Genomic DNA, 288,358 nt, shown 5'->3' on the forward strand with positions numbered 1-288,358 from the left:
ACAGACAATACCGTGTGCACTACTGTTAGGTGCACGCAGCTCTGCCTTCACGAGCAGTACACGGTGAAGCAGGACATACCTCCCAACTGTCCTAAGCGAGACAGTCACCCAAATTCGGGACTGTCCCTGCTCTCTCCTACCTGTTCTTCTCACTGTCATGACTTGTGTCTGCTGGTTACTTTAGCTCATTTGCTCAATGTCTGGATCCTGGAATATTGGAGGCCCTATTTGGGGGAAAAAAATGGGTACATAAAATTTAGAAAACTGCAAACAGTCCCAGTGTTAAATTAATAGCACTCTTGTTTTATAATTAGGCCTCCCTCCAACCCCCAACATTAAAATAATAATATTCACATTTGCTAAATAGATCTATTTCCCTCCAACCAATCCCTCCAAACAGCCCCAACAATAATTTAAATAGCATTTACATTTAACAAATATTACCATTTCCCACTACAATTCCAGGCATTAAATAATTCATAATCACATTTAATAAATAGACCTCATTCTCCCCAATTAATTAATAGCTCACCACCCCAGCATTAAATTAAAGGTCCAGTTACTCCATATTAAATTCATAGAACCCACTATTAAATAGCCTCACCATCACCCCACAAATAAAATAGCACCCAATAATTAGCCCCCCACGTGCACTCCACAATTAAATTAAACAGCCTACCTATATTATATTAAGACAACCCCCCCTCCCTCCCACACTACAGTCATTTACTGCCCCCCCCCCACACACTACATTCATTCACTGGCCCCCACACATACACAGTGCATTAATTCACTGGCCCCACACACACAGTGCATTAATTCACTGGCCCCCACACACACAGTGCATTAATTCACTGCCCCCCCCCCCCCCCCACACACACACACACACTGCATTAAATCACTGGCCCCCACACACACTGCATTAAGTCACTGGCACCCACACACACTGCATTAATTCACTGCCCCCCCCCCCCCACACACTGCATTAATTCACTGGCCCCCACACACACACTGCATTAAGTCACTGGCCCCCACACACACTGCATTAATTCACTGGCCCCCACACACACACTGCATTAAGTCACTGGCCCCCACACACACTGCATTCAAATGCTGACAAACACACGCACATATATGCTGATCACACACACTCTGCATTGACATGACATAACATAAAACAAACATAACATAACACACACTAATAACACTCACCTTCTTCCATCCGCGCAGCACGCTCTCTGCAGGACTTCACACGTGGGACGGCACCTGTCATGTGGTGCACGTCACATGTGACACAAGAGCTCTCAGTGATAGGCCGAATGTTTGGCCTATCACTGAGTGGGAGGGGGGGATCACATTCAACAGTAGGCCGCCGCATCTGACACGTGAGGTCATGCGGGGGGCCCTCGGGGAGAGGGGGGCCTGGGGCACGTGCCCCCTGTGCCCCCCCCTTAATCCGGCTATGAGTATCCTCCATTGCATTCCATTCAAGGGGGTGCAGGCAGACATTGCATAACAAAGGTTTGCCATCCACGGCCCTAATGAGCTTTTTGTGGTGACATGGTTAGGAGCCTGCAAACATAGATGTGATCTTTCCATGGAAACTCTTGGCCATCCTGGTTAAAAATAATGGGGTTCATTTTATTCATTAAAAAGAAAACACACTACTTTCTTAGAGCTTGGGAATAGACGCTATGGTTTATTTTGCAAATGTAAGTGCTGTCTGTGACCATTTGCTATATAAATGCTTTAGCAACTCCTGCTATCTTTAAGAGGGTGGCTGCTATGAATCCTGGTATGACAGGTCCCTCCACTGTTATCTTGTCAACATAATACAATCAAGAAAGTAATTTTTGCCACTCAGTTCAAACCTGATGACATCAAGTTAGTGACAAGGGGGAGAGGAACCATCATAAACAAAGTACTTACTATGCCTGCAAATGGCAAGAGAGTAAAGTACTATATACACTTTGCTAGAGGGTCTATTTAGCACATCTAACCTAGAGTAATATAAACAAAGCAAAACAATTTAGTGTTTCATTTTATTTGGAGCAAAACAGATAGCTGATATGGGCTAGAAAAGTTAACAGCAGTGCTTAAAGTTATGAGAACAACATAAGTAACAATAACTATAAAGACAACATAGAGCCTACAAACTACTGGGAGGGCTAGAGATGCAAACTTTATTTTTTTGAGATAGGATAATAACTGGGGGGTGGGGGATAAAGAATGGCACCCACCTCGCCCACCTCTTCAACCTCTCCCTCTCCACCGGCATCTTCCCCTCCTCATTCATTCAAACACGCTCTTGTATCCCCCATTCTTAAGAAACCTCATCTCGACCCCACCTCTCTCTCCAACTATCGCCCCATCTCCCTTCTCCCATTTGCCTCCAAAATACTTGAGAGGCGCATCTGCAGCCGCCTCTCCACCTACCTCTCTGATCACTCCCTCCTTGATCCTCTCCAATCTGGCTTCCGCCCCCTCCACTCCACTGAAACTGCCCTGGCTATATTCACCAACGATCTCCTCTCTGCCAAAGCTAGGGGCCACTTCTCCCTTCTCATTCTCTTGGATCTCTCAGCGGCCTTCGACACCGTTGACCACCCGCTCTTGCTCCACACCCTTCAATCCTTTGGCCTCTCCGGCTCCGCCCTGTCCTGGTTCACCTCTTACCTTGCTGACCGTACCTTCTCCGTCTCCACCTCTGGATCTATCTCCCCCTCCTCCTTTCCAGTAGGGGTCCCCCAAGGCTCTGTTCTCGGACCCCTACTGTTCTCTCTTTACACCTCTTCCCTGGGTGAACTCATCAGCTCCTTTGGTCTCAAGTACCACCTTTATGCGGATGACACCCAACTCTACCTTTCCTCTCCCGATCTCTCTCCCTCCCTCCTCTCCAGGGTGTCCGCCTGCCTCTCCGCCATCTCCTCCTGGATGTCCTCTAGATTCCTCAAACTTAATCTCACTAAAACCGAACTTATTGTCTTTCCCCCCGCTCACTCCCCCTCCCCTTCCAACCCTTCTATCACCGTTCTCAACTCCTCTATTTCCCCTGTTTCTCAACTTCGCTGCCTCGGCGTCACCCTGGACTCCTCTCTCTCCTTTGCCCCTCATATCCTCTCTCTCCCTAAATCCTGCCGCTTCCAGCTGCGCAACAACGCATGCATTCGGCCCTTCCTCTCCCAAGATGCCACTAAAGCTCTTGTCCACTCTCTTATTATCTCCCGCTTGGACTACTGTAACCTCCTTCTTACTGGCCTCCCCCGCTCTCATCTCGCTCCCCTTCGCTCCATACTCAATGCTGCCGCTCGGCTCATTTTCCTTTCTCGCCGCTCCTCTTCTGTCTCCCCCCTCTACCAATCCCTCCACTGGCTCCCCATCCCCTACAGAATCGTGTTCAAGCTCCTCACTCTTACTTTCAAGGCCCTCTCCAACTCCACTGCTCCCTACCTCTCCAACCTAATCTCCATTCACGCTCCATCCCGCCCTCTGCGGTCGGCTTACGACCGCCGCCTCTTTTCCCCCCTGGTTACCTCCTCCCATGCTCGCATCCAAGACTTCTCCCGCGCTGCCCCTCTCCACTGGAACCAGCTCCCCCGCTCCATCAGAACTTCCCCCAACTTGTCCAGCTTCAAACGGGCCTTAAAAACCCACCTTTTTCTTAAAGCCCTCCAGTCCCCCACCTAATTGACCTCCTCACAGTGTCCCCCTACCCCCTCCCACTCCTGCCTCCCTCCTACCTCCCTCCTTTTCTTACTCCTCTCACCTCCTCTCCGTCTCAACTTTCGTTCTCCCCATTCCCTCCTCCTACCATTGCGTCTCTATCCGTCCTACCATCCCCTTAGATTGTACGCTCCTTCGAGCAGGGCCTCCTCTCCTTCTGTTCTCCACCACCTTAACTCTGCTCGCCAGCTCCTTGTCTCTTCCGTGAGGTCCTCCTGCCCTTCTACCCCCTTCTCTACTCCGCTGGGGGCTCTCACCTCTTATCTAGCTGTACATCGAGCTTCTGAGTTACTGTGCTTTTTGTTAACTGTACCGTGCTGTCTCACCCTGTATCGTGTTTCTGTCTGTCCCTGTACGGCGCTACGGATACCTAGTGGCGCCCTATAAATAAAAATCAATAATAATAATAATAATGGCATGCTGAAAGTGCTTGTGTGTGATTGGACCAAAATTCTCCTAAGGGATGTGCACCCGTCTCACTCCTCTTCAGTCCATACTCAATACTTCAGTCACATTAATCGTCCTCTCTCGCCGGTCTACATCTGCCTCCCCTCTCTGTCAAGCACTGCACTTGCTCCCCCTCCCTCCGTTACAGAATCCTCTTCAAACTCCTCACAGTTATACTCCCTCATGCCCTCAACGGTCAGCCAAGGACTGCCACCTCACCTCCCATCTGGTTACCCACATCCAATCTGTCTCACTCCACATCCAAAATTTCTCTTGTGCTAACCCCCTTCTCTGGAACAATCTCCCTCATTCTATCACGCTATCCCTTAGCCTGCATATCTTCAAATGTTCCCTTAAATCCCATCTGTTCAGAAAAGCCTACCCTTCCTCTGTCTAACCTATCCCCTGACATCCACAACTCGCCTCTTCATGATCCTTCTTCACTAATCATAGTACACCTCCCCCTCATTCTTCCTCAGCTTCTCATACTAACTGTTTTTGTTCATCTCTCCCTTAAGATTTCTAGTCCCTTCTCCTGTTAGTCTGCCACTTCCCTCTAGATTGTAAGCTCCCGCAACCAGTGCCCTCTTATCTTCATGTCCTCCTCCTTCTGCTACCTTTGCCTTCGGCACACCAACCTCATTTTTTCAACTTGACTCTAGGCCCCTGCACTTGGTCTCATCTTCTCCCTTGACTTCGCATCTCGCATGCTCTGGTTCTGTTAGTTGTGCCTACACTCCTGGCCACAGGTTTAGCTTGCTTTAGTTCACTCCCCACCTCTCCTCCTTCCCTTTCCTACTTTCTATGTGTTCTGGACTTCACTTATACCTCTCTGCCCTGTGTACCTGCTCTCAGCTGGGTTGATAAGTTGCATATCTGTGTGTGTCTAGCAAAATGAAAACATGAGGTATTAGTTCATATTTTGATCAAAAGACTTAAGCCTCATGTTTTCATTTTGCTAGACACACACAGATATGCAGTTTAAAGGATAAGCGCTGACAATTTTCTTTCTGTTTTGTATACATATATGGGCATTTATATTGCCACGCAGCTGGTACCACATGCAATATGGGATATACCAAGCGCGGGCTTATTGCTAAGCAGCTGGTACCATATACAATGTGGGATATACCAAGTGCGGGCTTATTTTTCTCTGGTTTTGTTTCAAAATATTGCCTTTTTGTCATAGCAGCTGTCCATCAAGCCTATTTAAGGCACATTTGGGTGTGGCTCACAAGCCAGCCTTTGCAAGATGTAAACCCCTATACCTGGGAGGTGAGTGCATCTGATTTTAACTGCAGTTTAATGGTGTTTAAAGCATGTAGGTCAGTGTAGGACCTGCATATAATGAGGTACCCTTGACGTGGGATGCAGGCTTAAGTCTTTTGATCAAAATATGAACTAATACCTCATGTTTTCATTTTGCTAGACACACACAGATATGCAGTTTAAAGGATAAGCGCTGACAATTTTCTTTCTGTTTTGTATACATATATGGGCATTTATATTGCCACGCAGCTGGTACCACATACAATATGGGATATACCGAGCGCGGGCTTGTTGCCAAGCAGCTGGTACCGTATATAATGTGGGATATACCGAGGGCGGGCTTATTTTTCTCTGGGTTGACAAGTTAACTGCCTTTTGTTTTTGTATTGCCCTGTATACTGTGTTCTGTTTGCGCTATGCTCTCTGTACGGCGCTGTGGACCCTTTGTGGTGCCATACAGATAAAAAAATAATAATAATTGATGTGCTTTTTACATTTGTAACACCCATGTGCCAAGATAATAACAGCTCAAGAACATGTGATATAATGACTATTTCAATCAAATGCATTAGTTCATCTTTGCATAACAATAGAAAAGAAAAGAGAGTGTACAAAATATGGTCCGATGGTAGTACTTGATGGTGGGTGGATGTACTCTGGCTTACAGCACCATAACTTACAGCATCATTAACCTAGGAGAACATCAGAGAATACACAATTCAAGAAGGGGAAATAACGTTATCCCCAGTGGCGGATCCAGGGGGGGGGGGGGGGGCGATAGCCCCCCCCTAGCAGACACTTGCTGCCGACGGCTGCACAGTATGTGCAGGTCCGTCCAGCCGTGACAGGCAGGGACAGTGTGCTGCCCGGCTGCTTTGATTGTGTTTAAAACACAATCAGAGCAGCCGGGCAGCACACTGTCCCTGCCTGTCGCGGCTGGACGGACCTGCACATAGTGTGCAGCCGTCGGCAGCCTAAGATTTTAGAAAGGGGCGGGGCCTAAATCGCCCCCCCCCCTAAATCGCCCCGGCTACAATACTTTTCTAGATCCGCCCCTGGTTATCCCTCCAACATAGAGCCAGCCAGGTCATATTTTTTTAGGTTTAAATATTGTAATTTTTGTCTAACTGATTCTGAGTAATGAAGGTTCACAAATTAGAGCAAGAAGTATGTAAATCTATGTCAACGCTTACAAAGCTGTGATTTTAGAGGCAACAGCAACTGAAACAGCCATTCAGCTGCTTCCAGCTCTTAGTTACAATGATAGTTAAGTTGTTGGAACCCAGCACTTGTTGATGAACTGCCTGGACTGATAAAGTACATGGTAAGACTATGAACTTCTGACCCTGATGTATATATAAAACTGTATTTCTGTTTTTCACAGTGATGGCCTATGTTCTATGTAATATTCGGCTTACCCAGTTTCTGGAGGCCCTACGTTAAAAGAGCATTAAGTCACCACATTAAGGATATGAAGACTCAAACACTAGGGTAACCTCTATACCTTGCACGAGGCCCAGGATAACTAATTAACTAGGGAATTAATAATATACCTCATATATAATACCAACCTTATAACAGCATACCACATATATAACTCCCATCTCATAATACACAGGATGAAAGTGACCTCAGACAGACTGACTGCTGTAGTCACATGATACAAGGTGGAGTCATGCTAATGCAAATGTACTTGTTCCTGAACGATATGTGAGGAAAAAGCTGGCTGGTAATGGAGAAAAGTGGGTTAAAGCTGGTGGACAGGTGGGCATGTGTTTGACAGGGAGGTGAGTAGCATGTATGGGAGAAGCTGGTGAGTATGAAGGTATAGGTGTTTAAGGAAAGGCTCTTCCCACCATTCTTTGTCTCACGTGCCATCTCTGTACACCAGCCCCCTATTTACATGCCCCCTATTTACCAGGCACTTTTCTGTGTTGCACGCACCCCCTTCACCCACCACCCTCTGTTGCGCCCCCCACTTCCCCTGTGTGCCACGCGCTCCCTCTGCCGTCTGTCACGAGCGTGTCCCCAGAGCCCACCAGATTTTTCCTCACATGAAACCTTCTGCACCCCTGCAGCTTATTCACCAGCATCCCCCCTGAGCTCAATGCTCACCAGCTTCACGAAATGCCCCTGTTTTCAATTGCATTTGTCACTTCGTATTGGTGCCTAATACCATTATTAATGCCCAGGAAAGCTGCTGCAACCTCCATCTTGCTGCAGTGAAAATGTCCCGTACAGTCTTTTCGAAATTACTGGTACAAGACTAACCTCTCTCCTCTAGATCATTATCCGCCTTTCTTCTCTTACTCAAATCACCTTGTCTTTCTATTATATTATGCATTCACTATAAATGTATTTGGTGCTCTCAAATCCTTTTCCACCTTTAGATCTAAGTTTACAATCTCACTACATCCCAACTCTCTGCTCATGCCAATTTTCATTCTCTTCCTAGGTTACCACAACTCAGAAAAACAACCCTTCTCGTACGCTGCGCACTACTCCTGGAACTCTTCACCTGAATGTCTAACAAGTATTCTCTCTTTAACTACAAGACCCTGCTGAAAGCTTGACTGGTTAAGGAAACGTTCAAATACTGCTTGTGACTTCTGGATGGACATATCTCTGTGACTTGACTTCTCCCACAGCAGCACTCCATATGGTGAAAGGACACATTATGGAGTTTTCTGATGTGGTTTCGCTTCTTTAAGATATCAATTTATTAAGTGATATTGCAAAACTTTGATAACGCCAGAAACAGTGGTAAAAATAATTTATTGCTAAGAGGGAAAGTTATGTTGTCACTGGTTATCACAAAGATCAGCAAGTGTAATAATTTACCTACCACTACAAACAGATATTACAGAAGCCTTCTGTGTGCTGTTTCATACTACAGACTGCTGATTTGTAAAGTCTAATATTTTGGGCGTGCAGTCTGCGGCCACAAACTGTGCAGATCCGTGTTGGCAGACAGAATTATATCCGGTCGCTCTGATTGTCTTTTAAACACAACCAGAGCTACAGGGAAGCGTATCTGTCTGCCTACACAGACCTGCACATAGTTTGCACCTGCAGACAGTCCATACTGAGTAAAGTATAAAAGGGTGCAGGACTGAATCGTGCCCGCCTCCCCTCCCTAGAAAAAAATATCTAGATCCACCCCTGATTGGGAGCTTGTCTGAAACACAAACGGTTCTTCCCAAAACTATTGCAGGATCTCTTTATATACAGGCATCTTCCCTTGCGCCTTCAAATACGCACTCATTACTCCTTTCGTCAAGAAACCATCTCTAATCCCTGCCTCCTACACCTATTCCTTTACAAACTACTTCATCGGCTATTCTACAACTGTTAAACCCACTCTCACTATTCACTCTAACCTTGGCACCTTATAATCGGTCTTCTGTGCACTTCACTCCACTGAGACTGCCCTTACCAAGGTGACTACCCTTGGCTAAGTCAAAGTACACCTCTCCCTCCTCTTGCTCCTTGATATTTCTGGCATTTTGGACACAGCTGACCAACCTCTCCTCCTTGACGGCCTTCACTCCATTGGCCTTTGCATCATCCTCCTTTCCTGGTTTACCTCCAGGATTGCTCTTTTAGCATCTCTTCCTCTGGCTCCCCTCCTCTCCCTCTGTTGAAGTCCCCCAAGCCACTCTTCTTTTCCCTCTGTTTTTCTCTCTTTACACCTCCTCTCTTGGTCAAATCACACACTCCTTCGTCCTCTAATATCGCCTCTATGCCAATGACATTCTAATGTATCTTTCCTTTCCCTACTCCATGGCAGCCCTTACAATGGGTTAATCCCCTGATCAGCTAGTGTAGACAGGAAGAAGTTTGTCCCACCTGGCCCCTATATAAGGCAGCTCCTCCCTCTCCATGGTGTTTTTTCTTCCTGTCTAAGCAGTGTTAGGACAGGGTAGTGTAGTGAGTGTTTATTGTTTTGTTTTTTATTTTATCCGAGAGGGCTTACCTGGTAAGGTTTCTGACTTTTCCTCTGTGCTGACTGCTGTGTCCAGATTCAGCTTGACAGTTGCTCAGGAGTTCTCTCTGATAAATTCTTACGAGACTTCGGCGGTTGTGCACGCAGAATGCGCACGCATGCGCAGTACGCTATTCTCTGTCAAGCTCACCCGTAGGAGGAATCAGGTGATATAATTATCTGCTAAGACTCACTATGATGATGTCGAGAGCAGGCACCCTATGTAAGCAGCTGCAGCCCATTATATATGAGGTTCAGTCTTTTGCTTGGTGTTGGATGCTGCAGGATTTGGGAGCCATTTGGATAGTGCAGCTCCTCCCTTTCCATGGTGTCTTTCGTAACTTCCCCAGCCCTACTATACATAACTACAGAACAAGGGTGAGAAAATATAGGGCTGCCATGGAGTATTTCAAGGAAAGGAAATTAACGGTGAGTATAATTCTCAATTTTCCTCCCCTCTCCTTAATTCTCTGCACTTCCGTGTGTCCAACTGCATCTCTGTCATCTCCACTTGAATGGTTGAGAGCTACCCCAAGCTCAACATGTCCAAAACTAAGCTTATTGTCTTCCTACTGCCTGGTGTCGTGTCCCCCCTCCCATCTACCAAATTTGATGGTATCATAGCCTCTCTTGTACACATGCAAGTTACCTGGGGGTCATGATGGACTACACTCTCACCTTCACTCCCCATATCCAGTCCCTTGCTCAATCCTGACACCTCTAGCTTTGCAACTTTATCAAGAGTTGCCCTTTCCTCTTCCTGGATGTCACCAAGATCATCAGTCCCCTTTATATGTAGGACCTGAGCTGCACCTGTGTGTCTAATCTACAGTTCTCAGCTCACAGAGCTCCCTTACCTGTTCCTGTATTTCTGCATGTCTGACTCAGCCCTGCTCATTCTTTGATATCAGCTCACAGACTTTACCATCCTTTCCAGCATCTCAGCCCCGCTGTTCATTGTGACTAATTTACAAGATCTCTGCTCACTGAGTCCCCCTACCTGTACCTGTATTTCTGCATGACAAACTAAGGAACCATATGCCCTGCCGTGAATCGTGACAGTAAGAACAGGCCACTCATCTCAACACCTCTTCCAGAGGTATCCAATCCTGCAATCCGCAGGATACTCATCTCACCACCTCTTCCAGAGGTATCAAACCCTGCAATCTGCAGGCTACTCATCTCACCACCTTTCCAGAGGTATCTCACCCTGCAATCCTCAGGCTACTCATCTCACCACCTCTTACAGAGGTATTTACCCTGCAACCCGCTGACAACTGCATCTCTCCATCACCTTACAGTATTGCCTATTCTGCTGTTAAGAACTGTGGTTATTTTACTGCCTTACCAATTATTGCATCCTGAACCTGTATTACCTGTGTTTCTAAAAACCACTTTGTTCACCTACTTTCTCTCCGTGGTCTTGCCTTGGGAAACCTGACAGTATTATCTGGCCCTAAAACTAAGCCTGCTGCTGCACGCTTTCTTCCTGTGTGTAGAGGATTCCCAGGGTATTTGCTTACTCTGTATTCATCATTCTAAGACCATGTCTACTATTTCTTCCGAAAATCCCCTGTTCCAGATGCTTCAACTGGACATTCTCCAACTACTCACTTAAATCTCACAAGTATCTTCTTTGCTAAGTAAGGTGCTTAAGCAGCTTCCAGGTTCCTTCCCTAATACATCAGGCTCGAGTACCTGCTTTGGTCTTGAAAATTCTTTTCCCAGGGACAAACTCATTACTGCTGTACACCCTTCTGAAACTGTATCTTGCTATAAGGAGTCTAATTGTGCTGCTAACTTATCCCAACCAACTTTCTCTGCCTCTGAGTCGTTGCAAGTAGCACCTTCGAATAATCATACCACAAAATGGCAGTTAATTTGGAACTCTGTAGCAAATTCCTGGTTCGCAAGTGATCCACGCCCCCACCTGACCGAGGAAGAGCGATGGCCCAGAAGGGCCAAATACTATGTCTTTACTGTGCCAGTGATGTACATGTTTTACAGGACTGCCCACTCTGCAGAAACAATTTACAGTACCATCTTCTGTTTACTGCACTCCTCCTTCTGGATTTGTTGGCGCTTCACTTTCTGCTTCTTCATAACAACCAGTTCTGCTCCTTGGAATGAGGCCAAATACATCAGTCAGCTCCAAGGTGCCATCCTCAGTCTCCAGTGCTGATCTGTTAGTGTCAGTCTCCAGTACTCAGCTGCTAGCTTCTGTCTACAGTGCAGAGTCTCCTGTCACGGCCTCAAGTGCTGAATCTCTAGCTACTTTCACCAGTCCAGAGACATTGCCTGCTTCGGATGGGGCGCTGCCTTTACTGCCTATTTCAGAGAGGGCCCAGTCCCTCCAGTCAACTCCAGAGAGGGCCTAGTCCATCCAGTCAACTCCAGAGAGGGCCCCGTCCCTCCAGTCAACTCCAGAGAGGGCCCCGTCCCTCCAGTCAACTCCAGAGAGGGCCCAGTCCCTCCAGTCAACTCCAGAGAGGGCCCAGTCCCTCCAGTCAACTCCAGAGAGGGCCCAGTCCCTCCAGTCAACTCCAGAGAGGGCCCCCTCCCTCCTGTCAACTCCAGAGAGGGCCCCGTCCCTCCTGTCAACTCCAGAGAGGGCCCCGTCCCTCCTGTCAACTCCAGAGAGGGCCCCGTCCCTCCTGTCAACTCCAGAGAGGGCCCCGTCCCTTCAGTCAACTCCAGAGAGGGTCAGTGCGGTCCATCCCGAGTTGCCAATTAAGGTTGTGCAGCCCGAGTTTTTACTCAGTGCTGTGGTGTCCGAGGCTCCTCACAGTGCTGCCAATGCATGTGCCCAGTCTGGGCCTTCGGATATGTATGCTAAACCCGAGTTCTCCAAGAAGTGTGGCCATTCCGGGCCTTCCTCCAAGTTTGCCCACCCCCAGACTTCCTCCAAGTCATGTGCTCTGTCCGAGTCTCTCTTGCTGTCCCAGTTGGGGATCCTTGTTCTCGACCCAAACCCCACACCAAGGTTCCGGTTACCCCATCATTTAAAGTTGCCAAAACTGCTGACTCTGCTTCCGGTGTTGAATTCCCACCACCTACGTTTGACAGGGACATCTGGCAATTTAATGCTCTTATAAAAAATTTTATGTCTTATTTTCAATCAATACCTGAACTCCTAGATACCCAATGAAAGCAAGTGTTTTACCTGTTATCCAACTTTACCGGAGAAGCTCTGGAATGGGTAAGCCCCTTTATTGAGACCAGAAATCCCATTCTTTCTGATTTGCAGTTGTTTTTTTTTTTAGGCAGTGATCAAGGAATTTGCTCTGACACCTGTCTGCGTACTCCCTGCATGTCTTCTATGACATCTTCTTTGTCTCCAGTTGCCCAAGCCTTGGAGTTACCTTTAGGTTCTATTCAATTTAAACAACCCTGTGTCCCTAGAAAGACTCATAATAAAAAAGCAAAGAAGAAGAAAGGGTCTTCTGGGTCTCAACTCTCTTGTGGCTTGGTTTCTATACTATTTCTGGCCTTGCATGAAGACTTCTCTACTACATGCCCAATTCTGGACTATGACTCTGACTCTTTTGACCATTCCTGGTAAATTGGGCGTCTGGAATCTGCCCTTAAAGGAGGGGGTACTGTCACGACCTGCATCTTGCAGCTCCTGTCTGCAGGTACTTTGTTGGACCTTTGTATATATTTGTATCCTGCCTGTAGTACCACTGTCCACCAAAGGGCCACTGTGGTACTTAGTCTGCTCTTACCTGCCTCATTATTGCTGGAACCTTAAAGACCTGCTTCTGGCCTCTAGAGACTGCCTGCCCCAAGCAACCTTTGCCAGATCATCAAGTTACTCAACCTGATAGGAAGCATCCTTTAACTCCCGTTCCTGGTTATTCTTTCCTGTGTACCTGACCTTGTGGTTTTGCTGTTCATTCCACTGCCGCAGACACAGCTCATCATCTATCTGGTTCCTGAATTATACACCTGTGTGGATCTCTGTGCTTCTGCTTTCTACAGCTCATTGATTCTCAGTATAGCCTGTTCTTTGTTTGTCTACCCTGACTGTGTGAAGACTTGGCTTCCTGGCTCCAGCTTACCTGTTCCTGTATCTCTGCATGACTGACTGAGCCCTGTTCATTCCTGGATATCAAATCACAGAGTTACCATCCTCTCCAGCACTTCAGCTCAGCTGCACCTATGTGTCTAATCTACAGTTCTCAGCTCACAGAGCTCCCTTACCTCTTTCTATATTTCTTTTTCCTACCACTGGGGGACACTGCCAGACATTGGGGTATAGTAGTGGGAATGGGAGTTTAGGCACTAAAACTTTATGATTTTTACTCCCCTCCTCTGCTATGCCCCTCCTCTCCAGTAGATACCTCAGATTTTTTTTTAGTGCCTTAGGAGTTAGGTCAGTTTGGTATAGGCTCCTGCCTATACTTAGTTTAGTGATAGTTTGTCACGTTTTTATTTTATTTTTTTCTCGGTGCTTCGCGGGGATCGATCCTAAGTCCCAGAGAGGGTGAATAGTCCTGGGCTTCCTTCACCCTGATCCCCGCGCAAGGTAAGAAGTGGCTGATGCCTGGGTCTTCCTTCCACCTGTCTTGCCGGCAGTTCCTTCCCTAGAATCGAGCTTTTAGATGTCAGTCATGCCATTAGGGCTTTAGGTGCCCACGGAGGTAGTCCTCTTTTAGCGGGCCACGGAGATAGGTCACGTGGGGGAGATCCAGGATCCATCTCTCCCCGCCGACAGACTAGCCGGCAAGCCCCCTCCTCCAGACCCCCACCTTCCCCTGACAACGAGCAGCGGGGGTTCGTTAGCGCTCCCTCTATTTTAGAGAGCGGCGCGGCATGAGGAGGGCAGACATCACACATGCTACCTGGGCACTGTAACAAGCGTGTTGTGGAGCAGTTACCGACAGCCCTATTATAGATGAGCTGTTTGGATACGTAGAGAGGAGCAGACTTTTTGGTGAGGGCGGACCTGGAGCAGGACCTTTGTTTCCCACACTTCTCAGGATCCTGCACAGCGGAGTCGCCATTTTTAGCGAGTAGCTGCATGTCGCTTCTCTCCTCTCATTTATCTCTTCTGTGATTGGTATTGTTAAATCCTGTGTTTGTTTGTGTACAAAAACATTTTAAACATTCATAGTTGATTGTTCTACCTAGCGGGAGAGGTTAAAAGTTACTTTGGTGCTGATTTGTACTCGGGTATATAGATCTGGCTACAAAGTGTGTATTGCTGTATTTTGACATTAACTGTTTCGACAATAATCATTTATTTGTCTAGTTATAATCAGTTTATACTGTATTTAACCAGTTATGTCTAACAAAGAGACCTCTGATAGGGGATCCTCTGGAGGGTCTGCATTGTATTTTACTTGTGCCATATGTAAAGTAAAACTTCCAAAAGGACAGCATGACAAAGGTGCCCCTTGTGCTGCTTGTGAGGCCGGATCTCAGGAGCGTCCCGCCCCAGCTCAGACACCGGTAGCCATGGAAGAGCCGCCTTGGATTAAGTCCTTTGCCTCAGCCATGGAAAAGTTTACTACGGTGATGTTACAGGCTGCAGAGGTACGTCAGAATGTTGTTACAGAATCTCAGGTTTCTCTCACTGCAGGGCAGCGCTCCTCACATGTAACAGTTGAGGGGGGTGACCAAATAGAAAATGCAGGCACATCCTCACAGAGTTCTCTGACTCAGAGTGATGTTCAACTACTTGCGGTCTCCCACAGAGCAAAAAGGGCTTTACTGGATGTAAGCCAGGGTGTAGCCCAGGCTCAGATATCCCGTCAGATGAGGATGGAGATTGAGAGTTGGATATTCAGGAGAAAGACTCTCTGGGTATTATGACCACCTCGGTGGGTAATATTGAAAGTCTGGTGTTAGGTATTAGGCATACTCTAGGTTTTGCTGACCCTACACCCTCGGATCTCTCAGGTTTCTCCATTTTTAAAAGGACTAAATCTCAGGTTATGTCTTTTCCACCGTCATCAGAGATGGTGCAGATTGTGACCGACGCTTGGTTAAATCCAGGAAAACAGTTTGTTATGCCGGGTAGATTTAAGAGTTTTTACCCTCTTTCAGCAGAGGATTCTATTAAATGGGTTGTCCTCTTCCTCTGCCATTCCTACCCAGGAGAGAGTGTCTCTCAAAGACCCTACTGACAAGAAGTGTGACAATGCTCTCCGGTCTGCATATATTGCTTCCGGCAGCTTGTTTAGGCCCACTATGGCAATTGCATGGGCAAATAAGGCGGTACAGATGTGGGCCGAGCAGTTGGTCTCAGCCATTCAGAGTAAGGCTCCGCTACCTGATCTCCTTGTTCTCGCTGAGCACATTCAGGAGACGGCGGATTATGTAGGACAGGCATCCATGGATGCAGTAGCTGTCAATGCCAGGATTGGCGGCCTTATTATGGCGTCTCGACGTTCCCTATGGTTACGTTCGTGGACGACTGATGCTGAGTCAAAAAGGTCCTTGGAAATCCTGCCTTTTGATGGAGTCACTATGTTTGGGCCGGAGCCTGAGAAAGTGATTGAGGTAGCCACGGGAGGTAAGAGCAAGAAAGTCATCTTCTTCGGCTATTTATCACAGGGTTTCTGGTGTGAATCCAAAGGTTTCCATACTTCCAGGTTTAGCCTGTCTAAACTGTTGGCTTTTCTGCAGGAGAGCCTGGATAAGGGACTCAGACTGGGTTCCCTTAAAGTTCAGGTGTCTGCGCTGTCAATTTATTTTCAGTGAAAACTGGCACCTCTGAGTGTGGTCCAGACCTTTTTACAAGGGGTCCTTCATATTCAGCCCCCATTTTCTCATCCGGTAGAACCTTGGGACTTAAATTTAGTGCTGAGGGCTCTTTGTCTTCCTCCATTCGAACCCCTTCATACCGCAGAATTGCACCATCTTCATTGGAAGACGGTTTTTCTTCTAGCTATATCCTCACCTTGGAGAGTGTCAGAGCTGGCAGCACTCTGTTGTAACTCTCCATTTTTGGTGTTTCATGAGGATAGAGCGGTGTTACGTACTAAACCTTCCTTTATTCCAAAGGTAGTGTCTAGGTTCCATCTCAACCAGGAGATTGTGGTTCCGGCATTTCTACCTGATTTGTCTTCTTCATCTGACTCTGTTGATTACGATCTTCACCTGCTGGATGTTGTTAGGGCTCCCCGGTGCTATGTTGACCGCACAGCCTCACTTCGCAAAACAAAAGATCTGTTTGTTTTATATAACGTTAAGAAGCGTGGTTGGCCGGCGTCAAAGCAGACTATTGCTCAGTGGATCACTTCCACTATTAGTCTGGCTTATGTCCGAGCATCTCGGCCAGTTCCTCATACGCTTAGGGCTCACTCGACCAGGGCTGTTGGTGCGTCCTGGGCAGCGCGCCATGGTGCTTCAGCTGAACAACTGTGCAAAGCGGCCACTTGGACGTCTGTTCATACTTTTGTAAAGTTTTACAGATTGCAGGCTTACACATCATGCGAGCTTTGGCAGGAAAATATTGCGTGCAGCCGCTCCAGAGCATTCCCTCCCATAGAGGCTGCTTTGGTATGTCCCCAATGTCTGGCAGTGTCCCCCAGTGGTAGGAGAGAGAAAAGAGGATTTTTACTTACCGTACAATCTATTTCTCTTTCTCCACTGGGGGACACTGCGCTCCCTCCCTTGCTCTGTAGACGATCTGATTGTGAATGTTTTTGGCTTACATTCTTTGCCCCTTGGGGCAGCTCCTTATAGTACACTTGGTTAGTCAAAACTGAGGTATCTACTGGAGAGGAGGGGCATAGCAGAGGAGAGGAGTAAAAATCATAAAGTTTTAGTGCCTAAACTCCCATTCCCACTACTATACCCCAATGTCTGACAGTGTCCCCCAGTGGAGAAAGAGAAATAGATTTTACTGTAAGTAAAAATCCTCTCTTCTGCATGTCTGACTCAGCTCTACTTATTCCAGAATATCAGCTCACAGACTTTACCATCCATTCCAGCATCTCAGCCCTGCTGTTCAGTGTGACTAATTCACAAGATTTCTGCTCACTGAGTCCCCCTACCTGTACCTGTATTTCTGCATGACTAACCCAGGCCCCATATTTCCTGCCGTGAATCGTGACAGTAAGAACAGGCCACTCATTTCACCACCTCTTCCAGAGGTATCCAACCCTGCAATCCGCAGGTTGCTCATCTCACCACTTCTTCCAGAGGTATCCAAACCTGCAATCCGCAGACTACTCATCTCGCCACCTCTGTTGCAGGTTCATTAACCTGCAACCCGCTGACTACTGCATTTCTCCATTGCCTTACAATATTGCCTCTTCTGCTGTTAAGAACTGTGGTTATTTTACTGCATTACCGGTTATTGCATCCTGAACCTGTATTACCTGTGTTTCCAATAAACCACTTCTTTCACCTACTTTCTCTCCGTGGTCTTGTCTTGGGAAACCTGACAGTCCACATATTTGTGGTTAAGTGTACAGTGGGTAGAATGGCAATTTGTAGCCCAATAATTACATTTTATGGAACCCTCTGGTAGAGGTGAGGAATTGCTTTTCTAGTAAAATGATGTTGTTGATGGAATTTGGTAACGGGGGCACAGGACCTCAATTTACTGTCTAAAACCAGCTGCATTAATTGTGAATATTGGATGCAGATCTAATACTAGCATATGGAGTCTATGATCCGCTTTGCAACTGGGTGACCGCTTTCATACTTGCTTCCTCTTGCAAAGGATTGTTTAATAGTCAATTGTTGTAAACTACTAGTAGTCTTCTTCTTGGTATACTTCTGGGTTGAAGTTCCACCCCCAGCAGCAGCAGCTGTGGAACTAACGCTCAATACTTCTTCTGAGTAATCCTGGATAGGAGAGAAGTCATCTAGCCTTAGCAACTTGGATGCAGGTCTAACTCCGATCACTAGTGAGGATATTGATGAGGAAGGTGTTGTCGGTGTGGCTTTAAAAATGCTACAAATGATTAGACAACTGTTGTCTGGATTGGGTAAAAATAATTGCACACATAAGAGAAGGATTTTTGATCTTTTGCCCAGGCATGACAATGGCCTTCTTCTTATCACTGGCAAGAACTGCTTCCACTGGTTCAGGGCTTATGCAAACAACATCATCATCATCCTCATTAGCGCTATCGTCAGCTACACAAATAACCCCCTCATCCTGTTGCAAATACAAAGTGGTATCCTACATTTGTGTATCACCGACTACATTGAGATGTACCGCTGACAACCTGTTTGAAAAACTAAGGGATATCATTGCAATGTGGCTTATCCTGCTTGGATTCTCCAGAGGATATGTCATTTGTGATAACGCCACCAATATTGTGACAGCATTACAGTGGGGAGAATTCCATCACATTCCTTATTTAGCTCACACAATCAACTTGGTGGCACCGAGCTTTAAAAACTGACAGTGACATGCAGGAGATGCTGTCTCTGTCCAGAAATAATTTGGGTCATTTTCAACATTCTGCAACAGCATGACAGCATGTAGACGTTTGCAGCTGCTGCAAGAAGAATCAAATCTGAGGTGAAATGTACTTTAGTCCAGCGCAGTGGAGAATGCTTTCCGTGTTGTGCAAGGTGCTGAAACCACTCTAAGTAGTCACCTTTGAAGTGAGTCCAGACACTGTTAGCTCGAGTCAAGTAATTCCCCTGATTAGACTTTTGAAAAAGCAGCAAGAGAAATTGAAGGAGGAGATGAAACTAAGCATATCCGCTAGCTATGTAGGACTTTTAGATTAAGTACTTTATTCGCTTCGCCAGGATCCGAGAGTTATCAACATCTTGAAATCGGATCACTACATTTTGGCAACTGTGCATGATCCTAGGTGAAGAGCTATATCGTCTCTTTCTTTCCAGCTGACCCAGATCTCAAGAGATGCAATGATCTCCTGGTCAGCAAGCTGATAGCTCGAGTGGTACATGACATGACCACTCATCCTCCCTCAATTTCATTGGCAACTACTGCTAGGAAAAAAATTAGCTTTCTCAAGACACCCAGTGGTGATGCAGATGAGTCAGCAATTTGGTCTCATATTAAAGCTTATTTCACCAGCATTAACCCGGTTTTGATAGAGTAGCAATTGAATCTAGCGGTCGCAAGTTATGAGCAATCTGAGATTAATACTCAAAAGTACTTTGTTTTTGGGTCAGTTTAAACTGGTTATTCAGCAGAAGACAGGTAGGCAATAGTTGGAGTAAGTTGCCCCCTTCTTTGTGAATAGATCAAATGAACTGACCTATGACCAGCAGTCTACTGGAACATCATTAACTCTGGACCTCTCTTTGTGTTATCTGTGCATATTTGTGACATCATCACTGTTTATGTTAATTCATAAACAGTGAATCCAGAGCTATTGAGTATAGTTAGAGATAAAAATGTTTGTAAAAACTGAAAATTAAACACACTAACTGTTTAAAACTGTGGCTACAGGAAGGGAGCATTGGCAGGATAGCGCATGTGTAGTGGAAAGTAGCATTGCAAAGCAAACAGAAGTGAGCGCAAGAGTGCCCCTGCCGCCATGTGAACAGGGGAAGCAAAATATAAACTGAATAAAAAAAAGTTTTGAAAAAAAATAAGAAATGTAACTAATCTTCTATACTAAGAAGAGCAAAAACAAGCCCACGCTCGGTATATCCCATATTATGTATGGTACCAGCGACATGGCAATAATCCCGCGTTCGCTTTATCCCATAGTGTATATGGTACTAGCTGCATGGCAATATAAATGCTTATGTATGCATACAACACAAAAAGACAGTTGTCAGCGCTTATCCTTTACACTGCATATCTGTGTGCATCTAGCAAATTGAAAACAAAGTATTTATTTATATTTTGATCAAAACACTTAAGCCTGCATCCAAGCATCAAGGGCCCCTCATTATATGCAAGTCCTACACTGACCTACATGCTTTAAACACCATTAAACTGCAGTTAAAATCAGATGCACTCACCTCCCAGGTATAGGTATTCTATATTAAATGCATAACTTTTAGAGGAAGATGAGTAACTTATATGTATTTTTTTTCTTTTGTGTTTTGTTTCAAAGCCCTGCAATGGAAGGGGCAGTGATAGAATCTAGTAAGACCAGTTTTAGAAATCAAACAGTCTAGAGAGACGCTTCTATCCCATTCATTGGCAAAATCAATATGTAAAATCATAATAACAAAAGTGACATTTCCCACCTTACGTGGTTAATAACTAAAGTGCAGCCAGGGAAAAGTAGTGTGCCATGTATTAATATTAGTGAAAGAAGTTAGTTGTAGTCCTTGTAATGGCTTAGTTTCAGAAATCCTAAAGGAGACATAAGGTTTCACAAAGTATGTACTATTAGTAGGTAAGAGATACATTATGTAGAGACAGTGGTTTTAGCTAATTGACCCTGGTTGCAATGAGGCAATAGAGTTAGAACAATGCAAAAGACTAGAGATAACAGTTGCTAGGGATAGATTTACATAAGAAACATTTGCTGCCAATGAATGGATACAGTCTGAGGTTGTTTTTTTTTGCTATTAATTGATGATAAGGACTGAAAGTAAAGAAATGAAAATGTGTTGTTTGTTTTCTGATATTAATTAAACATTGTTTTTTTCTCTTCTTTGAACAAGGACAGCCACAGAGAAATATATTTATTAACTATGTGGATTGCAGGAGAAATGCAAAATTTTCCCTTAAAGACAGAAGTTAACATTGGGTCATTCTAACACTCTTTCTTCTAGTTGTGGTGGCTCATGATAACTTATTTGGTTGAGATTTATTATTTAAAATGAAGTGTATAATATACTCTGCTTCTGATGGTGTTTTTTATGTATTCTAGGAAGACACGCATGGGAGATACAGAATATGCTTCACAAGGGTTAATTCTGCATTTCACTGTTATAGTCCAACACATGTTGTAGAAATATTGTTATATTGAGATACCGGGTTCCTTATGAACTACTGATGGATGGAACACTGGATTGGATGGGTAATGTTACTCCCTGTTAGGTTTAAAGGGAATGGGGGAGGGGTCATAGATTAGTTAAAATTTAAGGGATTTATGAAATAGTTGAGAGCCAATTCCCCGTAGTGCCCAATCCACTGTCATCTTGCTGTAAATCTCCTTTTCTGTTTTTCTGCAAGTCATTTCATTATTATTATTCTTTGCTGTCTTATTTACCGTTCTTTACGCTTCTAACTGTCAATACCTCAGTTTTTTCTTATAAAGAGATACAAAATACGTAGACACTGTCCCAAAGGTTTATAAGAAATCTCAGTATCTGGACACAAGCCTGGCGTGACTATTTTCAATCTTTCCACCCAAATAAGGGGTGGAGTATGACAAATAGTATTGCTGTGTCCTGATTTGTTTATATCTTCAGTGTTTGAAACTAAATACTTGTTTATTCATTTCTCGTATCAGGACACGCGGTTGCAAAAGGATGGATCACAACGATGCCATACAAAGCTCCAATACTTGAGATATTGTCTCACCCAAGGTGTTAAGACATTTTTGACAATGGACAGAGTTAAGGGTACATACACTACACTGACATAGCCACGAAGGTAGCTAAAGGTTGTATTTCTATGCTTACATAAGCTGCTGATTTTTAAGCAGGACTTTTGTTCTGGAAATAAGTCAAATGTTTATACATTGAATTCAGTATCTTCCCTCCTAAGCCCTGCCTAATTTACATATGTTTGTTGAGCAAGGTGTAGAAAGTGTGCCTCCAGATGAACAAAGGGTTGAAGAAGAAGAGGTGTCTCTGGCTGGGAGTGACTTTGGCAGGCATACAGCATGTTTGTGTGGAATATTCGAATCGGACCTTTACCGAAAAGACCTGACATAAGTGACACCCCTTAGAAAATGTAAAATTTTATGTTTTATATTAAGACAGACAGACATGTACTGGATATTGTTATAAATGACGAAGGTGCTATAAAAACTGACCCCCTTGGCCCTCCTCATTTAGCCACGTAGCTGAAATTGTGGGATTGAGAATGGCATGTGAGTTGGTAGAGGGTAAATCAGTTGATATACACTGGTTTTAAATACGTTTCTAGGATAGTGGGCGAAGATGAGACGACAGAAGAACTTTTATGACAACAGCAGGACACGAGTAGCGCACTCGCATTACATAAAGGACTTTTTGACAGTGATAAAGAGACTCAATATTGGTGGGTAATAACTGGGCGGACAAAGCTGTCAAGTGGGCAGCAGGTTTAAATATGACAGCTGACAAGACAATGTTTGTTTTTTTGAAATTTACAAACACACAAGAATTAAGTAAAATTCCCTACAGGAAAAGACAGTCTAGAAAGCGAAGGTCAGGAGTCGTCTGGAGAGATGAACGAGGTAGGCCTGTTCCTCCCAGAGCGTATCTTACAGACCTAGCTGAGACAGCAAATGGTCTGACTCATCTTGGTAAAGAATGTATGTGGAACCTGGTAAGAGCATACTGGTGTGTACCAGACTTTTCTTCTCAAGCTAGTACGAAGACAATGTCCTGTCTTACTTGATTGAGGAAAAATGTTGCAAAGACCATACCAATAGAGCCATCCCATACCCCTCCTACAGATGGACTTTTTTCCAGGTAAAACAAATCAACTTCATCCAATTGCCACCTTGCAGGATTCTCAAGTATATACTGGTGTACTGATGTAATCTATATCTGGGTAAAGGTTTATTGAAATGTTTCTAATATTGCTGTGTCATACTCAGGATTTTTATTAGTAGATATGGTATACCTAAAGTTATAGAAAGTGATAGGGGTATTCATTTTACTGGTAATAGCTATTAGATCATGGGTACAACTTATGGGCAGTGATAGTAAGTTACATACTATTTATCAGCCATAAGCCAGTGGGAAAATCGAGTAAACGGTACTATCTATAATTAATTGAATAGAGTGATAGTTAAAACTAGATAGTAGTGCCTGGAAGCTTTTGCCACTAGCCCTCCCCAATATCAGAATTACTCCTAAACTGACTTTTAACCTGTCACCTTTTGAATTACTTTTGACAAGCAACCTCATTTGATGGTATTTTCCCGAGACGCGTTCATAATGGAGAGACTGTTGAAAATCTTGTAAACAAAAGCAAATAGTGAGACAGCAACAAAGGACGTTCGATACACTGTCTCCTGATATGATATACACTAACTGTCATGTTGTTGCACTAGAAGAGTATGTTATGGACTATAATTTCCTACGCTCAAGTTGTTTGACAGACAGGTGCGAATTGTTGAAGACTACCATCACATCCCTGGGAGTAACAGAGAGACACTTGGACCCATTCCACCCACTGCAGAGGAGTAAACAACCCAGAGAAGGTTCAAATTACAGCCGAGAATGACACTCATGAATCTGTGATGGGAAACCTAAGACAGTTAATAACACCTAATCCAAAGGACTTTGCAAAGACTGTTATCCCATCATGAAGCAGCGGTTTTTCTGTTTTCCCCTTTCCAGTGTTTCTCTCATACTTATTCTCTTTCCAGGACATTTGATTATTTTTTATTGGTGATCAGGTGACAGAGACTGGTTCAGATAGTGTTACTGAGGATGTGGGGATGAAGTAGAAGTTGTCAGCACAATCGGTCCAGCCAATTACACCATTCAATTCACAGATAAAGAAAAGTTCTGCTACCCTTGAAGCTCGGAGTCAGTGTGAGGGGTTATTGTCTGAAGAATATTGTGTCTGTAAGTACTGTGACCCCATAGTTGAAGAGAGGTGCATTCATGGATGCCAGTCCAGTAATAATTTGGACTTCAGTGGGCAACCATGAAAATGATTATCATTCTTTGGTGGGTAAGGTTTTAGACCAATCTGACTGCTGGGTGTGCTCTCACGTGCCTCAGAGTCTAAATTATGTAGGACTAGTTCTCCTTCCACTAAATATTTCTGAGGTACTCGAATTATGGGGTGGGAGACCAGTAGAGGGAAGGTAATACAACAAGTCCCTTAGTTTGAAGTATCCCAATACTCAGCAGACCGATCACTGTTTCACATACAAAGAAACTTAAGTATTGGGAGAGTGGACAGAATGAACAGAAAATGCTCCGCCCCACAAGTGTTGATGAAAAACCCATTGATATTATTAGAGTATACTTAAAAAGGCTGAAGGAGATAATATATAAGTTTACGTTAACAGACATAAGATGGTGTTATTTGTGAAAATGTATTGTTTGAATGTCATATAAGCGAAGACATGCCTTGGACAGATGGACATGCTAGGCATGAGGAACTTTACTAGAATATTATGTATTGATGTAACATATTTTATTGTACCTTGTATTATTCCAGATTATCTATTACATATATGGGTGAATGATGTCAGGCTGTAGGCCTACTGAGGACTACAATGAGCAGAACACTAACCGGTATTAGCACTACTGAACTAGCAGGTGCATAGTCTAATGTACCCCAGATATTCGCCAGGGACCCCCGCAAGGAGGTTTGGACTTCGCTGCACAGGGCACGCAGGTCGCGGTCCTACTAGCCAGTTACTGGTGTAGTGTAGAAGAGTCAGACGGTCCGGGTCAAGCCAATCGGGAATGCAAGGTACCAGGGAGAATCCAGAGGAATAGTCAACAAGCCGAGGTCGCAGGAACAATATGGGTCACACAGATCAAGGAATGGTCGCCAAGCCGGGTCACAACGAGAGAGCAGGAATACTGGAAGCACAATCAGGGAAAAGGAGCAGGAAAACTAGGAACACTAGGTCAGGAACCTGTTACTCTGGCACCCTAATGGCGCCAGAGCCAGGTTTAAATAAGACAGGGTAGGATGTGATTGGAGGAGCCAGGAGGTGGCACTCGGGAGGAATAAGTAGCGTCCCATGCTAGGCAACAGGGCGAAGCAGGCCGCATGCGCTCGACAGGACCCGGGAGCGGAAGCCGCAGCGCGTCTTGCCTAGCAACAGAGCGCTACGGCCCGGAAGGCAGGCATCCGTCCCCAACTGACGAGATCAACGGGGACGGCGCCTAACAAAGGACATTCAAAAGGTTAACTCCGAGCTACAAAGGTTTATGTTCCGTAGAAAAAAAATGGTTTCTAAAATTATGATTCTCTTTTATGGTAATCTGACTGATCTCCACAGACAGTGTGGTTGTACTAGGGGGGACTTACATTACAGAGATTAATACTCAAAAGTACTTTCTTTATGTGTCAGTTTAAACTGGTTATTCGGCGGGAAGACACATAGGCAGCAATTGGAGTAAGTTTCCCCCTCCTTTGTGAAGAGATCAATTGAACTGACCTATGAACAGCCGTCTACTGGAACATCGTTAACCCTGGACCAATGAAGACCTCTCTTAGTGTTATCTGTGCATATTTGTGACATCATCACTGTTTATGTTAATTCAAACTGCATATAAGCAAGCCCTGGGCCAGTGTTAAATCTCTCTTCCTAACCGCAGTCTACAAGGATGAATATGGACCTGGGCCCTGGACGCACTTGCGTAAAGTAATGTATTCGGTTTATATTTTCCTGGTTATAATCTTTCCTTGTTATACCTTTTATGCGTCATCATGGTTTGCTGTAAAGACAGTTATCTTTTGCTATTAAATCTCTTTGTGCATTGGAACCACAATAATTGTATTGGACAATGTTTATTGGTAGCAACAAACGAACATTACAAATGTTATAAAATAAATGATGCAAAACATAGATTATTTTAAGCAGTGTATTTAATGATGGATACTGTGACAGAAGTACTGGCAAAGTGTCAAATGGCAGGTATATATGCAGTATGTCCCAGGCTGTATGTCTTATGTGCTTTAACATTAAAATTTAATAGGGAGATTGTTTGTGTGTGGGGAAAAACTACCTAGAGATTGTCTTTATCTGAAGGAAAATCTGAAGGGTCACTGGGGTTATGAATGGAAAGAGTGGGTGGGCTTCATTCATAAGGCACATTTTGGGTTTTCCATTCAGCTAGTAAGTTGCTGTTAAACAGGACTTGTTAAAAAGCTGCTAGGCAGTTCATTTTGTCTTTCAGCCTGTGAAAATAAAATTGCCTGCTTTTCAAGCTACATTGGGTAAGAAAAAGCAGAGCTTTAATAGTTTTAAACCAGAAAGATTGCATACCAATATTTCAAAGTCTTGATTTGTAGCGAGGCAAAATCAGAACTTGGAACACATTTGTGCTGTATTGGAATATAACCCTTTACTTTATACTGAGTTGCAAGGTGATGTTTCTGAGAAAGGGCCAGGTACTCATTTATTTGAATGTTGGAAAAAAGTAGTGTTAGTGTCCTAAGATGGAGGATATAATTAAAGCATTGCTACAAACGACCTTGGTTCAGCAGAAAGCTACTGTGGCTCAGCAGACAGCCACCAGGGTGCAACAGTTAGCCTTGAGGAGGCTTAGGGGCAACAGTATTTAGCTTTTGAGGAACACCGGAGGCAAAAGCAATTGGTTATCGAAGAGGCCTAGAGGCAACAGCACCAAGACTGCGAAGCCCAAAGGGAGGTGGCTCAGTCTCTAGCCGCCTTGTCAGGAAATGCTGTCCCAGGGGTCACAACTAACTCCACCACTATACAAGTTAATAATTTTTTCCAAAAGATGGGGCAGATAGTGAATGTTACCGACTTTTCTCTGCAGCCATTGCAGGGGTTGAATAGTCAGCCACGTCAGGAAGTTGATTTCCTGTCCTCGTCTATTGCTCAGCTGAAAGTGGTGCATATCTAATATGTGGCAGCCGAGGAACTGATGAGTGAACCCCACCAGCCCCTAGTTCAGCAACAGCGATCTTTACTGGCTTCTGGTATGACTGTTCCAGAGGAAAAGGGTGCTGGGCGGTGGAATGAACGGAAACCTCCAGAGACTGTAGGCTTGGAACATGGAAATGCGGCAGTTATTCCAAAAAGGTTCCCACCTCATATGAGATTTGATAAAATTGTAGTCGGATGTTTTAGCTGTAATGACTTAGACCATATTTTTGCTAATTGCCCACTTACCTCTGAACATATGCAATATGATAATGCTTATGCACATCGCAGATTATATTAATTTGCCAAGCTAGTCTGCACTGCAGACCGACAGATTAAGCCAGACAAACAAACGTGTCTAATTACTGTAGAAGGCTAATGGTTAAAGGCTCTATGAGAGTCTGGTAGTATGGTTACTCTTGTAAAAACCTAGTTGGTGAGTCCCTTAAAATGTCAAGCGGAAATTGTAGGGGTAGCCTGTATGCATGGGGATACCCAGCATTATGTTACCTCTGAAGTGAACATAGAAACACAGTGTGGTTCTTTGGTAGCCACTGTGGGGTTAGTTCCTTCTTTGATGTTTGATGTTATATTGGTGAGAGATTTTTCCCACTTCTGTAAGCTGTGGAAAACTCAGTTGATTACAAAAGTGAATAACCCAGACCAGTTTGATATTGATGTTACTGATATAGTGGCAGTGAGAGCGTTCCCTGAGCCTGAAATGTTACCTTTTTCAAGCGTGATTGGGGAATCAGAAAATAAGGGCAGCAGTGGAGCTCAGGATAATGTACCTTCTATTGAAGTAGGAAATGTTGGACACTACGAATGCTAGGTCATGCCTTTAGGCTTGTGTATTGCCCCAGACGCCTTCCAAACCTATGTGAATTTTCCTCTTTAGGGACCTATTCCAGACTTCAGTCCTCATCTACCTGGATGATATACTTATCTACTCTAGCTTTCTCAATGAACATCATAACAATGGCAGCATGGTGGCTAAGTGGTTAGCACTTCTGCATTACAGCAATGGGGCCATGAGTTCAATTCCCGGCCATGGCCTTATCTGTGAGGAGTTTGTATGTTCTCCCGTGTTTGCGTGGTTTTCCTCCAGGTGCTCCGGTTTCCTCCCACATTCCACAAACATACTGGAAGGTTAATTGGCTGCTAACAAATCAACCCTAGTCTCTGTGTCTGTCTGTGTGTGTGTTAGGGAATTTAGATTGTAAGTCCCAATGTGGCAAGGACTGATGTGAGTGAGTTCTCTGTACAGCGCTGCGGAATTAATGGCGCTATATAAATAAATGATGATGATGATAACAATGATAAAGAGGTACTACAATGGCTACTGGACAATCAATTATTTACCAGTTCAGTGTGAGCTTTCTGGAACACATCATCTCAGCACAGGGCATAAGAATGGAATCTGAAAAGCTCTTTGCTGTCTTTAATTGATGGGGCAATTAGGAATGATTATTAACGTTTATTTGTAAGGTGCCACATGAGGCCCGCAGCACCATACAGAGGCAAACCAACAAAACAGTACATGGATTAACAGTACAGTGCAGTAAACAAATAACACTACAACTTTCAACACAGCTACTTGAGTTCAAGGAGTATATTCAGCACAGGCTGAAACTTGTGCCCATTAGCTCGGGCGCAACTAACAGGTTTAGAGCTACTGAAAAGGTGTAAAAACAATGGAAGAGTGGAGTCAATGGGTAGAGAGCTCAAGGAGGAGGTGTGCAGTGTAGCTGGTGAGAAAATGTTATAGGTAATAAAAACAAGAGGGAAGAGGGCCCTGCTCATTAGAGCTTACGATCTAAAGGGAAAGCGGCAGACAAATAGTTGACGCTTGGGGGTGAGGTAATATAAGGGGCAAGAGTGTAAGAGATGGAGGATGGAAGTGGATAAGGTATACTACATGGAGCACTGGTAGACTTTTCTAAACAGGTGGGGTTTCAACGACCGTTTAAAGCTATACAGGCTAGGAGATAGTCTGATAGAATGAGGGAGATAATTCCAGTGATGAGGAACAGCAATCTTGGATAAGGGAGTGAGATGTGGTTTCCAGAGGGGAAGAAAGGTGATGGTTATTGGCCAACCAGAGAGGGCAAGAGGGTGTATGTATGAAGATGAGGTTGAAGATGTAGGGAGCAGTGAAGTTGGATAGGGCCCTGTACATGAGGGTGAGGAGTTTAAAGTTGATTCTGTAGGGGAAGGGGAGTTAGTGTAAGGATTGGCAGAGTGGGGAGGCAGATGTGGAGTGATGAGAGAAGAAGATAAGTCTAGATGCAGCATTAGGTATAGGTCAAAGAGGAGCGGAAAGGGAGCGTGGGATTCCAGTAAAGAGAAGGTTGCAGTAGTCGAGACAAGAAATGATCAGGGAGTGAATAAGAGATTTGGTGGCATCCTGGTAGAGGAAGGGTCTGATATATACAATGTTGGGAGCTGAAAGTGACAGGATTGGGCAAATGATTCAATATTAGGGGTGAAGGCGAGGGGGGATTCAAGAATGACACCTAGAGAGCGGATTTGGGGAACAGAGGAGTGGATCATGGGATTCAGCAACTATTATAAACGTTTTAATCTAAACTTTTCAAGATTAATTAACCCTATCATGGCCTAGACAAAACAAGGGACTCCCCAAAACACATGGACTCCCCAGAAACAACAGGCTTTGAACACATTAAAAAAGCTCTTCACCTCAGTACTCATCCTCCTGTGTCCCAACCATAGTCAGCCCTATACCCTAGAATTAGATGCATCAGAGAATACAGCGGGACGTTTGCTCTACCAGACTGATTACAAGGATGACCTGCACTCTTACTCTTTCTTCACTAAAGGATTTATCTGTGCTGAGGTCAACTATGATTTGGGAAGCCATCATTCTGGCTCTTACAGAGTTGAGGCACCTTCTAGAGGGGGCCAGAGTCCCTCTCGCTATTCTCACTGACCACAAGAACTTGCAGTATATTCAAAGGGCAAAGAGGTTGAACTCTTGACGGGCACGGTTATTGCTTTTCCAAATCTGCTTTAACTTCATTATAACATACAGGCCTGGATCCAGTAACGTCAAGGTTGACGTACTCTCCCGGCAGTTCTCTCCCAAACGATCCATCATAGAGGACGAAACCATTATCCCTTGATTCTTGGATTGGACATTCTTCAGAGTTGCTGACCAGGATCCAGCTCACAATGGTAGTGCTTACCAAGGTACACGAGGCAACAGAGGGAAATATGTTTTTTCAACCCTGCCGCTAGCTGCAGGTTCTGCAATCAGAAAATTGGCAGGGCATCTTGGTATCAGGAAGACTACTTATTTGGTCCTCTGGGAATTCTGGTGGTCTAATATCAAGAAGGATGTCACCTCCATTGTCCAAAAGTGCACTACTTGTGCACGCATCAAGGCACCATGAACACTGTCTTCAGGGCTCTTGATGCCCCTGTCCATGGATATTATCACCGACATTCCCTAGTCTTAAGGCAACACCACCACTAGCCTGGTGGTAGTGGATCGTTTCTCCAAGCAAGTCCACTTCACAGACTTGCCGTCGGCAATCCAACTCTCCAAGATCTTTACCAAGATTTCTTCCGACTGCACGTACTTCCCTTGGAGATAGTATGTGAAAGAGGGGTTCAGTTTTTGGTGAGGTTTTGAAGGTATAGGTTTGTTGTTTAAAATGCATAATATCAACATTACTGTATATGGTGTTTATAGTGTATTTTATGTTAAATATGTATTTTTTTTTTTATTTTCAAATTTTGGTGAATATTACATTTTTTATAAAAATTTTTGAAAAGTGTTCTTAAAAAGCTACATTTAATTCTTCACAACAGTAGATGGATGTAGATAATGTTTAATTACCTGATGGTGTCTGTTTTGTTGCTTGTGGGGAAGTATCAATCCGTCCAAGACTCTGGACTTGTTGGTCATCAATGCAGGCCAACTCTGTGCTCCAGAGGTGTCCGGTTCAAAGATGCCATGGGTCCACCATCAGTCCCATGGTCTTTGAGGTACCTCTTCAAGTTCTTTACACCTGTTGGAATTGTCCAAATGTTAGAATGTTGCTATGGAGAGTGAATATTATAGTAGTGCAGACATACATATAAAGAATTAGTTATTTGATAAAGTTACATATTTATTATAGAGAGTTACATAAGCATAACATTTCTTATCAAATAAAATCAGTATTTACAAATACACATGATAAGTTAACGTGTTTTTTTGACTGTTTGTCATTACTTATGGACAGATAATTTTGAAATGTATAAATAACATGTTTTAGGCCTACTGCTATGTATTAAAAAATAGTAGGATTCAGTAGCACCAAACAATTTTTCTGCATGTTGGCCTACTCTCCTTTTTATTTCTGAAGCTGTTCTGTGGATGGGAGTCACAGCATTGATCTGCTCTATGATCTGCTCCCAGATACTATTGTGCTCAGTGGATAGCTGGCAGGTAGTATGGTGCAGCCTGTCCACCATGAGCTGCAATAGCAGCTCTCTTTTCATTGAGGCACCAGTTTGTTGTGGCTTGGCTGGACCCAGGAGCTTCTTCCTCAGGCTGGAACATTTTTATGTAATTTAAATTTAGCACAATAAAAAAAGCTATGACAAGTATCAAAATTTCCAATGCAATATCAAATCCTTTTCCTTTATAAAGCGTCTGAAGAGGTCTTGTGTGTGGGCTTATAGTAGAGGTTTTGTCCCTCCAATTGTTGCAAAGGTACGTCTTCTGGCATAGGTACAGCCCATTATCATTATCTGTTGTCAAAGGTACCACAGATATGGTGATCAAGGGAACTGCGGCATTCATCTGTACTCCCACGTGTCTTGTGAGCCAGTCAATGAGGAGAATGTTGAAAAGTCTCTATTAACTTGAAAACATATATTTGCCAAGTTTTTAGTGGGCACAGATCTGAACCATCACAAGTGTCATAGACCATTCTTTTGAGCCCATGCCACAATATGACCACAATGTGGACATAATAAAGCTGCAAATATATATATCAGGTGAAAAGTGGGCACCAGGCTGTCCATAGTGCACCAGGCTCTCACCAGGAGACAACCACAGCTCCATGTGAAACTGTGACGAGATATAGCAAAACGTAATTTCAATATTAATATTAAGAACATATTATTTATTATTTAAAACTTTTACCTGGACCATGATGATGAAAAAGCAGTATATATAGTAATGTTAGCTGAGTACCTTTTACACAACAAGGTACAACACATGCTATGCAATAGTAGTTTATCAGGGTTACATGTGTGGGCTATAGGTCTGAGAAAAAAATATTGTGCAATGGTGAATTAATGCTACATGTGAGGGTTAAAAAAATAAATGGCCTTACCACATAAAAACAAGACATGAAGAAATATGAACTATATGGACAAAATTATTTGGCCACACCATATTAAATTGAGGTGTTTCAAACAGACCTGTTGCCAGACGGGAATGAAATCAAGCACCTAGCCATGCAGTCTCCATTTGCAAACATTTGTGATACAAAATGGTTCATTCTGAGCACAGTGACTTCAAGCGATACTGTGATAAGATGCCACCTTTGCAATAAGATGGTACGTGAAATTTTATCCCTGCTGGATATTCCATGGTCAACTGTAAGTGATATTATTAGAAAGTTGAAGCGTTTAGGAACAACAATAATTCGGCCACAAAGCGGAAGACCACGTAAAATCACAGAGTGGGCGTCAACAACAGCTAAGATGCATGTTGCGTAAAAGTCACCAATGCTCTGCTAAATCCATAGCTGAAGAGTTCCAAACTTCTACTGTCATTAATGTAAGCACAAAAACTGCGGTGGGAGCTTAATGGGATGGGTTTCCTTGACTGAGCAGCTGCATGCAAGCCTTACATCACAAAGACCAATGCCAAGCGTCAGATGGAGTTATGTAAAGCACACCATTGCTGGACTCTGGAGCAGTGGAAACGTGTTCTCTGTAGTGACGAATCACACTTCTCTGGCAGTCAGATGGGCGAGTCTGGGTTTAGCAGATGCTGGGAGAAAGTTAGCTGCGTGTCTGCATTATGCCAACTGAAGTTTGGTGGAGGAGGGATAATGAATGGTATGAAGCTGTATTTCAGGGTTTGGGCTAGGCTCCTTATCTCCAGTGAAGGGCAATCTTAATGCGTCAGCATACCAAGTCATTTTGGACAATGCTTTGCTTCCAACTTCATGGCAACAGTTTTGGGAAGGCCCTTTTCTATTCCAACATGACTGTGCCCCAGTGCAGTGGAAGAACTTGACTGTCCCACACAGAACCCTGACCTCAACCCTATTGAACACCTTTGGGATGAACTGGAATGGAGATTGCGAGCCAGGCCTTCTCGTCCAACATCAGTGCCTGACCTCATAAATGCTCTACAGAATGAATGGGCACAAATTCCCACATAAACACTCCAACATCTTGTTGATAGCCTTCCAAGAAGAGTGGAAGCTGTTATCGTTGCAAAAAGGGGACCAACTCCATGTTAAAGTATATGTATTTGAATACAATGTCATAATCCCTGTTGGTGTAATGGTCAAGAGTCCAAATACTTTTGTCCATATAGTGTATATCATATACACTATATCATATATAGTGGTATATAAAGGTAGTGGTTTGCTACTAAGACAGGAGAACCTGAGTAGAACTCCTCTATAAAGACCAGGTAGGAGTGTCATCTGTCCATCAAGCTGGGGCTGTGGGAGAAGTGTAAAGTATAACGCCTGTGCTGTTTATTATTCAGTATGACCGATCCTGAACAAATTGGCTCAGGAGTTGGTCTCTGTATAACTTAGCCTTGGAGTTACAAGAAAGTGTGTGGAACTTTGTTATGAGATGCTCTGCTATACTGACAATTAAAGATATGTACAATGCAATTAGTTATTTGTGTGTGCGTCATCAAAAAAAGTGCTCGTTCTAAAAATATTACTATTTTTTTGAGAAGATGACTGGTAGAGCCTAGGAAGAGAGGTTTTGCTGTCCCAGGACATAGTCATATGTGTTATAAAAAAGGTTTATTTATGTTAGAGGTCATCTGAGGACTGATCTCTTATAAAAAGGGTGTGTCTGTAGAACTTGTTTGGGAGAGGATTTATGAACTGATCTGTGATTCTGTTTGTGACCAGTGTTGGTAGAATACATCTAATATTGAGCATTTGTTTTCTGTTAGTTAGAACTCAGATGAGCATGATTTATTTACTGTTATTGTTTGACTGCAAACAAACCAGAAAGCTGTGTGAACCTTGTTTTGATGCCACACTGGGTTTAAGCCTTAATCTGTGGATTATCTGAATGTTACAAGTGTTATGATTCCTAGTAACCTCAGCAATCAGCCACGGAAGGATAATACAAATGTCTTTATTCCAGCAAAATATATAAACAGGGATTCAGTTCCAGGAACATGCAGGTTTTTATAAACCGGTATATAAGTTTTTACCCCAGTCCAGAAGGCACAAGGCTGTTCAGAAAAGCAGACAGAGTCCAGGGATATTATGAAATAGCATACAGCAGTGGTGAAGTCCAGGCAAAAAGGTCAGGGCTGGCGGCAAACAACAAATCCAGGAAACAGGCAGAGATCGAGGTCATAAGCAATACAGCAGAGTCCAGTACACGGTCCTCCAAGGTCATACACAGCAAGATCAATCCAAAGGCAGAGAAGGGGAACTGAGCAGGAACAAACGGGAACACAAGCAGCAGCCAGGTAAACAAGGATGAACTGCTTAGAGCACAGCTTGAGGCAGGTACTTAAAGCAGTGCCACAGGTGCAGTTCCAATTAGGTCTCAGGTAAGGAGATTAACTCCTTCAGGCATGCAGAAGAGTCTAGGACAGAACAGCAGCACCTCTGGTGGAATAAGGTACTGCTGCTAGGTACAAATAACAGGCAGAGTTGTAACAACATGTTACTGCTGCTAAAATTGGCATAGCCTGCCTGCAAAAAAACTAAAACCCCACTATAATATATATATATATATCTATATATATCTATCTATATATATATATATATATATATATATATATATATATATATATATATTCCATAGACAAAAAACCTTACGGTTTAACATGTCCGATTAAGATTCCTTACACACCATGTAAACTGTAAGAAAACTATTGAAACTCTTCCACTCAAACTCCAAAAAGCAATGAAATTACGACGATTAAGGCAGAAGCCTTAATGGACGTGTTCCTTGAGCAATACAGACATGGTATGTCATCACATCCTGTGGTTAGCTGCAGATTCAGCACTATCATGTAGTGAGATTGCTGTCACTCACAAAATGGTGGATCTGCTAATTCACAGATTTGTGTGTTCACTGGAATACACACATACAGTACTATTACATTTTCTTAGTTTAGCTTTATCGTAGTTTAGGGCCTGGGTGTCTTAGAAAGAGACAGTAAAGCAACTTTATAAAAAATTAGAACTACAAAATCCCTACAGAGCATTTCTCCCTCCAAGACTGTGCCTGCTTATTAAAGATACCTGCAGAACATAGCTCATCACCAAACAGTATCTGCTCCCGAAAGATTCCTGCAGAGCATTTCTCCACCCAAAACACTTCCTGCAGCTGACAGACCCCTGCAGAACATCCTTACACTCAACATACTAAAAATGCTGTATTGATTCCTGCACAGCTCACGTTCAGTGCTCGTTCTGTGAAACTATCGGCCTTCATTGACAGTGGAGCCGCTGGCAACTTCCTTGACATCGAGTTTGCCCGCTCTGCTGGGATTCCGCAGATTAAACTCCAATCTGCCATTACGGTATGTGGGTTAGACGGTAGTCCGTTGCCAGGCGGCAAGATTACTTGGGAGACCCCACCACTACAGTTGAACATTGGCACTCTCCATTCGGAATCCATAGTCTTCCGTCTTATCGAATGTCCGTCGGTTCCTTTAATTCTGGGCCACCCCTGGCTATCCCGCCATAACCCCGTCATGGATTGGGTAAAAGGAGAAATTGTCCAGTGGAGCCCTTGTTGTACACAGTCTTGCTTGACACTACCTCTGCGTGTGATTCAGTCTATTCTGGAGCAGCTCCCTTCACAGTATCATAACTACTGGGATGTTTTCTCCAAAAAGGCTGCTGACACTCTACCACCGCACTGGGATTTCGACTGTGCTATTGAGCTCATTCCGGGCTCTAAATTACCCAAGGGACGCCTGTACTCTCTCTCCGGTCCAGAGACCAAATCCATGCAAGAGTATATTGACGAAAACTTGGAGAAAGGCTTCATCAGGCCATCCAAGTCCCCAGTAGGAGCAGGGTGCTTCTTTGTATCCAAGAAGATCGGTGGACTCAGACCCTGTATCGATTATCGAGTGCTGAACCTTATTACGGTTAAGAACACCTATCCCCTTCCTCTCATCTTCGTACTTTTTGATCAATTAAGAGGGGCAACTATCGTCACAAAAATTGATCTTCGTGGTGCCTATAATCTCATACGTATTAGAGCAGGTGATGAGTGGAAGACGGCATTTAACACACTCTCGGGCCACTACGAATATCTGGTCATGCCATTTGGCCTTAGTAATGCTCCTGCCGTATTCCAGGATTTGATTATTGAGGTGTTACGTGAGTTCCTGGGACACTTTGTTGTTGTCTACTTAGATGACATCCTCATATATTCAAAATCGTTGTCTGTGCACCAGAGTCATGTCAGACAAGTCCTACAGAAATTGCGGGAACATCACCTCTACGCTAAACTCGAGAAATGCGAGTTCGAGGACCAGAAGGTATCCTTCCTGGGCTATATAATCTCCTCAGAAGGTTTCTCCATGGACCCAACCAAGGTCCAAGCAATCCTGGATTGGGTACAACCGAATAACCTCAAGGCGGTCCAGAGATTCCTGGAATTCGCCAATTATTACAGGAGATTTATTGGCGGTTTTGCTGATATCGTGGCTTCTATTGTCACCTTGACCCGCAAAGGAGGTGATCCAGCTGTTTGGTCACAACAGGCAATAACTGCATTCGAAACCCTGAAGAAAGCTTTTGTGTCTGCTCAGGTCCTCAGACACCCAGGTCCTAAGGTACCGTTTATTCTTGAGGTAGATGCCTCTGACGTCGGTGCTGGGGCCATCTTGTCACAAAAAGATCCCCAGACCCACCGCTTACATCCATGTGCCTTTTTTTCCCGGCAGTTTTCCTCAGCATAAACCAACTATGACGTGGGAAACCGAGAATTGCTGGCAATTAAATGGGCCTTTGAGGAATGGCGACACTGGTTGGAAGGCGCTGCACACCAGATCTCCGTTATAACGGATCATAAGAATCTGCAGTATACAGGGCTGGATTAACCATAGGGCTAACTGGGCTACAGCCCAGGGGCCTCTGGAATCCAGGGGGTCCTTGAAAGTTCTCAGTAGCAGTATTGATCGGTCGGGGGCGGGGGCGCCCCCGGCGCGATCAGTGCTGCTGAGCACTTTCACTGCGGTCCTTTCCCGACGAGCTGTAGTCTCCTTACTGAGGAGATCTCGTGAGTCTCACTCTCACGAGATCTCCTCAGTAAAGAGCGCACAGCGTGCCGGGGAAGGAGGAGAAGGAGGTAAGTGCCGGGGGGGGGGGGGGGGGGGCAGCTTGGATCAAGGGGGGGGCCCTCACGGGGGAATGGAGGCCCCCTTAGCCCAGGGGCGTCCATTCCCTTAATCCGGCCTTGGCAGTATATACAGTCAGCCAAACGTCTGAACCCCCGACAGGCTCGTTGGTCGCTGTTCTTCACTCGGTTTAACTTTATTATCAACTATCGTCCTGGTTCTAAAAATATTCAAGCGGACGCCCTGTCCAGAAGTTTCCTGGCACATCATGCTCCGGTCACTAGCCCAGAACCTATTGTTCCTGTGTCTATGATCCATGTCGGATTAACTCAAGATTGGAGTTGTACCTTACAAAGGTTCCAGAGGTTGGCTCCTGACAATACTCCGGTAGGATGCTTGTTTGTTCCTGTTCATCTAAGAAAGGCAGTCCTTACCGAAGCACACAATAGTCAGTCTGCTGGATACCCTGGAGTCTTCAAAACATTGAAAATCCTTTCCCGTACTGTATGGTGGTCATCACTGTCTGCCGACGTCAAGAGTCACGTCTTGTCTTGTGAAGTTTGTGCCAGGAACAAAGTTCCCAGGACTCGCCCGGTAGCTCAGTTGGTTCCGTTGGCGGCTCCTGCAAAACCTTGGACACATTTGTCCATGGACTTTATTGTTGATTTACCACCTTCTGCGGGACACAATACCATTTGGGTCGTGGTAGACCGCTTCAGCAAAATGGCACATTTCATTCCACTAACCCGGCTTCCTACTGCTCGAGATCTAGCCATTCTTTTCATACAACATATTTTCCGTCTCCATGGGCTTCCTTCTGATTATCGTTTCTGATTGTGGATCACAATTCATTGCACAATTCTGGAAATCCTTCTGTACCCTACTCGGAATTAAAATCAGCTTGTCATCCGCATACCACCCTCAGTCAAACGGGCAAACCGAAAGGGTTAACCAGGCCTTAGAGCAATTTTTAAGATGCTACATATCAGAATTCCATGATAACTGGTCCTCCTTGTTACCCTGGGCGGAATTTGATTGTAATAACTCGTGCCACTCATCCACCAAAATCTCTCAGTTTTTTTGCAATTATGGCTTTCACCCCAGATCCAACTCCTTATACTCACTCAAATCTGCTGGTATCCAGGAGATCCGCTCCACTGCCAGAGACCTCAGACTTATCTGGACGAAGGTACACTCATCTTCAAGACGAGTTTCATTTGCTGCAAAAAAAAATTCTGACCAACACGGTACCATCTGCTCTCTCAAGGTGGGCGAGAAAGTATGGCTCTCTACAAAAAATATCAAGCTCAGACAGCCTTGCAAAAAGTTGGGCCCTAAGTTCATCGGACCATTCTCCATTATCAAGAAGGTTAATTCCGTAGCATTCAGGTTAAAAATTCCGGTTTCGTTAAGGATCCCCAACACATTTCATTGTTCGTTGTTGAAGCCGGTACTGTATCCTAGCCAATCTTCAAGTGTGCCTGGAAGAAATTCGAATAAACCACTAAGATATGTGGTCCAAAGGATCCTGGATTCCAAAAAAGTGCAAGGGCAGGTGCACTTCCTGGTGCAGTGGAGGAACCGCGGGTTAGAAGAGCGGTCTTGGGTTCCGCGGAGACAACTCCATACCCCTAAGCAATTGAAGGAGTTTTTCAGGAGATTTCCAAGAAAACCTGGATGTCGGGGTCCCGCGACCCCTCCTCAAGGGGGGGTACTGTTACGAGCCGCGGCGGTGCCCAGCCGCCGCGACTCACTTACCCACGTCCCGGCCGTCGCTATGGCGACCGGGACGTCACTTCCGCCCATAACCCGGCCGTTGCCGGGGCAACGGATGGACGCTTCAGCGCTGCGTCCCGGCGGTGAGTAGCCGGGCGCATGCGCTTAGTGTATTACTTGCCTGCGGGCTAATTAATTATTAGGTGCAAGGGGGCTGGATATTGCCAGAGCTAGGCTCTGATTGGCTGGGCTTACTATTTAAGGCAATGAGGTCTGCTACCTCATTGCCGGTTATAGCTTCTGTTCCTCAGTCTGCTGACCTGCTTGTTCCTGTTCCTGTCTATTGTATTCTGCTGACCTCTCGTGTATGACCCTTGGCTTTGGATTTGGACTTTGCTTGTGTATCCCGTGACCCTTACCTTTGGCCTGTTACTGTATCTCTTATTTGCCTGTGACCCTTGACCCCGGCTTGTTAACTGGACTTGCTACCTGCTGCTGGCCCTTGACCTCTGCGTGGACCTCACTCCGCTTGCCTGGGTTCTCCCCAGCCGGTACACACTTCAGGACCCTCTGTCAGTCTGCAGCCCAGTCTGTCCCCACCATCAGGGGCTCCAGTGAACACCTGATTGGCAGAGTAGACTCCGGGTTGCGTTGTGCCGGCTGGAGGGTTTCTAACACTCCTGACATACCCCTGCAGGGCATTTCTCCCTCCAAGACTGCCAGCTCCTAAAAGATACCTGCAGAACATAGCTTATCACCAAACAGTATCTGCTCCCGAAAGATCCCTGCAGAGCATGCCTCCATTCAACATACTACCGCTCCTGACAGATCCTTGTAGAGCATTCCTCCCTCCAATATTGTGCCTAATCCTAAAAGATACCTGCAATACATTCCTCCTCCACAAATATGGTTCCTGTGGCTGATGGATCCCTGAAGAAAATCTCTCTATGCGTTTGGATTACACTATTGTCCCTGCACAACACAGAGAGCCATCATCTGGTCCCTGCACAACACAGAGAGCCATCCTCTGGTCCCTGCACAACACAGAGAGCCATCCTCTGGTCCCTACACAACACAGAGAGCCATCCTCTGGTCTCTGCACAACACAGAGCCATCTTCTGACTCTGCACAACACAAAGAGCCATCCTCTGGTCCCTGCACAACACAGAGAGCCATCCTCTGGTCCCTGCACAACACAGAGAGCCATCCTCTGGTCCCTGCACAACACAGAGAGCCATCCTCTGGTCCCTGCACAACACAGAGAGCCATCCTCTGGTCCCTGCACAACACAGAGAGCCATCCTCTGGTGCCTGCACAACATAGAGAGCCATCCTCTGGTCCATGCACAACACAGAGAGCCATCTTCTGACCCTGCACAACACAGAGAGCCATCCTCTGGCCCCTGCACAACACAGAGAGCCTTCTTCTGACCCCTCCACATTACATAGAGCTATCCTCTGACCCCTCCACATTACATAGAGCCATCCTCTGACCCCTGCACAACACAGAGAGCCATCCTCTAACCCCTGCACAACAGAGAGAGACATCCTCTGACCCCTGCACAACACAGAGAGCCATCCTCTGACCCCTGCACAATACATAGAGCCATCCTCTGACCCCTCCACATTACATAGAGCCTTCCTCTGACCCCTGCACAGCACAGAGAGCCATCCTCTGACCCCTGCACAACACAGAGAGCCATCCTCTGGTCCCTGCACAATACAGAGAGCCATCCTCTGGTCTCTGCACAACACAGAGCCATCTTCTGACTCTGCACAACACAGAGAGCCATCTTCTGACCTTGCACAACACAGAGAGCCATCCTCTGGTCCCTGCACAACACAGAGAGCCATCCTCTGGTCCCTGCACAACACAGAGAGCCATCCTCTGGTCCCTGCACAACACAGAGAGCCATCCTCTGGTCCCTGCACAACACAGAGAGCCATCCTCTGGTCCCTGCACAACACAGAGAGCCATCCTCTGGTCCCTGCACAACACAGAGAGCCATCCTCTGGTCCCTGCACAACACAGAGAGCCATCCTCTGGTGACAAGAGTCTGGTCCCTGCACAACACAGAGAGCCATCCTCTTGTCTCTGCACAACACAGAGAGCCATCCTCTAACCCCTGCACAACAGAGAGAGAAATCCTCTGACCCCTGCACAACACAGAGAGCCATCCTCTGACCCCTGCACAATACATAGAGCCATCCTCTGACCCCTCCACATTACATAGAGCCTTCCTCTGACCCCTGCACAGCACAGAGAGCCATCCTCTGACCCCTGCACAACACAGAGAGCCATCCTCTGGTCCCTGCACAATACAGAAAGCCATCCTCTGGTCCCTGCACAACACAGAGAGCCATCCTCTGTCCCTGCACATTACATAGAGCCTTCCTCTGACACTTGCACAATACATAGAGCCTCTGACCCTGCACAACACAGAGCCATCCTCTGACCCCTGCACAACACAGACAGCCATCCTCTGACCATGTACAACACAGAGAGCCATCCTCTGACCCCTGCACAACACAGAGAGCCATCCTCTGACTCTGCACAACACAGAGAGCCATCCTCTGATCCTGTACAACACAGAGGTCATCCTCTGAGCCCTGCACATTACATAGAGCCTTCCTCTGACACTTGCACAATACATAGAGCCATCCTCTGACCCCTGCACAACACAGAGCCATCCTCTGACCCCTGCACAACACAGACAGCCATCCTCTGACCATGTACAACACAGAGAGCCATCCTTTGACGCTGCACATCACAGAGAGCCATCCTCTGAACCTGTATAACACAGATGTCATCCTCTGACCCCTGCACAAGACAAAGAGCCATCCTCTGACCATGTACAACACAGAGGTCATCCTCTGACCCCTGCACTTTACATAGAGCTATCCTCTGACCCCTCCACATTACATAGAGCCTTCCTCTGACCCCTGCACAACACAGAGAGCCATCCTCTGACCACTTCACAATACATAAAGCCTTCTTCTGACCCCTGCACATTACATAGAGCCATCCATTGACCCCTGCACAATACATAGAGCCATCCTCTGACCCCTGCACAACACAGAGAGCCATCCACTGATGCCTGCACAAAACAGAGAGCCATCCTCTGAGCCCTGCACAATACATAGAGCCATCCTCTGAGCCCTGCACAACAGAGAACCATCCTCTGACCCCTGCACAATACATAGAACTATCCTCTGACCCTTCCACTTTACATAGAGCCTTCCTCTGACACTTGCACAATATATAGAGCCATCCTCTGACCCTGCACAATACATAGAGCCATCCTCTGACCCTGCACAATACATAGAGCCATCCTCTGACCCTGCACAATGCATAGAGCCATCCTCTGACCCTGCACAATACATAGAGCCATCCTCTGACCCAAGGCCATCTTAACAACATTATGGGCCTCCGGGCAAAGCAGTGCACCGGGGCCCCAAGATATAGATATAGATATAGATATAGATATAGATATAGATATATAGATGTATACAGATATCGTTATAGATATATAGAGATAGATAGATGTACTTGATCAGTGACCCTTGTAGGTTTTATTTGCAGGTTTTTTCTTTTGCAGGATTATTTATTCTCATTAAGAGCCGTGCCTATGGGGCCCCCTTGCCTGTGGGGCCCCTGGGCAGCTGCCCATCGTGCCCAATGTAAAAGATGGCCCTGCTCTGACCCCTGCACAAAACATAGAGTCATCCTCTGACCCCTTAACAGCACAGAGAGACAATAGTAGCAAACAATCGTGGGAATTACAAATATGAGCCCACCCCTGGGTGAAGAATTGAAGACTTAAATCAACAATGGGTCCCCCATGGACAAAGAAATGAACAGATTACAAGCATGGACTTTTGGAGGTATAAATTACTTTGGGACAGGGGCAAGGCAGGACATTTGGAATTACAAATTTGTTTTGGACAATTACAAGCATGGACTTTTGGAAGTATAAATTACTTTGGGACAGGGGCAAGCCAGGACATTAGGAATTACAAATTTTTTTTGGACTTGGTTTACAGCCATTCTTGGATTGAAAGCTGCTTGACAACAGAGGAAAACTTCAATGGTGAGTATTAGGAAATTTATTATTTTTAATAAAAATATGTGGTATCAATGAGGGTGTTTACTGTATTTATTGTGGGTTTATTATTTTTAATAAATCCTAGTGGTTGTAATGAGGGTGTGGTGGTTTTGTAAACATTTTGTTTTGTGGAACTACAGGTCCCAGCCAGCTGTGGGTGTCAGGGCATGTTGGCACTTGTGGTTCTCCAAGTGCCAACATGCCCTGGCTGCCGTGGGTATGCTGGTGCTTGTAGTTATACAAGCAGCAGCATGCCCATACTATTTTGGGCAACCTGGCTGGCTGGGACTTGTAGTTCCACAAAACAAAATGGCGGCCATTATTTTTTTTCCATTTTTCACCGTTATTACCCTACTACCCACAGCCCACGGGGGTAGGAAGAGCTCTAGTGCTATCAGCACTGGGCTGGATGTCCCTAGGGGGGATGCCCGCTCATTTTTTTCAGCGGACCCCACTCCCTAGAGAATCCAGCCCAGCGCTGAACAGCCTGGGGTTGGTTAGTCATTATGGCAGGGGAACCCCTGCTGCGTGTCCCCCCTGCTATAGTGCCTCTAACCCCGGCTGGTTTGCCTAGTGCTGGTTAAGTGAAAATCGGGGGAACCCCACACAAATTTTTTACCGATTTTCACGGAACCAGCAGTGGGCTGGCAGCACTAGGGTTAATAGTGAATAGAGGGGGACCCCACGCTTTTTTTTTTTTTTTTTTTAAAATCTTCGTAGAAATATATATATATATATATATATATATATATATATATATATATATATATATATATGGGGAAATTTTTTACTTTTCCCATATATATATTTTTTTTTTCATTTCTGATATATAGTTTTCTTCAATATAAGAGACATTTGCCCATAGACTAACATCAGGAACATCAATTGATATATGCACTGTTCTGGTAACGCAGAGTTGTGGGAGTTGTGGGTTTGATTCCCCATCCGCTTAGCTCATTGCGATAGTTCTATTTATAGTATTAGCGTGGGAAAATCACCTAATACTAGAAATAGAACTAGCCATTTTCAGTACAGCACAAGACTCTATCAGACATGCTCAACGTTATGAAGTTATGTGAAATCCCCTATCTTTAAAATGGGGCATGTTTTACCAAATTGTAAAAAAACCTGTAACTTTCTCAAGCTTGTGAACCCTCAAAGGCAATCCTCAGCCCTAATAGCTTTCTAACAAAACTTATCGCGTGTCTTTAAACGCCCTGTACACTGAGTTACACTCCCCCCAAAAAAACAAAAAAACGGCGACTTTTGTGAAACAGGAAGTAGAAAAAAAACAGACAGATTTTGAACTTTAGATTGTTCCTAAATTGTCATTTTTTATTCTTTTTTTCTGAAATTTCACATGCACCTGTGGACAGTTCTCAATTCGCATGCCAAATTTCAGTTTAATAGCTTTAATACTTTTTAAAATGTAGACCCTCAAACACCATGCCCCCTCTCTCACAAATTCCCTATGGGAAAATGACATTTTTTAGATGTAACCTGAATTTAAGGGCACGACAGAAATGCATTATTAAACAATAAAGACAAATCTGGACCACTTATATTATAGATCAGAAAGTTTACCTTTCATTTTCCTGTCCCTAAATCACATTTTCCCTTTCAGGCACTTTTTACATGAATTAATCACTTTATTTTTATAAACTCTTTAGAACATTTTTTCAATAATGTTTTTATTTATATGGTTTCTATATTATTTCCATCATGCTGATTAGATATACCTATGTGTCTTTCTCCATGGCTTAAGAGCTTAGTACTATTCCTCTCTTCTTAATTTGATTTTATTCTAGGCATTTTATTTTCATTTTGGGGGTTTTCTGCATTTTATTGTTTAGTAATTGATTATATTTTATGCATTATATTACTATTATCATATTTATCCTGACTTTGATTTGTTTGTGTGTGGTATATTAACTATACATATGAATTTTGCTTACAATTCTATGACAGCTCTTAAGGTTTGCCAACTTTTGATACATTAATAATCCCCTGTGTGTCCATTATACAAACTATCCTTATTTACATACATTTACTAAAAGTAAATCACTACACTGCTTTATTGAACCTATCATCATAGAAAAGTAGACACAAAACTGGGCAGGCTGGCACTTTTAATGTTGAAATAACTGCAGAAATACAGGTTGCCATCTTTTGTTTTAAGCCGCTCTGTTATCACCAAACCTTTGTCTAGCAGTACCACAGTCCTGTATATTACATGGTTCCTGGCAATGTATATATTCCAGTTCTGTTCTTAAACTCCAGTTCTTAAAGATGAACCGTTACAGGAGTGATATTCACAATCTGTAAAAAAAAAAAAAGCCTTCACTAATGTCATACACAGCTGCTGGACTGTAAAGTGACTAGCTAGAATTAAGATTAGCACACTTTTAAATTGTTAAAAGTTTTTTTTTGCCCTTATTATATAAATTTTATTTTTAATGACAAAAATGACAGTCCATCTTTATTAGCACTCCCAAACCCAGTGCACCAACCTCGTAGGTAACCCCTTTGCCTTTTTGTCTACGTTCAGACTTTTGTCTACGTCTTTACATTTCTCCACATACCCTCCTCCCTCTATCCCTGTGCAGTCATTTTCACATTTTCCATATCCACATTTCTTAATAGTTTTCTGGATCACCATAGTACTATTGACGGCCCTGTTTCCCAGCTTATTCCGCTTTTATATTAGCTAACATGTCATCTAATTTTCGTTCTCTCAGTGTCAAGGGATTAAATTATCCCCAAAAGCATTGCTTACTGTTTAGAACAGTGATGGGCAAACTTTTTCAGCAGCGGGCCGAATAAAAATGAAAAACTTTAGGTGGGCCAAATGAGTTTATTAACAAACTCAAATATCGAAATATATAATACAATACAATCACATTAGCTTTATATAATACAAATTATTATAAAACTAATGTGAACAATGAAGCTGTGACTGCATTTCTATAAGTTCCTCTTAATCTGGTTCGAACCGGGATGTACTGATTCTGAGAAGTGAAGTTAAATGCTCATCTGTCAGTCTGTTTCTAATTGAACTCTTTCATTGTAGAAAACACCTGTTCACATATATAAGATGAAGCAAACATAGCACTTAATTTCTGAGCGTGAGATATCAGATTTGGGAAACTGGATTTCGACAAAGACTTGTAGAACTCTAATTTTGGGACATTGAGAAACAACTGTTTGAGGTGATTGTTAGATTGCAATTCAATCAATTCAAGTTGCAAGTCCGGTTTCACTTTTACACAGTTTTCATTAAAAGGCATGCTGAAAACATCCAAGTCTTTTTCAAAGGCATTGAAGTCTTCAAATCTTCGTTCAAATTCAAGATGGAGTTTTCTCAGACTGTCTTCGTAGCTCTTTAGTTTGTCTTTCTTCACTGGGGCTATTGAATTTAACCTCGGGAAGTGAGACAAGTCGTTCTTAGCTAGCTGATTAGCAAACAGAGCAAGTTGTCGTTTAAAACTTCTGAGATGAACCCAGATATCGTCGATAAATTGATTTTTCCCTTGCATCTTAACATTCAACTTGTTCATGTGGCAGAGATAATCTGTGAAAAATGCAAAGTCACAAAGCCATGTTGTATCTTACAACATTTCACACTCCACAGACCACTGTTTCTCATGGAATAATGACACTATCTCATCTTTCAGCTGCCAAACTCGCTCGAAGACGCGTCCTGCACTAAGCCATCTTATTTTTGTGTAGTATAGCTGTCACTCACCGGACCGTCAGTGCCTCTGCGCTGGTGCGTGGCTCCCTAGCCTTCCTGCCGGCACCTGTCCTAAACCGCGGCCGTCCGCCTTCCTAAGGGACTGCGCATGCGCAGCTCCAAAGAACTCTTGTGACTGTTGCTTTTAATCCAAATTGGTTGATCAGGCAACTCCCTATTTAAGGCACCTGTGTGCATTACCTCATTGCCTGATCTTGGAGTCTCATTCCCTGTGAGTCTTTGAAGGTGTTCCCTGTGTTCTACTAGTGTCTTCAGTTTCCTGCTGATTCCTGATCTACTCATCGCTGGTTTCCATACCCGCTACTATCTCCTGTGTACTACTAGTGTCTTCAGTTCCTGTGGATTCCCTGTGCTACTCATCGCTGGTTTCCATACCTGCTACAGTCTTCTGTTTCCTGCCTGTGTCCTCAGCTGGACTCTGATTACCGGATCTACTCACCTGTGGTTCCTACACTCGTCTCTGCCGTCCAGCGTCTCTGCAGTTCCTGCATCTCCCTGTGGACAGACTGTTCTACTGAATAGCGGTATGCCTATCTGTTATTGGCTTTCTATGTTTACTCTGCATATCCGCTAGGACAAGTCTCCACGCTCAGCAGCGGTATCCATACCCGCTATAGACTGTTATTGCTACGCTGCATACCTGTTTGGAATTAACCGTACTACTCAGTCGTTATATGCATAACTGTGATTGACTATCCATTATTGGCCTGCATATCTGTGCTGAGCAAGTCTCTACCAAGCAGCGCCACACATACCGTTATATAGACTTTGTTGGATATGCTGCATACCTATTGGGATCAAGTTCCTCTGTGCTCTCAGTGTCTGCATCCTATTATCTTTGTATGCTTCCACTCATCGACACCTGTACACATCCTCACCTATTAAGCAGTGGTACAACTTGCTATACGCAGACCACTGACTTCCCCGCTACCTACCTGCACCTGGACAAGTCTTCTCACCATAAGCAGTTGTACAACTTGCTATACGCAGACCACTGACTTCCCCGCTACCTACCTGCACCTGGACAAGTCTCTTCACCATAAGCAGTGGTACAACTTGCTGTACGCAGACCACTGACTTCCCTGTACCTCCCTGCATCTACTCACGTCCATCCTGATCTCCATGTTCAAATCTGCCTTTCCACTATATCAGCTAGAGGCTGATTCATTGACCAAATATTGCTGCAAGTCACTGACTTTCCTATTATTTACTGGCATTCTCTCTCCATCTGCTGTGATATCTGTTCCGCTAGTCACCCCGCTACCAGAGGACCGTTGTGTGAACTTCACGACTCTGGTAAGCCCAGTCATCTGGTGAAATCCTGGGCAAAACTCCTAGTGCCCGTGACAATAGCTTTCATCCATAGTAATGGAGCAGAATTTAAATTTACTTATCTTTGACATCAACTGTGATGTCAGATTTTTATTTATTCCTTAGATTCTAGACGTCACAGTTTTTCGAGATAAGCTTACAGTATCAAAATCCTTTTTCTTATCAGGACATAAAACATCACAAACTTGGAGCATACAATGTTTAACAAACTCCCCATCACAAAGAGCTTTATTGCTTTTAGCAATATTGTATGCTACAATATAACTTTCATGTGTAGCTGCTTTCTGAGAACTATTTATTTTCATAAATTTTTTTTGCTGACCTGATAATTTTTGTCGAAGATCTTCTGCTTTTTGTTTCCTTTCAGATTCAGTCATGGCTTCATAATTGGTATTTTTATGCTTAGAAATGAAGTGGCGGGAAATGTTGTATTCTTTGTAGACTGCTACGGTTTCATTACAGATGAGGCACACTGGTTTATCCTTACAAACTGTGAAAAAGTATTTATAGGTCCATTCATCTTTGAAAACACGACACTCGGAATCCACGTCCTTTTCCTATTAGACATTTTGGGGTTGGAATGTTTTACGATTATGCACAGCACAGCACAGCAGTACCTCCACGCTTTGCGCACATTCCATAACAGACTAACTTACGTTACAGCGTCAGTAAACAACAAAGCATGCAGCGTGATCTTCACGTGATCAACGACAATCTGTGTTCTTATTGGTTCAGCGGTCGTAAAATAGAGAAGCATTGCATGTCTCGCACAGGGGTGTATTTAGTTTCTGTATTTATATTTGAATTATTCACAGCATAATAACGGGATGGATAGAACTTCTAATTGGGCCGGATCTGGCCCGCGGGCCGTAGTTTGCTCATCACTGGTTTAGAACCATCCAAAGGTTTAACAGTGATTTTGCTTTTTCACATGAAACACACTTCAAATTGAGTGGCCATCCCTCCCTATCCACGCGTCGGTTCACAACGGTTCACCATGCGTCTCACCCTGTGAATAAAAGACAGGGTGGCTATGTTTAACTGAAGTAATATTCCATTTGTTCTTGTAGACTCCAAAGTTGACCCCGAAGGCTGTTTTTTCATTTTCATCGGTAAAATTAGGCATCTGGATGTTACTTTTGCTAATGCCTATGCGACTAATACAAGTTAGTTTGTCTTCTTTCACCATTTTTTCACATCCTTATTTCACATGCGTAAAGGACTACTCCTGGTTGACGGTGATTTCAATATTTTCTCCTACCTTGGACAAATCAGCAACCAAGACTACTCCGTTGCCTTCCCTCACACTAATGCCCTACAGAAACACATGGTTGAGTCTGGTCTTTTTGATATCTGGAGTCTACTATATCCCACTTCCAGATATTATACATTTACTCCTTTCCTCACAAATCCTATTCCCGTATTGACATGTTTATGGGATGTACTCATCTCATTCAACATCTTGTTCAAGCAGACATACTCAGCAACACTTGGTCTGATCACTCCATTCTTTCTTTCTCTTGTAGATTCTAAAACCCCAGGGAGGTTGTTGTGTTTGGGAAAACTTGCTCAAAGTATGGTAAGGGTCCCTGGGGTTATGAATGGATAGAGAAGTGCGGGATCCATTCATATGGCCCATTTTGGGTTTTTCTGAGAGTTTGCAATTTGCTGACTAATGAGGAGTTGCACCTCATGACTTGCTGTTAAAAGGCTGCTCGGCACTTCATTGAGTCTCTCATTACTGTTACGGTTTTCAGAAGTTTTCTATCAGTCATTGTTAGCGTTGGCCTTCCTAAGGAGTGGAGTCTAACGAACCAACCAGTCTTTACCAAGAACCACCGCAAGGCGGTATGGATTTTGCTGCCAGAGGCCCGCAGGTCACGGCCCTTAGGTTAGCCCACTGATGTGATAGGTGACAGACGGTTTGTAAGGAGAAGAGGCTCAATAGAGATAGTGTAGTACGGCACAGAGGAGCAGGATCATTTAGCTGAAGAAACACAGCACATACAGATGAATCCAAGCCGTATACAGTGTAACTCCGGGTCGGTTACACTGAGGACACACCATTCTCCGGAGAGTCGCCGGGTCGGATACACAGGACAACAGGCAGCCGGGTCGGATACACAGGTACACAGGCAGCAGCAGATCCAGAAGCAGAGGATAAACAGGCCAAAGGTCATACAAAAGGAAACACCAGAAACAGCACAGGATACACAGGGAGAGCCAGACACAAAGTGGTAACTTGTTGCTCTGACAAGGCTGCAGTGTCCAGGTGAGCTTTATATAGTCTGCAGATTGTATATGTCGCCTCCCAGCCACGATCATGTGACCGCCCAACCAGGAAGTGTTGAGCTGTACACAGAGGCAGGGAAATCAGCAGCACAGGAGCAAGTAAGTTTGTGAAAATTACCTGAGGACGAGGTCACATACTTCCTGAGAGACACTGCAATGTATGACTAGTAAGTGCTGTTATTTTTGTGTGTGTGGGGACACAAGGTCCTTCACTTGAGAGAGGGTGTTCCTATGCACTAGTTAGAAAACAGACAGGCAAGAATTTTGTTTCTGTTTCTGTAACAGATACTGGATTCTACTACTACTAATCTTGATTAGCGCTGGCTTACCTGTGGCGCGGAGTCTAACGATCTCCCTGGTGTTCACCAAGAACCGCCGCAAGGCGGGGTGGGCTTCGCTGCCAGGAGTCGCAGGTCGCGGTCCTCAGGTTCGCCCCAAGATGTAGTGCAACAGAATGGAGCGGAAGATGTGGAGTCAGACAAGCCGGTTCGGTGCACAGCAATGGAGTCAGGCAGAATCAGGAGGTAACTCGGAGTCAAACAAGCCGGGGTCAGTACACGGGTCACAAGAACAGAGGAATGGTCAGCAAGCCGGGTCGGTACACAGGGGTTGGAGAGCCAGGATAGTCTAACAGGCAGAGATCAGCACACAGGAAGACACAGGAGACTGGAAGACACAGCAATCCACGAAGCACAGGAGCCAGGAACAGGAAGTGAACTGGTTGCTCTGACAAGGCTGCAGTGTCCAGGTGAGCTTAATATAGTCTGTGGATAGTAAAAGCCGCCTCCCAGCCATGATCATGTGACCACCCAAACCAGGAAGTGCTGCTGTACACAGAGACAGGAAATCAGCAGCAGAAAGCAAGTAAGTTTGTGACAGTACCCCCTCCCTTAAGTGTGGACTCCGGACACCTAACAGGGTTTTAGGGGAAATTTTTTATGGAACAGTTTGAGTAGATGGGGAGCGTGCAGATCAGTGGCTTTTACCCAGGAGCGCTCCTCAGGGCCATAACCCTTCCAATTCACCAAGAACTGTATGGAACCTTGAACTTTGCGAGAATCCAGAATAGTCTTAATCTCATATTCCACTTGATCCTGGTCCACAATAGGAGGAGGAACTCTTGATGGAGAGGAGAATTTGTTCGTTACCATTGGTTTTAACAAGGAGACATGAAAGACATTTGGAATGCGTAGGGAAGGAGGCAGGCTCAATCTGAAAGCTACCGGATTGATGACCTCAGAAATAGCGAACGGGCCAATAAACTTGGGAGTAAATTTCTTACTGGGAACCTTTAAACAAATGTTTTGAGTGGATAGCCATACCCTGTCACTGATAGAAAGCTTGGGCTTACTCTCCTCCTCTTATCATAAGATTTCTTGGAACGAATGGTTGCACTCTTTAAATTCCTCTTGGTTTGTTCCCAAATAGAAGAGAAGTTACGAAACAATAAGTCCACTGCCGGAACTTCGGAAGGTGTAATTTGAGAGAAGGTGGGTAGTCTAGGATGGCTGCCATAAAGAACAAAAAAGGGGGAGTTAGAGATGGCCTCATGAAAATGATTGTTATGGGCAAACTCGGCCCAAGGGAGAAGATCCACCCAGTTATCTTAATTACTTGAGATAAATATCCTTAAGAATTTTTCTAATTGTTGGTTGGTTCTCTCCGTAGACCCATTGGACTGGGGATGATATGCGGAGGAAAAATCAAGCTTAATTCCGGACTTACTGCAGAAGGACCTCCAAAATTTTGATATGAACTGTGATCCCCGATCGGAAACAATATGTTGTGGACAGCCATTGAGGCGAAATATTTCTTTAATAAAAATATCGGTTAAGGAGGAGAAAGATGGAAGGCCTTTAAGAGCAATAAAGTGGGCTGTCTTAGAGAAGCGATCTGTGACCACTAGCACCACAGTACAGGATTTGGAAGGTGGAAGGTCTGTGATAAAGTCCATTGAAATCTGTGACCACGGGTATTCAGGAATGGGTAATGGGAGCAAACATCCATAGGGTCTTTTCCTAGAGGTCTTGTGTTGAGCACATTTGGAACAAGCAGAAACAAATTTATTCACATCCTCCCGTAAAGAAGGCCACCAGTAACTTCGGGACAAGTCCCAGGTCTTGCGGATGCAGGCATGCCCAGAGAAGAGAGAGTGATGAGCCCAGCTAAGGAGTTGAATGCGCAGACGTGGCAGGATGAATGTTTTGCCCGGAGGGCAACCCTTGTTCAGGCGTGTAGTTGCCAATACTCGACAGGGGTCTACAATGCATTTATTGTCCTCCAAAGGTTCCATATCAGCTGGATCAAAAGAGCGAGATAAGGCGTCTGCCTTTGTATTCTTGGATCTCGAGTGAAAAGTGATGTTGAAATCAAAGCGTGAGAAGAATAAAGACCACCTTGCTTGCCAATGGTTTAGACATTTGGCAGTACGTAAGTAAAGCAAATTCTTGTGATCGGTATATATGGTGATTGGAAATTGTGCCCCTTCTAGTAGATGTCTCCATTCGGAGAGAGCCAACTTGATGGCCAGGATTTCTTTGTCGCCAATCCCATAATTCCTCTCAGCAGGTAACAAGCGACAGGAAAAGAATCCGCAAGGATGAAGTTTGCCAGAAGGGCTCCGTTGTGACAGTACGGCTCCAGTACCAACGGAAGACGCATCTACCTCCAGGATAAAAGGACGTGAACAATCAGGCTGTTGAAGAATGGGTGCAGATGAGTAGAGAGACTTTAATGATATAAAGGCTTGGATAGCCTTAGTGGACCATATGCTAGCATCAGCAGATTTACGGGTCAATGCAGTGATGGGAGCCACAAGAGAAGAATAACCTTTAATGAATTGACGATAGTAGTTGGAGAATCCTAGGAAGCGTTGGGTAGCCTTAAGACCAGAAGGTTGAGGCCAGTCAAATATGGCTTTCAATTTGGTGGGGTCCATCTGCAGACCGGTGCCAGAAATAATATATCCGAGGAAAGGAATTTGTTTCTGCTCGAAGGTACATTTTTCTAATTTGCAAAACAGATGATTTCTCCGGATACGAGAGAGGACTTCCAGTACATGACTGCGATGAGATTATAGATCTTAAGAAAAGATGAGGATGTCGTCCAAGTAGATGACTACGGATTGATATAAGAGATCTTGAAAGAGCTCATTCATAAAGCCCTGAAAGATAGCCGGGGCATTGCATAACCCGAAGGGCATGACCAGGTACTCAAAGTGGCCATCTCAGGTGTTGAACGCAGTTTTCCATTCATCCCCCTCCTTAATGCGTATGAGGTTATACGCTCCTCTGAGATCAAGTTTAGAGAAGATGGTGGCACCCTTAATACGGTCAAACAATTCGAAAATCAGTGGCAGAGGATACCGATTTTTAATGGTAATAGCATTCAGACCTCTGTAATCTATGCAAGGGCGGAGACCCCCATCTTTCTTTTTTTACGAAGAAGAAGCCAATCCCAGCTGGGGAGGCAGACTTGCGGATGAAGCCCCTCTTTAGATTTTCTTGGACGTACTCCTCCATAGCCTTAGACTCTGGAAGGGAAAGGGGGTAAACACGGCCCCTAGGAATAGATTTACCAGGTATAAGGTCAATGCCACAATCCCAGATTCTGTGAGGAGGAAGCCTAGTGGCCTCCTGTTCACAAAAAACATCAGAGAAGGCTTTGTATGGTTCAGGCAAAAGAGTCACAGGAAATTTTTGGGAACGTCTGGGAATATCTGGAGGGATCACTTTCAGAAGGCAGTGAGAGAAGCAGGACTGTCCCTAGGACAATATGTGACCTGATTTCCAGTCTAAGGTGGGAGAATGGAGACAAAGCCATGGAAGTCCTAGGATGACTGGGTTGGTAGATTTCTGAATTACTAGAAAAGAGATCTTTTCTCGATGAAGCCCTCCGATCTGGAGAGGGAGGGGAATAGTGCGTACCAGAATGGACCCCTCAGGAATTCTTCCCCCATCAATGGCCATCAATGAGATGGGTTGTTCCAAGGCTTGTGTGGGAATAGCGAATTGTTTAACTAATGCGGCAGAGATGAAATTTCCTGCGGCTCCGGAGTCAAGAAGTACAGACTGCGGGAAAGTCTTCTGTCCTAACTGAAGGGAAATGGGGATAGACAGGTAATCATTAGTACAAGGAACTGACTGAGACTGAGAGAAGAGGCCCAACGATACAGCTCCCAAACTCGTTAGGCCCTGTCATTTCCCAGGCATTTAGGACAAGAACTCAGAAGATGGCCACTCTCTCAACAATATAGACACAACTTTTTCCGAAACCTCCTCTCCCTTTCTTCGGCCGACAGGCGGGTCCTCCCCAGTTGCATAGGCTCTTCGGGAGGAAGAACAGGGGTTTGGAAGTTGGGGGCCAAGCGAATCATACTGCGCCGAGATTGTTCCTTCTCAGAATTACACTCCTTAAAACGCAAATCAACCTTGACACAGAGAGAGATGATATCATCCAGAGACGTAGGGAGTTCCTGAGATACCAGCTCGTCTTTGATCCCATCTGAAAGGCCCTGCCAGAACGTAGCTACTAGAGCCTCGTCGTTCCAGCGAAGTTCAGAGGCCATTGTTCTGAAGTGGACCGCATACTGTCCCACGGACTGGTTTCCCTGGCGAAGACGTAATAAGCCGGTAGCGGCATTAGATACCCTTCCTGGCTCATCGAATATCTTCTTGAAAGTGGACAAAAAGGTGTTGAAGTTATATAGAATGGGATCATCCCTGTCCCATAAAGGGGAAGCCCAGGCTAAGGCTTGACCAGACAACAGAGAAATCACATAGGCCACTTTTGCTTTTTCAGAAGGGAAGTTCCCGGGTAATAGCTCGAATTGTATGGAGCATTGATTTAAAAATCCTCTGCAATATTTGGGGTCCCCATCGAACTTAGGTGGGTTAGGTATCCGTAACTGCGAGGAAGAAGCTGCCGCTATGGGCTGGGGTTCTGGGGCAGCCACTGCCGGTGCAGGTGGTCCGCTAGCCACTAGAGTGTTCTGGACAACATTCATCCGGGTGGATAAACTATTGAAGAATTTTAAAAGTTGCTCTTGGTTAGCTTCTTGCTTATCCATCCTTCCCACTAAGTGCTCCAACAGGTCTTTTGCTGCGGAATCCATGGTCAGAGCAAACTGTAACAGATACTGGATTCTACTACTACTAATCTTGATTAGCGCTGGCTTACCTGAGGCGCGGAGTCTAACGATCTCCCCGGTGTTCACCAAGAACCGCCGCAAGGCGGGGTGGGCTTCGCTGCCAGGAGTCGCAGGTTGCGGTTCTCAGGTTCGCCCCAAGATGTAGTGCAACGGAGTGGAGCGGAAGATGCGGAGTCAGTCAAGCCGGTTCGGTGCACAGAAATGGAGTCAGGCAGAATCAGGAGGCAACTCGGAGTCAAACAAGCTGGGGTCGGTACACGGGTCAGAAAAACAGAGGAATGGTCAGCAAGCCGGGTCGGTACACAGGGGTTGGAGAGCCAGGATAGTCTAACAGGCAGAGATCAGCAATCCACGAAGCACAGGAGCCAGGAACAGGAAGTGAACTTGTTGCTCTGACAAGGCTGCAGTGTCCAGGTGAGCTTAATATAGTCTGTGGATAGTAAAAGCCGCCTCCCAGCCACGATCATGTGACCACCCAAACCAGGAAGTGCTGCTGTACACAGAGACAGGAAATCAGCAGCAGAAAGCAAGTAGGTTTGCGACAGTTTCTTTATTTTTATACCTAGAGAATAAATCTACAGAGGCTAGTTAAACCAAAACACTGGACTGGTGTGACTTATCTGGCTGAAGTATGTGAAGTGCAGTTTTCTAACCCCAGGAGACGGTAATCCCAATATGATTTTATGACAATATATACTGTATATTGTCATAAGATCATAATGTTTGAGCTATATTTTCATTTAAAACATGAGGAGACACCTTTAACTTATTAATTATAGGTGTAGTGCCGGCGGACATGATGGCCCGGATATGTGCACTAATGCTCACAGTGATAAAGCTCTGCTCACAGTGACATCACAGAGTCCAAGGGAGCGAGGTAAAAGTGACAGCTAGTTGTGAGAGGAATGACTTTAATGTGGCAGTTGATGTGTAGCAGTTGGAAGAGGAAAAGAAGTATGGAGGAGAGAAGAGTAAACCGTATTAAACAAGGGATACAGCGGTGCTGAGAGAGACCAGTGCTGTATAGAAAGAGAGAGTGCCATAACAGGAGACATTATAAGCTGGACTGCTGTGACCCTACATTATTATGAACCTCAATAACATTAATTTACAATCATTTCCAGTCAATTTTTGTCAAGTGACAAGAATACTGCTACCCCTCCTGTTTCTGTATAAGCAATGACACTAGGCAATGGCACTGGAGACTGGAGAGTGACAGGAACACTGCTACCTCTGTTTCTGTGTGAGCAATGGCGCTGGATCTCCAGGGGAGGTGTCACACGCTGCTCATTCAGCTTCCATAGACCAAGACTGAGACACTCACAGGTGTCTCATTAACAGACTTCAAACCTCTAATACTGATCTGCGCAAGTGCAGACTGATTACCTGTCCATTTCTAATCGGATTCCTATTGGTTCCTGTGTTGGCTCCAGACTTGAAAAGGCACTTCCTCCCTTTACTCTGGGCCTGTTGATCAAGTTACCTGTCTGGTTAGGTCTCTACCTATTCTATGAGCTCTCATCTGGATCGTCAGTGCCTCTGCTGTATCGTTACTCCGTGGTCTGTACCGCTCAAACGGCACCTGTTTCCACTGTGGCTACTCCACGGGTGATACCACTCAGCTGCACCTGTCTCTACTGTGTTGCCATTCCACAGGCTATACTGCTCAGGCTGCAACCACCTCCGCTGTGTGCTACTCTGTGAGCTATACTGCTCAAGCTGAAACCACCTTTGCTGTGTGCTACACCATGGACTAACTTGCTTCAGCTGCACCCGTCTCTGCTGTGTTACTACGCTACAGGTTGTACCACTCAAGTCGCATCTACCTCTGATGTGTTGCTATATCTCGAGCTATACTGCTCCAGCTGCACCTGTTTCTACTGTGTTGCTACTCTACGGGCTATACCGCTCAAGCTGCAACTACCTCCGCTGTGTGCTACTCTGTGAGTTATACTGCTCAAGCTGCAACCACCGTCACTGTGTGCTACATCACGGGCTATACCTCTCAAGCTACAACCACCTCCGCTGTGTGCAACTTCACGGGCTATACCGCTCAAGCTGCAAACCATCTCTACTGTGTGTCACGCCTCGGGCTATACTGCTCCTGCCGCATCTGCCTTCGCTGTATCGATGACCCTGGAACGGGACTGTTTAAACCACACCTGACTCAAGTCATCTCTCAGAGCCGTTCTATCCAGCTTCATCTATTTCGCATTGGTCACTCCGGCTCAGTGGCATTACAGGATATATAACGAAGCTGCTTGTTGTCCTCTTTCCTGGCTGAACTGTTCAAGTATCATTGAAAGTATTAAGGCACTATTGGTATCGGGCCTCTGCCGCATCTACTGTGTATCTACGGCTACCTGGACTGTTAAACTCTCCGTTGATGTGTGCTGTGCTATTGTGATACCATACTCTTGTGCCTCATTCTTTCCACACTATTGCTGGACTGTTCATTCAAAGCCATATCTATTTACTCATTGATTATTCATATTACCTATGTCATTGCCGGTGGCTCCGCCCACCTTGTACCACGTTTCTAGTGTATATACATCTACCAAGACTATCCTGTATATTCATTCAGTCATCATTAAACCGCTGATTGTACTTTTATCCTGCATCTGTCATCTGTTTGAACCTCGGGGTATCATTACCACTCACCAGTGTATAGTTAGACTCTCCCTGAGGATCCGTTCTCACAAACATCACTGAACGGATCCAGAGTCCAGAATACCAAACCGTGACAGGAGGGAGGTACTTATGGAATCCAAAACCTGCGAGATCCGACAATGCAACAATGACGTTTTGCCTCGATTCAGATCCGAGGATGCACGAAAGTAACGAGCCGGCTCGCATGCCTACTCGGATTGCCTAAGTTTGGGTGGGCTCTCTAATTTTTACAGTTGCTCCTGATTGCAGACACATGTTATAGCATGCATACAATACTGACTTAGGATTTAGACTAGCCCTTTAGTTGGTGCAAGAGATACGGCGGAAAAGTAAGAAACTTTCACATACAGAGCTTCATTCCGACGTGCTGCATTCACTTGAGTTTGGCACACTCACATTGTGCATCGAGTACGGACACATGCCCCTCTTCCCCGCCCCGTTCACTCCCCGAAATTGTAGGTCATCATAACTGTCATTTGGGTTGCCATACGCAGCGGACTTTCTTTCGTTGATGGTCGAGTGTCCTCGTTCTGGGCATGCGCAAAAGATAATTGTGTACGATACGTACAAAAAACAGAGCTACGTCCTTTAATGACTCAGGACCGATGTCTTTACCAGAGATGTAGATGACAGTGGATGCAAAGGCGTTCTGTTGGAAAAAATATGATAAATTAGCTTATCACTGTCTCACACATACATAGAGACATCCAGATAAAGTGTCTGTTGCATTGTGAAAAATAACATAACAAAAATGGACCATCAATTGCCAAATATATACACCTCTAAGCCACTTTCATATGGACTTCACATACTGGTTTAGATTAATCACATACTGAATCAGAAACATCACTATTACGTAGGAGGCCTTGTACTTTGTCTGATGAAGGTTATAACAAGCCATATCGCTTTATAATGATAGAACAGTAATTTTACTTTTAAAGTTAAAAAAGTACGATTAATTGAGAACTTACAACTAACAATTTCACCCTGAGCTCCACCAGAAGTTTTGGCTGCCTCACCCACAGGTCACTACAGTGCCTTTGCAGCTGTATAATTGCAGGTCTGCGGCGGAACTGGAGCAGCAAATGCCTGCACACTGCTCTTTAGACATTGTTTTTTTGTTAATTCGATTTATAACAAGCTGTGGGTTTAAAGCAGCAATCCATAATTTCTGTTAATAACCACAGCTTGGCATGTGAGAAGCTTTTTGCCCTCATATTTGCAAGTGAGTGAGACTTTTCAACATGCTGTGCACTGATGGTTCTCAGTGCACGTATGGGTGTAGGCATCACACTTGCGGATCCTTTCAATGCCATATGTATGATAACTGACTCACCTGTCAATTATCCTCAATTATCAGCTGTTTCCAGACAAATAGGGGCGTGACAATACCTACCCAGTTATACACAGTATATCACAGGTGAATACATCTGCACGATCTATAGAGGGGCTGGAGAGGCAATCATTCAGCCCTGCCATTTTGTGAGTTCTAATCACATCTTTTGAAACTAAAATTTGGATTTACTACATCAGAAGGTTCTATTTGAAAGCATTGGTGAGTACAACACCCTTTGTGAGATAGTTTACAGGCCATTTAATTGTTACTAATGACTAGAGATGGTCACTGACCCCCGTGTTTTGGTTTTGGATTCGGTTTTGGATCTGGATTACCGTCGTGTTTTGGTTTTGGTTTTGGTTTTGCAAAACCGCCATTGCGTGTTTTGGTTTTGGTTTTGGTTTTGTTTGGTTTTGTTTTGCTATTTTTTGGGAAAATCCATGTTTTTGGGCCTAAATTAACCCAATTTAGTGCTCCAACTGTTTTAGAGACAAGTAATCTAATTGTTGAGGTAATAAATCATCCAAAAAAACAGTTTAATTCTTCGTTGGTAGGCCTATTCTACACACAAAACAGATTGTCTTCCTCTCCATCTATGCATATTGGCAATGCAGCCATCGTCTTTGAATGTATATTACACCCTACACTTATAGTTAAATATGTAAAGAAATGGAAAAAGCCAGTTTGGTTTCTGTCTCTCAAGGCCCCCCTCCACTTGTATAAAATACCAAAATATTCAGCCATTATAGACTGTACAATATTAATTGACATGGAGAAAGCCAGTTTGGTTTCTGTCTCTCTAGGCCCCCCTCCACTTGTATAAAATACTAAAAAATTCAGCCATTATAGACTGTACAATATTAATTGACATGGAGAAAGACAGTTTGGGGTCACTCTGTCTCTCTAGGCCCCCCTCCACTTGTATAAAATACCAAAAAATTCAGCCATTATAGACTGTACAATATTAATTGACATGGAGAAAGCCAGTTTGGTTTCTGTCTCTCTAGGCCCCCCTCCACTTGTATAAAATACTAAAAAATTCAGCCATTATAGACTGTACAATATTAATTGACATGGAGAAAGACAGTTTGGGGTCACTCTGTCTCTCTAGGCCCCCCTCCACTTGTATAAAATACCAAAAAATTCAGCCATTATAGACTGTACAATATTAATTGAAATGGAGAAAGCCAGTTTGGTTTCTGTCTCTCTAGGCCCCCCTCCACTTGTATAAAATACTAAAAAATTCAGCCATTATAGACTGTACAATATTATGAAAAATGGACAAAGCCAGTTTAGGGTCACTCTGTCTATGACACCCTACCCTTAAGGATAAATTGCCCTAACAGCAGCCTTTCAAGATGGTATGTGATATGGAAATGCCACAAGTCCCTTTCCTCTTTGGGGGTAGATTGCACCCTACACTTACATAGAAAGTTTTAAAAAGATGTTATCGGCATCATCTTCAGCTTCATCCTCACCCTCATCAGTGTGTACGTCATCATCACAGACTATCAATTCATCGCCGCTTGAATCCGCCATTAGAGAACAGTCAGTGCTTGGATGTCTTGGATGGTGAAGGCCTTCCTCGTGGAAGATGTAGTTCATTTTTATAAACATCATTTTCTCCACATTTTTGGGAAGTAACCTTCTACGGCGATCACTGACTAAGTTCCCTGCTGTGCTGAACACTCGTTCAGAGTACACACTGGAGGGTGGGCAGCTTAGGTATTGCAAAGCAAGTTTGTACATGGGTTTCCAAATGGCCTGCTTTTCTTCCCAGTAAGGAAAGGGACTGTCTGACATTTCCATATCAACTACCTCTTGAAAGTAATCCTCCACCATCCTTTGCATGTTTATACTCATATTGGATGGAGTTATGGGCAAAGTGACACATTTTTTTGAAAAATCCTTCAAACCAGCCCAGATGTTAAATTGTTCTCGTCTGCCCCCTGTGTCTTCCCTGCTTCTTTTTTGGAAATTTAATTTTTTACGAGCAACAGCTTGAGAAAGTGAAGGAGGACACGTCGTCAAGCCGAGGCCCAGTTCAGCGGCCAACTTGCTGAGCAATAGCTCCTTGCAAAAGTTCACATCTCGCTCATTTACAAGTAAAGACTCAATGTAGGTTTTAAACCTTGGATCAAGCACAGTGGCCAAAACGTACTGATCCGAGTTCAAGATCTTAATAACTCGAGGATCATTGTGAAGCGAATTAAGTACTTGATCGACAAGGCCAACATACTTTGCTGAATTGCTTGCTTTCAGCTCCTCCTTCATTTTCTCAAGCTGCTTTTCCAATAGTCTAATTAAAGGAATGACTTGGCTCAAACTAGCAGAGTCTGCACTGACCTCACATGTCACAACTTCAAATGGTTTCAGCACCTTGCACAGCACTGAAAGGATTCCCCACTGTGCAAGAGTGAAATACATCCCCCCTCCTTTCCCAATGTCATGACTTGTGCAATATGCTTGGATGGCTTTGCGCTGTTCCTCCATCCTCTGAAGCATGTACAGGGTGGAATTCCACCGAGTTACCACCTCTTGCTTAAGTTGGTGGCAGGGCAAGTTAAACTGCTCTTGGAGCTGCTGTAATCTCCTACATGCTGTGGCTGAATGCCTGAAATGGCCTGAAATTTTACGGGCCACCGAAAGCATCTCCTGCACCTCACGGTTATTTCGTAGGAAGCTCTGCACCACCAAGTTGATGGTGTGAGCAAAACAGGGAATATGTTGGAAATCACCCAGCTGTAATGCTCGCACTATATTGTTGGCGTTATCTGAAATGACATACCCTGGGGAGAGTCCGAGTGGTATAAGCCATGCATCAATCACATCTCTCAGTTTGCGTAACAAATTGTCAGCCGTATGCCTGTTAGTGAAGCCGGTGATACAAAGAGTGGCCTGCCTGTGACAAATGTTACGTAGTGGTGTACATGCTGCTGCTGTTCCTGCTGGTGAAGGTGAATGACCAACCCAGTGGGCTGTCACAGTCATATAGTCTTTGGTTTGGCCACTTCCACTTGTCCACATATCTGTGGTTAAGTGAACAGTGGGCAGAATGGCATTTTTCAGCGCAATCTCTACATTTTTACACACTTTTTGGTATAGTTGTGGAATAGCTTTACGGGAGAAATGGTGTCGCGATGGAATTCTGTAACGCGGACACAAAACCTCAATTAACTGTGAAAAACCAGCTGCGTTTATTGTGGAGATTGGACGCAGATCTAACACTAACATTGCAGCCATGGCGTCTGTGATTCGCTTGGCGACTGGGTGACTGCTGTCATATTTGCTTCCCCTCGCAAATGATTGTTTCACAGTTAATTGCTGAAATGTAGGACTGCTCATTTTATTCACCTGCCTCTGGGATGACGATTCACCCCCAGCAGCAGCAACAGCAGCAGCAGGACTAACGCTTTCTTCAGAGGAATCAATAATAGTGCCGGAGTCATCCAGCCTTAAGTGGGATGCCGGGCTAACTCCGAGCGCTACTGAGGATATTGATGAGGATGGTGTGGTGGGTGTATTTTGTAGCCGTCGGTATGTCGGTGAGCGGAGGGTCTTAGCTGATGAGGGAGTGCTTGTATTCTTTTGGGAAGAACTTTCAGCTTTTCCCAACACTTTGCCATGAACTCTCGTTAAATGGCGTAACATAGACGAGGTTCCAAGATGGTTAAGGTCCCTCCCTCGACTGACTGTGGCTTCACATACACTACAAATGGCTATACAATTGTTGTCTGGATTTGGGTAGAAATAATTCCACACATAAGAAGTGGATTTTTTTGTTTTATGCCCAGGCATGACAATGGCCTTTTTCTTGTCACGTGCCAGAACTGCTGCCACTGGTGCAGGACTTACACAAACAACCTCATCCTCATCAACATCCTCATTAGCGCCCTCGTCGCCTACACAAATCTCCCCCTCATCCTCTTCTAATTCCAAAGTGGCATCCTCAATTTGGGTATCACCGGCTACACTCGGGCTATTAAGGCACACATCAGCAGAATGCTCACGATTAGACATCCCACTGTTGGATGGACTCTCCACAGGGATTGTTGTCATTTGTGAATCAGAGCAAATATTCTCCTGTAATGCCTCACTGGTATCTTGCAGCTCAGCTTTGACGCGTAACAGTAGTTGTGCACCAATTGTAGCCTGGGTAACTTTTTGGGATCTGCCACTAATAGCCAAAGGTGAAGGCCTCATTCTCTCTTTGCCACTGCGTGTGTAAAATGGCATGCTTGCAATTTTTTTTTTATCGTCACTTAACTTTTGCTCAGTTACACTTCTTTTTCGCTTCAATACAGTAAATTTTTTTTTGGTTTTTGTTTTTTGCACTAATTTGAAAACACTCTGTTGTTTGACATCGCCTTGGCCAGATGACGTACTGGGAACACTAACATCAGGACTGGTGACAGAACCTGGTTGCTCATTTAGATCATATGTGGACTGCTTTGAATCCATTCTGAGCGCAAACCACTGGGGAGTGCTAAAAATTATTGAGTAGATACTGCTGACAGATATGACTTTTGACAGCCAGAAATATTAATGCACAATTAGGGAGGACACCCCAAAAACACTGAGGAGTGCTAAAAATTATTGAGTAGATACTGCTGACAGATATGACTTTTGACAGCCAGAAATATTAATGCACAATTAGGGAGGACACCCCAAAAACACTGAGGAGTGCTAAAAATTATTGAGTAGATACTGCTGACAGATATGACTTTTGACAGCCAGAAATATTAATGCACAATTAGGGAGGACACCCCAAAAACACTGAGGAGTGCTAAAAATTATTGAGTAGATACTGCTGACAGATATGACTTTTGACAGCCAGAAATATTAATGCACAATTAGGGAGGACACCCCAAAAACACTGAGGAGTGCTAAAAATTATTGAGTAGATACTGCTGACAGATATGACTTTTGACAGCCAGAAATATTAATGCACAATTAGGGAGGACACCCCAAAAACACTGAGGAGTGCTAAAAATTATTGAGTAGATACTGCTGACAGATATGACTTTTGACAGCCAGAAATATTAATGCACAATTAGGGAGGACACCCCAAAAACACTGAGGAGTGCTAAAAATTATTGAGTAGATACTGCTGACAGATATGACTTTTGACAGCCAGAAATATTAATGCACAATTAGGGAGGACACCCCAAAAACACTGAGGAGTGCTAAAAATTATTGAGTAGATACTGCTGACAGATATGACTTTTGACAGCCAGAAATATTAATGCACAATTAGGGAGGACACCCCAAAAACACTGAGGAGTGCTAAAAATTATTGAGTAGATACTGCTGACAGATATGACTTTTGACAGCCAGAAATATTAATGCACAATTAGGGAGGACACCCCAAAAACACTGAGGAGTGCTAAAAATTATTGAGTAGATACTGCTGACAGATATGACTTTTGACAGCCAGAAATATTAATGCACAATTAGGGAGGACACCCCAAAAACACTGAGGAGTGCTAAAAATTATTGAGTAGATACTGCTGACAGATATGACTTTTGACAGCCAGAAATATTAATGCACAATTAGGGAGGACACCCCAAAAACACTGAGGAGTGCTAAAAATTATTGAGTAGATACTGCTGACAGATATGACTTTTGACAGCCAGAAATATTAATGCACAATTAGGGAGGACACCCCAAAAACACTGAGGTGTGCTACAAATTATTTAGTAGATACTGCTGACAGATATGACTTTTGACAGCCAGAAATATTAATGCACAATTATGGGGGACACCCCAAAAGCGCTGGGGAGTGCCAAATATGAAGAAAAAATAATAAACCTCTATCCTCCTCTCTGCACTAGCGATTTTGGTTAGAGCAATTGCAAGAACAATATGGTATTCTCTGTCCCTGCTCTAATTAGCCTATGACTACACCCTGCTCTCTCCCTCTGTCAAATGGCGATGGATTGCTGTGGAGGCGTGTATTTATAAAGTTGAAGTATCGCGAGAACCGAGTCCCGAGATCCGACGACGTCACAATGACGTTCGGCCTCGATTTGGATTCGGAATGGGCGGGAGAGTACCGAGCTGCTCAGCTCGGTACTCGGATACCCAAAGTTCGGGTGGGTTCGGTTCTCGGAGAACCGGACCCGCCCATCTCTACTAATGACTGTCTTTTCACTCCTCTTTAGCTAACTGATCAAAAGCAAGCAGGTTCAAGTTAGGTCTCTGGCTCCTATGTTTCAGCATCGAAGCGGAGGCAGACAAATTTCAATAATCAGGAGGTGGAAGTGTTGATCCAGCTGGTGGTGGAGCACCCTCTGCTGTTCCACTGCCCTCTGCTTCTCAGGTACGGTTTTCTTTTGGGGGGGGGGCGATTTTGCATAGCCGCGCCCCTCCTTCACTCTGGTTGACCCCGACTGGCCCCGCCACTTTCTTCACAATGTTCGGACCTCTCAGTAGCAAGATTGCTCCTGGGGGGGGTGATTACCCTGATCCTCCCCCTTTGGATCCGCCAGTGTTGGTTCTTTCCCTCTGTTGTCTTCCACATCATGGGTATACAGAAGCCTGGTCTGGCCCAAAGCAACACCAATATTAGGACCAAGGGTCAAGGAGGGCCCAAAAAAGATGATTTGTTGTGTTTGTAGTTAAACATTTTTGCACCAATTATTTGGATTGTGTTTGCATTAGTAGACCATTTTTTAGAATCCCCCAAAAAATGATCTGGCATTTTTTGTATACTTTCCTTTAAAAGCTTAGATTTTTCCTAATATCTTAAAATTACTTACAAAGTAGGTGGAAAGCACATATTCTTTAAAGATGTGTATCATTTCAGGTGGGTTGAGGTCGATGTCTTCTTCCTCCTGACAAGCAACCTAGGCCTCTTCCACCCAAGGAACCCTAATCCTAATGGCGATGTTATAGAACACCACACACAGAGCACTCATATCACATGCGGCCCACGACACATACATAACAATAAATGGTGTAAATGTATGAGCTGTAATTTTACAGCAATTACAATTTAAACATTCACTTTCATATTGAGTGCATGAAAAAAACAAACATACATCTTTAGAAGAGCAAGGTTGTATAAGAATTTATGAAATCCAAATACTAACTGAATAACTCTCCAAGACAAAAGGTCTTTACAAAATGGTACCATAATAACCTTCCTCCATGGGTATTATATAGTGGTGTAAAATGAGATGTGTATTTGCAGGTGTATTCAGGAGACGAGTTCAAACTTCCATTAGATGACGTGAGTGTGAAGATGTTTGTTCATGGCTTTCAGCGGTAACTTAGACTAGCCCCCTGACAGGCGCAGGCTTTCCATCTGAAAAACTATCATATTCTGCATGTGCCGTAGTTGGAATTGGACTTATGTGCATAGGAATGCCTTTTCTGTACGTTGTCTACATGCATCCGTAACTTCACCACCACATTCCCTCCCTGAAATCATAGGCTGTCATAGGTGTCATTTGCACTTGAAAATGGAGCAGATGCTGCATTAGTGGCATATGTCCTGTTTATGGGCATGCGCAGAGTCATTTTGCGTACAATAGACACAAAATCGGCAGATGCGTGCCTTGATGGATCAGGCCATTAATTTGCATTTACAGAAACTTACTAGTTCTGACATCACAGGATGGGGGCTGTGGGTCCCTGCAGCAGTTTTAAAACTGTCCTGTAGCTTTAAGTAATTGTTCATTTTTGGGGAGTTAATATCATATTGAGGAGTATCCCCTTATTCTACTTCTTCCAGCAAACAGAAACTTGATCATTTGACATTATCATTTCTGTGTTTTGATCCTTTTTTATTTCAAAAGAAACTTGTATTATATACAGTATTTGTATGTCATTTTGTTGTTTTATCTTATATATTGTGGGTTTATTTTCGATACTAAAATATACTTGCGAAGTTCAGTGTTCTTACGAATTCACATGTGAGGCTTGGTATTAAAACGCTGCATAATTGAAACAGGATAGATCATTTGGTTTATAATTACTCTGATGTAAGTAAATTGTCATATATTAGTTTAAAGGGAGAAGTGAAGGCTTCCTGAGTAACAGTTTCAGCTCTTCACAGAAAACCTTGGTGGCGGCATAATTGGTAAGGCAAAGTTAGTGTGTGGCATAGACAGGGAAAGTTTTAATCTTTTTAAACAGAACAGGTGGTTGTTTTTGATAAACCCTTTGTCACACACACATCACACAAGCTTAGGTGAGTGTTGGATCTTGAAAAGAGGTAAGAAATTGTAACGCATTAGCTGGATTCGGAACTAATCTTGATTAGTGCTGGCTTACCTGAGGTGCGGAGCCTAACGAACTTCCCGGTGTTCACCAAGAAGCGCCGCAAGGCAGGATGGACTTAGCTGGCAGGAGATGCAGGTCGCAGTCCTCAGGCTCGCCTCAAGATGTAGTATCGCGGATGGAGCAGTAAGCAGAGGAGATGTAGGATGACAGCTGGTGCCGGTACACGTACAATCAGAAAGAGGAGTAGGTGCAGTGTGGAGGAATCCAGATTCGGTACACAAACTGGTGGCAGAGGTACAAGCGGAGGCAAAAAGGCGTCAGACAATCCGGGTCAGGGTCACAGGCAATCAGAGTGGTCAGCAAGCCGGGTCGGTACAAAGGAATGGCAGAAGAACAGAGTTAGAGTGTGGGAATGTCAACAATCTGGGTCAGGGTCACAGGCAAACAGATTGGTCAGCAAACCGGGTCAGTACACGAGAGCAGGAGATCCAGGAAAGTGAGACTAGCAGGGACTGGTACACAGGAGACACTTCACAGGGAGCAGGCACATGGAATATCCAAAAGAACAAGAGCCAGGAACCAGGTAAGTTGCTCTAACACTCACCGATTGTCAGAGTGGGTTTTAAATAGGAGCCGAGATTCAAACTCCCCGCCCCGAGTTGTGGTCATGTGACCGCCGAACCCGGTGGTGCGGCTTCCTGGACAGACAGAGCGGCGGGGGAGCAAATAAGGTAAGTTTGTGACAGAAATATTGTGAAAAAACCCAGTGTAAGATTAGCATGATTAACCCCTTTTTAAAGTTATTTCCTTGGTCATATAGGAGGTAGCATAAATCTTGTGGAAAAGTATATATATTGTTCTTCTATGTTGTTTATTGAGGAATTTACCATGGCAATTACTGTCCCCTTTCCTAATAATCCCATTCCTCTTATGCCTTTTCCTTTGTCCCTATAATAAAATTGTAAACCCATTGATTTTGTTGGGGTCTTGTCGCTCTCTGCTTCAGGGTTTGTGACTTCCTCTCCAAAGATGTTCCCCTTGAAACCGGAGAACCAGAGTTGTGCACCACAATGTTAAGGCACTACTATGATTTACATGCCACTGCTGTTGATGAGAGGAGGCCTACAGTGATCCATCATGGTTTCTGGAAAAGAATATATTCAAATCACAGCACTGATTATGGTATTGCAATTCTCCTAAATGAGGGGAGAATTTGTATGTTAAACAAAGAGGCTGGCTTTGAGGGTACAAATGTATTTGACCAAATTTGACAAAGAACCAAAAGGCATACTGGCATGTATATAATTACTATATATAATGTATTGCCACTTCTTGTTACTAATGGAAGTTTACTGTCTTTCCTATATCCAATGCCACTCCTCTTAGTTAATACATCATCTAGTAAGTTGACAATATTATTACTGAGGCAATAGATGGCAGTAGAGCTACATGTAACACATTGTTTAAATAAATTTATATCCTGAACATCATGAGTTAGTATATATTATAAGCCATAATAATATACAACCTTCTGATCTTAATTTCAGAATTTATCCTTAGGAGTCATAGGTCAATACATACCATGGAAAAATATGTTCAGTCTATATCTGAAGAGTCGAGACCTACAAAGATTGTCTGATTGTGGTTTTATTTATGTAAAAAACATTTAGGTATATTTACTAATAAGCTCTATAGGCATACAGATTTATCAGATAATATTCACATACATTCTCCTGTTCCCCTAATTACACAGTTACACAGATTTTCTGAATTCTCTTTAATTTTTCACAGTATATATGAACTCTCATAAAATAATATCAGTGTTGGGGAGGGTGGCCTGGTAATGCTGGTCTTTCTGCTACAGAGATCCTCACACTGCTCTTTTGAGCATGCACAGGGACCAACATACAAGCAGTGAAGTTTTATTTGGTGTTTAAATTCCGGAACATAAAAGCCCAAAAAGGGCTCACTGTGCATGCACCAGCTGCCATGAAAGCTCTGGCCACAGAGCATGCTCTTAAGCGGAGAGTGGGGCATTTTGGAGTGGTTCACTGTACCACTCCTCCCAAATTTTAGCATGGCAGTTGAGTGTTACATTACTCATTTCATATATCAACAGCAGTGGCATGTAAATCATAGTAGTGCCTCAACATTGTTGTTATTAAACAGACAATTTCAGATTAACTTGGAATGTTAAGTTGTTCATATAGGTTGTGCTTTTATGCCTAACTCATACCTGTCATCTGTAAGGATTTGCGAACCTTGAGAGCGAAGGGGTTTATGGAGAAGTTGATGAGATTTCACAAAATAGTTGGCATAATTGGGTAAAGAGCTACGGAATTTGCTGGCGCTATATAAATACATGTTGATGATGATGATGATGGGTCAGGGCTGGGTTTGTGTGGATTGGGAGCATTGCGTGCATGGATTGAGTAGAGCTTATTTTGTCCCAATTTTAAATTTTGGGATATAAGATAACTTGAAGCAAATATTAGCATATGTGTGCCCAAAACACAACATATGAACAGCTGATATAGATTTGGTTGTTCAAAAGTCACAGCAAACAATTACAACCTAATGCTTGTAATTGCTACCAGCGCTTTTAAGTTAAATGATGAAGAATCACTATTATGTGGAAATGGAAGTATTCTCTTAAACTAATTTTCTGCTATTCCTGAACTAGTAAAAAAGGATTGGATTTTAATACCATATAGTTATCATTTCGGAGCCAACAAATGTCACAATAGTTAGTTGGTCATCTTCATTAAAACTGACTAACCAAAATAGACTGTGCATGCGCAGGGCAGCTGCTATCACACGTGATAAAGTATTTGGAAGAGGATCCTATCACTCAAGTTTTAGATAATCTTGGCCTCTATGTGAACAATTTTAAAAGTACTTTTGCTTTTGTATCAACTTTCACTTCTCCTTTAGATTGTTAATTTCTTTTAGCAAAGCATCTACACCTTCTTTCTTATATTATGGTTCAGTATTGTTGTCAATATATGTGTCAGTATAATATCTGTTTGTTTCTTTCTATTTTATACACAATTACAGCACAAATTGCAAAAAAAGCATTGCTAAATGTTGTATGTTTTTGCAGTAAATTGTAATCTTTGAATGTCTACACAAAAAAATAGATTTAAGAGATTGAGCAAACCGTGAATGAACAGGTTTCAAATGAACAATGATCTTTTTCATTTAACATGGCACTGTGCATTATTTCACAATACAATGAGTTCTAAAGTTTCTCTTTGAAATGAGTCTTTCACTAAAGTAAGTGGAACAGAGTGGTGAAGTCACTAAACATTATTATCTTAAGATTGTACTTTACCTTGAGTTAATAGACAGTAGGATAATCTTTTCACTATTGCTAACCATGGTGTGCATACAGATAAAACCGTTTAGTCTTTGACCCTTAATAGTTTCTCTAGTATCTTCCCATTTTCTGTGCAGGAGGAGCAAAACGATTTGTTTGCATTTCACAAACTATTCAGACATACAGGTATCACCTCTCCCTACAGTTTGCCAGCTTTAGGAAAGCAACAATAACTACTCATTAAGGAAATGGAATCGACTCTCAGTTTAAATATGGAGGAGCCTGTTAAAAAAAAGCATAAAAATAAGTATAAAATAATCTCTGTGGTAAGTGGCACAAACTTTTATTATCACGTTTTAATTATTAGGTTAAGAACAGGTGTGTCATTTTACATTTATTTCTCTTGACTTGTCAGTGAGATATTAGGGGATACTGTCTTAAATCAGCTTTACAGTTAAGCAATCTAAATGTACTCAAAAAGTATGTTATAAATGTTTATAACAATAGCACGATTGATGTTTTATATATTTTATAGATGCATAATTATGAAGCAATGTCTTGCACAAGAAGTTTTAAATATTTCAAGGGTATCAAGTTACAGAAGGCTCAGCCTGGCACTTACAAGCACTATTGAATCTACCAGGTGCCTCCAAGCCCAAACATGCCTTTTTACATGGAAAAAAAACATGTGAATAAGTGACTTTGTTCTTTATGTGTATTATTATTATTATTCAGCCCCTTTTATTTTTCAGAACACAATTTGTTTTGTGAGGCACACATACATCTTAACAGTGTCCGATTACCCAAAAGAGAGATAATGGCACGCCATAAACCAATACCAAATTATAACACTGCTGACATATCATTTAACAAGTTTTAACTCCCCTTGGTCAATACTCAGTTAAACCACTTCTGGCAGCTATCACAACCAGTAGTCTATTTTGATAAGTCTCTATTACCTTTGAAAGCCAAGCTGGACCAATATTTGCCCATTCCTTCTTGCATAATTGCTCAAATATTGGGATGGACAGCAAGATTGAGATATTGCCACCAATTTTTGATGGGATTAAAGTGAAAACTCTGGGACTGGAACACTGAAGAACATCAATTTTATTTATAGCATTACCTGACCGATGAGCTGTGTCTGCTTTGCCCCATACATACCACACAGCATTCAGGACAAAACGTTATTCTCATCAAACCTCAAGATCTCATATATGCCACATAATTATCTAGATTGTTTTTTGCAAGTTCTTTGCAGGCAAGGAAATAGTTTTTTTTTTTTATCAGTTAAGGCTTCTTCTTTGTCATTTCGTGAAAAATGACCTGGATATTGTTGACCCATGATCATTATATTGCATAGCAACCACTGATTTCTGTTTCTCATTCAAGGTTACTGTTGGCCTCACCGTAGTTTCTCTGATAAGTGAAGCTATTTTCAGGCAACTAAGTTTCTGATGTAGGCACTGCAGTGTGGCTGTAGTTGTAAACCTAGCGATACTCAACGTCTTTTGCAATAGTCTTGTGCCCTTCTCAAGATTTGTGTCTATCTGCAATCAAATCTCAGACTTGTTTGAAATGTTCTTTCATCTTCTTTTTGAGGTTAATACAATGGTGTATGACCTCACAGTAAGAGGTGTCAGTACAAAAAGAACTGGCAAAAAGAGATCTACTATTTTTTTTACACAAGTGGAGACCCTGAACAATTTGTGTGATTTTTAACGTAATGTATTGCATCTGTGCATATTTGAGGTTGTAATCCCAAGGGGTATGAATACTTTACATTTAATTATTTCTTTTTTTAATAGATTAGTAATTTATGTAAAGGTTTTGGAATGTTTTTTTATTTCACATGGTACTCAATACTTTGTGGATCATTGGCAAAACAATCCTTGTACAATTTATTTCACAGAATTTGCGGCAAAAAAATATGAAAATGTGTTGGGGGCTAAATATTTTTTCAATACACTGTGGGTCTGATTCATTAAGGCACGTAAATGCCAATATGTGCCATATTTTGCCTATGCTCAGAAACTAACCATACAACAGAAAACGCAGTAATATCCAATTTTCTAGCACAAAGGACCTTTACCTACTATTTAAGGGGGCAGAACGGGGAGGGGAATTGGTTTATGCATGTAGTCAATGTGCAGTAAGGGTGTTCCAAGCTCGAGCGTATGCGCAACATCAAATTCAAGCTTTGGGCATCTCGAAGGTATGTGTTTATCTGTCGTATCACTTGCACCAGTTACAAGTCTGGTGTAAGTGCAAATTACTAGTGATGATAGCTATGTATGCATACTACGACATGTCTTTGCAATCAGTTGCTCTTGCAAAGACATGTCGTAAAATTAATTTTATGTACAGCAGACATCCATAACATCACCATATTTTATGGAAAAAATAATTGAAATAAAAACCTTTTCATTATTTTTAAATGTCTTGTCATTAATGACTATATTATATTAACAGGTGACATTAATTGTATAGTTTGTTTTCCCATGCATTCTTCTGGGACTTTATATTCCACATATGTACTGGACGTATCCTGTAGTGTTTTGTCTGTGAGAGCAGAGTGGACCTAGAACTGTATTCTTCAACAGACGTATCTTCAGATCCGCTCCTTATTGGACATGCGTTTTAAAAAATGCAGAATACATTCGTTTTGCGTTGCTTGATAAATCAGGTCCTGTAGGTGTATGTATGTAGTGTGTGACTTTGACGTAACATTAACCATAATATATATATCTCAGTGATAACCTGTAAGAAAAGGGAGCTAAAAATGAATTGCTCATTGACCAAATGTTCCATTAAATCCTCATAACCTTTGAGGCTTTCTATCTTTTGGGATAATTACACCAAAGCTGATTGGGATAATTAAATCAATGGTCTAGATCAGGGGTGTCCAACCTTTTAGCTTCCCTGGGCCACATTGGAAGACGACGAGTTGGTTTGGGCCGCACATAAAATACACTAACACTAACGATAGCTGATCATCGAAAAAACCACAGAAAACATAGTTAACATATTAAACTTACTTGGAAATGAAGTTAGTAAGAGTTAGGAAACCTGTTGCAGAATTATGATTAAAGCAGTAGTCCCATTACCAGCTACAATTTAACTTACCTGCATCTGCCCCTTAGTGGGGTTCGGGGAATTAAATGCCAAAAACTTTTTTTTACTCTCTTTCTGCACCCATGAATTATTTTTTGTATTGACCAGTTTGAAATGGTCATTGATATAGGTAGCATCAGGAGGACTAATAGAAATCTACAGAGATTTAAAGATAGGGTGGCGGGAAAAATGGCTCATGGAGCAGCCTCCGATGAGGGTAACAGTGGGTGATATTTTCACCCTACTCAGCACTGCACATTTAAAATGGTTTAAAATATTAAAAATACAATTATCTCTTAATATTTATATTAGATACATACAGAGAACACAGCTAGTTCATAATTGCATGGTGCAGAAAGTCCAAATTCAGAGTAACAACAATAAGATACTGGATAATCTTTCACTGCTGCTGATAGTTCGCGCGGGTGACTCCTCTGTGCTGCACTACGCAATGGATGTCGGGTGTGATGACGTCACCCCCGACATTCACTGCGAGTGCCACACGGAGGAGGAGACCAGGGAGGGAGCCCAGGGCCATCTTAACAACATTATGGGCCCCCGGGCAAAGCAGTGCACCGGGGCCCCTAGATATAGATATAGATATATAGATGTATACAGATACAGATATAGATATATAGAGATAGATAGATGTGACCCTTGACCCTCAGTGACCCTTGAAGGATTTTTTGCAGGTTCTTTTCTTTTGCAGGATTATTTATTCTCATTAAGAGCCGTGCCTATGGGGCCCCTTTGCTCGTGGGGCCCCCGGGCAGCTGCCCATCGAGCCCAATGGAAAAGATGGCCCTGAGGGAACCGGAGCGCCAGCTGACGTGACCGCAAGGTAAGTATTTTCTTTTTTTTTTTTTTTGCAGGATTTTTTTTTTCAGCGCTGCCCCCTTGCCACAACCAAAACTCCTGCTGGGCCACATTTACAGGCATGCTGGGCCGCCATGGTCTAGATGTTTGAATTCTACAAATATATCACAATCTAAATAATCTAGTTTTTCATATACATTATTATTCCATGAATAGTACATTCTCTTAAAATCCTTAATCCTTTATGTGTTTTCTCCTAGTTTAACCAATGTAAATGAAACCTTCAATTTTGGGTGGAAATCTGAAAATATTACTTATCTGGGTGCAATAATCACCCAATGTTGTGTGCATGCATGGTGCTACAATTATGCAGCCTAAACATTCTGGTGCAAAGATCAGTGATGATGATGATGATCTGCATGGATCTTTGCGCTTTGGCTCAAGTAGCTGCAAAATATAAACATATTAACAATGGAAAAGTTTTGTGTTTGTTTGAGAATTTTATCCTATGTGTTTTAAAACTACAGGAGTCTTTAGTTTGGTAATAGAAAATTGTCTTTAAATTTATTCAGCTCACGTAAAAGCTGATTTACAGAGCAGCGGGATGATTGGAAAGAGTGAGTGGGCCACAATTCCATTAGGCCATTCTTGGTCAGTCTACAGTTGTTTATGTTCCTTTACTTGAAATGGTGGGACAACCTTCTAGCTCTCTATGGGAAAAATCTTGAAAGGTACACTTGAATTATAGGCTGCTGACAGGCATTTTGAGAAACTTGCTTTGTTATTTTATGTTGACTGGGTGCTGGGTCCTACTGCTATAGTAGAAAAAAATATTTAGATCTAAACAGGCACAATGTCATTTAATTTTGAATTGTTGTTTTTTTAATTATGACCTGCAAACTAAAACTTGTTGCAGGTTAGTTGCACGTGACTGATTGTTGAAGAGTGCCATGTCTGCACCAGGAGACAACTTTACCTATAATGTGCAAAAAGATTTAGAAAATGGGGATCAGAGATAAAACCTTAGAGGGGTCCTCTGTGTTAGGGTGCACCATTGGATTTGAAATAGTACGTCAACACTTTATTCCAGGCTGTAAAGCCTGATCAACCATTGGATTTGTGGAGGCTTGACAGTGTACATTAAACATTTGCTGATAACCTGAATAAAAATGCAGTGCTGCATTTGCATAATCATTAGATTAAAGGGATAATTCTTCAACACAATACGGTGCACTGAGTTCTTTGCATATTATTAGGGATTTTTCTCCTCCTACTCCCTCAAACTAGAGAGTTATGAATCCCTTGACAACAGCCCAAACAGATCATGGAATTATTTATAATTGGGGATTTCATCATCATCATCATCATCATTGTTTATTTATAAGGTGCCACAGAATCCACAGTACAATCAACAAAATATAAACAGAACAAAACAGAGGGCAGGGGAAGCAAACGGAGATGAAGGGTGAAGGGTAGCAGTGACGCATTATAGATGGCTTTATAAGGGTAAGCAACTTAAGTTGTATTCTGGAGGGAATAGAAAAATATCCAATGGAGGGCTTTATGGAGAGGAGAGCAGAAGTGTAACAGCGGGAGAGGAAAATTAGTTCTGGCACCTCATTCAGGACGGACTGGTGGGGGAACAGGCATGTGACAGGGAGGTCAGAGTAGAGGAGACTGCTATACACACACACACTAAGAATTTAGTAGGTCAGTGTATAACTCTGCCCAGCAGGTGGCGCTGCAACTTTTTGTTTTTTTCCCACACACACACAGACAGACGCCACTAAGCATTTATATATTAGATATATATATATATACACATAATAAATATAAGAGAGTGGAAGTATAGGTAAAAGGTAAAAAAAATATATATATAGTATAATTATTCTGGGATCTGGTGTACAGATGTTCCAATGTTCCAATAATTTGTATAACAGTAACAAAAACAAACAGGTCAACTGTTGATATAATGAAATATTTATTACAAAACCAATGTTAATATCACCAATTTGTTAAATGTTTTGTATCATGGTATTGATCTAAAATGGAATATCATTCAGCATACATATGTATATTTTATAGATATGCAGAGTTGTTTCACCAAGTATCATTTTGTGGCATGGGGAATAAGGTGTATTGTATACGATACCCAAACATTATTGTCTCTATTATGTTGATGGTCATATCTAAATCATAATAATATCATAATAAATCACAGATTTTCTATTTTCATATCGTTACATTGTATATATGATGCATGGCTTATTAGAATGTCTTCTTTCACACATTCTTAACAAATGTGGACGGTTGTAATATATCTACATGCAGTCTGATGTCCATTTCTTACTGGACTTATAGGAAAAAATACAGGCACATAAACAGAATCCTACTTCACCAGAGGTTCTCAAATAGTTTCCTAGTTGATACTAATTGGGCTCATCCCCTTTAGCTGCCAAGTTCAGATGGTATTGGACGCAATGGGTGATGATATGAAAGTAGAATAGAACAGAAATGGGCATGTACTTACCTAAGTCCGTAAGTGAACATCCAAAATGCCCAAATAAAGCTGATTTTACCCATCCAAAGATGTTTGTTTACATGGATTGATGATGATCATATTAGTGACTGTAGTATGACATCAATATATAGCCCTAGTGTTTTACGTATATAGATCAACCTCACCTCTTCTCTATTAATTTGTTTGATGAGGTCTCCACCCCTCCAGTTTCTTGAAACTTTCTTGATGGCAAATAATTTAAGATCCTCTAGTTTATTTTCATGAACTAGAGTAAAGTAATTGGAGAGGTTGTGTTTATCAAAACATGTCTGGATGCAGAGGCGAACGCAGGATTTAGAAGGGGGGGTTTCCGCCCCCCCGGGAAAAAAAAAATAGAGCGAGAGAGAGAGAGAGAGCTGCTGCGCATGCGCAGCAGCTCCATTTCAGCGAGTCTGAATTCTACAGCAGTCGCGGCGCTGTCAAGCAGCATCCGCGGCAGTGCTGTATTATACTACAATACAGCACTGCCGCGGACGCTTCTTTGACAGCGCCGCGGCTACTGTGGAGTACCGTTGGTTCCCGGAGGGGAGGGGTTTCTGGGGAACCAGAAACCCCCCCTGTGTGCGCCACTGGGATGTTCCCTACATGTTACCCAATGCACGTTTTTAGCTTGCGTATTGTACGTCCTACATACTGTTTGTGACAACTGCATTCAATAAGATAAACATCATCCATCTCGCATATCATGAATTCCTTAATTTCGTAAACATTATGTGTATATGCACATATGTGTTAATAATTTCGTAAACATTATGTGTATATGCACATATGTGTATTAGACAATAGGTTTCGTACTTGTATAATTTAATAGTTTACAGTTATGGCATCTCTCACAATGGTAAAAACCTGGTTTTTGACCTTCAAGTGTTAGCCAATTATTTGTCGTATGTTTAGTTGAAACAAACATCAGTAACCAACCATATTAAAAGTCAGGGGCCTTTTTGAAGACAATATCTGGATTTTCCAGTAGATGATCTTTTAAGATATCGTCTTTTGGAGTAAATGCCATTGCTTTTTAATGATACGCCGTAATTGTTGAGATTGGTCGGATTATTCGGATATAAAACCTTATTGTTGTTTTTGTTGGAGTTCCGTTGAGTATTGTATTGTATTAGTGCATTCCTATCTACAGCCTCTATCTTGTTGAATTCTCTCTCCACTAGGGATGGATCATAGTTCTTTTCTAGGAATTGATTTTTCATAATTTCCCTTTATTTCCTATAGTCTTTTATATATATGTACAATTCCTTCTAATTCTAGTGAATTGACCTAGAGTGATGTTGTTTATCCAGTTCAGATTGTGATGGCCTTCAGCTAAAATATAGCTATTAAAGTCCAAAAAGTTAGCTTTTTAACAAGATCAGCTCGCTGTGATCTTATCCTTTATCCAGGTTTTTATTCAATGTTTAGAGCTATTGGGACTTTACTAACATTGTGTCATTTGGATCTCCATTACAGTATAAGCATTGCATTTATGTAGGTAACAATTTCTGTATAGTGTTCCAAGGCTATTACCAGTGCATAGGAGACACCCAGTGTTTTTGTATATTTGTATTTAAGGAGTGATACCTTAGTCCCATTGCTGCTGTAATTAACCCATGCAGCCTTGTCTGGTTGAGCGTGGTGCATAAGTTTGCATTACATCTTGTCATCCATATGTCCTTCAAAAGCCTCTGCTGAAATCACTTCCTTTAAGCACCTGCCATCTAGCCAGCATTCTGATGCAGATCAATTATGGTCAGGTGCAATCCAACCTTAATAGTGGATATAGTGGAAGGCTCATAGTCCAGGCAATTAGATGTCATCTGTAGCTGGATCTCCTAATTAAAAGTCTGACCATTATGAGGCAATGGAGGCATATCAGAGTACACCTCTTGAGGGGAGGAAGTATGCAGGTGAAGGGGAGGGGGATCTTTGAAAGCTCCAGGTAGATGTGGAGCTGAAAAATGTTGCAAGAAGAACGTGCTCCAAAGAGTGTGTGGACCCCACGAGAGGGGGAGTGCAGTGGTCTCAGAGAGAGCAATGAGAGTGTGTTCGCTGACCAAGGCTGCATCAAAACCAGGAGGAGAGGGTACCTGTCCCAGTCTAGCATCAGCCAAAGAGAGAGGTGTTTGAGTGGGGACAAAGAAGAGCCCAGAAGCAGGGAACCAAATCAGCCCTCAACATGAGGAGTGTTTTACACAGGATCAGACTAAAGCTGGGGATCCAAGAAGAGTCTAGCCAGTATACAGAGGCTAGACTGGGAGAGCCTCCAGGAGTACCTTGTGAGTTCCTGTTGAGGAGATGAGCCTTTAAAGCTTGTTCATGGTCAGAGATAGAGACTCCTGACCTTGGTCCTTTGTGTTTTGAGTAAAGAAAACTTCAAAAGGATTACTGGTCAGAGATAGTCACATAATTACTTACCTGTATCACCGTTGACAGATAGGTATGCATTTGTGTGATAAAGAGTCAGTTATAATACATAAGTGACTGAGTTATAGAGACACCTGCCCCATATCTAAATGCGGCCTCTCATAGACTTTAGCCAAAGAAGTGATGTATTCAACCTATTTGCTTCCTAGAAAGAAAATTACAGACTATAGACGAGGGTCTTGCTAACATGTCACCATTACTACTAGATCCACCTATCTATAGGTAGCTTCCTAAATGTTCTACAATTTACATGTAACCTGGGTTACCAACATTAAACATGCACCAACATATAGAGTACTGTCTTATACTGTTTAGTATTTGTCTAGCTAGATAGGAGTATTGGCAAGAGTGGGCAGACATGGTGTTATTGCCAGTGTGGTGTGGAGTTTAGGCAAGTCCATTCACACCTATAGTTTCATTGGATGGTCTTATGCATTTATTGTCCATAAACCTCTGTTGTTGCTATTGATTGTCTTTATTGAGCAACTGCATTTATTATATTTTTGTTATTAATTGCAACTGTCTATGCCATTATTCTCATTTATCTACCATTACCAACCTAGCTTGCCCTCTAACAAATGTACTATGGTATTTTGTACACAAAATAGCAACTCAATGTCACTCTGTACAAAACAGAGTAACAGAACGTGACCCACAACTTATGACCTTCTTGTGATGATAACAAATCTATTATCGCCGCAATTAATAAAAAAAAATCTCTTGTCTCCCTTTGATAAATCATTAACCTTGCTGGCTACGAAGTCGAGGATATCCTTCCATACAATGCATATTTGAAAGATACTAACAAGAGACTTACCCGTATTTCCCCAAGTATAAGACGCACCCATGTATAAGACGCACCTTAATTTTGGGGCCCAAAATGAAAAAAAAGCTTCCCGAGACGACTGGGGTCTCCCACTGCCTGCTGGACTGGGGTCTCCCACTGCCTGCTGGACATCCCGTGCCATCTCAGGCTCTGAGCATGCTGCCCTCCTGGCGGTTTCCAAATTCCCGGGTGTCCCCGCCTTCTGAAAGTCCACCCTGGCCCTGGTGGTTTCTAGCTGAGTGCCTTACCTCTACCTCTCGGAGTGCCTATCACGGCAATTGTGGCCTGTTTCCGGTGGAGACCAGGGGCTAAAGTTGAAACAGTCCGGCGGACCCGCTACTTCCGGTTACGCGGCGGGACTTCCGGCGGGGACACGCTGTTCCATACAGCCAGCGGGGACTCCTCTCTCCTCTTTCACATCCAGGTGCCGACTTCTTCATTGAGGTAAGTAAGACTTGCAGTGTATAAGACGCACCTTTTTTTTAGACCCAAAATTTGGGGGAAAAAGGTGCGTCTTATACATGGGGAAATACGGTACTTATAACTAGTACCCCGAGAACCGAACCCAGCTGTACTTTGGGTATCCGAGTACCGAGCTGAGTAGTTCGGTACTCTGCAGCCCGCTCCGAATCCAAATCGAGGCCGAACGTCATCGTGACGTCGTCGGATCTCGTGGCTCGGATAGAGGTTTATTTTATTATTGTAATATTTGGCACTTCCCAGTGCTTTTGGGGTGTCCCCCATAATTGTGCATAAATATTTCTGGCTGTCAAAAGTCATATCTGTCTTCAGTATCTACCAAATAATTTTTAACACTCCTCAGTGCTTTTGGGGTGTCCCCCATAATTGTGCATAAATATTTCTGGCTGTCAAAAGTCATATTTGTCAGCAGTATCTTACCAAATAATTTTTACCACTACAAGTGCTTTGCGCTCAGAATGGATTCAAAGCAGTCCACATATGATCAGAATGAGCAACCAGGTTCTGTCACCAGTCCTGATGTTAGTGTTCCCAGTATGTCATCTGGGCAAGGCGATGTCAAACTACAGAGTGTTTCAAAATCGGTCCAAAAAACAAAATAATTTTTTTTTCACTGTGTTGAAGCAAAAAAGAAGTGTTACTGAGCAAAAGTTAAATACCGATAAAAAAAAATTGCCAACATGCCATTCTTCACACGCAGTGGCAAAGAGAGAATGAGGCCTTCACCTTTGGCTATTAGTGGCAGATCCCAAAAAGTTACCAAGCCTACAGTTGGTGCACAACTACTGTAACGCGTCAAAGCCGAGCTGCAAGATAACAGTAAGGCATTAGAGGATAATGTTTGCTCTGATTCACAAATGAAACCAATCCCTGTGGAGAGCCCATCCAACAGTGGGATGTCTAATCGTGAGCATTCTGCTGATGTGTGCCTTAATAGCCCGAGTGTAGCCGGTGATACCCAAATTGAGGATGCCACTTTGGAATTAGAAGAGGATGTGGGGGAGATTTGTGTAGGCGACGAGAGCGCTAATGAGGATGTTGATGAGGATGAGGTTGTTTGTGTAAGTCCTGCACCAGTGGCAGCAGTTCTGGCACATGACAAGAAAAAGGCCATTGTCATGCCTGGGAATAAAACAAAAAAATTCCACTTCTTATGTGTGGAATTATTTCTACCCAAATCCAAACAACAATTGTATAGCCATTTGTAGTGTATGTCAAGCCACAGTCAGTCGAGGGAGGAACCTTAACCATCTTGGAACCTCGTCTATGTTACGCCATTTAATGAGAGTTCATGGCAAAGTGTTGGGAAAAGCTGAAAGTTCTTCCCAAAAAATTACAAGCACTCCATCATTAGCTAAGACCCACCGCTCACCGACATCCCGACGGCTACAAAATACACCCACCACACCATCCTCATCAATATACTCAGTAGCGCTCGGAGTTAGCCCGGCATCCCACTTAAGGCTGGATGACTCCTGCACTATTATTGATTCCTCTGAAGAAAGCGTTAGTCCCACTGCTGCTGCTGTTGCTGCTGCTGGGGGTGACTCGTCATCCCAGTGTTAGGAACTCCCAAGTCAGTACAGTGAAACTCGGAAACTACTCTGAAGGCCAGGTGTTCGCTGGAGCCCCTAGTGGTGGGGACAGATTGGGCTGCGGGCCGACCGAGGGTCGAGTAACGTATACTGACTTAAAGGAGTTCCCAGAAGTGGAGTGATTGGTGGACTGTAGTATAAGAAGAATCCTAGGTCAAAAAGGTGACAGGCACAGATGCAATATCCAAGGGCAAGCGAAGGGTCAAACTCACAGGCAGAGAAGCAAAATGCAAATTCCAGGCAAAAGGTCAAGGTCAGAAGAGAAGGGTCACAGGTCCAATAACAAGCAGGGGTCGAAACACGGGTAGTCAAATCCAAGGTAGCAGGAACCAAAATGGATAGCACAAGCAGAACTGAGGACAGAACACTATAACCGGCAATGAGGCAGCAGACCTCATTGCCTTAAATACCAATACAGACCAATCAGTAGTTGGATACACAGCTGCAGGATAATTACTCATACAGAACAGGGCCAATCAGGGTTTGTCCCTGAAATACACAGATGCAGGCTAATGCCTGTAATATCAGCCCACAGCCTGCCTGTCATGCGCATGCGCCCGCCTACCGCCGGGACGCAGCGCTATAGTAGAGGCGTCCGGCCGTTGCCTTGGCGACGGCCGGGCAGGAAGAGGAAATAACGTCCCGGTCGTCATGGTGACGGCCGGGATGCCAGGGCGCACGGGAAGCGAGCCGCAGCGGCTGTGAGTACCGCCGCGGCTCCTGACAGTACCCCCCCTTGAGGAGGGATTAAGGAACCCCGACACCCAGGTTTAGTGGGAAATTTCCTGAAAAATTCTTTAATGAGTCTCCCAGCATGGAGACGCCTCCACCGTATCCAGCATCGCTCCTCAGGACCATAACCCTTCCAGTGCACCAGGAACTGAACTTCGCCTTGGACCCTTCTTGAGTCAAGGATTCTTTCAATGACATTTTCCTGGTCTCCATTCACATCCAAAGGCTGAGGCCTGCTAGAGGAAGGCTGACTGAATCTGCTGGGAGCAGCGACTTTCTTCAGAAGCGAACAATGGAATGTCGAGGGTATTTTTAAAGACGGTGGGTGTTTCAGCCTGAAAGCCACTGGATTTACCTTTTTCTCAATTGAAAATGGTCCAATGTATTGGGGCCCCAGTTTCTTGCAAGGTTGCCTCAACTTGATGCTCCATGTGGAGAACCAAACCCGATCTCCCACCTTCAGAGAACATGGCACACGATGGCGGTCAGCGAAAGTCTTTTTGAGAGGCTTGACCCAGTGCAGAGTGCACCTTTTTCCAGATGGATCTCAACCTGGCCGTAAAAGCAGGTGTTCCAGAATCCCCACTGGGAACAGCAGTAGAGAAAGAGTTGGACTTCGGATGAAATCCGAGGTTGCAGAAGAACGGGGATGTGTGTATTGTGGAATGGCAGGAATTGTTGTATGCGAATTCCGCCCAGGGCAAGAGAGAGGACCAGTTATCGTGAAATTTTGAAACATAGATGCGTAAAAACTGTTCCAAGGACTGGTTAGTTCTTTCTGTCTGTCCATTCGACTGTGGGTGATACGCTGAGGACAGACTGATAGTGATCCCAATGGACTTACAAAAAGATCTCCAGAATCGTGCAATAAACTGAGACCCTCTGTCCGAGACGATATCTTCAGGAAGACCATGGAGACGAAAGATGTGGGTCAGGAACAAGGTAGCCAAAGTCCTGGCATCCGGTAGTTTGGGTAAGGATATAAAATGTGCCATCTTACTGAATCGGTCCACGACTACCCAAATGGTGTTATGGCCTGCAGATACTGGAAGGTCAACAATAAAATCCATCCAAAGATGGGACCAATGTCTGCTTGGAGCAGGCAAGGGTAGCAGTAGACCAGCAGGACGGTTCCTAGCAGATTTGTTTCTAGCACACTCAGGACAGGCATGAATGTAAGTCTCCACATCATCCGATAAGGAGGGCCACCAAAGCCAGCGAGAAAGGATTTCAATACGAATTCCCGGATGACCAGCAGAGCGGTTGTTGTGACCCTCTATGAGGACAGGTTTCCTTAGATGAACCGGGACAAATAACTTGTTGAGAGGTGTCTGAACGGGAAGTGTTGGATAGTGGCTCCCAGATCCTGGGTGAGTCCGAGATGAATTGAAGTGGAAGGAATAATAGACTGCGAGTCAGGAGTTTGAGGATGCTGAGCCAAAAAACTTTGAGACAAAGAATCAGCCTTAATATTTTTTGCACCTGGACGAAATGTGATGATGAACCTAAATCTGGTGAAGAATAGGGCCCAGCGAGCCTGCCTGGGATTCAGAGTTTTTGCAGTCTGAATATATTGGAGGTTTTTAAGGTCTGTGAAGATGGTAATGGTGTGTGCAGCCCCTTCCAACCAATGTCGCCATTCCTCCAATGCCAACTTAACAGCCAATAGTTCACGGTTTCCGACGTCATAATTACATTCTGCTGGCAGAAATTTTCTCGAGAAAAATGCACAAGGATGTAGCTTTTTACTCTGTGAGTCTTTCTGAGAGAGAATGGCACCAGCACCGACATCCGAAGCATCCACCTCCACAATAAACGGAAGTCCTGGGTCAGGGTGTCTAAGGACTGGGGCGGAAATGAATGCAGCTTTGAGAGCTGAAAAACTCGCCAGTGCTTCTGCGGACCACTCCGCTGGGTTTGCTCCTTTTCGAGTGAGGGCAGTGATAGGAGCCACTAACGAGGAGAATGAGCCAATAAACCTTCGGTAATAATTGGCGAAGCCAAGGAATCTTTGGATCGCCTTCAAGTTAGTAGGTAGGACCCAATCCTGAATTGCCTGCACCTTGGCGGGATCCATAGCGAATCCTGATGAGGAGATGATATAACCCAGGAATGCCACTATGGACACCTCGAATTCGCATTTCTCCCATTTTGCGTACAGATGATGTTCACGCAATCTCAATAAAACCTGGCGGACGTGCTGATGATGCTGAGATAGGGATTCAGAATAAATTAAGATGTCATCCAAATAAACAACCACTGTTTTTCCCAAGAACTCACGTAATACATCGTTAATCAGATCCTGAAAGACTGCCGGAGCGTTGCACAAACCGAATGGCATTACGAGATATTCGTAATGTCCCGAGTGGGTATTAAAGGCAGTCTTCCACTCATCCCCCTTCTTGATTCGGATAAGATTGTAGGCCCCTCGGAGGTCAATTTTAGAGAATACAGTAGCTGTTTTTAATTGATCGAACAGAACAGAGATCAAGGGTAACGGATACATGTTCTTAATCGTGATGCTATTTAGTCCACGGAAATCGATGCAAGGCCTCAGGCTGCCATCTTTTTTAGAAACAAAAAAACAACCTGCGCCAACCGGGAACTTAGAAGGGCGGATGAACCCTTTCTCCAGGTTTTCTTTTACGTATGATTCCATGGCCTGTGTTTCAGGAAGGGATAGTGAATATAAACGCCCTTTGGGCAACTTAGAACTGGGTACCAATTCAATGGTGCAGTCGTATTCCCGGTGTGGTGGAAGTGAATCAGCTTTCTTCTTGCAAAAGACATCACTGAAGTCCTGGTAGGGTACCTAAACTCCCACCGGTCGGCTACCTCTGTTTCTCATCCCTTCTTCCCTTCTCCCCCTTCTTCCCGTCTCTCCGTCTCATCTATGTGTCTGTCTGTCTTCCCCTCCCTTTAGATTGTTCGCTCCTTTGAGCAGGGCTCTCCTACCTTCTGTTTCCATCACTTTTAACTGCGCTCTCCAGCTACTCAGCTCACCTCCTCTCAGTCCCTCTGCCCTCTGTCTCCTCTCGCTTCTCTCCGCTCCCCTCAGTGACTCTCAACCTGTCATCCGTGCCCACCCTCTTGGGCCATAGTTACCTGCCTGTACTCACTTTTCCCCTCCCTCCCTCTCTTTCATGCTGTGCCTGAGCCCCCAGAGTTATAGTGCTTACTGTTACTTGTACTGTGCTGTTTCACCTTGTACTGTGCCATTGTTTGTCCTTGTACGGCGCTACGGATACTTTGTGGCGCCCTATAAATAACAATTAATAATAATAATAATAAAGTACCGGCAACAATTCTGGACTAGGCTGTATAATTCTAAGAGGCAAGGTCAAGCAGGACGTAGAGCACCCGGGACTCCAACGGACAATCTCCCCTGTTTTCCAATCAATAAGGGGGTTATGACTGCGAAGCCATGGATACCCCAATATCAAAGGAGCAGAGGGACAAGAGATGAGATAAAAGGAGAGCTCCTCCGTATGGAGGACTCCTACAGACAACCGAACCATTGGAGTCCTGGCGAGAATCCTTCCCTCAGGCAAGGGGTTACCATCCAAACCACATGTGGTGATGCTTGATCCTAACCTGATATGTGGAATATCAAGTGTCTGAGCCAAACGTATATCCAGAAAATTACCAGCCGCACCACTGTCAAGAAAAGCTTTCAGGTCCATGGATCTCTCACGGAAAGTTAGACGCCCAGGAACTAATAAGGAATTGTCTGAAGAGGTAATCTGAAGACCCAAGCGCACCTCTTCACCTGCACTTAGGCTTTGGAGTGTCCCAGCTTGCTGGGACATGAACGGACTAAGTGGCCTGGTTGACCACAATACATACACAAACCTAGTGAGCGTCTTCTGGAGCGCTACTCCGGAGCCAAGCGATAAGCGCCCAATTGCATAGGTTCAGAGGAATCAGGCAAAGTGTTATCGGAGCCTGTGAAAAGGTCCATCGGAGCAGCGGACTCCCGTTCAGCCTTTCTCTCTCTGATCCAACGATCAATTTTTATGACAAGTTGCATCAAGTTCTCCAGTGTGTCGGATATCGGATACTGCACTAAGGAATCCTCAATCTGCTCAGTAAGTCCTAAGTGAAATTGGCTTCGCAATGCTGGGTCGTTCCAGGCGCTATCAGTGGACCATCGCCGAAATTCCGCACAGTACTCTTTCGCTGAGCGACGTCCTTGCCTTAGCGTACGGAGATGAGCCTCAGCTGAGGCTACCCTGTCCGGGTCATCGTACAATAACCCCAGAGCTTGAAAAAAGGCATCCACAGACTGTAAGGCTGGACTTGTGGAAGGCAAGGAGAAGGCCCAAGACTGAGGGTCGCCCTGGAGTAATGAGATGATGATCCCTACCCTCTGCTGTTCGGAACCAGAGGAACGTGGTTTCAGACGAAAGTACAACTTGCAGCTCTCTTTGAAATTACGGAAGGCTGGCCTGCTTCCAGAGAATCGGTCAGGCATATTCATCTTAGGCTCCGGTGTGTCACCAGCGGGAACTTGCTGAAGCTGCAGGTCTCTGGAAACCCCTTCTTGGACTGCCAGACGCTGGGATAAAGTCTGCACCACTTGGGAAACCGCATGTATCTGGTTGGCCAAAATCTGGGCTGGGGACAGGTTCGACTCTTCTCCATCCATGGCCGTATGATACCAATCTTCCTTGGCCGGTTATAATGTTAGGAACTCCCAAGTCAGTACAGTGAAACTCGGAAACTACTCTGAAGGCCAGGTGTTCGCTGGACCCCTAGTGGTGGGGACAGATTGGGCTGCGGGCCGACCGAGGGTCGAGTAACGTATACTGACTTAAAGGAGTTCCCAGAAGTGGAGTGATTGGTGGACTGTAGTATAAGAAGAATCCTAGGTCAAAAAGGTGACAGGCACAGATGCAATATCCAAGGGCAAGCGAAGGGTCAAACTCACAGGCAGAGAAGCAAAATCCAAATTCCAGGCAAAAGGTCAAGGTCAGAAGAGAAGGGTCACAGGTCCAATAACAAGCAGGGGTCGAAACACGGGTAGTCAAATCCAAGGTAGCAGGAACTAAAATGGATAGCACAAGCAGGCAGCAGAACTGAGGACAGAACGCTATAACCGGCAATGAGGCAGCAGACCTCATTGCCTTAAATACCAATACAGACCAATCAGTAGTTGGATACGCAGCTGCAGGCTAATTACTCATACAGAACAGGGCCAATCAGGGTTTGTCCCTGAAATACACAGATGCAGGCTAATGCCTGTAATATCAGCCCACAGCCTGCCTGTCATGCGCATGCGCCCGCCTACCGCCGGGACGCAGCGCTATAGTAGAGGCGTCTGGCCGTTGCCTTGGCGACGGCCGGGCAGGAAGAGGAAATGACGTCCCGGTTGTCATGGTGATGGCCGGGACGCCAGGGCGCACGGGAAGCACAGGTACTCACAGCCACCGCGGCTCGTGACACCCAGAGGCAGGTCAAGAAAAGGAGCAGTCCTACATTTCAGCAATTAACTGTGAAACAATCATTTGCGAGGGGAAGCAAATATGACAGCAGTCACTCAGTCGCCAAGCAAATCACAGACGCCATGGCTGCAATGTTAGTGTTAGATCTGCGTCCAATCTCCACAATAAACGCAGCTGGTTTTTCACAGTTAACTGAGGTTTTGTGTCCGCGTTACAGAATTCCATCGCGACACCATTTCTCCCGTAAAGCAATTCCACAACTATACCAAAAAGTGTGTAGAAATGTAGAGATTGTGCTGAAAAATGCCATTCTGCCCACTGTCCACTTAACCACAGATATGTGGACAAGTGGAAGTGGCCAAACCAAAGACTATATGACTGTGACAGCCCACTGGGTTGGTCATTCACCTTCACCAGCAGGAACAGCAGCATCATGTACACCACTACGTAACATTTGTCACAGGCAGGCCACTCTTTGTATCACTGGCTTCACTAACAGGCATACAGCTGACAATTTGTTCCGCAAACTGAGAGATGTGATTGATGTATGGCTTATACCACTTGGAGTCTCCCCAGGGTATGTCATTTCTGATAATGCCAACAATATAGTGCGAGCATTACAGCTGGGTGATTTCCAGCACATTCCCTGTTTTGCTCACACCATCAACTTGGTGGTGCAGAGCTTCCTAGGAAATACCCGTGAGGTGCAGGAGATGCTTTCGGTGGCCCGTAAAATTTCAGGCCATTTCAGGCATTCAGCCACAGCATGTAGGAGATTACAGCAGCTCCAAGAGCAGTTTAACTTGCCCTGCCACCAACTTAAGCAACAGGTGGTAACTAGGTGGAATTCCACCCTGTACATGCTTCAGAGGATGGAGGAACAGCGCAAAGCCATTAAAGCATATTGCACAAGCCATGACATTGGGAAAGGAGGGGGATGTATTTCACTCTTGCACAGTGGGGAATCCTTTCAGTGCTGTGCAAGGTGCTGAAACCATTTGAAGTTGTGATGTGTGAGGTGAGTGCAGACTCTGCTAGTTTGAGCCAAGTCATTCCTTTAACTAGACTATTGGAAAAGCAGCTTGTGAAAATGAAGGAGGAGCTGAAAGCAATCAATTCAGCAAAGTATGTTGGCCTTGTCGATCAAGTACTTAATTCGCTTCACAATGATCCTCGAGTTATTAAGATCTTGAACTCGGATCAGTACGTTTTGGCCACCGTGCTTGATCCAAGGTTTAAAACTTACATTGAGTCTTTACTTGTAAATGAGCGAGATGTGAACTTTTGCAAGGAGCTATTGCTCAGCAAGTTGGCCGTTGAACTGGGCTTCGGCTTGACGACGTGTCCTCCTTCACTTTCTCAAGCTGCTGCTGCTCGTAAAAAATTAAATTTCCCAAAAAGAAGCAGGGAAGACGCAGGGGGCAGACCAGAACAATTTAACATCTGGGCTGGTTTGAAGGATTTTTCAAAAAAATCTGTCACTTTGCCCATAACTCCATCCAATACTAGTATAAACATGCAAAGGATGGTGGAGGAATACTTTCAAGAGGTAGTTGATATGGAAATGTCAGACAGTCCCTTTCCTTACTGGGAAGAAAAGCAGGCCATTTGGAAACCCATGTACAAACTTGCTTTGCAATACTTAAGCTGCCCACCCTCCAGTGTGTACTCTGAACGAGTGTTCAGCACAGCAGGGAACTTAGTCAGTGATCGCCGTAGAAGGTTACTTCCCAAAAATGTGGAGAAACTGATGTTTATAAAAATGAACTACATCTTCCACGAGGAAGGCCTTCACCATCCAAGACATCCAAGCACTGACTGTTCTCTAATGGCGGATTCAAGCGGCCATGAATTGATAGTCTGTGATGATGACGTACACACTGATGAGGGTGAGGATGAAGCTGAAGATGACGATGATAACATCTTTTTAAAACTTTCTATGTAAGTGTAGGGTGCAATCTACCCCCAAAGAGGAAAGGGACTTGCAGCATTTCCATATCACGTACCGTCTTGAAAGGCTGCTTTTTGGGCAATTTATCCTTACGAGTAAGGTGTCATAGACAGAGTGACCCCAAACTGGCTTTGTCCATTTCTCTTAATTTTGTACAGTCTATAATGGATGAATTTTTTTGTATTTTCGACAAGTGGAGGGGGGCCTAGAGAGCCAGAAACCAAACTGGCTTTGTCCATTTCAATTAATATTGTACAGTCTATAACGGCTGAATTTTTTTTGTATTTTCGACAAGTGGAGGGGGGCCTAGAGAGCCAGAAACGAAAATGGCTTTGTCCATTTCAATTAATATTGTACAGTCTATAACGGCTGAATTTTTTGGTTTTTTAAACAAGTGGAGGGGGGCCTATAGAGACAGAAAGCAAACTGCCTTTTTCCATTTCTTTACATATTGAACTATAAGTGTAGGGTGTAATATACATCCAAAGACGATGGCTGCATTGCCAATATGCATAGATGAAGAGGAAGACAATCTGTTTTGTGTGTAGAATAAATGAAAGCCTACCTACCAGGAATTAAACTGTTTTTTGGATGATTTATTACCTCTACAATTAGATTACTTATCTATGAAACAGTTGAAGCACTAAATTGGGTTATTTTAGGCCCAAAAACATTGAATTTCCAACAAAATAGCAAAACAAAACCAAACAAAACCAAAACTAAAACACGCAATGGCGATTTTGCAAAACCAAAATCAAAACACGACGGTAATCCAGATCCAAAACCGAATCCAAAACCAAAACACGGGGGTCAGTGACCATCTCTACTCATAACCCGGTTAAGACAGCAACATTATTCACAGGTTGTACTGCTGATTATAATAATCTAACAGAGTCAGTGCCACCTTACATCTGACAGGTATAGAGAAACACTATGGGCCTGAGTCATTAAGGAGAGCAAAGCAAAGAAATGGAGTAACTTTGAACCTAGGCAAAACCATGTTGCATTGGAAGGGGTGTCAATTTAAAATGTGATGGCAGATTTATAGTTGGGGTAGGGCATGTCCTAGATCAACTTTAAATTTCAGAGTAAAAATAAAGTACTTGTGTGCTACATGAAAAAGCAGCCAGTATTGTCCTTACATACAAAATAATAAACTAATTTGCACTGCTTTCATTGTAACATGCTTTGTCCAAGGTCAAATTCATTCCTTTTTTTTTTTGCATTGCTCTCCTTAATGACCCTGGCCCTATACCTCCAGGACCACACATTTCCTATGTTGCTGCCAGAAATAATGGAAGTTACTTGCCAAGTTTATGATCTAAAAGAAATCACCTAATAAATACACTACATGACTATTTCTAAATGTAACTGAAGCTTTGGATAGGGTGCCTGGAGACCATGCACTGGCCCTGGGTACCGGACAACCCAGCACCGACCCTGTGTCTAATCTTTGTCAGGTACTTGTAATTATCTTGATAATAATCCCTGCCTCTGAATTGTCAATATAATATATTGCTGGGTGAAACTTTTCCATCAATGCACATAACCAACTTTATTAAGGGATTGGTTAAATTATGAATTTTTATTATACTTTACATACAATTCAGTAAAGGGGCAGCGACCATACATATATCACATTTACACTTGCAGTCATATATGTCTTGTTATGTCTCTAAATTGTGTTTACTCCCTCATGGGTTTGCAAACAAATAACATAATATAACACCTCTATGTCTATACATCTATGTGCAAGCATGTTGATACACTAAACCAGGGGTGTCCAACCTTTTAGCTTCCCTGGACCACATTGGAAGACGACGAGTTGGTTTGGGCCGCACATAAGATACACTAACAATAACGATAGCTGATCATCCAAAAAACCATAGAAAACATAGTTAACATATATATATATATGAGAAAAAAAGTGATGTATATATAGATCACTTTTTTTTCAAATGCCCCTATACTTACCTTTCAATCGCTCTGTTCGAAAAATCCTCTCTAGTTATTATACTATAATCACTTTTTGTATTGTTTCGATGCAATATCAATAAAGTGCATTTACGCCAGGCATTGTATATCAGGGTGCCCTGACCAGGCCTGCGGTACCTGACATATACATCACTGTGACCCCAAATTGTGACCTGTTTTGCTAATTACACCACTATGTTAGTTAAGGGATAACAACTTATAATGGGCCAAAGAGAATAATATATAATGCCCCATTAGTATTACAAGTAGAAGTATATAGCAGGGAGATAAGGTCCATGATGCTCCAGGACCAGGTGACTTTTATTCACTGGTCAGCGTCCCTTGAAATAATAAAAAAAAATCCCCCTTAACTTACCTTTTAATCGGCTTGTTCTCCTGTCCTCTTCTCTTCTTTTCTCCAATTCTGTGCTGCTGATTGTTCTTCTCGCGCGGGTGACTCCTCTGTGCTGCGCTCCACAATGGATGATGGGGGCGTGATGACATCACGCCCAACATTCACTGCGAGCACCGCACGGAGGAGGAGACAAGGGAGGGAGCCGGAGTACCAGCTGACGTGACCGCAAGGTAAGTATTTTCTTTTCTATTTTTTTGCAGGATATTTTTTTTCCATTAACAGTGCTGCCCCCTTGCCACAACCAAAACTCCTTCTGGGCCACATTTACAGGCGTGCTGGGCCGCATGCGGCCCGCGAGCCGCAGGTTGGACAACCCTGCACTAAACAATCATAATGCAGTATAAAAATATGATTACCTGAACTCTGTACAGATTGGGAGAAGCAGAGTGTGTGTTCTTCTTGCCCATGGAGCATAAGCAGCAGACCTGTATAGTGCAGGTAACCATATTTTTATACTGCATTCTGGTTTTTTAGTGTATCGAAATGCTTGCACATAGAAGGTGTGATATTATTTTAGAATTATTATTTGCATTGGCAGTGAGAGGATTGCATTCAGTTCTTTGAATTTTTACTATTTTGTATTTATCGTTTGTACCATGTTTTATTAAATTTTTGAACATCCATAGCTGGTCAATTGGTACCTAGTTAGAAAGATTGGGAACTACTGTGTATTTAGTAAGTTTAATACAGCATTCCGTGTTGTGCGCTGTGATAATTTTCTTTTACTTCTTCTACAAAGATAAGGGTTGCTCTAGATCCCAAGCAGCATGCACATCCATTTTCTGGATAGACTGCTGATATACTTATTGCCTGGGGAAGGGTAAGTTTATGCCACATGTGAGGGAGGGGTTAACTTCTCCAGAAGCATGGGCTATCTTTACAACTTCTTACACTGGGTAGTATTATGCCCTTTATAAGGCCCAGTAGGTCCAGTATGAAGGAGGTTACTAAGAGGAATGAGTGTAATATGTTGGCTCACTGTGTGCTACTGTAAATACTGTTTACATTGTTTATAGTAGTTTCACAAACATCCTTCACCCTCCTCACTCCTGCTCCTGTGTTTGTTGTTTCTACACTTGGGTTTATTAAAGCTGGTATTGAATTGTATGCTTGTCTTCAGAGCCTTGATCAGACACTGCATCTGCCCATTCTCATCATGACTCATATTAAAGGTCAACATGCCATGAACTTACTTATAAAAAGGTATTAAACATGGATCAAATTACTATTTTTTTAAAAATATGATTGACACAATGAGGTTAAAATGTGTTTGTCAGTAAACGCCTTTCGATAAGGCAACACTTTACAAGTTACATAATCAAAAGTGACAATTTAATTATACATTTAGGGAGCATTAGTGTATCATTTTTGAAAGCAGTGAACACAATGCTTATGTGTGCATGTATGTATGTTAGGGAATTTAGACTGTAAGCTCCAGTGGGGCAGGGACTGATGTGAATGAGCTCTCTGTACAGCGCTGCGGAATCAGTGGCGCTATATAAATAAATAGTGATGATGATGATGATGAATGCTGGAAAGCCTGCTGTTGGTAGTATTTTTGTTCCATATGTATCACAGCTTAATGACAATACATTTATTTTTATAGCCAGTGGTCGAAGTGGGTTGGTATGCGATTGCAGTCCATAGTGCCACTTCTCCTGCTGCTTTCGTTGTAAAACTATAAAATTTCATTCACTTACAATTTCCATACTGCCACTTCTAAATTTCTAGAACGCCACCTCTAAATTTCTACTTTGTCCATGATTATATAGTTATAAAGTTGCTACACTATATACATGATTTTTATTTTAGTTTTTTTTATAGTAAATTTGCTATGTGAGTGAATTCTCTGAACCACGAAAAAGAAGGAAGAAAATTGATGTCTTCACTTTGTGAAAATTATGTTATGTATAATATTGAGATTGGAATTTGCATAGGTAATCAATATCTTCGAGTAGAATATTCATGTTATCTTAAGTGCCAGTGTTTATATATTGGTGGATGTAATATTTGATTCAAGACTTGGTGGCATCTATATGTAAACAGGGCAGCATCACTTGCAATTGAGAAGTAATCACATATATAATTTCTGTATGAATGTGCAGCCCCTGCAATGCAAATCCTGCATTGTGCAATGCATTTTGTGCAACACACATGGATATTTTCCTATTGCTGTTAATGACTTTAATGTTAATTCCCTTGCAATGTAATATACCAGCCAAATATCATTGGTGAGTAGTTCAAACTTATGTTCTAAACATCTGCTGTTAAGGAATTGTTCACACTATGAATTTTTAATATAATGTAGGGTGATTCCATCTCCAATGGCCAATTTTTTTTTTTCATACTTCTCCAACCTATCATTCGGTTCCACTTGGGATACTGACATTGAATCATAAATATTTTTTTATTCAGTGTATATTTTCAACTTGCAGATGATGGTCAAAGTTTGATGTTATACAATTTTCCACAATATTAAACGTAGTGACTTTGCCACTACACAATTTATGTTAAGAATATGCATTATAAATATTTATATTAATGCTGTATAATTGCAGGAACAAATAGAAGTGAACATTAATAACCTAATGTACTGCAGTCATGTCAATGAGTGATAATATGGGAGATATTCATTGTTATTACCGTGTTTCCCCGAAAACGGGATGACAGGCTCCCTATTCTGGTTTCAGGACAGAATGTAATAAAGCTGCTCTCAGTTCCAAAACTTCAGGATGGAATCTCAAAAACAATGGCTAAGGCACTGGTGGAAACCATAGATGAGTGGGGATTGGGGGCAACATCCAAGGGCTATGTTTTGATACCACATCATCTAACACTGGACTGAAAGGTGGAGTATGTGTGCTGCTGGAGTCTGAGATTGACCACTACTAAATTTGGCTTGTCGACATCTCATCTCTGAAATAATGCTGGAAAAGGTCTTCAGTATCCATGATGTTTCTAAATCTCCAAACATGGAGCTTTCGTCCACTTCCGAAACCTTTGGCCTAGAATCGATCAGGCTTCATTCAGCACAGCAATTGAAGATTAAAAAAGACATCAGCTGTGGTTGCTCCCTGGAAAGATGACATCATTAAGTTTGCAGTTGCTCATTTGGAGAAATTCCAACCAAGAGATGATTACCGTGAGCTATTGTAACTTACCATAGTTTTCTTGGGAGGCATTCCTCCACGTGGAGTACATTTCATATTTCCTGGAGCTATCCATCGGGCTTGCTGGATGGCCCGGGCCATTTACTCCATCAAGATGTGGCTGTTCCGCAACCAGTACAATCTACAGCAGCCAGGGTTCAGCGAGTCACTGAAGACTCGCGGGATATCGTACTATGTCAAAGTTTTGCATCATCTTCAGGAAGTTTGTCTGTCCATTACTGCCATTTATGTGAGATACTGGTTCCAGAGCTCATCACTAACTGCAGCTCCAAGGAATGACCTTGTCTTGTTACATGTTCTGTCTGTGTATCCAAACAAAGAAGTTGCAATGTTAGCCAAAAAGGCATTTAAAAACCATCAATGGTATTTTTCAGAAATACTGGTTAGTTTCAGTTTCTTTGATGATAAAGTGTCAACAGGAAAAAAAAGAAGAAAACCTATGGCTGCTGCTATCAAACACTCTGACAATCCTCCTAAATTCCACCAGTTCTTCAGCCAGCAACAAAGAGTTTACATAACTTCATCACAAGATCAATGCTGAGTTTGTTCAAAATTCTTGGTCTGAGGAATTCTTGGCGTATGACCCAGTGGAATGGCAAAACCTTGAATCACGCCAAAACAATCAGAAGATTGCAGACTCAGTGAAGGTAGTAAATATAAATGCTGAGAGAGGTATGGCGGTAATCCAAGAGTTCAGTGCTTTGATAACACGAAACGAGGAGCAGAAGCAGTTCCTTTTGCAGGTCGTGGAGGAGCAATGCAGTAAGTTCAGCACACCAACAAAAACTGCTGCCATCAAGAGATCATTATCAAAGTGGCTAACGTAAACTGGTTGATATAATATGGATGAAAATATTTGATTAATATTGAAAACATTAATATTTAATATATTATGAATCAAATTACCGTTCTGCATTATTGCAATATAATCGTCATATTATAAACTTTGGTTGAGTTGTGCAAGTTCCAAATATAATATGATTTCAAAATAAAAATTACTGTCATGTTTTTTCACATAATTGCACATTTTGGTGGGTTGGTGGTTGTCATTTTCAAACAAAGACTTTTTGGAATCACCCTACGTACAGTAGTGGCAATAGTGTAGTTACCAGTTGTATATTGCATGTATTTCACATGTACACATGCAAGTCACTGCATCGGCCCATTAACATGTATATCTTATGTACACATGCAAGTCACTGCAACGGCCCATTCTCATAAGTCTATCTTAAAGACAAATATGCCATGATTGTGCATATACTTAAAGGATAAACAAAATGAAACAATGGGCTGTTGTTAAAACATGCTTCTGACATTTGCTGCAATGAGGATGGGTGGATCATCCCTTGCTCAATGTGAGCTAGGTTAATGTAACTAGTTATATAACAAGATTTTGTTTTGCAGGCTTGTACTGTAGTAAGATTGAAGCCATGGAAAAAATGTGACGGAAAGGGGGAGTTTCGAGGGGAGGGGTCATATTTTTCTCCCCTGCAAAAAGGCAGAGATGCATTGTTCAGTACTTTTCACCAGCCAATGCACACTTTGTACCGGAAAGCGTATTTCTGGATGGATTTCAATGAAAATAAGGAAAACGCTTGAAAGTGGCTAAATTAATAGAGATGTCCCCCCTTTCTCAAGATTAATTTAAGACATAAAATAGACTGAACTGAGGAGTATTTTAGGAAATGGTAAAGTAGAAGTTAGTGAAGGTGGTGGTCCTACAGTGGTAGTAGGATAAATTTGGAGCAAGCTTTCATGCAGTCCATGCACATTTGCAGTCTGTATCAGAGTATCAGTGAGTAGTTACTGAAACTATATATATTTATATATATATATATATATATACTTGTATTTTTTCTCTTACAGGTACTTCTTGTTGCATTGGTGGTGATGTCACTTGGTTTAGGACTGGGTCTGGGATTAAAAAAGCAAGAGAGACAACCAAAAGGTATTTATGACACAGAAAGATAAAATCCAATAATATTTTTAATTACACCATGTGTAAATGTGTGGAATTGAAGGGAATGAAAGGAGTGCTGTTATATTTGCCTTGGGTGCCAAAACACTTTGGGCTTCATTTATAACTGAGAGTAAATCCTTCTCGAATGTGCAATTTTGCATCTTTGAAAACCATGTTGGGCTGGTGGGGGAAGATTTAAAATGTGCAGACAGATTTAAAATTGAGAGGGGAAGTGAACTATCTCTCTGTAAATAACAGCTTTAAAACTGTCCAGTATTTGTGTTGTATACTGTATGCATACCACCCAACCTCTATAATCATGAAATCGGGACAAAATAAGCACGACTCCCATTCTGACCTTACTCCGCCCACAAGAGGGCAGATTAGTTAAAACTCAACCCACTTTTTGTTAGGCAAATTTGCTGTATTTACCTGGATAGTTTCCTAATTCTAATTTAGACCCTTTCTCCTTCCACTTATCTTCCCAGAGGACTGCAAGCAAAAATCTGCGTTAAAATTATCGTACTGGTAATAATATTACCTTAGTAACGGTAATAGTGTGCAGGCCACATTATTCCAAGAATAACGCAGCCAAATTGAATTGGCTCCTTAGTGTACTCAGCCTTTTTCACCCCTGTTCCATGTATGTGCTTATATGACCAAACCAGTATATAAAATAGGGGTGTACCCACAGGAACCCGTTACATACCAGTTTGTGCAAGATAATGCTACAGCAAGTCCATTTTCCATGCAATGATGCTACATGAAAAACCACAATCCATCAATCCATAAAGCTCTTTAATAGACACCATATTGGCTAATGATCCCTAATTTGCATTGTAGTAACCAACTTTGGCTTCAAAGTAGTTGGTTTTGGCAATCCAATTCTTCTTATGTATGACTTGTGATCATTTATTTCTGCATTTTTGCTACTTTTCACCATTGTCATAGGAAATATATGATCTGATTTGAAAATGTTTAAACATTGTCACACAGACAACAGATTGTAGCATTCTGAATAGATAAAGTGTGTGTGTGTGTTGTGTGTGTGTGTGTGTGAGTGTGTTAGATAAATTATTTGCTTGTTTACTCTGCTTAAGTAGAGTTGCCCAGTTTAATGTCCAGATAAGGCAACAATTTACATGTTACATTGAAATAAGAGCACAAATGCATTGTGTAATTTGCAATTTAAATAGTCTTTACCAGATTTTTGGACATGTTTATTTGCAAGGTTATAAAATATTTTCTTTACATCAGTAAACATTGCAGTCTGGCCTCATTAATGTTAATAATATATCTTCTGCAAATACAGATATGTTGTATTCCTAGTGCCAAAACGTATATACCATCAATGATACATGATTCCTGGCCCAGCTTAATTTGCAGAAGAAATAGAGAAGACAACAGGGGACAACTATGATGTGTGCCTTCATTCAGTGGAACACTTTTACATTGCAACTCCATTATCAGAATAGAGACAGAGGGCTTTATTATAAGAGCTTTAACCCATTAGTGAACACTTTACTCAAGTCAAATGTATTATGCACATATGGTCATCCAATGGCATAAAACAATCTGAGGATATCCAAGTACAGTAATATAGCATCCTGGCTATTAGTTTTGGCAGTGAGGGCTAAACTTTAATAAGTTATCCACTTTTAGGCAAATATTTCTTACTCAATCCTGCCCCCCCTGGGATTTCCAGGTGCACCCACCTGGTAATCACAGTTACCCGTATCAGAGAGACGATACTCTACTTTCCGAGCTTGCTTTTAGAAAATGAGCACACTGCAAGTCATGGCTCTATTGAAAGGCTATGGATGAATTGAGTCCTCCAGCACCAACAGCCATGACAGATGCCAGATATCCAATCCAGTTAAAAGGGGGAGGTTCAGGTTTGGAAGCATACTTACCCATATTTCATTTATGTGGAGGGCAGGATTGCTCAAGGAAGAGTTGTTCACTTTAAACAATAATTACTATACATATATTGGCACGTGTAAAGGAAAAATAGCTGCTTGTTGAATACAGCTAAATAACCCAATCTTCATAACCCAAACTTTTAGACTATAACATCATGAGAGCAATATTTACATGTGGGAGATTAAGCATAATAAGTCCATGACTTATCATGCATAGTGGCATCATAAATTACCTGTGCTAACTAAACAAATCAAGAACAATGATTGAGTCTACAATGGGATTGGAGCTGTAGGGAGAAACATGTAATATATGGTTCCAACTAATTACGGTGCTTATAGGTACTTTAGTTCCCTAACCGAGAGGCCAGGTAAGCAAGATGCGAATATGAAGTGTCTTACTCCATGTGGTTTGAAAACATTTAACTATCAAGTAGTGACAGTCCTTAAACTAACAATGAGCTATTAAATTTGTCCTAACTTGTATTCATAACCAAGTTGCAAAACATTGGCTCATTGTTTTTGGCAAGATTTGAATTTAATTTGCAATATGAACAGAGTATATGAGCTGAAATGGAGAGCTGAGAAGACTTTGGCTGCAGTGTGGAAAGCCAGCCTTAGGAAACCCAGCATTGATAGCAAAGTACACTGCATTTTAAAAAAAATGTTATATAACAAGGCAATATAGCTGTGCTTCCCTCAAACAAATATATCTGTGCCATTGCAATATATTGATAATGCAGTTGGGTTAATTTATTGGTAATGAATAAGTGTTTTTGTAATTGTTTACATTTTAAATATGAAATATTAAAATAATAATTGCAGCTGTTTAAAAGTACATAGTCTACAAAAAGTGTATTTATCTACTATTATAAATGATACAACAATAAAAGGCATATGTGTAGTTTTCTGATATGTACTGCAAATATTCTGGCTTGTTATTCAGAAAGATCAATTACTGCTTTACTTTTCCTACTTGAAATATTGATACATTTGTTTGTACAGCCACTTATATGTGGCAGACCATCCTAGGAATATATATTCTAATGAATGCTGAAGTATCAGTCTATATGTGGGTGTAGAAAAATAATAGTGACAACTTTCAGGAGTGAAGCAAAATACTCAGCATGACATACATAACTAGAATGCAGAACAGAGAACAGGAACTTCCCAGCATGCATGGCCAATGACCTCACTTCCTGCCAGGCTCTGCCAAGTCATATATTTACATCTTACCCTTCAAAATACAGATGGTGGGATAGGCCTAAAGTGGCAGTGGGGTAGGATGGGACAGCAAGCTAATGGGAGCAAGGGCCATGGAAGAATTACCATAGTTACATAGTCCTGGAATTTCGGGTTAGGCTTGGTCACCCGGCCAGACCTCTTGATGATAAGAAGCCTCAATGCTTGATGATTTCCCAAAAATCCACCTGAGCATTCTGGCAGATCAAGTGATAGTCTTGAGTCTGAAGGTATGGTCATAAACCCATAAGATCTTGACTCCTGTGAAGTTCAAATGAGTTCTGGGGCAACCATAGTTATATTGGTTGCTTCAAGAATTTCCTCAGGCACAATCAGCAGGTAGCAATGGTTCTGCTAATAGGAGGCACCCGCAGCTTGTACCATGTAATTGCTGGAATGAGCAGACTCTCGGAGGAAGCTGGCAGGTCTCTCATATCCACAAGGAGTTTGCATTTGGACAGCTTGACCTGTAATAAGATGTGTAAGACGATGTGCTGCTTGGTCATAACTTCTTTTGTTGGACAGCCGCTTTGAGGTAAATACCATTTGTACTTGTGTTTGTACTTGTTTGCAGTTGGTGCTTTGTAACAGGGATGAGAGTCTTGGTACAGCGCGACAATAAGCACTAGGCAGGTGATGGTAAACCATGCCGTAGTGTATTTCTTAGTTTAAGCAATGTTGCTAAGTTATTGGTGTTATCACATGTGCATTTTTCAAGCAGGTGTTTGGCTGAGTCCATTGGATTGAGGGTCACATGGTCTGCTAGTAGTTGAAAATCAAAGGTATTTGCAAACTCTTTGAACTCTCTACTCATGAATTGCATGGCATTGTCCGTAATGAGTTGTTGTGGGACGCCATGTCTAGTAAAGTGCCTCTTGAGTTTGGCAATAATAGTAGCAGTGGTGAGATTGGGTAGGTAATCAATCTCGAACCACCCTAAGAGTCCACCAAAACTAGATGTTTCTTTCCTCTCCATTCAAAAACATCTGCAGCAGTGACAGACCAGGGCAAGTCAGGAATCTTGTGTAGTTGCAGAGGTTCCTTTGGTTGATGTGCTTTGAGAGCATTGCATGGACCACATTTGGAGACTTCTCTTTCAAAGTCATTAAACATGGTTAACCAATATAGTGACTCTCTGGACCTGCGCTTGGTGACTTCAAGACATAAAACTCCTGCAGGGTGTACAGTTTTATGAATCATTGACCTCTCAGGATGACACAGTTAGACAGAGTAAACTCATATCTCATGGCAAAGAAGGGACACAAATCTTGTGAGATCTCCCTAGGATTTAGGAGAGGGCATCAGCCACAAATAATTCTTTGACACGCTTGTATATGACATCTAGATGGTATCTCTGTAACTTGAGTATCATTTTTTGTATGCGGACAGAAGCATTATGCAAAAACTTCCTCAGTATGGTGATGAATGGCTGATGGCCTGCCTCAACAGTGACAGGATGCCCATATATAAAGTCATGGAACTTGTGACTGGCAAATACCAACACCAAAAGTTATTTTTCAACCTGTGCATATTGTAATTCAGTCTTAGTCAGTGCTCTGGAGGAGAAAACTATGAGCTTATTATTTTAGAGCCAAACAGCACCCAGTCACCACCGGTAAATGCATATTAAAGTATGGAGTACTAGAGGGCTTTTTAACAGTGTTTGAATTTTGCAACTGCAGCCTGCTGTGACTCCTGCCATAACCAATCTGCATCTTGGTGTAGAAACTGTCTTTATGGTGCAGTTGTCTCACTGTAGTTGGGAAGAAATTTCGACAGGTAGTTTGTCATTTCTAGGAATTGCTGAAGACTAAGTTTATCCTCAGGGAACGGCATTTGCTGAATAGCCACGTGTTTTCAGGGTCTGGCTTGACCCAATTGTCAGTGAGCAAGTGAACCACATATGGATCTTCCAAACTTGCATTTGTCTGAGTTCAACTTTAAGTTTATGGCACAGATCCTTTCCAACACCTGACGGAGGCTCTCATCATCTTGTATGTTGCAACCCCAGATAAGGATGTCATCAACAATGATTTCACATGAGTGTCCTACAAACAGCTGTTCTATGCATCATTTGTAAACTTCACTGCCAATGCTCAGGCCATAAGGCATACGCTAAAAGCAATATCGTCCAGAAGGTGTTTTGAATGTGGTTAGGCTAGACTAGTCTTTTTCCAGAGGTACCTGCCAAAATATGCATCTAGCATTCAGGGTGGTAAAGATTTTTGCCCGCGGCATGTCAGCAATAGCTTGTTGGACTGTTCTCAATGGGAGCTGAAGCCTCAGCAGAGCTTTGTTTAGGAGTCTATGCATAGTCTGACTGACCCCTCTTTTTTCACTGCAGCTACCATGGCTGAGACCCACTATGTTGCTTCCTCTTTTGAGGTAATTATACCGAGCCTTATAATGCAGTCTAGTTCAGCAAATACTTTGTCCTTAATGGCAGCGGGGATGCATCAGGGTCTACAGACTGTTGGGCAATTGACTCATACATTCTCATGTGGTAAATGACAGAGAGTTTACCAATGTATCAGTCGAACAGGTCTTTGAACTCCTTGAGCTCTGGAGTTTCTGGCTGTACCATATAGACTTCGGCTCCCAGGTGTATCAAGCCCAGTTTAACACTATCAGGAAGTCCTAGTAGTAATGTGAAACTGTAATGGCGCACAAGTGAACTTTAGTATGGCCATGCCATTAGTTTTAATGATTTGACCTTCATACATCACAAAGTTTAGTGAATCTGTCTGGTTAATTAGTGCTTGTGGGTTTGTTCTGTGCAGGAGAGTTTTATGTAGTGTCAATTTTTATTTTCAGTGTGTTTCCGTTGTGTTTGACACAAAGGCTAGTAAAGATTTGTCCCTTTTCAGTGACCAGATCTACACTCTCACAATATATCACATTGGCAGTTTCTATGGACTCCACGTTATTGACTCTGTGTGTCTGCCTTTGCCTCAGTGTTTCACGGGGCATGCTAGTTGCCATTGTGTGTTTGGATCTGCAGTAGTTTGTGAAGTGGTTCCATTTATTACAGGAGTTACAGCATTTATTAAAGGCCAGGCTTTTTGTCTGCTGAGGTGGGTGCTGCCCGCCACAGTTTCATCATAACAGAATAAAACAGGAAAAGTTCTCTTACAGCGGATGCACACCTCAGTTCATCAATCAATTAAATACAAACTAACTTAGAATTGACAAATAATTAGTCAAAGAGAGTAGATTGCAGAAGTTGCAAACAAGCAGGCTGATTAATAACGTAGAGGATGTTAGGAGTTAATGGTTTTGGAACTGTAGCGTGTTAGACATCAATAAAGATTAATTTGCAAATATTGTCTGCAATACTAGATAAGGGAATGGTGTAGCTAACCATAAGAGTAAGAACTGAATAGATAAAGGTTAGTGAGTTATATCAGTTTAGGTTAGATACACACTGGAGAATTTTCCAACCAACGTTTTATCAACAACAACTTTACCTTCGACCGAAGGTCCAATCGCTCGGATGATTAATGCGTACACACTAGTCATATTTTAGACGATTAACGAAAGACCGACTGTCCAGGCAGCGACTTTTCACAGCCAGATTTGAATTTTGTACACACTGAAACGACTTATGAGGTTCATCTAATTATATCCCTAATAAATTTAAATAAAGGGCAGAGCATGTTCAATAGCAACCATCCCAAGACTCATTAAAAAGCGAAGGTAACACATTTTCTTCAAATATTCACTAGCACGTGTATAGTGTAGGTTCGTTCGAAACCGCACATTTTTTGTATTTTTATGAATGTGTATTCAGTGTACAGTAAAGTGACAAATAGTTGTAGTTATGGAGGCAGACATCAGCAATATACATATACATAAATCGTTGTTTTTTTATAACACTACACTGACAAAGGTTTATAATTAAACTGGCAGACATATGCTGTACGCATTAATGCAATAGACACCTGCTGTTGCTTTACCGGTAGGAGCATCTAATTACCAATTGAGTGATGTTTGGACACCGCACCACATGAGTCTGGTACAGGCATCAGAAATTAATATACATATGCCCCCAAAGTAGTCGCAACTCAAAGAACTATCAGCAGTTGCTCGTGGATGGATCGGACACTTATACACACTACATGATCATTAGGTGATTGATGGAAAAATATTAAACAGCACGACCAACCAAATGAGCCAACAACCGACACTTTGAAACGACTTTTGACCATTGTGTCACTATATACACTAACCCGACTTCCGACCGGTCGTATGTCGGCTGGTTTGCCTGATTATTGGATGAAAACGCTCTTGTGTGTACCTAAGAGCAGAGTGATCGTTAACATAGAGGGTTTTAGATGTCAACTGATTTAATATCTGTATTTGAGATACCAGCGAGAATATAAATCTCCTAACCTGCTCTCAACCTGCCTCTTTGCAGTATAAATCAAGCTGGTGACAAGGGAAACACTAAGTACTTTATTTCTCTATGAACATTTGTCGGCATGTAGATTTAAGCACAGCACGATAAGCATTTCTCAGACTAACATCCACAATAAATAATAGTGGAAATTGATTGCCATATATTAATCAAGTTTTCTGACTGAATTCAGTTTAAAAGGATAACTATATGTAGCTTATGATCACATTTTTCTTTAATCTATCGCACTTTGAATAAAATAGGAAGAGGAACCTTTTAGCATATGATACAAAATGTGTAGCAATTTGGTTCAGCCTGCTCTTATGTAATTAATAATGAGTAAAGAATTTCAACAGCCCTGGAATGTCGTGGGTTAATTGAGTCATATATTGAACACACAATTGGCAATCCATACAAAATATTAAGCATTTAAATCAAGCATACTAATCAGTCATAGATAAAACTTCTGAATCTATTGTGCATGCAATATAGGAATATCATTAGTCCTCTAGCACATGAAAAGTGTAATTAAAAATGCTAATCATATATAGACAAGAGCTGCAAAGTTTAGAATTCATAGGGGGGTATTCAATTGTCAGTGAGGGTTTTTTTTGACCGCGTTAAGTCATTTTAACGCAGTTTTTTAGCATTTTTGAGCGGGTTAACTTTACCCGCAATTCAATTCCATTTTTAATGCTGCTGTTCTTTTCATGAAACTGTCCTCTCGCGCTTTAGTAGAAGGTCTATTGAAAGTATAGGGTGTGCGAGATGCAGCCGCATTAAAATCTATTCAATTGTTATTTAGCGCGGTGGGTAAAACAGGAAAATATGCTGTTTTATCTCATACCTCCTTGGGGTGTGTTAAAAATAAAAAACCTTAGTATTTGAAATCATGTAAAAATGTGGAAGAAATGTTAAACTTATGTTTACCATTAATGCCTAACTTGTGTAAGTTGATTTTCTTGTGAAAAAATAATGAAATAAAAAAAATTTCACTAATTAGTTTTATTTATATATGTTTTTGGTACAAATATGAATGTAGTAATGTGTTTTGACATGGTATAGATCAGTGGTTCCCAAACTTTTGCAGTTTGCGGCACCCTTAGAGTCTCCAAATTTTTTCAAGGCACCCCTCCAAAATAATTACTGAACAGTCCTGTTTTAGAGGTAGTTGGGTCAAAAAGTTGTAATAAGTATTTAGGTCACGACAGAAATACTTATTTAGTTGTATGCAAAAATGCCCCTCTGCATCCAGGCACACTGCCCTCAGGCACTTTGTCCCCTCTGCATCCAGACACACTGCCTCCTCTGCATCCAGACACACTGCCCCCTCTGCATCCAGACACACTGCCCTCTCTCACATTGCCCCCTCTGCCCTCTGTCATTCTTTCCCCCTCCTCTGCCCTCTCTCACGATGTTCCCCCTCCTCTGCCCTCTCTCACGATGTCCCCCTCCTCTGCCCTCTCTCACGATGTCCCCCCTCCTCTGCCCTCTCTCACGCTGTCCCCCTCCTCTGCCCTCTGTCACGCTGTCTGCCCCTGTTACACTCCTCTGCCCCCTGTTACACTCCTCTGCCCCTGTGACACTCCTCTGCCCCGTTGTGCCCCAGCTGTCACCCTCCTCTGCCCTCTGTTACTCTTCTCTGCCCCCTGTTATTCTCCTCTGCCCCTGTGACACTCCTCTGCCCCGTTGTGCCCCAGCTGTCACCCTCTCTGCCCCTGTTACACTCCTCTGCCCCGTTGTGCCCCAGCTGTCACCCTCTCTGCCCCTGTTACACTCCTCTGCCCCGTTGTGCCCCAGCTGTCACCCTCTCTGCCCCTGTTACACTCCTCTGCCCCGTTGTGCCCCAGCTGTCACCCTCTCTGCCCCGCTGTCACCCTCTCTGCCCCAGCTGTCACCCTCTGTCCCAGCTGTCACCCTCTCTTCCCCGCTGTCACCCTCTCTGCCCCAGCTGTCACCCTCTCTGCCCCAGCTGTCACCCTCTCTTCCACGCTGTCACGCTCTCTGCCCCTGCTGTCACCCTCTCTTCCCCGCTGTCACGCTCTCTGCCCCAGCTGTCACCCTCTCTTCCCCGCTGTCATGCTCTCTGCCCCAGCTGTCACGCTCTCTTCCCCGCTGTCACGCTCTCTGCCCCAGCTGTCACGCTCTCTGCCCCAGCTGTCACCCTCTCTGCCCCAGCTGTCACCCTCTCTTCCCCGCTGTCACCCTCTCTGCCCCAGCTGTCACCCTCTCTTCCCCGCTGTCACGCTCTCTGCCCCAGCTGTCACCCTCTCTTCCCCGCTGTCACGCTCTCTGCCCCAGCTGTCACCCTCTCTTCCCCGCTGTCACCCTCTCTTCCCAGCTGTCACCTTCTCTGCCCCAGCTGTCACCCTCTCTTCCCCGCTGTCACCCTCTCTGCCCCAGCTGTCACCTTCTCTGCCCCCGCTGTCACCCTCTTTGCCCCAGCTGTCACCCTCTCTGCCCCAGCTGTCACCTTCTCTGCCCCCGCTGTCACCCTCTCTGCCCAAGCTGTCACCCTCTTTGCCCCAGCTGTCACCCTCTCTGCCCCAGCTGTCACCCTCTCTGCCCCCACTGTCACCCTCTTTGCCCCAGCTGTCACCCTCTCTGCCCCAGCTGTCACCTTCTCTGCCCCCGATGTCACCCTCTCTGCCCCTGCTGTCACCCTCTCTTCCCCGCTGTCACGCTCTCTGCCCCAGCTGTCACCCTCTCTTCCCCGCTGTCACCCTCTCTGCCCCCGCTGTCACCCTCTCTGCCCCAGCTGTCACCCTCTCTGCCCCAGCTGTCACCCTCTCTTCCCCGCTGTCACGCTCTCTGCCCCAGCTGTCACCCTCTCTGCCCCAGCTGTCACCCTCTCTTCCCCGCTGTCACGCTCCCTCTCTCCTCTGCCGCGCGCCAGCCATAGAAAAAAAAGAAAAAGCACATAAACTTACCAATCCGCCGGGTGCCGGGACCCAGCAGCCTCCTCTCTCCCTCCTCTGCCCTCTGTTACTCTTCTCTGCCCCCTGTTACTCTCCTCTGCCCCTGTGACACTCCTCTGCCCCGTTGTGCCCCAGCTGTCACCCTCTCTGCCCCTGTTACACTCCTCTGCCCCGTTGTGCCCCAGCTGTCATCCTCTCTGCCCCTGTTACACTCCTCTGCCCAGTTGTGCCCCAGCTGTCACCCTCTCTGCCCCTGTTACACTCCTCTGCCCCGTTGTGCCCCAGCTGTCACCCTCTCTGCCCCTGTTACACTCCTCTGCCCCGTTGTGCCCCAGCTGTCACCCTTTCTGCCCCGCTGTCACCCTCTCTGCCCCAGCTGTCACCCTCTGCCCCAGCTGGCACCCTCTCTTCCCCGCTGTCACCCTCTCTTCCCCGCTGTCACCCTCTCTGCCCCAGCTGTCACCCTCTCTGCCCCAGCTGTCACCCTCTCTTCCCCGCTGTCACGCTCTCTGCCCCAGCTGTCACGCTCTCTTCCCCGCTGTCACGCTCTCTGCCCCAGCTGTCACGCTCTCTGCCCCAGCTGTCACGCTCTCTGCCCCGCTGTCACCCTCTCTGCCCCAGCTGTCACCCTCTCTTCCCCGCTGTCACCCTCTCTGCCCCAGCTGTCACCCTCTCTTCCCCGCTGTCACGCTCTCTGCCCCAGCTGTCACCCTCTCTTCCCCGCTGTCACGCTCTCTGCCCCAGCTGTCACCCTCTCTTCCCGGCAGTCACCCTCTCTTCCCAGCTGTCACCCTCTCTTCCCCGCTGTCACCCTCTCTTCCCTGCTCTCACCCTCTCTGCCCCAGCTGTCACCCTCTCTGCCTCGCTGTCACCCTCTCTGCCCCAGCTGTCACCCTCTCTTCCCCGCTGTCACCCTCTCTGCCCCCGCTGTCACCCTCTCTGCCCCAGCTGTCACCTTCTCTGCCCCTGCTGTCACCCTCTCTGCCCCAGCTGTCACCTTCTCTGCCCCAGCTGTCACCTTCTCTGCCCCAGCTGTCACCCTCTCTTCCCTGCTGTCACCCTCTCTGCCCCAGCTGTCACCTTCTCTGCCCCCGCTGTCACCCTTTTTTCCCCAGCTGTCACCCTCTCTGCCCCAGCTGTCACCTTCTCTGCCCCCGCTGTCACCCTCTCTGCCCCAGCTGTCACCCTTTTTGCCCCAGCTGTCAGCCTCTCTGCCCCAGCTGTCACCCTCTCTGCCCCCGCTGTCACCCTCTCTGCCCCAGCTGTCACCCTCTTTGCCCCAGCTGTCACCCTCTCTGCCCCAGCTGTCACCTTCTCTGCCCCCGCTGTCACCCTCTCTGCCCCAGCTGTCACCCTCTCTGCCCCAGCTGTCACCCTCTCTGCCCCAGCTGGCACCCTCTCTTCCCCGCTTTCACCCTCTCTTCCCCGCTGTCACCCTCTCTGCCCCAGCTGTCACCCTCTCTGCCCCAGCTGTCACCCTCTCTTCCCCGCTGTCACGCTCTCTGCCCCAGCTGTCACGCTCTCTTCCCCGCTGTCACGCTCTCTGCCCCAGCTGTCACGCTCTCTGCCCCAGCTGTCACGCTCTCTGCCCCGCTGTCACCCTCTCTTCCCCGCTGTCACGCTCTCTGCCCCAGCTGTCACCCTCTCTTCCCGGCAGTCACCCTCTCTTCCCAGCTGTCACCCTCTCTTCCCCACTGTCACCCTCTCTTCCCTGCTCTCACTCTCTCTGCCCCAGCTGTCACCCTCTCTGCCTCGCTGTCACCCTTTTTGCCCCAGCTGTCAGCCTCTCTGCCCCAGCTGTCACCTTCTCTGCCCCCGCTGTCACCCTTTTTTCCCCAGCTGTCACCCTCTCTGCCCCAGCTGTCACCTTCTCTGCCCCCGCTGTCACCCTCTCTGCCCCAGCTGTCACCCTTTTTGCCCCAGCTGTCAGCCTCTCTGCCCCAGCTGTCACCCTCTCTGCCCCCGCTGTCACCCTCTCTGCCCCAGCTGTCACCCTCTTTGCCCCAGCTGTCACCCTCTCTGCCCCAGCTGTCACCTTCTCTGCCCCCGCTGTCACCCTCTCTGCCCCAGCTGTCACCCTCTCTGCCCCAGCTGTCACCCTCTCTGCCCCAGCTGGCACCCTCTCTTCCCCGCTTTCACCCTCTCTTCCCCGCTGTCACCCTCTCTGCCCCAGCTGTCACCCTCTCTGCCCCAGCTGTCACCCTCTCTTCCCCGCTGTCACGCTCTCTGCCCCAGCTGTCACGCTCTCTTCCCCGCTGTCACGCTCTCTGCCCCAGCTGTCACGCTCTCTGCCCCAGCTGTCACGCTCTCTGCCCCGCTGTCACCCTCTCTGCCCCAGCTGTCACCCTCTCTTCCCCGCTGTCACCCTCTCTGCCCCAGCTGTCACCCTCTCTTCCCCGCTGTCACGCTCTCTGCCCCAGCTGTCACCCTCTCTTCCCCGCTGTCACGCTCTCTGCCCCAGCTGTCACCCTCTCTTCCCGGCAGTCACCCTCTCTTCCCAGCTGTCACCCTCTCTTCCCCGCTGTCACCCTCTCTTCCCTGCTCTCACCCTCTCTGCCCCAGCTGTCACCCTCTCTGCCTCGCTGTCACCCTCTCTGCCCCAGCTGTCACCCTCTCTTCCCCGCTGTCACCCTCTCTGCCCCCGCTGTCACCCTCTCTGCCCCAGCTGTCACCTTCTCTGCCCCTGCTGTCACCCTCTCTGCCCCAGCTGTCACCTTCTCTGCCCCAGCTGTCACCCTCTCTTCCCCGCTGTCACCCTCTCTGCCCCAGCTGTCACCTTCTCTGCCCCCGCTGTCACCCTTTTTGCCCCAGCTGTCACCCTCTCGGCCCCAGCTGTCACCTTCTCTGCCCCCGCTGTCACCCTCTCTGCCCCAGCTGTCACCCTTTTTGCCCCAGCTGTCACCCTCTCTGCCCCAGCTGTCACCCTCTCTGCCCCCGCTGTCACCCTCTCTGCCCCAGCTGTCACCCTCTTTGCCCCAGCTGTCACCCTCTCTGCCCCAGCTGTCACCTTCTCTGCCCCCGCTGTCACCCTCTCTGCCCCAGCTGTCACCCTCTCTGCCCCAGCTGTCACCCTCTCTGCCCCAGCTGTCACCCTCTCTTCCCCGCTGTCACGCTCTCTGCCCCAGCTGTCACCCTCTCTGCCCCAGCTGTCACCCTCTCTTCCCCACTGTCACGCTCCCTCTCTCCTCTGCCGCGCGCCAGCCATAGAAAAAAAAGAAAAAGCACATAAACTTACCAATCCGCCGGACGCCGGGACCCAGCAGCCTCCTCTCTCCCGCAGCAGCTTGTTACTGACGTCGATATTCAGTGACAGCTGCGGGAGAGAGGAGACTTCTGGGTCCCGGCGCCCGGCGGATTGGTAAGTTTCTGTGCTTTTTCTTTTTTTCAATGCTTGGCCCGCGGCACCCCAGTGACAGCGCCGCGGCACCCCTGGGAGCCGCGGCGCACAGTTTGGGAACCGCCGGTATAGATGATTGTATGGTAAAAAATAGTTTAATCAAAAAATATGCTAAAGAAAGTACTGTAATGTAGATATATATCAATATGTATCAATCTGTAATGCAATCTAATGTATGGAAATGTATGTAAAACCTTTTTTTGTGTTATACTTGACTGAGTTAAAACTCACCTTCACTCCCCTAAAATCTCGCAAGCACAATTTTTAATGCGCGGGGGCAGCGTTCCCTCTTTTTCAATTGAATTGCATGAGTTTTCCCACAGCGCTAACTCAAAATGGTCTCTATTGCTGTCAAAGAAACCGCAGAGATTTTTTTTTTTACATGGCGGGGGAAAAAACAAAACTCGCTAACAATTGAATACCCCCCATTGTGCGTGGAATATAGGAAGGTTTTCAATTTCTCTTTAGGTACAACATGTTATCATGCTATTAGATCGAGGCAACAAAGTATTATTCCCCATGTTTCCAGCTATACATAAGGGGATATTTTGAAAGATATACAGCACAATAGAAATAATCCGTCTGTTTTAACAAATAGGTAAGAGAAGCGGTTAAAGGAGATTTTAGTGTACTGCTGTACAGGAATATTGATGAGTTAGTATTGCACTCTAGATCAGCAATTACATTTTTTTAAGGTAAGCCATTTGTAAGGCATAATGTGGTAATAATGAGACTGATACATATACTAAGAAAATGAAGTGCAACTAATTTCTCTAGAAATCAACGAACTATTCATTAGAATAAACAAAGTGGCAACAAATAACATTGGGAGTATAGAAAATTGTAATTTTATTTTATTTTCATATATTTACAATTCTTTTTTCAGAATTTCTTTCTCAATTTTAATAATATTTTTCTCAGGTAATTTTAATGAACATAATAAAATTTGTAATAAATTTTAATTGATCAAATAACCGAGGTGTGCATCCACTGTGAGAGAACTTTTCTTTTTTTCTTCTGTTATAATAATGCTTATTTCTCTTTGGAAGCACCCCCTACACAAAGTAAATAGAGAATAATTAAATGCGGTTATTAATTAGAAAGATGTAGTTGGTTGATTGTAAATATACTGTTATAGACATGTTTAAAATAACTCTGCGGTGGTTCAAAAAAACTTGTTTTCGCCCACCTCAGTTTCCACATTGCATGTATTATGGCGATTTGCATTGTATACTACATACTTCTGTACTCTTCCTTAATTTCCTTGTACTCCTCTCAGACTCTTCATTAAACATACAGATGTGAATCTCAACAAACAAAACTCATGTGCGCTAGTGATCCTGGGAATGATAAATAGCTGCCAGAAAAAAGATTTATAAGTTATTAAGAATCTGTGGTACTAGAGATTTCTTCTTATCGCCACCCTTCTAAAGCGGTGCCAAGCCTAACAAAATATAACATGCATAAATAAACAGAATAGGCGTGCCAAAGAATATTATTCTCAAACAAAAAACTGGCATGAGAATGGAGGAATCTATATGTTTAAAAATATAGAATTTTATTGTATTTATACACCAATAGTTGAAATAATTAAAATTGACAATTATTAATAACTTCAATAATAAACATGAAATAGTATAAACAAAGTACATATGATAATAGTATACAATGTGACTCTCAAAGAGTCATAATAAAAACAATTCTATAAATGATACCAGACATTAATACTCCAACTAGTATTCTGATTACAGCGGTAGTTCGTTTTTACATAGAGTCATCACAGATGTTGTAAATAGCAGTACTGTGCCTGAACTGAACTTAGAATCGCAAGTACCAATAACTTGCTACTAAATACCTTATTTGTTCTAGATAAGAAGTCTCATTCATCAATTCTTGACTGTAGAGAATCTAGTCTAGAATTAAACAACATAAAAAAGCCAATTCTTGAATGAATAAATTAGAATCTATTTAGCTCTATGTGGCGATTCCAAAAGTAAATTAAATATGCCTGGACAGAATCAGTGCATATGATTTTTCAATTAAGTAGCCATACTATGGGATTATAAGGTAGCGGGAGAAAACGGAAACCAATTGGTCACTCACAAACTCCAGAGTAATTCCGATTCCACGTCTCTCCAGTCAGCACTTCTCTTCCTGATTATATGATAGAGTGGTGCGCACCTGCATATACTGCCCGGGCAGGAGTGATCCTATACAGGGATAGTTCCTTAGATTCTAAGTCCTTGCCAAACCGATGTATGAATAAAGATGGTCTATCGGATCCAACAGATGAAATAAGACACAGGGTCCAACTCGCTCTCGCGTTTTGTCAATACTAGGCTGATTTTCTCAAAGCTTGCTAGTGTTGTCTCCTGTTTTCGTTTATAGTTATTTTCCATTTCCTTAATTATTGCACCTGTCTAAATTGAATCAATCAGAACACACCTCACATGATTGGCTCTACTTAAAAATGAACAAATCGCTAATATTTATTCATATATTATTTGTTTGCATAAGAATATAAATTCAAAGATGCTATAAATTATTACTTATTTCCTATTTCTACTTAATTAGATTGAATAATTAAATGTAAGGCTGAAGGGAAGTTGGTGTCACACATTATATCATCATTGGGATCTCTTCATGTATCACTCTTTTCTCAAAAGGAATGTGTTATTAATTAAATCCATCATGTAGATGTCACACGCCGGGCGATCGGGTCATATACCCGATCCTCAGCACGCTTACCTGCTTTGGTCGTCCGCTCGCTCCGGGCTGGGCGCCGCCATCTTCCCTCCGGGCCTGCGCATGTGTAGACCCGTTCTTCCAATTCCCTCTGCCTCTCTCCCATTGGCTGGAATTCTGGTTCTGCTAACTACTGAACAAACACCTCCTAAGTGTTTCTGCCACCATTCTAGTGGTAACCAGTCATCTACAAAGCTGACACCCTACTATTGTTTGCCATTGCTGTCCCTCCTGGCTTGTTCCTTTAAGAAGTTACTCCTAGTAAGGGCCGCGACCTGCGAGGAAGACGCAGCTAAGCCCAAACTGTCTTGCGGCTGATCCCTGGTGACTACCGTCTCCTTATTAGACTCCGCGCCTTACTAGGCTGTTGTATCTAGATTACGTCAGGATCCTGTCCATTAAACGGTTCTGGCATTCAGACCCGTGACAGTAGAAATATAACATTCATATATTTCTAAAAATACTAGAAGAAAAATCAATTTAAACATACCCATTTTGTTATACCCCTTTCAGGACCTTCTCCTCTGTATACCTATGTATTAATCAGTTAAGCCACAGCTCAATACCCAAGTCTTAAGATTATTAATACCAGGAAAATAGAGGGATACAGAAAAGTAAGCAAAATCTATTACACACATATAATTGAGGCAATGTACAAATCTCATGGATTCTTTAAATAAACTTAGTTTCTGGTAATGATGTTAATGATCTTTCATGTTTTATGATTGAAGTTATAAATGATTGTCAATTTTAATTATTTCAACTATTGGTCTTTTAGATACAATAGATTTACATATCTTTAAACATACAGATTCCACCATACTCATGCCAGTTTTTTGTTTGAGAATAATACTCCTTGGTGCACCTTTTCTGTTTGTTTATGCAGGCAGATGTGAATGGCTGTTTCTAAAGTCAAATTATTTTCTCTTAACAACTGTGTGTATACAGTATTATTATCAATACCACAAACAATTCTGTCTCTGATTAGTTTGTTAGTGAAGGTACCAAAATCAGTAGCTGGTAGCAGTGTCGGACTCGGGCATGAAGGGCCCTCCGGGGGACTGAAACGCTAGGGGCCCACCAGAGGGGGGGTGTGGCCAGCCATCAAAGAGGCGAGACCGGACACTAGAGGGGGAGTGGTCAGCCCACAAAGGACAGCTAGCACCATAGTGTAGTATATAAACAATGCAGTGTGTTAATAAAGAATACACAGTCTTGACCTGTCCCTTAGATTGGGCAGAACAGTCACCAAAAATCGGTATTGTCCCACTAAACTCAGAACATTTGACACTGTCCTACCTGTTATTCACACTTTCACCACCTGTGGCTGCTGGTTTCTTTAGTTGCAGCTTGTCTGGATCCTGGAATGTTGGGGGCCATATTTGGAAAAAAAAAATGGGTACATTTAGAAAATTCCAACCAGCCCCAACGTTAAATCAATAGGACCCACAATTAATACTTAGGCCTTCCTCCAGCCCCAACATTAAAATAATAGTATTCCATTTAATAAATAAACCTATTTCCCTCCCTCCAGACAGCCCCAGCAATAAATTAATAGCATTTACGTATAATAAATATACCTATTTCCTGCAACTGTCACTGTCATTAAATAAATCATATTCATATTTAATAAATAGACCTCATGCTCCTCAAACTCAGCCCCGCATTCAATTAATAGTGCCCAGACCACCCCATATTAGATTAATAGTCCCCACTATAAAATTAAATTGCTCCACCATCACCCCACAAACAAAATAGCACCCATTAGTTATCTACCACCTACCACACACACATTGCCACAAGCCCGCTGTGCCATCACACACACATTACTGTGTCCCGTCATCACCATGCTGTGCCTCCTTATGATCACACTGTGCTCTCCATGCTGCTTTTGCTCCCCCCCTCTCCGGGCACCACTTCATCACCCTGTGCCATGCTGCTTTGGCCCCCTTCACATTCTGTCATGCTGCTTTGGCCCCCTTCACACTCTGCCATGCTGCTTTGGTCCCCCTTCACACTCTGTCATGCTGCATTTGCCTCTCCTCACTCTCTGCCATGCTGCCTTTGCCCCTTCTCACTCTCTGCCATGCTGCATTTGCCTCTTCTCACTCTCTGACATGCTGACTTTGCGCCTTCTCACTCTCTGCCATGCTGACTTTGCCCCTTCTCACTCTCTGCCATGCTGCCTTTACCCCTTCACTCACTGCCATGCTGTCTGTGCTCCCCCTTCACTCTCTGTCATGCTGTCCGTGCTCCCCCTTCACTCTCTGCCATGCTGTCTGTGCTCCCCCTTCACTCTCTGTCATGCTGTCTGTGCTCCCCCTTCACTCTCTGCCATGCTGTCTGTGCTCCCCTTGCTTCTGTTCTTGCACTTACCTTTTCTATCGGCTTCTTTCTTCTCTTCTTCTGTCTTCTCTCTTCTTGCCGACTCCTCTCTACGACGCTCCTCATTGAACGTCGGGCGTGATGATGTCACGCCTGACATTCAGTGTGAACGAAGCAGAGAAAAGTCGGGAAGCGCGGACACATATAATTTTTTTTTTCACATTTTTTTTGAACGTTACCCGCTCCCTCCACCAACGAAGAGGGGAGCGATAAGGGTCAGGGCCTACCGGAGAATAGCCCGGCCCCCCAGTGGCCCAATCCAACCCTGGCTGGTAGCTTTAATATTGACACATATGATTGTACATTTTCATCACGCTTTTTGTTTCTGGTATTGAATATGTATCTTTCCATTATTACATTCTTTATGGGTAAACATATCACCTCAACCTTTTCTAGAAGCACTTCAGGGTCCTCATTATCCTCCCCTTCCTCATAGACAAATATGTCTGCTTTATGTACTGGCTCTGCATGAACCAGATTTAGTAAAGTATATGCTTGTACCTATTTTGACTTCTCAGATAGCCCAGTGATGCAGTATACTTACCATTTCTTCCTGAACTGGAGCCAGCTGTCAGCAATGTTCTCATCAAATATAAGAGGGTTAATTCAGTGGAGACTTTGAGCCATGTCTGTCAACTTCTGGCACCATGTATATGTGGGTGTAGAAGGACTGGAGTGACAACTTTCAGGAGAGATACAAAATGTGCTTATGCGTCATGACATAAATAACTTGAACAGAAACTTCCCAGTTAGCAAAGCCAAATACCTCACTTCCTGCTAGGCTCTGGGACAGGCGCGGGCTGGGATGCTGCAGGCAGGGGGCACACAGACGGCCGCATCTCATTACACAGGATGCGGCCGCGTCATTGATGACGCGGCCGCATCCCGTGTCATGGGATGCGGCCGCCTGTGCGCTGACGCGGCCGCAGAAAAAAATCCGGAGAAATTGCATCGGGGGGCGGCCGGCCGGCTTACCCCCCAGCCCTAAAAGCGGAAATTCTGAGCGGCCCGGGGGGCTGATGCCCCCCTGCCCCCCGTCCCAGCCCGCCCCTGCTCTGGGAAGTCATACATTTACAATCTGTTTTACATGTCTTGCCATTTTCTTGCAAAACACTATGGCCCTGATTCATGTTGAGGTACAACTTGCACGGAAGTTGCATTTTAAAAATGAGCACAGAACATTTTGATTTGAATCTGGGTGTAGGTATGTTCTGCCTAAAAGTTACTTGCTGTATGTTAAGGTCAGAACACATTAAAATAAATTAAATTATAAAATAAATGAACACCTCTTAACAATTCAATCATTATTAAAACTATATCTTTTTTTTACATTAAATACACAGATTAAGATGCACATGGTACATACAATGCATTTATATATTCAATCTTCCTTGCAAACACATGCTCATTGCCAGCTAGTGGCACACATACATGTAGTTTTTAATACACAGCCTATGTCGTGTCAACCATCACTATACAGCCTCCATATTGGACCTATGCTCATTCGCCTTACCCTCCCCCCATTTAGCTTCTCAAGTCATAGGGGGCCATAAGTGTTATTTGTGTTCAGACGAGATTTGCATGCAATTAAGTTCATTGGCGTAAGGTCCGTTTCTGAGCATGCACAAAGCTATTTCACGCAAGATGCATCATGCAAACTGATTTATGTCCGAACATGAATCAGGCCCTAAATGTTTTTAGTGCCATTCAACTTCACTGTCAGGAAAAGTGAGAAAGAGGGTATTCCCATACTGGAGACAATCTGCCGTTAACTACCAGTATATATTGTTATCGCTCAACAAAATCAAAATTGTTTTTTATCTATTTGCAAGGACTGTCTTTTCTTCATAGTAATTTACTGATCTTTCTATAATTATAAGTGGTTACACGTTGGCGAGCTATAAAACCTAGAATGCTTTTCATTATTTAATGTTATATATTCTTATATACAGTACTTTCCACGTTACTTTGAAACGTAGAACCTGTGTCACAGAGAAATACAACAGTGTATCTATATCAAGGTTTAATGTTGCTCTATTGAAAAGTATTATACTACATATTACGGTGACCTTTAACATTAATACAGTTTACGGTAAGGAGTACATTATACAAAACGTAAATACTATTACTAAATTATTATAGCACAATTGATTTAAATGTATGTCATTTTGTCATCTGTTTCAGCAATTCACAGTTAAATATATGTTTTTTTTAGGCACTATAACGTTTCTTAGATGCAAACGTGAGATTTTAACATTTTAAGCTATATGTAATCTGTAGAGTGTTTTTTTTAATAACATTTATCTAACATATTACTACACAACTAATAAAGAGTTTAGATGATAAATTTCCAAAAAGTAATACCTTAAATTAATGGCAAATGTGAAAAAAAACTGTAAATCCATACAATAAAACTTGACATACTGTAATGACAAAACAGAGACAGAATAGCATTCCTCTACAACACCACCTCTGATGATAAATCTGTATTGACTGTATTCTTTGTACTCTGCCTTCTAAGTGTCATGCAGACAAAGATGCTACGATACCGACAGCTTGAAGGATATTGATTGTCACTGTGATGCCCAGTGTGTTACACAAGGAAGCTGCTGTTTCGATTTTGATGCTCTATGTGTGAAACCAAGTAAGTATCACATTTTATTTTAGCTTCATGGTATTTGAAGAGGAAAAAACAAACATTTTTGTAACCTCCAGGGAGAGGCAATAGTGTTTGAAAAACAAGGTACCTTTATTGTAGCAGAGACACATGGGAAACCAAAAGGTGCAGACAAATTGTAAACGGAAACTCAGTTCATAGGATTTGCAGGTTTCAAACAGCAGAAAAAGCAGATATATACAGATGACATAATAAGGCACAGATGCAGTGAATGGCAAAACTTATTCCATAGAAGCAGCAGGTTCCAAGATACAAAGGGTGAACTGTAGCTCAGAGTAACAGGTTTACCAGATATCAGGGCCGGTGCTAGGGTCCATTGCGCCCTAGGCATTTTGAAAAAATCGGCGCCCCCCCCCCCGCAAAAATCGGCGCCCTCCTCCCTCCTCACCCCGTCTTTCCTTACCTCACCACCGCCGCCTCTCTGCTCCGTCTCCTCCACTCCACTCACTGACACTAGTGAGTGGAGGGGAGGAGACGGAGCAGAGAGGCAGCGGTGGTGAGCAATAGCCTCTTCCCCCCTCCCCCGTGCATCTGAATGCTGTGCGGCGGCCGTGACAGGTATGGTCAGCGGTCGCCGCACAGTTTTAAAGTAATTTTCATTCTGGAGGGCGCCCTCCAGGCGCCCTCCAGTGCCCGGCGCCCTGGGCAAGTGCCCAACCTTGCCTAATGGGAGTGCCGGGCCTGCCAGATATAATTATGATGACATTATACAGTACAGATGGTGTGAATGGAGAAAGAGTTACCCAGTAGCCAGAAGACACACGGCACTAGATGATCCACAGGAAATACAAGCAATAGGAAGGTCAGTAAAGCCAGAAAGTCAAAAGCCGGGAGATCCACAAAAGTACCAGGGAATAGGCAAGAGGAAGGTCCGATCGAAACCAAGGGTCTGGGTCACAAGAATTGGTGCAAAAATGTAGAAACAAGCAGGAGTCAATATCAAGGAGCAGGTCAGAAACAAACACAGGGTGTGATGAAACGAGGTATTAATATCACCTCAACCAGTCTGCACCTCGTTTCTCACAAACTGTGGAATATAAAAACATATAGATTTCCTAGCCCTCTGGTTCCCCATATTTGTTACTCATTATAAAGTTACTCATTATAAAGTTATATATAATGTATTTTTAAGCAGTAATATGTCTGGCAGGGCTTCCTAACTTGTGTATACCTACAGACTAGTCCATTGTTTCAGTCTAAGCAAAAGTATTATTGTCCACTATTGCTTCATGAATGTTAATCACACCAGGGAGTCTCATGTGTTAAGATAGGGAAAAGGTCCACTGATAGAGCTCTTTGTTTATTTACAGAGGACTACATTGTGTATTTAAATGTAATGTGGGACAGCACGGTGGCTTAGAGGTTAGCACTTCTGCCTCACAGCACTGGGGTCATGAGTTTGACTCCCAATCATGGCCTTATCTGTGTGGAGTTTATATGTTCTCCCCATGTTTGCGTGGGTTTCCTCCCACACACATGGGTGCTCCTGTTTCCTCCAAAAACATACTGTAAGGTTAATTGGTTGTTATCAAATGGACCCTAGTCTCTCTAACTTTGTCTGTGTATGTGTGTGTGTGTGTGTTAGGGAATTTAGACTGTGAACTTCAACGGGCAGGGACTGATGTGAGTGAGCTCTCTGTACAGCACTGCTAAATTTGTGATGCTATATAAATATATGATGATTATGATAATTTGTCTGGATTGTGAGCTCTCCTGTTTAAACAAACTCTGCTGCATAGCCACATAATAATACCTATCCCTAATTATATCAAGAGTGGCTCATCTGCTATCCCTTTGTCTGTATCTTTAGCTGTGAAATATAAACACAGACAAGGACCAATTAGGTCCTAAATTTCCTGAGAAGGTCATTTCCAGAGAACAGGAAGGAGGCATTCACTACCCAGTGATAGCTAAAGTTAGGCTGGCGCAGAGATCTAGATCTCTACCCCCGACAGGAAAGGGACAATTGGTCCCTGGAGTACTGCCTTTGCCCTAGTATACCTATCCAGGTCTTGGGGAGCTTTGTGTTCACCGAAAGTGGACTGACAGTGACTCAGGACCACTGCCTTGCTGGTAGCCTCAAAGGAAAGAGGGGGAGAAGCTTGGATGGCTAGACAGCAGTCCCTGAAAGGGACCCGGAAATTGGTGAGGTGTTTTCATTATACCCTGTATATTGCCTGTGCCAGATTGTAGTGTTATTTGTTGCAGGTTATTATTTAAATGTGTTTATTGTTGTTTGGTGCTACCATTTTGTTAAATAAACCTGTTTATTTTATTTTGTATATTTGCCTGGGTGATTTTGAACCTTGGATAGGTACTGGGTAGCCGAGCTGTGTGGCACAGAGGGTTACACTAAGACCGATATCATCATACAGGGCTTCAGAGACAGTCAGCAACAGCAAGGACAATTGATGAACTGCACAGGTTGCAGGGAAAGGCAGTCTTTCAAAGGCCAGCCGCAGGTGATTAGCATCCAGGAGTAACTGAGTTTAACTCTTGCAGGTTGGGAGAATGTTACGAGTACAACAGCGTGTCCTCTGGTAGTACAGAGTCACTGTAGGCCAGATTTAATTTAATGGCAGGGTCCTAACAAAGATAAAGCACGATGAGAGGTGCTGATAGAAAAAACAGGTGTGGCAGAGTCAGGGAAAGGAGAGAGATCTGAGTATGCTGGAGAGACAGATTGTGCCAGGAGATACAGAGACACCAAAGCTACCACAAAAGCTGCTGCATGTAGTGCTGCACAGGAAAGTCTGTAGTCGGATCCCTGCAGAGAATTTACTACCTATGAAGGAAATTGAGCCTATATGCTGTGAGTCTCCATCTGTTGGTGAACCACATGGCACTAGAGAAGGACAGCAAGCTCAAGCTTTCAGGTAGTCTACAATCCAAGAGCTGCTAAAACCTTCATTTCCACCCAGAGAGAGAGAGAGAGATAAGTGGTAATACACCAAACACAGTGACACCATTACTGCTGCATTAATGAATAACACTATGGGCTAGATTTACTAAACTGCAGGTTTGGAAAAGTGGAGATGTTGCCTATAGCAACCAATCAGATTTTAGCTTTCATTTATTTAGAACATTCTACAAAATGACAGCTAGAATGTGATTGGTTGCTATAGGCAACATCTCCACTTTTTCAAACCCGCAGTTTAGTAAATATACCCCTATACCTCTAATTTTAAAAGTTACATCTCCTAATAGTAATCTGTACAGATTTCATAGACTGAGTTGCCTATTATTGATTTGGAGACATTCAAATAATCAGAGATCTAGTATAATTTGCACCTAAAGATACTTGAGTTAAGTAGCCTGATTTACCAATGTTTCTACAAGTGCACCAAAGTTAAATAGTTAGTATTATAAACTATTTAATATTGTTAGGACTGTGATTATTGTTTTAAGTTATTGTTGATTTATATTTTTGATTGAGCGCAGTGTGGAGAGGGGGTGCCAGTGTATGTAGGTGTGGCAGCCATCTTGATTTTTGTTGTTACTGTTGCCATTGATTATTATTTTCCTTTTTGTTTCTCTTACCCAGTCCAGAATCTCCCCTTCATTAAATCTTCATTACTCATTTACTTTCCCCAAAATAAACAACCATTTCCTTGTTCATAACCTCAGTGTGTGGGTCAATCTTACTGAGAGGGTTAGTGTGGACGAATACAAGGGTCTTCCTGAGTCAAGCCCTGGTGGATCCAGTTACAGTCCCCATTCCAGCATACTGTGTAGAAAACTGGGGTGGACGGACTGAAGCTAAGTGAGACATCCTTTTACCACCCCTTTCAGAGTGTTAGGGAAAGGGGTGTTACGCCAATGCCAAAGAAATCTATACCCTATTAAGCTGGTCAAGTATCATGACAAGTGTACCTCACAAAATAGGAGATCAGGTACATAAGCATTAGTAGTGTGAACCAAGGATTTATCTTTTGTACAGCTTTTTGAATTTACCCTGTGTAGATGACACTATTGCAAATGATAAAGGTAATACAAATTACCAAGGCATTTCTTGATTATATAGAGACACAAGACTACAGATCAAGTTTTTTTATACAGATCACAGAAAACAGAGATGCCTATGTGAATGATGCTTTCATCTATGGTATTTGAAAGCTCTCAGAGATTAAAAATATTTTATTTAATTGCGCATTCACTCATACAATCTTCTCTCCTAATTTGACAATACATTTCTCAATCAAGAAATATGTTTAAAGGAACAAACGTTCATCTGGGTTTGTTGTCACCATCATTTCTATTGGCTGATTTATTACTATACTGTTAAAAATATGTTTATTTAGATATACAGTATGTCTGTGTCAACTGTTTCCCTATATTCCAGAGGAGGAATGGACATGTAGCAATGTGCGCTGTGGAGAGAACAGGCTTGTTGACAGCCATTGCTCATGCTCAGATGACTGCGTGACAAAAGGAGATTGTTGTACAAATTACAAAGCTGTTTGCAAAGGTAAGAAATTATACCAAACACGACCATTTTAAAATTTTATATAAAAGATTTTTAGAGCGGTAAGAGCCAGTGGAAGAATTGTTTGATGTTCGGGAGAGAAAAGGGGACCTTATACAGGGGCTGACTGGCAGACTTTAGCCCGGGGGGCAAGCACACAGCACTGGCCCATAAGTAGCGGCCCATCCTTAAAGGGTGGTTTTCAGTACAATATATATCAATATCAATATAAAAAGAGCCTATTTTAGTGTTGCTTATTCGAGCAATACTCGATATCATTATAAATAATAAATCTTAAATAATAAAAAAAAATAATAATCCAACAAAAAACAGACCTCACTTTATATTGCATTTTATTTTATATGTCCCTTCTCCCTACACTCTTTTTTTTGTTTTAAACATATCTGACTGATTATAATGGGGGTCATCAAAATGCAAAAAGACTGTTTGCTTTAAATTTCTGATGTTTTTGCTTCACCCTATATACTAATAGGGTTATTTGTTTTAGGGTTAACCTAGACCAAATAATATTAGGGGTGGTACTGGAAGGAGGAGTAGAGCAAACACACACACACACACACACACACACACACACACGCTGTATTGACATCTCACACACGCTGTATTGACATCTTACACACACGCTGTTTTGACATCTCTCACACACGCTCTTTTGATATCTCACACACACGCTCTTTTGACATCTCACACACACGCTCTTTTGACATCTCACACACACGCTCTTTTGACATCTCACACACACGCTCTTTTGACCGCTCAAACACACGCTCTTTTGACATCTCACACACACGCTGTATTGACATCTCACACACGCTGTATTGACATCTTACACACACGCTGTTTTGACATCTCTCACACACGCTCTTTTGACATCTCTCACACACTCTCTTTTGACATCTCACACACGCTGTATTGACATCTTACACACACGCTGTTTTGACATCTCTCACACACGCTCTTTTGACATCTTACACACACGCTCTTTTGACATCTCACACACACGCTCTTTTGACATCTCACACACACACTCTTTTGACATCTCTCACACACGCTCTTTTGACATCTCACACACACGCTCTTTTGACATCTCACACAAACGCTCTTTTGACATCTCACACACACGCTCTTTTGACATCTCACACACACGCTGTTTTGACATCTCACACACACGCTCTTTTGACATCTCACACAAACGCTCTTTTGACATCTCACACACATGCTCTTTTGAGATCTCTCACACACGCTCTTTTGACATCTCACACACACGCTCTTTTGACATCTCACACAAACGCTGTTTTGACATCTCACACACACGCTGTTTTGACATCTCACACTGTCGAAGTCAGCAAATTGGATAAAGTCATTTCAATTAAAGTCTAGCAAACTTGGTTGTCTTTGTCTGAAAAGATGCGTACGGTACGTATCGACGTACAAGGGCACGCTACGGCGTGAAAGGGCGTACGCATCCACTACACGTGGCAGCAACAGTAATTGGTCTTTTACCATACATTTGCACTAACACGCATACTTATAAAATAGTATACATTAATGGTAGTTGCAACACATAGTCAGTTATGTCGAAATATAGTAGTATTTATATGTTATATTAGAGTTACATGCATATTAGTGAAATACACGGAACAGGTTGAAGGAATCACATCATGAGTGGTATCATAATGAACCTCGTTACATATCCTACTGTTTGGTTCACTTTGCGAGGGAATCGCAGAGTGCATACACAAGTTATGAATGATAGGGAATTATGAACTACTTAAGACTAAGGAATCTTGGCGGGAAGAGCCGAGCATACCCCCTGGAGAGGTGACCCCCTCCTTTGGATTCCTTAGGATGAACTAGCCAATGATTGACAACCCCTTGGACCTTCCTGAGACCTGGACCAATAGATGCAAGCTATACCATCTTCATTGTATTACTGTATTTGATTGTGTATATAAGCAGCAGCCTCACATCCAGTGTTCAGACATCTTGTCCACAGACTTCAGGATTGAATGACTGCACTGGATCCAGAGCGCCTGCGATAAGTAACGGCTGTATTTATTATCACTTCGCTTAAGCATATTATTCTACTATTTGCGAATAAATTTTTGTGCGTTGGAAACACAAATCGAGGTTCGACAATCGTTATTGGTTAGCGACAATACGCACATAACAACACACACGCTGTTTTGACATCTCACACACACGCTCTTTTGACATCTCACACAAACGCTGTTTTGACATCTCACACACACGCTGTTTTGACATCTCGCACCACACACGCTGTATTGACATCTCACACACACGCTGTATTGACATCTCACACACATGTTGTATTGACATCTCACACACACGCTATAGCATACTTACCTACTTTCTTCAGCACTCTTCCGGGAGCCAGCCAGTGGAGGTGGGCGTGAGGGGGGCGGGGGCAGCCAAAATCGCATCATTTCGGCCCTGCCCCCTGTGACATCATGACGCACCCGCGTCATTTGATAGCGTGGGCGGGGCCAAATGCAATCGCAGCGTTTGGGATCTAATTCTGCCCACTTCACTAGGAAGTGGGGCACTTCCTAGTGAAGTGGGCAGAATTCGGGAGATTGCCACACTCGCCCGGGAGTCCGGGAGACTCTCGCAAAATGCGGGAGTCTCCCGGACATTCCGGGAGAGTTGGCAAGTATGCGCTATAGTATGGACAGCACACAGACACACGCTGTATTGACAGCACACAGACACACGCTGTATTGACAGCACACAGACACACGCTATATTGACAGCGCACACACACTATATTGACAGCACACACATTATATTAACAGCACACAGACACACACCGCCGGTGTTAAACAAGAGAATCAATTGCTAGAGGCCTTAACGGAAGGTGACATGTAGTATTTAAAAGACTCTGTATACAGGGCCGACGCTGAGATTTCCAGTGCCCCCCTGCCGACAATTTGCACATGCTCAGTGAAGCCTATTTGGGACTGTTCAGAGCAAGGAACTCGGAACTTAAGGGAGAAAGCACCCATACCAAGAAAATAAATTATTTCTGCGCAGATGGGCTGGTGGGGTGCCATGATAAGCACTTACTGTGTCCTATCTGTATCAGTTGTTCATGTCATCTCCACTCAGGGTGCCATCTCAAGTTGTTCAGCTCTCATCATGACCAATGCACCTCTAGCTTGACAATTTTACAGGCGCCTGTTCAATCAAAAATAAAGCAATGAGCATGTATGTAACCCCCTGTCACTGTGTGTAGTATGAGGTGCAAAGGGTACACAATGCACCTCCTTCTCAAACCCTGGCTAGCTGATGGGCATGGGTGTAAATGATCAGGGGGTCCCTGCACATGCAGGTGTTTCTTTGTAGTTAGTGGGACACAGGGGATGTCACTTTGGTGCAGTGTAATAGAAGTCGCAATAATTTGGCGCCAGACCATCTCTATGATAAACTGAACTTTTATTTACACTCCTCTTTCTCCAGCACGATAATCATAATGGTTGCTGCAATAAAGAAAAATATATACATCTCCTTACTCTCTCCAGCACAGTTCTTAATGAGCAATACGAATATGGTTGCAAATATCTTATTACTCCTCCTGCACAGTGCTTAATGTTATCCAGATGTTAAATAACATAAATCATAGGTCTCTTACACTCCATACTCACTGCAGATCAACCTCCTCTGCAGGGGCACTCACATGGATGCTAACAGGCAGGCAGCTTCTTCTCCATGCAGCTCTGACACACGCTGTGTACCTCTCAACTGCAGCTCATGCCTCCTCTGCGGGGATAATGTCTCCTGTGCTCTGACACTTCACTCTGTGTTCTCTCAGCCTCAGGGTCTGACAATACAGCTACCATGCCTCTTGTTGCAACCCTACTCCAGGGTCTCTTCCATGCAAAGTGTCCCCTCTCTCTTGGGTTCTCTATAGTGACATGGAGTTCTCCCCCTCATCCAGGGCACACATTCCTTGCCCTGGCTCAGTCACCACGCTCAGACTTCCAGGCAATGCTGGGGGATCCTGGAGCTTCCACCCCACTCTCTCCCAGGTCCCCAGCTACCATCTCTCCTCTCCTGTCTCCCCTCTCTCTCTATCTCCTTTCTCTCTTCTCTCTCTACTCCTGTGTCTCTCTTCTCTATCCCCCCTTAATGACAGCCCCTCCTTCCTTTCACTCAATCTCACAGGCTGGGCTGGGTTATCACCATGGTAACCAGTTTATGTAACTTTTTATAAACTTCTAGCTTACCCTCTAGGTGACCCCTCCTGTATTCACTGAAATGCAGGGTTTTACTAGAACACCACTAGGGGGGGGGGGGGGGGGGGTGTTACATGTATTATATGTGAAGCTATTGGAAAGGTGTGTACTGACTTTATGTTTATTGCAGGAATAATGATCTCTATTTTGACAGGATTCTGAAACATGCTTAGAGAAGATTTACTAAGCATGTTTTGCTGATGGCAAAATGGAGAAACTTTGCCCAAGTGAGGGTACAATAACAGCAGGCTTTGTAAATAGACCGCTCTGAGAATAAATATGGTTGATATGTTTTGTTATTATATTTTGGTAATTCTCTATTTACATATTTTTTCAATATGTAAACTAAAACTGTGAAGTAGAATGCGTCCAATGCAAAGTTTTGTGAGCTTCTGTAGCTATATATTGAGAAATAGTTCTGTGTGAACCAAAACTTTTTTTCTGAAATATTTCCTTGTTTTTATAGTGCATTTAACCACTGTGTTTGGTTTGTAGGAGAAGTTCCCTGGGCTGACAGCACATGTGACACTTCAAGTACATCTCAACAATGCCCTGAAGGGTAAGGGATGTTTGAGGAGCATTAACTTGATATAATATTTAAATAAGTAAACACCCTTATACAGCATACATATAAGATTGCCAATCTTCAATCCTGACAGCATGTTTTGCTTTATTAGTTATTTCTCATTATATAGACCCAACAATTTATCATTATTATTTTTTCCGAGGGGGGTAATCGCCAGTTATTTGATTTCACTATTATGTAAGGTGAACAGTATAGAATATAAACTATATTATTAAACTTTAAGGGTCCTAGTAATGTAGGTAGACAACAAAGGCTTCAGGCTGACATAACATCTACACTATAAATACCAGGGCCTATCCCAAAAACTCAACCTTTGCTTTTTAAATGGAAATCAGTTAGTCATTAAATGTAACATCAACTTAAATTAAGGATGAGCGGGCTCGGATTCCGCAAATCCGAGCCCACCCGAACAGTGCGGATCTGACGGGATCCGAGCACTGTACAGGAACTTCCGGGCGCCAAATGGAGCCAAACTGAGGCTATGACATCCAAGTCTCGCGTCGGATCTCACAAGACTTGGATGTCATAAATACTCACCTTGCGGGCGCCATCTTCATTCTGGCTGTGATCACTCGTGAGGGAGGTTGTAGTTAGGGAGCTCCTGATCAGTTTAGTGGTTCTTTGTGCTTTGTCCAGTGCTCTGTCCTGCTGAGTCCAGTGGTGCTTTTGTCCTGTGCTCTGTCCTGCTGAATCCAGTGGTGCTGTGTCCTGTGCTCTGTCCTGCTGAGTCCAGTGGTGCTGCCTGTGTCCTGTGCTCTGTTCTGCTAAGGGCATTGTTATTTCAAAATTATTCAAAAGTTATAAAAAATTTAATTTTTTTTTTATTAAAAACCTATACAAAAATAATTTAAAAACAATCTAAAAAAATTCTAAAAAAATTATACAAAAATAATTGAAAAAAAAATCCTAGGTGCTGATATTTCAAAGTCAAACTACGTTCACTGTTGCTGCTGTACCAAAAAATAATAGGTACTACTATTTAAAAGTCAAACTACGTTCACTGTTGCTGCTGTACCAAAAAAAACTAGGTACTGCTATTTAAAAGTCAAACGACGTTCTCTGTTGCTGCTGTACCCAAAAATACTAGGTACTGCTATTTAAAAGTCAAACTACGTTCTCTGTTACTGCTGTACCCAAAAATACTAGGTACTGCTATTTAAAAGTCAAACTACGTTCTGTGTTGCTGCTGTACCAAAAAATAATAGGTACTGCTATTTAAAAGTCAAACTACATTCACTGTTGCTGCTGTACCAAAAAAAACTAGGTACTGCTATTTTAAAGTCAAACTACGTTCTCTGTTGCTGCTATACCCAAAAATACTAGGTACTGCTATTTAAAAGTCAAACTACGTTCACTGTTGCTGCTGTACCAAAAAAAACTAGGTACTGCTATTTAAAAGTCAAACTACGTTCTCTGTTGCTGCTGTACCCAAAAATACTAGGTACTGCTATTTAAAAGTCAAACTACGTTCTCTGTTGCTGCTGTACCAAAAAATACTAGGTACTGCTATTTCAAAGTCAAACTACGTTCTCTGTTGCTGCTGTACCCAAAAATACTAGATACTGCTATTTAAAAGTCAAACTACGTTCTCTGTTGCTGCTGTACCCAAAAATACTAGGTACTGCTATTTAAAAGTCAAACTACGTTCTCTGTTGCTGTTGTACCCAAAAATACTTGGTACTGCTATTTAAAAGTCAAACTACGTTCTCTGTTGCTGCTGTACCAAAAAATACTAGGTACTGCTATTTAACAGTCAAACTACGTTCTCTGTTGCTGCTGTACCAAAAAATACTAGGTACTGCTATTTCAAAGTCAAACTACGTTCTCTGTTGCTGCTGTACCCAAAAATAATAGGTACTGCTATTTAAAAGTCAAACTACGTTCTCTGTTGCTGCTGTACCAAAAAATACTAGGTACTGATAAGGGCATTGTTATTTCAAAATTATTCAAAAGTTATAAAAAATGTAAAAAAAATTATAAAAAACTTATACAAGAAAAATTATAAAAAAATATAAAAAAATTATAAAAAAATTATCCAAAAAGAATTGAGAAAAAAGTAAAAAAATTAGTTAAAAAATACTAGGTACTGCTATTTAAAAGTAAAACTACGTTCACTGTTGCTGCTGTACCAAAAAATACTAGGTACTGCTATATAACTCCAGTCCAGTGGTACTCTCCTGTGCCGCAGATAATTTGTAAAGGCTTTGCCGAGTGTGTGTGGTTTAGGTGTACGCTCTCTTGTGCTGCATATAATGGAGTACCAAAATTTGGAGGATAAAGTAGGGAAAGATCAAGACCCACTTCCTCCTAATGCTGAAGCTGCTGCCACTAGTCATGACATAGACGATGAAATGCCATCAACGTCGTCTGCCAAGGCCGATGCCCAATCTCTTAGTAGAGGGCATGTAAAATCCAAAAACCCAAAGTTGACTAAAATTACCAAAAAAAGAAAATTAAAAACATCTGAGGAGAAACGAAAACTTGTCAATATGCCATTTACGACACAGAGTGGCAAGGAACGGCTTAGGCCCTGGCCCGTGTTCAGGACTAGTAGTTCAACTTCACCCAAGGATCTAAGCCCTCCTCCTCCCCCCCCTCAAAAAAATTTAAAAGAGTTATGCTGTCAGCAACTACACAGCAAACAACTCTGCCTTCTAAACAGATGACATCACAAATCCCCAAGGCGAGTCCAAGGGTGTTGGTGGTTGCGAAGTCTGACCTTCCCATCACTGTACAGGAAGAGGTGACTCCATCCACCATTTGCAGCACACCCTCTGCATATGCTGGAAGGATCACCCACAGTGTAGATCCAGATTTGGATAATCAAGGTGTCAATGTTGTACACCTGTTACGGTTCTGATGCCTTAGTCAGTATTTACACAGGCTTACCTAGGGCGCGGAGTCTTACGGCCTTCCGGTCTTCACCAAGAACCACCACAAGGTAGGGTGGACATTGCTGCCGAAGAACCGCAGGTCGCGGCCCCCAGGTTAGCCTACTGACGTAAGGGAGAAGGCTCTAAGTGATGGGTAGTCAAACAGGCAATATGACAAGGAGATGCAAATTCAGGCACTAACCGTGAATTCCAGGGTCTGGAGGTCTGGAGCGGAAACCGGTGATGCACGGAGTCAGTTGTGTGCGTAGCAGAAGATGAATCCAGAGGAGTAGAAACACAGCCGGGTCGGTACACAGGTGGTCATCAGGTATATGTTGCCAGAGGGAAATCCAGAGAGTTGTCAAGAACACAGCCGAGTCGGTACACGGGATGGTCAGTCCAATTCGCGGTGCCAGGGATAAAGCCAACGCAGCGGAGCGGGGAACAGGTAAGATCATGACAACACCGGGAGGAGGCTTTTGATGTAGCTGGCGCTGAGGAGGAACTTGACGAGGAGGATGCTGATGTGGTTATTAGGGGGGATAAAGTTGATGTTCATGGGATGAAAAAGCCCATCGTCATGCCTGGTCAGGAGACCAAGAAATGCACCTCTTCGGTCTGGAGTTATTTTTATCCCAATCCGGACAACAAATGTATGGCCATATGTAGCTTATGTAAAGCTCAAATAAGCAGGGGTAAGGATCTTGGCCACCTTGGGACATCCTCCCTTATACGTCACCTGAATAACCTTCATAGTTCAGTGATTAGTTCAGGAACTGGGGCTAGGACCGTCATCAGTCCAGGGACACCTAAATCCCTTGGTCCTGTTGGATACACACCACCAACACCCTCCTTGTCAACTTCCTCCACGATCTCCATCAGATTTAGTCCTGTAGGCCATGTCACCAGACAGACTGAGTCCTCTTCAATCCGGGATTCATCCGAGGAATCCTGCAGCGGTACGCCTACTACTGCCGCTGCTACTGTTGCTGCTGGTAGTCGGTCATCTTCCCAGAGGGGAAGTCGTAAAAACGCTACGTCTTTCACCAAACAGTTGACCGTCCAACAGTTGTTTGCCATGAGCACAAAGTACAACAGTAGTCACCCTATTGCAAAGCGGATAACTGCGGCTGTAACTGCTATGTTGGTGTTAGACGTGCGTCCGGTGTCCGCCATCAGTGGAGTGGGATTTAGACGGTTGATGGAGGTATAGTGTCCCCGGTACCAAATCCCGTCGAGATTCCACTTCACTAGGCAGGCGATACCAAAGATGTACAGAGAAGTACGAACAAGTGTCCTCAGTGCTCTGAAAAATGCGGTTGTACCCACTGTCCACTTAACCACGGACATGTGGACAAGTGGTTCAGGGCAAACAAAGGACTATATGACTGTGACAGCCCACTGGGTAGATGCATCGCCTTCCGCAGCAACAGCAGCAGCTGCATCAGTAGCAGCATCTCCACAATGTCTGCTCGTGCCAAGGCAGGCAACATTGTGTATCACAGGTTTTATTAAGAGGCACAACGCTGACAACCTCTTAGAGAAACTGAGGGAAATAATCTAACAGTGGCTTACCCCACTTAGACTCTCATGGGGATTTGTGGTGTCAGACAATGCCAGAAACATTGTGCGGGCATTAAATATGGGCAATTTCCAGCACGTCCCATGTTTTTCCCACACCGTTAATTTGGTGGTGCAGCATTACCTGAAGAGTGACAGGGGGTGTGCAGAAGATGCTTGCGGTGGCCCGCAAAATTGCTGGACACTTTTGGCATTCTGCCAGTGCCTACCACAGACTCGAGCAACATCAAAAAAGTCTGAACCTGCCCTGCCATCACCTCAAACAAGAGGTTGTGACATGCTGGAACTCCACCCTCTATATGCTGCAGAGGATGGAGGAGCAGCAAAAGGCCATTCAAGCCTACACAGCCACCTACGACATAGGAAAAGGAGTGGGGATGCGCCTGAGTCAAGCGCACTGGAGACTGATTTTCGTGTTTTGCAAGGTTCTGCAGCCGTTTGAACTTGCCACACGAGAAGTCAGTTCCGACACTGCCAGCTTGAGTCAGGTGATTCCCCTGATCAGGCTGTTGCAGAAGCAGCTGGAGAAAGTGAGGGAGGAGCTGGTAAACCATTGCGATTCAACAAAGCATGTAGCTCTTGTGGATGAAGCCCTTCGTACTGTCACGGGCACTAGGAGTCTTTACCCAGGGATCACCAGATGGTAGGCTTACCAGAGCAATGTAGATGGTAATAGAGTACTCTGGTAGCTGGGTGATCACGGAACATGAAATGATGGCCGGTGAGATGCTCAGGAAAGTCTATGACTAGCAACACTGGTAATAATGAGGTAATAATACACAAGGAACTGTATGGACAAGGACACGTGAAGGTAGTCAGTGGTCTGCGATAGCAAGTTGTACCACTGCTATAGTGAGTAGGAATGTCCAACAGAAACAAGGAGGTGATGAGAGTCAGCGGTCTGCGGGTAGCAAGTTGCACCGCTGTCTGAGTGAAGGAATGGAATCCAAGTGGAGGTATCCAGGTAGTCAGAGGTCTGCGGTAGCAAGTTGTACCACTGCTATGTGAGAGGATGATGGAACAGGTGATACCGGAAACAGGGATCAGTGGTCTGACATCAGCAAGTTGTACCACTGAATATATATGTGAGGAGGTGCACAGGGGAAGACTGCAACACAGGATATACACAGGCACCTTATACACGATCCACAGTAATATGCACAATATAGATATATATATGGATATAAATGACTGAGCAGGTCTGCAATCTAGAAAGTCTCTTGAAGTAGTCCAGCACAATGATAACACAGTCAATGATGGCAATAGACTCAGCGGATAGCAAACTCCAGAGAGAACCAAACACAGTCCAGCAAGATATGCAATACACAGCACAGTCAATGAGAAGTATGCATACCGTGGTTCAGCAGTAGCAGTCAGATGGGATTGCAGCGGTACCTGAGCGGCTAGAGGCCGACTGGATAGAAAAGTCCCTGGACAGGTGAGGCAGAGGTCTAGCAGGTGCAGCGCACAGGTGAGTAGACCAACAGGGACACGAATCCACAGGAGTCAGCAACACGAGGGACTGGACTCATAAGGGACCCAGGCGAATGGAGATGATCCAGCAGAGGGTAGTAGATGAGATACAAAACCAATGCTGACAGGAGGGTAGAGACCAGTGGAACACGTGAAGGCGTGGAGAGTGGATCAGCAGGAGATGGACGATAGCGCTGACCACAGCAGCAGGGCTCAGCGGCACACGGAGGTAACCAGTAGCAACCACAGGAACCAACAGCGATGGGAAACAGGAGTGCAGCGCAGGGCAGGAGCTGTTGATCATGAAGTGTAGCAGATGGTCATGAAAGCGGCAGTCTCGAGGAAGCCACAGCAAAGATGAGATGAGACTGTAGTGCACGGAGGCAGCGGATAGTAATCAGCTGGCAGTCACGATGTTGAACACAGGCGAGTTGCAAGCAGGAGACTGTAGTGCACAGAGGCAGCGGATAGGAATCAGCAAACAGACTTGATGAGAAGCAGGTGAGTGAAGTAAAAGCTGGAGTGCACGGAGGCAGCGGATAGCAATGAGCAAACAGTCACATTGATATACAATAACGTTGAAGTGGTTTAGAAGACTGTAGTGCACGGAGGCAGCGGATAGGAATCAGCAAACAGTCCTGATGATACAGTTGATGGTAGAAGTGGTTTAGAAGACTGTAGTGCACGGAGGCAGCGGATAGGAATCAGCAAACAGTCCTGATGATACAGTTGATGGTAGAAGTGGTTTAGAAGACTGTAGTGCACGGAGGCAGCGGATAGGAATCAGCAAACAGTCCTGATGATACAGTTGATGGTAGAAGTGGTATGGAAACCACAGGAATAGAAGTGGTTTGGAAACCACAGGAATCAGCAGCGCTGAATACACGAGGAATACAGGAACACCTTCAGAGACTCATGAGGAATGAGACTCCAAGATCAGGCCACGTGGTGTTGACCACAGGTGCTTAATATAGGGAGGTTGCCTGATCTGCCAATTGAGTTAAAGGGGTATACACTGAAGTATAGAAAAGGGGCTGCGCATGCGCAGACCCTCAGCATGGTGGACGACCACGGTTCCTAAATGTCCGGGAAGAGGCACTCACGGTCCGGTGAGTGACAGTACCCCCCCTTTTAAAGGTGGGCACAGAACGCCTGGAACCGGGCTTGTCCGGATTTTTGGAGTAAAACTTCTTCAAAAGGGCAGGAGCATTAAGATCTTCAGCTTTGATCCAAGAGCGCTCCTCAGGACCAAAGCCCTTCCAATGAACGAGGAAGTGGAGGACTCCTCGCGAAATTTTTGCATCTAGTACCTCGGTAATCTCAAAATCCTCCTCCTGATGAACTTGAACTGGCTGCGGAGCTGAGGGAGGAGTTGAAAAACGGTTGATAATAAGAGGTTTGAGCAAAGATACATGGAAGGCATTAGAAATCCGAAGACTCTTAGGAAGAAGGAGTTTCACACATACTGGATTGATAACTTGAATGATCCTATATGGACCAATAAAACGAGGGGCGAATTTCATGGATGGAACCTTCAAACGAATATTTTTTGTGGATAACCAGACACGATCTCCAATTTTTAGTGGTGGAATAGCCCGCCTCTTTTTATCTGCAAACGACTTATATTTGTTAGATGTCTTCTTTAAACAGGTTTTGACCTGAGACCAGATATTTTTGAAGGTCTGACAAACAGTCACCACAGCAGGAACTTGGGTGGGAGGGAGGGCAGGAAATTCCGGAAAAGACGGATGGTGACCGTGAACCACCAGCACTTGACTTTTTGAAGATGACTCCTGAGATCCATCTTCAACGTCCGATGACGTCACGAACGCCCGATGAGGAGGAAGGCGTTCAGACTGAACCTTATCACACAGATCCGTAGATGAAGAATCCTGTGGAGGAGGACCTGGTGGAATAGACGAATGCTGTCTTTTGAATGAAACCATTTGAGAGAGACAACGATGATGACATTCAGCTCCCCAAGATGTAACTTGAGAAGTGCGCCAGTCAATCTGGGGAGAATGACATTGAAGCCATGGAAGGCCTAAGACAATCGGACTTGTCGTAACAGGAAGAATTAAAAACGAAATCTCTTCATGGTGTAGCCCACCAATCTGAAGCGTTACTGGAGACGTACTCTGGGTGATGAGACCATTGATGAGACGTGATCCATCCATAGCAGTCACAGTAATCGGTGTTTTCAAAGTAATCACTGGTAGGGACCATTGATTCACTAGGGATTTAGAAATGAAATTTCCTGCTGCTCCAGAATCAATCAATGCCTGTGACTCAAAGGATTTGGTAGCAAAGGAAATCGTAACATCAAAAGCGCAGGCTTTTAATTTCGTAGAAGATGGAGAGGACTCCAGGAACCCTAACCTTATCTCCCCAGTATTGGTTAGAGCCCGGCATCTCCTGGGACAAGAATTGAGCATATGCGTAGAATCGGCACAATAGATACAAAGTCTATTCTTTATTCTTCGGTCCCTCTCCTCTAAAGTTAATTTGGAGCGACCTATCTCCATGGGTATCACCGGAGATGAAGCTGGGTGAAATTGAGGATTTGAGAGAGGAGGTGTTTTAACCGAAGTTGTTTTCTCAGGTTCTCTTTCACGAAACCTCAGGTCTACCCGATGGCAAAGAGAGATCAAATCTTCTAAAGAGGAGGGTAGTTCTTGTGAAGTCAGTGCGTTTTTAATTTTATCGGAAAGCCCCTGCCAGAAGGCGGCAACTAGTGCTTCAGTGTTCCACTGAAGTTCAGAGGCTAAGATCCTAAATCGAATGACGTACTGAGCCACAGTGCGAGATCCTTGGCGAAGACGGAGAATGCTGGATGCAGCGGAAATGACACGACCTGGTTCATCGAATACACTTCGGAACGTGGAAATAAACTCGGCACTATCCTGTAACAATGGATCGTTTCTTTCCCACAGAGGGGAAGCCCATGCGAGAGCTTGTCCAGAAAACAATGAAATAAGATAGGCCACTCTGGAACGATGGGTAGAAAAATTTTGAGGTTGGAGCTCAAAATGAACTGAGCATTGAGTAAGAAAACCCCTACAAGTTTTGGGGTCTCCATCGTATTTTGACGGAGCAGGCAGGTGAAGCGTGGAAGCTGTAAACACCTGGGATGGCACTGGGGAAACGGAGGAAGGCACAGGAGCATCAACAGTAGTTGTGGCATCTTGTACAGACGGTCTTTGGGAGGCTAAGGCCTGGTAACACCGCAGTAAATGCCGTTGGCGAACTTCCTGTTGCTCAATACGAGTAACCAGATGCCGCAGCATCTCTTTGGCTGTAGGTTCCGTATCTGGGTCTGTCATGGCCTGATCTTACTGTCACGGGCACTAGGAGTCTTTACCCAGGGATCACCAGATGGTAGGCTTACCAGAGCAATGTAGATGGTAATAGAGTACTCTGGTAGCTGGGTGATCACGGAACATGAAATGATGGCCGGTGAGATGCTCAGGAAAGTCTATGACTAGCAACACTGGTAATAATGAGGTAATAATACACAAGGAACTGTATGGACAAGGACACGTGAAGGTAGTCAGTGGTCTGCGATAGCAAGTTGTACCACTGCTATAGTGAGTAGGAATGTCCAACAGAAACAAGGAGGTGATGAGAGTCAGCGGTCTGCGGGTAGCAAGTTGCACCGCTGTCTGAGTGAAGGAATGGAATCCAAGTGGAGGTATCCAGGTAGTCAGAGGTCTGCGGTAGCAAGTTGTACCACTGCTATGTGAGAGGATGATGGAACAGGTGATACCGGAAACAGGGATCAGTGGTCTGACATCAGCAAGTTGTACCACTGAATATATATGTGAGGAGGTGCACAGGGGAAGACTGCAACACAGGATATACACAGGCACCTTATACACGATCCACAGTAATATGCACAATATAGATATATATATGGATATAAATGACTGAGCAGGTCTGCAATCTAGAAAGTCTCTTGAAGTAGTCCAGCACAATGATAACACAGTCAATGATGGCAATAGACTCAGCGGATAGCAAACTCCAGAGAGAACCAAACACAGTCCAGCAAGATATGCAATACACAGCACAGTCAATGAGAAGTATGCATACCGTGGTTCAGCAGTAGCAGTCAGATGGGATTGCAGCGGTACCTGAGCGGCTAGAGGCCGACTGGATAGAAAAGTCCCTGGACAGGTGAGGCAGAGGTCTAGCAGGTGCAGCGCACAGGTGAGTAGACCAACAGGGACACGAATCCACAGGAGTCAGCAACACGAGGGACTGGACTCATAAGGGACCCAGGCGAATGGAGATGATCCAGCAGAGGGTAGTAGATGAGATACAAAACCAATGCTGACAGGAGGGTAGAGACCAGTGGAACACGTGAAGGCGTGGAGAGTGGATCAGCAGGAGATGGACGATAGCGCTGACCACAGCAGCAGGGCTCAGCGGCACACGGAGGTAACCAGTAGCAACCACAGGAACCAACAGCGATGGGAAACAGGAGTGCAGCGCAGGGCAGGAGCTGTTGATCATGAAGTGTAGCAGATGGTCATGAAAGCGGCAGTCTCGAGGAAGCCACAGCAAAGATGAGATGAGACTGTAGTGCACGGAGGCAGCGGATAGTAATCAGCTGGCAGTCACGATGTTGAACACAGGCGAGTTGCAAGCAGGAGACTGTAGTGCACAGAGGCAGCGGATAGGAATCAGCAAACAGACTTGATGAGAAGCAGGTGAGTGAAGTAAAAGCTGGAGTGCACGGAGGCAGCGGATAGCAATGAGCAAACAGTCACATTGATATACAATAACGTTGAAGTGGTTTAGAAGACTGTAGTGCACGGAGGCAGCGGATAGGAATCAGCAAACAGTCCTGATGATACAGTTGATGGTAGAAGTGGTTTAGAAGACTGTAGTGCAAGGAGGCAGCGGATAGGAATCAGCAAACAGTCCTGATGATACAGTTGATGGTAGAAGTGGTTTAGAAGACTGTAGTGCACGGAGGCAGCGGATAGGAATCAGCAAACAGTCCTGATGATACAGTTGATAGTAGAAGTGGTATGGAAACCACAGGAATAGAAGTGGTTTGGAAACCACAGGAATCAGCAGCGCTGAATACACGAGGAATACAGGAACACCTTCAGAGACTCATGAGGAATGAGACTCCAAGATCAGGCCACGTGGTGTTGACCACAGGTGCTTAATATAGGGAGGTTGCCTGATCTGCCAATTGAGTTAAAGGGGTATACACTGAAGTATAGAAAAGGGCTGCGCATGCGCAGACCCTCAGCATGGTGGACGACCACGGTTCCTAAATGTCCGGGAAGAGGCACTCACGGTCCGGTGAGTGACACGTACGCTTTGCCAGGATCCAAGGGTGGTTACTCTTTTAAAGTCAGAGGAATACATTCTGGCCACCGTGCTCGATCCTTGGTTTAAAGCGTATGTTGTGTCTCTGTTTCCGGCGGACACAAGTCTACAGCGGTGCAAAGACCTGCTGGTCAGGAGATTGTCCTCTGAAGAGGACCGTGACATGCCAACAGCTCCTCCTTCATTTTCTTCAACACCTGTGGCTGCGAGGAAAAAGCTCAGTTTTCCTAAAAGACCCGCTGGCACAGATGCTGAGAACATCTGGTCTGGACTGAAGGACCTGCCAACCATTGCAGGCATGTCTACTGCAGCTGCATTGGATGCTGTCACAATTGAAAAAATGGTGGAGGATTACTTTGCTGACACCATCCAAGTAGACATGTCAGACAGTCCATATTCTTACTGGCAGGAAAAAAGCCAGTTTGGAAGCCCCTGTACAAACTGGCTCTATTTTACCTGAGTTATCCTTCCTCCAGTGTGTACTCGGAAAGAGGTTTTAGTGCAGCGGGGAACCTGGTCAGTGAGCGGCGAAGGAGGTTGCTTCCGCAAAACGTAGAAAAAATTATGTTCATAAAAATGAATTATCAATTCCTCAATTAAGTACAGCACTGGCCTCCAGATACTACAGAGGGACCTTTGGTTGTGGAGTCCAGCAGGGACGAATTAATAATGTGTGAGGATGAGGAAGTATACACTGAAGGGGGCCAGGAATCAGAGGATGAGGACGACATCTTGCCTCAGTAGAGCCAGTTTAGTTTGTACAGGGAGAGATGAATACCTTTTTTTGTGTGGGGGCCCAAACAAACCAATCATTTCTGCCACAGTTTGGTAGGCCCTTTAGCTGAAATGATTGGTTTGTTAAAGTGCGCATGTCCTATTTCAACAACATCACGGTGGGTGGGAGGGCACAAGGACAATTCCATCTTGCAACTCTTTTTTTGCCATTATGTGCTCTTTGGGGCCTAGTTCTATCTCCATCAGAGATATTCCTGCAGGCCATGTCACCGGCACAGCTATGTTGGTGTTAGACATGCGTCCGGTGTCCGCCATCTGTGCAGTGGAATTTAGACTAGTTGAAGGAGGTATTGTGGCCCCGGTACCAAATTGGGTACCGGGGCCACTCCACTACGCAGTCCAGATAGCTGTGAATCAGATATTAAACTACGTTCACTGTTGCTGCCAAATCCAAAAATAATGAAAATGCCCTGTCATCATCGAAAACAAGAGGTATTGACGCGCTAGAACTACACCCTCTATATGCTGCAGAGGATGTAGGAGCAGCCATCTGTGCAGTGGAATTCAGACCAGTTGGAGGAGGTATTGTGGCCCCGGTACCAAATTGGATACCGGGGCCACTCCACTACGCAGTCCAGATAGCTGCGTATCAGATATTAAACTACGTTCACTGTTGCTGCCAAATCTAAAAATAATGAAAATGCCCTGTCATCATCGAAAATAAGAGGTAGTGACGCGCTAGAACTACACCATCTATATGCTGCAGAGGATGGAGGAGCAGAAAAAGGCCATTCAAGCCTACACAGCCACCTACGATGGGCCACATGTTTGTGCCGCCCATTTGCTTAGACATCCAGCTACCTCGGTGCAACGTTTTGGACTAAAAACAATATTGTGAGGTGTGAGGTGTTCTGAATAGACTGGAAATTAGTGGAAATGATTGTTATTGAATGCTATTGAGGTTAATAATAGCGTAGGAGTGAAATAAAACCAAAAACTGGATTTTAGCACTTTTTATGCTTTTTTAAAAATAAATCAGAACCCAAAACCCTAAATCAGAACCAAAATCTTTCGTCAGGTGTTTTGGCAAAGCAAATCAGAACCCAAAACCTCAAGCTAATCAGAACCCAAAACACAAAACACTAAAAGTGGCCGGTGCACACCCCTAACTTAAATGTAAGCTCAACTTGCTTATTTGTGCCTAGTACTAGATATGTTTTTGCTATTCATGTTATAAATTAATGGAGGCTATAAGCAATCTCAGAGAGTTGTGTCTGCTACAACTTTGCCTCTTCTGTCATATTTATCATTCTTTCTGTACATAGTTGTGCCCCAATGACATTATACTAGGGATGTGCACCGGCGACTTTTGGTGTCTCGTGTTTTGTGTTTTGGATTCGTATTTTCTCGATATTTTGGGTTCGGATTTGTTTCGCAAAACACCTGCCGAAAGGTTTTGGTTCGCATTTAAGGTTTTGGATTCGGATTTTTTTTGAAAAAAGCATAAAAAGTTCAAAAATCAAGTTTTTAGGCTTATTTTCACTCCTACGCTATTATTAACCTCAATAGCATTCAATACCAATCATTTCCACTAATTTACAGTGTATTCTGAACACCTCACAATATTGTTATTAGTCCAAAACGTTGCAACGAGGTATATTTCTGGACTGCGTAGTGGAGTGGTCCCCACAAAATAATAAGAAAACCATCAACTGGTCTTAATCGCACCAAAAAATGTACCTGGACTGCGTAGAGGAGTGGTCACCACAATAAAATTTAAAAACCCTGAACTTGTATGATTCGCACCAATAAATGTATCTGGACTGCATAGAGGACTGGTCACCACAATATAATAAGAAAACCATCAACTGGTCTGAATCGCACCAAAAAATGTACCTGGACTGCGTAGTGGAGTGGTCACCACAATATAATTTAAAAACCCTGAACTTGTATGATTCGCATCAATAAATGTATCTGGACTGCGTAGAGGAGTGGTCACCACAATATAATTTAAAAACCCTCAAATGATCTGAATCCCACCAAAAATTGTACCTGGACTGCGTAGACTGCGTACAATATAATTAAAAAACCCTCCACGGGTCTGAATTCCAAAAAAAAAGTTTCTTGACTGCGTAGTGGGGTGGCCCCAGTACACAACTTTTTACCGGGGCCACAATATAATTAAAAAACCCTCCACGGGTCTGAATTCTACCAAAAAAGTTTATGGACTGCATAGTGTAGTGTTCCCCACAATATTATTTAAAAATTTTGCAGCAACAGTCAACGTTGTTTAATATCTGATACACACCTATCTGGACTGCATAGTGGAGTGGCCCCGGTACTAAATTTGGTACCGGGGCCACAATACGTCCTCCAACTTCCAAGTGTAGTGTTTATAACATATAAACACTACAGTAGTTCTAGCACGTCAATACCTCTTGTTTTAAATTATGACAGGGCATTTTACTTTTGGTTTAATTTTTTGAATTTATTGACATTTTGTTTTACTTTTTGAACATGGCAAACGACTGTTGAATGGTCACATAATGCCAAAAAAAGAGTTGCAAGATGGAATTGTCCTTGGGCCCTCCCACCCAAAAATAGGACATGCACACTTTAACAAACCAATCATTTTAGCGACAGGGCCTACCAAATAACTGTGGCTGAAATGATTGGTTTGTTTGGGCCCCCACACCAAAAAAACAATTCATCTCTCCCTGTACAAACTAAACAGGCTCTACTGAGGAAAGATGTCGTCCTCATCCTCAACCTCTGATTCCTCTCCCCCTACAGTGTGTACTTCCTCCTCCTCACACATTATCAATTCGTCCCCGCTGGACTCCACAACCACAGGTCCCTCTGTACTATCTGGAGGGCAGTGCTGTACTTCATTGAGGAATTGATTATTCATTTTTATAAACATCATTTTTTCAACGTTGTGAGGAAGCAACCTCCTTCGCCGCTCACTGACCAGGTTCCCCGCTGCACTAAAAACTCTTTCGGAGTACACACTGGAGGGGGGACAACTCAGGTAAAATAGAGCCAGTTTGTACAGGGGCTTCCAAACTGCCTTTTTTTCCTGCCAGTAACTATATGGACTGTCTGACATGTCTATTTGGATGGTGTCAGCAAAATAATCCTCCACCATTTTTTCAATTGTGACAGCATCCAATTCAGCAACTGTAGACATGTCTGCAATGGTTGGCAGGTCCTTCAGTCCGGACCAGATGTTATCAGCATCCCCGCCAGCGGGTCTTTTAGGAAAACTGAGCTTTTTCCTCGTAGCTTTATCCTCCAAATTTTTGTTTTCCATTATATGTAGCACAAGAGAGTGTACCCCTAAGCCACACACACTCGGCAAAGCCTTTAAAAATTATATGCGGCACAGGAGAGTACCACTGGACTTATACTGCAGAATCAGTGAACTTTGTAATATTGCAGTACCACTGGACTTATACTGCAGAATCAGTGAACTTTGTAATATTGCAGTACCAATGGACTTATACTGCAGGATTGTTTTTGGATATTTTTTTTAAAAATTTTTTTTTTTATAATTTTTTTTTTTTTTATAACTTTTTTTTAAATTTTTTATAACTTGGGAATAATGGGGAAATAACAATGCCCTTAGAAGGACAGAGCACAGGACACAGCACCACTGGACTGAAAAGGACACAGCACAGGACCCAGCAGCACCACTGAACTCAGAAAGACAGAGCACAGGACACAGCACCACTGGACTGAACAGGACACAGCACAGGACCCAGCAGCACCACTGAACTCAGAAGGACAGAGCACAGGACACAGCACCACTGGACTGAGCACAGCACAGCACAGCACAGCACAGCACAGGATATAGCAGGGCAGAGGACCACCTAACACAACCTCCGTCTACCCTGATCAATGCCTGAGTGAAGATGGCGGCGGCCAGCGGGGAATTTATAGAATCCGAGTATCGCGAGATCCGACAACGGGATTATGACTCGGAGCCTCGCTTTCAGTTTTGCAATTGGTGGGAATACCCGGATCTGTCTCGGATCCGGCTCGGATCGGCAACGTTCGGGTGGGCTCGGATTTCAGATATCCGAGCCCGCTCATCCCTACATTATACCCCACCTCAGTGATATATCCCTTGCAACCAGGCCGTGTCCCCAAACTATTGTATCGTGAGAGGATTATCATATGTCAATAAAATTGACAGGAGACATTACAGAGAAGAAAAAGACAATTCTACTGATTAATGGCACCATCCTAGAAACTAAGTAAATGTGTATGCATCATCTCAAAATTTAAGACAATTGACTGGAGTCTCAGCAGTAGCAGTACTGTACATATCTGGCTACTGACAGCATCCCAGATAAGGATATGTGTGTCATTTAAATGTCTCACATCCTGCCTTGGGATGTCCTCCTTGGTCTGATCTCCTGGCTTCTCTCGATAAATGGTGGTCCATTACCTTTAATTCACATAAAAGATTGTATAAATTTTGTGTGTGTGTGTGTATATATATATATATATATATATATATATATATATATATATATATATATATATATATATATTTTATATATATTTATATTTATAGACATATATAGTTGTCCAGGCATTGGACATGGACGGACGAACTGAACTTATATTGATAAGTTGCTTGAATCAAGATTTCTTAAATTTTTTGTTCAGCTGCATTATATAGCCCTCCCCCTTCCCTGGGGCTGCTTTGTGCAGCATTTTTTCCTAGGGGCTCTTTCGTGAATCTCACAGCCGTGGCTGAAAACTGGGACTGTGTGGCGATTTGGAGGGGGTTGTGAATGGGTGAATCAATGAGGAGCCACTTTAGATGACTGTGCAGCCTTAACTTTAAATTTCATTTGATACAAAGATAACAAATAGGTATTTTTTATGTTTATGCATAGTTTTGACCTCCCACCTGTTATCCTTTTTTCACTGGATGGATTTCGAGCAGAGTATTTACAAACATGGGGTGACTTAATGCCAAACATAAAAAAATTGAGTGAGTATTAAATATGCTTATTTCTATTGTCATTGAAAGTACAAAGTTATACCTAGCACAAGTTGGTTTGTCATTCAAAAGCTACTACATTTTTGGAAGGAATAGGATAGAAACAATAGCCATACATTTATGTTTGTTATTAACAGTAAACTGATACTAAGGATAAGAGGAAGTTTTTGTTTTCATTAATCTCCTGCATGTCAGTCTGTCCCCAGGTTTAAAATGTGTTGGACTACACCAGTCTCAGGGACCCCTTACAGTGCATGTTTTCCATATCTCTCTGCTGCAGCTTAGGTATATATGCATTACTGACTAACACATTGTAACAGATCCACAGTTGGTATAATTATTTCACTTGGCACCTGGAAAACCTGCACTGTTAGGGGTCCCTGAGGGCTGGGTTTGGGAAAAGCTGGATTACACAAAGATATGTACTCAGCAATCAGATCATCAGTGTTCTTGGCAGTACAGAATATTACAGAAAAATGTGTAAATTGATATTGTGAAAAGCAGTGAATTTTCCATTTCTGTGATTATTAAGTGCATTGCTGCATGTGACAGGGGAAATATCATGAAAGGTGGAGGAGAATAAAAGCAATTGGGAAGCCATAATCTTCAAGATAGTGAGATGATAAGGGCCACGGTGATATGAGTGATTTTTCTGTTGTGATGTGCCTGAATGGCAATCATGATTAGTGATATAATTTGGTGGAACCCCATCATATGTTAGGTTCTTTCCGTACAAATTGATATATATGTAACAGCCCGATTACTGTGGTCACTATATGTAGATGCGATTGGCAATTATTTTCTGCTAATTTTCTCCCCTATGTATTCATATGGAGTAGACCGCATGACATTACTATATGCCATCTGTGACACATATATACCATTACTGTTTCCTTTTGAAGGATGTGTTGATATATAATTCTGTAATGCGATTATTTTCAATTGTTTACACTTTTAGGTGTTGGTATCTTATTAATAAGAAAGTCATGATAGTCGCTACATGTAGATCATTTTTGTTGTTCTTAAGATATTTGCATTTTTTTCCTTCCTCTTGTTTGAGAACATATCAGTATGTGGTGATACCTTTGTCTTTATTATTTTTTGTATATCCGTGGCTTTTTATTTGGACATATGTACGAGTTTGAATACGGGTTGGTCACCATGGTTACTATATGCTAATCGGCCTTCCGTCCATTGGTTAGGAGTTTTTTAAATACCCTTATGTTCATAAAACAGAAAGAAAGTTGTCAGCGCTTATCCTTTAAACTGCATATCTGTGTGTGTCTAGCAAAATGAAAACATGAGGTATTAGTTCATATTTTGATCAAAAGACTTAAGCCTGCATCCCACGTCAAGGGTACCTCATTATATGCAGGTCCTACACTGACCTATATGCTTTAAACACTATTAAAATGCAGTTAAAATCAGATGCACTCACCTCCCAGGTATAGGGGTTTACATCTAGCAAAGGCTGGCTTGTGAGCCACACCCAAATGTGCCTTAAATAGGCTTGATGGACAGCTGCTATGACAAAAAGGCAATATTTTGAAACAAAACCAGAGAAAAATAAGCCCGCGCTCGGTATATCCCACATTATATACGGTACCAGCTGCTTGGCAACAAGCCTGCGCTCGGTATATCCCATATTGCATGTGGACAGCTGCTATGACAAAAAGGTCTTATGTTCATGTTCACCCTCATGCCTTGATAAATATTTGACAAATTGAAACGCGCCGGCAGTTGAGGGGCGGATACCCCGACGGAGATACACGCTGGGCGAGCTTGTCTCATTACGAATTTCCAGCGTCTGTGCAGGGAACCAGCCGGCAACCCGACCGTTTGTACGAGATCTATGGTCCCTTTTACATGCGCTTTTACATCTATTATCCGGTAAGGGTCCAGCTTGTCTGGCATTTCTGTCCGATCAGGATAGTCTGGATATTTTAATTTGGAACTGTGATTTTATTTTTGAATTGTTTCTGTATTATGTTTTTATTATGTTTGGTGCAATAAAAGTGAGTTTTTTAGGATAATGCACCATGGATTCTCACTTTTTTTTTGAGCACCAGTTATAAAGGAAGTGGACAGAAGGATGTGATTTGATGAGGACATCTATGGTACCATATGATTATATGCTGATTAAAGATTAAAATAGTGTATACCCTATGGGGGATTGAAAAAAATCTCATCACGTGGTGTTGTTATTATTATCATTCATCCACATTGGACTTTTGGGACTTTCTAGCGATTATTTGGCAAAATCATATGTTACATATTGCGCTATGATATGGTTCTTCTCTTTTTCTATGTTTCCTATATGATCCTTATCGTGATGAGAAATATCTGAAATTAGCAACTATCTGGACTGTTAGTAAATCTCTGGAAGTTGTGAAGGATACACATTCGGAAAAAAGAGAAAAAAAGAGGATATATAGAGACTACACAAGGTTGATTTTTAAGGAACTGTTGGCGCCAGCTGTGTCACCAACTGCTATTGTATTATTATTTATTTCTGCACATTATATGTGGATTATGTGTGTGTGATTAGAAGGCAGCCTCCAGTTTGCGTGCGCAGATATACCCATTGTTTTATTTTTATTCAGTTTTTCCCATGAGTTTATATTTCTTCTGTAGGCCTAAACTTATGTAAAAGGTGCCTCCTAATTTCAGTGGGGAATATGATCAAATACAACGGTTTCAATCAATCAATACAACATTTTTTAAAAAGCAAAATTTTTTTAATGACAAGATTGTAGAGTGATCCGTTCCATGATGCATTGCAGTGGTCTGTAGGGAACTTTAGGAGTTGTGACTCACTTAGTTAGATTCTGTCGTCTTGCACATCATACAAAGAATGCAGAGTCTGGAGTAAAGTCAATTTGTTAACCACTAGTGTTGTCCAGCCTTACTTCACACACATCTACATGATGTCAGAAGTTGTCAGACATGCCACAAGGTCTCCAACGCATTGATCCTTAGTGTTTGATGAGAATATTGCTGACAACTGGCTCAAATTGAAGGAGTGGTGTGTCTAATGCATTACAGGACTCTCAGATAATAATTTATTCTAGCTGGTGCAGACGCAGTACAAAAATTAGGCACATTTGTTTCTGAGGAAGGGGTTCCGTTCCCCGGGTATCTCCACCCGAGCCTCTAAACGCTGATCTCTTTAAATCTCTCTTCTTAGTAGAGGCTGTCAGCTATGCCTTGTACCTGTGATTACTTCACCTGTGTGTTAGTCAGTTCTGCTATTGGTCAACCTCCCTTTATTAGGTCCCTCCTTTCACCTTTTCATTGCTGGTTCTTCAAATCATACCTGACCTGATTCTGATGCCTCCTCTGTGTTCCACATCTCTGTGGTAATCTGTGCTTCATCACTGCTGTGTGTCTGGACTCCGCTGATCTCTGCGCACCTGTTCCGCTTACCTGTGTTAATCGCTGTGATCAACAACCACTGCCTACTCGGCCTGCACCACTGACTACTGCTGCCGTGTTCCACATCTCTGTGGTAAGCCGTGCTTCATCGCTGCTGTGTATCTGGACCCTGCTAATTGCTGTGCACCAGTTCCACTACAGTGGTAATCGTTATGATAAATGCCCGCTATTCATCCTGTCTGCACCGCTGACTACTGCTGTTTCGTTCCACATCCCTGTGGTAAGCTGTGGCTCATTGTTGCTGTATATATATATATCTGGACTTTGCTGATCTCTGTGCACCAGTTCCACTACTTGTGGTAATTGCTGTGATTAATACCCACTACCTAATCGGCCTACACTACGACTACTGCTGCCTTGTTCCATAACCCTGTGGTAAGCTGTGGTCCATCGTTGCTGTATATATCTGGACTCTGCTGATCCCTGTGCACTAGTTCCATTAACGTGGCAATCGCTAAGATCAACGCCTGTTATCTATCCTGGTTACACCGCTGACTAATGCTGTTTCGTTCCACATCCCTGCAGTAAGCTGTGGCTCATCGTTGCTGTATATACCTGACTATGCTGACCTCAGTGTACCTGTTTCACTTATCCATGGGAACAACGCTTGCTATCTACTCTATCAACATCGTTGTCTAATGCTGGCTCGCTTTACATCTCCGTAGTGAGCAGTGATTCATCGCTGATGCATACCTGGATTTCATTGATCTGTTCATATCCAGTAACTTCCTTGAACTTTTGTATTATGTTCCACTCCTTAGTGGTATAATTGGTGACCTTGCGATTAGGTATTCAGTCTGCATTATTGAACTTTATTGATGGTTCCTACTCTCTGTATATTATCATCATCTGCAGTTTACTCAACCTTCAGTGAACTTTGTATTATATTTTACAGTAAAGTGGTAATCTTTATTATCACAATTTGATGTCCGAATTGGATTTCTTCTGCTATTAAGTCTGTTCTCTATCTGTCTCACTGGGAACTTCCCTGGAGGGCTCCGACCTGCAGGGTGGAAGCAGCTGAAGCCCAAATTCCCTTGCGGGAGTCTCTGATGAATACCTTCCACCTTCAGGGCCATCTTTTCCATTGGGCACGATGGGCAGCTGCCCGGGGGCCCCACTGGCAGGGGGGCTTCATAGGCACGGCTCTTAATGAGAATAAATAATCCTGCAAAAGAAAAAAACCTGCAAAAAAAACCTTCAAGGGTCACTGAGGAAGTACATCTATCTATCTCTATATATCTATATATATATATATATCTGTATCTGTATACATCTATATATCTATATCTATATCTAGGGGCCCCGATGCACTGCTTTGCCCGGGGGCCCATAATGTTGTTAAGATAGCCCTGTCCACCTTGTTAGATTCCGTGCCTCTAGGGAAGTCTAGCTAATACCAGTCGAGACAGCAGGATCTCACTCATCTATTCATGAGCTAACCTGACACGTTCATTAATGTGTGCAAGATCCTAACATCATTACATATGTGTTCCATGTGCTGAATATAAGAGATACATTTAGTGAGTACCCCTTCCCATGTTAAGTTTTTTCCCCACAACCATCAGTTATTGATCAAGAGAAAGAAAACTTTTTTGTTGCAAAGATTATAGAATAACAAACCTACAGAAATAAAATAAAATTTCTTGATTCAGTGGAAAGGATATGAGCTAAAGGAAAATGCTTGGGAGGTGGTAGGCAATGTCCATGCACCTAGACTTGCCAGAGAGTTTAATCTTGTATATCCTAATAAGCTAGCACTTAAGTCATCTAATTGACATTCTGAAGCAAGAGGAGTAAACTTTGATTTCAGTCCCAGAGCTACTGCTGCCAGATGCTGCTGTTCTAATGATTTAAGTTATCTTAGAAGGTGACCGCTCCTTCTCTTAGACTAGCTTATTATAACTCATAAGTAGCTGTTCCAGTTCTTCTGGCACCACCTCTTGACTTCCTGTATAAACTAGCCCCCTCCACTTCCTGATCGATAGATTGTTGTTCTTCTGTCTGTGATCAATGTTTTTTACTCTTTCCCTCCAGGAGATCCCGGGGAAGGGGGGGTGAAGTGTGCGGAGGGTGGTGATTTGGGATAGGGCACGGTGAATCATGTCATTTTGGTGATGACCCATGACGTAATAACTCAAAAGAAACATTCTGCCGCGGGGTGGGGCCAAAATGACACGATTCACCCCAAATCACGTCAAGAAGGCTTCTGTCCTGCCCTGAACTTGGCAGGATGCGGGAGAATGGCCTGCTCTTCTGGAAGACCGTGAATACTTATCCAGAATTCGAGAGTCTCCCAGACATTCCGGGAGAATGGGCAATTATGCCATATACTGACCAGTGTACGAAATTAGCCTACTTCTGACTATGTTGCATCTCACAATTCTGAACCCTGATCTACTTGTGATGTAAACTGATCTGTGCTCTACTCCAGCCTCTGGACTTTGATCATTGTAGAATAATCTGGCATCCACATGGAGTCTGCTATTTGTACAGAAACAACAAGTTGTTGAGCTGCAAGATTTTGTTTGCGATTACCGAGCTAAAATGGCTGAACTGCAAAACTTTGTCCATACTCAACCTGGGCAAATATCAGATTTACAGAAGCATCTGGTGATTTCTAAATATGATCAGACCGCTCCAAAAAATTCCCAATCTGACAAACATACCATACAGAGCAAAAAACTTTCCATAGTTTGATACTTTTGGGAAAATAAAGGCCAGTCTGAATTAAATAAGCAATTTTGCCTTAATCTAAACTATGTAATATGTAGAAAATTGTTTTATATGCCACTCAACATATTCTATAAATAACAGTGTCTTTCTTTCAGGAGAAATTGATGTAATAAAAACATATCTCTAACATATTTTAATGCATAATAAATATATGATGAATCATTGCAGAGACATGTGGAACACATTCAAAGTATATGAGACCAGTGTACCCTACAAAGACTTTTCCCAACCACTACACAATAGTCACCGTAAGTGAAATGTTGTGATTTTTTGTTATATTAAAAATGCATAAAAATTAAGAATAGCATTAGGACTACTATTCACAAATTTTAATTCCCATCCTGACATATGGCTTTATATTGTATATACTTAATGCAAAAACATTGTTTTGGGGACATTTAAGAAATTGGTGAACCAAAAACAGCAATGTAACCCATAGCAGCCAATTAAATGTCTCTATGCAGACAACTAGATTAAATTAGGAAAGTCTGCTGTGGAATATATTGCTAATTACAGAGCACCTTATTATTGATCCAAATCAGTATATTGGGGATGGACATCAAAATTTGGCAGGGTTCACATCTACAGTCCTAGGATCCAGTTCACTGTCTTCTAGATGCCTGCAGCAAATTATAGCTTTGCTGAAATCTAAGGAAAAGTGCTCTTATGCAATATGTCAAAATATAGATTTTAACTTTAATTATTTTCTAAAAAGTATCATGCAAGACACTAAGTAGTATGTTATGCTCCACATGAACAAAATGCTGTACTTCTTGGTCAGAAGCAGTACTCTTTGGTGTTTGTATTCCCACACAAACACTGATAGGATTTTGAGTCCTACCACATCAGCTCCTATCCAGTTATAATTGACAATCCAAGTGGAGTTTTATTTTCGGAAAGAACATGTGAACCAAATACCTAAAAATATTTAAATGGTACCTAATGTATATACAACAACCGGCATAGTTTGGGATATAATATCTGAATAATAGTCTAAGCCAGTTATAACTCACCATTATTGATATTTTACAATTATATAAAAATACATTTCAAATAAATAAATCCATATTTCTTTATACCAAGTGAGTAGTCATTTGAAGGCTTGTAGTGTCCAGAGGTTGCCATGTTGCTGTTAAACTCAAACTACTTTATAAGCTCTTGAAGAATATGTCTTTAATTAATATATATTTACAGTATATCCCAGGTAGACTTCCTTCTATTCATATTCATTATATGAAAATTCAATTTTTGACAGTAAATTTTTAATGCAAATGTTTTTTTCCTTCTGACTCAAGGGGTTATTTCCAGAATCAAATGGCATCATTGATAACAATATGTATGATTTTAATTTGAACAAGATGTTCTCTCTTTCTGGAGATGAGAAGTTTAATGAGACCTGGTGGCATGGACAGCCGGTATGTTTGGATTAGTCTTTAATATTCTTGTGAACTAACCGTATGCAATATCATACCATTGTTGCTGTCTATTGCACTTACAATGGATCTATCAAAATTGAAAATAATAATAGCACTACATTTATAGCAACAAAATACCTTTTTTATCTGAATGTGGTCATTATTTATTAGCACCAATGGAAAAAAAACATCAGATATTGTTATTAACTCCTACACTCAATGTGCATCGCATGGCTCTGTTTAGAATTCTGACTAGAGAGCTGCTGGTAACAAATTTGTACTAAATCAGACATCAGTAACTTATTATACATTATAAAGTCCACACCCCTTTAACTATACTAGTGGTAAACATGCATATTATATAATTATGAAATATAACACATTAGTATTAATACAGTTATGTATCAAATGTAGATGATATTTTTATAATTGGAGTAATGATTTAATAATCTATAAATGCATAGGGACACAAATAGGTAGTTTGACAGTGATTATAATTCCTGTTGTAGAAATTGAGGGTATACTTTATTCTAATTGTATTTGTAATTTGTCCTTTTTTGCAAAAATAAATAATCAACACACCTGAAAAAAAAACATTTTGTGATATATTTTCTTTCTAAAAATATCACACACTTTCACTAGATTGATTTTCTTCTAGAGGAAAACATTGAAATAAAGATTTAACCATTTCTCTTTAAACTCACACACAAGATTGAAGATAGTTCTCCTTTTGTGGCTTAAATTTAAGGCTTATGAATGCTGCAACATACATTGTTTTTTGTGTTAGGTTTTCATAGCAGTTTAGCCCCATTTTTATTTGTGTTTTCTATGTTCCACAGCTTTGGTTGACTGCTATGTACCAAGGATTGAAAGCCGGCACATTCTTCTGGCCTGGGTCAGATGTTCCTATAAATGGTACTTACCCTACCTACTACAAACTTTATAATGGGTAAGTATCGTTAAATTAAGTCAACATGTTTAACTTGGCATTGTCATAAGTTATGTAATGTTATATAATGTATTTGTTATATCCATAACCTGGGAAAACTTCCCAGTAGTCAGCAGGTAGACGTCAGGCTTATGTCATTTCATACCTGGGTGAAAATGTGTGTGTGGTTAAAGGTCTCCATGCATATGCAGAGGTTCATTTACATAATTTGTGCAAAGTACTTCACAGAGTATGACAAAGTAAACATCATTATGGCACTTGGCTGTTTAGGTCTTGTTTTGTTTGATTGCCCATTCAAATAACAGCACATATTTATAACAACTTATACTTGGTGCGAACAAGAGGCAAACATACAAATGTAGTCTCATACACAAAAAAACCCAAGCAGCAACACAAAGAAATATGTATCATTCTTCCTCAACAGAGCCTCAAATTAAGATGAATTATAACTCTATGTAACATAAGAATACTACTTTCAGTTGCTTCTCTGAGAGTTGTATCTTCCCACCCCAGAAAAAACAAAGAGGAGGAATTATTACTTAGACATGACAAGTCCCCATATTTGTCAAATGCATGTGACATGCAAAAAGTAATTTCACCTTAGATCCAATGTTTGCAATGTACAATGCATATTATTTGCAGATTAGTATTACATAAACAATTGGCAGACTTATGGTAACAATTGGTGAAATAGTAAAATATTCTAAAATCTCTGTTTTGTTGTTGATAATTGTTTTAACCTTTTCTGTACTATGCACAAATAAACTTCTGCTACACTTCACTGCCAGTGACTTCCTACAAGGTATAGTTTATTATCGTACTAAGTAATTGCCGTGGTAATTACAAATTAATTTTGAATTATTTGTTTAAGTTAATAAATGTACAGATTATTTTACATCTTTGTACATTATATTTAAGAAAATATATTTAGTTTGTATTTTAATTATATTTATTTAGGTCTGTTGTCTATGAACAAAGAATACAAAACATTCTACAGTGGCTAGACCTTCCAAAAAATGAAAGGTATTTCTTTCTTCTACCATGCTAGCAATGCACATGTATTTCACTATGCTACTTTCTAACATCTAATTTATGCATTTGGTAGGCCAGATTTTTATACATTGTACATTGAGGAGCCAGACACTTCAGGTCATTCATTTGGTCCAGTAAGTGGAGGGGTAAGTATACAATGGACATCATATTTATTATATATTATGTTATGTTATAAATGAACATAATATAACAAGGCTTTCTAGACAGAAATAAAGAATAAAAAAATAACAGATACAAATGATATTAAACTCAAATAGCAAAATGATCCTAAACAAAGGAACAGCAATATACTATTTAAATGCCGAGTGGAAACACATAAGATCATAATTAGCATATCATTCCAAACTAGATAAAATAAATTTGTTAGATTGGAAAGTCATCTTTGATTTCAGACATCAGTGAGATATCTATGCTGAACGCTTGCATAGACTCATCACTATTTTCTTTAGAGATCTGGAAAAAATGTTTTAAAAACAATTTTTGTTAAGATACATTGTTAAGATACATTTATTGTGCAGGGTTCCATTGAACAATAGGGTCAAAAAAACGCAGCTCATTATATTAAGTTTTTAACTCTTAAATTCTGGATCTCTTAGCTAAGCTTTCAGCATTATCAACACGCCTCTAAACAAATTCATTTGCAGCAGTGTGGTGACATAGATACTCATCCCGCATTGGCAGTTTTATCTGAGCTGTGTGTTCTTTAACAAATGTTTAACAGTCAAAACATGATCTCAAAAGAGGCTTAAAACAGGGACAATTGATTCCTATATGGATCACAATGGCCATACATATTTAAATGTATAGTCATCCCATTTTATCCTATGATGCTTGGAAAAGGGATCTTTGAAACTTACAAGCAGCACAGGGTCCATTAAATAGATGTTCAGGACAACATAGGCAGAACCAATACTCATGTTGAAAGGCTGACTCTAGTCAAATAAGAAGTAATTTCTGAGAATCTGTCGTGAACATAGATAACTTACATTCATTTATGAGGGTTAACCCATCACATAATTGTGAGGAATACGGCCTAAATCATAACTGCACTGTAAATATGGTATATCAAATGAATCCATTGATAAATTGAGCTACTAAAGTTTAAAATATGAAGTCAGAAAGTCTGTTGTGTGTGTATTCAGTGACTCTCCCAGTGTTAGAAAATAGCAGTGTCATCTGTAGCAGCTTCAAGGGGCCCCTGCAGTGCAATATATCCTTGCCTGGGATGGAGTTTTGACTCCTGAATAGACTTTTAGGAACCGCTCAGCATGAAGTCTGGCTCAAAGAAACCATGTTGTCAGGATTTCCCAGGTATGACCACGGAGAGAGCGTAAGTGGTTAAAGTGGCTTTATTAAGAACACAAATAACAAACCACCACAGATTGTGGCACAGATATACCGAAATGGGAAGACAGAGCAACAGTTCAATGGGATCAACAATTTAACAGAACTTGGTAATGCAGACTGGAGAGGACAACTTGGTAATGCAGACTGGAGAGGACAACTTGGTAATGCAGACTGGAGAGGACAACTTGGTAATGCAGACTGGAGAGGACAACTTGGTAATGCAGACTGGAGAGGACAACTTGGTAATGCAGACTGGAGAGGACAACTTGGTAATGCAGACTGGAGAGGACAACTTGGTAATGCAGACTGGAGATGACAACTTGGTAATGCAGACTGGAGATGACAACTTAGTAATGCAGACTGGAGATGGCAACTTGGTAATGCAGACTGGAACAAACAACTTGGTAATGCAGACTGGAACAAAGCACATGGAAATGCAGACTGGAACAAACAACTTGATAATGCAGACTGGAAAAAAGCACATGGAAATGCAGACTGGAACAAAGCACATGGAAATGCTCACAGGAGTGACCTGATGATCTGGCCCAGACTGTTTGAAGCAGGCAGGTTTAAATAGGCCTCATGCAGCTGAAACCACTCCCAGTGATCAAGGAGAATAATCAAAGTAGCACAGTGGCCCCTTTGGTGGACAGTGGTACTACAAGTAGAAAGCATAACAAATCCAATAGAGTCACTGCAGACAGCAGCTGCAGAGTGCAAGTCGTGACACATGTGCTGACTTGGCTATAGTATATAGACAAGAATAATTCAGTTTTATAATATTCCATTTTTGGAAAATCAATCCCCATTGATAAGCTGTCCATCTTCCTAGCCAATATCCCATGGCACAGATTATACAACTCATGCAGGTTATACTCTGAAAGTAACCCTTTTTATTTTAAACTGTTTTGCTTGTGTATGTTATGTCAATTGTTTATTAATTGTTCTTTTTATATCCGAATGCCTTGTACCTTTGTATATTAAATATATAAATTTAGTAAGCCTAGTGAGTGCTTGCACTTACATTTGTGTAACAGTCTGTAGGTGTGAAGAGTTAACCCTTTGATTGCTGGTGTGGACTTTGCTAGCCTGTGGGCAGCCAGAAGCCTTGTGTGCCAGTGTGGGACTGTATATTGGGGCCCTATTGCCCGTACTCAATAGGTGGTGGCAAACCTGAAATGTGTGTGTGTGGGGGGGGGGGGGATGAGAGTGCCGTGTGGGGGAAATTCAGTAGGTCTATAACCTGTGTGATAAGTAGAGAGAGACTGCGGGCTGGAATCATGTGTACCCTAATACAGCAAACACCCAAAGTCACGGAAGCTGGGAGCATGTTTGTGACAGAATCTCTGATAGGGTGTGATTTGTGAGGTGGCTTGCGGGGGCAGTGACATAAATGAAAACCTGCAATGCAACAGAACTTAGTGCTAAGTTAGTGAAAGCCAAAGTATGAGAAAGCCAATATGGTTCTAAAAGACTAAACACACAATAAAAGCTCTAACAGAAGAAAAGATTGCAGTTTGTAAAAATGAGTGAGAAAATGTTCTTTAGATACCTTAGTTAAAGAAAAAACATAAGACGGATGTAAGGAATTACTCTGATATTTACAACAACGACCACTAGAGGACTCTTTATTCGTAAACACCAAATGCACAACCTAAAAATACCTAGGAAAACAAAAGGGGTGGGTTGCGCTATCTGGGGTTGTGTAGAGCAGCCAAAGGACGAACCTGAAAATATGTGGGAGGGAATCCCTACCCTCCCAAAGGGGGCTGGAAATATATATGTGTAACAGGTTCAAGGCGCTGATAAATAGAACATGTGTGACAGGGTAAAATTATGACATTTATTAAGCCATGGTATGCACAAAATAGTTTCCGGCCGGAAATGAATTTGCATAAGTATTATCATGCACGATATATACAAATAACAGCTATAACCCGATAATGCAGGATAAGTATGTCAGTTCGTGCATATCGGTATTGTGCTGAGTAGAAAAATACATGTACAGTGCAGAAATAGAAACCAAAAAACACAAAATACACAGAGAGGGAAGTATCAAATGTCCAGAAAATAAGTATCCAAAAACCAAAATATTGGTTAGTGAATTGAAGCCGTATAGGCAGAATACAAATGTCCCATGAAAATCCTGGTACGTCGGCGGGCTCCCTGGATAGCAAAGGAGCTTAAACCGGTATTGTAAGGAAGGTAGAATGTAGCCCGTGGTAGATAAATAGTTCCAAAGGTCTGAATTAAGACCGATAGTGACTTACATAACTGCATCCGGAAGTGGAAGATATCCACGAAGCAGAGGTTCCTCCTGTATTGCGGCAGCGTCTCTGGCCTCTCAGCCTAGTGATGGATCGCGAAGCCGTAACTTGTGAACGTGGGAGGTGGCGTGTGCCCGCTCTTGTTATTCCTCGCAAACAGCGGATGCCGGATCAGTGGGTGTACAGATGGTAATCTAGCATGCTAGACATGAATGAAGTCTTGTCAGAGCTGGAATCAATATAGTAACAGTGTATTACCAACGCGTTTCACTTGTGTTCAGCAGAACCAGTGAGCTTCCTCAGGGATTGTCTGTAATGGAGCTGGTCTTCCTTCTAGTGCTTTTATAGAGCCCGGATATCGTTAATTAGGCGGCAACACCTGATTGTCCGGGGGTTCAGCTGGTGATAGTGAAAGTAAAAGTAAACATGAAGCAAGTGAACATGAAGCAAGTAAACAGCAGTTTGTAACTTGCATGAGAATATTCAGAGTCCATGAGAATATAGTCCATACAGACATGATAGTTTGGATTATCCTGTCAGATGCGGTTATTCATTAAATATAAATTTTACATTTTGTGTACTTTCTGTCAAATACACTAATAGTTTCATGGACCCTTGCTGGAAAGTCTCAGGGTGACTGAGATAAAGACTTGTTACATATATACATTGTGGTGTAATAATGGATACATGGTGTGGTCATGTTCATGATGTTGGAGGAAATGAGCAGATACAGTATGGTTCTCTGACTTGTTCCTAATGTTCAGAAATGCGTATATGTAATTTTTGAATAGTGCGTCCAACATACTGGAGGCCACAAGGGCACTCCAGTAGGTAGACCACACCCATGGTATCACAAGTGATTTTCGTTTGGATTTTGTACGACTCTCCTGTGTTGTTGGATCTGAAAGAGGTGACGGGTTTTAGTCCCTTGTGGTTGGTAATTGTACAGGCCTGACATCTATTACAGAAATAGAAACCCCCAATATTCTCTTTAAGCCAGCTTTGTTTCTGTTCCCCCCTTGCTGTGGGGATGCAGCATTTCACTAGCTTTGTATTTAGGGAGTCAGATTTTCTATAGATGATTTTGGGATGCTCTGGAAGGATGCCCTTCAGTTGGTCATCCATCTGGAGTATGTGCCTGTGTCTCCGCACAATCTTTTCAAGTTCCCTATGGTTGGAACTATATTTGGTAATCAGAGCAGGTGGTAGTGAATCTTTGTCGTTTGTATTGGTGTTTTTAGGTTGAAGAAGGGACTCCCTGTCTGCACCTTTTAATTCTTCAAATGCCTTGTTGACAATGTCCCTATCATAATTCCGTTCAAGGAATCTCTCTTTCAGAATTTCTGATTGATTTTCATACAACGCCACATTAGAACAGTTCCGCCTGATGCGAGTGAACTGCCCTTTGGGTATGTTGGTAAGCCACCTTTTCAGGTGGCCGCTGGTTGCTGGAATGAAAGCATTGCAGTCCACCTGTTTTAGAAACGTCTTGGTCTGAATGTGGTTGTCTATGATTGCTATGTCTAAATCCAAGAACTCCACCCTCGTATCACTAATCTGAGCGGTGAACCGGAGGTTGATGTCATTCTTATTCAGATAACCAAGGAACTCTTGGAGCATATCCATGGTGCCCGTCCATAGACACAGGACGTCGTCTATGTATCTATGCCATCCCAAAATGTATGAACTATATGGGTTATTATGCCAAATGGTGGTGTTCTCCCAATGCGCCATGAACAGGTTTGCGTAACTTGGCGCGAATTTCGTGCCCATGGCAGTTCCACGAACCTGTTCATAGAAGCTACCACTAAACCAGAAGTAATTGTGATGTAAAGTAAAGTCAATGGCCTGTATGATGACTTGGATCTGTTCTGGAGGGATGTTGGTCTCCGTAGAGAGAATGTGCTGTACATACTCGCATCCTGTTTTGTGATCTATGATAGTATAAAGAGAACAGACATCACACGTTATGAGTAAATACCCAGTTTTCCAATCTATGTTTTGTAAAATTTGTAAAACATGTCTCGTGTCCTTGAGATAACTTCTTTGATGAGTGACTACCGGTTGTAGGAAAGAGTCGATGTAGCTGGAGAGATGTGTAGTGAGTGACTCTATACCGGAAATAATAGGTCGGCCGGGAGGATGGGTGATGGACTTATGTATCTTGGGCAAACAGTAAATGACAGGCAGTCTTGGGTGTTGATTTAATAGAAACTGAGTTCTGGCCCTTGTTGCCCAATACTTCCTCCCTCCAAATGCTCAACCAAGTGAAAACTGCCCAGTTGCAGACAAATGAGAGAACTCTGTAAATTTTTTGAGGCTGGGTAACCCTCGATTCCCTTCGCAAACCTCTGGGTGTCCCTTGCTTCTGGTGCACCAGGGTAGTGTGTCCCTCATAGGACCCAGACAGCTCCTCTTTGTAACAAATAAAGGTGAACGGTCAAGTGCAGGCCTCTGGAATACAGTCCTGGGTCCCCAGAGTTGGAACTAGAGCGAAGTGCTCCCATGGTTGTGGGACTGGTGGTTCTCGCAGTGCCAATATCCTCTTGGTTTTGCACTTGGCCACCATTTCCTCATCTCCCCATTCTGCATAGGGGAATGTGTAGGATAAGACTTCCCAGGGCCCCATGGCATTGGCGTTAGCTGTTCACTTTTTTTTAGCCTCCTTTCCTTGCTGACTTGGAATCTCTAAACTAAGCAATGGAGTCTCTTGGCCAATACAATCCTTTTTCCTCAGGCACTTTCACCAGGTTCAGGGCATTGGCCTATTCCTGAATTTTCATGAACACATCAAACAGGAGTCCCAACTTTTCCTACTTGTCAACTCCTTTCCAGCTGCTGACCTCCTTCCAGACCACATAGAGGCATTCCCATGGGAAAAAGACACATTCATTTCTGGGGGACAGGAAACAGTTGTGCTTGGTATCTCATACAGTAAAACTCCAAGAATATATGGGACAACAATATTGTTTCTCTTATATAGAAAATGTAAAGACAAAAACAAACAGAAAAACAATACAGCCACCTCCCAAAAATAATTAGCTTGCAAAAAAAGGCAGACTAAATGGTTCTCTAAGTTCTTTTCTGCCATCACATTCTAATGCTGTTTGGAGCATAGATGCAAAAGAATAGTACACGATCCATCTACTGTATGTTCCATTGTACAATCTACCTTTGTTAATTCAAATGTCCATGTGCAAGGAAATTAGAATCCTCACAAGAGTCAATGGTCCTTTTTTAAAACCCTATTTGGTGAGCAGCATGGAATAACTACCCATGTAAATGAGTTTTATTTTATGTGTATTTGATATTATATCTAACCTGCTAGCCCTATCCACCTATTTAATTAAATACTATGTTACAGAGCTCAGGTTGAAAATCCATCTGCTTTCTCTTCCAGTATTTAAAGGAAGAGAAAAGAAATCCCAGACAAATTTGAATCATTGAAACCATTTAATCTCTTTAACCTAATCATTTAAATGTCTTAAAAAAAATGTAATGTTTTATTTAGAAAGTTAATACTGATTTCTCTTCTTATCAACATTTTTTAAATATGCATATCCACAATATTGCACTATCCCATTTGTATATGTATGTAGCAGCACTTGCAGATAAGGTTAACAATCAACAGAAAAGATCATTTGCTCGTTCACTTGACCAAAGTTCTCTTTTTTATTGCAGCAAATAACGTGCTAGGATGTTGTTTTTGTTCTGTTAATCATCTTGAACAAAGTGCTACTTTCTTATCTATCAGCCGCCCCTAGATTTCAAAGTCATTATCAGAAGCACAGGAGCTGGATTAAAGCTTTGGGGTGACTGAAGCACATACGACATGGGCCCCTATGGTCTAAAAGGAAGGAGATTGTGTAAATGTTCATGAGAAAGAGAGATAAACTTGTTATTGCTATCCTCATTTCTCTCCCATTGACCACTCCATGTCTCTCTCATTGCAGCCCCCTCCATATAGCTCTCATTGCTGACCGTAAATATCTCTCTCATTGAAGTCCCCTTTCTATAGCTCTCAATGCAGCCCCCTCCTAATAGCTCTCATTGCAATCCCCTCCCTATAGCTCTGTCTCATCACATGATACTTACCTTTAGTTCTGACCGTTGGCGCCGTTCTGCTCCCACTTCCTCTCTGAGCACTGGATTGTTGGGATGTCTGACATATCCTCGGAATGCTCAGACAGTGCTCCAAGTACCCTATGAAGTCAGGTTAGCCTCATGCATAAAAATGCGTGAGGCTAATATCTGTCTCTCCAATGGTGGGAAGTAGGCTCCGGTCTGTGATTAGACAGAGCTATAGGGAGAAGACTGGAATGAGAGCTTTGTAGAGGGGTTTTCTATGAAAGCTGTAGGGAGAGGACTGCAATAAGAACTGTTGGTAGGGGGCTGAATTGAGAGCTATAAGGCGCTATAATGAGTGGGTTGCAATAAGCGCTATAGATGGGGTTGCAATGAGAAATATAGGGAGAGGACTGCAATGAGAGCTATAGGGTATGGGCTGCAATTGGGGCTATAGTGAGACGGCTGATATGAGAACTATATGAGTGAGGGGATCCTGGGACATCTGACCTCTCTGCTCTGCTCACCCCCTTAATCCATCTCTGGATAAATTCATGCAGCACTCATGTTTCTCATAGTGGAACTGCAGCCATTGCTCACCTGGATTATTGTGGGTAGAATTTATTTGAGAATAACAATGACATAATTGCTGGTGTGTGTGACAGTGGGCTTCACTTTTCTGCCCTTAATCAAACAGGATTCCTGTAACAGGAAAGAATGGTTATCAGTCATATATTGATAAATTCATGTTCTCTCCTAATAATTCAATTTGTCTGCTTTAATAATCTATAAAGCTATTGTTTGTTTTTCATTTTGGTCAAATGTTATAGATACATTTTCCTGGAGCTCTTGATATTTAGATTGACACCTTCTGAAATAACCTTCTCTAGATATCCTTAGCGGGGGTATAGCTATAATGCTCTAAAGAAACATTTTGAAGGGGATCCTTGGTCACAAAGCCTGTCCTATCAGGTCCATTCAAACATCAGTATTATTCTTACCAACACCAGTGAGAACTACTTTATTATAAAACTATACACAGCATAGCAACATATATATTCAATGGTTGCACTTTGAACACAATACTACTGTAGTACTTTTTGTATCATCATTATTTTCATGTTGTTAGGTAATTCTGGCTTTGTTACGTGCTGACAGAACAGTGGGGATGTTAATGGATGGACTCAAGCAAAGGAATCTGCATAACTGTGTGAACCTGTTATTGGTGGCTGATCATGGTATGCACTCTTTTCACAAAACAGTAGTCATTCTTTTATAATTATACCACAAATTCAGCATAGCAAGCTATACTGCCCTGAATTTATATTGTCAATATACTACAGTACAAGAAAAACGAATGGTGACCATTGATGTGGCAGGGGTTTTAACAATTGTCTTGTAAAATAATGTATTATAAATGGGTTTCAAAAGTGATAGTTTTACTGTGAAATACTTAACACAAATAGTGGGCTTAGACTGCTTAAAATGTAAAAAGGCAAGATTGTTCTCTGGTTGATCAACTTTAACTAGCATCAGTCTTCAAAGTAATATATGGAATACTCATGTTTCTGTTTTAAAGCTAGAGGTTTTCCTCAAATTTTGCATGTCTGGATTCATTCATTGGCTAGCAGAGGTGCAAATGGTGGATCTTGAAATGACATGGCCGCTAAAAGCTTATTTGTTTTGTTTTTTTATTATTATCCTGAGTATTCTTGATTTCTGTCTTTCATTATGTTACAATTGCACAATCATTATAATATATATATATTTTAAAGTTACTGATTGCCAGGTTTTATATTTATGTGTCTATATGTTAGACCATGATAGGCAACCTGAGACACTTTGGGGGCTGCATGGTGCAGCCCTCTGACCTTCAAAGGGCTGCAAATTACCCTCTCAGTAATAAGCTATACTTATACATTTAATCAAAGATAGAGACACCTATCTGTAATAACATATCAGCAGGCATTTTAAACATGTGTCACTAATTATAACAAAAAAAATCTGACAATAAAGCAGTAAGGAGCTGAAGGCCTCAGGTGAAGGCTCAGAGGGCATCATGTAGCCCTAAGTCTGACGCTTGCCCATCACTGTGTTAGAGTGTACATACTGTTAATATTGTTAAAGCATACGTTCATTTTGATTCAATATTCGTTAAATAAAATTATTATTATTATTATCTTTGACTTATAAGGCACCACAAAGGGTCCGCAGCGCCATACATACATATACAGAAAACAGAGAAGCAAGATACTGCATAATACAAAATATATACAAACACAGGTGACAGGGTAAACCAAATCAGATTATTTTTGGGACAGATAGAGAAAGGGATGGTAGAAATCAGCGAGAAGTAGGCCGAAGCATAAGAAAACAGGGAAAACAGGGCTAGTGAAGCAGGCCAAGAGGTACAGGGTTTGCTGGAATAGTAGAAGGAGCTCACAAGGAAAGAGGGCCCTGCTCATGAGAGCCTACATCCTAAAGAGAAGGGGGAGACACAAACAGGGTAGTACTAACTGGGGGAGAGAGCCAGGACATGGAAGTTCCGAGGAGGACTGATAGACTTGAATAAAGAAATGAGTCTTAAGGGCACGCTTGAAGCCTTTGAGAGTAGATGCTAACCTGATGGAACATGGAAGATTGTTCCACAGCAGGGGAGCAGCCCGGGCAAAGTCCTGAAGACGAGAGTGAGAGGAGGTGATCAGTGAAGTAGTGAGGCGGCGGTCACAGACAGAGCGGAGAGGGCGGGTAGGAGTGTAGGTAGAGATGAGATTGGAGATGTAGGGAGAGGAAGATTGACTAAGAGCTTTTAAGGTGAGGAGTTTAAATTTAATTCTGTAGGGTATGGGGAGCCAATCTAGTGACTGTTGGAGGGAGACTGCAGAGACAGAGCGGTGGGAGAGAAAAATGAGGAGTGCAGCAGCATTGAGGATAGGCGAGAATCAGGTAGGCCAGAGAGAAGGAGGTTACAGTAGTCAAGGCGAGAGATAACAAGCGAGTGAACAAGGGTTTTCGTAGCTTCCGTGGTGAGAAAGGGATGTATCTTAGATATATTCAGAAGGTGGAAGTAGCAGGATTTTGAGAGGGACAGACAGTGAGACTTGAATGAGAGGGGGGAATTAAGGATGACCCCAAGGCATCGGACTTGGGGGACAGAAACGAGGGTAGTGTTATTGACAGAAATAGAGAGGGAGGAGGTGGGAGAGTCCTGGCAGGGGGGAAGACTATAAGTTGGTCTTGGAAATATTGAGTTTAAGGAAGTGTTGGGACATCCAAGATGAGATGGGCGAGAGACAGGGGTAGACACGAGACAGAAGGGAAGGGGAGAGGTCAGGGGATGAAAGATAAATTTGGGTATCATCAGTATAGAGGTGGTACCGAAGGCCAAAGGAGCGGATGAGGACACCAAGGGAGGACGTGTAGAGGGAGAAAAGCAGAGGGGCAGAACTGAGCCTTGAGGAATGCCAACAGGTAGGGGAAGAGGGGGTGATGTAGAATCATGAGTAAAGACTGAGAAGGAGCGGTTGGTGAGGAAGAGGAAAACCAGGAGAGGACAGTGTTACATAGGCCTATAGATTTGAGAGTTTGCAAAAGGAGTGCGTGGTCAATGAAGGCAGCAGAGAGGTCGACATTATCATATTAGACATTTGCTGAAAGAAATACTTTTTGGCTACAGAATTTACGTTTAAAGGGGTAAGACACATTCAGTAGTTATATAGTAGTTTAAAAGAATCGTTGCCCTTTCCATTTTAGCTTTTCTGAAGTGAATATAAAAGTTCACCATCAACTAGACAATTTTTTATTTGAGGTTTTGAAAATGTGTGGAGATAACTTGAATTCACAATTGATGCTTGGCAGAATATTTATTTTTCTATATAGTTTTCTTCAATTGCACAATGACTATTTGTTTGTGTTTTTTATTTTGTGCTTAGGAATGGAGAAAACCTATTGTGAACAATTGGAGTTCATGACAAATTACTTCCCTTCAATCAATTTTTTTTGGCTATATGATGGACCAGCTGCTCGCTTTCGTGCACGATATGTCCCGCAGGACTATCTAACCTGTAAGATATACAGTTTATTTAATTTTTCAAGTTTTGTTTCTCCTAATGCAAAAACATCTTTTACATTGAATTTTCCTTTAACTTATATATTAAATTGGGCTATTGTAGGTAAGGTCCAGGTCTTAGTGGTTGCTATTTGCTACCCAGAAATCTCACTAGGAAATTTTATCAGTATCCAGAGAACTGTGGCAGAAAAACATGAGTTTACTGGCAATAGCATTGTATATTTCTTATGATTTAGCGGTCCCAGTTCAGATTAAAATACATATTTCCTAGGATACCAGAAAGCCTAGCATTTCAACATACCAGACACAAAGGCACTAGATCCAGCATGGTTGCTGCCTGAAACTGCCCCTAATGTAGGGTTCAAATTAGAGATGAGCGCACTCGGATTTATGAAATCCGAGCCCACCCGAACGTTGCCGATCCGAGTCGGATCCGAGACAGATCCGGGTATTGGCGCCAAATTCAAATCTGAAACTGAGGCTCTGACTCATAATCCCGTTGTCGGATCTCGCGATACTCGGATCCTATAAATTCCCCGCTAGTCGCCGCCATCTTCACTCGGGCATTGATCAGGGTAGAGGGAGGGTGTGTTATGTGGTCCTCTGTCCTGCTATATCTCGTGCTGTTCAGTTCAGTGCTGGGCTGTGCTGTGCTGTGCTGTGCTCAGTCCAGTGGTGCTGTGTCCTGTGCTCTGTCCTTCTGAGGTCAGTGGTGCTGCTGGGTCCTGTGCTGTGTCCTGTTCAGTCCAGTGGTGCTGTGTCCTGTGCTCTGTGCTTCTAAGGGCATAGTTATTTCCCCAATATTCCCCTGTGTTTAAAAAAATAAAAAAAAGTTATTTAAAAAAATACCAAAAACTAATTTAACTTTTTTTTTAATTACCACAAAATTTGCACAACCAATCCTGCAGTATAAGCCCATTGGTACTGCAATATTACCAAGTTCACACATTCAGCAGTAAAAGTCCAGTGGTACTGCAATATTACAAAGTTCACACATTCTGCAGTATCAGTCCAGTGGTGCTGTGTCCTGTGCTCTGTCCTGCTGAGTTCCGTAGTGCTGCTGGGTCCTGTGCTGTGTCCTGTTCAGTCCAGTGGTGCTGTGACCTGTGCTCTGTGCTTCTAAGGGCATAGTTATTTGCCCATTATTCCCAAGTTTTTAAAAAATAAGAAAAAAGTTATAAAAAAAATAAAAATATTTTTTTTAAAAAAAAATATATAATTATAACCAAATTTACAAAACCAATCCAGCAGTATAAGCCCATTGGTACTGCAATATTACCAAGTTCACACATTCAGCAGTAAAAGTCCAGTGGTACTGCAATATTACAAAGTTCACACATTCTGCAGTATCAGTCCAGTGGTGCTGTGTCCTGTGCTCTGTCCTGCTGAGTTCCGTAGTGCTGCTGGGTCCTGTGCTGTGTCCTGTTCAGTCCAGTGGTGCTGTGTCCTGTGCTCTGTGCTTCTAAGGGCATAGTTATTTCCCCATTATTCCCAAGTTTTTAAAAAATAAAAAAAAAGTTATAAAAAATATTAAAATAATTTTTTTTTTAAAAAAAGTACTTATAACCAAATTTGCAAAACCAATCCAGCAGTATAAGTCCATTGGTACTGCAATATTACCAAGTTCACACATTCTGCAGTATCTTGTGCTACATATAATGGAGACCAAAAATTTGGAGGATAAAGTAGGGAAAGATCAAGACCCACTTCCTCCTAATGCTGAAGCTGCTGCCACTAGTCATGACATAGACAATGAAATGCCATCAACGTCGTCTTCCAAGCCCGATGCCCAATCTCGTAGTACCGGGCATGTAAAATCCAAAAAGCCCAAGTTAAGAAAAAGTAGCAAAAAGAGAAACTTAAAATCATCTGAGGAGAAACGTAAAGTTGCCAATATGCCATTTACAACACGGAGTGGCAAGGAACGGCTTAGGCCCTGGCCCGTGTTCATGACTAGTGGTTCAGCTTCACCCACGGATCTTATCCCTCCTCCTCCTCCCCCCCTACAAAAAATTGAAGAGAGTTATGCTGTCAGCAACAAAACAGCAAACAACTCTGCCTTCTAAAGAGAAATTATCACAAATCCTCAAGGCGAGTCCAAGGGTGTTGGTGGTTGTCAAGCCTGACCTTCCCATCACTGTACGGGAAGAGGTGACTCCATCCAGCATTTGCAGCACGCCCTCTGCATATGCTGGAAGGATCACCCACAGTCCAGTTACAGATTTGGCTAATGAAGGTGTGAATGTTGTACACCGGGAGGAGGATATTGATGTAGCTGGCGCTGAGGAGGATGTTGATGATTATGATGCAGACAGATACCAAATTGCCTTTCTCAATTTCTATTTATATTCTAGATTATATAACGGCTGAATAGTTTTCTATTTTACTCCTAGTGGAGAGGGGATCTGATGTCCATTTCTTTGTATATTTGAATTTCTAGTTCTACAGTCTATGCAGACTGCTTTATTTATATTCAACTACAAGTGTAGGGCGGGGGGGGGGGGGGGCACAGATAGCCACCAAAGTAACGTGGTCCATTTAATTTCACTTTCTAGCTCCACAGTCTGTGCAGCCTGCTTTTTTTTTATCTTCAAAGTATTTACAAGCCTTGCAATCTACAATTAACTAGAGGTAGTGACGTGCTAGAACTCCACCCTCTATATGCTGCAGAGGATGGAGGAGCATCAAAAGGCCATTCAAGCCTACACAGCCACCTACAACATAGGAAAAGGAGTGGGGATGCGCCTGAGTCAAGCGCACTGGAGAATGATTTTCGTGTTTTGCAAGGTTCTGCAGCCATTTGAACTTGCCACACAAGAAGTCCTAGTGGAGAGGGGATCTGATGCAGACAGATACCAAACTGCCTTTGTCCATTTCTTTGTATATTTGAATTTCTAGTTCTACAGTCTATGCAGACTGCTTTATTTATATTCAACTACAAGTGTAGGGCGGGGGGGGCACAGATAGCCACCAAAGTAATGTGGTCCATTTAATTACACTTTCTAGCTCCACAGTCTGTGCAGCCTGCTTTTTTTTATCTTCAAAGTATTTATATTTACAAGCCTTGCAATCTAAATTAACTAGAGGTAGTGACATGGTAGAACTCCAAAAGGCAGTTTGGAAGCCCCTGTACAAACTGGCTCTATTTTTAACTGCGTTGTCCCCCCTCCAGTGTGTACTCGTAAAGAGTTTTTAGTGCAGCTGGGAACCTGGTCAGTGAGTGGCGAAGGAGGTTGCTTCCTCACAACGTTGAAAAAATGATGTTTATAAAAATGAATAATCAATTCCTCAATGAAGTACAGCACTGCCCTCCAGACAGTACAGAGGGACCTGTGGTTGTGGAGTCCAGCGGGGACGAATTGATAATGTATGAGGAGGAGGAAGTACACACTGTAGGGGAGAGGAATCAGAGGTTGAGGATGAGGACGACATCTTTCCTCAGTAGAGCCTGTTTAGTTTGTACAGGGAGAGATTAATTGTTTTATTGGTGTGGGGGCCCAAACAAACCAATCATTTCAGCCAAAGTTGTTTGGTAGGCCCTGTCGCTGAAATGATTGGTTTGTTAAAGTGTGCATGTCCTATTTCAACAACATAAGGGTGGGTGGGAGGGCCCAAGGACAATTCCATCTTGGAACTTTTTTTTTGCATAATATGACCAATCAACAGTCGTTTGCCATGTTCAAAAAGTAAAACCAAATTTAAACAAATTCAGGAAATTAAACCAAAAGTAAAATACCCTGTCATAATTTAAAACAAGAGGGATTGACGTGCTCTAGAACTACTGTATTGTTGTTTATATTTTATAAACACTACACTTGAAAGCTTGAGTCTTTCAATGAAAAAGTAACTCTCCATTGCACGAATATTTGCAACAGGGACAATTTTAGGGTTAAGAAAGTCAACTAATAACACTTCGACGCTGTCTGTCTTTATAAACATTACACTTGGAAGTTGGAGGAGGTATTGTGGCCCCGGCACCAAATTTACTACCGGGGCCACTCCACTGTGCAGTCCATATTTAGGTGTATCAGATATTAAACAACGGTGACAGTTGATGCCCAATTTTTTAATTATATTGTTGGCGCTGTAAAAAATTGTGTTCCGGGCACACCACACTACGCAGTCCATACCCTTTTTTGGTGGAATTCTGACCCGTGGAGGGTTTTTTAATTATATTGTGGCCTCGGTACCAAATTGTGTACCGGGGCCACCACACTACGCAGTCAAGATAGATAGATGCGTATCATAGATAAAGTACATTCAGTGGTGTGGGGCAAATTGAAAAATATTCAAAATGCACTGACTTTATCAAAAACAAGAGGTTTTCACACGCTGAAACTCCAACATGTATATGATGGAGAGGATGAAGGAGCAGCCGTATGTGCAGTGTAATGCAGACCTGTTGAAGGTTTTTTATATATTTTATTGTGGAGCCCAGTGCCCACTACTCTACGCAGTCCAGATACTATTTTTGGGTGTAATTCTGACCTGTTGAAGGTTTTCTATATATTATATTGTGGTGGCCAGTGGCCAGTCCTCTACGCAGTCCAGATACTATTTTTGGGTGTAATTCAGACCTGTTGAAGGTTTTCTATATATTTTTTATTGTGGTGCCCAGTGCCCACTACTCTACGCAGTCCAGATACTATTTTTGGGTGTAATTCTGACCTGTTGAAGGTTTTCTATATATTATATTGTGGTGGCCAGTGACCAGTCCTCTACGCAGTCCAGATACTATTTTTGGGTGTAATTCAGACCTGTTGGAGGTTTTCTATATATTTTTTATTGTGGTGCCCAGTGCCCACTACTCTACGCAGTCCAGATACTATTTTTGGGTGTAATTCAGACCTGTTGAAGGTTTTCTATATATTATATTGTGGTGGCCAATTGCCAGTCCTCTACGCAGTCCAGATACTATTTTTGGGTGTAATTCAGACCTGTTGAAGGTTTTCTATATATCATATTGTGGTGGCCAGTGGCCAGTCCTCTACGCAGTCCAGATACTATTTTTGGGTGTAATTCAGACCAGTTGATGGGTTTTTAATTGTATTGTGGGGAACACTCCTCTACGCAGTCCAGAAAGATACCTCGTTGCAATGTTTTGTACTAAAAAAAAAATTATTGTGAGGTGTTAGGTGTTCAGAATAGCCTTTAAATTAGTGGAAATTATTGTTATTGAATGTTATTGAGGTTAATAATAGCGTAGGAGTGAAAATAAGCCCAAAAACTTGATTTTTACACTTTTTAGTTTTTTTTCAAAAAAAATCTGAATCCAAAACCTTAAATCCGAACCAAAACGTTTCAGCAGGTGTTTTGCAAAACAAATCCTAACCTAAAACATCGAGAAAATCCGGATCCAAAACACAAAACACGAGACCTCAAAAGTCGGCGGTGTACATCCCTAGTTCAAATATATACTGCCAGTTAGGCCAACCCTTATTGGGCACAGGATTAACCCCTAGAGAAGACATCACAGCCTGATAATCCATCATTCCATATATCTAAATCTCTTCTCAAATCAGGACACACTCAGTGTCTTCATCTAGGCACTGATTTCAAGATTTTTCACATACCCTCACTATGTCCTATCTGTTCAAAATGTAATAGGGGGAAATAATTTATAAAAGCCATAAACCATAACAATTATTCTATCACTTTTAAATGATGTTGGAAATATTAAAATAAAAAAGGGCCCCTAGTCACAAATTATACTTGAGATTTTGCTATATCCAAATTAATAATCTGTATTAGATGGATTTCTTGGAGTTTTTCTTAAATATGGTCTGGCAACCCAAAATAATTGTTTTTCCATAAATAATTGTCACTTCAAATCATATTACTTTCCTTATTTTTATATTCTGCCTGCCTGATATTCCTATTTCTAGTATATTTTTAAAAAGTAATCTAAAATCACAATGTTTTTTTTAATAGCTTAAAAATGAATGAATGTTATATACTTCTTCAGTTTGTGCCTACATCTTCTTCTTGCGTTGTAGATGACTCCCTTTATAGGAGCTGGAGCTTTGCAATTTTGTACATTCATAAATGCGTCAAAGAAACAGTACAAATATTTCTTTCACGCACCTACTTTTAGGAAATTGCACTCAATTTTATGGACAAGTGCGTAGATTTGTGAGCCAAGATAACTGGGTCTGATCAGGGACTGAACAGTGCAACATTTGGGTAGGGGCCCGGCATACCGGAGCATGCTCTAGCTCACTGAGCAGGCTCCGGTGAGAAGAGGCCATTTGCTTTGCTCTTTTGAGACCAGAGCTGCTTCCTTGGGCGTGGAGTGGGAGTACCAGTTGCAGAGAGAGGGCCCCAGATCAGAAGGCTGACCCGTTATTTTTGGGCACCCGTCATGTCTGGGTCCAGTAATGGCTGCACCCCCTGCACCCATGATCGTTCCACCACTGGGACTGATTGTAGAAGTTGGTTGGATCTATGGCATTCCTTGCTGATTGAGGATTAGGTGAATGATTGTGGCTACTTTTCCACCCACATGCACATATGAAATTTTATTTTACTAAGCAAAATAGTTTCAATTAGATAAAAGGGTAAGGAAGGTGCATTTAGTAAGGACAACCCTCCTTTGTGGGAGGGCATACAGTTTTGTTCTCCTTCCCAAAAGACTTAAATTTTTCCACCAACTCTGAAGTGGGTCTTCTTTGCACTTTCCAGTCACACTTTTGCATAAAACTGCATTTCTAATCACACTCTGACTAATGTAATAAACATTTGGAGGAAACAAAAGTTTAAATGAATGATGTTTTGGCCTTAAGGTGTTAGCAGGTTAAACTCTGAAGTAACGTTTGGCTCTTTCCATCATGTGCATTTTTACGTGGATCTGCAAACCCGCGTAGTGAGGTGCACATTGCTTATCTAGGTGCACAAGAAAAGTAGTATGGGGCTGTCCACATTTTTTGCTGTTTGTAAATGAGACACAGCTTTCAGGACCAACAGAATTTCAAGAACACGGTTGATATTGCATGTGTTCAAGAGCTCCTACTCCTAATTGGTCATTGATCATGCTGCAGTGTAAGTTACCCTGAATGTAACATGCAGCAAAGTGTTTATGGTACATCACACTAAAGCTTGCTCCCTTCACCACTCTTGCCTGAGCAGAATGCGGCTTATAGCATGGAACATTTTCAGACCAGACAGTAGAATTAGAAAAATAATGAAGAAAAAAACAATAATCCATGGGTGCCACCTTTGAATTGGCATATGCACAGGAAATATATGCCTCAGGTACATGCAGTACCCGCTCAACATGGATACATACCTCCCAAAGTTATTAGGCATTTTATTTTTTCTACCGGGAGTCAACATCATCGTTTAATTATAGGGCGCCACAGATTCCTTAGCGCAGGACAATTGTCTTCCAGATAGAACATACATCTTGAAGATAGAACATGCATGAATATAATCCACTTAATAACATATATATGAATACAAGTAAGCATAATTAAACATACATAAATAGTTATGAGCTAACAATTACAGCTAGCACGGGTTCCTGTACAAATTGCAGGCGCGTGTCATTCCAAACAAAAGTAAACCTGTGAGGTATGCTATTAGGCCAAACTACTACAAACATCTTGCTATCAGATGCCTGTCATATTCATTCCTTCACTTGGATATGGGAAGGCTGGAGGGAATGGTTCTTGGAGCCAGCATAGAGCGGCATTGCTTAGCCAAACCAATACTTGTAGACAGCACCTACATGCTGAGGCATTCTTTAGCTTTTTACTGTTACTTTTGTAAATATAGAGTTCATTAACATAGAATACATTTAAAAATGTAATCTGCTTTCGTGAATGCACACTATATGGACAAAAATATTGGGACACTTGACCATTACACCAACAGGGACTGTAATGACATTGTATTCAAATACATATACTTTAATATGGAGTTGGTTCCCCTTTTGCAGCAATAACAGCTTCCAATCTTCTTGGAAGGCTTTCCACAAGATGTTGGAGTGTTTCTGTGGAAATTTGTGCCAATGCATTCTGTAGAGCATTTATGAGGTCAAGCACTAATGTTGGACGAGAAGGCCTGACTCGCAATCTCTGTTCCAATTCATCCCAAAGATGTTCGATCAGGATTAGGTCAGGGCTCTGTGCGGGCCAGTCAATTTCTTACACACCAAACTTATCAAACCATGTTTTGGTAGTCCTTGCTTTGTGCACTGGGACACAGTTATGTTGGAATAGAAAAGGGCCTTCCCCAAACTGTTGTCACAAAGTTGGAAGCATAGCATTGTCCAAAATGACTTTGTATGCTGAAGAATTAAGATTGCCCTTCACTGGAGATAAGGGGCCTAGCCCAAACCCTGAAAAAACAGCCCCATACCATTATCCCTCCTCCACCAATCTTCACAGTTGGCATAATGTAGTCAGGCAGATAAAATTCTCCAGGCATCCGCCAAACCCAGACTCGCTCATCTGGCTGCCAAACACAGAAACGTGATTCATCACTCCACAAAACATGTTTCCAATGCTCCACAGTCCAGTGTCGGTGTGCTTTATACCACTCCATCCAACAAATGAAATTGATCTTGGTGATGTGAGGGTTCCATACAGCTGCTCAGCCTTGGAAACCCATTTCATTAAGCTCCCACCACACAATTTTTGTGCTTACATTAATGCCAGTGGAAGTTCGGAACTCTTTAGCTATGGAATCAGCAGAGCAGTGGTGACTTTTATGCACCATGATCCCGCTCTGTGATTTTGCGTGGTCTTCCGCTTTGTGGCTGAGTTGCTGTTGTTCCTAAACGCTTCCATTTTCTAATGCCATCACGTACATTTGACCATCGAATATCCAGCAGGGAGGAAATTTTACGAACAGTCTTATTGCAAAGCTGGCATCCTATTACAGTACCATGCTTAAAGTCACTGAGCTCTTCAGAACGACCCATTTTGTAACATAAATGTTTGCAAAAGGAGACTGATGGCTAGGTGCTTGATTTTATGCATCTCTGGCAAGGAGTCTGATTGAAACACCTCGATTCAATAATTAACAGGTATGGCCAAATACTTTTATCCATATAGTGTATTTGACAGCATTTCCATTAATCACAATGTCATTTCTGTTGACCAATTAATATAAGAATGATTATATTGAATGCACCTGACCTTCTTACATAGACAGAAGGATGTGGAAAGTAAACAAATACAACTTATTCCATAAAGTTGTACAAGTACTTTGGCTTTTCTTAGAGATAATACCCAACATATACAACTTGTAAAGCTGCACTATCTCCCTTCTCCCTAACCAGCGCCCCAGAGGCTACTACCAACTTTTTAAAAATGTATTAACCTACAAATGGTGGTAGAAGTGGGGTGTGTGAGTTGAAGAACCAATCACAAAGAGCAATCTCGCTGTAAGAGGAGCTAAGGGGCCCCGGTATAAATGGCAGCATGTAACTGCCCCCAGACTAGTGTTAGCAAACCTGCACTACACATTTTACTAAGTGGTAGTGCAGCTTTAAAGTTTTTTATAACAATTAAGAATCATACATTACATCAGTGGTTGAAGTGGAAATTTGGAACTGGCAGTATGGAAAATGTAAGTGAATCGAATTTCATGGCTTTAAAATGAAAGCAGTAGGAGAAGTGAAGGTATGGCATATCACCGTATACCAGCCCACTTCACCCACTCCATAACATACAACAGCGGATGACATCTGCATATATTACACCACTTCCTTTTTACCATAATGTTAACCTCGGTCCATCTGAGAGGTAGTGTAGTATGGAGTGGTGTAGGTGCCAATTCTCACACCTACCTCTGGAGATCCTGATATTTTAAATTTGCCACCCATCCCCTGCAACTGTACATGGTTTTACCAACCTACAAAAATGTACCTTTTGATGGATTTACTCCTAACTCTAAATGAGGCCACTGTATTCCTTGCAACCTGTAGATTTTGTAGATTGGGGCAGTGTCTACAGGAGAATTCGCAGCAGCGCAGGCAATGGAGAGAAGATCCACTCTAAACAATTATTACTATTAATGTTTATTTACAGGGCGCCACATGAGATCCGCAGAGCCGTACAACAAGGGAGGGCTGGCAAGTTTTAGCCCGGGGGACAAGACTCGACTCAGCAGCCTATTAGGAACATTTTATAGGGAAAAAAATGCAGGTGGTCCAGTGACCCAGCTCAAGGTAGGCCTCTATGGGACCGGCCCAGGGGGGCATATTTCCGCCTGCCCCCCCCAGCTCTGCCTGCCCCTGCCGTACAATAAAGTAAACAAATAACACAAATAACACTATAACTTTTCCACACAGCTACTGGGGTGCAAGGTATATTCAGTGTAGGCTGAAGCCTGTGCCCATTACCAAGGGTGCAACTAACAGGTTTAGAGCCACCGAAAGAGGTTTAAAAACACCTGTCCTTCATTAAAAACATGACTGTAATGCTTTGTACAGCTGTTGCTGGTAAGTGTGTACTGAAGGGTCACACATCATAGCCTGTTCTCAAGTTGGGACAAATTTCGTAATCTGTAGATAGCGGGATAGCTGCAAGCCTGCAATTTAGCATTTTTGTAGTTGACCAAGAATGCCTCAGTCACTTGCAACACTCCCCTACACAAAATGTGTATAAGCAGCTTTAACAGAATTCTTAGATAAAACTATTACCCACTTGAAGAGCATTCTGATTGTGTCTTATATAGTATATGATATAATTGCAAACTGGTTATTAATGAGTCTTTTTCTCATTTTCTTAACAGTTGATTCTGAAGGGGTAGTGAAAAACCTTACTGTGAGTATTTTTTAATTTAATTTTAAATACAGATGTTGTGTTTGTGAGGCACTAACTGGCATACATTGAAACACCAGTAGACTGTTGTGAAGGACTGTATCAAAGAGCATTGTCCCTAGTAGTTTTCAATCGTAGGGGCCTACTTATCAATAGGACACTTTTTTGGAGATACGAATGACAAAATTCCAACTTTATTGCTGCAATTTATTAAAAAAATATTGCCATGGCAGCTGAACAATAGTCATTGGCTAGCCAGCCTACACATGCACAAGTGGTAGTCCAGATTGGGATTTCAGTTCCACTAGTAAAAAAAAGGTTACATATTTGATAAAACATATTTTAACAGTAAAGCTTACTGCCAGTGATAATAATGTTTGTCCGTCAGTAGCCCCTTTATTTTATTGGGCAAGGCAATAAGAAACACAATCATAAGCAAAGATTTTTTTTTTTAATTGTTTGACTTTGAAACCACAATTTTTAGATCACAGGTGATCATGATGAGATTCTATTTTAACAGTCCAATTTTTAAACAAACCAATGTACCAATAAATTATTCACACATAAGGGGATATAGGGACATATTTATCAAAATGCTACTTATTGCATCACCCAATACTGCCAAACATAACATTGTTATCTCTGGTGATAACCCTGTCAGTGGAAAGATTCATTGCGTCTTGCTGGTGAAGACTTCCCAATGCCTTTGCATGTAGAAGCCTATCTAACAAGTATTTCAGGATGGCGATAACAGTTCTAGGGTTATTCCTGTAATCTGGGCTTCAAGTTCCATTGTGTTGGCTCATGACCGTGCATATCTGTATAGGTTGGTCCGTCAAAGTGGCAGGTTAATTCTTACTGTTCTCGGCCAGTATCGGTCAGCTGCCTCATGATATATATATATTTTTATAAACACTGACATATATTTATAGATAGTTCTCTTTAGAGTTAATTCTGGTTCTTTAAAAAAATCACCAATAAGTGTGGTATATTTCAGTAGTTTTAGATATTGTAATTACAGACAATGCCACAAGGGGTCATGGGATTCTAATAAATAATATGCAGCACTAAGTGTAAGAAGGAGTGCTGTAAGTATGTATATTGTGTAAATGTAGCTTTTTTTTCTGGGTGAGATTGTTTTCACAGTAATAACTCTTTAAAGAATAAAAAAACACAAAATTCTGCATAATGGTATTTTAATTTTACTTTACAAATGCTCCTGTAAGCTTTTAATATAAGTTCCTTCCATTTCTGTATAAGAGAAGAAAGACTATTAATATAGAGTAGAACATTTGCTAATTTGCACTGTGCATACCCACACACAATAGCGTATGCATGCGTCTGTATGGATAATTGGTAGCATCTGATACTGGTGCCTCCTCAGGCGCGGGCTGGGAGAGGGATGGCCGGGGGGAGACAGGCGGCCGCATCTCGTGACAGGGGTGCGGCCGCATCATTGATGACGCGGCCGCATCATTGATGACGCGGCCGCATCCCCTGTCATTTGATGCGGCCGCCTGTGCGCTGACGCGGTCGCATCTGATATCATCAGATGCGGCCGCGGGGGGAAATTATGTATTTTGCATCGGGGGGGCGGCCAGCCTACCCCCCCGGCCCTGGGTTGCTACCAGCACCATGCTATGATGGTCTGGGCTTATGAAACTATAGCAGGGAAAGCATGGGGTCCAGCTGTCATCGTAATGTCACTCAGCCCTAGCCTGTTCAGCATGGACTAAATTCCATAGGGGAATCGAGCCCACAAAAAATTCCTCCCATCCCTAGAAGAAGACAGTCCCATGCTAAAGGAACGAGGGCTCCTCCCAGGGGCCTAACTTCACAATGCCAGGCTTCATAGCAAATTTTGTTTAAGGGCCCGGCAATGCCGATGTATCAGACCATACCCACCAATCTGCTCTGAAAAAAGCAGAGAGAGAGAACCTCTTAGGAGCATAAGCGGCCAATGCTGAGAAGAGAACTCCAGTCCACTCTGTTCTCTGATCATCAGAAGATAACATAGGAGCCCCAGGAGGGTGGGAGTGCCTTGCTGGGCCCAGTAGTTGCAGCAATTCCTGCACCCATGGTATTTCTGCAACTGGCTCCTCCCAACACCCATGTGTGGTGGGTGTTTGGGTAATATGTGTGAAAACATAGTTAGAAGTGTTTTGCTGGTTCACTACAGGTCCCAATAAGTACACCTGTAAATATATACTAAGATAAACTCACAACATTAAAAAAAAAATATTAAAAATAACATCCTCCTGCATCTTCCCCATTTCATTGCTTGCCTAAATCCTGGAAGTATACTTTTCTTGTTTCCTGTTTGCAATTGGAAAAAAAATAAAAATAAGCAGTGCAATAATTATAACATGCTCCCCAAGGAGACACAACACAACTGTTCCACATTTCTTTCTTCAATATTCTTTTAAATTCTAGGTTATATATCTGTAGTCAGACTGCATCTAAAGCAGGGCCGGACTGGGACTAAAAATCAGCCCTGCATTTAAAGTACACAGGCCCACCTCAGGTCCAGTAGGAAAAAAACCGTGTGCCGCCGCTCAGCATGGCCACATTGTGTTGTGGGTGTGGCCAACATGGGGCATTGATACATACATTATAATAAAACATTACATTTATCACGCCCTCCCAGCCACATCACGCCATCCCCCAGGCACATTATGACACCCCCCAGCCCACTGTACTTATCTATGCTTCTGGTGCTGCTGACATCTATCAGGATGGGAACTTCCTGTAGAGTGAGCAGGGAAGCTCTTAGTCTCACAAGATTACCAAATCTTGTGAGACCTAGAGCTCCTTGGCTTCCTCTGCAGGCGGTGTTCTATCCAGGAACTGTGAGCAACTATCAGATTCCTCCTGCTACCCAGAGCTGGATTAATGCTTGGGGGGCACAGGGTATTTAAGACAGGGGGCCCCTGTTATGTAACACGGTGTAACAGATACTGGATTCTACTACTACTAATCTTGATTAGCGCTGGCTTACCTGAGGCGCGGAGTCTAACGATCTCCCCGGTGTTCACCAAGAACAGCCGCAAGGCGGGGTGGGCTTCGCTGCCAGGAGTCGCAGGTCGCGGTCCTCAGGTTCGCCCCAAGATGTAGTGCAGCGGAGTGGAGCGGAAGATGTGGAGTCAGACAAGCCGGTTCGGTGCACAGGAATGGAGTCAGGCAGGATCAGGAGGCAACTCGGAGTCAAACAAGCCGGGGTCAGTACATGGGTCACAAGAACAGAGGGATGGCCAGTAAGCCGGGTCGGGACACAGGGGTTGGAGAGCCAGGATAGTCTAACAGGCAGAGATCAGCACACAGGAAGACACAGGAGACTGGAAGACACAGCAATCCACGAAGCACAGGAGCCAGGAACAAGAAGTGAACTTGTTGCTCTGACAAGGCTGCAGTGTCCAGGTGAGCTTAATATAGTCTGTGGATAGTAAAAGCCGCCTCCCAGCCACGATCATGTGACCACCCAAACCAGGAAGTGCTGCTGTACACAGAGACAGGAAATCAGCAGCAGAAAGCAAGTAAGTTTGTGACACATGGTTATCATATTAGACAAAATGTTAGACAAATACACAGGCAATACTGTGTGCAATACTGTTAGTTGCACGCAGCTCTGCCTTCACAAGCAGTACAGTGTGAAGTGGTACTTACCTCCCAACTGTCCTTGTAGTCGGACCAAATTTCACTAAACGAGACAGTCACCAAAATTCGGGACTTCCCCACCAGTGTTCTTGTTACTTTCACCCCCTGTGGCTGCTGATGTCTTTAGTTGCTGCTTGTTTGAATCCTCAAATGCTGGAGGCCCTATTTTGAAAAAAAAAATGGGTACATGTAATTTAGAAACCTCCAACCAGCCCTGGTGTTTAATCAATGCAACCCATGTTTTATAATTAGGCCTAAACATTAAAATACTAGTATTCACGTTTAATAAATAAACCTATATACCTCCCTCCAAACAACCCCAGCAACAAATTAAATCGCATTTACTTTTAAAAATTTACCTATTTCCTGCAACCATCACTGCCATTAAATAATTCCTAATCACATTTAATAAATAAACGTTATTTTTTTCCCAAACAGCCCCACTTCCAATTAGTAGCCCCCAAATGATATTATACCACAATATTGCCCCAGTTGATATTATGCCACAATAGTGCCCCCAAATCGTATACTATACAGTAGTGCCTCAAAATCATATTATGCCACAATAGTGCCCCAAATCATATTATGCCACAGAGTAAACATATTAACAAACTAAATTATATTTGCATAAACTGTGAGTTTATATAAATATCAAGCAGGAATATACAGCACCCCCCCCCCCCTCATGTGGCATCCTTTCTCTTCTCTCCCTCCCCCTTGTGTGGCATCCTCTCTCTTCCCTTCCCCCCTTCCTGTGTGGCATCCTCACTTTTCTTCCCCCCCCCCCCCCCGTTTTCTGTGTGCCATCCTCTCCCCCCATTTCACCTTTTTCTGTGTGCCATTCTTTCTTTTCTGTGGGCCGTTCTTTCTTTTCTGTGTGCCATTCTTTAGCCCCCTTTCCCTTTTTCCGTGTGCCATCCTCCCCCCGTTTCACCTTTTTCTGTGTGCCATTCTTTCTTTTCTGTGTGCCATTCTTTAGCACCCTTTCCCTTTTTCTGTGTGGCATCCTTCACCTTTTTTCTGCACCCCCCCCCCCCCCCCCGTTTTACTGTCTTTACTGTACTTACCTTTTCATCTTCTTTTCACTTCTCTTCTTTTCTCTTCTTGTTTTTGTCTTCTTTCTTCTTCTTTTCTACGCTCCTCTGACCCGGCCGACTGGACAGTGCACATGTGATCTGGTGGCTCGTTGCTGGGCAGGAGCCAGCCACCAGGCTGTCAGTTCATGCTGTGTCAGTGCACGGTGTACGCTGTCAGTACACCGTGCACTGACTGCCCGGGACCTGACCGGCCCATCTGCCCATTGGCCCTTCTGGCATTTGCCAGAAGTGCCAGATGGCCAGTCCGGCCCTGATCTAAAGGATATCTGTATCAAATCTTAACACATCTGTTATGTATTCATATAAAATTACCATTCGCAGAATCAATTTGTTAACATCCTTTAACTTCATAATTGTCATCAGTAAAACTATATGCACCAGAAATACAAGAAAATGTGCCATTCTGATCAATGTCGAACAATTAGTTGTTTTAACATTGTGCTTCTTTATTCCAACTAATAACATTACATAGTAGCAATATTTTAATATAATACAGTAAATACACTATTTCCTATTATTTATCTTAAATACTAATATTTATTTTTATCAATAAAGAAGTTTAATTCTGCACAAGTACAAAAAACATCTATTTCTCACATAGTATATTGCATAGAGTTGCTAGCTACTTTTTATACAGAAGAGCCTGTAGTGACTGTAGTTGTTATTATGTAAGATCAAAGTGTCTCTTAGAGATTTTACATGTAATAACTGGCTGCTGATTCACTGAAAGCTTAGGTCTGGTATGTTAATACTAGCAGATAACATACATATTCTCATGAGTTCATATTGGAGCTCAGCATAATTTTGAAAATTGTTAGACAAAATATTGGCCTAATTCCATATTTGGCTCTGGAATTTCACATGACATTTGCCCTATAGTTTTTGTTCCAATTGGATTTCTCCCCTATTAGTTCCATTCTGCAGCTTCCATACCCATTCTTTTATGTTAAAAAATGCTACAAATGTCTGATTTGAGAAGGTAGCATTGTACAGAGACAAAGAGAGACTAAAACGTAGATTGATAAGGAGAGAGAAAAAGTGTGAGAGAAGTGAAGTAAAATTGTGGAATAGAGTAAAAGTGCTAAAGGAAAAATGTGAGGAGCAAGTGTTTTAAAGATCAGAAAGAGAGTGAGAGAAAGATGAACATTTAGGGGCCTATTTATCAAACGTTCTCCCCCTGTAAAATCCCCGAACACAACAGTTTTCGGGGATTAAACACTAAATTAGTATTTATGATTGTAGTATCACAGCAGATATCTGCTGCTTTGCATCTCTTATCGTTTTACTAAGCACTCCCCATAACAGTGTATGGGGAGTGCCCAGTAACGCTATTTAACAATAAATGAAATTAACTTTTCAATAATGTTAATGTACTATCAACATTGAAAAGTTTCAGTGCTGTCAGCTCTGCTCTGAAGACTATTATTTGTTGTTATACATTCTTAATAAGTTAATTTTCTTTTCAGATATTAATGTCTTTCAAATAGTCCAAGCTGCTGCCACTCAGCCATTTAAATTCCTTGTCCTATTTACTTTCCCTTCTTTCCATGATCCTGTTGCCTCAGATGGAATTAATAATAAGTGGTGATGGGAGTGGGTGGATCTGTTGATACTAATATGCAACTGATAAGATTTAGCAAATGCAAAAACAGCCTTTTCAATAATGACCAGTATAGTTTGTTTACACTAGTGAAACCAGTAATTACATGTCTTACTTTTTGACCAAATACTGCAGCTGTGGGTGCCACTGAGTTTATGACAACATCAACTGCAACTCTAGATGAGTATTTTATATCTTGCTGTTGTTCAAGTGCTGTTGATTCTAAGGGAGATAGGGTTTGCTCTTCAGTCGTCCAGTGCCACTGATGTTTAAGTCAGGTTTTTGTACGCAAGTTGTGTGGCTGAATAATCTCATGAAGGCTAGGTGGATTACTACTATGACTGCTGAAAGTACCAGTACTGGAGCTGCGTCCCAGCTTTGAGTGTAATCTATTAAATTTTAACCAGTGGCTTCTTTTAACAGCCATATTTTCGATCTGTGTTTCCACTGCACTTTTTTTTCATCATGTTTAATTAATAGGCTTAAGTATTAATGGAACAAAAAAAGGATATATCAGAGTAGGCTTCTGAAAAACTCAACATTAACTGTCAGTCACACATTTTTAATAACTACAAAAAGAAATTTATGAAGTGTTGCTGAGCAATGACAGAGCAATTTTCCACAGTGATCAATTAATAACCTGTACAGAAATTCCTCTGATACATTAAATCTAGGTCAAATAGTATATATATAATAATTGTGGTACACCAAATCAAGAACAAAATAAAAATTTAATAAAAAAGAATTTCATCTGATATAGCTAAAACTGGACGTGTTAGCCACTACTTACAAGAGGGCAAAAATAATAAAAATTTAGCAGTAGTAATATAATAATTGTGATTTCAAAAGTCCTGAACTGGCGGTATTAAATTGCAGTATGCTGTTCACACATCATCATCATCAACATTTATTTATATAGTGCCAGCAAATTCCGCAGCGCTTTACAATTGGGGACAAACACAGTAATAAACAATACTGGGTAAAACATAAAAAGAGGTAAGAGGGCCCTGCGCGCAAGCTTACAATCATATAGGCCTCTTTATCAATATATGGCGATAGGGTACGTTTTCTAGAAACCACCTATTGCCACGATTGATCAATAAAATCCCTCCGAGGCAGCTGAGCAATACTTGCCTGGTGCACTAAGAGCTATCTTGTTAGAAGATCCCAGGCTTGGACTTTCAGTTCCACTTAGTGATCAAAGGAATGTTTAAAAATAGATAAATATATGAAAAAAATATTTTAAAACAATCCCCAATTGAAAAAAAAGATTTATTTAAATAAGGTAATAACAGAAGATTGTGGTGAATATGCACAGGGAAGCTAATGCCAAGGAGCCCAGACGCACCTTAACACTAGCAGGGGCGACCCCTTGATGTATAGTATGCAGCCCTATATCACCCATTTTTACTGGTGATGGATGCTTTTCGCCCTTTAATAAGCAGAGCCCATAGTTCTGAGATGGGGATCATTTCATTTTTGATACATCTGACTGTCAAGCAACTTGCGAGTGCCACAGACACCCCTTTTTAAGTTTATGAATGAGAATTCAACAGGGCAGAGTAATTCTCACACAGTGATTAATAGACTAGTTAAACACTAGTCGATGGGCAAAAACAGTGAATAACCAGTATATTAGTAATATTAAAAAATACAGTCAAGTTGTATTACCTTCAGCTGCTGTATTTATTACTTATTGCTGTGCTAGTACTCTAGTCTTATCCCAACAACACTATAGATGAGGATTAATAGAATGGCAAAGCAAATGTGTACTCAGCTTTAGGCAAAGTTTGGTATAATGCCAATAATAACTAAGTTAAACTTCAGTAATAAATAGTTAACAACCACTGTGTTCAATGAATGTCAACCATGCACATGTTCATTATTATATTTATGTACTCTACTCAGAGTACAGTAATTTACTTAGGAGGTGTGAAGAGTAGGAACATGTTCATTTTTAATTGTGTGCAGAGCAATGAGTAGTGTATAGCATCTCCTGCAAAACATCTATAAGCAACAGCTAACATAACATATATTTCCTTAAGATAACAGTTAATGCAGTTATAAAGAATAAGGCAACATCCTATTACTACTCGTTTAGAAAGTTTATTATACAAGAACAGCAGCCTCAGCAATATTTCTCCTTTCAGGGCCATGACATTAATAAGACACATTTTTCCTATACCAGCAAGTTAGATACCAAAACAGAGTAAGCCCCCTTAATGCATCCTTGCCCACTCCAGTTTAATTTAAATAATCACATCCTGCAAAACAAAATCTCCTTTATCCCTGTGGTTAAAAAACACACATGCTTTGCGTTCAACAAGAAATGCCCCCAATCTTCCATCAGACAGTACAAAAATTTTCGCTTCTGCAGTCGCTGCCATTATGGTGAGTGGATTCATGCACTGACCCATAATCCTGAGTGCATTTGGTGCATGAAGGATACTTTGCTAGGGGGGGGGGCAGATTAAATCATAGTTGCCTACTTTGTGACTCTGTCCTACCCTTGTGACTCTGTCCTACCCTTGTCACGTGACCTGTCCTCCTGGAGGACAGGTCACGTGACAAGGGTAGGAGGGGACGGTGGTGACGTCTTTGCGTCACCATAGCTACGCCCCACTATGAAATAAGTTCACAGCATTTAATAGAGGGGGTGGGGTTTCATGATGCGAATAAGCCCCACCCTCGACATTGAATGCCGTGCATTAGAGCATTTTTTAGAATCCGAGAGGGTTGCCTACTCTTCCGGGAGTCCGAGAGTAGGCAAATATGGATTAAATCACTATATTTTGCATATTTTGGGAATCATATCAAATATCCTTTATATACTTGATACAAAGAACCTAAATTTGAAATAAAGTACAGTCACATATATGCTAATATGCATGCCAATATACATTTATTTGTTAGCACAGTGCACATTTATGATCATTAGCATTTTACTTTATTTTTCACTCATTCATTTAAAATTCTAATTAGCAATTTATATGTTATGGTCGCCCTCAGTGTCAGAAACCAGATCAACATTTCAAGCCTTACATGAAGTATGACCTACCTAAGCGATTTCATTACGCCAACCACATTCGTATTGACAAAGCTCATGCCTACGTGGACAGACAGTGGCTTGTTGTAAGGTATAATATACAATTTAGTACACCTCTAAAATGTATCATGTATTTTTTTTATTTTGTATTTTTGAGGTTGCATACTCATTTCTCAGCATCAGAGATACGCTAACTTTTAATTGTGTACAGCCACTTGTTGAATGCAGCACAGCTCTGGTGTCAAATAAATGTCATTGTCTTTTATGAAGAAGTGAAAATAGAATGCTATAACTGGTGTAGGCAGCAAAAAGATACACTGTCTTGATTTCAATACCAATTACTTCATTCTGTCTGTACCTCTTCATAAAGAACAATAAAAGGTGATTTATGATAAAATATGGGCCTGCAGCAAAAATGCAATTTTTGTGTAATTATATACCCAAAACATCTGTTTATATGGTGAAGGGGCCAAGAATATGTCTACTGCATGGGTGCATCTTCTTATGGGAGAAGTTGGGAATATTAGGGTGTTTGTTGCTGAATGCACCATGTTCCTACTATCTCACCCACATGCACAAACAAGATTTTGTTTTGTGGTTCACCATTAAGGGGTGAATGCATCTATGTGGATGTTCCCTTTATAGCAGAAGGGGGAGTACAAACATTTTTCAAGTCCTTGGAGATAGCAGAGGTTGGCTTAAGCACAGACACGGGTTTTGCATCATCCAGACACACCTTATATAAGAGAACACATTTATAGGCCCATTGCTACCAATGTAATACATTCATTAACCTGCCTGATGGTAACACATTTAATAAAATCAGCACCAATGCTTTTGGTACTTTGATTTATTTCTGTCATGAGGCTAACCTGAGCATGAAAGCAGAAAAAATTGAAGTTACTATAAATTTCATGTAAATTCTGGTCTATGCTGTGCCCATCAGGCAGCTGAATGCAACCCAAAGTTTGCCTTCTATAGAATCATAGTTACTGGGTATATATACAGCTTTAAGGGTAAATAGATTAGTTCCAAAGATAGCTAATATATCGGTACATATGTCTGATCACAAGAACTAATTCAAGATGCATTTTTAACCAATGTAAAAGTATTCAATAACTGCTTGTGTTTAATGAATTACAGACAATTCCTCAAAACATATGGCTGTCTATGCAATTTAAGATTCTTATGGACTCGCGTTTAAAAAATAAGATGTTCTCCCGTGGCAAAGGATCCTTGGATTTTTCTCCTTTGCTACCCACCCAGACCTTGACAAATTTTCTAGAAAACTAACTGCACACATCCTTACAGCTGCCAAATCCCATATAGCCCTTAACTGGAAATGCAGCTCTCCTCCATCTCTACCCGCTCTCAAAAAGCAAATATGGCATGTGGCAGCCATGGAGGAGATCACTTATAGAGGTTACAATTTTAATCAAGTGTGGGCTCCTTGGCAGTTTTACAGAACGTTCGTTTCCCTCTGTCTCTTAATGACCCGTGTACGGCGAAAGGGACCCTACTCCTGGTCCGCCATTTTCTGATCCTCTAACACTTACATTTCTCCTTCTTCTCGAGCACACTCCTGCATTAGCTTTTGTTGTCCCCCCCCTCCCCCCTTCCTTTCCCCTTCTAAGTCTCCTTTACCCCTCCCCCCACTTTATCTTTTATATTATTGGTTCATATACTTTAACAAAAGCAAAAAAAAAGAATGAAAATATGGTCAATCTATGTTTCGAGTTGCTGAAAAGTGCCTTCACTGGAATTTACTATAATGTAAATGTCTTTCTATGTATACATTGTAAATGTTCTACCTCATATTGTACACGCTTTTTATTGGCTGACCATTTAAAATAAAGAATTAAAAATAAATAAAAAATAAGATGTTATTCTGGGACAATGAGGTGAATATTCAAAAAACAGGATTATTTTGCCATATATTTTCAGGGAAATTAATTTGCTAGACTACACCTGATTATAATTTCTTTTTTTAGTTCTTTCAGATTTGTAGGATTATACTGGTTACTTCATTGGAGTTTTATTTCTGATAAAGTATAAATAACTGTGATAACTATATTCTCTTGATTTGTGTTAATTTTAAACAGGGACAATACATACACCTTTTGTGGAGGAGGGAACCATGGATATGACAATGAGTTCAAAAGCATGGAGGTAATGTGCAATACATATTGAAATTATAATTTTAACAGTACAACAGTCATATTTATTTAGATTTATGACATGCTTCAATGTACTGAATTTCCCAGCATTCCTGCTTATTCCAGCTATTACTAAGCTCACTACATTTGTAGTCACTCCTCCCATGTACATATATGGTACAAAGTTACAGCTGCCCTTAATTAAAGAGGACATTTTGGTCATGATAGCTTTATAATGATTTGTGACTGGTACATTATGTCATGTCCTGTAACACACTAACTGCATGCCGCATCCTGCAGGAAGCTCTTGAGATCTACTCATCTGACTACCCTCAATAAGATCTGTACCTCTAGTAACACACAATCCTTAGTAAATGACCCACAGTATAGTGGTAAAACAAAATCACTTGTATTGCTACACATTAATGATTATACATATTTGTCCACTTTTAAAACCTCCCCTCAGGGAGATCCCGGAGGGGGGGGGGGGGGCATGTGATAATGCAGAAGGGGCACGGTGATGCAATGGCCCTGCCCCGCTATGAAATGCCAAAATTCACTGGATTTCATAGTGGGGACATGGCTTTATGGTGTGAATCGCTTCATTAATACTCGCCTCCACCTAGATCCGGGACAATGCCTACTCTTCCGGGAGTCTGGGAGGACTCCTTGAAATTCATGAACCTCCCGGGAGAGTAGGCAAGTATGTGATTATATCAAACACAAATGCCCTATAAAATTCATGTGAGAGGAGGTACAACTCTGGTTATACTTATATTAGAATATTAACACTCATACATCACATAAAATTTCAGACTTGTATTCATACTTACAGTATGAACAAAATTAGATTAATCTCTAAAGGGCATGGTTGGCTTGGGTCTCCATGCCCTTACTGTACTAAACTTACAACCCTAACCCTTTCCAAGTACAAGTGGACACAAGCATAATATATGCTCAACACAACATATGGGGGTGAGTTGTGCATATTCACGGTGCAACAAATCTTATGCAAGTCACATTTTTACATGACACAAATGGACTTAACAATTAACATATAACTCAGGCCTTATATGCTACAATATTTTTGCAAAGGCCTTTCCATGTATTTAGAAGCTACCCTGTTTAGCAGAATGCTGCATAATTATAAAGCAGATTTCATTTTTGGAGAGTTGTAAGAATTGGGATTCTTAAGAGTGTAAGATATGTAAAAGACACTTAAGGAAATTCTTTTCAGTTAGTTTTGCAAAAAGAACTAATCACATTTAATAAATAGACCTCATTCTCCCCAAACAGCTCCACAATCAATTAAAAGCTCACCACCCCAGCAATAGTTAAAGGTCCAATTACTCTATCTTAAATTCCCAGGACCCACTATTAAGTTGCCCACCAGCACCCCACAAATAAAATATCCAATAATTAGCCCCCACCTACACTCGTCAATTAAATGAATAGCCTACCTCCCACATTATATTAAGACCCTCCTCCCTCACACACACTACACTCATATACTGCCCTCCCCCCTACACACACAATACATTCATATACTGCCCCCCCACACAATACATTCATATACTGGCCCCCACACAATACATTCATATACTGACCCCAACACACAATACATTCATATACTGGCCCCCACACACAATACATTCATATACCAGCCCCCTCTCACACAGACATTAATTTAGCATACTGACACTCACACAGACATTAATTTAGCATACTGAAGCATACATACATACATACATACATTTATATACTGGCCACCTCTCACACAGACATTAATTTAGCATACAGACGCACACATTATATTAATATACTACTCGCCCCCGGCACGCTGCCTCAACTTTCTTGCTGCCTCGTTCGGAGTGCTGGCTATGGTGTGAGGTGGAGCCCCGGACCCCGGAATAATACTGGAACTGAACGGAATCCTGCGGATCTACTTGTACACGATCCAAAACCTCTGATCGACCCAAAGGAACCCGCCTGCCCCTGGACTGATGTGACTGCTAGGATTAAGCTCTTGTGCCTGTGGCTGTGCCAACAGTCCCACATGTCTGCGCTCTCCCCGCCCATGATCCCTTCTGTCTGGGGGAAAAGAACCCAAACCCCTGTACTGCTGGCTGGACCAGGACCCACCTGCTCATAACAGAAGCTCTATCACCTTGTGTCCTGGCCCTGCTGAGGGAGGAGGGGGGGTGCCGTTCTGCTGCCCCTGCTGGGAATGGGAGCTAACCCTATGCCTGACATCCCCGGCCCTGATGCTGGACCAAAGAAAGGCGCGACCTACCTGGATGCCCCACCACTCGGGGAGACGCCGGAGGCTTGACCGCGAGACCGGAAGTGAGGCTCGTCACTTACGGCCAGGTGGCGAACTCTATGGCTACTGGCATAGCCCTCCGCCACAGGCAGTGAAGGAGGGTACGAGACGCACCCGCTCACCCTCCTGGAGTGCGAGTGGGGCGCCCTGCTGAGGACAAGGAGGGGGCATGAAAAGAAGGGGTAAATAGAGGAGGAACCGGATGGATTATCCATCCAAGCGGGGGGGGGGCAGGAGGGTGAGATAAGAAGGGGAAAACACTGGAGAAGAAGGGGAAAAAAGGCAAAGAGGAGGAGGGGGATGGAAGAGACCGACAAGGGGGGATTAAACAAGCAAAGACAGACACCGGGGAAGGAGGGGGAACAAGGATACGGAGGAGAGGGAGAGGAGAGAGGGATAAGAAATATAAAATACAATCGGGAAACTTGGACCAGGGTAGAAATGAAGTGAAAGATAAAAGAAAGAAAAGGCAAGAAAAAACAATAAAAATATATGCACTAGAGGACAGCAGGGAGAGAGAGGGTAAAGTAGTGATACTTATCCTGCCAACGTCCAGCTGTTTAAGAAACTGCTTTTCCTCCGCCCATCCAACATATAACTTCCACGACCCCTCCCCATGACTCAGATGGGCGTACTTCCTCAGACAAATTATTAACCCTCAGAGTATCAATACAGTCTAATTACAGCCTTAGCTTTTAAAATCCTTCGAGCTTAAGTACAGCCCTCAGTTCCTATTCCTGTCTGGGTTACCAAACCAACTGACACAGGACAGATAATATGGTGATTTGAAACAGATGTATGCAGAAGACATATGATCACTTTCCCTCTGAAGGTAGATTCTTCACATTTTGTTAACAGAGTGTCCACTTAAGCACAGAACAATATATGCAGATGTTTCATTGTGCAAATTTGCCACAGTAGGAGGAGCCTGCTGCCACCACTGGACTCCTTTATGGCGCCCAGAACCATTTTCCTTCTGGTAACTGTTGCTGCTAGTGTACTCCTGTGCTTGTACACTTTGGCTGGTAACCCTGACCGCTTACTATGGATCAGGGTGCTGTGGATGGATGTCCCCTGGCCTATCACACTGGCCAAAGCTGCTGGGTAGTGGCAGAGTGGTGGTACTGGAGAGCTGGGTCCAAACCTTAGAAACAGCGGGAGGACGGATTAGATTCAGGGTCTAATCTGTAGGTCACAGGATTATAGCAATATTGAAGAAGTTGTCAAGCAGGGTCAAGAAGCAGAGAGTGATGTTTATTTCACTCAAGGACAGTTCCACTGATTAAAGGTATCAGTGGTTAGGTCAGATGGAACATCAGAATGATACATTTCAGTTTTTATACTATTTTCGACACAGCCTTACAGGCTAGTTTTAGAACCAGGATGTAACCTGTTTAGCAAAACATAAATTTACATGCACTGCAAAGCTAACAATACTTACGCTTATCTTTGATATCTTAAAACCTTGCTGTGATATCCCGCATCTTAATTTGGACACAGTGGACATCTGACAGCAAGTCTAATTACATCTTCCTATGACTCTCACACATCAAAATGTCTAATTAGCATGAGATTAGCATGAGTCCTCTCTTCCAACAATTGCAGAATACACATTTCCTCCAAAGAAAATAATTCCCCAAGAAAGCTGCAACCCCCAAACAAAACATTTCCTTACACCAAGATATAAAAATGGCTTTCTAAACAAAGGCTTATTGTATCAGATATATAGATCAGAAATAAGGCATTTCCTCTAGAAAGGTTAAAACAGAAAAAACTAAATTTCTCCCCCTGGTCTCAGAAATTAAAGATTTCCCTTACCAAAATATACACATTATCAAAAATAAGTGCATGTCCAATTAAATAAATAAGCGCCCTGCACTATTTTCTTTAAATAAATTTATACCATAAGTTATTTAAAAGTGATACAGTCACAGGGATACTTATAGACATTTTATTTACAGTTTTTACCATCATTTTTGCTGCACATGTTATTACATATAAACAATTTATTAAAACAAAACACTTTTAAAAAAATAAATAACTGATGCACAGAGGAGCATTTCTTTGTGTATACAATTGTCTTTGCTCTCAATATAAATTACACATCAATGTCCCCAAACCTGAAACTACAAAACTTTCATCAAATACCAATTTATCAATATGCAATGCACGAGTTTATGACTTCTGTATATGGGTTTTGAAATGAACTTGTTTTGGGCTTTATTGTAATACTGTGCATAATTACTGCACCTTATCATATTCCACAATGCACTTTGCCTGGATCTGTGTCTGCTTGCAATTATTCATAATTAACTAGAATAGCTTAGAAAAAGCCCTCTTTCATGTCAGAAAAATAATTATCTGTCACTCATATGTTACTGTTTTTCAGGCAATCTTTATAGGACATGGCCCTGGATTTAAAAAGCAATTGGAAGTAGAGTGTTTTGATAATATCGAGCTCTATAACTTAATGTGTGGTGAGTTGCCTATGCCTTCATTTTTGTTTTAGCTTTTAAATATTACAGTGTTCAATATAATTTCTATGTGCACCTGAGCAAGTCACCCTTGGTCTTGTCTTTTATGTAAACTAAATACAGATGTAGAAAACTTTAAATTGAGATGTAATGCATCACATGCCTTTCAAATAACTATCATATGATGTTAAATCTCAACTTAAAGTTTGCTACATCTGTAGGTAAGAAATCTACAATGTTGTTGAAAATATAATTGGATGTTCTTTATAAATAAAAATGAATATAGTTAAGGCTGTTTAGTGAGGGATTAAGACTTCTACTATGTTGGGAATTGGGTTACTCAAGCAGTGAGCTCCGTCAGCAGTTTTACACCTACTTTTTACACCTACTTACTACTTGTCTCGTAACCCATTGCCACGGATATCACCCAAATATGCGGTGAAATATAGTCACATGGATAAAGTCTGCAAAGCACTATAGCCTTGCAAATGTAAATTGCAGGCAGAATGTTTTCACAAATACATAACTGAGCTCCTACAGCCCTGGGCTATGGGCTATTGCCCCAAACATCCTTATTATTATAATCCACGTTTGAGGTCATTGATATAATGCGAGAACCAAGCATAATTGAAATGCCTTTATCCTGCAGGACTAATGTGCCTGTAATATTTGTGGTCCTGACTGAAAAGTAATCTAGAATAAATGTATAAATAAGTGAAAATCTCACTTAATATGGGATCTTTACAGTTCTGTGAGTGAGCTAACAACAGTATTTTTGTAACAGTAGTAGTTGCAATGGCTGTTGCATCAGGTATGTTTCCTGATTTCATGCAACCCTAATTTAAAATAACTAATGTAGAATTCACTTAAAGGGTATCTCCACACAAATGTTTTAGTCTTTTAACAAAATGTGTGAGTGGACATGGATTTAAAAACAAGTTATACTTCCTTATCAGCTTCTCAGTTGCCTCCTGTTGAGCTCTGTCATGGTACCCAACACCGGAAGTTATAATGCAGGAGCATTGGTCATGTGCAGTAAGTCTGAAGTAACAACAGGAGAGGATTTCAGGATTTCTTTATGCAAAGAGCATTTCAAAACATGACAAAGAGGCATTCATAATCTCTTCACTCTCTGGTTAGGCCCTTGCCTCGGCCTCTCACTTATGGGAAAACAATGCCTTATTTCTCTATAATTTATTTGTTTTCATCCCTGCCTTTTGCTTCAACCATTGCAGTCTGCTAGTGATCCTGGCCTAGTCCTTGTGTGCCATTTACAAACACATGAGTGCTGCCCTTGCTCTTTGGTTAGTTTTATGCTTTCTTAAACTTTGCTACCATCCCCGATCATAGTCTTTTCTCCAACCATAGAGATTGAGCCATCGAGATAGGGGGCTCTAACCTGTGGGTTCCTTGTAGCAAAACCCATGATTCCATAGCAGTGATCCATGATGAATACCAGGCTTCTCAAACTCAGCGACCTAGGTTGGCAAGATAGCAGAAAAACTGCTGAAGAGGACTACTGAGAAATGTTAGAATACTTTTTTTAAAGTCAACATTTACACACTTTTTTAGTAAAAGAATGAAATATCATTGGAAATACCATTTAAGGTACGGATGCACGACATGTCACCCACAAGGTCATTTTGTGTAGCCTGTGGGAACTAGGATGCATAAAAGAAGACCTGGATATCAGTCCTACATTGTATTGGGTCTCATTGTGGTGGTGCACACACTTCACTCCACATAGAGACTTTTTAACAATTTTGAGAACTATAACTATAACATAACCACAAATAGGTTTTATTGCGACCCCTTCAACTAAGTACTATCTCCCAATATAGGCCTTAGACTTAACAAGGTTGTACACACCTGCTTTAAGGTAATAGTTTTATTTGTGTAAATAAGAGCTTTTCAATTATTGATACTAGTGACTTTCTTTTAAACAGACTTGTTAAAAATCCAGCCAGCTCCAAACAATGGGACCCATGGCAGCCTGAACCATTTACTAGAAAAACCTTTTTATACTCCATCGCATGCTGCTGAGAAATCACTGCCTTCAACCTGTTCATTTACACCACCAACCTCCAATTTAAGCTGCTCCTGCAATTATGCGGTAAGTTAAAGCCAAATAACTATTAATCTGCCAGCGTTTAGCAGTTCCACTTAGTTTACTAAACTGCGGGTTTAAAAAAGTGTAGATGTTGCCTATAGCAAACAATCAGATTATGGCTTTCAGTAATTAAGTGCATTCTACAAAATGACAGCTAGAATCTGGTTGCTATAGGCAACATCTATACTTTTTCAAGCTTGCAGTTCAGTAAATATAACCCCTAATGTCCTCTCAGCCATATTTTAAAATATAAATGAAGAGATTGTTTCAGAAGAGGTAGTAGGCAAGATTTTGAACCACCTTTGTTTTACTCTTTGACACCATGAATAGAAACTATTACATAAAATTAGCCATACATTGTTTTTACAGGGGTAGGTACCAAATGCGGAATCTTAGCATGCTCCTATGTATGCGCAAGGCAGAGGACAAATCTGTGCATTTGCAGATTAGAATATGCCGTGGGGCCATGTTTTTTTCATTCCGTAAATTACCTACATTGTGAGTTCATATTTTTTAGTTATTTTGCTTTAACTACCTGAAAACCTATGCTTACTAACGCACGAACACAGAATATTCTAAACTATTGTATAAAGAAATATAGCTTTCAAGTCCTCGCAAAACACTGAAGAATATTCCTATATTTGCAAACTTTTATTGCAGTGGTTTGACAAACCCAACTTACTCTAGACGTCTGCAGCCCAATCATTGATATCATTGTCAGACATCTATTGGTACTTTATCAGTCAATGTTTTACATATTACCAACAAATTAATATTAATACATTATTTATTTATTTTAAGGTTGATGAATCCATTCTAAATGGAAGATTAAACTTTGATGAAACAAACAGTAAGTAACATTGATATATTATGTGGCACCAGTAAATTATTTCACTCTATTGGTTATAACTGTGTCTATACTTTGTTCCATAGTAAATCAGTTGGAGGCAAAATATTTGCCATATGGCAGACCTAGGAATGTAATTGAAAATAACACATATTGCCACCTTCACCACCAAGACTATGTGAGTGGCTACAGCCATGATATACTGATGCCACTCTGGAGTGCCTATACTGTAGAAGCACAGGTGAGTTCTTATGCACTAATGGAGAGGATAGACATATACATTTTGCCCAAATAGCAAAGTTATATTTTGTTAGCTCATATCAATTTTTGGCATTTAGGTAAATCATTCTCTATAGTACTGTAAAAAAATTATGGAAATAGAGATGGCGCTCCCAAATATGAAAATATCTGGGATGTTATATACATACACAATAGAGTACACACACAATATACAAGTCCCAATCAGATAATGCCACAAGTAGCCAAAAGTCTGAATGATCATGTAAAAACAGAGTCTATCTAAACAGCGAAGGTTCAGAAGTTGAGTCTACCAGAGATCCTATGTAGAATTCCAAAGATGCCCTCCCAGGATATATTTCTATAAAATCAAAGCAGAAAATATATCATAGCACAACATGTATGCTGAAAGGCTAATTTCCAAAAATATTTTTTAATTAATCAGGTGTATATTTAAATATAAATCAGTATTACCACATGTTCCAGTCCCTTTTGAGTGTACACTTACAAGTTATAGTTTGCAAATTAGCTTTGTACACAAATCATGTATCCTTCTCCTCAAAATGGCCAGACAGGTTCCCCGACACAGTCCCAGTTAAGATGGATATCAGCATGTAGATATAAACTCTTCCCACATAGTTGTCGGGGAAGCCAGCTTGTTTCTTCCACATATGCTGGGGAAAAGACTACATTATTGTGGAAATTAGCTATTCAGCATACATGTTGTGCTATGATATATTTTCTGCTTTGATTTTATATTCAGACTTTTGACTACTTGTGACATTATATGATTGGGACTTGTATATTGTGCGTGTACTCTATTGTGTATGTATATAAGATCACAGATTACAGAACTTTTAGGGCACATTATAGCAGATTGTTTGCTGGAAAGTAGAGGGCAGCTCCTGATTTGTCAGCACAGGCATACCAATACATGTTTTTCTTATATTCTCGATAGTAATTTGGCAGTTATCCATCTAGTTTTTCATCAATACTATGTACAGGCAATAGCTAAGGATGCAGAGTGGCTTATACGTACTTGTCTTTAGAAACTGTTTTGGAAAATGAATCTGTATAAGTACTATAACTGTAAAGTAGCACGTTGATAATGGTACCACAGGGTTGGTGACACAGTTTAATATCTTTGCTAGTTAAATTTCATCTTACAACATTGATCACTTTACCTTACCATTACTTCCCACGTGTTTGTATTCCATGTTAAGGAATATAAATTGAACTATTCATAATGCAAATCTGTAAAGTACTCAGACTGTTTAAAAAATATATTATATTTTTGTTTTACATATTTCCATGCTTTGTTTAAAAGATGAACACCGTCCTCTCCGTCCAAAAACAAAACAAAACACCGTTCCAAAAACTTGCACACTAATGTAACGTAATGCCAAATAATACGTAAATAGGCAAGGTAATATTCCACCCATCTTTACAGTGTCAGTAACACTGTGCTGGACCTTCTGTGCTATATACCAGGAGTGGTAATTATGAAAGACAAATTATACATTATTGTAAGTTAGCAGGTGGCTAAATGTGAAAAATTTCATTATTTAGAATACAATGAAAAGGTAACAAATAGAAAGACATTTATTTTAGTGACCCAACTTACTTTACTTTAAACAAATTTAATTTTCACAGAGGAACAATACATATCCAAATTCTCTGTCCAACATTTCTAATATGCAAGCTGGACAATAAGTGCAGACACATGTTCTGAATGCACTTTGTGGGATTAGAATAGATGATTTTTTGGTTTGTATTTCAATCCCAAAAAATGTTGAAGGGAAATAGCATTTGCCAACAAAATCACCAACCACTCTTTTAAACACTGTCGAAAAGGTCAGTGAACTAAATAATGATATTGTGGGAGAAGAAGAGGTGTTCTCACTGTCGTTTGTCATCGTGTTATCTCCATAGATATCCAATAAAAAAATATTTAAACCAGACTAGGGATATGCAAGGGGCTCCCACAAAATGAAATCCTTTTCACAGAAGCAAAATAAAAATGTTTTATTTCTTTTAAAAAAGACAATAACATAACAAAAATAACATAAGTAACATTTGTAGTTTGGTGGTGCTATTGATTGTGGTACCTTAACATATCCAAACTCATATATATATATATATATATATATATATATATATATATATATATATCACAATAAAAGATATAGAATGGCGCTTAAGGCATATATCAGTACACAAATTAATTGCAACATAAAGTCTATGTTCTTCTTAAAAGTACACTCCCCATGTACAGGTGGCTGCCAATCCTCCTTTCGCCAGGCGGTGTTGCATGGAAAAATCTGTAGAAAAAAGATGGAGGAGGAGGCGCACAATAGTGTAGTACAATAATGCAAATGGAGTCATACACGAATCCACAGTGGGACTTGAGCACCAGTGATGAGAAAACCAGAGACCAAAAAATATATATATCACCCAGGTGTAAGTGATAAGGGTGTATACGTATCAAACATGGAAATTCCACGGCATAGGACCAGTGTATTATCAATAACAAGTCCCTTAGCATGAATTAAGGGTCACCAAATCCACATGTATATGGATGTATGCGTACCAGAAATAAAAACTTTTCCGCTTATCTGGAATGATGTTCCATAGACAGCACGATCAGGTCACATTCTCTTTAGGCAAAGAGGTCATGATTTAAAAGCCGCTTCCTCTCAGCAAACAGACAGGGTGGGTCTGATAGTCTAAAAAAAATATATATATATATATATATATATATATATATATATATATAGCGTCCTTGGGGGCTGTCTAGCATTGTAACAGGGGGTATTCAAAATGTGGGTTTCCGTGTTATATTGCCACCAGCCCAGCCTGTCATATCCTGCAACTAGCCAAGCTATGAGCTCTAGGGCTTGGATAACTATGGGGGAAAGGTCTGTGCTGCTGATGATAGTGGATCTTTGCTCCAGGGTTCAGGCACCTGAACAGATATGCCCGACGTATCTGCAGCTGTGTCTACCTCTAAGAAGATTGAAATTATGTGACGATGCCTCATCCTACACCAGTTCCAACACTCCATGTGCAAGTCAGGGATAAACAAAAAGGGTAATATGTGTTAATATACTAGAAAAACAGCACTCATTTCCGAAACTACTCAGTTTTAACAAACTTGAAAGGCACAATTTCTAAATCTATAATGTTTACTAAATGCGTGTTTAGAGAACTTGCCCTTTCTCTAATAATTTCAGCAGTGATGGTTGGTATTGATACCAGTGGCTGATTTGCAATTCTTCAGTGCAATTATAATAAACATTAGGTGACAATTTGCATTTCACAATTGTCACCAGGTATAGCATCAGTCCCAGATCAATCAACATGTAAATCATCCCCACCATCAGCAAGGACAATGCTAGATGTATAAGTCACATTTTCACTTTTGTTTTTGGAACTACCATCTGGTTTGACAGTTTTGAAATTTTTTATTTCTATGTTGGATCAGGGTCCTTTACACATCACCATTTTCTCTGAGCAAGCACTATTCTTATATTCAGTACAGGCAGAAGATCTTAAGAGATCTTGGGCATGCTCAGATGCAAGTCCCTTAGTGTACTCAGTGTGCATTTCTCTGGAACATGATGGCACTTTTCCCCACACTCTCAGCTGCTGCTTATCTGGCAGTCACCTATTTAAATGACTGCATGAGAGTAATACCTTTCCAGGCCATTGACTTCATGTCTATATTTCCAGCATCTCAGCAGCTTACCTGGTTTCCATATTCCATGTGTACTGACCTGACTTTAAATTGTGAGTATGCTGATTTCTGTGTGCACTTACATCGACTTCTATTCCCCTGACTATTACTCCCTGCCTGTGTATTGTCAGCACTTTATCTGAATCCACTTCCAATGCACATTTCTATGGGGCTCTGCAGCTGAATGATCATACCGAAGGGTCTATGCATCACTAAGATGCGGTACAGCTAAATATGCATCGCTGCACATTGCAGTGATGCATATTTACGTACCGCTAAGATGCACCATGTTTGTTAAACATTATATTTTTCTCTGCATCCACCAGAGTCTCTGACAGAATGATCTGGCCATAGGTATAGAGCTCTCAGCTGACACCCCTTTGCTATCTTCCAGAGCATTTCTCAGGAATCTCTTGGTATTCAACACTTATTTGAAACAGTGAGCTGATTACAAAGCTGCGTTCCCCCAATAATTTTATACATACTGATAAAAGGTCAGTCTTGTTCATTTCTATTTTGTGGTGATGCTTACAAGTTTGTTAACACTTTGTACTATTAAGACAACCCTCTGGTTCATAGTTTCACACAGGCCCTGACTGAGTATTGTGTTTGTGGTACCCGAGTGCTCCAGCATCACAAAGTCTCAGTCACTGTCTGTTTCAGGGTTGTCAATGCCTGCAGCTGATCCTTTCTATGGAGATGTTGATGAGTTCCCTGCATTGGAGAATGCTGTATGGACTTGTTTTTGTCAGATCCAGCACAGTACCAAGTCAACAAACAGGCTCAATGGTGGCACCTAGGAGTTAGCCTTGCCTCTCATCAAAACATCCCATTTTATGCTGAACAATTTTGTAAACACTGTAGTACAGGAAATTTGGCCTTTATCATAGTGCCCAGCCCCAATGTTTTAGTCCTACCTTCCAGTGGTTTTTGATTCTTTTTTCACAGTTAAACATGGCTGTAGTCTCACAGTGGTCATAATTTCAAAACCAGACTAATCAATTCCATACATTTCTATAAGTCCTACAGCATTAGGATTCAGCCTGTCCTGTTGGAGGAAGTCTTATCTTCATCATTTGATCTTGAGAGGATTCCTTTTGTCCTGTTTGAGGAAGTCCCGACTTCCATGCCTGATGAGGAGGTTTTACCTTCCTCAGTCTGTCCAGTTTTTTAAGGGACTGCAAATCTCATTCAACAGCCCATGCTCCTGTGGTCAACAGGAGATTGGTTAGTAATTCCCGAGCCACCAGTAAAGGAATCTGTTGCCATATCCCCGTTCTGCTCTCCTGTCCCCCGGGCCTAAGGACCATTCATTTGGTCAGGCCCCTGAGTCTGAGAACAATGCTACTGCATGTTTGGGCAGCCACCTATTTTGCAGATCTTTGTTGCAGCTTCTGAGCCTGATCCAGTACAGCTTGTCTCATCAGGGGGCCTGAGATCCCTGCTTTTCATGCCCCTCATCCCCAAAATTTTTTGAAGAGGCATCTGCCTTTAAGGAGGTGTGTGAGGGGAAGGGGGGGGGGGTGTACTGTGAGGAGCCTGTCTGGATCACCCCTGTTTTCAGAGCATTCCTATTTGCAATATATATGCAGAAGCTCTTCAGAGTTTCTATGAATGCTCTGTTGCATTTGTGTGTGGGAAATGTTCTCAGTACCTGAGCATGCTCAGTGTTCTCTGGTGCAAGTTAGGTGTTTCTCCCCACACTGTCAGCTGTTGCTTATCTGGCAACCAGTGGCCAAATTAAACCATTGCATGAGGGTAAGACCTTGTCATATTATTGACTTCATGTCTGTTCCAGCATTTTAACAGTTCATCTGATTTTCTTACTCGTGATGCACTTATTGGCTTTGGATTGTGATTATTCTGATTTATCTGCTCCCCAGTCAATTCCTGACTGCGTGTACTGCCTGTCCACACATTTTGATTAGTCTGACTCCACCTAAATACAGTTCCAGTATTCCTGTTTTGTGGTTCTATAGCTTAATAATCATATCCAATATCTACTCTGCTGATCTTGATTTGTACTACTATGCAATAATACAGAGATTTTTTTCTTAGAACTTCTGCCAGTGACGTATCTGGTCTGTGTTGTTCATCAATAAAGAATTATATTACACATTTCCTCTGCCTATGTCTCACTAATATTCCAAGTGTTATTCACCAGCAACCTTAACTGACCCTTTGCATACAGTACACTATGTTATCCTTCCCTCTCTGAAAAACAATCTACACCAACGATTTTTGGTTTGTAATGGCTACTGGCCTTTCTTCCTGCATGGCTTTTAAGTTTTGATTTTAACTTTCTCTGCACTTGTTTGTAGAGTTGAAGGTGATTGAGAACTAGTAGCCATGGCACTATCTGGCACTGCATTATCAACTTAATTTAACCTATGATAAATTATACTTTCATTCATGACTGGCAGCTGCATCTAGTGGCATAATTGTTTTTCTTCACCACTACTGCTTGATACAACTTCGCAAGCAGGTTCTGAAAAAAGTCATTTATTTTTGTAAGGCTTTGTCAGCAGAATCTGATAAATTATTTCTACCCTTTACATTTTTTAATTCTAAATAAGCTCTAGGAGGAACTGTTTACTTTGCTTTTTTGCCACTGGCTCTAGTATTTATTTACTTGCACCATGTACTTGGTGATGTGGGGTTATGTGCACACATTTGCAACTTTTTTTTTTTTGCCTGTGCAAGAGTTAGTCACTGGTGGTAACTTATCACCCTCATCTGGCTGATTTTTGAGAATGAGAGGTAAGTTCATCTTCATCCTCATCATCCCTCTAAGGCTGACAAGGAACACATTGCAGCACTACTCTCTCATCATGCTCATCCTCAAACTGCTGCAAATAGTCACTGTCACTCAAAAGTAATTTCAGATACACCTTGATTTCACCACTGTTAGAACATGACATATTGTCCTCAAAGTCTGTAATTGTATGATTTGTTACAGTTTGAAAACGGGGAGGATAGAAATTTACAAGATTCATTACCATCTAAAATACCAACATTATATAAAAAACATTTGGAGGAAGTGGAAAGATATGGCCCATTTGTACAATAGGAAAAGCTTACTATTGGACTATAATATATTGTAATGGCTAACTAAGTATAATGTAAATGTACAAAGTGTGCACAGAATAGTAGTGAAGATAAAGATTAGAATAATTAGAGGTCAGGTCACTGATAAATCACAGCTCACTGTCACAAGTCACAATTATGAATAGTAGCATTCACAGGTGTTTTCCCCAAGAACAGTCCAGGAAGAAGGATAAGTGACAGAGGAGCTTTTATTGATCCTGCGTTCAGTGATTCGTCTGATTATTCTGTTTTTGCAAGAGTTGTAAGTTGTTTGGAGAATGTTGCTGAATTGCACATTTGGCCGAATTGATTCACCCATCTTGCACTCTATGACGACCAGTCTATCTTTTCATCCAGCACTACATAATTTCTAATTGATAATCTAAATATTATCATGCTTAATATTATATACTAGCCTAATTTTTCTTAACAGTGCTTATACTGAGAATCATACCTAGCATACAGAGCAAACAAAGTGATGCATAGTAAAAAACCAGGTTCATTGTCAGAAGGAGAGAAGATACCAGATACATATCTAATTCGCTTTTACCACTGAGCCTGATATTGTGACACAGCCTGATTCAGAGTGAGTGTTCTTTGCACTTTGAGTCATTCTGTCTGCTCAATTCATGTCAAATATTACATAAAGTAATATTCCACTCAGAAATAGAACTTGTTTGGATTCAAACAAGCATTTTCCATTCCTCATATCATTATCAAACATTGGGACATTAAGAAAAATGACAGGTAATCCAGCATTGCTAGGGAAATTTTTATGTTTTATGGGTCAATAGCATTTGTGTTCTGTGACTGTTTTGTACCAGGGAGAAGGCTCTTCTCTTCCTCCTACACTGCCAGACTGTCTGCGGCCTGACGGTAGAGTTCCAGAGGCAAACAGCCAGAAATGCTCAGACTATAAGCCAGATCTGAACATCACCCACAGCTTCCTCCATCCTCCCAGTAAGTACATTTCTTTAAATATATATTTTCAAAAGGTTTAATCATGTGGATGTGGCTGAGGAATAAGTATAAACATATTACAAAACAACAGTGTTGCTAGTTGTGAGCGCTGAAGTGCACTGGCACAGGATTTACTATGGTTGATTCTTGTTAAAAAGGCAGACTTCTTAAGAATAAATTACGTTATTATAACTATATCTCTGAAACATCACAGTGAACCAACATTTAGGGGGGAATTCAATTGACCGCGTTGTTTGTGAGAGTAAAGTGGCCCGCGCACTTTTACCGTTAGTACATTAATTTTAACACAAACTTTTGCTCGCGGCTCACAGCTTTGAAGTGACCATACTAACAGTAATAAAGCGTACTATTACCGTAGTAGCAGTAATTCCCCCTTAATATGCATTAGAGTCCTTATTTGGGAAAAGTAATTGCATAACTTAGAAGGTAGCATTTTTGAAACCTGCATGCTACCTACGAAAAGATTGGTCTCATTCATGTTTGGACATCCATCCATTCACATGGTATAGCTTGCGTGAAATAGCTCTGCGCATGCTCAGAAACTAACCATACACCAATGAACACAATTGCATGCAATTCATGTCTGACAGAAAATAACACGACACCCTATGACTTAAGGGGCGTAAAGGGGAGGGAAGAGGCAAACTAACATAAACCATGTACAGTAAGGGCATGCCGAGGGAGCTTTGAAGCAGATGCGACCTATTCAAAGCCTAGGTTTACTGTAAGTACGATTGGTTTTAGCCGTATCACTTCCACCAGCTACAGGGCAGATGTAATTGCCGACTGATAATGATGACTGATACAGCATAGTTTTTATGTTAAAAATTATTACGGATGGTAACTTATCATTCTCATCTAACTATTATGTATGCATGCCACTAGCTAGCACAGAACATTTGTATGCAACTAAGATAGACTATAAAAATGCATTGTACAGTATTCATTAAAAGCATCCTGATTTATGTATCGAATGTAAAAAAAATCTTCAAAAATCCATATTTATATTAATGATTACAGTGTTAATATTTGTTAATTCATTTTATAATAGAATATTTTTCGTGATGGGACTTTACATTGCATATACGCTTGTGCGTATACTGTCCTGTCTGTCTACATAGAGCAACTACCGTTTATGCAGAGCGTAATTACACCAAGCATCAAATCGAAACGCATATTGAGACCTGCTTTGATTTGAATATGGTCAGAACTATGCTCAAGTTCTGTGCTCTCTTTTTCTTTTTAAAACACAGCTTTCAGGCAAGTTGCATCCGAACATGAATCAGACATATTGTATTTTACTAAGTACACAATTCATATGTAACTGTACTATCGTAGAGCAAGAACAATAGTTTCTATACTGCCACACACACAATAGTTTTGTTGCAGTGTTTTATGTTAATAGTTTGTTTAAAATATATTTAATTACTTTCTATAAATTAGTGGTAGAGGATAGGATACAGAAAAGAAGATTACATTAAGAATATTACACATAAGAAGAACATTAAGCAGAACATTAAACATAAACATGGAGCTGGACCATTTAAAGAATACATATGAAACATGGCTCAAGTGGGAAAGGGAGAACAAGGGACTGTTCGTAAAGGGAGTGCAAACGAGGGACCATATACTACAGAATTTATTGGGACATTTCTTTACAATACTCGTTATATGTTCAAGGCAATGTATCTATCATATTCTAATAATAAGTGCCATAATAGAGGGAGGTTCTGAGCTCTTTCAATGGGCCACAATACTGCAATTGGCAGCATTTAAGATATGCCTAATCAGACTGTGATTGCCTGAGCACATCTGGGAGGGTCACCGGTAGGAGAGTAAAGGACAGTGTGGAGCTCGATAGCCAGTGATAGCGTCAATTAATCTATGAACTTTTTTCCAAACACCTATGACTTTGGGCCATCACCACTATATATAGGACAGGATACCTCCAGCAGCAGAGTAAGTAGATAAAATTGCCTGCAGTCATGTGGGACTAGATACTATCTGAATAATAATTTGTGTTCTGTTTAATTCAGACTCTGATAGATCTTTTTTTTTTTTTACACTCTGTCTAATCCAGACCCATTAGTTGGGGTTCAAAATATAAAAAATATCTTGATTGCAAGTAATTAATAAGCTATACAGTGTTGAAATAAAGTAGAAATTAGCAAAGCTTGTAAAATTTTTAATTTGCAGATATTGAAAAATCTGATAGGTGATATGTTAAAATAGTCTTAGAGCTAGAGTTCTAGGAAGATGTGAAGAGGGGCAGGATAACAAATACATTTTATGTTGTATGTAGCCTAGTTTCCAAGTTCTCTCAAATCAATGCCTCCTGTGGGGAAATGTTGGGTTACTCCATAAGGAGGTCATATTTTTAGGATTCTTTATTAGATTTTAAACTCTTGTGAAATTATCTCAAATGAAAGAGCACATCTTAGTGTAGGCAGAAGTTAAGCGAACGACGGTCTATATTTAGATGGGATCCAAAAATTATGAGTATTCGTAAAGAAAGTTCAGTAAATCTGCTTCAAGGTCCATCAACATTCATACCCATAGTATCAGAATGAGCATGACAGAGAACCATCTGGGTCAAATGTACAGCCAAATAATATTTCTGCAGATTGGGTAGACCTAGCCTCCATACACTTGGCGTGTTTACAAAATCTGTAAGTGCTTCCTTGGTCTCGGACCCAACCTAACAAATCTAGATATACTCTGCTGAAGGTTCTTGAAACAAACAGAGGGTACTCATACTGGAAGACATTGAAATAAATAGAGAAGCTGGTTGACTTTCATTGTGACCACTGCTATATGGCCTATGGCCTATCCATGATAAATACATACTATTCCAGTCCAAGAGATTTCTCTTGATGGTTTCAATAAGCAGGGGGAAGTTTACTGCAAAAAACTGTTCATATATCAGGTGGACAGCCAAGTATTTGATCAAGTTTGACTGCCAACGGGCTGAGTGAATTGAATCTACTGCTTTTCGGGTGTTATTAGTGGCTTGACGGAGGATAACAAACCCATCTTGATTGGGATGGACTAGTACAGGAATAAATTAAGCCCAGTATCAGACTGGTTCGTAAAGGGCCCACAGGGGAAGCCAATAGTTGGGGCCCACCTAATGATATTTAGCTCCTTTAAATCGGTGTAGGGTCATGGGCAAATGAAAAATATATATTTACATTACACATTTAAAGGGAAATATGCAAACGTGTAAAAAATGGAGACATTTATTCTTAATCCTACCTATAATTGAGAAATATCTGCAACCTCCTGATTCTGCTGCTGGATTCAGGCTTGCCTGGTCCAGGACCCATGATGCAACTCAGTTCCTGACAATTCCTCACACTCTCACGTCTCTCTGACTGACGACTTTTCCTATTGATCCAGTTTCTACATATATATTTATATATATATATATATATATATATAAAATGTTCACAGTGATTTAAGTGGGGGTGTATATCCATACCACCACTTCTCCTGCTTTGATTGTAAAACTCTCAAATTCCATTCACTTACAATTTTCATGCCGCCACTGCTTAATTTTCACTTCAACCACTTTGTGTATGTGATATATATCTATACACACTATATGGACAAAAGTATTTGTACGTTTGACCATTGAACCAACACGGAATGTAATGACATTGTATTCAAATACATATTCTTTAATATGGAGTTTGTCCCCTTTTTGCAGCCATAAAAAGCTCCACTCTTCTTGGATGGCATTCTTCAAGATGTTGGAGTGTTTCTGTCGGAATTTGTGCCCATTAATTCTGTAGAGCATTTTTCATGTCAGGCACTGATGTTGGATGAGATGGCCTGGCTCACAATCGTTCCAGTTCATCATAAAGATGTTCGAGGACAGGGCTCTGTGCGGGCCAATCAAGTTCTTCCACACCAAACTCATCAAACCAAGTCTTTGTAGTCTTTGCTTTGTGCACTAGGGCACAGTCATGTTGGAATAGAAAAGGGCCTTCTCCAAACTGTTGCCACAAAGTTGGAAGCATAGCATTGTCCAAAATGACTTTGCATGCTGAAGCACTAAGATTGCCCTTCACTGGAGATAAGAGGCCTAGTCCAATCCCTGAAAAACAGCCCCATACCATGATCCGTCCTCCACCAAACTTCACAGTTGGCCTAATGCAGTCAGACAGGTAATGTTCTCCCTGCATCCACCAAACCCAGACTCTCCCATCTGACTGCCAAACAGAGAAGTGTGATTTCATCACTCCACAGAACATGTTTCTACTGCTCCACAGTCCATTGTCGGTGTGCTTTACACCACTCCATCCGATGCTTGGCATTGGTCTTGGCGATGTGCGACTTTCATGCAGCTGATCAGCCATGTAAACCCAATCCATTAAACTCCTTCTGCACAGTGTTTGTGCTAACATTAATACCAGTGGAAGTTCGAAACGCTTTAGCTATGGAATCAGCAGAGAGCTGGTGACTTTTACGCACCATTAGCAGTCGTTTACCCTGGTCTGTGATTTTATGTGGTCTTCCGCTTCGAGTTGTTGCTCCTAAATGCTTACACTTTCTAATGATCTCACTTTCAGTTGACCATGGAATATCCAGCAGGGATGAAATTTCACGAACCTCTTATTGCAAAGGTGGCATCCTATCACAGTACCACGCTTGAAGTCACTGAGATCTTCAGAACGACCCATTTTGTGTCACAAATGTTTTCAAATGGAGAAATGCATGGCTCTATATACATTACAGTTGTTGTATATTTTATTGAGCATAATCTTCAAGGCACAGCATGTTTTGCAAAAGGTCTGCAAAGTTCATTAAACAAATGCAGTGCTCTGACTGTTTTGTTTGTGATATATTTCTAATTTATTATCCTGTTGTCCTTTGTGAGCTCATCGTAAATGTCTACATGAATAACACTAATCAAGCCTCATGACCTGTATGCTTTAAATGTACAAGCTGACAAAAGGCATAGTAAGATACTGGAATAAAATATACATAAGGGGCCTAATTCATTAAGGAAAGTAAAGCTTAAAAGGAGTAAATTTCATCCTGGTCAAACCATGGTACAATGCAAGGGGTGCAAATTAGTTTATTATTTTTCACATAAGTTAAATACTGGCTGTTTTTTCATATAGTGCACAAATCCTTGATTGCTTAGTTTTTGCACTGAACTTTAAAGTTGATCTAGGACATGCCCTACCCCAACTTTAAATCTGTCCACACATTTTAAAGTTACTTCCTCTTCCAATGTAACATGGTTTTGCCAAGGTGAAAAGTTACTCCTTTTTTTGCTTTCCTTTCCTTAATGAATCAGGCCCAAGGTGTTTTCATGTTGAAAAATTTACCCCTTACCTGCACCCCACTCTCTGTATCTCTTGTCCCTCTCCATGACTTATTCTGTATCCCTGGTTTCTGCTTTCTTTTCTGCCCCTTACTACATTTTGTGTGCCCTTATCTTACTGCTTTGCTGCTCTTATCTCTTATTCTTCTCTTATCCTTCGCAGAACCATGTCTCTTGCCAGCTTTTCAGTCCCCAGCATTACTTCCTGCTCTAAGGAAGCAGAGACCTGTGATCCCACAAGCTTAAAGCTCTGCCGTCTGTCTCCCTGTGAAGCAGTAGACCGAGCCAGCACATTCATGTAATTTGAGGGGGGGGGGGGGGGTCCAAAGGCTGTTACACCACCCCAAATATAACTCCCTTTCTTCACTGTAAGTGGCTGGGGGCCCACTGCCATCAGGTGCCCACCGGGGATTTCATCGGTGTCCCGGTGGGCCAGACTGCTTAAGCCAATCAGTTAGCACGTAGTTTGACAAATATTTTAAGATCCACATTTAACAGTGAAATCGGTATATAGCTACTGCATATAGAAGAGTCACACCCTTCTTCTAGGATTATGACAGATAAGAAGATAAAATGTAATGTGTCGTCTTCTTTGGAGGATGCGCAGTTCAGTTCCAGAATAATTGCCGAGTGGTCTATTCATGACACATGGTAAACCTCAGAGGCTTGAATAAACTTAGTAGAGCTATGGAACACTAGTGTCATATTAATGCAGGAGAAAACCTTATAAGGAGCCGTGAAATGTGACAGACCACGTTGGTGGGTAGAGAACTCTCCATGAGTGCTATAAATTATGTAGTTTGCAGTATGTGAACCAGTTTACATGACTCTCTAGAGAAAGCTGAAAGCTTCAAGGGCACTGACCTGTCCTAATTGGGCTCCAAACTTGTGTTAAAGTTGCTCCAGATAATAATTCCACTCTTGGCTGCTTGTGAGACTGTCGTACAAATTCAGAAAGAAAGGCTATTTAGAGTGGCTATTGTGATTGAGTACCTGTTAAAGTTGACCACCAAATATACAGTCTCTTATCGTCCAGCTAAAGAGTGTACCTTTACATTTATGATCTGATGTTGCAAAGAGCGCCTAAGGTAAGATTTTATTTGAAACTTTGGATGAGTATGTAAAGTATTTGACCTCTTGCAAAAACATTATCTGCACTTCTTGGTGGTTGAGGTATTGAAGGGCCATTGTCCACTTGTAAAGTAAATTGAGGCCTTTAAGGAGATTACCCTAAGACTCATGTTGATTTTTATAAGAGGATTGTGAATCCAGGGTACAGGCTTGACATTCTAGAAACTCTGAAAAGATAAAGGAGATAAAAAAGGGGAGAGACATGGTCAGTACTGGACAAGCAGTAGGGCTTTGAAAATGGGGAGAGCCAAATCTGGTCCCCAAATACCAAACTTTGCGGAAAGCAAAAAGTTGAAAGGGATAGAGGACTAAAGGAAAACATTATTCAGAAATAACGCAGAAACCAGAAAACTTTGTTTTATCACTAGGCCAGAGCTCATATATGATTAAAACTTTAAGAAAAAATCCTCATCTCTGCCAGACATCCAGAACAAAATGGTTCAATAACAGGGGAAGTAAAAGGTAAATCTGAAAAGGAAAGGGTGACCAGCCTAGGGTGCTTCTTATGTCCAGAATGGGAGGTACAACAGGTACTCGACAGTAAAAATGCTAAGTAAGTATGTATTCACAAAGCTTGCCTCCAGAATCCAGGAACAGAATCCATTAGGACAATCACACACCAGGTCTACGAAGTGCAAGGCCAAGAGAACACAGGTGCCTGGACCCCATGGCAAGCTGTTCACCACAACACATTAGATATCAGCATAAAACAACAAACTCTGGGCTCAGTACTTGCTGGAGTTTAGAGCACCAGGTTGCAAGTTGATAGGGGTACTTGATAGTTGTGAACCTGCAGAAAAAGGACAAAGAGATAAAATCATCTGGGTCTTGTTAGAGTGAAAAATTAAGCAGATGTTTTGGAATGTCACCTTTTCAGCAAGGTAGCTGTGTGTCTCTGGGAACCAGAAGGCGAAGTAGATGCTGGCAAAATGAGGGGGATGCCAATAGTCTCAAGACGGCCTAGGCCTTGTTCTGGGGGTCTTAATCTTATGAGGGTGACCCTGATGGAACAAAAGAAGATGAAAGGTGAAGCCCCACCAATATCTAATTTTGTGGTAGTGAATGGCTGTGTTAAATGTATGCGACCACTGAAGAGTTTCCGGAGTGAGGACAAGAGCTTCTCTTTTGTCTTGTAATGGAAGTGGACCAGCATGTCTGAGCGTGGCTTAGAACAAAGAGCCTGGTGAACCCTCTCTAATTAAAAGGCATCAGTGACTGCATCAAGCATCCATTATAGAAAAAGACCTTATAGATATTTGGGAAGGTTGTAATGTTCAATAGATTCAGGGATATTTCTGATATGTACATTACTGCGTCTGGAACATTTCTCGTGATTCTTCAATTGCTCTTTTAAAGCTTTTGTTTCAGGTGCATATCTGTAACTTCTTTTCTGTTTTTTGCATGAAATCTGCATACTCCGTTGACCTTGCGTACCATTGTATCCATTCTGGTTTCTAAGGAATCAATGTCTGCCTTGTAAATTGTTTTGAATATATTTAATAGCTTAGGTGTAAAGCATGAAGTTGCATTACTTCTAGAAAAATCAGGCTCTGAGGCAGGAACTGGGGATCTGCGAGGAGGAAGAGAAGTCTGTTTCTTATCTTTCTCTTTGAAGATGTCGGGAGTTTACACAGCAGATAATTTCTTATGTCTTTGCGACAGATATACTGTGAAGAGAATACCGGATGTGGATATCTGAATGTCTAGCAGGAAATGTGCTCTAAAATTCTGGCCTTGAATAATGAAAAAATTAAGGCATGTAGGTGTAGGAACTAAGGTCCCCCTATAGATGACACATCAGATGTGAGAGCTTCTTGTGAGAGACAGATAGCAGGTCTGTGCTGAGTAACAAATGACATAGGGGACTGAAATGATAATTGTGTAAAAGGTCCCTCTTGTGGTGATCTATCAAATGACAGAGCTAGTAAAACCCAGTTACTTGCAATAACAGCAAAATAGTGAAAAAGAGTACATTTGTGAAGTGAAGCAGTGTAAATATGGCCACCTCTAGAGTACAGTGAATCTTCCAAAATATTGAAAAAGGATTATAGCTAGCTAGGGAGGGTAGAACAGGCTGAAGTGCAATCAGTGGCTTACTATCATTCCCTATGCAAGTGGATAGAGCAAGGTGCAGTATAACAGTGGCAATAGAAAAGTAGGTTGTGGTGTCACTCAGACAAATGGACCAGCCAGAGCTCAAGTACAACTCAGGAGTGCGATTGTGTTTGGGTGCTCACTGCAGGGGCTGTCCAGGGGCGCACGGAGGATTTGTCAGGGGGGGTTTCCTCCGCCCCCGGGAAAAAAAAAAATCCTAGAGACCTGCCGCGCATGCGCGGCAGCTCCGTTTCGGCTGCACTGTAGTATACAGCAGCCGCGGCGCTGTCAAAGAAGGGTCCGCGGCGGTGCTGTATACAATACAGCACCGCCGCGGACGCTTCTTAGACAGCGCCGCGGCTGCTGTATACTACAGTGCCGACATGTAGGGCACTTTTTAGCGGAGGGGGGGGGTTTCTGGAGACCCAGAAACCCCCCCTGCGTGCGCCACTGCTGTCTGGATCCGGCTCTATGTTGCAGGCATCATAGAGTTGCCCTCTGCTTTGTGTGCAGGAGGGTACAGGGTGATCGCAGAGCCACTGGACAATTTTGTGTTTTTGAGGTGAGGATCAAAGATCCTCTATGGGATGCTTACTAAAGGTAATTTTTATTTTGAGGTCAATAAAGTGGGGTATACTCTAAGATTAATCAGAATAAAGATCCTTCTAAACCTGAGCTCTATTCATTAGTGTTGTCTCTCAAAGGCTGCAAAGCCACGCCCCTTGTTAATAGGATTGTTATCACCTTGGAATAAATCAACAAGGAACCAGCACCACAATAAACCTATTACCAGTTCCTTCTAATCCAAAAGTATTTTATTATTATGTGCATTTTCCTTTGAAGAATATCCTTTGCTATAAGGCTATAGAATTTTAGCTTTGTTTGTATTATGTTATGCTTATGTTTATTGTGTAAATTGTGTTAACTATCATAGTAGCCTTATTTGACCTATAATGTAAATCTAGTTATGATTCACTGTTCTGTAAAAAATAATATTATATTTGACACATAATATACAATCTACTGTTGGTATTTCTATGTTTTCCGTGTGACAAAGTGTATGAAGCCCCAGAAATGCAAATGTTATTTCAAAAGCCACAAATCATAACAAATGTCACTGTCATTTAAATGTAACCAATAAAGACAAGTAAGTCTCCTGACCTTAGCACAAGTCCTGAAGGTCTATGTTTAAATAAAATAAAAAATAAATAAATAATAAATATGGCAAGTATGCCTCTCTCCCAAAATCCTTAACTAGCCCTAACACTAGACAGCTAAGGCTGATTTCACTATTACAGGGTAATCAGAACAGAAAAGAACCCACAATTTTAATGAAACTTAATTGAACTAATAAACCCTTGAAGACCATTGCTCACCACTTTAGAGCATTTTTAATAGTTTATATTCTTCTTTACTGATCTGTCATAGTCTAAATCCCCCAAAAATTAAAAGTCCACACAAAAAGGGGGAAGTGGGAAAACCACTGTAGGTGAAGTAATGTCCTGGAGGCTCACAGCTTTCAACATTTAATGAATTTTTCAGATTTTTTTAAATTTGCTTAATTTTTTCTTTTTTACCCTTACATCCACATCCCAAGTGCCACTGGAAGCCTTTGTGAAGGAAGCCATCTTATGCACACCATCCACCCAAAGAGACACTCCCTATGCTGACAAGCCTAGTGTGGGTTTTCACTATGGGAGAGGGGCATTTTTGATCTCCTAGTCATAGGGGAAACTATGACTAGTTTCCACTAGGATGTCTACTGCTAGGGCTTCATAAGGCTTTTTTAAAAAATGAATTATTTACAACATTTTAAATAGTGCCAGGACAGATTGAGGTGTGGGGTTGGTTCTGTTATTGCTGTAGGAGCATCCATATGAAATAATGGTAGAGCAAGAGTGTACCAGCCTGATTACCCTGTGTGTGTTATTTATTTGTCAAATTTCTTGACTAAACTAGATCAGTTTGCAAATTTATTTGCCAATGGTGAATTTTTGAAATTTTGCTGTAATTTTAGAATTGTGCAGAATCAATTTGTCCATCTCTAGTAACAAAGAAATGCAACATCTGGTACCCTTGATTGTCCAGTTACTAATCACACATCAAACATACTGGTGGTAGGAGTTGCCAGGATATATTCTGTCTTGGCCCCATAATTCAGTAACCAATGCACTTTACAGCAAGAAAAGTTTGGGTGGAACAACAATATTTGAAGCGAAACAAAAAGTTTATTCTACATGGAAATATACATATTAAGTTCCCTCAATCCCAACATTACTGAAGACACCATTAGTTAATTTGCATTGCTAGAGCGTTTATGCTGAAAGGTTTATAATGTTGATACAATTTACCCATGTTATTTACAGAATAATTTTTATTTTCATGACAGATTTTAACAGCAGTGACCTTGGACAGTATGATTCTCTAATCACAAGTAACATTGTTCCTATGTACAGACAATTCCTTAGTAAGTATGTGTTTTTAAGTTGAGTGTATGGTTTTAAAACATAGATGTTGCCTATGTAAACAGGACATCATTTTAGAAAATGCTGCTCTCTGAAAACTTTGTATTTTATGCAACATCCATATTCAGAGCTATGTAATTGTATGCAAATGATTTCCAGCAAATACTTGGCACTTCTTTAGTTGTCTAAAGAAAGCACATAATATTTCATGCATGCTATTAAATATGCACATTCAGCGATCTATGCAATCTCATTTGTCAATCTGTCATTTGACTACATTACTAAATATAAGCCTGCATGCCATTGGTTATTGTAATGTAGAATATGTGTGTGGTAAGTCAGAGTTAGCTTAAAGGTGTTTTTCATTTTAAAAGTGACTTCTACGGAGGTCATTTACAAAGTACACATCAAGGTGCATGCATAATTTCTATTCTCAGGAGACATTTCTGCAAACTAGAAGTTCAAATCAATCATGTGGAAATATTGTGTGTGTTTGAACCATTTTATTATTGCCCAGAGTTTGCCTGGAGTTTGATTTTTTGCCAACAAGGAGGTACACAAAAGGAGGTGCAACAGACCCTAGTGGAGTCAAAATGGACCTGTACATTTCTATTTGGCAAAGAATGCCCATGAAAATGTGCTTACACGACCCCTTTATCTCATTAAAATTAAATCTCATTTCTACACTACTCCAGAAAACAAGGTGTATCACTGCTCCTAGTCCATACATACAAGGAAAAGCATTAATTAGTGGTAATGCCTGTAACTATTCATTTGAATATTTAGAGCATGCTCAAATGGTTCAGGAATAATACTGAAGAAATAGGCTTTTTATTATAGAAAGACTGGCTGATATAGTTGGAAATCCTGATTTTTAGAAACAGAAGGGAGTAGGGCAAGGTTGTAAGATTTTAAAGTTAAGGAGGATAGCATTAGGCTGCATTCTCTTTTGTAAAAGGTCTTTAGCTGGGATCATTGCCTTTCTGTCAGCTGTGTTATTCTACTACCCCTATCATTATGGTGCATGCAACACTAAATTGCAATGTGGACATTTCAGCTTCACTTAAGCTTGGATTATCCTGCACATTCATGGAACTTTGACAGTGAAGGAATAAAAACAGACATGGAAATATGTTGATTCAACAAATACAGTCTATACTTAGCTTATAGTTTGTCAAATAGGTACAAGTGCTAGAAATCCATGCAGGACATCCCATAAAATGCACATTTTCAGACTATTTTCAGATGCTTCTTGAGAGAATTGCCTACACTCTCCTCACATGCTTTCTTTCCTCACATAAACTATTGCACCCTCTTCAGTCAGACTTTTATTCCCTACACAGATATTGCACTGACTGTCCTATCATAGTTCTCATCCTACCTATCTAATTGCTCTTTCAGTGTTAGTTTCTCTGGATCCACCTACTCTGCACTTCCTTTATCAGTTGGAGTACCACAAGGCTTAGTCCTAGGTCCTCTGCTCTCCTCTATCCATACCATTACTCTTGGGGAACTAATAAGCTCCTTTGGATTTCAGTATTATCTCTATGTGGATGATACCCAAATGTATCCATCTTTTCCGGATCTCTCACCCTCTGTGTTATCTCATGTTATTGACTGTCTTTCTGCCAACTCCTGGATCTCCTCTTGCCAACTCAAACTTAATCTTACAAAAACAGAGCAAATAATATTCCCTCCAGCCAACAGAAGTTGCCTATCTGACTTTTCGATCTTGAAATCCTACCTTACACGTTTGCTGCCTAGGTGTGATCCTTGACTCAAAACCATCCTTTGTTTCCCACATCCAATCTATATTTACATCCAATTACATACATTTAAAAAATATTTCCAAAATACAGGCATATCTCATACAAGATACTGCAAAATCTTTAATGAAATCATCTCCTCCTATATTTACTATTGTAATACCATTTTTACTGGTCTTGCCCGAATCCCCTTTTCTTACCAATTCCATTATAAAATACTTCTACTAACATACAAGGCCATCAACAAAACTACACCAACATACAGTCAAGTCCATAAATATTGGGACATCAACACAATTCTCATATTTTGGGCTCTATACACCAGCACAATGGATTTGAAATGAAACTAACAAGATGTGCTTTAACTGCAGACTTTCAGCTTTAATTTGACGGTATTTACATCCAAATCAGGTGAACGGTGTAGGAATTACAACGGTTTCTATATGTGTAAAGTAATGGGACAATTGACTCAAAACCTATTTCATGGATATGTGTGGGCTATTCCCTCGTTATTTCATCATCAATTAAGCAGGTAAAAGGTCTGGAGTTGATTCTAGGTGTGACATTTGCATTTGGAATCTGTTGCTGTCGACTCTCAATATGAGATCCAAAGAGCTGTCACTATCAGTGAAGCAAGCCATCATTAGGCTGAAAAAGCAAAACAAACCCATCAGAGAGATAGCAAAAACATTAGATGTGGCCAAATCAACTGTTTGGAACATTCTTAAAAAGAAAGAACGCACCGGAGAGCTCAGCAACGCCAAAAGACCCGGAAGTCCACGGAAAACAACTGTGGTGGATGACAGAAGAATTTTTTCCCTGGTAAAGAAAAACCCCTTCACAACAGTTGGCCAAATCAAGAACACTTTTCAGGAGGTAGGTGTATATGTAAAGTCAACAATCAGGTGTAAAGTCAACAATCAAGAGAAGACTTCACAAGAGTGAATATAGAGGGTTCACTACAAGATGTAAACGATTTGTGAGCCACAAAAACAGGAAGAGCAGATTAGAGTTTGGCAAACAACATCTAAAAAATCCATTACAGTTCTGGAACAACATCCTATGGAGAGATGAGACAAAGATCAACTTGTACCAGAGTGATGGGAAGAAAAGAGTTTGGAGAAGGAAAGGAACTGTTCATGATCCAAAACATACCACCTCATCAGTGAAGCATGTTGGTGGTAGTGTCATGGTGTGGGCATGTATGGCAGCCAATGGAACTGGTTCCCTTGTATTTATTGATGATGTGACTGCTGACAAAAGCAGCAGGATGAATTCTGAAATGTTTCGGGCAATATTATCTGCTCAATTTTAGTCAAATGCTTCAGAACTCATTGGACGGCACTTCACAGTGCAGATGGACAATGACCCGAAGCATACTGCAAAAGCAACCAAAGAGTTTTTTAAGGCTAACAAGTTGAATGTTATGCAATGGCCAAGTCAATCACCTGACCTGAATCCGATTGATCATGCATTTCACTTGATGAAGACAAAACTGAAGGGAAAATGCCCCAAGAACAAGCAGGAACTGAAGACATTTGCAGTAGAGGCCTGGCAGAGCATCACTAGGGATGACCCCAGCGTCTGGTGATGTCTATGCCTTCCAGACTTTAGGCTGTAATTGACTGCAAAGGATTTGCAACAAAGTATTAAAAAGTGAAAGTTTGATGTAGGATTGGTTAGTTCGTCCCATTATTTTTGGTCCCTTAAAAAGCGGGAGGCACATATAGAAACTGTTGTAATTCCTACAATGTTCACCTGATTTGGATGTAAATTCCCTCAAATTAAAGCTAAAAGTCTGCAGTTAAAGCACATCTTGTTAGTTTCATTTCAAATCCATTGTGGTGGTGTAAAGAGCCCAAAATATGAGAATTGTGTCTATGTCCCAATATTTATGGACTTGACTGTACATCTCTTCACTTGTCTCAAAATATATCCCAACTCAACTCCTCCATATTGCAAAAGATCTGCGTCTCTCATCCTCTCTCATTACATCCTCCCATCCCCAGTTACAGCAGTTTTTCGGGCTGCACACACTTTTTGTGGAATACCCTTTCTCGCATAATAAGACTTTCCTTTATTCTTTAAACTTTCAAGTGTTCTCTGAAAACCTACTTCTTCATGCGAGCTTATACCTCTTAACCTTCCTAGGGTACCCTATTTTCACCCTTTACTCAGTTCACACAAAACAACAACTCTCTGACCCCCTGACAATCATTGCTGTGTGACTGGATCATATAGCCCACTAAGTACATTTTACCTTTGCAATCTGGCTGGACCATTATGCAATATGTAGCACTTAACCTGATGTATCAAACTCCCATTGTCCAATAGACTGTAAGCTTGTGTAGGGCCCTCTTACCTCTCGTGTTGTATTGTTTTATTACTGTGTTTGTTCCCAATTGTAAAGTGCTATGGAATATGCTGAGTGTGACTGGATCACTTATAAATAAATTATGAAATTAATTTTGTTTAAAGGAAATAGCGCAGGGTGCTTATTTATATAATTGGACATGCACTTATTTTTGATATTGTGTATATTTTGATATAGGAAATCGTCATTTCTGATACCAGGGTAGAAAATGTGCTTTTTCTGTTTTAATGTTGCTAAAGGAAATTCCTTATTTAAAATGAGCCTTTGTTTGGGGTTTGTACCTTTCTTTGGGAATGTATATTCTGCAACTGTCTGAAGAAAGTATTCATGTCAATTAGACCTTTGACTTGCTAGTAGATCTCCTGCCTCTGAAATAAGATGCAGGACATCACAGAATTTTTAAGATATCACAGATAAGTGTAAATATTGTTAGCTTTGCAATGCATGTAAATCTATGGTTGTGTAAACACATTGCATTCTGATTTTAAAAATAGCCTGTGTCCAAATCAGTATAAAAAGCACTGTCTTGAAATTTATCATTCTGATGTTCCATCTGACCTGATCACCTGGTACCTTCAACCAGTGCGAGAGCAAATAAACATCACTCTGCTACAAGATCCTGCTTGACAACTTCTTCAATATTGCTGTAATCCTGTGACCTACAGATTAGACCCTAAATCTAATCCGTTCTCCAGCTGTTTCTGAGGTTAGACCCAGCTCTCCAGTACCACTGCTCTGCCTCTACCTTGCAGCTCTGGTCAGTGTGATAGGCCAGGGGGATCCATACACAGCAACCCTGATCCATAGTAAGAGGTCCGGAGTCCCAGCCCAGGTACACCAGCAAGGGGGGCACCCAAGCAGTGACAGTTACCCAGAAGGAAAGTGGTTCTGGGTACCATAAAGGAGCCCAGTGGTGGCAGCAAGCTCCTCCTACTGCGGCAGGAGGGGCATATATTCGGAATAACAAAAGGGGGCGGTGGAAAAGTAAGCCAAACCGGTTCCCAACAACAACAGACAGGATGGCATAGGCAGTCCATCCTGTCACACTGATGGTATATAAATAAATGATGATCGCCAAATACAATAGTAGTTGGCAGCAGCAATACACAGAAAAGGCCACACCAATGCTTTCCTTCAAGGCACAGACTCAAAATAAGTTTTGGTCCAATCATATACTAGGACAGACCTGTAACTTGACATTTTAGTCCCCTGAGACAGCAATAACTCAAGCTCCTTCCCCCCAATATTGGTGAGGCAATAGTAGATCCTGCAAGTGCTAGGCTAAACTCCAATACCCTATTTCCACAGACCCCAACTATTCTCCACTCATTAATACCCCCCACCAGCACTCACATAATATTAATAATACTCCCCCAAAAACACTTGCCAGCTCTCCACGTAGTTTGGTTGATCTATTCAGGGACAAGTCCTTCCCTCACCAGATTGCTTCAGTATCTGAAGTGGGAGGGGACAAGAGTGAGAGGAGCTGAACAGAACTACCCCAACAGCAACACAAATGTAACTGAGCCTACTGATAATTCTATGAAGACAAATATCTTCCCCACCCCTGCATTCTCTCCAGCACACCCATTTTTTACATTCCCCTGTTCTCTACACCCCCCTGTTCTCTCCATTCTCTACAACAACAACTATCTCTGCATCTTTTTTTTCTTCTTTTCCCTGCTTCATGCTGACTCCTCTTCAATTACAACACCATGGTATCATTGCTGATGTCACCAACGCTGCAAGGAGCTGGGTGCCACTCTGTATTGCTGTTGCTTTCTGTCTGAGAGCTGGACAGAAAGCCACAAGACATCAGAGGTGAAGTCCTGTGGCACAACATGCGTATTGAGCGACTGGTCCTGCAGAATATGGAGCAAATAGTGGGCAGCCGTGGTGCCTTGTAGGCATTACGCCCTTGGCTGCGCACCAGCCGCACTGTACTCCTTATGACCCTATACTAGGTATTATGCTGTGTCTTACTAACAATGTTATAGGAGGTACCACAGGACAGAGTATAATTTGTTGTACATATTAACATGTCTGTGTATGGAAAAGCCTTGCAAGATTTGTGAAAGAACCATGCCTTACCTATGTATGTTTATATTATATAAATCTAAAGGCAATGGTCATCGTCAATCACCAACCATCTCTGTCACTCCACCCTTAACATGTTAGCAAGGAAATAGTTAATGATATAAACAAAAATAGAAAACAGCAGCAACCACAAATAAAAAACACAACATAGTCTCTCCCTGTTTTATGCTTTTAGAGGATATGCCCATAATGACTATATGTGCCCATAAATCCAGTAATTCAATGCAGCATCGGGCTGGCAGTTTCAGTTGCAGTTGAGTTTAGACCTCTCGTCTCATGGCAGAGCAATAGCAATCTGTGTAAAAGAATATATATATCAGCATTATAATCATCAGATCACAAAATAGCAGCAGTATAACCTGGTCCAAGGCTATTATCTCTGCCTGCCTACCCCTTTTTCTTTCTCTGTCTTTGAATGATGGAGCTACCCATATCTTCTGTCCTGTCTGTGCCCTAACTATCTCCCATGTAATCTGACCTTTCTGAAGACTGCGCACACATGCTCAATGATGGTGTTTGCTGTAAAAGTAGTCTCACTGCAAGGAATTTACTGTTTTCCTCCCATTTAATCTTTCTCAACTTGCTTCTCACAATCCCAAACTTCCTGCACTTATTTGGTGGGGATGAACAGAAGTGCATAATGAAAAGATATTTCATATATCTGGAATATACCTAAGTATGTTTTGTGGTGTAGCTGTAGGAATAAGCTGGTCATTAAGGTTGCCTATATCAATGTCTTTCCTCACTTTCACTGGTATATTTGAACTGTTTGCAGTTTCTGTACCTCCTGTTTTCCAATTCATTGTCACTATTCATCGCTCTTGCTGAGTTTCCCATTGTCCTGTTACTATCTGTAATTGAATGCTACCAGGAATTTCCGAGCCTGTATAAGCATCTTATCCCACTCCTTCAGTGTTTGTGTAGGTGTGAGCGTATATATCTGCTCTTTTAACAAGCCATTCATATGCTTAGTCAAACTGGCAGCTTGTGGATGGCACGGGACATGGAAATCTCAACAGTGCACTTCATATCAGTGCCCTGCTGCTCACTCTCCCATTTGTAAAGGTCTAACGTGTATGTATCTTGGACTTTCTACATTAATGATAGATACTTGTACCGATTGGACAACCTATAAAGCAAAATCTGTAACGCTTTAATCATTATTCCTCTTTGTCTGCTACTTTCTTCTCAGCATCAATATTCCATAATCGTACAAGCAACCCTTTGTTTGACTGAAACGGAAACTATCACTTGTAACATAATTTGCAAGCTGTTACATTCTTGGAATTTGTACAGAGAGGGACAATAATATTTTAGATATTATGTTAATTGGTGCAATAATAATTTGTTTCAATGCTAATATCATTTCTGCGGTTTCAAATGCCCAATGATGGCATCTTCTGTAACTTAACACAATAGCTGATATTTGTAGCACAGAGAGAAATTAACATATAGGTCATGAGAACAATGGAAGCCCTAAAGGCAGGAACAAGTTCCAGTTGATTTATTTCTGCAACTTTTCAACCGATCAACCATTTCAAATTACTAGACAATGACCTGGCAAAAAATCGTGTAAATATAAAGGACCTGAGTCATTTAAGAAAAGTAAGGCAAAAAAGGTGTAAATGTTCTCCGGGACAAAGCATGTTACAATGAAAGGGGTGCAAATTTGTTTATTACTTTGCCCATAAGTTAAATACTGACTGTTTTTCATGTAGCACACAAATATCTTCATTCTTATACTGAAATTTAAAGTTGATCTAGGATATGCCCTACCCCAACTATAAATCTGTCCACACATTTTAAATTTACCTGCCCCTCCAATGCAACATGGTTTTGCCCAGGTGCAAAGTTACTCTTTTTTTAAGCTTTGCTCTCCTTAATGACTCAGGTCCAAAGTCAGTGAAATCTGTTCCTATTTGTGATTTCATTGCTTCCTGATCTGCTTCATTTCAAATAGTGCATGGCCTGTTCTCTTAACCAGGTGTACATTAAAATTGACCACAACAACTAATTGTTGTGTGTTCATTAAAGGCAAAAGTATAATTTACCTAGGAACATTCAATCATAATTCAGATCATGAAATAATGAAAACATGACTTATTTCCTGCTGGAGCATTGTGAGATAAAAAGTATTACGTGATTTTCTGTTTGAGAAGGTTTCCTAATTTCCTGTCTTTTTTCAGGAATATGGAACTATTTGCACAACGTATTGTTGCTTAAATATGCTTCAGAAAGGAATGGACTAAATGTGATTACTGGACCAATTTTTGATTACAACTGTGATGGACATGTTGATGCACTTAACCAAATTGAAATGTAAGTTTAATATGTAGTAACTAACATATGGGTCTAAAGCACTTACAGCTGGGTTTTTAAAAACAGACAGTATTCTCAAAAAGGAAGAAAAAGAAAATTCTCAAATGGAGGCCTGTTCAGAGCCCCAAATCATAAACCAACACCCTACTCAAATCTTAAGTTTAATATGTTGCAGGGCTACTAGATATTGATTGTGAATAAAACCTGTAACAAAAAGGGTATACGATAAACCTCAATTAGTAAATGCTGTAATATACTGCATGAAAAAACCCAGTAGTAACAACATTTAATTTTTCACCCACGAGAACACATTGGGAGACATTAGTTAAAGTTCTTGCACCAAAAAACTACCTTATTGTAAGTCTTTATCTCCTGTTTTTGTGTTATGAAATGTTTTTTTATTAGCCAATCAGATTAGAGGGTTGCTCAAAGCAGTCCAGAGTATTTCAGGGAATGTGCTGATCTTGTGGATGACAAGTAACTGTCTACTGTGATTGTGTTTGAAGAATGCGATAGAGGTAAGCAAAAACCCACAGACAGAATGGAAGGAGCAGAGCTCCCAAAAGCACAGAGTAGTGATGTTAGACTATTGTCACACTGATGCAGGAACATTGTGTCATCTCTTTTTTTTTTTTCTCCATCTTCATGACTGCTAGGTTTTTCAAATCCTGTCTCTAAAAAAGGGCATGACATTTGTGACCTTTTTATTCCACCATCAAACCAACCAGAAAGGTGCTCAATTTATGATAGAAAATACTTTGGGCCTGATTCATTAAGGAAAGTTAAGTAAAAAATTGAGTAAGTAGTTTTCTATTTTGCACATAAATGAAATACTGTCTGTTTTTGTCATGCAGCAAACAAATATCAACTTTAAATTTCAGTGTTCAAATAAGCCATCAAGCATTTGTGTACTACATGAAAAAACAGACAGTATTTAACTTATGTGCAAAATAGAAAACTATTTTGCACTCCTTGCATTGTAATATGGTTTTGTCCAGGAGACTACTTACTCAAAGTTTTACTTAACTTTCCTTAATAAATCAGGTCCCTTGTGTTTGGTGGAAGTACTTAAATGGAAAAGAGGCAAATTATAGAAAATGGTTGCAAGTTTTTATAATGTGACACTAGAACACTTTATGAACTACAGTATGTGATCTGCACCTCTTTATATAAAGAATTCTAAATTAAATGTTGTAAAACTTGGCTTGATTAAACATCAAAGCAGAAATGAAAATTAAACTTTCAACTGTTAACTGCCAGTTAATTAGAAAGTGATGCTTAGATCAACACATAGCTCCAAAGAGTTCAGTCTGAGCTTAGACTGCTCCAGGGCTGCATCTGCTTCCTGGATTCCCTGTAAGGTAAACACATATGGTAACCACTATGATAAATACTGTTTGTTAAATCCAACTTGAGTCTGAATACAGTACCTTATAAACTCATGACGCTGCAACTTGGACCTGCCAATCGATTTGAGCAAGAATTGTAATTGGTGGATATAAACAACGGCCACAAGTCTAGGTGACATGCTGCTGTTCCGCAACATTTTTCTGATCTCTGCATAAATGGTATCAATCAAACTGAATTAAATTTCCCAGGATTAGGGAGAAACCTTAATAGTTTTTCAGCTTTGTGAAACCGTTGGGCCCCTTCAGTTAGGCTCCCAGGATTCAGACAGCAGTCCTTCCTTAGCAAAACTGTGGAGCTGTCACTTAGTGACTGGTGTCCAACCCGCTGTTTAGTCTGACAAGCCAGATCACTAATACGTGCAGTAAAAAATGATGAGTACTCAGTACAGAAAGGTTCATGCAGTGGCATGGAAGCCAGGACTCAGAAAACAAACAGGATAGTCATATTCAAGTAATTTTCAACAATTTGAAGATATGGAATTGCATCTATGAAAACTGGTACAATGGAAAAATCACATTCTGGGGCTCCTATATAGTTGGACGCAGTAGCATAAACAGGAAAATATGCACACATGAATAAACACATTTACATCAACATGTTCAGTCAGATGCATCTCAAGATGTTCATCACTAGTATTTGCGCCACGCAAAGGCTGGAGCAAGGGGACATCTGCTCCCAGAGCCGGTCAGATAGTGGCCTACCTTGGGCTGGGTCACTGGGCTAACTGCATTTTTGTCTCTTTTAAAATGTTCCTAATGGGCTACTGAGCCAAATCCCACCTCCCAGGCTAAAACTTGCCAGCCAGCCCCTGGCGCCAGGTGGACATTAGGGGTAACAAGTGCACCCCATAACATACAGTAGAGAAAGCATAGAAATAGAGTAGAGATGCGGCTTGACAGTGTTAATAGCAAATACGGAAGTCACATTACCCTACTTGTACACAATATAATAATGTAATAAAGTGTTGTCATATATGCAACAGAGAATAGTATCTTGACAGTTATTATTTAATGCAAAAGTCATATTTACTATATAAAATGTAATTAAACACAAATTAATTTAAATATAAATATCTGTTGTGTTCTGCGTTACAAATTAAATGGGAATCTTCTTTCCTGTCGCAGCCTAAATGAAATTATCAATTAAGTAATGCAAATTGACAGCTGCAACTTAATTAGCTAGCGAGGTCAATATGCAATCAGCCTGTGATCATCATAACGTCCCATTCCACCAGCGCTCCAGCCCGTACAAGAAACATATCTCCTGACACATGTTTATCTGCGTCCAGGTCTACTTCACTTGTAATTACATGAACATACCCTTAATGTACTCAGCCTACACTTGCCCGCCCTTCCTTCACACAGTTCACGTCACCAGTCATAAGGAGTGATAAGTGCAAAATGCATAGTATTCTGTGTAGAGACATACTGTTACAGTAAAAAATTTGGTGCTCAGTATGGAAGTGATTATTTTATACAAATGAATAGAAATAAGCTGAAACAAATTGTCTATGTGTGCTGCTAGCTATTGGCACCTAGTGATCTGAGATGTGAATAGAACTGCAATCAGAAATTGTGGGGCCCAGTACAAAGGACACAAGCAGGGCCCCCTCCTACTTCTGGAACCCCATTTTCATAGGTCAGATGGATGCAGAGGTGATAGATTGTCCTGCTCTCTCCTATCTATTTTTGAAGCTTTCACTGCCTGTGGCTGCTGGTGTCTTAAGCTCAATTGCTACTTGTCTGGATCCTGGAATGTTGGGGCTGTATTTGGAATAAAATTCAGTTACATGAAATATAGAGAGCCCCAACCTGGAGTTAAATCAGTAGCACCTATGTTTAATACCATTTAACAACCAGCCCCAACCTTCAATTATTTGTATTAACATTTAATAAATAGTCCTCCTTCTCCTAAAACTCAGCCACCATGCAATTAATTGCCTCCAAACCACCTCAGCATTAAATTAAAATTCCCATCACTCCACTGAAAATAAATATGCCCCACTATTAAATAATTAGCCCCAACCCTCACTTCACCATTAAAATAATAGCCCACATCCCAGACACATTACATTAAGATTAAGACTCCCCCCACACCCTTCCCACGCTGTGTTGGAGAGGTTGTGTCTGCCTCGCTTACAGCCTACACACCCATCTGACATGTCAGCAAGAGAGATCGGAGGAGGCGGGCACATGCAGGATGAAACAAAAACACACAAAGGGGAGGGGACGGATCATACAATCCACGGCCACATGAAGTAGCCATGTACTGCACATACATTTTTATGAATAATAGGCAGGCCCCTAGTCAGTCCAGGTCCCAACTGTACCCATTGTATCCCCCTGATGGTGGCCCTGTGCTTTAAGTCTAATGGGAACCTAGGTTTTTACCAGGGAAGTAAAAGACTTTGCTAACCGCCCCCAGCACTAGCCACATTAGGCAGCAGCTAAAGAATGAGGCAGGAATCATGGTCAATATACAGGACAAGATCACAGGATACATATAACAAACTGTGGTTCACAAGGACAATGTCAGGGGTAAGAACCAGCTGGGTCAGTATTATCAGAAGGTTAGAAATAATGCTCAAGCTCAACAAATGCTAACATACCCTGCTGCTCAGTTATCAGATAATAATCTGAGCAGGTTTAAATAGAGAATCTCCTGACGTCACAGGCATGCACCCACATGCACTTTCACACATCACTGGGCATACCTATATATGCGCGACAATACAGAATGTGCTTAGGTGGACGCAGTGGTTAATGAGAGGCCACAAATAGGTATATATGGTCTACAACAGAAAATTGTCATGCCAGAAACCAAGATGGTTGCAGCCCTGAAGAAGTCCAGTATTAAAGATAACCAGTGTGAGAAAATAGAGTCTGGAGTTTAGATAACACCTGGAAATCTTAGAGGGGCTATCTTTCAAAACAGTATAGCAAGCTCAGCATTGCTCAGGTAAGGGCTCGTATACATGAGTATGTTATATTGCACTGCAAGCAAATCACCCTTAAACCGAACATAAATAATCCCTATGACAAATTCTTCCACATTCATATTATCTCATGTTAAACTTGAGAGAGTTGGAATAAATCAACATGTTCAGCATGTTGAGTGTTAACACACGCAAAGATGAGAATGGGAAGAGATTTCATCATAAGCAGCTATGTTTCCTGTGAGTGCTTGATTTCGACTCTAGGTATGGCAAAGATGTCTGCAGTGAAAACACCACAGACAGTTCAAATAATATAAAAAGATCTCATTGTGTATGGTAGTGAATCCATGGCTGTGTTGTGTGACATACACTTTCCATTTACTTACATTACTCATGTAACATCTTCATCTTCACTATATTTATGTTTTAACAGATTGTCACTATTTCCCCTACAGACATGTTGAAGGCACCAAGATTCCGATCCCTACTCATTATTTTATGGTGTTAACTAGCTGCAGAAATACTGCAGAGACTCCAATAAGTTGCACTGGTAATCTCGATGTCTTGTCTTTCATCATTCCTCATAGACCAGACAACAGTGAAAGCTGTGCAGCAGTAAGTATTCTGATCATACAAATGAAAATGAACAATTAGGGTTTACTCCTAGAAAACTGTGATATTTGTAATTGCAGCAAAAGGAAATAATTTAGTAAACTGGCAGACTTGTAAACAATTGTATTGTCTTGCAATTTTTATGGCTGTACTTCCCTCATTATATGCATGTTTTTGTGAGTTGTATAAATAGTGAAAGGCATGTTTGCTGAATTGAGATGTCAAGAGATGAAAAATATTGCTGGGAAATGATGGACAGACACTACATAAAGCCTCCACTTTCTGAAGCAGGGAAATGGGACCAATATAAAACATAATGGTTTCACAATTTTACTCCCCTGTCCCTCTTTGTTGTTGTTGCGAAGTTTTGGAATACTCTCTCTGGGTGCAAGCCCCTATCTTCTGCTATTATTGCATTCTATCTGTATGTTGCTTGCCTGCTTCACTATTTGATCATTCAATTTGCTGCTATATAATAGAGGTAATGTGTTTTGTTATTATTTAAATAAACTCAAAGCTAATAAGTACTCTTTGCACAACCCATATGTCAAATGTATTTTCTTTCATCAGCAAAGAAAAACTACCTGATGAAATGAAGAAGTGCACAGAATTGTGTAGCATAGGTGCACCAAAGTGTAACACAATTGGTCAAGTTAAGCAAGGCTATTATCATCATCACCATTTATTTATATAGCGCCACTAATTACGCAGTGCTGTAAAGAGAACTCACTCACATCAGTCCCTGCCCCATTGGGGCTTACAGTCTAAATTCCCTAACAGATACACAGACTAGGGTCAATTTGTTAGTAGCCAATTAACCTACCAGTATGTTTTTAGAGTGTGGGAGGAAACCGGAGCACCCGGAGGAAACCCACGCAAACATGGGGAGAACATACAAACTCCACACAGATAATGTCATGGTCGGGAATTGCACTCATGATCCCAGTGCTGTAAGGCAGAAGTGCTAACCACTTAGCACCATACTGCCCACAAAATATTGCCTAATGAAATGAAGAAGTGCACAGAATTGTGTAGCATAGGTACATCAAAGTGTAACACAACTGGTCAAGTTAAGCAATGCTTTGAACATTAAATGTAGGAATTACGGCATCAGAGAGTGTGCCTACAAGTTGTAGTCAGGTAAATCGTACCCTGGTAGCATCGCCTTCAACTATATATTTTGATTTTGCTAAAATGGTCATTGTTATAGCTTAGTTGTTACCAATCATTATGAAGTCAGAGACATAAGCCACAAGATCCGAATGTTTCTTTATTTATTTCATGCAAACAGGGGTGCAGCACTCTAACTAGAGTGTGAATAAGTAACAAAGCATTTGAACAATCTTATATAACTTTTCCGTTGCTGGGCAGATTTTGAGTAACACGTGTGTTAAAACACTACCCCCATATACAGATATGTCTTGGGAGTGGCTCACTACACATCTATTTTAAACTAGTCTTCATGTACATAGGTACAAGAAGAATGTGCCTTATTTTTTTCTTTGTAAGGCCTCAGTCGAACAAACTATTCTTCCCTGCATATTAACTAGTATTAATTATTTAAAGTATAAGCACGTATATTTTGATACTTGAATTCATCTAAATTCAATTACATTTATAACAGTTATTGTGGAAATATCTGCTGAGGTTATGTTCTCACATGGGTAATGGACAATACCCAGTGACCAATATACTTAGCTGTGAACACATCTCATTACTTGATAAAAATGACTGACGCTTGAGATACTCTGTTCATTAATAATGTCATGTTGATAACCGTGTCAGTGTTTTATTAACAGGGCCTTTCATTTGATTTCTTGACACTCCATGGAAATTAATTTCCTTGGCACTTAAATTAGCTCAGTGATCTCAGTTTCACAACATTGAGGTCACCTACATTTCATAAGAAAGACTGCCTGGAATTTCTGAAAGTAGGAAAAACAACCACTGCTGAAGAAGGTTATTGTAAATGTGATTAAAAACAAGTTATGAGAGGAGAGCAGCAACATTACAGAAATGTTGAGTAACATAATTAGATTTAGTAATAGAATGTACTATATGCTAGAGTTAAGATATTTTTTTGAAATTAAAATAAATTTTAATCAATGAATGCATTAAACTCTGAAAGCATTTTCCAGCAGATACCTTATTATATGCATAAAGATAATGATTAAAAGGGGTTGCCCACCTATATTTTAAAAACACTGGTGACCCATTTCTAGGCTTTATAGAGTACAAAAAAATGTTTTGTAAACTTTTATAAAGTGTCCTGGTTCTGTGTGTACAGTAAAAAGCATATGAACATGTGATTATGTGGGCTTTGTGATTATTTATTGATAGTGTCACGAACACGCTCCCAGCTGCCGTGACTTTGGGTGTTTGCTGTATGAGGTTGCACACGATTCCAGCCCACAGTCTCTCTCCACCTATCACACAGGTTATAGGCCTACTGAATCGCCCCAGACAGCGCTCTCACAGCCTCCACACACATCATGTTTGCCACCACCTATTGAATACTGGCAATAGGACCCCAATATATTGTCCCACACTGGCACACAAGGCTTCTAGCTGCTCACAGACTAGCAAGACCCACACCAGCAAGCAAAGTGTTAACTCTTCACACCTCCAGACTGTTACACAAATGTAAATGCAAGCACACACAGCTTGTTAATCAAATGTATCAACAAATCACGCGCTGGCATTCAAAGGGTTAACTTGGTCTAGCTATTTCTTCTTAACAGGCTAATGGATTCGTTAGAGTATCAAGGACGCAACATATTATTTTATAGATTTAATATACAAAAGTACAGGGCATTCAGATCTAAAGAAAACAATTAAAAAAAACCGATATAACATACACGAGTTAAGCAGTTTAAAATAAGAGGGGTTGCATTCAGAGTAGCACTTAGACGAGTAGCACTTGCCATATTTTCTGGCCAAGGGAATTTGACTTGGAAGATGGACAGCTTATCAATGTGAATTGATTTCCCACAAGTCTGACAATTTTTTGTAACTGGTCTTTTTAAAGACACTTTTAAAGACACTTCCACACCTCTTCCTACCCCCCAAGGGTTGTGGCCTGTGACACCTTTTTCAATTACCATTTGCATGTTGTCTGATCTACTACTCAATTCTACTATGTGACCTAACTTTTCTGAGGAGCGTCACACAGACCCAATTTTATTATTAATAAATCCTCTATGACTCTGTCCATCTTCTGATACCAAACACGCCTAAATACAGTGAATTCGCAGAGCTTACAGTCATTTTCTTAACTTCTCTGTGGGGCAGAACTCTTAACTTGACATATGAGCTGCCCATCATCATGCTATTGAGGAATATGTGGTTGATCACTACTTTTATTGATTTTAAGTGGCATATTTTGAAATTTAATTATTTTTGTCTATATCACATATAGCCTATGTCAGCACTGCTATACACTAAAAAAGGGCAGGAAAAGCACTGCATGTTTTTTTTGGGAAACAGCAAATTGTCAGGAAAACTATATTAAGGTTATGGTCTCAGATGTAGACGACCAACTGTACTACTCTCCTGTACACCCAGAAGCTACTTGAGGAGAAACAATGTAAGGGACATGAACACAGAAAAGAGGGAATTACTAATATCTCACAGACTTAGTGTCTGGTCAATGTTGATACAGGCCTAAGGCCTAACTCACTGGTGTCCCTAGGCCCTTGGCCTGAACTACTGGTGATAATTGTGTCTTAGCCTGAATAACCATGGGCCTAGCATCTGATTTAACTGTGCCCACAGACCTAGGGCTAAATTAATCTTGTCTATGGGCCTAGATCCCAAGTTCTTAACTGTGCCTACGGGCCTAGTGCAAGATATGAAATTTGGCATAGTGTCCAAATGAATCTGGTGCACATGGGTGTAATGCTAGACAGTGGTGGCAGTGGCTGACCCGGGAATGGAGAGCCTGAAGACAAACAAATACGGAAGGTTCCTACCTTCCAGCCACTCTCAGTTGGACTAGCAGAGGGTGCAGTGATTATAAGATCTTTCACCACCCTCTGCTGTTCCAGGTGTCTCCTGGATCCAGCAGTGCTTCGTTGTGGTCCTTAACTTGACTCTGAGAAAGTTCTCTGCATCTTCTCCCTTCTGCGTCATTTTCTTTTTTCTCCAAAATCTTCTTTTTTCTATGGCACCTTGATCGTGGCATCTTTTTCTGGAGCTCTACCTCTCAAGATCTGTGCTGCACCCCTCAAAAGGCTAAATATAAGCCGTTGGGAGGGGGCGAAGCGATGATGTTGCAAGCCCTGACGCTATATATACACTGTTTATAAGTTACTGTTATTTATACTATGAACATTTTCTGAATGTTCATTTCACACTAGTGTCACTTGAAATAAACGACAACAGCCATCTAGCATAACTATACACACTATTTTGCATAACTGATAATACTACTTTCCCAAACTTTTTTTTATATATGATTACACTGCTGCATATTACACCAATGCACAATTTCTACTTCAGCACTTGAAAATACAGTATTGTTTTGAACACTAGGTTCAAGTGATTGGTGAACCAGAGATGGTCACTGACAGCCTATTTCCAGTGGCTGTGGCATTTTGCTCAGGATGTTTATCTACATCCTGTTAAGTTGCAGCTGAGCCAAGCAGGAAATAGGAGTTGGAATAAAGGTTACATTAATCTTTGCCCAGTTTGTTGTTACAAGCAATAATATTCCAAACGTACAATCTTTGTTTATTTCTGCCCAACTCTTGGGACAGGGTGTGTCGAATACAGTGCCAAAAGCCACTAACAGAAAATCCCTATCCAACTGATTATAAACATCTCATATTTTTGTAAACGACAGAGTACCCAAAGAATTTCCAAATCACTGTATATTAACAAATTCATATTTTAGATTACTGTTTAGTATGAAAGATTAAGGAAATTTTAGTTTTCTAAATGTAACATTCCATAACCATGATGGAATTTTTAACACTGGTAACTATATAACAGGAAAAAGTTCTTCACATACACTTATATCACAAATATGATATTTAACTATTTATTTTGTGTTTATATGTCTCTATGCAGGAAGCAATTTTCCTTTGCATTTTTTGTTTATTACGACTTCTCACAGCTCTCAAGTAAACATATAAACATATTAGTATTGGTGTTATATAGCAGCATATAGTTTACAATCTGCATTACAATCTCAATGACTTTCATGCATAAAGAATGGGAGTGAGAAAGACACTATAAAACAAAATGCAATGGAGGGGGTATCAATTAGATTACAACCAGTGACCGTACTAGGAGAGGGCTAATAACATTTGCCATATCACCTAGCAAAAGTAACTGGTACATAGTAAAAAAAAATATCCATTAATTAAAAGTTATTCTAACAACGTGCAGCTTTGAAGGAAATTCAGAGATAGCAACCCATTATGAGCTGGTAACTTTCTCTTTACAGGATAATCATATGTGTACTTATTCCCTCATTTGAACTCTTTTGAAGAATATTTTTTATTTGGTCAGTGGTGTGCAAGACCAGTAAGCAGAAACATAATTGCTTCATATAATGACTTGCATAGACTTCATCTGTACTAACAGCAGGAAAGAAGGCAATGACTCTCCAGTCCTCTGGGGAGGGCGATCTATTGGAAACTCAAAGCATACTTCTGTATTAAGTCATAGTCCAAGGACTCCACGGACACAAACATATGAAGGAGAATATTTATGTAAAATGGAACTGTGACCAATAGCAGCTAATCATATTGTAATTCAATTTTTCAGTGCACTTTATAAAGTTATGCTAGTTACCCACTGGTATTAGGAAAATGCACAGTCATGTGTAACATGTAGTGGTAATCAGTACAGGCTGTAAAGGCGATCAATAGAGGAAATGCAAGTAAATGGACCCTGCAGCATTCAAAAGACACTGCTGTGCCCATTTGCATCACAGATGCAAATGGGTTTGGGGGCATTGAAACCAATAGTTTATACCCACATGCCAGTTTAGAAGCTTATACGAACGTTAAAAAAAACTAGTAAAAGTATAATTTATAATGCCAGTGGGTATTATAACCGTATTCCGAGCAATATTTATGAAAACTGGTGCAAAAATGGATTGAAGGTCAAGAATTCGAGAAGAGCAAGAGACTCTGCCCTAGTCATTTGTCAACAATATGCTACATATTCATACATATGTTCTATGAACAAAACATATTTAGGCAGGCAATAATTTCTCAAACAATTTTGTTACTTGGCTGCACATCATTTTTTGATCAACAAGAATAATTTTGTAGCCACAGGAATCAGAAAATGTTGATTGAAACTAAGTTATTTGTGATGCTGCGGTCTGATTGGTATGCATCTTTGAGGTTGATTAAAGTGAGAAAATCACCCACTACCATTGCAAACAGAATAGACCGCAGAAACTTCATCTTGAATTTCCTGGTTCTTATATGCTTGTTCAGATTTTGTAAATCTAGAAAATTATGTTATCAGCCGTTATGCTTTTCTACAATTAACATCCTGAATTAGTATCTATCTTTAAATCTTCTTCTGGATTTTGATCAATTTTTGATCACTTCTAATACACTCTTGTGACTGCTGTCAAGAACCATGCATTTGTATTCGTTAAGGAACAATCTTCTAAAAACCTGGTTAGCATCTTCTAGAGAAATTGAAATTTTTTAGTCTGGCAATAGATGCATCAATCAAGAAGGCACATCCCAAAACTGAATTTCCTCATGGGATAAAACATACATACGCCACAACCTGGTTATGTATGATTGTCACTTATCTGGATGCTTCTGTTCCTACCGTCTTGTAAAAAGGAAAGGTTTAATTTTTTATCTTAGTCCCCAGAAAAAACATATCCTGCAGCAAGTGGATGACTGTATTTAATAAGGCAGATGGGTGGATTTAATAATAAAGATCCTAGTGTTGGATTGTTAGGAGCAGCATTGTGCTTGGGCATCTGTCTTGGCTGTGGAAGTTGGAGATGGTTCTCCGCCTGTTGAAGATATAAAGCGGTGTTTGCTGATCTAGTCCAGGCTCCAGAATTGATGTGGAATCCTATTCCTCACTTATCGGCCTTGATATCCCCTCCCAGTGGTTCTGTCTTGTATCTCACCCCAAATGGGACTCCATGTTAAAAGATCTTCTTCATTTGAGAAGTGACGGCTGTATTACAGGCTTGAATATTAATACCATTTGGTGAGTGTGCACCCCTTAGGAGTTAAGTGTAACCCTTGTCTTCACGTGGTGTTCCTGTTCCGTTAAAAAGTGCATGGATAATTTGGTTTTTTTTTTTCCCTTTGTAAACCTGATTTACCTACAGACTGCACTATTTTTTGTTTGTTCTCTTTTTATTTTTTATGTCTGATTTACGAGGAACTTTGAACCTTATGGGACTCTTCTAGAAGATGTATCCCTGCGTCGAATGGCAACGTAGGATTTAGAACTCTTTTCTACAAATTATTTGACTACTACATCTGGACTATTGTGCTCTTGCAATATTGGATTTTATCTTTGGATTGGCGCTTGTCTGCAATTTATCTGTTTGTTTAGTCTACATTATATAGAGCTTGGTGTTACCCAATTTTCTATTGCTATAAGCTGCCTTTCAGTTTGGTACATTTGGTGTGCATGTGACTTAGTCATCCTACTTCTGTTTTGGATTTAATAATGCTGTTTACCAGAGTTAAAATTACTACATTCAATATCTGAATTTTCAAACAGATTGCTGAAACATTTCACCATCCATTCCAAAACATGTAGGCATACTTTATAACAAAACTTTTTAAACCATATCTTTTTCAGTTCCAAAAGTGTCTGCCAGTGCCACTTTCATCCATTTAAATTCCACCGAATGAGGAGGTGATTGTAGTTTTTCATTTAGCACACTTTTTCTATTGGCTCAAGAGACGTCTTTTCCTTAGATGGATATGTATTGTGAGATCATCTGCATATAAAAATGGAGAATCACAATTAAAACACACCTAGAACTCTTTCCCTAGAGACTTCCACAATAAAAGTGGCAGTTATACTGGGTAGATTTCAAAATTCCCTTGCTTAATATAGCCCTGTGTGCATTGCAGTGTGTCCCTTGTCATCATTTGAATGCAGACATCACATTAATGCTCCCATCATCCAGCACTGTAAAAGGAGAAGGCCCAGCGGCCTTGTGAGGATACTGGATTTTTAGAATCGAAGTTCACTAGGTTATCCGACCGCACTTATTTTCAGAAAGTACACAGGCAAGGAGGAGAATGAAAGATACAACACTATTTTTCTTACAGTAAAACAACAGAGTATAAAACTGCACACTTTAAACAATAAGTCAGAGGCTAACCAGTGCCAATAGGAGTTTCATCAAGGTTCCCTATCCACCTTTGCCACGCAAAAGTTCCAAAGGCAAAAGAGTCTGTCAGCAGAAGGTCCAGAGAGCCTTGGTATCTTGCTGTTCCCGGCCTCTTGGCAAACTACTCACCAGCGTGGTGGGGCTCTGGGGATCAGTCTCCCCACTCCTGTGGGTGCATCAATTTACTCAGAACCTGGTGAGAATATCCAGATTGAGTGAGGTGATGACACATCCCAAGATGTAACAACAGCCTGCTTCCCCAGGTACAGGACAGCGATGATCACCAGGTCTGCTGGTAGAGAACAGAAACTAAACACCAGTCAGCCCGACACCTTCCAGGAACCAATCCTCAGAATCAGGGCCAGACTGGGACTAAAAATCAGCCCTGGCATTTAAAGCACACAGGCCCACGTGTTATGGGCCCCATGCACTATATTGTTGCACACGTCGGCTACCCAAATCTCCCCCTCATCCTCTTCTAATTCCAAAGTGTCCTCCTCACTTGGTGTATCACCGGCTACACTCGGGCTCTTCAGGCACACATCAGCAGAACTGCTGAAAGGGTCCCTCTTTATGGGTACACTAACAGAATTCTCACGATTAGACATCCCACTGTTGGATGGACTCTCCACAGGGATTGGTGTCATTTGCGAATCAGAGCAAACAGGACTTTTGACAGCCAGAAATATTAATGCAAAAGAATGGGGACACCGCAAAAGCACTTGTAGTTCCTCTTCTTGGGGAACCGAGCCCGCCCATCTCTACTTTTAAGCACAATATTTTGGCCAGTACTAGTGATAGATATATAATACAGAGAGCATCCTAGCGACTTACAGCACCAAGTGGTAGCACAAGCATTACATCATGGCTATAATAAGATATCAAATGTTAGTACATTAGGTGGAAAATCCTGTTATGCAAGGTCGGCACCTAATAGCAAATCATTTCAACACTGATTAACTTCATAAACCTCAGCAGGAATTCATATTAAAAAGCTGGGAAGTTGTAGCATCACCTTCTCTTGGCTTCAGTTTTCTTTAGTGCCAAAAAACTAAAATGTTTTTATAATCCTCGACTTGTGATAATACTACTCATCCAATAGACACCCACTATCTGTTACATACTTCCACGAACTGCCCAAGTCTATCCCTTTCGATTCGCATATTAATAATATTAAATATATTCAATCTTAATAACGTAAAACAGTTCCAGCGGTGGACAGTTAGTAAGGAAACTAAGATGATTACATATTTGCTTAAAATGAACAGGACAGAAAGGGACATCCTTGTGGCCATACCTTGTCTAATTCGGGCAAAGCTTCACACAGCCAATTACTTTTATAAAATTTATTATAAAGAGCTATAGTCAAACAGTGCAGCACCGTCTGATCAGTATTCACTTGTGAGCTTATTTTAGTGACCACTTTACGGAGAGCATTCCAGTGACATATATTCAAAAAAACAACATTTTGGTAACTTCCACACAATACAGAGAGATTTCTAATGAACACTTTAAAATACAGAGAGCATTCTAGTGTTCATTATTCAATACTGAGAGTATATTTGTAGTCAAAGTTGGCTTTACAATGCAGACCTTATTCCTCTGCAGACCTCCAAATCTCTGATAGGGAAATGGATTGGTGAATGACTGTCATTATCTTTCATTCAGAGCATTGAGAACAGTCTACCGGGTATGAAGGAAGCCATCATAACCAGTAGGTGGTTTAGTCCAATAAATATTTTGCAGGGATGACTCTATATGGCAAGAATAGACCAGCATAGGGAAAGAAAATTCTCATTGCTAGCCCTACTTCTGATTACAATGAACATCTAAATGAGCTATAAAATGGTTCATGTCTAACAGAAGTCTATGAAGATTGGTAACATTAAAACGCAACTACATAAAAAGCACCAATGGATAGAATATGATTTTCAACAATATAAAATACTCATCTCTTACTTTTTCAGGATGATAAACCAGAGGAAGAATGGGTTGAAGAAAGACTCCGCGCACATGCAGCTCGTGTTCGAGATGTGGAATTTCTTACAGGACTGGACTTTTACCAGGGCAGAAGTCAGCCAATAACAGACATTTTACAGCTCAAGACATTCTTACCAACTTTTGAGACTATTGTAAACTGAAATTTGATTAATTGTATGGTTAAAAATAATACACCTTCAGTAAATCTGCAATAACTATAAACCCACCTGCTCTACAGCAGTAGTTCCAAAAAAAGGATTGCACCCAATGATTAATTTAATGAATATTAATATAAAATTAATACATATAAGATGGAAGAAATTGCAAATGATTAAAAAGTATTTGTTTTCTTAACTTATTCAAATAATTGTTGCCATTTTTACAAACAGTTTGATTAATAGTTGAACAACAGGTAGTAATGAATGGTATTCTAGCAAGATTTGCAATAAAAGAAAATGTTTTCAATATAAAAGAGTGTATGTAGAGATTTATTATATTTCATACAGATGCATATTGTAACTGTGTTTTCCCTTTAAAACTTTCCTTTACATTATAATTAAACAATTGTGTATTCTATAAGTTAAGTTTGTTAGAATTTAGGAGTGCTCGGCTTTGTCTCCATAGTGCCTGTTTTCCCAGGTGGTCTAGGAGGTGGAAGGGGGGGTAGGATACCTAGCGTCCCATATGCACTACTGCGCCTGTGCCAAAACCACGACTTTTGCGCCAAGACTTCTATTTAGACCTGAGTGAGGAGGACGCAACCAAGAATAGCTATGCACCTAAATATATTCGAAGTCCCATAGCATTAACTAACTGTGATCGGCTCCCAGTAGTAATATAGGAGAGCCTGCACCATAATACAAGCTATGCAGCATATAAAAAGAACCTACATCTTTATGCATGTAAGGGATATCAGTTTATTACAGTCTGTATGTACATGTGTATGAACCTGCCTGATCAATGCTGTACTGCAAAACTACCAACTGTGAGTACCTGTATAACAAAGTGCTGTTACCAAGTTCAAATAAACAGCAACCTGTTTAAGTTCAAAACGTTTGTGGCTTCACAACCCTGGAAAGTTTACAAGGATTTAGGACTATTTATATCTTTGGGAACCACCTTTTGAATATCGTTTTGTGAGTAACTCTGAAACATTTATTATATTTTTATATTTATGCAACTGATATTTTTGTGCATGCACACATCGGTTTCTTCATAGTGGACATTTATTTTGCATATTAATACTGGAGCCTTTTTGGATTTTTCATTTCCATAGCTACTCTGTGGACTATTTTTTAACCATCTTTTGCTAGCATCATTACTCTGCCCATAATAAATCTCATGTCATTATGGTTTTTGATTGTTGCTTTTATACATTTTGGTTTACATAGTCCATTGTTTCTCAGCCAGCCTATCTACAATAAATCTTTTTTAGAAACTTGGTTTGGAGAGTATTGGATTAGCTTGCTTTATCTTTCATACACCACACTTTTGCGCCATGGGTCCTTGTTTAATTTATATGGTACAAGCTCAGGAGCAGAACAGCAGCACCTCTGGAGGATTAAAGGTACTGCTGCCACATACAAAACATAGGCAGTCGTAACAATGAAATACTTGAGCCAGTTGTCTATGTCATAAATCAGCTATGTATATATATATATATATATATATATATATATATATATATATATATATATATATTCCATAGACAAAAACCTTACGGTTTAACATATCCAATTAAGGTTCCTTATACACAATCTACAATGTAAGAAAACAATTGGAACTCTTCAACTCAAACTGAATGAAATTACGACGATTAAGGCAGACACCTTAATGGACGTGTTCCTTGCGCAATACAGACATGGTATGTCATCACATCCTGTGGTTAGCTGCAGATTCAGCACCATCATGGAGTGAGATTGCTGTCACTCACAAAATAGTGGAGCTGCTAATTCACAGATTTGTGTGTTCACTGGAATACACAGATGGTAGTCTCCACAGCCCTCTTAGTCCTGATTTATGGATGGTAATTTATATAAGTGTGTATGCAAGTTTGGAGCCTGATACTAATACTAATACTAGAGCCTGATTTGTGAATGTACTGAGATTTGGCTGAACAGAACCTCATATTGAGGATTTAGTTTTTACTAGTGCATAACTGAAGTTTGAGCATCAGTACTCTTATTAACTGAGTATTTGGTAAACCAGCTGGTTACTTCTGCAATAAGACCTTATCTAATTGAGGACCTTTCCTTTTTACCACAGCTGGACTAATTTTGTCTCAGCTATTATAACATCTGTGTCTATCTGTATATGCTCATTTCAGCACTCGCTGCACTTTTAAAATATTTTGTATTGTTGGCAATCCATTTGCATGAAGTTTTTACTTTATTAATAAATACATTCAATATCCTTTATTATTATTATATTAAAATAAGCTAGTTTTTATTTTTCTTTTGCTATGGGAACGTATTCTTATTTTATGTATATACCCCTTGCAGCTTTGTTCTGGTGCTCTTTATGCGTTCAGTTTACACTAGTGAGCAGTTTACCGGGAAATATTTTATTAGATAAGTCTTGTTGGCTTTATGTATCCTTGAATTGTTGTTAAAAGTCAGCTTAGGCCTTGTAAGGGAATGTAATGGCAAACTTTGCTCACTGATAACCAAACTAAGCAGAGGCCTCTCTACCATTTAAATGTATTTCAAATATATTATTTTGTAGTTTTTTATGAAGTTATTCTACTGTCCCTTTCTAAGACACAGAGACCCTAAACTACAATAAGGTAAATTAAGAAAATGTACTACCACTGTATGTGTGTATTCCAGTGAACACACAAATCTGTGAATTAGCAGCTCCACCATTTTGTGAGTGACAGCAGTCTCACTCCATGATAGTGCTGAATCTGTAGCTAACCACAGGATGTGATGACATACCATGTCTGTATTGTGTGAGTGACAGTAACCTCCAGTGTCGGACTGGGGCATGAAGGGCCCACCGGGGGACTGCAACGCTAGGGGCCCACCAGAGGGGGTGTGGCCAGCCATCATAGAAGCGAGACCAGACACTAGAGGGGGAGTGGTCAGCTCACGAAGGATAGCTAGCACCATAGTGTTGTATATAAAGAATGTAGTGTGTATATAAAAAATACACAGTCTTGACCTGCCCCTTAGATTGGGCAGAACAGTCACCAAAAATCGGGATTGTCCCACTAGACCAGGCTTGGCTAACCTGTGGCACTCCAGGTGTTGTGAAACTACAAGCCCCAGCATGCTATGCCAATATATAGCAGCCTATTGCTGGAAGAGTATGCTGGGACTTGTAGTTTCACAACACCTGGAGTGCCACAGGTTAGCCAAGACTGCACTAGACAGACTGTCCTACCTGTTCTTGTCACTTCTACCACCTGTGGCTGCTGGTTTCTTTATTTGCGGCTTGTCTGGATCCAGGAATGTTGGCGGCCCTATTTGGAAAAAATAATGGGTACATTTAGAAAATTTCAACCAGCCCTGGCGTTAAATCAATAGGACCCACAATTAATACTTTTCCACCACCTACCACACAAACATTACTTTGCCACAAGCCCGCTGTGCCATCAGACACACACTAGTTCCCCTTAATCACCATGCAGTGCCTCCTTATGATCACACTGTGCCCACCATGCTGCTTTTGCTCCCCCCCATCTCCTGGCCCCCTTTCATCACCCTGTGCCATGCTGACCTGGCCCCCCTTCACACTCTGCCATGTTGCTTTTGCCCCTCTTCACACTGTGCATGCTGCTTTGGCACTCTGCCATGGTAGTTCACATGCTCTTATGCCTCATCTCTCATGGCCTTATTGCACCTCTCTCTCATGCCCTTATTGACCCTCATCTTACATGCCCTTATTGCCCCTCATCTTACATGCCCTTATTGCACCTCTCTCTCATGCCCTTATTGACCCTCATCTTACATGCCCTTACTGCCCCTCATCTTACATGCCTTAATTGCCCCTCATCTTACATGCCCTTATTGCACCTCTCTCATGCCCTTATTGACCCTATTCTTACATGCCCTTATTGCCCCTCATCTTACATGCACTTATTGACCCTTATCTTACATGCCCTTATTGCCCCTCTCTCATGCCCTTACAGCCCCTCATCTCTCATGTCCCTCTCCCCCAAAATGACAGGCTGCTCGCTGCTGCAACGCTGCGCGCTTTACTAACCTTATCATCAATGGCTCCTGCATTCTTCGTGTAGTTCCTCTGGGCGGCAGGACGTCTCCAACATGGGCGGGTCTTCTTCCAAGATGAGTCATGTGACTCATCTACCAATGACTGTCTGCATGGCGCATGTGCAGAGAGCCACAGTCGCGTCTGTGCTCTATGCACTGAAAAGACAGTGCAGTGCTGTCAGTGTCACCTGACCTGCCTGTCAACCGAAGAACGGACCCGGGCGGGGGCGTGGCTAACCAGCGTCGGGGCCTACCGGAGGATCACCCGGTTTCCCGGCAGGCCAGTCCGACGCTGGTAACCTCACTCCACGATAGTGCTGAATCTGCAGCTAACCATAGGATGTGATGGCATACCATGTCTGTATTGCGCAAGGAACACGTCCATTAAGGTTTCTGCCTTAATCGTCGTAATTTTATTCAGTTTGAGCTGAAGAGTTTCAATCGTTTTCTTACATTGTAGATTGTGTATAAGGAACCTTAATTGGACATGTTAAACCGTAACGTTTTTTGTCTATGGAATTTCATGGCTTTTTGTAAAGTGAAAATATTGATAATAAATTTATAAACTTAGAATTTCACATCACTTGATAATAGTGGAAACTAGATGGGCCAAGTGGTTCTTCTTAATCCCTAATAAACAAGAGTGTTTACATTGCTCTACTATATTAGCCTCTACCACCTCTGTTAGATGTAGAGATGGTCACTGACCCCCGTGTTTTGGTTTTGGATTCGGTTTTGGATCTGGATTACCGTCGTGTTTTGGTTTTGGTTTTGCAAAACCGCCATTGCGTGTTTTGGTTTTGGTTTTGGTTTTGTTTGGTTTTGTTTTGCTATTTTTTTGGAAAATCCATGTTTTTGGGCCTAAATTAACCCAATTTAGTGCTCCAACTGTTTTAGAGACAAGTAATCTAATTGTTGAGGTAATAAATCATCCAAAAAAACAGTTTAATTCTTCGTTGGTAGGCCTATTCTACACACAAAACAGATTGTCTTCCTCTCCATCTATGCATATTGGCAATGCAGCCATCGTCTTTGAATGTATATTACACCCTACACTTATAGTTAAATATGTAAAGAAATGGAAAAAGCCAGTTTGGTTTCTGTCTCTCAAGGCCCCCCCTCCACTTGTATAAAATACCAAAAAATTCAGCCATTATAGACTGTACAATATTAATTGACATGGAGAAAGCCAGTTTGGTTTCTGTCTCTCTAGGCCCCCCTCCACTTGTATAAAATACTAAAAAATTCAGCCATTATAGACTGTACAATATTAATTGACATGGAGAAAGACAGTTTGGTTTCTGTCTCTCTAGGCCCCCCTCCACTTGTATAAAATACCCAAAAATTCAGCCATTATAGACTGTACAATATTATGAAAAATGGACAAAGCCAGTTTAGGGTCACTCTGTCTATGACACCCTACCCTTAAGGATAAATTGCCCTAACAGCAGCCTTTCAAGATGGTATGTGATATGGAAATGCCACAAGTCCCTTTCCTCTTTGGGGGTAGATTGCACCCTACACTTACATAGAAAGTTTTAAAAAGATGTTATCGGCATCATCTTCAGCTTAATCCTCACCCTCATCAGTGTGTACGTCATCATCACAGACTATCAATTCATCGCCGCTTGAATCCGCCATTAGAGAACAGTCAGTGCTTGGATGTCTTGGATGGTGAAGGCCTTCCTCGTGGAAGATGTAGTTCATTTTTATAAACATCAGTTTCTCCACATTTTTGGGAAGTAACCTTCTACGGCGATCACTGACTAAGTTCCCTGCTGTGCTGAACACTCGTTCAGAGTACACACTGGAGGGTGGGCAGCTTAGGTATTGCAAAGCAAGTTTGTACATGGGTTTCCAAATGGCCTGCTTTTCTTCCCAGTAAGGAAAGGGACTGTCTGACATTTCCATATCAACTACCTCTTGAAAGTAATCCTCCACCATCCTTTGCATGTTTATACTCATATTGGATGGAGTTATGGGCAAAGTGACACATTTTTTTGAAAAATCCTTCAAACCAGCCCAGATGTTAAATTGTTCTGGTCTGCCCCCTGTGTCTTCCCTGCTTCTTTTTTGGAAATTTAATTTTTTACGAGCAACAGCTTGAGAAAGTGAAGGAGGACACGTCGTCAAGCCGAGGCCCAGTTCAGCGGCCAACTTGCTGAGCAATAGCTCCTTGCAAAAGTTCACATCTCGCTCATTTACAAGTAAAGACTCAATGTAGGTTTTAAACCTTGGATCAAGCACAGTGGCCAAAACGTACTGATCCGAGTTCAAGATCTTAATAACTCGAGGATCATTGTGAAGCGAATTAAGTACTTGATCGACAAGGCCAACATACTTTGCTGAATTGCTTGCTTTCAGCTCCTCCTTCATTTTCTCAAGCTGCTTTTCCAATAGTCTAATTAAAGGAATGACTTGGCTCAAACTAGCAGAGTCTGCACTGACCTCACATGTCACAACTTCAAATGGTTTCAGCACCTTGCACAGCACTGAAAGGATTCCCCACTGTGCAAGAGTGAAATACATCCCCCCTCCTTTCCCAATGTCATGACTTGTGCAATATGCTTGGATGGCTTTGCGCTGTTCCTCCATCCTCTGAAGCATGTACAGGGTGGAATTCCACCGAGTTACCACCTCTTGCTTAAGTTGGTGGCAGGGCAAGTTAAACTGCTCTTGGAGCTGCTGTAATCTCCTACATGCTGTGGCTGAATGCCTGAAATGGCCTGAAATTTTACGGGCCACCGAAAGCATCTCCTGCACCTCACGGTTATTTCGTAGGAAGCTCTGTACAACCAAGTTGATGGTGTGAGCAAAACAGGGAATATGTTGGAAATCACCCAGCTGTAATGCTCGCACTATATTGTTGGCGTTATCTGAAATGACATACCCTGGGGAGAGTCCGAGTGGTATAAGCCATGCATCAATCACATCTCTCAGTTTGCGTAACAAATTGTCAGCCGTATGCCTGTTAGTGAAGCCGGTGATACAAAGAGTGGCCTGCCTGTGACAAATGTTACGTAGTGGTGTACATGCTGCTGCTGTTCCTGCTGGTGAAGGTGAATGACCAACCCATTGGGCTGTCACAGTCATATAGTCTTTGGTTTGGCCACTTCCACTTGTCCACATATCTGTGGTTAAGTGAACAGTGGGCAGAATGGCATTTTTCAGCGCAATCTCTACATTTTTACACACTTTTTGGTATAGTTGTGGAATAGCTTTACGGGAGAAATGGTGTCGCGATGGAATTCTGTAACGCGGACACAAAACCTGAATTAACTGTGAAAAACCAGCTGCGTTTATTGTGGAGATTGGACGCAGATCTAACACTAACATTGCAGCCATGGCGTCTGTGATTCGCTTGGCGACTGGGTGACTGCTGTCATATTTGCTTCCCCTCGCAAATGATTGTTTCACAGTTAATTGCTGAAATGTAGGACTGCTCATTTTATTAACCTGCCTCTGGGATGACGATTCACCCCCAGCAGCAGCAACAGCAGCAGCAGGACTAACGCTTTCTTCAGAGGAATCAATAATAGTGCCGGAGTCATCCAGCCTTAAGTGGGATGCCGGGCTAACTCCGAGCGCTACTGAGGATATTGATGAGGATGGTGTGGTGGGTGTATTTTGTAGCCGTCGGTATGTCGGTGAGCAGAGGGTCTTAGCTGATGAGGGAGTGCTTGTATTCTTTTGGGAAGAACTTTCAGCTTTTCCCAACACTTTGCCATGAACTCTCGTTAAATGGCGTAACATAGACGAGGTTCCAAGATGGTTAAGGTCCCTCCCTCGACTGACTGTGGCTTGACATACACTACAAATGGCTATACAATTGTTGTCTGGATTTGGGTAGAAATAATTCCACACATAAGTAGTGGATTTTTTTGTTTTATGCCCAGGCATGACAATGGCCTTTTTCTTGTCACATGCCAGAACTGCTGCCACTGGTGCAGGACTTACACAAACAACCTCATCCTCATCAACATCCTCATTAGCGCCCTCGTCGCCTACACAAATCTCCCCCTCATCCTCTTCTAATTCCAAAGTGGCATCCTCAATTTGGGTATCACCGGCTACACTCGGGCTATTAAGGCACACATCAGCAGAATGCTCACGATTAGACATCCCACTGTTGGATGGACTCTCCACAGGGATTGTTGTCATTTGTGAATCAGAGCAAATATTCTCCTGTAATGCCTTACTGTTATCTTGCAGCTCGGCTTTGACGCGTAACAGTAGTTGTGCACCAATTGTAGGCTGGGTAACTTTTTGGGATCTGCCACTAATAGCCAAAGGTGAAGGCCTCATTCTCTCTTTGCCACTGCGTGTGTAGAATGGCATGCTTGCAATTTTTTTTTTATCGTCACTTAACTTTTGCTCAGTTACACTTCTTTTTCGCTTCAATACAGTAAATTTTTTTTTGGTTTTTGTTTTTTGCACTAATTTGAAAACACTCTGTTGTTTGACATCGCCTTGGCCAGATGACGTACTGGGAACACTAACATCAGGACTGGTGACAGAACCTGGTTGCTCATTCAGATCATATGTGGACTGCTTTGAATCCATTCTGAGCGCAAACCACTGGGGAGTGCTAAAAATTATTTAGTAGATACTGCTGACAGTTATGACTTTTGACAGCCAGAAATATTAATGCACAATTAGGGAGGACACCCCAAAAGCACTGAGGAGTGCTAAAAATTATTTAGTAGATACTGCTGACAGATATGACTTTTGACAGCCAGAAATATTAATGCACAATTAGGGAGGACACCCCAAAAGCACTAAGGAGTCCTAAAAATTATTTAGTAGATACTGCTGACAGATATGACTTTTGACAGCCAGAAATATTAATGCACAATTAGGGAGGACACCCCAAAAGCACTGAGGAGTGCTAAAAATTATTTAGTAGATACTGCTGACAGATATGACTTTTGACAGCCAGAAATATTAATGCACAATTAGGGAGGACACCCCAAAAGCACTGAGGAGTGCTAAAAATTATTTAGTAGATACTGCTGACAGATATGACTTTTGACAGCCAGAAATATTAATGCACAATTAGGGAGGACACCCCAAAAGCACTGAGGAGTGCTAAAAATTATTTAGTAGATACTGCTGACAGATATGACTTTTGACAGCCAGAAATATTAATGCACAATTAGGGAGGACACCCCAAAAGCACTGAGGAGTGCTAAAAATTATTTAGTAGATACTGCTGACAGATATGACTTTTGACAGCCAGAAATATTAATGCACAATTAGGGATGACACCCCAAAAGCACTGAGGAGTGCTAAAAATTATTTAGTAGATACTGCTGACAGATATGACTTTTGACAGCCAGAAATATTAATGCACAATTAGGGAGGACACCCCAAAAGCACTGAGGAGTGCTAAAAATTATTTAGTAGATACTGCTGACAGATATGACTTTTGACAGCCAGAAATATTAATGCACAATTAGGGAGGACACCCCAAAAGCACTGAGGAGTGCTAAAAATTATTTAGTAGATACTGCTGACAGATATGACTTTTGACAGCCAGAAATATTTATGCACAATTATGGGGGACACCCCAAAAGCGCTGGGGAGTGCCAAATATGAAGAAAAAATAATAAACCTCTATCCTCCTCTCTGCACTAGCGATTTTGGTTAGAGCAATTGCAAGAACAATATTGTATTCTCTGTCCCTGCTCTAATTAGCCTATGACTACACCCTGCTCTCTCCCTCTGTCAAATGGCGATGGATTGCTGTGGAGGCGTGTATTTATAAAGTTGAAGTATCGCGAGAACCGAGCCCCAAGATCCGACGACGTCACAATGACGTTCGGCCTCGATTTGGATTCGGAACGGGCGGGAGAGTACCGAGCTGCTCAGCTCGGTACTCGGATACCCAAAGTTCGGGTGGGTTCGGTTCTCGGAGAACCGGACCCGCCCATCTCTAGTTAGATGTCTATCCCACCTGTCCCCTACTGTTTTGATAAAGTAATTTTTCCTCAGATTTCCTCTAAACCTAGTACCCTCCATTTTCAGTGCATGTCTTATTTTCACATATCCCCAACTGCCCACCAGCTTTGTAACCTCATGCACACGTCACCGCCGATTGCACCAGCTTTAATCTTATGTTACCTCCTGTGTACCAGTGTCTCTAACTTGACATCCCATTCTCACCAGCTCTATTTTCACTTGTCACCCCCTTTGCACCAACGAATCTTTCAAATGTCACTCCCTGCATACCAACTTTTGTCACATGTCACACATGTATGTATGTGCAGGCAGGCAGTGATGGGATGAAGTATGTATGTTGGCAGCCATTGGTACATATGTATATTCTGGCAGGATTTGGTGCAAATGTATGTTCTGGCAGACAGTGGTAGGGTCTGTCTGTTGTGGCAGACAGTGGTGGGGTACAGAATATATGTATGCCTATGTTCTGGCAGGAAGTTATGGGGTGCAGAATGTATGTTCTTACAGGCAGAAATGTGGTGCATTATGTATGGAAGTATGTTGTGACAGACAGTGGTGGGGTGCAGTATGCATGTATGTTCTGGCAGTCAATGGCAGCGTGCAGTACATATACATGTATGTTCTGGCAGTCAGTGACGGTATGTAGTATGTATGCATACATGTTCTGGCAGTCAGTGGCGGCATGCAGTATGTATGCATGCATGTTTTGGCAGTCAGAAATGTGGTGCAGTATGTACCACATTGTGCTTATGTGCTTCCCACCAGCACCTGCAGCACTGTAATCACCTCCCCATTCCTTAAACTTGAGTCCTTGTTGATGCTGGTCACCAGTGAAAGCAGACAGACTTTTACAGCGATTCTGACAGAAAAGTCCTCCAAGACAGGAAGTGATGAAACTGACTGTCAGATCAGCTGTGAGTTAACCCTCCATGGTTTAAGCAGCAGGGCTCTCACACAGCAGTACAGTACAACACTGAGAAGGAGCAGTGTGTGTGAAAATACTACATTCTGCTGACGAACCAATGAGTAAAACACAGCCCACATCAGGCAATGAGAAGTGGGTGTGTATAGATTATCTGCAGCTTCTCCCCAGTACATGTCACTTGTAAAGAGGGACATGTTAGATGCTAATGTCCAGATACCTCACATCTGCTCCCCGCTGTGATTACCACTGAGTGTGATCAGTACAAGTACCACAAAGCACTTTTCAATAAATTAACTGATGTCGCTGAGGGGTGGGAGGTTTACAATGGATTCACTAACAGCTGTCTCAGGGAGAGATTAAACTCTCAATTGAGAGCAGTGCCTGGGCTAATAGTACTACTGAGTGTCCCTCCCATAACCCCAAAACACTAACCAGCCCCCCTGTGGCTAGAAAATGTGGGTAATTTCTTCAGCTCAGAGATGAAAATCCCTTAGCCAGAGACTCAGCCATGTTTGTGCTCTCAAGTGAAGCCAGTCTGAGTACACCCAGCACAAACCTCTAACTGACATGTGCAACATTATGAAATCCCCTATCTTTAAAATGGGCCATATTTTACCAAATTGTAAAAAAACTATAACTTTCTCAAAATTTTAAACCCTCAAAGGCACTCCTCAATCATTATAGCTTTCTTATAAAACAAACCCCAAGTTTTTAAATATATAGTACACTGAGTTACGCTCTCCCAAAATAAAAACAGAAAAGAAGTGACATTAGATTATTCCTAATTTGTCATTTTTTAATCTTTTTTTTCTTAAATTTGGCATGCGGCACCTATGGATGGTTCTTCATTCCCATACCAAATTTCAGTTTAATAGCTTTAATACTTTTTAAAAAAGATCCCCTCAAACACCATGCCCCCCTCTCACAGATTTCTAATGGCAGAATGTCGTTTATTAGATGCAACCTTAATATAAGGGCAGGACTGTGCCCTTATAATATATGTAGACTGGTAGGGGAAACCTCCTAGATTCCGTCACAACATATTCTTTATAGGTGGAAGTCACAAGGTGGCCTAAATCTGACCTTTTTTGTCAAATACTATAAGCCCGTGTTGCTCACCAGGATAATGGAATGGACTAGGGTTGTGGCCTCTAAACAATGGGTCCAGAGTGAGAGTCACACAATGGGGGTTTCTTTGTCCATTCTCCCTGGTTTACCCAAATTCCCACATTCATCCCACCATTGGCCCTACACTTCAATGCTGGGCTAGACTAAAGACCCTTAAATACATATCCGCCCCATTATCCCCTCTCACTCCCCCAATCTCTACCCCAGACTGTGCTCCTGGATAGTGACCAGGAAATTTTCATGGTTTGATGCAAGGTTATTAGGAACAGTCAGCTGGTGGTAAATGGTAGTATATGCGCTTTCTCTATTTCGCAGGAAAAACTGTGCCTTCCTTCCTCCGAATTTTGGTTATACATGCAAGCTAGGCATCATATACAGACTAAGGTAATTTTGGAGGGGTCGAGTAGGGGCTGGTCCAGCTTTGAGAAACCTTTGCTGTGTCTCCCAAGAACATAATCAAATGATCTCCTGCATCTATAACATGCTCATTGTTAATCTTTACACCTCTCTCCCAGGGTACGCTGGATCTTGGGCTCAGGATTTGGAAAAGTCTAATTATGACCGTTATTGGACTAAAATATTCCAATACACTATGGCTAGTTCCACTAGTCTTTCCATGTTTGAGATGCAGTTTAAAGTTCTCTCTCGCTGGTATAGGTGTCTATCTCAACTGTTTAAAATGCATTCAGGTGTCTCTGGCTCATGCTGGAGGTGTGGTTCTTATATAGGGTCTCCTCTACACATTTGGTGGACTTGTCGTGTCATAGCTCCCTTTTGGCATAAAGTTCGAAAATATGCCACAAAAATCGTGGGATACACAGTACCTGACGGCCCAGACTTCTGGCTGCTTAATCTCCCAAGTGTTTCGATCTCCCATTATAAGAAATCTCTACTCAGACATTTGAACAATGCTGCGATGGCAGTAGTCCCAGTGCATTGGAGATATCCTGTTCCTCTGAGTGTAAGGGAGTAGTTTGGACAGATTGATCTCTATATGTTTATGGGTGATTTCATCAAGTCTTACCAAGGAAAATTTTCAAAATATAAGGCACTATGGTTTAGATGGCTTGAATTTAAGGACATATTCTCTTACCGCTCAAAGTTCAAAGCCTTTTGTGATGGGGTGTGCTCCATCAAGATACTTATGACATCTCTATGCGTGACTTATCGTGATGCTCTGTGGTCACAAACCTCACAAGGAGTTTGTAATTTGTAAATCTCCACAACTATTACAGGAGAATTTAAAGTTATTCTAAAGTTTTTCCCATTCTTATGATATTCTGTCCTATCATGACTTAGGGGCAGCATGGTGGCTAAGTGGTTAGCACTTCTGCCTCACAGTACTCTCTCTCTGTGTGTTAGATAATTTAGACTGTAAGCTCCAATGGGGCAGGGACTGATGGGAATGAATTCTCTGTACAGTGCTGCGGAATTAGTGGTGCTATATAAATATATGGTGATGATGATGATGATGATTCATTACTGATCTTATCTTGTGCGGAAGTTGTGATGAGTATTTAAGAACAAACAGAAAATAAGAAAGTTGCAATTCAACAAGGAACTTACGCAACTGAAAATAAGATGTAACGGATCTTAAGTAATTAGCTCATCTTAAGATCCGCTTCTTATTTAAAGATAAGAAAGTGTTACGTAATGGCAAATGTGGGAGGTGCGAAGGGTTTGTTTACACTTGTAAAAACACAATCGGAATGTATTATGCAGGACTGTTGTAATCTAATTATTCTTTTTAACACTTACATGTTTATATTACCTGGTACAAATTACTTTGAAGTGTTAATGAGCTAAATCAACACACCTTCTTATTCACCTACATGAAAGAAATGTAATGTAGAAATGAAATGTATTGGATTTGAACTATGAATGTGGATGCAAATTCATCTCAAAATAATTCGCTAGTACAAATAAATATGCATATTAAAATAAACATTGGTATATTAGAAAAATGTATATCATTGATGTTACAAAATGCATAGCATACTCTTCCATAATTGATATATAGGAGAGTATATACAACCTCCATATAGATAAAGGTCATTAGTAAGGAATCATGACTCCATTGTCGGAAGGTGGAGTGGCTAACCACTAAGGCAATGTTCAGTTGGAAAAATAAATACACTCTATAGACTAAAGTGAGAAGCACAACAATACAGCATGCATGCAACAGATGTAAGAGCTATATAATAGCACTTCAAGAAAAACAACAACACAACACAGCCACTCTTCCTTATTACCCAAAAATAGATGTCCGTTGAGATCTGCACAGGTACCTTAGTGGTTAGCACTTCTGTCTCACAACACTGGCATTATGAGTTTAAATACCAAACATGGCAGTAGCAGCTTGTGGCCCTTATTCATTAATGAAAGGACCACAAGAGGAACTTTGCCCAAACCAGCCTATGTTTTGTTTTTGCAAGGGCTAGTATTAGGATAGTATTTAAATAATAAGGAAAGTAATGGTTTGTTTATATGTATAAAAACACTTGATAGGTTGATTTTTACTCTGTCATTCAAACCTCATCTACTACACGCTCTACCACAATGATAAATCTGTCCTAATAATTTAGATGTATCTCCCCGTCAAATTGAACTATCTTAGGGCAAGGTGCATTTTTAATTAATTACAATGTTTTATTTTCAAAAAGGATTGTGGCCCACAGGTCACATTCACATTATTATGTGCATGCTGACATCTATTACTATGAATGTCCTAAGATTAAGAGAGGGAGGGGTGAGTTGATTTGGAGGGGGCAACCTTGTCATGAAACCTTGTTTTTCCCCCATTTACAGTTTGTATGTTATTATATGTATTCAGCTATGATTTCAATTCCCAAACATGCACTTATCCATGTCAAGTTTGTATGTTCTCTTCCATGTTTGCGTAGGTTTACCCTGACATTATAAGTTGAGGTAAGATATGTTCGTTTTAATATTTTAATATGACCTCATATTTAACATTTACCTCCACCTTCAATGCAAGATGGTTTTGGGAAGGTATTAATTTGGTTTGGCATTTGCCATATACCTTCATTAATGATTTAGACCCCCAGGGCACCTTCTGTGTATGATATCACTACGAATGACCTAACTTTTAAAGGAAGGGGGGTTGTTGAGTGAGGGCACAGGTTGTTTTTTGTGAAAAGCAGTTAGCAACTGGCAACTTTTTTATCATCATCTCCTGTTTGTATGTTATGTCCCCATCTTATAAAGAAAAACAGTGCAGCCAACATTGTTTCTGCATGATGGCTTAGTGAGTAGCACCTCTGCCTTCCAGTGCTGGTGTCATGAGTTTGATTCCTGCCCATTGCCTTATCTGTGTGGAGTTAGTGTTCTCCCCATGTTAGTTACTCGCAAAATCCTAACACATACTAGTAGCTCCATTTGTTGCTAACAAATTGACCCCAGTCTGGCTGTGTTGCGGCTTTTACATTGTAAGCTCTTTTGGGACAGATTGCCTTTTCGGTTCAGTGAGGCAGAATTAGTGGTGCTATATAAATGTGGAAATGATGATGTAGTAGTAACGAAACAATCTACCTTAAATATTATTATTGTTTTATTGAAATCTCCATTCTTTATTGTCCTAATACCCACATGTTGTACAATTGTAATATATTAATAAAGACACACACGCACACCAATTAATCTGTTTGATTATATTATATTAATTAGAAAATTTAGAAAAACAAAAACATATGTACAATTGTTAAAAAGAAGTCTAACCATAAAGTTCATCTAATGCTTTTAAATCATACTGTATTTTGTTTTGATATTTCGATATTTTGTGGCGTGTCACCTGATTCTGGTGGATGTTTCCGCCAAAGAAGAGGGTTCTTGAGCCTTTATTGATGTGTATTCGGGAGCTGTAAAAAAATAAAAAATAAAAATTAATATATATCTACCAAATTTTAAAAACACACAGGAGTTAGCAGAGACGTGTACTGTTACATAACTTTCAAATTACAGCAATGTCTAACGGGATGCAAAATACATTTTGAGTAAGAGGGTTAAGGCTTTTTGGTTGCAGATTTATATATATATATATATATATATATATATATATTGTTATGCACGTTTTGTCGCTATCCAATAACGATTGTCGAACCTCGATTTGTGTTTCCCACGCACAAAGATATTTATTATCCAAAAGTAGCAGAATAATTAAAGCAAAATAAAATAAGTACAGCCGTTACTTATCACAGACGCCCTGGATCCAGTGAACAGTCATTCAGGCCTGAAGTCTGTGGTCAAAGAAGACTGGTCACTAGATCAAGAGCACCTGCTTATATGCAGTCAGAAATACAGTAAAACAATGCAGATGATGTGGCTTGCTTCTATTGGTCCAGGTTTCAGGAAGGTCCAGGATGTTGCAGATCATAGGCCAGTTCAAACCAAAATACCCAAAGGTGGGGGTCATCTCTCCAGGGGATGTGCTCCGACTTTCCAGCCAAGAATCCAGTTTCAACTAGTCTATTAGCATTTGATAGTCAGTATCACTTTAAACATTTATTCCCTAACATCGCTAACTAGAGTATGCCACTTGCGATCTCTTCGGCGAAAGAACCGGACAACTACTGATGAATAGATGATTAAAATGATGCCAGACATGACACATTTCCTATAACCTGAACCTTATGTTTTACTAACATGCATATAACTTATAATATTAAACATAAATACTACTATATTTTGACATAAATAACTATGTGTTGCAACTACAATTAATGTGTACTAACTACAAATGTATGTGTTTGTGCGAATGTGTGTAAAAGTGCAAAAACTGTTATTGCCACATGTTGCGGCTGGATACGCCCTTCCACGCCGAAGCGTGCTATACGCATATTTTCAGACAAAGACACCCAAGTTTGCTCGACATTAATTGAAATGCCTTTATCCAATTTGCTGACTTCGACAATATATATATATATATATATATATATATATATATATATATGTATATATATATATATATATATATATATATATATATATATATATATATATATATATTCATGTGACTGGATCACTATAAATAACTTTTTGTATGAATTTATTTAAAGGAAATAGCGCAGGCCACTGATTTATATAAATTGCCAATGCACTTATTTTTGATATTGTGTATATTGTGAGATAGGAAATCGTTATCTCTGAGACCAGGGTAGAAAAGTTGTTTTTTCTGTTTACCCTTGCTAAAGTAAATACCTTATTTCTGATGTATATATCTGATACAATGAGCCTTTGTTTACAAAGCCTTTCGTGTATTGTGATGTGGGAAACTGGCTTGTTTTTGTTGTTCTGTGTGAATATGTATTCCGAACGGTCTGAAGAAAGGCCCCTTGCTAATTAGATCTTTTGATGTGCAAAGGTCCATCATTGAAGGCAGAAACTTTTTATTAAGACTGGCTCCTGGATTCTCTGTATCTGAAAACCAGGTGTAGAACATCACAGCATTTCTAGAATTTCACATATAAGTGTAAATATGGCTAGCTTTCCAATGCATGTTTGTGTAAACAGAGTACATCCTGATGCTAAAAATAGCCCATGTCTGAACTGTATAAGAAATGAGCTGTTGCGCATGTAATGCATAATTCTGATGTTCCATCTGACCTGACCACTGATACATCTAATCAGTGGAACTGTCCTTGTCAGGACACTTGAGCAATAAACATCACTTTGCTTCAAAGACCTGCTTGACAACTTATTCAATATTGCTGTAATCCTGTGACCTGCAGATTAGACCCTAAATCTAATTCGTTCTCCGGCTGTCTGAGGTTTGGACCCAAGCTTTTCCAGTACCACTGCACTGCCTGCTACCCATGCAGCCCTGGTAAGTGTGATAGGCCAGGGGGGATCCATCCACAGCAACCCTGATCTATAGTGAGAGGTCAGGAGTACCAGCCCGGTACACCAGCAGTGTTAGTTACCCAGAAGGAACATGGTTCTGAGTGCCATTGAAGTAGCTCAGTGGTGGAAGAAGGTTCCTCCCACTGTGGCAGGAGGGGCGTATTCGGAATAATGAAAGGGGATGGTGGCAAAGTAAGCCCAGTCGGTTCCCAGCAATAACAGACAGGTTGGCATAGGCGGTCCATCCTGTCACAACTCATTTCTGCTGTGGTCAGAGAAGGAGGGGAGAGGGGTGGAGAGTGTATTTTCAAGAAATACTTTGTAGGCTCATCATGATGGAAACCTGTGACATTTATATGTATGTCTACTTTAATTAATCATGTGTGAAATCAGGGATTTATTACTACTACAATGAATGTCTAAATGGGAGAAAATGATGTAAATGGTTTAATGTAAATACTTACCATTTACCAATGGTGCCATCTCTTGGCTGACCTCTGCCACCTCCTCTTCCATCACTGTCTCTACCTCCTCCTGCTCCTCCACTGTGTCAGCCTGCTCCTCCTCCTGCTCCACCTCTTCCACCTTGTCAGTCTGCTCCTCCACTATGTCTGCCTGCTCCTCCTCCTGCTCCACCACTGCGTCAGGCTGCTCTTCCTCCTCCTCCTGCTCCATCACCGTATCAGGCTACTCCTCCTCCTCCTCCACCACCACATCAGCCTGCTCCTCCTCCTGCGCCCCCCCACGGCATCAGGCTGCTCCTCCTCTTCCTCTGCCTCTTGTCTGGCACAATGTCTACGGTCTGTTGAATAAATATAACATTTAACTGTGTTGTAAAAAGATCAACCTGGTTCACAATTATATAGATGTAGTGTCACACACCGCTCTCATAACTAGGTGCTGCTGTGTGACTTGCCCTGTAAGGAACTATGTTGGTGCTTGTCTCCTGTTTCAGAGTCTCTACCTTTTCATGGCTGTTTTCTGTTATCCTAATTGGAAACCTCCTGCTGAAGTTTATTGGTTACTGAAGACTATATCAACCTCTTGTGATCAGGGATTCATTGCCTGATCTTTGTGTTACTCACACTACCGTGGGTTCTGGCTGCATATCTTACTCCCTGAGTATCTCCTGGATGTTATTCGGTTGCCGAGATTGCCTTTCATCGCTGATCTCCATTTGGCCCTGCTGAATACCATCTCATGGTTCATCTCTAAGCTGCAACTATTCATTGAATTTTCATCTGCACATTGAACTGTCGTGAGTTGCTTGTTACAAACTGTGCTCATATTGATTGGGTCTATTACTGCCCTGCTCGGCTATTTATAATTCTGGTGAACTACAATCAAGTACTGGTTATCTGTGGTTCTAGGTCCGGCACGGCTATTATTACCATTCTGCTGTTTGTGATTTGCTGGACTATTTCTAAGAACTATTGCCGAGCTAGGAGCCAGTTCCTGTAATCAAGTTCTGTGCGATATTAGCTGCTTTCTGTCAAAGTGATAAACTTACGTTTCTCTGTGATTTGGATTTCTATTGTCACGCTGTACTTCTAGCAACATTCTATTGCATGTTTCTAGTTCTCCAAGCTCTTGGACTATATATATATACATCTGTTGTTCCGCTGACAAGAACCATTATATTACCTATAATCATTCGCTAAAGTGAATCACATTCCATCTGGATCAGCCAAGTCTATTTACTATCCTCATCGGACTTCTAAGCTGTGTCAGTGATTCTCCTTTATTTGCTGTCTGTACTACAAGGTTACAAGTGTTCTGGATCATCATCTCAGCGTTGAACTGTATTGCTTGTTTTCATGCTGTTGCTCATGGTTACCATTTGAAGTACTGATGTGACTGTTTTTATATTTCAACTACCGTGTACTCAGCACAGCTGAGTTGTACATGTTTTTCATCACTGCTGTTGCACCATTGAACAATATACTAAAGTTGCAACACTACTTTATCGTCTGTGTATTTCTTCATTGTGATTCTCCATCTGAATTTATCCCAGCGTGTTCTGTCTCCACCACCCTCTGCTTTACCACCTAAGTAGAGGTTGGGGATCCATAAATATCCCTAGCCGTGACATGTAGTCAAATAATAATGTGATCAGACATTGTTAAACATTTCTTTTGCACCAGAGATAAAGATAATCTTTACCAAAAGGATATAGGCATGACAGATACACACCACTTTCACATGGCCTGTAACAATGTTTGATTTAGGTTTAGGGATGTTGTAATCTCATTTTTAGGGTATAATTAATTTTTTACATTTTAAAATTATGCCCATGAGAATTAAATTTACCATATAATTACTGACTGATTAGGGATATATATTACAGGAGGTATTTGTGTTTGGCCTGCTAATATGTGGAAATCATTTTAAGCCAACTGTGACCATTGTTTCCAAAGATGGCATTCAACTGTTTTTGCAATGTAACACATATGCCACTTTAATATTATAAATGTCTTGAAGGTAATATCAGCACGGTGCCTTAGTGGTTAGCACTTTTGCCTCACAGCACTGGGGTCATGTGTTTGAATCCCAAACTTACCTTATTGGTCTGGAGTTTGGGCCTCAAGCATTAAGGAAAGTAAATGTTCAACCAAAAATTTATGATACAGGGGCCAAAGTATGTGGCATTGGAGGGAGAGTTACATTTCTAATTTGCAGGCAGAATTATATTTGGGTTTGGCCATGTCTTTGAAAAACCTTGAAATTAATTCTAAAAGTAAAGCAAGTATGTGTATCACAGTATTTTCTCAGAATAATAGAGAACTTACATATTGTAATCTCTCTAAGCGCAGCCAAGAGTTGTGGCTTAAACCTCCACCAGATGACACGGTGCACCCTTTGGTATGTACCGACCGGAGGGCATGCTATCCATGCCCTCGGTCAGTACCCTCAGCTCCAGTCTTGCGAACGTGGTAGACCGCATTTTCTCCTTCTCTCAATCACAATCCAGTACTGTGCTCTGTGATTGGTTCTCAGAGCACGTGTGTGCGAGCTCACGTCACTCGTGGATCTTTTCTACACCTGTATGTAAAATGTCAGCCTGTTGTTCAACCATCGTATCCTAGCAGGGGGGGGGGGGGTGTGGAGATGAAGCGATGAGACATGTACACCTGGACTCGCAATTAAATATGTATTTTAAGCCACCTGCGCTCTTCCTTCAGTCCTGCTATTTTCAAATGATTTTTTACAGAGACATTTGTCTGTTTAGCATTTCTAAGACACTTTTGTGGTGAGTAATATTCGATATGTCTCAATAGATATTATATAGCTGGTTAGTAATAGGAACATAGCTTGTTCTACAGTAAGCAATGTTAGTGTATTCGTAACTTTGCATTAGTCTTGTGTTGTTCTGTATGCAGGTGAAAAGTGTCACATTCATAGAAACACTCTGCTAATGGGTTTCCACCGCAAAACCCAGGAGTAAGCAGAGTATAGCACTGTTGGCTGAATAATTGAAATGTATATGGAGACTAACTTTAGTCCAAAAAATACTTGTAAAATATCATAATCACTTACCGTATTTCCCCATGTATAAGACGCACCTTTTTCCCCCAAATTTTGGGTCTAAAAAAAAGGTGCGTCTTATACACTGCAAGCGCTACTTACCTCAATGAAGAAGTCGGAACCTGGTGTGAGAGAGGAGTCCCCGCTGGCTGTGTACCCGCTGGCTGTGTTTAACAGTGTGTCCCGCTGGCTGTGTCCCCACTGGCTGTTTGGAACAGCGTGTCCTGCTGGCTGTGTCCCCGCTGGCTGTGTTGAACAGCGTGTCCTGCTGGCTGTGTCCCCTCTGGCTGTTTGGAAAAGCGTGTCCTGCTGGCTGTGTCCCCGCTGACTGTTTGGAACAGCGTGTTCCTGCTGATTGGCAAAAGGACCTTAAGGTCCTTCAGGCACCTCCCACAGTCTCGGAGCTGTCAGTCTTTATGTAATACATCTTTTTTTTTCATTTTGGACCCCAAAATTAAGGTGCGTCTTATGCATGAGTGCGTCTTATACTTGGGGAAATACGGTATGTCTCTCTTTTGCCCTCTCCTTAGAATTTGGACCCAAAATATTTTTGTATATTTGCTGCTCAGGGCCCCGAGTTGGTGAGTCCTCTGTCCCTTAAACAATTCAGATTAAGTAGCTATAAGAATGGAAACTGATGGATTGGCTTTTATTATTCTGGTCCTCAACAGGGGGGTGAGGGGCATTACGGATGTATGAGAAGTGCATACCGCTATTCGCAATTTCAGACACCTGTATCTGTAATGTTTTTAAACTTTCTTGCATGGAGATTTTTACTAATGCTGTATAGGTTATTCACTCCTTTCCTGTTTTGTGATGTTGGATTTGGCAATATATAAGTTTTGCATGTAAAATCATTATTGGGGTGAGTACAGGGTAATATAGTTAAAAAAGAGTTTGTGTAGTGCTTGTAAAAAGGTGATTCTCTCTGACTTAAGATAACCCACTTTGACATGTTGTAAACGTTAGAGGTGTATAATTGGAAAGCAAAAGTATTTATATACTAACGTGCATGTACTTGCCAACTATGTAGGAGCCTGAGGAGTGCATTGTTTTGCTTAAGCATGCAAACAATTAGATTTAGGGGGGAGGGACAGATTAAACAATTTTTTTTAACATTTGTGGCTTAAATGTTATTTTTCCAACTTACTTTATATTATACGTGGTAACCTGCATGACAAGCTGCAACACTCTATGATGTTCAGTTGATTGTGAGTCATCGTTTAGTTTGGTTGTGTTCTCTGAAGAGTGCCGAAAAAATGCTAAGTTTAAAAGTTTAACAACGTGTCAATTTGAAATTTTTAGTAAACTTGCACAAAACACCAACAGAATGTTTTCAAACGCTTACTTCGGTCTATGGGAATGACTGCCTGTCTCGTGCGCATGTGTTTGAGTGGCACAAAAGATTTAGCGAGGGACGTGAGAATGTCGAAGATGATGAACGGCATGGACGACCTTGCACTTCAAGAACTGAAAAAAATGTATAAAAAAAAATCAGTCAGATTGTTCAAAAGACCGCCGACTCAGTGTTCGAATGATAGCTGAATCCGTGAACATTGACAAAGACACCGTATGGAAAATTTTGCGTGAGAATCTTAACATGATGAAAGTTTGTGCAAAGATGGTCCCAAGGGTTCTCACACTAGAGCAAAAAGAACGTCGCAAGAAATGTTGTGTTGAAATTCTGCAGCAACTTGACACAGATCCAAACCTGTTTCATAAAGTAATCACTTGTGATGAGACCTGGATCTTCCAATATGATCCTGAAACCAAAAGACAGTAAATGCACTGGAAAACACAGTCATCACCAAGAATGAAAAAAGCTTGTCAAAGCAAGTCAAAATTCAAAGCAATGCTGATTGTTTTTTTCGATATCAAGGGTGTAATTTTGGAAGAATGGGTTCCAGAAGGCACAACAGTTAATCAGGATTGTTATAAGGAAGTTTTGCAAAAGCTGAGAGAAAGAGTCAGAAAGAAACAGCCACAACCTTAGAAAAATGGTTTCTTTCTTCACCAGGACAATGCGCCTGCTCACACAGCACTTTCTGTGAAGCAGTTTTTGACCGACAAAAACATTACTACACTTGAACATCCTCCATATTCGCCCGATTTACCACATTGTTATTTGTTATTGTTATTTTCCCAAAAGTTTCCCAAAAGTTAAATTAGTGCTTAAAGGGACACATTTTGAGTCAATTGATGCTGTAAAGAAGAAAACGACAGATATGTAGAAACAAGTGACACAAATTAATTTGCTTCATGACTTCGACCAGTGGAAAACAAGACTACAGCGATGTATTAGTGCAAATGGGGAGTATATTGAAGGAGACAAACATTACATTTGTAATACCAATAAATAAAGGTGAATTATTTAATCAGTCTTTAATCAGTAGATAAATATGTCAGATGACGGCCCAAATACTCCATCATCAAATGTTGAAAGAACAAGGCGGCGGCATAATTTTTCGGACAGAGAGTTATCAATTATTGTTGAAATGGTAATAGATACATTTTATGGATCCAGCTGACGCCTGTCTGCTTTTGAAAAGAGTAAACAATGGGAAGAAATCACAGTACACGTGAACGCCATTGCTCCGTGTCGGAGGATTCCCCATGGAGTGCAGAAGCGGTAATATTATTTACTTTTCAAATCCAAAATAATTTTGGTTTCCTGTAAACATAGTACAAATCAGCTGACTGTTACCTTGACACATTTTTAGTCTGTGTGTCATTTATAGTGGAAGGTCAGATTTGTACCTAGGAAATGTCCATTGTGGTGTCAAAGTGTAGTCATATAAAATAACATGTTACTTTCTTACAATTATCCACCCAGGGCAAGACACACATATTTAACAGTGTGTGAGTGTGCATTATATGTGTAAAGTTAAAGTGAACAATGTTATGTTCCATGTTGTTTTTTTTTAAACTTTTTAAAATTCATATATTTATCTCATTTGTACAGCGGGGCTGACTATAAACAACAGATAAAAAAAATAATCATTGAGGGAAGGAGGCATGCTCAGAGAACTGCTGGTGGCCCACCACAAGATTTACAATTAACACCACTGGAGAAGTGAGCTAGCATCAGCATTTCAGAGGAGTCTCTGTTTGGAGTGGGCCGAATTGATACCGACTGCGACCCACCCCTAACACGACCATTATCTCCCCTAGGAAAATTGTACTATATAATAATTGTGTCTGTTAATGTTATTGTTGTGTTTAGGAACATGTGGCACCTATATCAGTATGTGGCTTAATGCTACCTTGCAAATAATACTCAGTTAGTGCAACAAACAATACTGACTCTTATTTCCACACTGATTCTCCAATGTGTAAATCTGTTGTTAAATTCTAACCACCAACATAATTATGGCTCTTTGAGAATTAAAATCCACAATATACTTAATTTTCATGGGTGTTATGTTGGAATACCAATGCATGTTTGTTGCTATATTCCGTAAAATCAAAATCATCTAGATGGATGCATCACTATTGACATTAATTAAAATACTAAACCTGTAGTTTTTTTGTTTTTAAAACTAAACATCTGGTTTGTTTTTATTTTTACAGAGCGGGAGGAGGAGGAGGATAGTCATGCCGCTGCGCCTTACGTACAACAAGTGGGGGCGGCTGCCCGTGATGATGAGGGCCCTCGGAGGGAGGAGGCACAACTCTTGAGGCAGGAGACACTTTCGCACAAAAGCCAACACTTCCAATCCGGCACCTAGTCAATTGAATCCCACATTTGTAATATGTCCAATTTCCTCACCCGTATTGACAAATTTGAACACATGACCGCTTTAAATTCAACCCTGACTAACATGTGCACCCTCTTGTCACAAATCTTACTGCATCAGCAAACTTCACAATGCCCTCCACTAAATAACACTCCTTCAGACCCTAAGCTCACTAATCCTAATCTTTCTACCCTTTCTATTCCTCTAGCTACTTCCCCTTCTGTCGTTCCTTCCCCTTCTCTGCCTCCTGGCCTTTCTCTGCGTCCTGGTCCTTCTCTGCCTCCTGGCCATTCTCTGGCTTCCACACACACCCCTGGGCACAGCCCTCGCCAAACCCTGCCTATACCCCTGCCTATCCCCCTGTCTACCCCTGTCAGGCGCCGTCCCGCACTCTTACCTGGTGCCGGGACGGACGCCTTCTCAATCTCCGCTCGACCCGTTGCTAGGCAACGGGACGTCACTTCTGGCCCCACAGGAAGTTTGTGCGCATGCGCCCTAACATCGCATCTCGTTGCTAGGCAACAGAGACGCTTAGCAGCAGTTCTTGTCGACGGTCAGATCAGCTGACCACCGACCTCCACTCCACCAATGGCAAGACTGGCGCTTCTATTTAAACCAGACTCTGGCATCACTAGGGTGCCAGAGTATCTAGTCCTTTACCTTGTCTCTAGGCTCCCCTGTTACTTCATATCTCTCCTGCCTGCATTCCCCGGATTTGACCTTTGCCTGTTTGACTACACTTCGGATTCTACCTGGTTCCTGTTTGGATCTCCTGGTTCTGACCCTCGGCTTCCTGACGATTCTTCTGCCTCATCCTTCTGTACTTCGTTGCCTGCACGGTTTTGACCTCGGACTGTTCACTACGTTTGTTCACTTTACCTCGCTGGTGGCTACGCGAGCGACACGTCTCAGCAGCTAAGCCCAAAACTCCTTGCGGGGTTCCCTGGTGAAGACCTGGGGTGTGGTTAGACTCCGCGCCTCCTTTCGTAGCAGCGCTAATACCAGCAGGCAAGGCCTTCCAATTACTTAGTTTGTGACAGAATACTCTGGCCATGACCACGGACGGCTAAAATGAACCTTCAGCCCGGGACCTCTTACTGCATTTGGCTCAAAAGGTAGAACGACAGGACGCCGAGCAAGCCAGGCTTCTCCAGCGTATCCAGGGTATAGCTAGCCGACTGGACTCCATGCAGGTTTCGCTAGCTGCCTCTCAGCCTGCTGTTGCCACTCCTCCACAGGCCATTTCTCCGGTCCTCGCTTCTTCTCCAGGGGCGTCCTCATCACTACGGCTGCCCACACCTGAGAAATTCAACGGGGATCCTACTAGATGCCGAGGATTTCTTAATCAGTGTTCCATACACTTTGAGTACAACGCAGGAGCTTTTTCTACTGAACGTTCCAAGGTGGCCTTCATCATGTCACTTCTTTCTGGACAAGCCCTGGCCTGGGCCTCGCCACTGTGGGAACGAGATGACCCTCTTCTTCTGAATTTCTCCTCCTTCATCACAGCATTTTGCAAAATTTTTGATGAGCCAGGACGAGAAACTTCAGCAGCCTCCAGCCTTCTCTCCTTATGCCAAGGCTCTCTGACTGTGGGCCAATACGTGGTTGTCATGATCTTACCTGGTCCCCGCTCCGCTGCGCTGTCAGCATTGTCTGGCAGCTGTGTCTGCTCTGGCAGTTCAGCGCTGTCTTCCGATGGCGCCCCCGCACTTCCGGGTTCTTCCAGCGTCAAGTCATGTGATTCCTGGGCGGGGAATTCAAATCTCTATATCTACTCTGCTCTGACACGCTACCTGTGTCAGAGCAATGTGTTTCCTGTTCCTGGCTACCTTTTCCTGTGTACCTGACTCCTGTGATCCTGCTCCCTGTGTACTCCTATATTTCCTTAGACTTCTGTGTACCAACCTGGCTGTGACCTGACTACTCTTTGGCCTTATCCCTGGCACCGCAAATTGGACTGACCATCCTGTGTACCGACCCGGCTGTGTTCTTGACAACTCTCTGGATTTCCCTCTGGCACCGTATACCTGATGACCTCCTGTGTACCGACCCGGCTGTGTTTCTACTCCTCTGGATCCATCTCCTGCTACGCACACAACTGACTCTGTGCATCAAACCGGTTTCTGCTCCAGATTTCCAGACCCTGGAATTCACGGCTAACCTGGGGGCCGCGACCTGCGGTTCTTCAGCAGCAAAGTCCACCCTACCTTGCGGTGGTTCTTGGTGAAGACCGGAAGGCCATTAGACTCCGCGCCCTAAGTAAGCCTGTGTAAATACTGACTAAGGCATCAGAACCATAACAGCGGTACAGTTCCGCACCCTCGCTTCTGAGCTTAACTGGAACGATGAGGCACTTATGACGACCTTCTGGCAGGGTCTTACGGATCGTATCAAGGATGAGTTGGTGTCCCGTGAGCTCCCAGCGGATCTTGACTCTCTCATATCCTTATGTAATAGGGTGGACCACCATTTTTGAGAACGTACCCAAGAAAGAGAAAGATCCTCTCCCAGACGTTTTTTCCCTCGCCTAGGCCCTCGGTTCCAGAACCCAACACCCGCTGTTCCTGACTAACCCATGCAAATTGGTCGCTCCCGGCTATCTCCCGAGGAGAGGGAGAAAAGGCTCCGGCAGAATCTCTGTCTCTACTGTGGAGAATCCGGACATCGGTTGCTGTCTTGTCCTAAACGGCCGGGAAATGCACCATCCTAGTCGTGACAGGGAGGCCATTCTAGGAGTGAGACTCTCCACTCCCTTCTCCACCTCCAATCCAGACTTCCTAATGACCATCACACTGGACTCTCCTAGTGGCCCCCGTCTGACCTCTGCCTTCGTGGAATCCGGCGCTGCCGGAAATTTCATCTCCGCCACCTTGGCATCACAACTCCAAATTACGATTCTTGACTTGCCTCAGCCGCTATTCCTAACTGCCGTGGATGGAAACCGTGTCTCCAATGGCTCCATCTCCAAGGTTACTGCACCGGTTCTGCTGATGGTAGGGGTTTTGCATTCTGAACTGATCGAATTTTTGATTTTACCCCAATCCATCAATTCAGTCATCCTAGGTCTCCCATGGCTTAGATTACATGCGCCCCAATTCAATTGGAATTTAGCTCAGGTCACCTCCTGGGGTCCCCAATGTCACAAGAGATGTTTAAGTTGGGTCAAACCCAAGAAGTTATGCCTTTCCTCCACATCATACCAGGCGCACTCTCCTCATCTGGAGGTTCCCGCTCCTTACTTATTGTTTTTGGATGTGTTCTCCAAGGCAGCTTCTGAGCTTCTTCCTCCTCACCGTCCATGGGACTGTCCTATTGAGTTACAACCGGGGAGGCCCATTCCCAAGGGCAGAATCTACCCTCTTTCTCTTCCCGAGGATCAGGCCATGTTTCTGTATATCTCAGAGAACCTGCAACGTGAATTCATCAGAAGATCTACCTCTCCTGCGGGGGCGGGTTTTTTCTTTGTGAAGAAAAAGGACGGTACCTTACGTCCCTGTATCGATTATCGACAGTTTAATGCCATCACTGTTAAAAAAAGATATCCGCTACCTCTCATTTCAGAACTGTTTGACCGAATTACTGGTTCCAAGATCTTTTCTAAACTTGATTTACGGGGTGCTTACAATTTGATCCGGATTGGTGAAGGCGACAAGTGGAAAACTGCCTTTTGTACTCGCGACGGACATTACGAGTACCTCGTCATGCCCTTCGGATTATGCAATGCTCCCGCTGTTTTTAGGAGTAGGAGCTGTTCTCTCCCAAAGATCCCCCCTGGGACTTTTCAGCCTTGTGGGTTCTTTTCCAAGAAATTTACCTCTGCTGAGCGCAACTATGGAATCGGCGATCAAGAATTACTGCCCATCAAACTAGCATTTGAGGAATGGCGTCACCTTCTTAAAGGGGCAAGACACCCGATGACGGTCTTTACGGACCAAAAAAACCTAATCTATCTCCGAGAGGCATGCTGCCTAAATCCTCGCCAGGCTAGATGGTCTTCTTTCTTCGCCCAATTTGATTTTAAACTTACCTTTCGCTCTGGTGCTCAAAATTCTAGGGCAGATGCTCTTTCCCGGTCCTTCAATGAATCTGATGACACTCCTGCAGCCGAACCTCCTCACATCCTGGAATCTTCTAGTATAGTCACCCAAACTAGGGCCAAGACTCCCCCAGTTGGCCGCTCCTATTTGGAACCCCACCTTCGTTTAAAAGCCCTCCGCTGGGCTCATGCTAAGTTTGCTGGCCAAGCCGGATTCAAGAAATCTTGTTCTCTCCTTTCCTGAAGCTACTGGTGGCCTACTCTTCGATCGGATCTCAAAGAATTCATTAAGTCTTGTGTTACATGTGCCCAAAACAAGATTCCTAGATCCCCTCCCTCTGGGCTGCTCCTGCCTCTACCTGTACCTGATCGCCCCTGGACTAGTATTTCCATGGACTTTATTACCGATCTCCCGCCCAGTGAAGGGTTCAATACTATTTGGGTGATCGTCGATAGATTTTCTAAATTGGCCCATTTTGTCCCCCTTAAACGTCTGCCCTCTGCCCCTAAACTGGCCCAAGTCTTCATTAAAGAGGTATTCCGGCTCCATGGCTGTCCTCAAGAGATTATATCAGACCGTGGGGCACAATTCATATCTCGATTCTGGAGGGCATTCTGCAAGGATCTTGGAATTAACCTAAAGTTTTCCTCTGGTTATCACCCTCAGACGAATGGCCAAACAGAGCGTGTTAATCAGGATCTTGAGATGTTCATCCGCTGCTTCTCCTCCGGTAATCAAGACGACTGGTATAATTTGCTCCCATGGGCAGAGTTCACACACAACAATCATATACACGACTCCACGGACTCCTCTCCCTTTTTTATTGTCTTTGGTGCCCATCCCATCCTCCCTGATTTCTCTCGTTCCCCAGCACCTTCGGTTCCGGCAGCCCATTCTCTGGTTCAGGATCTGGCCCACATCTGGATATATACTAAGGAAAACTTGTTGAAAGCAACTCAACGATATAAACTAACGGCCGATCGCCACCGTAGATGTGTTCCCATTCTCCCTATTGGCGACAAAGTATGGCTCTCTACACGGAACCTTAGACTTCGTGTACTCTCGATGAAACTTGCTCCACGATTCATTGGGCCATTTCCGGTTACACAAGTCATCAACCCAGTAACCTACAAATTACTCCTTCCCCCCCTCTCTGAGAATCCACAATTCCTTCCATGTTTCTCTACTAAAACCTTTGGTGCTCAACAGATTCTCCCGCAAGACCTCTTCTCCTCAACCTCTTGTTACTACCACCGGTGACGAGTATGAGATCAGCCACATTCTGGATACCCGTAACTTCCATGGACGTCCCCAGTACCTGGTCCACTGGAAGGGTTTCGGACCCGAGGAACGGTCGTGGGTATTTAAGGAGGATCTTCATGCCCCTCGTCTCCTGGCTAAGTTCATCAAGAAGCTATCCTCGAGGCCTGCACCTCTTCGACGGAGAGAGGGGGGGTACTGTCAGGCGCCGCCCCGCACTCTTACCTGGTGCAGGGATGGACACCTTCTCAATCTCCGCTTGTCCCGTTGCTAGGCAACGGGGCTAAAATTGTTTGAGGCACAGGGACAAGTGTGTAACGTAGGCGTACACTAGAGCTTTGAAAAGTGAGAAGCATCACATGGATACTTAATTGTGGCATTTCTGACTAATAAAGATACATTTAGAGCTGTCTGTCTCTTATTGCGGAGTCCATAAATATGTGTGTACCTCTTAATGTAGAACAAGCAAAGGTTTTATTGACCTGAGGTCTGTGTTGTATGTACAGGTTTTTTTTTGCCCTTATGTGACTAATTCACTAAGGGAAGAAATGATTCATTATGTACTTTAGCCAAAACATGTTGCATTGGAGTGCGCTTTAAATTTACAATGTGTTGTGCAAATGCCAGAAACATTACTTGAATTTTGAAAAAACAGACATTCTGTAATTTCTATACAAAATAGAGTACTCATTTGCACCACTTGCAGTGAAGAATGGTTTGGTCCTTGAGATTACTTGTAGTAAGATTTTTACAAAAAAGCCTTAGGTAATCCAAGATTTTGAGTAGGGTTAGTGCTTGTCCTAGTATAACTGCACATACATTAGTTTTGTGCTTTGGGTGGGCTACGTGAATATATTAGCATTGTTTGTTTATTTTGTTGTACATAGCTTATTTTATTCACCCTTACTTTGTGACATGGTTGTACTACGTTTCAAATTGTCATATTAGTAGTGTTTTCCTTTCCTTTACAACTCTGTCCCTCTAGGTCACAGCATGTCCATACATCCAAAGCATATTTCTCACCTAGTGGTACTAGTGCTACTTAGGTACAACCTGCCCATCCTTGGACCTAGACCGCACCAGTGTGAAGTTTCATTATGATTACATTATTTTGCCACATACACACACACTGCTTAGTGAAGGCAGAGATTTATAAATGCACATGGGTGGAAACCCCTATGTGGAGGGGTGGAGATAATAATGGCCATTATGCACCTGGTTAATTATAGCTAATACTAAGTGCAGTTTTCCTGTGATTTCATGTGGTTTTATGTGAAAATATTGTTAAAATGGCTAAGATCACCTTTAACATATCAATCAATTGAAATTAAAGAAATTATGATGCAGTGCAAAGGGACCAATGTAAATAAAATGTTAAGGTATGTTATAACTGTCCATCCATTATTGGATACAATAACCTCAACACATTTCTTGCAATTAAATTACAAAAGACACACAAGATTTTTAACATTTATTAAAAAAACAATTGATTTTTTTATTTTTTGTTCCATATTTTAAAATGTCATGCATTAATGCATCTTTGGATTGTGGGATTTCCACCCCAGCCTGGTTGTCTTTTTGAGCTGTTGAAAAAAAAATGTGCTTAGCTAATTGTTCGAACATATATTACTTCAAAAGGGTAGACTTTGTTTACCTCATTTGACGGGATCAGCAGAGGCATGAAATGTTACATAACTTTACATTGTCGGAAAAGGTCAATGGTATGCTAAACACAGTACTAGAGGATTAATACTTTTGGGGGACAGATATATACACATTTGTTTGGTGGCCAGGGGGATGGGGTTTACTTCAATCTCCAAAACTTATTATGGCCATCATGGTAGAAAACTGTGGAATGGAATTAACTGAGAAATCGAAAAAAAATGAGAAATTGAATTTTAGCCAAGACAGAGGGTATAGTGGTGTTATTGACAGTGAGTGAGATTGAAGGCCAGTTGTTGACTCTGGCATGAAGGACAATAATGAGCTCTGTATATAACATGATTTGCTTTAGCTATCGTTGTGACATCCATGGAGTGAATGCAGAAAGACAGTGGTTTTAAACAGATAGTGCAGCAAGAAATAGGTCAGGGAAAGGAATGTACATTTGGATGTCCTCAGCATAGAGGTGGTACCCCAAGACAAGAAGAGATGTACAATATTAAAGTACAACATTTAGAAAAAAAAAAGGAGCTTTGTGAGACCTCAATAGAGAGTGAGAGTGGAAGGGAGAATGTGCCAGAGGTGGGTACGCTACAGGAGCAGTTAGAGAGGTAGGAAGTGACCTCTAGATGGACAATGCAGTGAAGGATGTCTAGGATGAGAGGGCCTTCAACAGTGTCCAAAGCAGCAGATAGTTACAGGAGAATGTGTATTGCAAAAATAAAATATTAATATTTATTTATAAACACAATTGCAGAAATCAAATGAAACAAAATAAAAACAAAGCAAAAATGAAATTTCCTTTGTAAAAAAATAAATTACAAATATCAAATACAAACACATGCATGTTGGTTTTATCCCATTGGTTAGAGGTGTTGCAAGGCAGGTCATGCTGGAACCCATAATGGCAGTCTTTTTTATCTGTTTAAAATATTATAGAAAAAGAGATCACATTTAGGCCATTTTGAAACAAAGTATTACTTGACTGCATGTCCTTTGTACACACCTGTACTTTCAAAGAGTAAAATCTTCAATTTGTTGCCGTAACTGTAAGGCAGATCCCCAATAACCTAAAAGGAATAACATTGTTAACTATAGATACTTACATGCTGCAAAAGGCAACTCCTTTATGTCTTGATCTTCCGCCATGAAATGATCCTTGCCACACCTCCTTGGTGCTCCAGCTGAAAGCTGGGTCATTAGGTCTTTTTAAATAAATTACAAACATTTAGTTATTTACTATTGACATTGACAAATCAGTGCCTTAAAATCAATAAACACACAACACTTATTTTATGTACTTTACCTTGGCAGAAAACAAAATTCACATAGTAAGTCAGATATATGATTAACAGAGACTATGCTTAATTATTGAATATTTTTCAGGTGAGGCAGACATGTCCCAGATGAGGCCTGGTAGTACATCAATGAAAGCCTTTAGTTCGTAGTTGCCTACTCTCCGGGAATGTCCGGGAGACTCCCGAATTTCTGGGAATGCTCCCAGATTCCCGGGAGAGCAGAGCAACCTCCTGGAGGTTGAGGCCTACTTACTGGTATTTCCACCATTAAACAAGGGAGTCTAACCATGATCTTGGTCTTCGCCTGGGATCCCGCAGGGGAGTTTGGAGTTAGCTGCAGAGACATGCAGGTCACGGCCCTCCTAGTTATCCACCAGTGAAGTAATAGGTGAATAAGCGAGGTCAAGCAATCCGAGGTCAGGCCGTTCAGGCAGAGAGGTACAACAGGATCAGGGAGAAGCATAGTCAAGAAGCCGGAGGTCAAACCAGGAAATCTGTTAATGCCAGAAGAAGAACCAAAAGGGAGGTCAGGGAAAGCCAAGTCTGGAGCCGAGGAATCAGTAAGAATGCTTGGGAGCAAACAGGCATGCTGGAGCATAAGAGACCTTAATACTCTGGAACCAGAATGGGGCCACAGTCTCCTAATAAATAGATAGAGCTGCATTCCCATTGGTGGCAGTGAATTTGCCAGTGGAACAGCTGATGCCGACAGTCAGCATCCCATTGTTTAGCAATGAGGACACGCACCTGTTGCGCATTTGCCCTCTGGCCGAAACCAAGAAGAAGCGATCTGTTACTCCCTCTTGCTCACCATGTGGACTCCGTACAGGCCCATCTACTTCAATGTTTCCAGGGAGTAGTCTCCCCCTGAATACTCTGCAGGCCTCACTAACCCCCTCCCAAACTGCGCTATCAGATGAGAAGGCGTCCGTCCTGTCGAAGTCAGTAAATTGGATAAAGTCATTTCAATTAAAGTCTAGCAAACTTGGTTGTCTTTGTCTGAAAAGATGCGTACGGTACGCTACGGCATACAAGGGCACGCTACGGCGTGAAAGGGCGTGCGCATCCACTACACGTGGCAGCAACAGTAATCGGTCTTTTACCACACATTCGCACAAACACGCATACTTATAAAATAGTACACATTAATGGTAGTTGCAACACATAGTCAGTTATGTCGAAATATAGTTGTATTTATATGTTATATCAGAGTTACATGCATATTAGTGAAATACACGGAATGGGTTGAAGGAATAACATCATGAGTGGTATCATAATGAACCTTGTCACATATCCTACTGTTTGGTTCACTCTGCGAGGGAATCGCAGAGTGCATACGCAAGTTATGAATGATAGGGAATTATGAACTACTTAAGACTAAGGAATCTTGGCGGGAAGAGCAGAGCATACCCCCTGCTGAGATGACCCCCTCCTTTGGATTCCTTTGTATGAACTGGCCAATGATGACGACCCCTTGGACCTTCCTGAGACCTGGACCAATAGATGCAAGCTATTCCATCTTCATTGTATTACTGTATGTGATTGTGTATATAAGCAGCAGCTTGTGATCCAGAGTGCAGACTTCTTGTCCCCAGACTTCAGGAGTGAATGACTGCACTGGATCCAGAGCGCCTGCGATAAGTAACGGCTGTATTTATTATTACTTCGCTTGAGCATATTATTCTACTTATTTGCGAATAAATCTTTGTGCTTTGGAAACACAAATCGAGGTTCGACAATCGTTATTGGTTAGCGACAATACGCACATAACAGTCCCTGGCACCGAGTAATGTGCGGCGATAGAGCTGCATTCCCATTGGTGGCAGTGAATTAGGCAGCGGAACAACTGATGCCAACAGTCAGCGTCCCATTGTGTAGCAACGAGGACGCGCACCTACTGAGCATGCACCACTGGCCGGAACCAGGAAGAAGTGATACGTCCCGTTGCTAGGCAATGGGATGCACCGGCGCTGTCCGAGCAGAAGGCGTCTGTCCCTGGCAACGAGTAAATGTGCGGGGACGGCGCCTGACAATTGAGCAAGGATGGTGGCGGTACATATACTGTCGTAATCCTCCTTTTGCTTTCATCATCTTATAAACACATTCAGTCAGTGTAATAGCTAGCAGCCTGGGCCACCAAAATCCAAGCCGTGCCCTTTCCCATCCAAATCCAACGGCATATATTCTACAGTCAAATGACCAGTATAATACCTTATTTTATTCATCTACTTTTGTTTTATACTTTAAATTAATAATCCCTCCTATAATACCCTATTTTGCCCTAGATCCCATAAATATATAGTACACTTTCCAGAATGCAGTGTATTCCCAGACAATCTACAGTACATTAGCAAGGATCATTGATATGTAACTGTCGGAGATTGGAATTCCAGGGCAAGAACTAACATGAAGAACTAACATTAATTGAAATGATGGGTAGTTTGGGAGATTTTGAAGAGAGTGCTTATTATTTCTAGACATAGCAAGACTAATATAATAACCAATGGAAGAATTGCAACCAAAAAATATTCAGAAAGACAAGCTCAGGTGCCCAGAGCTGGCAGTCATATAGTGTAGAAACCTGAGTATGTAGTCAGTCAGGCAGAGGTCAATACCTGGGAGTAAATTTATCAAGCTGCACAATTGAAAAAGTAGATATGTTGCCTATAGCAACCAATCAGATCCTAGCTATCATTTTGTAGAATGTGCTAAATAAATGATAATTAGAATCTGATTGGTTGCTATAGGCAACATCTCCACTTTTTCAAACCGGCAGCTTGATAAATTTACCCCCTGGTGTTAAAAAATAGCAAAAAGAAAATGACGATGAATAGCAACCTCACTGCCACATCATCAATATACAATACACAATATACATATTTCATATACATATCACACATTTGGTTTATCACAATGTCAACTGTTGGTCTTCAAATGGATCCTCAAAAGATTAAGGCTGTACCAGACTGGCCAGTGTCAAGTTCTAAAAAAGACATCCAGAAATTGGCTATGCCAAATTCTATTGGATTTTTATAAAGGACTTCTCCACTATCTTAGCTTTTGTTAACCAGACTCAGCAGTGATAAACATTTGTTTGGTCCATATCAGCTTGACAAACATTCTTCATATCCTGTATAGGTTCACCCCTGTCAAACAGGGGGATGGATTGGTCCACCAGGAAATGAATGGTAGAGGCCCATGTAATAGAATGTGCCACCGCTAAGCAGCAGCGTGTTGCTGACAGAGGTGTGGTCAGTCGGTGGAGGAGGCCTGACCAGCTCACACAGCGCAAAACTTACACATAACAACTATGCTTAAGAAGAGTTACACCTATATTACAAGCATCTATAGATACAGTGTTTAAACAACATGCTATTTTCCCACTGATTTATAAATACTTGATATATAATCACTGTAAACTGTGGATGCATGTTTTCACCACAATAATTCTATATCCAGTAAAAAAAGTCTAGTCAAAATATCCTTACCGTGTCTTTGACTCACATGTTTTAGCATGCGATTAAAGCCATTGACATGGCATGCTGGGAGATGTAGTTCCATTGCCGCTAGTTCATATATACTGGATATATGAATACTGTGGATTGTGGACGCAGTATAAAAATATAAAACCCCCTTCCACAGAGATTTCTACCTGCTGAAGTGTCTGGTGGAAGAGCGCTCTGGTCTTCTATGCTGCTCCATGTGGGAAGGAACTCTGTGCAGAGTGTGTGTGTTTCACACTGATGATATCACTATTGTCCAGCAAGACTGCTTACATTATGGAGTAGTAGTGTGAGCCGCTGCTATGTAGAGGAGTGCAGCACTCTGACTCCTCCTGAACCAGACAATGCAGCAGTGTAAGAGTCTCTAGCAGGGGCAGATTTTGAAAGCAGAGTAAAGTGGGACATTCCTCATGAATGATCCTGCAGCCAGGAAGAAGTTTTGCCTGCGTGGGACAGTTTCCCAAAATATGGACTGAAAGGATTCAAAAGATTCATGAAATGCAGACACAGCTTTCCTGAAACTTATGTGCATCTCAGAAACATTATACTTCCATGGTCAATAAGCAATGTTAGCAAGGATCTTGATTCCAGTTAGGAGATAAAGTTTTGCTTTCTACACAGAATTTGTGATTGCGAGTTCCTTCAATTAAATTAGGACAGAAATTTATTGGACCATTCATCATTTAAAATCAACCCAATACTGTAACCTTTTGCTTCAATTATCAAGATATCTGTGCAGTCATAAAGTTGTTCATATTTCACTTTTGAAACCCTTTCATTCAGATTATTAGTGTAGTTATCGCTGTATTCATCCAAAACCCATCCTCGTTTACAGTGAGAAGGATACTAAGCATCCAGCGTTCCAGCTACTATGGTAGTTATGCCTTTGATTACAGTCTTGAACTGTTGGAAAGGCTATGATCTGGAAAACAATTAATTGGTACCAAGAGAAGGGGCTGAAGTACGGTGGTAGTCAGTTTCACGGTACTGACTACCCCGACACAGAAGACAACAACATGAGGACTTCGACTGAATAGTACACCGACCTGAAAAGAAAACTACTTACCGGAATGCAGATTACTTCAGATCACGACTCGCTGTGTTGTCGCTGTCGCTGTGTTGCCGACTGGAGAAAATTATATCATCAGCAACCGTGACTTGGCGTAAAGCGGCGATGGACGGACCCGCCTGTTATTTAGGTCATGTAAATACTATTTTAGGGGTTAGGGGTGTTATCGATATTAGGGTTAGGGTTGCAGGTCAGTGTACTATTCAGTCGAAATCCTCATGTCGTTGTCTACTGTGTCGGGGCAGTCAGTACCGTTAATAGGTACTACACCTCTGAAATCAGGGAGGAGATAAAGATTTTGGACTGCTCCCAGAAGCTATATCTGGTCTCTAAGTACAGCCTTGTTTGCCACAGTTAATGAGCAAACCTTGCATCCCTAGTCCACCTTATTGGCTTCTCTTATTTCTTTGGTTGGACCCTGATCTGGCAGACTATCTGCTCTAACTCTCAACTTCTGCTCAACTCCCATCTCTTTCTACTTTTGTATATAAGGAACACAAATCTGTTCTCAGCGTCAACTGCACCCTACAATCATCTCATCAGAAACTGACTCTGCCAACAAGCTGTTCTTCTTCAATTAACCAGACATTATGGTCACAGTAGGCTCCAGCCTATGTTACATTTTTCATACCGTTGTTGGTTTCACAGCCATGTATCTATATTGCTATATCTTCTAACATTAATGTTCCCTCAAATCGCAAACTTGTAATCCACTCCACTATTTCAGCAGTGGGGTGCTGAGCCAGGGCTAAAATTTGCCAGCTCTCCCCTATTGCTGAGTGAGACACATGACCACATCTCATCACAAAATGAACTTCTTGTGTTCTCAAGAGGGGATCACACTATTTAGAGTTTATATCTTTGCATCCCCTACAGTAGTAATTACCTGAACGGATAACTCAGGTCCTCCACACATTGTTGGAAACATATATTTTAACTTTTTTCTTAGTAACCATTCTTAAGTGTTATCAGCTGTGTTACATTTCAAGAGTATTTTCGTTGTAATGATAATGTACTAAATTAGATTAGGTCACATCTCTTTCTTAGTCATATATGTTGAGGCTCCCAAAGGTCTAGTTTAAAGATACATGCTGATTATGACAACACCATAAGCATATATCTTTACTGTTTAATCAAGAATAATTAAATAAATTAAAACAATGTTCCCCGAAAACATTAAGCAACCAAAAATCATATAGCCTAAAATGAGTGCGAGGCCCCCCTGAAGAAGCAGCAACCAGCACTAGGCTGTATGGTCACACTTGTCGAAGTCAGCAAATTGGATAAAGTCATTTCAATTAAAGTCGAGCAAACTTGGTTGTCTTTGTCTGAAAAGATGCGTACGGTACGCTACGGCGTACAAGGGCACGCCACGGCGTGAAAGGGCGTACGCAGCTACTACACGTGGCAGCAACAGTATTTGGTCTTTTACCATACATTCGCACAAACACGCATACTTGTAAAGTAGTACACATTAATGGTAGTTGCAACACATAGTCATTTATGTCGAAATATAGTAGTATTTATGTTATATATTATAAGTTATATGCACATTAGTGAAATATATGGAACAGGTTGAAGGAATCATATCATACGTGGTATCATAATAAACCTCTTAACATTTGCTACTGTTTTGTTCACTCTGCAAAGGAATCGCAGAGTGCATACACAAGTTATGAATGATAGGGAATTATGAACTACTTAAGACTAAGGAATCTTGGCGGGAAGAGCATAGCATACCCCCTGGAGAGATGACCACCTCCTTTGGATTCTTTAGTATGAACTAGCCAATGATGACAACTCCTTGGACCTTCCTGAAACCTGGACCAATAGAAGCAAAGCTATACCATCTCCATTGTATTACTGTATTTCTGTGTGCATATAAGCAGCAGCTTCTCATCTAGTGTTCAGACATCTTGTCCCCAGACTTCAGGATTGAATGACTGCACACTGGATCCAGAGCGCCTGCGATAAGTAACGGCTGTATTTATTATCACTTCGCTTGAACATATTATACTACTTTTTGCGAATAAATCTTTGTGCGTTGGAAACACAAATCGAGGTTCGACAATCGTTATTGGTCAGCGACAATACGCACATAACACACTATAAAAGGGATACCTGCAGAATGGGGAAAGATTTACTATATCAGGACCTTATTGTTGTGGAACAAAATAATTACATGTGGAGTGTTTGCTGTGTAGTTTGGGGCCTTTTTACTCTCTAATCTAATTGTACTCATCTCTTGAGGTGGGAAGAATTGGATATCAGTGTATGCTTTCAATGGGATGCCTTTTGTACTAGCCTGGGGTACCAAATATTACTGTTGATGGCTTCATCCTTGGAGTACTCATGAATAGCTGTAGAAAAGGCATGTTAAACACAAACAACAGAGTGCTGGATTGTGTGTGCAAAATGACATGAGGACTGCATTAATTATATGAGAGGACCACACACATACTGTTAATATTTAAATTATGTTATTTAAGGGATTAACAAACCCCTGCTCATACCACATTTCCATCTACATTATCCAGACACCATTGTTTTTGTTATTATTATTATTGTTTATTTATAAGATGTGACAAATTTTGCAGAGCAGTACAGTGGTAGTCAGAGCCGTAACATAGAATTCTAGTGCCTGGGGCGAGAAAAACAAATGCCGGCCCCCTAGCCCTCAATTTTAACCAAATTAACTTAAAATATTCCTAAATTGCGCCCCCCTTCAGCGTTGCGCCCTGTGCGGTCGCCCCCGTCGCACAGCCCTGGTTACGGCACTGGTGGTAATAGTGAAGTATAGCATAGTGCATGGAATGTAGATATCTCACAAAATACAGCAAATACAGAACAAGCAACCACTCACCTTTTCCCCAAAATCTAGTTTTTGATGTTGGGGGACAATGTGCGAAGGCACCAAGAGCTGTGTAAATCTTATATTTAAAATTGTGGGTGTGTGCTCACTGCATGCACTGCACTCACTGCTAGGTGTCAATGAACACCTAGAAGTGCAATGTTGTAGGAATTATGAGTCCTGGTTAAGCACACCACATTCAGACTGATTGATGTGATCTGAATGAGGCAAACCGAAATTTATCCTTAAATACTGCTTAAATTATACTTCTGCTGCAGAAAACTCATAAATCTATTTTTTACAGCAACTTTTTTATTGCAGTCGTGTCTTTGCTTGGGCCATTATGCAGCTATTATGGTATTATTTATGGTATTATTTTGAATATAATTCTAATCTGTTAATGCTTTATGATAACAGAATTTCCCTGTCAGGCTCTCACATGTCAAAGTAGGTTAGAGATGTAGTTATGGAAAAGTATGTAGCCTGGAGATTTTTTTTTGTACTGCCTTGTACTCTGCATCTTGTAATCACATGCTTAGTAAAAATATGTCATAACAATTCATCTCAGTCAATAGAAGAACTATTGCTCCTGGTAAGAATGTGGTGAAGAGAGAAGGCATTGCTTAGTTGTTCATATTTTATGGTACATAAAGTAGCATATTTAGGTAACCTTTACCCTATTGTCAGACAATGAAGAAGTAAATATTGCAAATACCTTACTAGACTAAATTAGTCACATGTCAATCTCATGATGACAAATGCAAATATGACAAGGGTAATGTATACAGTTTGTCTAGCTGGATGCAAAGGTTATAATTGTTAAATATTATTTCTTAGACAATTTTCTGAATCAAACATGTGCTGTCAATAGGACTAGAATTGTTTAAAGAAAGCAGATTTCTGTAAGAAAAAAACGCCAATAGATCAAGTGTGTCCAAATTTGTTTTATAGGAGTTTTTTCTCTCTGCCAGTGCTCTAGTTTCCTAAACCAATTTTCTGATTTCACTGTGGCAATGAAGGGGTGGTTTCCATCTAGCTCAATAGTGGTTATGAGAAGCCCTCTTTCCTTTTTCTATATTGGAGGACCCTTAGAATGGTGTTAGAATGACGATGGTAATCGAGCAAAAAATAATAGGCGGAATACTGCTTGAAACAGTTAAATCTGTGCTACCATCAAAAATATTCTCCTAACGTGTCCCTTTTCTTGATTGTGGCTTGTTATCGGTCCTCCTGCTCATATCCCCCACAGTTTTTTGTTGGGGCTGTGAGTGAAAAGCAGGAGCCTCAGCAAAATCAGCTGCACAGAGCATTCCAGGGGCTCATCTGTGGGGAGGGGCAGCTTAGGAAAATAATTTCCTAGGTGATTGTGCAGCTATAAGGCCACATTCCACCAAAGAAATGTGTAATTTTCCCCACTCAAATGCAGACTGAGGCGAATATGCTTTTGAAAATTCTGCTTTTCTTTAATACCACCCAACCTCCTTTGGTCCCAAAGCCTCTTGAAGTTGTTCCCCTTTAGATTTAATGTATAGCACTGAATAGATACATTCATTCATTAGCTCCAAAATTCATACTAATCTCTGCTTTATATATCACTACTGGAGCAAGCATTAGATTTTTATAGGAATATTTACACTTTGCCTTTTACCAAAATATTTATATTTTAGTCTGGAATCTCTTATCAGAAAGTTCTGAAATATGGAAAAAAAAAAAATTCTTTGCTTTGGTGATTATCTTATATAGTATTTAAGAGGATGGAAAAGAGCTAGGAAATACCTCAAAAAGACACCCACAGTAGATCAAATACATGGAAAATTAAGGAAATGAATCATTAATTGTTGGTTGCACTTATACTTGTTTTAATTCTTACCAGTATGAACACTTTATTATAGGTTAAAATACAAAGCTTTGGCACTTACACTTTTTGTAGGTATGAAAACATTGGAGCTTATGGTTGCCCAGAACCAGGTAGAAGACAGGTAACCTGTATCCAGTAGGCACCCTGTGATGAGTTTCAAAGTGAAATACTTCTTTCTCAGGCATCAGACGAATAATGCTGAGCATTCTGGTTACTCCCTAAATATATGGCATTAATTAACAAACCAGTGCAAATAGATTTGTTACATTTTAATTTCTTAGTATCTTAAACTATAAACAACTTTATAAGCAAATAAGTGAACTATATTTTTTATTGATATGCTGTTAGGCTGCTGACCCTAATCACCAACCCACAGAACTAGATGACGGAGATCTTCGCCTATAGCAGCCGCCTTTCCCTTAGAGCTTGACGCGCTCACCAGTATTCGGATGCCCTCAGGACTTAGCTCCGAATGTAGTGTGGGTTGGTAATGCAGGACCACAGCAGCGGGCCAGGAGACTGGTAGAAAGCAGCGGGTAGTCAAACGATAGCCAAGGTCAAGGGTCACAGGCAAGCAGGAGAGTCAGTAAACACGCCAGAAGTCGGGGTCACGAGCAAAGTAGCAGGGTCCAAAGTACAAGCCAGAAGGGTCAGGGTCACAAGAAAGCAGGCAGTGTCAAAATCCAAGCAGGGGTCAAAACACGGGAGATCCAAACAGAGTATCCACAGGACAGCAACAGGGAATCAGGAGCAAGTCAGCAAACTGTAACAGCAAGCTATAACCGGCAGTGAGGCTCAGTCCTCACTGCCTTAAATACTGCAGCCAGCCAGTCAAAGCCTAGCTCTGAAAACACCCACAGGACCCTGATGATTAATTTCATTAAAACCTAATAGCCTGCAGGCTATTACTTGGACTTGCGCATGCGTCCGGCTGTCCTCAGTTGCCGGGACGCAGCGCTACAGGGCGAAGCGTCCAGCCGTTGCCTTGGCAATGTTCGGGACCTCGGCGGAATAGACGTCCCGGTCGTTAAGGTGACGGCCGGGACGCCAGAGGGCACCAGAAGCGAGCCGCGGTGGCTGTGAGTACCGCCTCGGCTCGTAACAAATGCATGGTGTGTTGATAAAATCATTGTGTATTACAATCATATATATAACTGGATTTTACTTATTGTGTGTCAATTGCATTTGACCTTAATATCATTCCACAATTCTACTAATATTAAGATGAAGAGGACATTAATTGCTGTCATGTGTAACAATCAGAGTAATTGGGATTACTATAAGGGAAAAAATATAGCTGTCAGGCGCCGTCTCTGCACTGACACTTGGTGCAGGAGACGGACGCCTGCACCTTCTCAGCAACCACGTCCTGTTGCCTAGCGGCGGGACGCTATCTCTGCTCACCTGTCTGCAGCCAGCATGTCTTACCACCAAAATCTCCCTAACCCAATCAGGAGGCACCTCAGGGTATATAAAGCAGCCTCTGACACATGTCTAGTGCCAGAGTATTGGTTCACTCCAGCTCCAGCGTTTCCTGAACTTCTGATCCAGTGTTGTATTCGGTTCTGATTCGGATGTCTGTGACTACTCTCCTGTGTTTCGTTTTGGTTAGAGATGGTCACTGACCCCCGTGTTTTGGTTTTGGATTCGGTTATGGATCTGGATTACCGTCGTGTTTTGGTTTTGGTTTTGGTTTTGCAAAACCGCCATTGCGTGTTTTGGTTTTGTTTTTGGTTTTGTTTGGTTTTGTTTTGCTATTTTGTTGGAAAATACATGTTTTTGTGCCTAAAACAGGGCCTGATTAAGGCTTCTGGCCGCCCTTGGCTAATACACCCGCGGCGCCCCCCTTCCCCACACACACAAAAAAAAAAAAAACACTAAAGGAAAATTCAGGAGTATTAGCCAGCAAAATTTTTTTAGACAGATTCTCTTACCTGTTCTTGCTGTTCTGTCTTGCTCGTTCTTGCAGCTTTGTTGTCGTTTAGCTATTCTGTTTTGAAAATGTGCAAACATTACAATTCCTCAATGATTAGGATTTTTAGAGAGCATCCTCATGAATGCCACACAATGCAGAGATGATGCACCCCCACACCAGCCATTTCATCACACCCCAGTGGCCAATTCATGACCCTCCTTCTCCCAGCCATTAGATCACTGTGCCCCTTATCACACTGCCCCCTCAATATACTGTTCCCTTTATCATACTGTCCCCCTTGCAGCACACTCTGTCTCCCATATTACAATATGCCACTGCATAAACACAAATTTTTACTTATACGGATATTAACAAACGATGAAGTGCGCACAAGTTAATTGAGATAGACAGAAATGTCTTGCTAAACGTAGCTTTGAAAATCACAAGATGATCCCAAATCTTGCTGATACAAGTCCAAAATATATCAAATTAATCCAGCGCTAGGGTAGCGATTTTCTTGCTAGTGTAACTAGTACTTTGGTGTTTATAACGTTACTGGGTGTCTGAATGTGTAATAATTATGTGATCAAATGTAAAGGATTGTGTAGTTAGATATATCACACTAGTGGTCATGTAGTGGAAAAATCTCGATAAGGATAGCAATATAGTATAAAATGTTAACGTTTATATGGTTAAAATAAATTATGCACATGTATTCCACAACAATGATCAATTCATATATTGTCATTCCACAATAAGGGAACAGGTTGTAAATTCATTTCAGTTCATATCTGTTTATATGATCCAGATTGTTAAAAGATATGAACAGTTATGAACTGAAATGAATTTACAACCTGGTCCCTAATTGTGGAATGACAATATATGAATTGATCATTGTTGTGGGGTACATGTGCATAATTTATTTTAACCATATAAACATTAACATGTTCTACTATATTGCTATCCTTATCGAGATTTTTCCACTACATGACCACTAGTGTGATATATCTAACTACACAATCCTTTACATTTGATCACATGATTATTACACATTCAGACACCCAGTAACGTTATAAACACCAAAGTACTGGTTACACTAGCAACGAAATCTCTATCCTAGCGCTGGATTAATTTTTATTTATTTTTCAAATCTTTACATACCTGGCTTCCAGACCAGTCGGCAGTCAGTTCTTCAGCGCAGCACCGCAGCTCCTCACTGACACTGTCGGGACGTGGTGATGACATCACGCCCCACAGCCAGTGAGGAGGAGAAGAGGGGAGGAGAGGAGAAGAGGCGGAGGGGGCAGTGAGCGGGAGCGTCAGTGTCAGTGTGGTGTCAGAAAAAGGGGCGGCTCGGGGGCACAGAGTTGGTAAAAAATAATAATTGTAAAATAAATAATCTTGCATGCTGCTGTCGCTGCGTGGCACCCCCCAGGTCCTAGCACCCCAGGCTGCAGCCTGATCAGCTTATTTGTTGATTAGGCACTGGCCTAAAATAACCCAATTTAGTGCTCCAACTGTTTTAGAGATAAGTAATCTAATTGTTGAGGTAATAAATCATCCAAAAAAACTGTTTAAGTCTTCGCTGGTAGGCCTTCATTTATTCTACACACAAAACAGATTGTCTTCCTCTCCATCTATGCATATTGGCAATGCAGCCATCGTCTTTGGATGTATATTACACTCTACACTTATAGTTAAATATGTAAAGAAATGGAAAAAGACAGTTTGCTTTCTGTCTCTATAGGCCCCCCTCCACTTTTTTAAAAAAACAAAAAATTCAGCCATTATAGACTGTACAATATTAATTGACATGGAGAAAGCCAGTTTGGTTTCTGTCTCTCTAGGCCCCCCTCCACTTGTATAAAATACCAAAAAATCCAGCAGTTATAGACTGTACAATATTAATTGACATGTAGAAAGCCAGTTTGGTTTCTGTCTCTCTAGGCCCCCCTCCACTTGTATAAAATACTAATAAATTCAGCCGTTATATACTGTACAATATAAATTGAAATGGACAAAGGCAGTTTGGTATCTGTCTGCATCAGATCCTCTCTCCACTAGGAGTAAAATAGAAAACTATTCAGCCGTTATATAATCTAGAATATAAATAGAAATTGAGAAAGGCAATTTGGTATCTGTCTGCATCATAATCATCAACATCATCATTAGCGCCCTCGTCGCCTTCCCAAATCTCCCCCTCATCCTCTTCTAATTCCAAAATGGCATC

The 288,358-nt window shown here is 41.9% G+C and overlaps 1 protein-coding gene across 1 annotated transcript; it reads left to right on the plus strand.

The window, feature by feature from the left end:
• The first annotated feature begins 71,741 nt into the window (after positions 1 to 71,741).
• On the plus strand, positions 71,742 to 241,803 carry ENPP3 (ectonucleotide pyrophosphatase/phosphodiesterase 3). Its single transcript, XM_075203086.1, has 25 exons — positions 71,742 to 71,853; positions 98,883 to 98,964; positions 120,500 to 120,622; positions 124,998 to 125,123; positions 129,893 to 129,956; positions 146,899 to 146,996; positions 153,345 to 153,424; positions 154,472 to 154,591; positions 155,431 to 155,540; positions 156,498 to 156,563; positions 156,646 to 156,718; positions 165,402 to 165,510; positions 168,205 to 168,336; positions 179,082 to 179,113; positions 188,471 to 188,598; positions 190,610 to 190,676; positions 195,376 to 195,463; positions 197,407 to 197,573; positions 198,372 to 198,420; positions 198,504 to 198,658; positions 206,302 to 206,437; positions 217,408 to 217,485; positions 225,907 to 226,039; positions 230,840 to 230,999; positions 241,311 to 241,803. The coding sequence occupies exons 1-25, from the start codon at positions 71,776 to 71,778 to the stop codon at positions 241,482 to 241,484; spliced, it is 2,628 nt and encodes an 875-aa protein (XP_075059187.1). The 5' UTR covers positions 71,742 to 71,775; the 3' UTR covers positions 241,485 to 241,803.
• Positions 241,804 to 288,358: the final 46,555 nt, after the last annotated feature.

Source organism: Mixophyes fleayi, chromosome 3, assembly GCF_038048845.1.
Source record: "Mixophyes fleayi isolate aMixFle1 chromosome 3, aMixFle1.hap1, whole genome shotgun sequence".
Lineage (NCBI taxonomy): Eukaryota > Metazoa > Chordata > Amphibia > Anura > Limnodynastidae > Mixophyes > Mixophyes fleayi.

Bases quoted from the DNA above. Each gene is read 5' to 3' on its own strand.
- ENPP3 (XM_075203086.1), top strand. From the start codon at position 71,776: ATGGAATCGACTCTCAGTTTAAATATGGAGGAGCCTGTTAAAAAAAAG. The intron at 98,965-120,499 runs GTATTTATGACA...CTGCCTTCTAAG, and splicing joins GCAAGAGAGACAACCAAAAG to TGTCATGCAGACAAAGATGC. The intron at 146,997-153,344 runs GTGAGTATTAAA...GAATCATTGCAG, and splicing joins GCCAAACATAAAAAAATTGA to AGACATGTGGAACACATTCA.